At 38.1% G+C, this 284,861-nt stretch overlaps 1 protein-coding gene and 2 pseudogenes across 1 annotated transcript; all 3 read left to right on the plus strand.

The window, feature by feature from the left end:
* Nucleotides 1–1,127: 1,127 nt before the first annotated feature.
* FREM2 (FRAS1 related extracellular matrix 2) lies at nt 1,128–204,735 on the plus strand. Its single transcript, XM_003806915.5, has 24 exons — nt 1,128–6,867; nt 12,049–12,138; nt 79,099–79,245; nt 84,393–84,623; nt 97,897–98,022; nt 99,377–99,628; nt 165,358–165,507; nt 167,248–167,457; nt 168,834–169,031; nt 169,740–169,904; nt 170,482–170,664; nt 174,916–175,046; nt 176,658–176,816; nt 178,081–178,384; nt 180,224–180,355; nt 183,069–183,400; nt 191,541–191,733; nt 193,282–193,386; nt 194,825–194,952; nt 195,051–195,185; nt 195,920–196,046; nt 196,936–197,123; nt 197,631–197,777; nt 199,084–204,735. Exons 1-24 carry the CDS (start codon nt 1,695–1,697, stop codon nt 199,585–199,587), a joined length of 9,510 nt encoding a protein of 3,169 aa, XP_003806963.4. The 5' UTR covers nt 1,128–1,694; the 3' UTR covers nt 199,588–204,735.
* On the plus strand, nt 94,243–94,335 carry LOC112436911 (U6 spliceosomal RNA; annotated as a pseudogene).
* A 16,493-nt stretch (nt 204,736–221,228) lies between the features above and the next one.
* Nucleotides 221,229–222,380, plus strand: LOC100968396 (group XIIA secretory phospholipase A2-like; annotated as a pseudogene).
* The last annotated feature ends 62,481 nt before the right edge of the window (nt 222,381–284,861 follow it).

Below are 284,861 nucleotides of genomic sequence, written 5' to 3' on the forward strand. Positions count from 1 at the left end.
TCAAAATCCTGGTCTGGAGGAGCTCAAGCTGAAAACACAAAGGCTTAAAAGGATAGGCACTTCTTACTGAAATTACTCCCATAGGCACCTTCTAGCTTCAATTTAGACTGAAATGTAAAAAGACATTAACAGTTTCTTATATTTCCCTCTTTTCCAAATTCAAAATCCCTTGGAGCAGGAAAAGGGCAATTATGGCTAATTATGACTATTACTCCAATTCTATGCTCCTGTTAGCAATCAGATTTGCATTACTGGAGAAAAAAAATATTATCCTAAATAAAACATTCTGACTATGATTGCTTAGGAGCCAATCCGAAAATGATTAAGTTTAAATTACAAGGGGTCTTTTTTGAGGGGGGAGGAGAGTTGATAAAAAACCTTTTAGAAAGGGAATCTACACACTACTAAAACCAAACAAACACAAGGGGGCAGGAAGAGCTCAAGCTCTGACTTCAAAAGCTGTTGGCTGAAATGAGAGCTAAACTATTTTAGTGTGCCCTCCGGATATTTATCAATTTTCGTGGCATGCAAAGAAATGTGATGCTGACAAGTAGATTTAGTTTGTGCTTGGTCTAATTACTGCGAAGAGAACAGGAACGTCTCTAATGACAGCTACCCTAACAGAGTCGGATTTGGGAGAGCCTGGGGCCACATTCCCTAGAATTTATTCTTTGGTGCAAGACTAGCAATTCTGATCAGACTGCATTTCTCACGCATTCCAAATGCCCTTTTTCCCTTTTACTCTGTGAACCTCGGTTGCAAAGGAGGGGCTTGTTAAAAACTCACCAATCGGAGGACTGTGCCCATTGTAATTCACGAGGAGAAGGCAGCGTCTGGGCGCGCCGAAGGGGGTTGGGCTGGAGTGCAACCTGCTCTAGCTATGGCTTTTAATTCCAGTTGTCCTTTTGCAAATATGCCCCAGAATTTCTTCTCAAAGGCTCTGGGTTTCGCTTCAAACTCAAAAAGCATTGCGTCTAACTTTCCCCTGGGTTTGCAAGTTTCCTTGGGAAATGGCCATGCCCTGCGCGGGATTTCATTGACTAAGGCGGAGGGGTGGGGGTGGCTAAAATGGGTAACCCTCGGTCGCCGGCAGATGAAGTGAACCCAGCACAGCAGTGTGTTCCGGCTCCTCTGCAGGAGTACCAGATCTATTAATAGCAGCCCAGAGGGTAGCGCAAGCAGGGGTGGGCAACTCCGGGCCACTTCTCCCCTCACTTCCAGGACAACCTGTTGCGCCTCTATCTCCTCCCCTCCCCGCAGTTTCCCCGCCTTGGCCTCTAAGAGCTGATTGGCAGAAATTACTACCCAACCCTCAGCTCCGCGCCTCCTCCCCCGACCAACGATTGGCCACCTGGGAGGACTGGAGTAAGGGGGTGCGAGCGGAGGGATTTCCCTCAAAGCCCAGGGTCCGGGGACCTGGAAAGTAGAAGTGGAGGGATTCAATTCTCCGCGCGTTTGAGGCGCTAGCGGCGGAGCTGGACTGGGCTGGGAAGGCTTCGGCTCCTCGGCTGCGGCTCCAGCCCGGGCGGCGCCGCGCAACTTTGCCATCCTTCTGGCCCAGCCCCGGCTACAGGAGGACCCCGCGGGCAGCGCGCGGAGTTCCTGGCACTTCCCGGCGGTGTCTCTTGTTGTCTGCCCGGGGACTGACTTCGCATGTTCTCAGGCTGACCTGTCCAAGTCCGAACACCGGGACCATGCACTCAGCCGGGACTCCCGGGTTATCCTCGCGCCGGACAGGCAACTCCACCAGCTTTCAACCAGGACCGCCACCGCCGCCCCGGCTGCTGCTGCTGCTGCTGCTTCTCCTGTCACTGGTAAGCCGCGTCCCGGCACAGCCCGCTGCCTTCGGCAGGGCGTTGCTGTCCCCTGGTCTCGCGGGGGCTGCAGGGGTCCCTGCTGAGGAGGCCATAGTGCTGGCGAACCGCGGACTCCGGGTGCCTTTCGGCCGTGAAGTCTGGCTGGATCCCCTTCATGACCTGGTGTTGCAGGTGCAGCCCGGGGACCGCTGCGCGGTTTCGGTACTAGACAACGACGCACTGGCCCAGCGACCGGGCCGCCTGAGTCCCAAGCGCTTCCCGTGCGACTTTGGCCCTGGCGAGGTGCGCTACTCTCACCTGGGCGCGCGCAGCCCGTCTCGGGACCGCGTCCGGCTGCAGCTGCGCTATGACGCGCCCGGAGGGGCAGTAGTGCTACCACTGGTACTGGAGGTGGAGGTGGTCTTCACCCAGCTGGAGGTTGTGACTCGGAACTTGCCTCTGGTCGTGGAAGAACTGCTGGGGACCAGCAATGCCCTGGACGCGCGGAGCCTGGAGTTCGCCTTCCAGCCCGAGACAGAGGAGTGCCGCGTGGGCATCCTGTCCGGCTTGGGCGCGCTGCCTCGCTATGGAGAACTCATCCACTACCCGCAGGTCCCTGGAGGAGCCAGAGAGGGAGGCGCCCCGGAGACTCTCCTGATGGACTGCAAAGCTTTCCAGGAACTAGGCGTGCGCTATCGCCACACAGCCGCCAGTCGCTCACCAAACAGGGACTGGATACCCATGGTGGTGGAGCTGCGTTCACGAGGGGCTCCTGTGGGCAGCCCTGCTTTGAAACGCGAGCACTTCCAGGTTCTGGTGAGGATCCGACGAGGGGCCGAGAACACTGCACCCAAGCCCAGTTTCGTGGCCATGATGATGATGGAGGTGGACCAGTTTGTACTGACGGCCCTGACCCCAGACATGCTGGCAGCCGAGGATGCTGAGTCTCCCTCTGACCTGTTGATCTTCAACCTTACTTCTCCATTCCAGCCTGGCCAGGGCTACTTGGTGAGCACCGATGATCGCAGCCTGCCCCTTTCCTCCTTCACTCAGAGGGATCTGCGGCTCCTGAAGATTGCCTACCAGCCCCCTTCTGAAGACTCCGACCAGGAGCGCCTCTTTGAACTGGAATTGGAGGTAGTGGATCTAGAAGGAGCAGCTTCAGACCCTTTTGCCTTCATGGTAGTGGTGAAGCCCATGAACACAATGGCTCCGGTGGTCACCCGGAATACCGGTCTTATTCTCTATGAGGGTCAGTCTCGGCCCCTCACAGGCCCTGCAGGCAGTGGTCCGCAAAACTTGGTCATCAGCGATGAGGATGACCTAGAAGCAGTGCGGCTAGAGGTGGTGGCTGGGCTCCGGCATGGTCACCTTGTCATTCTGGGTGCTTCCAGTGGCAGCTCTGCTCCCAAGAGCTTTACAGTGGCTGAGCTGGCAGCCGGCCAGGTGGTCTACCAGCATGATGACAGAGACGGCTCGCTGAGCGACAACCTGGTGCTTCGCATGGTGGATGGAGGAGGCAGGCACCAGGTACAGTTTCTGTTCCCCATCACCTTAGTGCCTGTGGATGACCAGCCACCTGTTCTCAATGCCAACACGGGGCTGACACTGGCAGAGGGTGAAACAGTGCCCATCCTGCCCCTTTCCCTGAGTGCAACTGACATGGATTCAGATGATTCTCTGCTGCTTTTTGTGCTGGAGTCACCCTTCTTAACTACGGGGCATCTGCTTCTCCGCCAAACTCACCCTCCCCATGAGAAGCAGGAGCTTCTCAGAGGCCTTTGGAGGAAGGAGGGGGCATTTTATGAGCGAACAGTGACAGAGTGGCAGCAGCAGGACATAACAGAGGGCAGGCTGTTCTACAGACACTCTGGGCCCCATAGTCCTGGGCCAGTCACAGACCAGTTCACATTTAGAGTCCAGGATAACCATGACCCTCCTAATCAGTCCGGGCTACAGCGGTTTGTGATTCGTATCCATCCTGTGGATCGCCTCCCTCCGGAGCTGGGCAGTGGCTGTCCCCTTCGTATGGTGGTACAGGAATCCCAGCTCACACCACTGAGGAAGAAGTGGCTGCGCTACACTGACCTGGACACAGATGACCGAGAACTACGTTACACAGTGACTCAGCCTCCCACAGACACAGACGAAAATCACCTGCCAGCCCCACTGGGTACCTTGGTCTTGACTGACAACCCCTCAGTCGTGGTGACCCATTTTACCCAAGCCCAGATCAACCATCATAAAATTGCTTACAGACCCCCGGGTCAAGAACTGGGCGTGGCTACTCGAGTGGCCCAGTTCCAGTTCCAGGTGGAAGACCGAGCTGGGAATATGGCTCCAGGTACCTTTACCCTTTACTTGCATCCCGTGGACAACCAGCCACCTGAGATCCTCAACACCGGCTTCACTATTCAGGAGAAGGGTCACCACATCCTGAGTGAGACAGAGTTGCACGTGAATGATGTAGACACTGATGTTGCCCATATCTCTTTCACTCTCACTCAGGCACCCAAACATGGCCACATGAGAGTGTCTGGACAGATCCTGCATGTAGGGGGTCTCTTCCACTTGGAGGACATAAAACAGGGCCGAGTTTCCTATGCCCATAATGGGGACAAGTCCCTGACTGATAGCTGCTCCTTGGAAGTCAGCGACAGACATCATGTGGTGCCCATCACTCTCAGAGTAAATGTCCGGCCAGTGGATGATGAAGTGCCCATACTGAGCCATCCTACTGGCACTCTGGAGTCCTATCTAGATGTCTTAGAAAATGGGGCTACTGAAATCACTGCCAATGTTATTAAAGGGACCAATGAGGAAACTGATGACTTGATGTTGACTTTCCTCTTGGAAGATCCACCTTTGTATGGGGAAATCTTGGTCAGTGGCATTCCAGCAGAGCAGTTTACTCAAAGGGACATCTTGGAGGGCTCTGTTGTATATACCCACACCAGTGGTGAGATAGGCCTATTGCCTAAAGCGGATTCTTTTAACCTGAGTCTGTCAGATATGTCTCAAGAATGGAGAATTGGTGGCAATACTATCCAAGGAGTTACTATATGGGTGACCATCCTGCCTGTTGATAGCCAGGCCCCAGAAATCTCTGTAGGTGAACAGTTGATAGTAATGGAAGGTGATAAAGGTGTTATAACATCAATGCATATAAGTGCTGAAGATGTCGACTCCCTGAATGATGACATCTTGTGCACTATAGTTATTCAGCCTACTTCAGGTTATGTTGAAAACATTTCTCCAGCACCAGGCTCTGAGAAATCAAGAGCAGGGATTGCCATAAGTGCTTTCAACTTGAAAGATCTCAGGCAGGGCCACATAAACTATGTCCAGAGTGTCCATAAAGGGGTGGAACCTGTGGAGGACCGATTTGTATTTCGTTGTTCTGATGGCATTAACTTTTCAGAGAGACAGTTCTTCCCCATTGTAATCATTCCCACCAATGATGAACAGCCAGAGATGTTTATGAGAGAATTTATGGTGATGGAAGGCATGAGTCTGGTAATTGATACACCCATTCTCAATGCTGCTGATGCTGATGTTCCCCTGGATGATTTAACTTTCACTATTACCCAATTCCCCACTCATGGTCACATCATGAGTCAGCTGATAAATGGCACGGTTTTGGTCGAAAGCTTCACCTTGGACCAGATCATAGAGAGTTCCAGCATTATTTATGAGCATGATGACTCCGAGACCCAGGAAGACAGTTTTGTGATTAAACTAACAGATGGGAAGCACTCTGTGGAAAAGACGGTCCTCATTATAGTTATCCCTGTTGATGATGAGACGCCCAGAATGACTATCAATAATGGACTAGAAATAGAAATTGGGGATACCAAGATTATCAACAACAAAATATTAATGGCAACAGATTTAGATTCAGAAGACAAATCTTTGGTTTATATTATTCGTTATGGGCCCGGACATGGCTTATTACAGAGACGAAAACCTACTGGTGCCTTTGAAAATATCACACTGGGCATGAATTTTACCCAGGATGAAGTAGACAGAAACTTAATTCAGTATGTCCATTTGGGGCAAGAGGGCATTCGGGACCTAATTAAATTTGATGTGACTGATGGAATAAATCCCCTCATAGATCGTTACTTTTATGTGTCCATCGGGAGCATTGACATTGTCTTCCCTGATGTGATAAGTAAGGGAGTGTCCTTGAAAGAAGGTGGCAAAGTCACTCTTACAACAGACCTACTAAGCACTAGTGACTTGAACAGTCCTGATGAAAACTTGGTTTTTACCATCACCAGGGCTCCCATGCGAGGTCACCTGGAATGCACAGATCAGCCTGGTGTATCCTTCACGTCTTTCACTCAGCTGCAACTGGCTGGAAACAAAATCTACTACATCCACACAGCTGATGATGAAGTGAAAATGGACAGTTTTGAGTTTCAAGTCACCGATGGACGTAACCCTGTCTTTCGGACATTCCGTATCTCCATTAGCGATGTGGACAATAAAAAGCCAGTGGTCACCATCCACAAGCTGGTTGTCAGTGAAAGTGAAAACAAGCTGATTACTCCTTTTGAGCTCACTGTCGAAGACAGAGATACTCCTGACAAGCTCCTGAAATTCACTATCACCCAGGTGCCTATTCATGGCCATCTCCTATTCAACAATACCAGACCTGTCATGGTTTTTACCAAGCAAGACTTGAATGAAAACTTAATCAGCTACAAACATGATGGCACTGAGTCAAGTGAAGATAGCTTCTCCTTCACAGTGACTGATGGCACCCATACAGACTTCTATGTTTTTCCTGATACGGTGTTTGAAACAAGGAGACCCCAAGTGATGAAGATCCAGGTCTTGGCTGTTGACAACAGTGTCCCCCAAATCGCAGTGAATAAGGGGGCCTCTACACTTCGCACTCTAGCCACTGGTCACTTGGGGTTCATGATCACAAGCAAAATACTGAAAGTGGAGGACAGAGACAGCTTACACATTTCTCTTAGATTTATTGTGACAGAGGCCCCTCAACATGGATATCTTCTCAACCTGGACAAAGGCAACCACAGCATCACTCAGTTCACACAAGGTATGTTTCATGTTTCTTTTCTTGGTTATCCTTGTTTCCTGAGAATGTGGCTTCACTAAAAGCCTCACAAACAGAGCATTAAATTAGAGTCCAAGAGAAAGAAAGGAAACAAAGGGGATGGGGAGAATATAGGGACTCACTTTCCTAGGAGGACAGCTCCCTTCTTGTCCTACCTCCCATCTCAGTGGCCTTCATTAGAGGGAGTACCGATGTATTTTGAAAGTGGCAAGGATAGGCTGCCGAAGCAGGAGGTGAACTTTGGTGAATTAAAATCGAAGCAGGCTTTCCAATTCTGCTCCATTTGCCATACCTATCCAACACATCCTCTGTGTTGTATGCTGCAGGTGGTTCATGAAGCATTTTGGCACCTTAATGAAGGATGTGCTTTCTAAATACTGTTTATTCACATTGCTGTCATTATCAATTACCATTCCAAAAAAGCCTTCAAACTTAGGTTACTTTGATTAAATTTTAAGAGCATTGCTCTGACACAGTTATAGTTGTTAGGAACTTTGTAACTAGAAGATTTGTTTACATTTATTTACTTTGTTGATTTTTAAAATTGTTAATAATATTTCATGACAGGCAAATACTCATCCAGAGACGTAATTGATAAACACCTATCTAGAGTTATAACAATGATATTTACAGGGCATACTACTAGGATATACATGAAAAAGGGAAGTATACTTAAAGATGTGTAAAATAACAATATGTTCATCACCAAAATATACATCTAATTCATTATTAAGAGCATGAAGATATGTAGACAAGCTTCATATTAGAAGGGGGAAATTATTTCATCATTGTGAACCTCCTCTCTGACCTGTTGCAAACACAGTAACAAAAAACAGTTGCTTCAGGCACCTGCAGTCTTTAGGCAACAGGATTTTTCTAATCTGAATTTCCTTTGTGGGTGGACACAATCTGAGGCAGAAAGGACAAGTGTCCTATGCAGAGTTATTTGGTGAGGGAAGGGAGAAGCCCATTCACTATACTGGCTTGGGAGTCAGGGCTCCGTTCTGCAGAACATGCAACTTTCATTACAGTGGGATTTGGGTTGCTTTCATGAAAATCTCACCATGTCAGAATGGACACTAGATCTTTCCTATGTGGGATCCATGGGTAGAGATGGAGCTTAACCCCAGGGCATCCCAGTGGGGGTGTTCTTTTCCTGCAACTGTGTTGTACTCTTAGATAACAAATGCTTTAATAAACATGGAAGTAGCAAAATGCACTGTTAAAGTGAACTACTTCTCTGTTTGAGGTGCTGGCAAATAGCTCCACACTCCAACCTCCTGATTCTTGGCTAAAAGCCTGAATGTCTCCCAGGGCCTGCAGGGACAGGAAAACCTCAAACTGCCAAGTGTCATGCCAGACCAGTAGGAAACTTTTATGTGAAGGCTTTCTGAGGCTAGCGATGCCATGCCATCTTACACTGGTTTATTTTCATGGAAAGGGAAGAGAATGAAAGGAATATATTAGATAATAGAAAATGGTTCTTCAAATTACTCCTCTGACCTGAAAAAGAAATCTGATTTAGAGATTTTTAAAAGGACTGTTTTGATGAAGACAGGCAAATGATTTAATTTAAATTCTGTGGACTAAGTCCAACAGCTCACAATATTAGAATATTATTTCTGAAATTTTGAACTCTAAAAATTATGCTATTTCATTATAGGCAGTTGTTCTTTCTCTTACTGACTTTGAGTCACCATGATTAATTTTTGTCATCTTTGTAAATGTAGAGAAGTTATGCTTATTATGTGATGTGACTTTTTAAGAATTTTTAAGGAAAATTATCACATTCCAATATAAACCAACATATTGACTAGGGAAGCTGTTGGTATTCAATCACACAGCACTCATTCAAACAAGTCAAGGCTAGAGTTTGATTCATAGCTGTTATTTATGGAGATTAGATAAGTGATTTAAAAAACGGAGAAAGCGCCATCAGAAAGCTACCATGGCTCTTCTTCCACTAGGAGAAATGAAAGCAGTGCTTAGAGTGAAGACTATGCAGTCCTTTTATTTGTTTTTGTTTTTACTTTATCATGAAGGGATAAGGTAAACCTATATTTTGATGGATTTTCAATGCATTGAATTAGGTCAGTTTAGCACAGGTAGCCAGAGAAGGTTATTCCTAAATTGATTGACTAAATGGTTCCTAGAAGAAAAAAATTAATTCCTTTCTAAAACTTATTAAATTGATGAAAAGTTAACAATGTATAATTAGGTAAATTATGGATATCATTTATTTATTTCAAACTTCACCTCTTTGCCAAGTTGCCCCTGTTCCCCTTAACCCAGATCTAAATTGCATGTCTCAAGTACCTGGATTTTTCTTCCCTACAATAAGTACATAATGATATATTCTGTGGGATAATTTATAAGCCAGTTTCAGGAAAGCAGAAATGTCTTCAAAGAGTTTGAACCAGATGTGGTTGCCTGATATGTTAATGAACTTAGAATTAAAAACAAACAAACAAAAAAATCTCATGGAATAATTTTGTAGATAAACTGAAATAAATTTAATGTATATTTAACAACTAGAAGAAAATCTAGATAATTCTTAGATATTTGCTTAAAAAAGATTACATTTTGGCTATTAGATTATATTTCTACTACTTTTGTGTCTTAAGAAAGCTGGACGTTATATACATTTATATATACATAAATATGTAACGTGTGTTTATGTTATTTGTAGAGGTGCCTTTAGAATACCAGTAAAGAAAAAGTCTTTACTTACTTTTTTTAGAGGCTCTTTTTTGAACCATGAATTATTAATTAATTATATGAAAAATATAAAAGGTTTTAGTATGTTCCAACTAATCAATAACACATGCCCTAACTTGGAGGGAAAATTGGGTACCAGAGTGCCATATAGTTGCATTTATGTTTTCTTTATCTGAAAAAAGAAAAGTTCTTAAAATTCTGTTTTGAAGTGAGGATTTATTTCAATGAAACTATCCCTTAACGATTACAATTTCGCTTAAGAAAACATTGATACAGTTGCTGGGCATGCTAAACAGTGCCTTTTCTCCTAGTAGAGCCTTTAGATTTTCTTATGCAATTTGAAGGGGTGGGAACATTGGAAGAGGGTCTTCTCCACATGGCCAGAGGTCATGGTTCTTGTGGTAAAGATGTGTAGTCAGCAGAGTTTACTGCATTTTTTTACTGATAAAGTGAAGGTTATACAATTAAGAATTATAACAGTAAACAGGCAAAGAGTTGTGTAGGGGCTTCAGTTCTTACCCTGGCAGAAACATCATACATGCAAAGGTAGAGATACAAGTGTAATCTACCTACTCAGCCTTTTCATTTTAAATTGAGAAACATTTGCGCCTTTGCTGCTTTAATATCCTAAGCAAAGAACTGTGGGAAGTTAAGATAGGAAAAAAAAATCCCAGAAATTTTTCATCTGCTGGGAAAGATAACCATACAGAAAGATAAAAGTGAAACTAGGCAGAAAGTGTGGAAAGTTATAGTAGAGTTAGAAATGTGGGGCCCGGCTAGGTGGCTTACACCTATAATCATAGCACTTTGGGAGGCTGATGTGGGAGGATTGCTTGAGGCCAGCCTGGGCGACATAGTGAGACCCCATCTCTATATTAACTATTTTGTTTTAAAAAAGAAATGAAGTACTAAGGGAGAATCAAGCGACTTAGGCATGTTTTACCTCCAAATACCTCTATTAGCAGGAGGGTACCATTAACTATAAAATCAGATTTTCCATTCTGCAAGTGTTCCTAATAATGAGTCACCTTTCAAAACTTTATGAGCCAGGGTAGACCACACATTTTACATCTGTAAAGTGGAGCTATAGAAATTTGTGGCATCATTGGTCCATCCTAATGCCTTGCCTCACTTGAGATTAACATTTCATAAAGCCATTGTCTTCTTTATAAGCCTTTGAATTCCATAGCATGAACTTACTAGAACTTTTAGGAGATGAAAAAACCATAGAACACACACTAGACAGATAAATATTACCTATCATTGTCATAGCTATTTTTAGCCATGATCTTGACTTTATGTAGTCTTAGAAACTCACTGATTGGCCCAGATCAATTAATGATCTATTATAAGTATCACAGAACAAAACGATTTTTTTCTTATTATGTTGTATGTGTGGCATCATTAAGGAAAGGAACTGGTAAGATGGATGAATAAGTTTTAAAAATTGTGTCTTCGTAATGAAAACAAATGTATGCACGTGAATTTGATAAAGTAGGAAACAACATAAGGAACATTTCTGAGACAATATAACTTTCTGCCATGAATAAAGGTTTCCACTTTTTTTTTTTTTTTTTGAGACAGGGTCTCATTCTCTTGCCCAGACTAGAGTGCAGTGGTGCAACCTCAGCTCACTGCAACCTCTGCCTCCCAGGCTCAAGCAATTATCCTGCCTCAGCCTCCCGAATAGCTGGGATTACAGGCACGCACCACCACACCCAGCTAATTTTTAATAGAGACAGGGTTTCACCATGTTGGCCAGGCTGGTCTCGAACTCCTGACCTCACATAATCCACCCGCCTCAGCCTCCCAAAGTGCTGGGATTATATGCATGAGCCACCGTGTCCAGCCCGTTTCCACTTTTATTAGATGTTTTTTGTTCTCAACAGGGAGTCATCAGTTATTTCAATGTGTGTGATTTTTTGAAAATATCATCTTATTTTTTTCTCTCAAACTTTGGAGAGCTTAAAAAATAGCCTGCTACAGCACAAAAAGTAAGAAAAGTTAGCCAGTGTTGGGGATCAAAGCTGTGTCCTCTGCGGGCCAGTTCCCTACTGGGAGGCAAAGGATGTGATTTCAAGAGTGCCAGGAAATCTGCCATGCCTCAAAATATCTTCCTTTCCACCTGTCACGGTGCCTGACATTCCATATTTAGACAGTCATTCCTTTGGTGCATGAACATGCAAATACCACTGGGAGGGGAAACACCTTGCTATTATTATAAACTAACTCTTGCACTCTATCTGTGTGAGGGATCAGGTGTCCATGGGACAGCTGAAATCTAGGGGCTTAGAGATCTGAGAAATAAGACAGCACTGTTTCTGTTAGGAGGAAAAAGGAATTTAAACGTGTTTATAGGAAAACTAATAGCCAATAAAATTTACCATAATGAATAATCAATTTTACTCTGGTAATTAATCATCTTGTTTTTTGGTTATTTTCTAGCTGACATTGATGACATGAAAATATGCTATGTCTTAAGAGAAGGGGCTAATGCCACAAGTGATATGTTCTATTTTGCAGTTGAAGATGGTGGTAAGTATTCCCCTCTCCTGGTAGTGACCGCAAGGAGAGAGACTTTACTTGGTTGCTCTTTGATGACATTATTACAAGAAGTCTTTATCAAGTAACATTTCATGATCACCTAAATTTAACCTGGTATTTGCTGTAGACAATTTTACAATCTCACTATGACACAATCCTACTATGTCATGGCTATAGATAAAAGTTCTAGTTATATCACTTTTGTCTTACTATTTGTAAAGCACTAAAGAGAGAGATCTGTATAAATAGGATCTCCGTGTCTAGTTGTTCAGATTACACCCTGCATGAGTTTGCCTACTTGAGTCAGTAAGAGGATGTTGGAATTCAGCTGCAGTTCCACTCATAGCCATGTGCTCACTGAGGTGTAGCTGCCCAAAGGAGCTGCTTTTTCCTGATTTGCTCATGGGTTCTGTGTGGACTAATACTGATGGAAAATGTGTTGCATTCACCAAGAAATCAGTAGTAAATTAATGTCTGTTTTATCTCACCAATCTCAGGACTTCTAATGATTTTCTTAGTTTGGGGGATTTTGTGACCTAGTCCAGCTAAAAATTTTTCTTGGTTAAGTGTGAAGAATACTTCAGAGTATAGGATGTGACTTCTGAGCTAAGTCTTTTGGGCGATGTTATTCTCATTACTCCCCCAGAACTGCCTGCTATTTATACTCCTTTCAGCTTTGGATCTCTTGTCTTCCTAACCCTGTGGGTGAGGAGAAAAACTGGTCACTTTCAGATTGCTCATAAAGATGTTTTTGTTCTTGCATGTTTTCTTGGGAAGCAAAAGAACCTCCCCTAGTACATGTGTTGTGTGAACAGGACACCAGAACTGAGGGTATATGTGAGAGAGAAGAGAGAGGAAGGAGAAAAATAATTCATACTCTGTTATCTGTTTCCTTATGATGCTTTTTAGAAATGGCACACTATTATGTCGTCTATCTCAAAAATACTGCATCCTTACCCTCCATGTTTTTTGAAGCATTACATAATATTTGTTTAAAATATCAATGGACACAACATGATCACAGTTCTGAAAAATGTCAGTTGTTGAGTGTGTGCCAGAGAGGCAAACAAAATGTGTTATGTTGGGTTCAACTGTTTGATTCCTACTATGAATCAGAGAGTCAATCATGTGAGTGCCTTTATTTTTTTGAGTAACCAAATCATAGTTTAGTATTCTACGTATTGATGAAAGGCATCTTAGCATAAAACAAAGTTCTAAAAAGGAAATCAACTCATAAAAAAAAACCTTCTTGAATTTTGCTGCTCAAATGGGAAATTCTATTGTAACTAACTGTAGAGAGAAACCCTGAAATAATCCAAATCTCTGTAACATATATAAAAATTTAAGGATGAAATTATTGGTTTAAAACACCACGTTTATCTCTTAGGATGACTGAATAAACCTCAATAGCAGAAGTGTGACTTTCTGTAAAATTACCAAAAAAAGTTTCAAATTCAATGGCTGCAATTACACTAAAATATTCTATACTTTTTAATAAAATATTTTGCTTTTTTTGCTCATACACAAACACACACACATTATTTTACCTTACCTGGGTGGAATGGTAGTATTTACTTTAAAATTTTGGTCTCTATTCCAATTTTGGAAAACATTCTATAGTATCATATTTCAAAATATTAAGTGCAAAATATTAAGTGAAGAATGACTAGCTGAAGGGGCTCGGTTTATGTTTGAATTTGCTGAAAATGTGGCAAGGCCTCCAAAGATTGTCTTTATGGAAGTAGGAACATATCATTTTAGGAGTCTTTTTAGAGAGATAGTTTCATGTGAGAGATAAAAATTTCAGATTTTCTTTTTTACCCTCTCCCTCTTTACTGGCATAACATTACCTATGGAGCTCAGGCAGATTTTGGCAAGCTGTTGAATAGAATTTACTTTAATTCCCCTGATATAAGAAAACTATCCTTTGACAGAATAAACACAGAGACCTGCAAGATTAAAAAGTCACATTCGTATCCCTAAATTGTTTTAACCTGATTCTTAAATTTTTTTAGGATTTTTGCATTGCCTTATAAATCTTCTGACATTTGAATGAGAAGTGCAATACTGTTTAAACTTAATTAACTGTAGTGATTTATTGTTGTCTACTCTATACAGTGATAGTAGGCATATCTATAAGTCATCCCGATGAAATATGAAATGTGTGAGTATTTTACCCCTGGGAAGCAAGTCAGGGCACAATGGCATAAAATTGAGAACTCTGTATGTCCAGCTTGCTTTCCAATCTGATAAATGCATCTTCTTCAAATCAACGTGATTGATTTTATAACAGTAACTATCTAAGGAAATTAGTGGGGCAACCATAATCCATGAATAACCTTAAAAATAAAACATAATTCAATTTAAGGGATTTAGAGTAGGAGAAGAGATTGAGAAGAACAGAAGGCTCAGACCTCTTGTTTCAGATTTAATTGTGTTACCATGGGAATCTGGCTCGCCACAGGATTCTTCTGTTATGATGTAGTAATGGATTAGTGACTATCCATTACTAAAAGGACTATGCTTGGGAAAGGGTTACTACCTTTGAAGTTTTGGAGTGCTTTGGGACTTTTACCAAATGACAGAAGTAAAGAGAGCACTATCTGAGCAACAGATAACATCAGGGTCTTTACCTCAGGGGAAGTCTACTGTATTTGGACTTAATACACGTTGGTTGATATAGCACATGTCCACACACATACACAGATCCTTGTATCTTAGGGTTCTTTCAATTAGATTTCAAACCTTCTATGTTATTTATTGTTTCTTATGCGATTTTACCTTCATAACATCTCTGTGAGCAACAAAAACAGCAAAAAAACACTTAGTATGATTTCTATTTGGCAGATGAGGAAACTGAGTCACCAAAATAAGTAACTTTCCTCCTTCAAGCTGCACAGCTGGGCAACTAGAGGCTGCTTTCAATCTCAAATTCTTTCCTCAGTAATAAGCAATAACTTCCACACTTATTCAGGATAGGGATAAGAGGGGGAACTCTTGAACTTCTCTGGGTTCTCCAGACCAACTTTCTAGGAATGTTTAATAGATGTGAGTGAAGTCAGAGTAGGATCTGCTTTTAGGATAGACAAAGAGCTTTGTGTTTTCTAAAATGTGCATTTTTATTTTAAAATACTTTAAAAGTTGTAGTGCCCTAAACTTTGTAGTACTCTTTCTTGGTATCATAGTGTAATTCTCTTTTTAAAAACCTTTGTTTTCGGTTCAGAGGTACATGTGGAGGTTTGTTATATAGGTAAAGTCATGTCAAGGGGGGTTGTTGTGCAGATTATTTTGTGACCCAGGTACGAAGTCTGGTACCCAATAGTTGCTTTCATAGTGCAATTCTTAAAATGATTATTTTATAATGCAATATGCTTATTGGAATATTAGTAAAGAGCGTGAAAATGTGATATCAGAATAAGGCACTCACCCAGGTGTTCTGGGCCAGTCAACATACATGAATGCATCATTACAAAGTATAAGGTCAAACTCTGAAGTTCAAGAATATATTCCCGCTGTCTGCGGCTTCATCTAATGAGCTCGTGTATATATGTAGCAACTGCCTGTGGATTTAGCTGTCTTCCATTTCTTTTGGTTTTCGTGCTTTATATCTTCACGAAGGTAACTTATAATAATACAGACCTGGGAAATACATCTTCCTTTGTTGACTGCCTCTTTGAATTGTAATTCCAGATCCAGTACTCTGGAATTTTGTTAGGGGGAAATAAAATATTTATTCTTTTATCCTCTTTGTAGTCAAACTTTTTTTTTTTTTTTTTTTTTTTTTTGAGACGGAGTCTCGCTCTGTCGCCCAGGTTGGAGTGCAGTGGCGCGATCTCGGCTCACTGCAAGCTCCGCCTCCCGGGTTCACGCCATTCTCCTGCCTCAGCCTCCCGAGTAGCTGGGACTACAGGCGCCCGCTACCACGCCCGGCTAATTTTTTGTATTTTTAGTAGAGACGGGGTTTCACCGTGTTAGCCAGGATGGTCTCGATCTCCTGACCTCGTGATCCGCCCGCCTCGGCCTCCCAAAGTGCTGGGATTACAGGCGTGAGCCACCGCGCCCGGCCAAACATTTTTATCTGATTCCTTCTCAGTGTTCAACTCTCTGTAATTTTTCTATAAGGTATTCTAACATGAAAGTGCTTTGTCGGGCCCTTCTAGCTCTTTATTGTGATGTGAAAGCTGGTCTCAAATAACTATTCCAGGCATGCCCCACCCTCAACCCTAATGATTGTTAATCACTCTTCAACACCAGGCTCAAATATCATTTCCTCTCCAAAGTTGCTCCCAACATCACAATTACAAAATTAGTCTCACTCTTTTTTATGCTTTTCTCCCCAACTTTATTTACAGTAAAAATTCATATTATGATTATTTGCTAATGTGAAAACCTCCATTAGTAAGGAAGAAACTCCTTCATATCAAAAAAGGTATCATTAATCTTTGTACCTCAGTGCCAAGGCTGAGCACGAGGTAAATACTTACCAAACATTAAATAAATGAATGGATAAACAGGAGAAAAACAATTGCTCTCTTTTGACATAAAGATCAATTAAATAGTATTATATGAAAAACTCCTATAAACAATTCCCAGTAGACCCTTTGCATTCCTTTAGAACGTTGTTCTATCCTAGCATTAATTTAAATCCCTACGGCACCAGGAAAGTTTTTTAGTGAAGCTTTCACATTTTTAAACGCATGAAATTAACTAAATCAACTGCTGTGAAAATTCCTTCAAAATCTTCAGTGAAATGTACTTAAGATTGAAGTATTAACCACCAGTTCAGAGCTCATATTATTCTTAAACAAGCCTTTTCAGAAAAAAACCTTGTCGGTTTATTATTAAAGAATTATACAATTTAAAATCTAAAAGGAAATAACCATTTCCTATAAGTCACTAAAATTTTCAAGCCAGCAGCACCACTACTGTATTTTCAGTTACCCCAGTATTTTCTTGTGTGGTATGAGATAACATTAGGACAGGTGGAGAAGTAGAAGACAATACCAGCAAAAAGTATCTCTAGTTTTCATTAAAAAGTCCTCGTGTAAACTTTTTTGTTTGTTTGTTTTAAGTCTCAAAGCCTCAGCATCAGATCCAGCTTGTTTCTTGATGGGCTTAAGAAAAAATTAGAATACATACCTCAGCATCAGATCCAGCTTGTTTCTTGATGGGCTTAAGAAAAAATTAGAATACATGATCACCTGGCTGGACATATTGAGTAGGAGGAGTCTTACATTTGTATTCATTATGAAAACCAGCTTGCTGCTTCCTTTTTTGAAACCTCTCATATGACATAGGCATGCAGTCTCAGTGAGTTCTGCCTGCTGAGTTTGGCATTGAAACTGGGGCGGCAGACATAATATCTGTGTTGGCCATTATAGTGTTATCTGGGCCACAGCCAGACATTTTTTTGCTGCTGTCTTTGATTATGCCTTTGGTGCCCAATTTTCCATCCCCCAAGATCCTTGATTCATATGCTATTGAAGGATATTATAAATAGTATCTTGACATAGTAGAAGCTGCAAAGTCATTTCTGTATATGAAATGTCATTTAAGGTCAAGGCTTTTGAATTGTTATTCCGTATTTGATGATTGACTCTTCAAACACAAAGAGACTACCGGAAGCCTTTCATTTTTAATAGAAGGAGTACAAGTTTTTGCTTGAAAATGACCAATAACTATGGGGTTTAAGGCAAAATAATTACTGATAATTAGCTTGAAGTTAAATCAAGGGCTGGAAAAATATAAATAGAGTAAGTAGAAAAGAGAGGTCTGAGTACAAGCATTAAAAGATTATACAGACATATTCAGCTCAGAGAAAAAAGCAAGCATTCTTGGCAATAAAATTAATTGCTAGTGACATGAGAACCAGGGGGAAAGATGCTAGTGCCTTAGGGAGTTATAATAAGATGGTGAAGTAATGTCAGACACTGATACAAATATTTTTAATCTGTGAGAGAGCACAAGGTCTACTAGAATACAGATCTTGGGAAGGAGTGTTGGCTACTGTGGCTGAATGTTTGTAAGCCTTTCACTCTTCATTGAGCAGTTCACAATAGATCAAGTCATCAGGGTGTTTCTAGGCCAGATCCCTGCCTTTAAAAGCATGATTCTATTAAGGTACCTGTACTGTGTGCAAGAACGAAGTTAAACCTTTTAGATAGAAAAGTATAAACTCCAGTTTTTATACATTTTAGATAGAAAAGTAAAACTCAATTTTATTTATTATTATTCTTTAGATTCATTCCAAAATTATACATTATATGAATATACTATTTTCATTGGCTTTAGTTCCGAGAACATTTTTTTAAATTGTTAAATCTTTGGGTGACAATGAATTCTTGTTAGGAAGATTTCTAGAAATTTCACATGATTTCATATTACTCAGAACAAATGATAGTCACCTTTTAAACACTAAGCATATTTTTCATAGGTGATTAAAGTACCATAATCTCAAATCAAATATTTATTTGTGATATATGTTAATAATTTGATAGTATCTCAATCCATCTCTTTACATTTGCTCTGATGGCTGGGAGAAGTGGAAAGTTATTTTCAAAGGAGAAGCACACAGTGGTAATTCGTATTATTCTGTATTTGCCAGAACCTAAGATAATGCAACAGATAACCAGAATGCAATGTAAAAGAAGGGTCAGAGTTTCTATGGTGAATCTTATTGGCTAAAGCAAGATTCCTTGTAAATTTCTTTATTGAATTACTCAACAAATATTTTTGGAGCACCCACTCACCATGTTTCAGGTGTCCATTGGGGTCTGAGAAAACAGTGATGAATATTACAGTCATGATCTTTGACCTGAGATTCATCCTTAGGTTAAAGAAGTAGACGAATGAGTTAAACTTTGTTTAAAGTATTCTGACAGTTATAATTAAGCCCCAGATAGAGACACAGCTGTCAGGAAAGGCACCTGAAAGGTAGTATTTAAGTATAGACTTAGGACAGGATGAAGCTGCCACTAGAGGAAGGGAAGAAGAAACCTTCCAGGTGGCAGCAAAAGCATGTGCAAAGGGACTGAGCTTTGTGTGTTCAAGTCACCAGAAAAGCACCAGCATGCCGGCAGCTCCATGAACAAACCAGAGAAGGTAACAAGATGAGGCTGGAGAGCTAGATCAAAGCCTGATGGTGCAGAGCCTTGTATACCCAGAGGAGTGATTTAGATTTTGTGCTAAAGAAAAGAGTATCCACCTGTATTAGTCAGTTTCCACAGTGGTCTAAAGAACTACCTGAGATTGGCTAATTTGTGAAGAAAAGGTTTAATTCACCCACAGTTGTGCATGGCTGGGGAGGCCTCAGGAAACTTACAATCACGGCAGAAAATGAAAGAGAAGCAAGTACCTTCTTCAAAGGGTAGCAGAGGAGAGAGTGAGTGAAGGGAAGTGCCACACTTTTAAACCATCAGATCTCATGAGAACTCACTAGCTATCATGAGAACCGCATGGGAGAACCGCATGGGGGAACCGCCACCATGATCCAATCACCTCTCACCAGGTTTCTCCCTCGACACATGGGAATTCCAATTTGAAATGAGATTTGGGTGGGGACACAGAGCCAAACCATATCCCCAACTAAATCATTTTAAAGCAAGGGAGCATTGTGTTCCAATTTGTGTTTTAGTAAGATGATTCTTGCAGGTGTAGAGGATCTATAGGAGGGCAGCAAGGGGAAACAGGAAGATTGACATGAGGCCGATGCAGAAAGACAGATGTCATATGGGAAGAATAAGGTAAGCTTGATACAATGTTGGATCCAAATCTGTAAGACTTATTGATGAGTTGGAGTATAGGGTAAGAAAAAAGGAGACCGTAAGCATGATTCTGGGTTTTACAGCCAGCAGAGAATGGTGCTGCCATTTATGGAGATGAAATAGACTAGAGGGGCATGGGCTAGGTTTAAGGGAGGAAATTAAGAGGACATTAGAAACATATTAATTATGAGACCTCTTACTTCTTTGAAATGTGTATACAGGAAGCCAGCCTTTTGATCTTGTTTATCTTTTCTTCCATCACAGTTAGAAGCGCAGCTTTAGGAGTGAGAGCTGGAACAAATACTGCTTGTGCCTCTTACTGTAATTGGTGACGTGACCCTGAACCAAGTGACCGAGACTTCCTCAGCCTCAGTTTCATTTATAAAGTTGGGATAATAACAGTACCTAGCTAATAGGGTTCTTTTTAAGATTAAGTAGATAATTCATGAAAATAAGATCATTCATGCGGCACAGTTCCTGTCACATAGTAACAACTATGCAGGTAGCTGCTGCTGCTGTAGCTGCTACTCTGAGGGCTTCCAGAGCTATGCTGTTCTTTATTTTTCTTTCTTTATTTCCCCTCCCTCCCTTTCTTCTTTTCTTCCTTTCTTCTTCCTTTCTCCTGTATTTCTCACAGCAGCTGTCTATACAGTTAGACTGTTCATTTGGTGTTGGTAGAAAGATGGGGGAATACACAGGGATGGAAAGTCAGAACCTGATGAGCCCTTCTGTAGTGCAACGTTTCAATGCTACGGAGGCTTCCAAAGTTATTTCACACGTTGTAAGTAGTTTAACAAATATTTTCATTACAAAAATAATAACAAATGAGTTTTCACTATGGCCAAATAACAGAAATTTTAAAAAACCCACTGTATCTCTGAAGCTCAGCCTGCATGTTTTATTTCTCCTTTTTAAGGGTTGAAGTGTAAACTTTATAGGCTTGAAGGTTAATACCGTATCTTGATTTGATCAAAATATAACCCTTCGAAACATCTGGGTTTAGCAAACATGAGGTTCAAAGGGTAGTTTTGATTGCAAATCTCTAATACACTGAGCCATAAGTGGTTGGAGAGATTGATTAAATGCCATGTTTATTCAGATATTGGAATCGCCTAAATATGCTTTGTTATATAGAGAATGATATAGTCACCCCAGTGGCCAGATGCCCCATTTAGTCAATATCATAGAGAAAAAAGCAAGTAAATAAATGTACCTTTGAGAAAACTAGTAAATTTAGGCACTGAGAAGAGCTTGTTTTAAATTTAGGCATTAAGGAACTTGAAATTCCTTACTGGGGTCATTGGAAAATGAGTGTTGTGTGTATGTAGATACTCCTAACAAGTTCCTTCAAAAACTCAATGTTGCTTATGGAAACAATTTGTACTAAAAGAGTACTTCTTGATTTTATTTTATGAAAATATAAAATCCTGCTTTTTCTGAGATTAGAGGAAAACTATATGCTTTTTAGAATCTTGTAATTTTAATATTTTTGTAAGTAATGATTAGGTAATGAATAAATTTTATTTCAAATCTACAATCACAAACTTTCTACCTGATAAGTATTAAAGCCTTCTACCTTTCTACAATATCCCAATGAGTTCAAAAGGACAAATGTCGTACTTAATCCTCATTGCAAATAAGGAAAAATAAGATTCATTGAAGTTTAACTTTGTGACACAGTGATGAACGCATGAATCACACACATGAATAAAGTATAGGTACTTTTGTTCTTGCTTCACAAATGTGGATTGATTTCATAATGTACATTTTCTAAGAGCAAAAATATTTGTATAAATGAGAAAAAAAGTTTTTCTTAATATTCTGTTTCAGAACAGTTAGTGCAAGTTTCCTAAGATTATGAATTTATTAATCTGGTTCTGCCCTTTATAAAAAAAATTGCCAAGTAGCTGCATATAAGCAATGTTTCACTGAGGGAATATTATGTTAAAGAAACAGTGTACCTTCAGATGGTTTACACTTAGAATTCTCACATTTTTAGGAGAGAAGTTTCTAGAATGAATTATTCAGTTATAGCTAATTACCATTAGATATGATTCATTTTTTTTGCAAAATATTAGTATTCTTGGAACAAAGAAATTATACAAAAAGATTAGGGAATAAAATTATATAGCTATATTTGGTTTTCAACTTAGAGCATTTTTTTCTGCATGTTAATTTCATGCTAAGCTTAGAAAATAGCAGCCTTCATAGTAGCTTTTGATGAAGGAAGTGAGGACACAATTGTCCTCTTTCTATTCCCAGAGAGCTCTGACTACATTACTGCAGGTTGAGAGAGAAGCGCCTGTTCTCCATCCCTCTGCTGGATTTTTTAGCACAGGAAGGTTTAATCCTTTCATCTTGGTAATGTGCCACCTGCTACCTTTAACTCTACTTATCCAGCTGTTAGAGGCACGAGTTGAGAACACTGAAAACAGTGTTTTTAAGAATAGTTCAAGAGTGCCACTTCAGAAATTGAAAATGAAGTTGTGAAACTGGTTGGTAGACTTTAGAAATCCCCAAGAAAGAAAAGAACCATTTTGTGTCCCCGTAATACTTCTCTTGCTTTACTTGACTTTATGCAGAAATGGCCAAAAATTAAGTGCATTGCATCACTGCTATAAAATTAAGAAAGGTAGGCTACATTTAATCCTTTGGGAAATTGTTTTCTCAGTTTCTTCTTGCCACCTAAACCTCAGGGTCATTTTGTTTCACCATCCATGTCCACCCAGGTGCTAAATCCAGCCAGCTTTCCCTGGTTCCTGAATTTCTGTTGAGTAAGATTCCTACACATTCTCCATGGCTATTGGTTCCTTCAGAACCACACTGAAGTTTATCTTAAATGACGTAACAGTTGTAAACTGCTTAAAATAATCATAGGCACAAAGTAAGTGCTATATTCATGTTAGCCATTGACCCCCACTAAAATATATGCTGTCCATGAGAGCCAGGATTTTTATCTCTGTTTTTCGTTGATGTACCCTCAGTGCCTGAGTACATATAGGTGCTCGATAAATATTTATTGAGTGAAGGAAAAAATTTCTTCCAATGCAATTCTAATGGAGCTCTTTGTCTCTTTTTGCCTTCCCCTCTGACCTGGATATAGCTTTGTTTCCAAAATTACCTAAAAATACAAATGTGATTTTACACCGGGCGCAGTGGCTCATGCCTGTAATCCCAGCATCTTGGGAGGCTAAGGAGGGTAGATCACTTGAGGTCGGGGGTTCGAGACCAGCCTGGACAACATGGTGAAACACTGTCTCTACTAAAAATACAAAAATTAGCTGGGCCTGGTAGCATGTGCCTGTAATCCCAGCTACTCGGGAGGCTGAGGCAGGAGAATCACCTAAACCCAGGAGGTGGAGGTTGTGGTGAGCTGAGATTGCGCCACTGCACCCCAGCCTGGGTGACAGAATGAGACTCTGTCTCAATAAATAAATAAATAATCTTTAAAAAAAGTCTTTCCTCCCTTCTTTTGCCATAATTTTCTAAACTGTAAATTTGATGTTGTCTCTACTTTATAACTCTCAATGTTTTGTTTTGTTTTGTTTTGTTTTGAGACAGAATTTCTCTTTTGTTGCCCACGCTGGAATGCAATGTTGCGATCTTGGCTCACTGCAACCTCTGCCTCACAGGTTCAAGCAATTCTCCTGCCTCGGCCTCCTGAGTAGCTGGGATTACAGGTGCCCGCCATGACGCCCAGATAATTTTTGTATTTTTAGTAGAGTCAGGGTTTCATCATGTTGGCCAGGCTCGTCTTGAACTCCTGACCTCAGGTGATCCACTTGCCTTTGCCTCCCAATGTGCTGGGATTGTAGGCATAAGCCACCACACCCAGCCTCAGTGTACTCTCACAGGATAAAATTCAGACTCTTCCCATGTTGTACAAACTGTGCAGGTCTGACCCAGTGCAACCATGCTGCCTACTCAGGATTCCTGCACATGCCATTCTACTTCATGCACACTCGCCTTTCCTTTCTTCCTCAATCCCCTGCCCACTTCCTCTGCATGAGATTCAGTAGAGATAGCACATTTTCTTCCTGAAACCTTCTACTCCTATCCTTAGGGTCAGACATCTCCTCTGTGTTTCCCGTAACTACTCATATTTGGATCTCAAAGCTAGATTCAAAACATTGATGTATATAGCAATATATTGATTTATATAATAATTTAAATCATTATGCCAATTGTAAAATATTATATATGTACATATAACTGTGTAAATATATAGACACATACATGTACACAAATACATAATTGCTTACCGAGCGATGTACGGGGCAGCACAAATATTTAATAATATATAATATAATGTAAAAGGTTGTTAGACTCTTATGTAGATGCATATGTATTATGCAGAATATACTACATAGGTATATATACCTATGTTATATGAGAATGCTTGTAAGTGCTATATCATAGTACAGTACAAATTGCTCCTCAAATCACACGGATAATTTAAAAATCTTTTATTTTGACATCATCTTTTATTTAAAGTGGCTTTCACAAGCTGAAGGGTACTCTCCTAGGACCGTGATTTGACACAGATACTGTACCAAACCCTTCTAATGACTTTACCCTTAAACTGCTTATTATTAAGTGACTTGTAGTCCCAATTGGTAGAAAATTGCTCTTAACATCAGTGATGGCCGGGCGCGGTGGCTCATGCCTATAATCCCAGCACTTTGGGAGGCTGAGATGAGTGGATCACTTGTGGTCAGGAGTTCAAGACCAGCCTGGCCAAACGGTGAAAAATTACTCTAACTAAAAATACACACACACACACAAATTAGCCGGGCATGATGGCACATACCTGTAATCCCAGCAGGAGGCTGAGGCAGGAAAATCGCATGAACCCAGGAGTCAGAGGTTGCAGTGAGCCGAGATTGCGCCACTGCACTCCAGCCTGGGTGACAGAGTGAGTGAGACTCTGTCACGAAACAACAACAAAACACAAAAAACATCAATGATATTGGTCACGGTGCTAAATTTACTCAGCTTTTCCAGAATGAAAGCAATTACATTCAAACTATTTCTAAGATGTAAAAAATATATGAGACTCATATTCAATATCTCTATTTGTAGATGAAGTCACAAAAATTATTCACTGGAATGCAAAGTTTAATTAGGTGAATCTATGTACTTCAGGACCAACGAGAAGAGAGCTCTTCTAGGCATTTTGGCCTTGAACCCTGGCTCTGCCAAGTTTTCATTAAACTTTCTGCTAATCTATTAATCAATCGAGATGCATTTCACCCTAACAATTGGTATACCAGCCCTAAATGTACCACACTGTACTGGAACTCCTTATATACATTTGTGTTTACAAAGCTTCTCAACTGCGAGAGCTGTTTCATTCATATTTATGTCTCTTCTTCAGTGCTGAGTTGCCTTAGTCACCACACGGCACTTAGTAGGAGGTCAATAAATACGTGTGGAGTGAGTCATAAATAAATGTAAAGCATAGGTGAATTGTTGATTTCTATTTTCTCTTAAAGTTGCATGTGGAGTAACTTCAGAAGTCAAGAGAAGAATCTAAAGAAAAACAGAATAGGCTTACCAGTTAAAAATAGTGTAAAAATAAATGGAAGCTTGTGCTTACTTTCTGTATCTTTCAAGAACACATAGGTGTATATGGACATATACATTCCTGTAATTGTTTGCATACACTTTTATGGTGACATCAAACTCTTGCTCTTTATAAATGAAATTGCTGTCCTTATTTGTACACCCCTAGGTATGTTTCTAGTGTAGAGATATCACTTCCAGATATTTCAGCATTTGTTGATGCTGCCATTTCTTTGACTTGGTTCTTGTAATAAGCATATTGTACCTTCTTGATTTATGTTCTGGATGCTGTTGAGAATGGAGTGAGTTTACACCCTCATCTTAATGTATTCACTTTAATCTCCCATTTCTCTGCATCACTTTGATAAAACTGAGACAACCACCAGCTCCCTTTCCCTTCCCCATCTTTGCCTCCAGCCAGTATGTATGTGGTAAAAGTAAACATTAGAGAGTCAGTTAAATGACAATTCATGTCTGTTTCATTTAGTGTAGGATGAAGGTAGCACTAAGAGATAAAGTGGACTAGCAAAGCATTTTATACTAGATTAAAAAAATAAGTGATGTTACTAAATGATGTGGTAAAGTAAACCTATCTGGAAATATTAATGAATCACTTGTTTTAAGATGCTATCTTAGGAGCCTATATTTTTTACCATATTCTTTAAATATTCACTGTATGAGCACACATAGTGAGTGTAGTGAAAACCATGTGTTATAGAGTCCTTAGAATTATAGATACCATATAGCATTTGATTTTTGATATTTCAAGGAATGGATTGTTTTTTAAATAGAAGATTCCTAAAGTTTTAATGTCTTTGATCGTATCATAAGTGTATTATATTCATGCATAGATAGTTTTTAAAACAGTCTTACTACTTCCCAAAAAATTTAAAAGCATTTTAGGATTTTTACAGAAATTTTTTCTATGGAAAAACTGAAGTGAATCGAGTTTATGTAAATTTAAAAACCTGGTTGAAATGTGTTCATTTGAAAAAGTGTTGAAATGTGTTCAACACTTTGTTATTAATATCCCCAAGCACTGAGAGTGACCACAAACAGTTTTAAATGCAGTGGCTTATCTTGTGGGTTTCTGGGGCTGATAATTTCTTTTTTTTTTTGTTTTTTTGAGGGGATTCTCGCTCTGTTGCCCAGGCTGGAGTGCAGTGGTGTGATCTCGGCTCACTGCAACCTCCACATCCCGGTGTTCAAGTGATTCTCCTGCCTCAGCCTCCCTAATAGCTGGGACTACAGGTGCCTTCCACCACCCCCAGCTAATTTTTGTAATTTTAGTAGAGACGGGGTTTCACCGTGTTCCTCATGATCCACCTGCCTCGGCCTCCCAAAGTGCTGGGATTACAGGCGTGAGCCACCGTGCCCAGCCCCTGAGAGTTTAAGAACTAGATGCAACAGAGCAGAGCCAAAGCATGTGGTGTATGCACTGGATGTGGCTAAGGGCTCTTCTGCAATACTCTAGACAAATATGATTCTGCCTTGTTAGGTAGTTGCTTAATTCATAGTGATTGTATTACCAAGCCCAAGTTTCCTTAATATAAGTAGTAGATAAAACTGATTAGGCCGCCTTTGAATCTACCAGTATAGCTAAATACAAGTTTTGCTATATTATTCTTTCTTCCTCAAGGACAATATATTTACATAGACCCTTCAAGTATTTTAATGATCATTTAATATATTTATTAGTTAGAATATAGAAAGCATTTTGTACCCATTTCAATTTTTATCCTCTCAGTTGCCCTAAGGCAGGCAGATATGCATACACATTTTCTTTCTTTCTTTTTCTTTCTTTCTCTCTTTCTCTCTGTCTCTTACTCTCTCTTTCTCTCTCTCACACACACACACACAAACACACACACACAAGTACACACACAGAGAGACTTTTCCTGTGGGATTCCAGTGTATTACTATTTGGAAACCAGTTTCAAACTTTAGTAAGTCAATAAAATTTTCCTGGTACTAGTGCCAAAATTAGCCTCTTAGGAAATAGTATAAAAAAAGCTGAAAATATTTTATTACTTACTGACTTACTCCTAGATAGTAACATGATTGAGCATTTAATTCTCATAGTAATTAAGTGCCTGTATCAGATGTGATTCTTCTATCATCCTCATTTCTTTCAGTGGTATGTCTGTTTGCTCAACCATCTAAACATCTTTTAATTCTCCTCGCCCATCCTCTGTCCAAATAGTCCTCACAACCTGCTATTTTTCATTTACAATATCTAATTTGACCCTCTTTTGCATATCTTTTGTGGGCAGCACCCTAGTAGCCTGAGTTACTGAATTATCATTCCAGTACTTTTCTAAGCAGTGTTCTCTCTCCTGTCTCCCCAACCTCAAATTCCTCCACAGTGCTTCATAGAGGAAGTCTTTACATTTGTAAATGAATGAGAACTCTGGATTTAAACTCGGAAAATTGGTCTAATGCTCAGCTTTGCCACTTATTAACAGAGTGATATCAGGCAGGTCACTTAACCTCCCAGAGCTTTTGTTCCCTCATCCGTAAACCTGAAAACATAATGTAGCAGTGTCTCAGGAATGTGACAAGGACTATATGGCAGAAGAATGTGAACATATAACCTAATGAATCTATAATGCATACTCTTATCATGGATATATTATTATATGGCATTATTTTTTGTCACCTACTGAAAAACATTTGATTTTCTTGCTTTATCTACTGACTAGATTGTGTTATATATTTATTAATCTAGCTCATGGATTTAAGGCCAGCCATTCTATGGCCTTAACTGATCGCTTCATTTTTATCTCCTGTGATTTATCTGTATTCTCTCTCAAATGGGTTTCACCTACGGTGCTTATTTCACAAGTCAACCTACATATTCATGTTATCCCTTCTCCAAAGTATAGTTTTATCTTCCTCTACTTACTTTTAAAGCACCACTCATACACATTAAATTCCATGAAACCTTGTATTTCTTCATCCCAAAGCAAGCTCTATCTTTTCTGTATCTAAACCAATGGTTCTCAACTGTCCCTTCCAAGATATTTGACAATGACTGGAGACATTTTTGACTTACCCACTTGGGGGAAAGGGGTAGAATGCTACTGATATCTAGTGGGTAGAGAGGCCAGAGATGCCTCTGAACATCTCACAATGTAAGAGACAGCCTCCAACATCAAAGAACTATGGAGGCTACAATGACAATAATGCTACTGCTTGGAAACCAGGATCTGTGGTACTCTAATTGAATTGATTATAACCCAACCAGCTTTGAGTTGTTGGCATTGTGATTCTAGTGATAAACTGTTTAGGGACAGAGGCCTTGTCACAGTCATATTTGTGTCCTGAGCAGTGTAAAGCACCGTGCTGTGCACATAGTGGCTGGTCAGTCACATATTCAAATGAGTGAACTTGCTCAGTAAAAATATCTGCTGTATTAAACCTGTATTAATCAGTGGTTGAAATGAAATTAGAATCCTGAGTTAAGGGATATGACCACAGGGCATGGGGCTACAAGAACCTCATTTAAAATGACATCAAAAGTATAGACATTAAATACTTCTGAAAGTGAAGTTATAATTTGTTGATCAAAAACATTCAGTTGTATCCTGTCACATTCAATGTATTCCATTCAAATGTATAAAAGTTGTGAGACTGAGCAAAGGTTGGGGGAGGGGAATGTTGGTGAAAGGATACAAAATTTTAGATAAGAAGGTAAGTTTAAAACTATATGACATGGTGACTATGGTTAGTGACATATTTTGTATTCTTAAAGATTACTAAGAGAGTGTATGTAAGCTGTTCTGACCACAAAAATAATAATTATGTGAGGCAATGCAAATGTTAATCAGCTAGATTTGATTATTCCACAATATATACATACTTCAACGTATACACATTTGGTCATTTCACAATGTATATATATGTACAATATCATGTTGTACATGATGTATTTATGTAGTTTTTGGTTAAAAAAACTTAATTTAAAAAAAATTACTTAAAAATTGGCCCAGCGCGGTAGGTCACACCTGTAATCCCAGCACTTTTGGGAGGCCAAGGCAGGCAGATCACCTGAGGTCAGGAGTTCGAGACCAGCCTGGCCAACATGGCGAAAACCCCCTCTACTAAAAACACACACACAAAAAATTAGCTGGGCATGGTGGCGGGCACCTGTAATCCCAGCTACTTGGGAGGCTAAGGCAAGAGAATTGCTTTAACCTGGGAGGTGGAGGTTACAGTGAGCCGAGATCGTGCCATTGCACTCCAGCCTGGGTGACAAGAGTGAGACTCTGTCCCAAAAAATAAATAAATGAATAAATAAATATACTTAAAAATGATTTCTGTAGATTTTTATGGCCTCATTTGTAAAATTTTGACATCACGTTTATTTAAATGTGTTTTGTCAAATGTCTTCTGTAAGAGACAAAGATAACCAATGCAATAGAAGAAAAAAAAACCCTGTACACCAGAAATCCCATCACATGTTTTGATCATTTAAATAGTGATGTACCAAAAGAAATAATTCAAAAAGTAGGGAAGGGTGGATGAGATGCAGAGAGGATTCCTTTGCCATTCCCAAATAAACGAAAAGTGGACTCTCTCCCCAGATGTTGGAAGACTTGACCAATAATGCCTAGGAGCAGAAGGAGATGCACATGGCCCTTCATGGCTAATCCAGAGCTCTCCATACACCAAGACTTGCCAAGAGTCTGTGGAACACCTATCAGACCCGATTCATTTCTAGATCCCAATCAATCCTAATCAGATTTTTAATCTACCCAACAATCACTTCTAATGCACCAGTTGGTTTTTCTTTTATTTAGAAGGCAATGCTTTTTACAAAATAGTGTTATATAGACGTATATAATGGCCCTATTGTCTTAGAGATATGTATATTTCAAGATTAGTGGAGATAATTCAGGATCTAGAATGATCATTCTGTCAGAGAATGATAGAAATCCTGCCTTGGCCATTTATTTTCTGTCACTTTGGTAAAATCTGTTAATTTTTCTAGTCTCCAGTAGTCCATGTATGAATAAGAATACCTTTTTTGTGAAAGGAAATTAATTTAACCTTAGTCTAAGCTTAAATTAAATAATATAAATGAAAAGTTGTCATAAATCACAAAGTGCTACATGACTATAAGTTATTTCTTGAAATAATTTGCACTTAGAATTTTTTGAGTTCCAAAGTTACCTAGTAAATGAAGAGTTGATTTATGCCAGAGTATAAGCAAGAAGGCAAATGCTTTATTTTACTTTAAAATAGTTAAAGGGAACACTAGGGAGATATGACTCTTCCCCTTCCATGTCCTGTCTCACTGGGATGAACGAGTCCCTAAAACACCTAGAAGAGAGCTTTCTACATGGATCAACTATTTAGAAGCTTTCTTTTCTCACCCATGACAAAGACCTTTACAGAGGTCTACTACCTTTTCTTCACTGCTGACTTTCACTGTTTTCCTGTGGTCTGTCCCACTACCAGCTCGTGCAGCGTGCTTTGCTATTTTCATTTCAAAATAGGTACTTATGCAAAATTCGAATCAGCCTGCATCCAGCTTTCCCACACCCCAGAACCTTACTGCGTATCTTGGTGATTCCTTAGCATCAGCACTGAATATTCTCAGCTTAAACCTTCTCCTATATCTTTCTTTCCCATTCCCTTTCCTCATACCTACCTCCACCTTGTTGGCTCAGTAATCATCTCTGTTCTTTCTTTTTTTTTTCTTTTGGAGACAGAGTCTCGCTCTGTTGGACAAGCTGGAGTGCAGTGGCATGATCTCAGCTCACTGAGATCATACAAGTCTCAAGCAAGTCTCCTCCCTCAACCTCCCAAGTAGCTGGGATTACAGGCGTGTGCCACCACACCCAGCTAAGTTTTGTATTTTTAGTAGAGACGCGGTTTCACCATGTTGGCCAGGCTAGTCTCAAACTCCTGACCTCAGGTAATCCTCCCGCCTCGGCCTCCCAAAGTGCTGGGATTATAGGCGTGAGCCACCGCACCTGGCCTGCTCTTTCTTATCTTCCCAAAACACACATGTGCACAGGCACACACACTTTACATACATGTGTATGTGTACATGCATAGACAAAAATTTGAGTGAGATGTCCTTTTTATTTTTTCCCAATGCTGTGCATCCAGGTATAGAAAGCTTATACTATAAATGCTTGTAAATACCTTCATTTGGAACCAAGATCACTGACTGGAAGAAAGAGAAAGAGATTATTTGACTAACCGCGAAGCAGAAACTCTAACAAGTGCTGTCTGACATTGAGTGAGCTGTCATGTGATAAGAATCTTCCTGTCACTAGAAGTATTCAAGTCAAGACTGAATAACCATGGTTAAGGGCCTTAAAACTGATTTATTTTATTTTAAAATAGGTTAGGGGAACAAAAGGGAGATGGGACTCTTTTCTCCTTCCATGTCCCGCCCCACTGGGATGAATGAGTTCCCAGAAAAACAGAAAACAGCTCTTTCCACATGGAAGTATATAGAAGAAGGTTAAAGTTGAGAATATGCAGTGCTAATGCTGTGGAACCACCAAGATATGCAGTAAAGGTTTTGACGTGTAGGAAAGCTGGATGCAGTCTGATTAGAATTTTACATAAGTACTTTTTTGTTTGTTTGTTTGTTTGTTTGAGACTGTGTCTTGCTCTGTCGCCCAGGCTGGAGTGCAGTGGCACAAACTCGGCTCACTGCAACTTCTACCTCCGGGGTTCAAGTGATTCTCTTGGCTCAGCCTCCCAGGTAGCTGGGATTACAGGCACACATCAACATGCCCAGCTAATTTTTGTATTTTTAGTACAGACAGGGTTTCACTATGTTGGCCAGGCTGGTCTTGAACTCTTGATCTGAAGTGATCTGCCCACCTTGGCCTCCCAAAGTGCTGGGATTACAGGCATGAGCCACCATTCCTGATTTTAATTGAAAATAGCAAAGCAAATGCACAAGAGGTAAGAGATTTGGCTAGTTATTAATTCTAAGTTCCCACGATTCAAGCTTCACTTGACAAAATGACCTTTCAGATATAGATGGTGAAGTCCTCATCTTGATAAATATGAGTGTTTTCCTAGAAAACATTGCCATTTAATACTTGAAAGACTATTACAGTGAGTTTTCACCAATGAAGTTTATTTCAGGTTTTCTTTTTATACAAGTATACATGCTCATTATAAGAGAAATAGCAAGTACAAAACTAAAAATAACCAACCAGAGAGAATCACAATTAGCTGTGTCTTTTTTCATATGATATGTGTTACCCAAAAAGACATCATTTAACATATACTCATCTGAAGCCTGGCTTTCACATTTCATAGCATGTTTTGAACACCTTTCTAGATCAAAGAATATAGATCTACAGTTGTTTTTAATGATTGCTTTGTATTCCACTGTATGACTACCTTCTATAACTTATTTTTAAAACTGCAGTATTTTAAAGAAGTCTGCATGTTTAAGAGATGAGCTACTAAATGAATCTTATCTAGTTAGCATTATTAATTATGACAGCCCTACTCCAGGGGTGAAAAGGTGTTTCTGGACCCATCCATTTGCCTTCTCCTACTGTGAACAGGTGAAATCGAGCTGCATTCTTACTGCTTTTAAGAATTGATGGGACCAAGACCCCCTTTACAATTCCTTCTCCCTTTTATTATTAATGGAAATAAAGCATGGTTTGGGCTAATCTTTTGAACTTGGAATTCTTGGAATCCTTATTCAGAGCATCTACTAGCTCAGAAGTCAATTTACATCCTCCAGCGATAAGCTGTATGTACACAGTGTTTCTGTAGTATTTCCTAATGGCTCTCGTTCTACCAGTTTCTCCCTCTCTCTTTTTCTTTCACTACAAAAAATTACTCTAATATTTTAAGAGATTATTCTGTAATATTTATTAAACAATTATCTCTTAATTATATACCTCCAGTTTTGAATGTGGGCATCATTGCAAGATTTATGGTGGCAGGTTGGTAGGTAGGCCAGCAAACAGAGGGCAGAGATAGGAAACAGCATGTATTAAATACTTCGTATGTGACACAAACTTTACCCTGGTCACTCATTTGATTATTACAGGAGCAGTCAGTTGTTTCTAGTATTCTCATTTTACTTAGGAAGAAATTGAGTCTCAAAGAATTAAATTTCTCAGAGTTACCATATTAATTTCCTATTGCTGCTATAACAAATTATCACAGATGTAGTGACTTAAAACAACACAAACTTATTATCTTACAGTTTGGAGGTCAGAAGTTCCAATTGAGTCTAAGGTTAAGTCAGGGTGTAGTCAGGGCTGTGTTTGTCTGGAAGCCGAAGAGGAGAATCTGTTTTCTTGGCTTTCCCAGCTCTTAGAGGCTGGCCACTTTCCTTGGCTCATAGCCCCTTCTTCCAGCTTCAAAGCCAGCAGCATATCATATTTTATTTAATTTTTTGAGGTGGAGTTTCGCTCTTGTTTCCCAGGCTGGAGTGCAGTGGCACAATCTCTGCTTGCTGACACCTCCGCCTCCTAGGTTCAAGTGATTCTCCTGCCTCACCCTCCCGAATAGCTGAGATTACAGGCATGCACCACCATGCACAGCTAATTTTTGTATTTTTAGTAGAGATGGGGTTTCGCCATGTTGGCCAGGCTGGTTCCGAACCCCTGACCTCAGATGATCCGCCCACCTTGGCCTCCCAAAGTGCTGGGATTTCAGGCATGAGCCACTGCACCTGGCCAGCAGCATATCATCTTTAAGTCTCTCTCTGTGCTGACTTTCTGTCTGTCCTTCCACTTGAAAGGACCCTTGTGATTCTGTTGGGCTCACCCAGACAATCTAGGATAATCTCTTCATCTCGAGGCCAGTTGATTAGCAAACTTAATTTCATTTTCAATCTTAATTACCTTTTGCTGTGTAAACTAACATATTCACATATTCCATGGGTCAGAACATGTACATTTTGGGGGAGCCATTATTCTGCCAACCACAGTCACCCTACTTGTTGGATATGATTGTAATTTTGAGTCAAGTCTAGGTTTGTCTACCTGTTGGTGAAATTTACAGACAGGTTCTCCTATGCAAAACACAGGTTCTCCTTTGCAAAAATATCTAACTTGCTGCCTGTCACAATACATTCCATCACTGGTTAGTTTCTTTGAGGTTCAAATGCAAAAGTCTTCAAGAATCCCTAAGTAAAATTCAGACATTACAAGTCCTCTGGAGAAGGTTTACCAACAACTTATTAAGTACACAAGGAATATTTTAGGGAAAGGAAATGAGGGAAGAGGATAGCAAAGAAGGTCATCGAAAGGGAAGTGTAAGAGTGCCAATTTTCCTTCTAGCCTACTATGTCATTTGGCCCAGAGCTAGTCTTAGCTGTGGGATTTCCCTCTAATTTAGGCTGACAAACATGTACAAACAGCACTGTAACTTTCCTTTTATCTATTTTCTGAATTATTAATCATATTTACTACTATCTTATTGTTACTGGAGAGTTTAAAGAAAATCAGTTAGTACTGTATCAACTAGAATGGGATAGAAGTTTATCTACAGAGACTGACACTAAATATAGCCAGTTCAATTTGACACATTTTTACTGACTTCATAGTATATGCCAGCCACATTGCTTAAAGCTATAGAACTCACACATGCGCAGACAGATTCTAATTGCATCTCTGACTCTGGATACATTCTGAAACACAAAAGCCTAGGTTTACAAATTCAGACCAGGGTGATCTTAATGAACTAAAGGAAACCTAGCAGGAATCACACACCCTTATAAAATCAGGTGTCAGGCAGGATTCCTGAGAGCCTAAAGCTAGACCAGGTCAAGGGCATGTTTCTGGTCTACAGAGAAGGGGCAGAAAGCTAAACTCCTCGGTCCAACTGAGTGGTCAATTGAAGATGCTGAGAAGGGTTTTGCAAGTACGTTAAGAGGCAAAATGACAGAGTCTAAAGAAACCAGAACACGGCAACCAGGCTCAAAAGAGAGGGGGAAAGACTGAATCTAGATAGGATGGGTCCTCTCAACCTCACTGGTGAGGAGGGAGATGTCAGGATGTCCAGAGGGTTGGAGTTCAGTACAACAAGTTCTATTTCTAAGATACATTTTTACTCTCCTCAATATGGATCCTGTATTGTTCAGGATATTATCAGAAGTGGAAATAGAAGGCTATTTCTGAGCATGAGTTTGATGAAAAGAGACACTATGAAGATTAAAGAAATTGTGAGTTTGGTTGGGGGAGGGAGCATCAGGAAAAATAGCTAATGGATGCTGGGTTTAATACCTAGGTGATGGGTTGATAGGTGCAGCAAACCACCATGGCACAAGTTTACATATGTAACAAACCTACACATCCTGCACATGTACCCTGGAACTTAAAATAAAATATAAAAAATAAATAATTGAAATTTTTGAAAAAGAAATTGTGTGTTTGGTAGAGGCAGAAAAAAAATATTGTCAGCTGACAGTGACATTGAAACTAAGTCCAGATGTCCCTGGAACTTGAGGAGAGTGATGTAAACTGACAAGACATTAGAGGCAGGACAGTAGTAGAGAACATAGGTAGGGTCAGAGATGGAGAGAAAGCCATGTAAAACAAAGAGGCAGCCATGGGTGAGGACAGCAGAGCAGAGGTAGCATAGCCATGGCAGAGGCAGCCACCCAGGGAGGGGGACGCAGCACCAGACAAGTAGCTGCAGTCAGTGGGTGCATTTGTTTTACAACAGTAGCAAGCTGACCCTCAATGCAGAATAGTTCCAGAGCCTGTATAGACCAGAGCTGGGTGTATCAGTGATCCCCTGTTGATACTGACCCAAAAGGCAGTTTAATAATGAGTTTTATGAGAAAGAGCAGTTGGCCGGGCTAGGCATACTCAAGCTATTTCACAGTTCTTGTTTCTGAGGCTATGTTTAAGCATGGATGAATCCAGTTCAATGAAATTTGCCAAATTTCTTTTTGGTAAGTCAATTAAGTAATATTTACCCTTGCATTTTAGTGGGATAAAATAGTTTCATTAACTCTTGATAGTACTAAAATCTACTAATCCCAGAAATTAAACTCCTGATAATATAATATTTGGAGATGATGGCTGTTTCTGTCCTTCCTGTATACTACTTACTGCTTAGAGAGAATAAGTTATCAGCTCTGGTCAGATATCAGAGTCCCTGGAGAGTTTCAAAGCCCAAGACAGCCCCAGTAATCTAAATCCCCGGTACTGGGACACAAACATTGATTTTTGTTGTTGTTGTTTCTTTTTAGAGATAGTATCTCACTCTGTTGCCCAGGCTGGAGTGCAGTGGCACAATCATAGCTCACTGTAAACTTGAACTCCTGGGCTCAAGAGATCTTGCTGCCTCCGCCTCCCTAGTAGCTGAGCACCGTGCCTGGTTAACTTTTTCAATTATTTATAGAGATAGGGTCTACGTTAGCCCTTCCTTTTTAAAAAAACAACAAAAAAATTAATACAGAGATGGGGGGTTCCCTCTGTTGCCCAGGCTAGTCTGGAACTCCTGGACTCAAGCAATTCTCCTGCCTCGGCCTCCCAAAGTGCTGGGATTATAGGCATGAGCTATCTCGTCCAGCCCAATATATATATATATATATATATATATATATATATATATATGTTTTTTAAACAAACTCAAGTAATTTTAATTTGCAGGCAAGACTGAAAAACACTGGATTTAAGAGAGTAAATCCCTAATCCTGCCTAGACATCTGACCTCTTTTTTTTTAGTACTGATTTCACTGACTAAGCTAAGTCTACCTTTTTTGAACAGTGGTTATCAAATTTTAGCATGCATCAAAATAACCTGGAGGGTGTCTTCTAACACAGATTGAGGGGCCCCACCCCAGAGTGTCTAATTCACTAGGTCTGGATGGGATTCAGGCAATGACAATGCTATTTATGTTGGAGGCATATTTTGAGAACCACTGTTCTGACAAGATGGTGTAAGGATAAAAATAATCAAGCAGAGGGTGTAGCTGGTAACGTTGTTTTTTTTTTTTTTTCATCCTACTGCCTGTCCACGTGACCTCAGAGATTCAATCTATGGCCCAGAGTTAATATCAAACATAAGATTTTAAGTACTTTATCTTAAAGTTACTCATGTCTGATAACCTGTTGAAGAGTTTTGCAGGAAAATTTTAGGTCAAAGTGTTGAATATTTAAACTTCGAGGTATGCAAAACCCAGCTGGCAGCCAGGTGCAGTGGCTCCTGCCTATAATCCCAGCACTTTGGATGGCTGAGGCAGGAGGATCACTTGAAGTCAGGAGTTCGAGGCCAGCCTGGTCAACATGGTGAAACCCCATCTCTACTAAAAACAAATACAAAAATTAGCTGCGTGTGGTGGTGCGCACCTGTAATCCCAGCTGCTTGGGAGGCTGGGGCTGGAGAATCACTTGAACCTGGGAGGTGGAGGTTGCAGTGAGCCGAGATTGGGCCACTGCACTCCAGCCTGGGCAACAGAGCATGCGCCATCTTAAAAAAATAAAAATAAAAAATAAAAAATAAAAAAAAAACAGCTGGAGATGTTCGTGGGAATGTGTCTATGTCAATTTGTTTATTCATCTTATACATGTTAGTATGTACATCAATTTTTCATTTTGTCAAATATGATCAGATTAATTTTTAAAAATACAAAATTAAGAGTATTTGTACACTTTCCCTTGCCCCTGCTTATATGCAGAAAGTTTCCTTTGTTAGCTAAGCTAGCAACTGGGCTTTTAAATTGAGGCTGGATGGGAAAAAAGACCTTCTGGTTGAGACATGTGTGGAAAAGATTTTTAGGATCCTTGCTGTGGTGGGGGGGGGGCATGACATAATTGTCTCTTCATTGTCTCCATAAAAGAACTCCAATAATTGCTAATGTTTATTGAGTTCTTTCTATATCTATTCCTTCTCAACCTCCATGCGAGAACTGATTCCTAATGCCCTGAAGCATGCATTGTATGAAACAAATTTACTTCATGACTATACGTCAAGAAGGGTACTAGCTATGTACCATTTAGAAAATAATCACTGAAATCGCTTCCTGTAGAGGTGGAATCTAGGCACTGCTCCAAGAGCTTTATGGTTTGTAGCTTATTTAATTGTCATTACTCTCCTAAGAGGAGATTCTATTATTTATCCTCATTCTTACAGGTTAGGAAACAGTCACAGCTAAATAACTTGCTCAAGGTCATATAGTAAGTAGCAGACGAAGGATGCAAGCCAAGAGTACCCTGACTCTGCAGCCCGTGTTCTTACTGGCTCTGCTACAATGGGTTCACTACAATTCAAATGTTCTGGAGTTAGACTTGTATTGCCTTTAGATTTACTCTTTTGCTGAGTCAGGTGACCCAGCATATCCAGGCTCTAAGGTCCCTCACATTGTTACTCCTTCTATCCTATGTGTTTTCTTGCATCTAAAACTAGTTGGGGATGGCAACGTACATTGGTACAGCAAGGAGGAGTGGGCAGCAGATAGAAAGTCAGATCTGAGAACAGTGGAAAACTAACCCTGGTTTAATGTCTGCCAGGAGCCTAATGCATTTTCTCACTTCATTCTAAAATAAAATTAGTACATTTTAAGGTAAAATATTTTGTGGTTTAAAGACACAGAGATTCAGAAAGATAATGTAACTTAACCAATATTTCACAGCAAGTACATGACAGAGTTAGAATTCACACCAGGGATGTGGTATTAGATTTAAAAGTCCAAAATATAGATATGTTTATCACTATCATTTGTAAGATATTATTTACAGAACTAAATATTTTAAAGCAATTTTTATGTAAAATACAAATTATCTTGGTAATAGTAGCATTATCACTCATTGATGTCAACTAGGGCACTTTCTGTGAAAGTTATTTAAAAAAATTGAAATTTGTTTAAACAAAAAAGTAAATTTATTTGAAGCCATGGAGGCTGATTTCAGGGGTAGTTAGAATGAACATTATGAGAACCTGGGGCCTTTCTGTTTCTTTGTTTGGCTCAACTTTGTTCCTTAGCCTCATTCTCCAGAGCAATATGGTGCAAGAAGGCTGCAGCACACTAGTTACAGTCAAGTCCAGTGGGAAGAGCCAGACTTTTGTTGCAGTAGCTCTCAAAAAATTCTGAGATTTACCTTAATTGTAGTAGTTAAGATCATATGTCCATCCAGGAACCAGGAAGTTGTATGATAAACATACTTGGGTAACAGATTTTATACCCATAGCTAGGGATGTTGCTAGGGAAAAAGGAAATATGTCCTGGAATGGAATATTTTAAATGTAAATTATATTTGTTTTGAACCTTGCCTTTTAGGGAAGGAAAGAAAGAGATAAAGCTAGAGGTAGGACTTTGATGAATTGTACATAATTCCCAGCCTATGCTGTACAGGCCATAGCCTGTAATCTATATGTGCAAATAGCAGTGCATACACAGAAATTTATTCATAATTCATTTATTCATTCATTGCTCATTATCTGCCAATTTTGTGTCAAGTACAGTTCTAGGTGCAGGATTTAGAACAATGAAGAAAAAGTGGCCTCTCTGCCTTCATAATACTTTACATACATGGGAAACAAGTAGTAGACAAGTAAACAGGTAAGGTTTTAGGTGGTTGTCAGCCATGATGAGTGGTTTAAAACATAAAAGGAAACAAACAAGTGGGTAGCTAATAATGAAAAAATGAATAAATGTAGAGGAGGCTTAACCTATCCAAATCATGGTCAAAGAAAGCGCCAGTTACGCTTTGTTCAAGCTGAGCCCTGATGAGTGAAAAAAGAATTAACCCTGGAAAGACCGGGGAGAAATTGGGCACCTGTTCTTTGTGCCAAGGTCTGAGGTAGAAAAGAGCTTCACCGCTTCAGAACTGAGAAAAACCCAGTGCGGCTGAAGTAAAGTAACCTAGAGAGAAAGTGGAGGAACTGAGTGGAAGCCTGTCATTCAGACCCGTTTGTTCTCTTCACTTAAAGTTTTCTCTTCCACTTAAAGTTTTCAAGCAAGGGAAGGATATAATCTAATGTACTTTTGCAGATCTATGGAGAGCTGGATTGGAAAGTTTTCAGGTTCAAGCGATTGGATGAATGGCAAGGCTTTTTACTGACATGGGAGATGTGATTTTGGGGAAATGAAAAGCTTTGCTTTAGGCATGTCAAGATGGCGATGTCTGTAAGTGAGGTGGCAAGGATGCAATTTCAGATGGAGATGTAGAACTAAAAAAATCTGAGCCTGTTTTAAAGTGGAGGTTTTATTATTCTTCAGGTATCTTGAAGCCAACAGATCAGGACAAATTGCCATTGAAAAGATGTTTGTTACTCAGAGTTCCCATGAGGAGGGCGCACACCATGCCATGCAGGGCTCCATGGAGAGGCACCGGTGTTGGTTAGGAAGGAGGGGGCGAGAGAAAAGCCTGGACAGTGACAGTAACTTTTATTGTGGTTTCTGTGGGAAAAGTGAGGTAGGGTAAGCAGACCGATGACTGGCTCGTTTTTAATAATTGCAGCAGGCTCCTGGGTATAGGGCCTATCTGTAATTATCTGGTACCGGGCCCTGAGATGATTAGGGCAGAGGAATGTATTGCCTCCTGGAATGTCAGAGCCAGATAGAGGAGGCGGTTTGGAATATGTGCTCTGGATCGGATAGTTTGCCTATGGAAGGCATGCTCCTAGAGAAGCAGCTTGCTAATCTCTAGGAATTAGCTAGCCTTAAGAAGAGCAGTTCCCCTTGAGTCAGCAAGGCTGCAGATGCCAGAGCATCAAAAATATGGAAAATATGAAAATATAATTAGTACAGGGTCAGAGGCACAAGTTTGTAAATGGAGTCTATCATGTGTGTGGCATAGGGAGAGAGTGTAGGGGTGGGGGCAGGTTGAGAACTACTCTGTCACTCTTCCAGATACCCTTGGAAAAATGTTGAAAAGTGCATTCAGGTTGGAAAATATTATTTCTTTTTTGTTGTTTCCTTCACTACTAATGATTATGGCATAGGGAGCACAGACAAAGAAGTTGCAGCTGCTGTCTTCCCAACCCGGTCCTGTTGCCCAAACTGCTCTTATATGCTATTTTCACATAGACATATGATTGTGGGTGGAGGAAATAAAAATATTTACCCATTATGAATACAATGTACTTACAGCTGTTGCTGCACCTTAATTTGGAATCTGATAGTTGTTTCTAAAAGAGTTAAGTGGTAGTTCAGTTAATCGGTAAAACTGCCAAGTTGCCAGGTACTTTAATTAAATTGGTTGAAATGAAAGGTGGTGATTGTCAAGCCTGACAAACTAAAATTCTTTATTGAATCTAATTAGGGTGCAAAGAAAGTATTGTTTTAATTCTTCAGAGCTTGTTGGACGTAGTTTTTGATACCTTTGGTACAGTTTCAGCTGCACTCAAGCAAAGAATTTCATCTATTGCATCAAAACACCTCTAAATCATAGGTATTTAACTTTTAGATTTGAATCTAGGATATATAAATTTTACTATTTCATCATAAAAGTAATTCTAAAAGAATAATTCTGGGTACAATACTGTTTTATGTATTTATTTATTTTAAATGCTATAAAAGTACACATCTACATGGTGAAACCCCGTCTCTATTAAAAATACAAAAATACAGCGTGGTGGCACAGGCCTGTAATCTCAGATACTTCAGAGGCTGAGGCAGGAGAATCCCTTGAACATGGGAGGTGGAGTTTGCAGTGAGCTGAGATCGTGCCACTGCACTCCAGCCTGGATGAGAGAGCAAGACTCCATCTCAAAAAACAAAACAAAACAAACAAAACAAAGACCAGATCAACATTCTGCTCTTCAAATGTATTTCAAAATTTTTATTTCATAGATAAAACATTACAAGCTGCATGAAGGCAGAGACTATGATTGTTCACCATTTTATTGAGTGCCTGGCATAGCACTTGACACAAAGTAAACTCTCAATACACACCTAGTGAATCAATGTGCACCAAGTACATTACAATGGTAGCAAGTATCTACGCAGTAAGTGTTGCCATCTCCTCATGCATTGTGTGCTGTGTAGCCTCCCAGTAGCTTGCTTTCTTCAGCTTTTTTTCTGTTTTGCTTCTGGCAATGATATTTCATCATTTTATCATATGATATTAGTAATGGCACAAATGGAACAAATCAGAACCATAGAATGAATTACATTCCTCTTTGATTATAATTACAAGTTAATCCAAGCTTGTAATCTGAGCTTGGCTTAGATGGCAGTCAGTTACACTACACTAACATTGCCAGAACTTTCAGGTAAGCTATATTTAACCTCACAAGTACACACTGGACATTGGTTGGCCCATTTCTTGGATGAAGAAAATAAGACAAGTAGACATTTAGGATATATTTAGATCAATGAGGTTAGTTAATGGTACATTAAGCACTAGAGTCCTTGGTTTTAAGCTTTGCCGTGTTCAACACACAACACCAATATCATAAACAATGTGGAGTATTTTGTATTCTTTTTTTTTTCCTATCTAGTAATTTTCTGAATCTCTGATAAAGACCAGGTCACATGTTGTCGTTGACAGGACTGCTAGTGTTACTATTTTTTACTGAGCAGGATTAAAACTCTAGGGCTGAGTATACAATGAGCGTGAGCTTTGTTGTTCTCCATTTGAGTTATTCAGAAGGTCTCAATAACAGGGAACAAATGAAACATCCTGTAGGGATCCCCACACTATTATTATTCTTTTTTTAAATGGGGTCTTTCTTGTCACCCAGACTGGAGTGCAGTGGTGTGATCAGGGCTCGGTGCAGCCTCCACTTCCCATGCACAAGTGATCCTCTAACCTCAGCCACCAGAGTAGCTGGGACTATATGTGTGCACCACCATGCCCAGCTAATTTTTTTTTTCTGTATTTTTTGTAGAGATGGTGTTTGACCGTGTTGCATAGCCTGGTCTGGAACTATGGGCTCAAGTGATCTGCCCATCTTGACCTCCGAAAGTGCTGGGATTATATGTGTGAACCACCGTACCTGGCTAACACTGTTATTTTTATGAATATATTCTACAAAAGACCAGGCTCATGAAATATTGCATGAAGTAAGAATTTCATAGTCAAATATGTTGGGAAATGCTGCGTACCTTATCCTTCTCATTTATTTATTTATTTATTTATTTTGAGATGGAGTTTCGCTCCTGTTGCCCAGGCTGGAGTGCAATGGCATGATCTTGGCTCACCACAACCTCCGCCTCCTGGGATCAAGCAATTCTCCTGCCTCAGCCTCCCAAGTAGCTGGGATTACAGGCATGCGCCACCACACCCAGCTAATTTTGTATTTTTAGTAGAGATGGGGTTTCTCCATGTTGGTCAGGCTAGTCTTGAACTCCCGACCTCAGGTGATCCGCCCACCTTGGCCTCCTATCCTTCTCTTAGAGAGTCACAGTAGTCACAGAGTCTCAAAGAAAAGAAACCCTGAACTCAGCATTTCTCATACTCATTTGATCACTAGCATTTTTTTTTCAAATAACACCAATTAATGTCCCACAAAGCTTGTCTTTCAAAGAACACAGCTCATGATTCACTCTATGGGCTAGAATGATGATTTTCTGTGTGTGTCTATGACATATGATGCTTTTCTTTTGCTGAATGATTTTATTTATGAGATAACACAATAAGAACTTTTATGTTATTCTTGAGATGTAATGCCACATTCCTGTCTAAAAAGAATATAAATTTGGAATACTCTCAGGGGTATACTAGCATATGATCTTCATTATTGCAATATCATTAAGATTGTGATTTTTTTATTTTCATAATTATCACTAAATTCTTGACCTAACTAGGAATTTGTGCTAATTTTATTTCTGTCATCTTTAGTCTTACTAAAGGACTTGAATTTAACTCTCATTCAACTTTGTTTTAACCAAAAAATACTTCTTTAAAGACATGATATTCGTTTGTGAGTGATGCAGTACAACAAATACCGCATGTGTGATATGTGTATTGAGGCTTTCTTTAGACTTTACCTAAGTGTTAAATGTGGGCTCCGTTATATCTAGATGTTCCACATTTGTGATCAAACTGTAGTAAATATGTCCTTTTCTAAGGCGCATAATTAGAGTATTTAAACTTGTATTCCATAGAGTGAGTTAGTAACATCAGGAGAAATGATAGTCTTATCTGTGGTCTGGCTGTAAATATAAAGTAGTTTTATGTTGGCTAACTTGATTTCTTCCATATTTTTAAAAAATAAGACAGAAACAATAGTCAGAATAAAGCTACACTCTATGAAGTAGAGAGAGCAATTCTTCATTTAAGGGGATATTTTCTCTTTTTTGTATAATTATTTGGATAATTGTGTAGGAGTGCCTAACGGGAGTGAACCCATGATGGTCAATAATTTAGAAACAGAATTAGAGCACAGCCTTTGCCTAGTGTTAAATAAACAAAAATTTGATAGTCACACACATCTCACGGTAGCACTGTGTCTAGATGCAGCGTGAAGCGGCCTTTGCTATTAACTGAAATGTTCTTATTTTCCACTGGACTGCTCAGTACATTTATGATACATTTGTTTAAAAAAGGAGAAGGAGAGTGTGGGGATTTGTCATACATTTAACTTCTTTATAAATGATATTTCTTTTTGTTTATAAAGTGATTCTGTCTGTTCACCATCATTCAGTGGTAAAAAATGCAAATGGAATTTGAGAACGTAACATATGGAAGATGTACAGGGAAGGCGAACATGGCACCATGGCAGTTGCTAAAGTACTTACGTGCTTGATAGAGGGAGCCCTGTGAGCTTTCGCTGTTCTATCATTGTGAATCAGTGTCCCATTCTGTGAGGAAGGAATGTTGGATTGCTGGAGAGTCTCATTAAGACTTGGCACTTTCTTGGAAAGACTTGCAAGAAGAAAGTAAAAATTATACCTGACCTCTTCCTCAGGCAGCTCACCCTCACTCCCACCTTCCTCCAAACCTATTATTTGCACCTATGTGTTTTGAGATACGTGTTCACAGCTTTATTTTTACAAGACTAAAATGCTTTTATTGAACTGTGATTTGTCATTTAGACAAGACTCATTGCCTTCATTTTATAAGTGAAAAATAAAATGAAACAGCAGAAATATTATTGTTTGTGTATTAAAGAAAAGGTTCAAAGACATTATTATTCTTTAAGTTTTTGAAGTGTAAAGACTGACTCACCTACACCAAAAGGGCGATAAAAATTTCTTATGCAACCTTGTTTTCTGTAAGTTTTTTTTTTTCACCACAGTTCTTACCTTCCTCTTTGCTGAGAAATATTAATGTTCTTATGGGTATTATCTAAACTGAAGAATTCATAATTATTTTGGATTTAAACTCTTTGGCAAAGCTTAATGCTCATTGTTCAATTTCTGTCTGCCTTTTTAAAATAACAGTGCTCCATTCCAAATTTTGTACCTGAACATTCTCCCATAGCCGTGGCAAGAAAACACTTCAGACATTGCAAAGTCTATGTGAACTTCTAGAAAATGTAGCCTGTGAGGAAATAGATATAAAATATCCAATTAACTGATTTTATTTTATTTAGAAACTATTTTTCAATCAAGAAAATTAAAATGACAAAAACATACAAAGTAAATGAATAAAGGTTATTCTTAGATAAATTGGCTTTTAAAACAGCATAGAGATGTTATTTGGGGATTCCTTGAGTTATAAGATACCAGTGAACACTGGCCAAGAAGCAAGTTTTCTGTTGAATGCATTAGCTTGATAAATGGGCCTTTTGTTTTATTATCTGAAGAAATTAGGTAACAATATAATTTATTATCTAACTAGAATACTTTTGAGAGAGAAAGCAGGACAGTAACCACGCCGGACATGAAAACAACCAACATCAACTGGGACAGCTCTAGAAAAGTAAAAAAGACTGGTCAATCTACAGATTATGGATTTTCACAAAAGTAAAACTCTTCACTAATCACAGATCATTATTAGTATTGCGTTCAAGATGCTGCACTTGGCAACTTGAAACAACTGAGAAATAACTTGGAAATGAACAGACAGGCAGGCCTGTGCTCCTGGAATTTGTTTTGTAGGCACCAGCTACAAAACAAACATTTGCCCTAAGTAGAATGATTTATGTTAAATGGCCTCGGTCAAGCTGCTGCTGTTCATGTTTGTAAAATAGTTATCATCAGTGTACAACAGAAACCAAGCAAATAACCACAGTAGAAGAAAATCCGCTAGTGAAAAGAAATCCCATGAATGAACAGCATTTGATACCTGGTATAAAAAAGATGATTCTGAATTTTCATCTTGAGATGTGTCACATAGAGCTTGGAAATGAATATCCATACCACCAGTTACTTTGTGTTCAGTTAAATTGGTAACTTGCAAGAGAAATATGAAATATAGGAGTGAGCATTGTCTCTTTACATTTGGAAGAATGTTAATAGTAAAGATGCATAATGTCTAAGCTTCATTAAAATACTCTTAAAATAATACAACTACGTCTGACAAAATGTCATATCTTAGTAGTCTTTTCAAGTTGAAATCTTAAATATTATTCACTCCTGGATTTTTAATGCTAGGGCTGCATATAAATCAGAATGTGTCAATTCAGGTTTCATGTCAGAGTTTGCCAAATTCCTGATTGGACTTCGCTAGTCTGTGGGTGTTGCTAATTGAACAGAAATTGCTGCTTAATAGTAAAATATCATGGCTATGTATTCATTACATTTTGTGATTTATTTTTACTTAATAAACTACTTTAGTTATGACAGCCATTATTTTCAAGGCATACTAAATGCCAATTCAAGTGTCTGTTGAACTCTTGTTCTGTGTAGGTTTTACTAGCTCCATATGTGATTCAAAATCAGCAAGATGTAGCCCCTATGAAAAAGTGGTGTGGAAAGGCGGGGGGAACTGACAAATCAGACACAACTGGGTTGAAATTCCACTGCTTACATGTGGTGCCCTGAGCTGTGCAGTCCTTCTGAACATCACTGAAGCACACAGGAGAAACTGATGAAGATGAAGTTCTGAAAGAAATCATTCGAACAAGAATAGTAAGGGGAATTAAGAAGAAATTAGTAAAAGAATTGCCAAATCCCAGTGAAGATTCTGTGTTGACTACATAGAGAATCTGTAGAGAACACTATTTTATATGGTTCTGAGAACCTCTTGCAGAGCTTAGGAGCCTGGAGGCCATGGTCTCACTGGCTTGGTAAATAGTGAGAAATTTTACTGTATTATTGGGGTATTGTTTCAGTAACTGACAGTGGTGAAAGAACTGATAGGGGTGGAAATGATACCAGAAGAGAATCTTTAACATGGATAATGTGAAGGAGGCTTTATCGTGGAGGTTTGTTGTTTTTTAGTTACTTAAGGGATGGTAGCAGATGATAGTGAGAGGAAAACTGTAAACCATCTGCTAGAGACATAAAGTAAAGAGGAAGGATATTTTGCAGATCTGTACTAAACTGTGGCATCTAGAGAGGTGAAGGTTTTTGAAGAGGTGGCAATGAAACTACCAGTTTCTAAGAGGCACTGAGGAGTAAGAAATAAAGAAATAGACAAGCCCCTACTCATCTTGTGGGAAGTAGATAGTAGGAACAGAGGAGCCTCTGTTGACTTCAGAGCCAGTGGTTTTTTTTTTTTTCTAATGATGGTAAGATTCAATGAAGGCAAAGAAGTGAGGGATCATAGAAAAGCTCAAGTGCATAGAAGTAGAATTGAATAGCAATGAAAAGAGCACAGTGTTTCCTGAGATGATACCTCCCCTTACTATCCACCATAAACTGATATTTTCTATTGTATTCCTTTGGCTAAAATGTTGGTTGCAACTTACCCACCAGATCTCAGTAACCACTAATGGAATGTTTTAGGAAAAAACATACACTAGAGGATCTTGGTTTTTGCAATTAAAAAAAGGTTGTCAAGAAACTTTATATATATTTACAGCAAGCAGTTCAAATTCCTTTCCTTTGTCTTACTGTTTTATTTTATGTTATTTTATTTTATTTTGAGACAGGGTCTTGCTCTATTGCCCAGGCTGGTCTTGAGCCCCTGGCCTCAAACAATCCTCTTGCCTTGGCCTCCCAAAGTGCTAGGATTATAGTCATGAGCCTCCACATCCAACCTGTCTTACTGTTTTAAACAATTATTCAAAAACTATTGAGCTAAATACTGCTGATACTTATTTTATGGAAATATAAGCTGCCTGCATTTGACAAAATATCTTAGATAGAACTGTCTTTAATGCCCTATTAGTGATAAAAATAAATCTTCTGGCATAAGCCAGAAAAAAATAGTTCACTTAAACAAATATTTAGAAAGCCCAAATAAATAGGTGGTATAAGTTAATGAAAGGAAAGCAATTGTTTACATTATAAACTAGATCACCTTATGATTAACTGTATTCTTATTTAAGAAAAAAAGTCAAGTGGACAAACCTGGTAAAATGAACCAGTCTTAAAGAGGCTTTGATTTGCACACACACACAAAAAAAAAAAAAAAAAAGAAAAGAAACAGGAAAAAACAAAAAAGCAAAGAAACATAACAAAATAACATGTGTTACCCTATCTCATTCCTCCCCCACAAAAATCACATGTTTACTAAGATTTACATGTTCCACATACATTTTGAGCCTGGCTGGAGGCATAGGACAATATGAGAAAAGAAAAGACCCAGAGGAGTCTTTAAGAAGAAACGTATTTCTTTCTTTTTCAGCTATGAAATACTTTATATATAACTAGTTAAAAGACTTTTTCCTTAACCCTGCACCCTTTTGTGATAAATTATTACTTGTACATATTGTACAGCAGCAGTTCTCAGACTTTTGGACCTAGAACCTCTTTCTATTCTTAAAAAAATTGTTGAGGACCTCAAAGAGATTCCATTTGGGAAATATCTGCTGATATATACCATAATCTAAACTGAAGAAATGTAAAGCATTCATTCATTCATTCATTTGAATATAACAGCAAACCCATGACATATTAAATAACATTTTAATTAGCAGTAACTATATGTTCCTAAATGAAAATATTAGTGAGAAGAATTGCAGTGCTATACTTTTTTTTTTTTTTTTTTCTGAAACACAGTCTCACTCTGTTGCACAGGCTGGAGTGCAGTGGCACGATCTCAGCTCACTGCAACCTCTACCTCCCAGGTTTAACCGATTCTCCTGCCTCAACCTCCCATGTAGCTGGGACTACAGGCCTGCACCACCACGCCTGGCTAACTTTTTATATTTTTAGTCGAGATGGGGTTTCACCATATTGGCCAGGCTGGTCTCAAACTTCTGACCTTGTGATCCACCCGCCTTGGCCTCCCAAAGTGCTGGGATTACAGGCGTGAGCCACTGCGCCCAGCCAGTGCTATACATTTTTAGAAATCTCTTTAATGTTTGGCTTAATAGAGGACAGCTGGATTCTGATATCTGATTCTGCATTCGATCTGGGGTGATATGTCATTTTTGTTGATTTATATGAAGAAACCTCAGCCTCACAACACTGTCCCTTTTATGAAGAATTTTATCATCATGCTATATTTAATGATTAGAAATTGAATTTCACCCTTATATAGAAAATATTAAAATCATCCCGTTTATAGCAATCCTCATATTGCAAATTATAAATATACCCTTTAGGTTAGAAATTATGTGATTGAGTTTAGATACATAGAAGCCTATGACAGAAACATGCACAGCCAGTAATGTCTATATTTGAAAGTGAAGTTCATTAAAGAAAGGAATTATCTGCTCTCTTTTATGGTTCTCTCTGATTATATCTGTGAAAAGGATAACTACTGCTTTGTCATTTCAGTTTCAATTTTTATTCTTAGTAAAAAAATCATTTATTGAAATAGTAATTACTTGAATTACTTTTTATCATCACAGCAGGAAATTATAGCAAGTGCTTAAAAAAATGCATACTCAGGAACTACTTAGAAAAACGTAAATGGTTTTTGCTGAAAAGCTTAGCATACAATAATGAGGAGTCCAAAAATGTTTTTGTTACTCCTAAAACAGAGTGGCTTTTCAAGTAGGCCTAGCAGCTGAGGTTCTGTTGTCTGAAATCTGCTCCAGGCAGTGAGCATGGGAGGAGTTAGGAGTACCTGCAAGATTAGATAATAATAATAACTGTTTCCTCTGCCTCTCTATCTGAGGAGCCATCGCCACCAGTATTTCCAGGCAATTAATGTGGGAATAAGCAGGAGTTAGTTCAAATGCCTCCTCACAGTCACAGAGGTGCTGTTCGTGTAAAATCTGACATCCCCATGTCTTCAGGAAAAGGAAGAGCCTTCAGTGGCAGAAGGAGGAGCATAATCTTCCAGGAGGGAGGCCTTGTGCAGAACTGAGATCCCTTAGGCTGTGCGAAAGGGCTTCAGTGTATCCTAACCGCCCCTAGACCTAGTAGCACAGTACTAGACTAGATTGCACTGTTTATTCAGCCCAGCTTTTCTTTGCCTCAGAGGTTCACTTAATGATACAAGGTATCTCAAACCTTGAAAGATAATTTTTAACTAGAAAGTAACCTATTTGTAAGAATGATTTTTAGCAAGTGGTTCTAACTGGCCTGTGTTTTCTGGCCTTAGGGAGCTACAAAATTGTTTCAAAAGGAAACAAATGGACCTAAAAACAAATGACTGGTAATTGTGGTTGAGAGGCTTACATATGAAGGGAACTTGTTTAAAAGTGCCATGATTTTATTAACTGATAGATCATCAAAACCTCTCTGTAACCATGGAACAGGTATCGTTTTTAAAAAGCTAGAAAAAAAGTACTTATATTTCATTATAAGATTTTATGTTATTTTAACATGTGAAACCTTTTTGACGGTTTACAACAAAATGTTTCTATTTTTACACACAAATGTTTATTTAATATGGCATTTTCTTTCTATCCACTGTCAGGTATGCAGCAAGATCTTATATAGTAAGACTGTTTTGAACATGAGGATTATGGAAGAAGGAGACCCACAGTTCATGGTTAAACCTCATCTATTAGAAAAATAAAGAAAAAATTAATGGGTAGTCCTAGTTTAAATAAATAGTGAAAATCTTCATGTAAAGAAATTTATATTGATGCTAAAAAGTAAACATTTCCCTTTGGTGGAAATTTAAATTAACCAGCAGACAGTGTTAACTTTTAGTGAAAGATGCACAGATACATAACTCAAATGCAAACTGTTTGTTTTTTTTTCTGCTTTCTTTTTTTTTCTTTCTGTTTTCTTCTTTAAAGCTCACTTTGAGTGGCCTTGCATTTGGCAGTCTCCCTGGTTCAAATGTTCCTACCCCCTTTCCCTACTTAAACGAATTTCTCCATGTTTGGAGACTTGGATTGAGCACATTCTCATCATGGTAACCATTACTGACTAATATGAAGCCACTTCGTGCTCCCCTACCCACCAGAATCCTGTGAGTGTGTCATGTGTGGGGATTTCAGTAGTGTGTTCTGTCCTGTCTTCCCTTTGGGGACTATGTCACCTTCATTTTTGCATCTGCCACCCCTAATACAGACCCTTGAATGTGGCAAATTTTCAAGGTTTGTTGAATTGAATAAATCAATTAATGGATTTAGCTTTTGAACCATCAGGAACCGAAGAAGGTCTCTAAGCTTTTGTCATTTTAATGCTAGATGGATGGAGTGCACATGTTTTTATTATTTAGATTCTTTTAATTAAAAATAGCATCTGAGACATCCAAAGGAAAGAACAAAACAATGTTAGCATATTTCTCTCTAAAATCTATGGCAAAGCGAATGTTTGCTAGAGATTATCCACCATCCATAAAACTGCTGGAAAACTTTGTTTTGATCTGTGAGGTACATACCAGTTCTAAAGTATTACTTGTAAGCTGAAACTAATAGTAAATTAAAACTAAGTGACTGTTAAGAATGTTACAAGAAAATAGGATACAGCAGTGAAGGAAACAGCCTAAATCAGTGCTCAGTATGTGATAGATGAGACCTTCATTAAATACTTATTAGAGTTGAATGGAACCCTGAGAGACTGCATCGTGTATCTGGACTAATACACAGTCTGGTGTGATGTAAGTGAAGGGTTGGTGTGGAGACACCCAAGGGGAATGAGACTGGGAATGTAAGGAAATAAGTCATGAGGTTTTGGTGTGTTGTTCTAAGGTTTTAGATTTTATCCTCAAGTCAATATGGAGTTAGTTAAGGGTTTTCAAATGGAAATGGTATGATGTAAGCTGGCATTTTAGGAAGATCACTGGGGAGCTAATTGGAGATTGGATGGGGGTGAAGAGAAGAATATGAAATGGGAGGCAGATACACCAGGTAGAAAGCCATTGAAGAAAGATAAGGATGCTGTTGTGGCAAAGAAAAGAGGGTGTGAATTCCAGAGATGCTGAGGACTTTGTTGCTGATTAGGTATGGGAGTGACTGAATCACAGAAGCAGGTTTGACTCCTCATGTTCTGCTGTGGTAGCTGAAAGGAAGAAAACACTGTTTTCTACAATATGGAACACAAAAGGAGAAACAGCTTTGCAGGAAAAAATAATGAGGAGATCAGCTTTGGACATATGAAAATTTCAGGTGCAGGCGAGACATCTAGACAGACATGTGCAATGGAAATGGGATAATTGGGCTGGGAGCAGTGGCTCACACCTGTAATCTCAGTACTTTGGGAGGCCAAAGTGGGTGGATCACCTGAGGTCAGGAGTTCAAAAGCATCCTGGGCAACATGGTGAAACCCCACCTCTACTGAAAAATACAAAATTAGCCAGGCGTGGTGGCACATGCCTGTGGTCCCAGCTACTTGGGAGGCTGAGGCAGGAGAATCGCATGAACCTGGCAGGTGGAGGTTGCAGTGAGCTGAGATCATGCCACTGCACTCCAGCCTGGGCAACAGAGTGAGACTCCATCTCAAAAAAAAAAAAAAGAGAGAGAGATAGAAAAAAAAGGAAAGGGGATGATCTTGGTTTAGAGATGAGAAAAATGGTCTGGATGAGTCTACAGATTTTAGAGTGATCTATGAACCAGAGGGTGCAGGGGCATGAGATTGGATAAGTTCAGTCAGATGCAGAGTATGAGACCAGCCTATCTCTGAGCACAGAGCTCTGGAGGCCAACAATAACAAAGGGATTCCTTGAGAAAGAGAAGCCCATGAAGGAAATGGAAATGAGACATTCAGAAAGCCCAGAATAAAACCAAAAGTGTAGTGTCACACTGTTAAGATAATAGATTCTGGGGTGAGACAGATGAGATTTTTAACTTCGATTCTAGAAATACTAGCTGTATTGCACTCGACAAGGTAACTAACTTTCCTAATGCCTAGTTTCCTGATTTCAAAATAGGCATGATAACAGTATCTATCTCAGAATATTCATGTGGGGAGTAAGTAGTATCATATATACAGAATGCTTGGCAATGTCCAGTCCACAGTAAGTACACAATAATTGCTGTTGGTGGAGGGAGTATCAGTAGAAACAGAAATGGTAGAGTAGTAGTAGCAATCATTGTCATAATCATCATCATCATCACTATTTTGTTAAGAAAGTTTTAAAATGATTGAATGTTATTTTAAAAACAGGAAAATATTGGAAAAAGATAAAGGAAGACAAGCGCCTGAAACTGCTCCATGGATTTAATAACTTACATTTGTTTGGTGGCCTTGATAAACACAATTTTAATGGGACAGGGAGACCTACTGGCATACCAATAAAGTGTAAAGGAACCAGGAGTGATTATGTAGAATCCTCTTTTGACTTTTATGGGAAGGAGAAAAATATAGCAACAGTTCAGCATAGCATTCTCAGCATGTTCCTGCCCCATTCCAACATGGCTCTTCATGAAACCAAATCATTACACCTATGGTTGGCTTCCTTTGTCCATACTGTTCTTCCTAGAAAGTATGAGCTCACCCTGATCATCCTTCTCTCTAAGACTCAACCAAACTCCCAAATTTTCCAGGAAGTCTCCTCTCAACTCTTCCTTTTTCACTGGCTCTTTCGTGGTCACTACATACACCTGCGGCACCCGCACATCACCCAGGAAGGAGAGCCTTAAAACTAGTCATCTGCTTCCCAGAGGGATTCTACACGGTGGTTCTAAGAGCAGGGATTCCTTTCCAGTATTGTTCGGTTATATAGTGCATGACTGGAATTTGTTTTACTGATAATGATAAAGTAGTTGGAACACATGGCATAATTTAAAGTTGCTTTTTTCATTAACTTAGCACATGTGATACTGATATCAAAACCTCACATTTACATACATAGCTAAGGCATGAGAGCCTTCAGAGAACAGCACTGCCTACTGATGCTAGCAAAATAATTATCCTTCAGTTTAGAGTGGCTTGCTTTTAAGTTTCTTTACAATAAATACAACCATTTGAAATTGTATAACCATTCAAAGCCAAAAATTTCATATTTTACAAGAACTTTTCATTGTGTTTTATAAGTTCTAAAGAAACTTTGAGTTATGAATCATCATAATCTATTTTAGGATATTCTCAATATGTTTTTATATTAAATAAACAAGTAATTGTAATGTAAGTGGTAGAATAAGTTTGCTCAAATACTTAGGCTGTGGCGAAAAAGTTATTTAATAAAACATTTCATTTTATACTGTATTTTCATGTTCGAGAGATACGTTACTTCAGTATATAAACATTAAAGACTTGTAATGAGGGAAAAAATAAGAAAGTGATAGTAAACTGAGATTTTTGAACATGCACATTTTCAAACAGTTCTTTAGCAATATGTACACTATTAGGAGGTCTAGCTTCTGAAATGAAGTTTAACGTACATCAATTGTTGAGATGATTAATTGGAGCTAGTAGATGAATTTAATGATCATGTTGCTCTCTCTCTTATATTCTTCATTGGAAGAGCAAAAGGGACAAAGGAAATTATTTGCAATCATTATTCCTCATAAGAAAAGAAATAAATCATTCTGTATTCTGTTCTCTGATTTCATTATAGCACCTGTCATGACGAAAAATTTACTACAATGCTATTGGCCCTGTGGGCATCAATTAATGTTGATCATAATTAAAATTTTAATTGCAAATAGAAACACAGTGTATGTTATCACTTTAAAAAGTAATTGTGTTCTTGTATATTAAGGTTGTAGGAAACTTTTATTCATAACATTGATTTGGAAGCTTGCCCTTTTATTAGTGGTTACTGTTAGAAGAAGATAAGAATCAGGACTTGCTCACTACTCTTGACTCCTTTTCTCCACATATAATGATGATGAAGATAGTTTTTTTCTTGAAAGCAAAGAATAAGTTTGACTATTCAACAATGCAACTCTCTGTGTTTGTGCAGATCACTGACCCACACACAAACGTCCACAGTAATATTAGAGTATGTATTCTTTTGCTTTATACTCATTGATTTTAAATCCTTACCCTATAAGGTATTTATCACCATGTTACAATGTAGGAAACTAAGGCACAAAGAATAAATATCTCACATCAGACAGAGTAATTGGCAGAGGTGGAATTCAAACCCTGCAAAACACGTGTTTCTTCCACTAAAACACACTGCCTCTTAGGCCAATATGACCACAAGAGGCAAGTGTGGTTCAGGCATGCCTGGTTCAGCACTAGAAGGGGTCAGTCAGGGAACCAGTGTTAGACATTCAGAAATATGAAGTTGAGTAGGTGCCAGGAGTACCCAGTGCTCTCTTAACATATTTTCAAATATGGAAGAAATCAGTATATCCAGCAAGTCACAAACCACCAGAATTTCTCCCTAATGAAGACCTTCATATGTATGCTAATATGAGTCACTGAATGACCACAAAATGGGTGCTCAATAAATTTTTCTGAAAAATCCATGAACAGGGACAATTGAGATCAGCCCTCAATTCAGGGTGCGGACTGCTGTTGACTCAAGCAAGTCATTGTTAGGAGCGAATTAAGGTGGTAGAGACACTTAGTTTTAGCTTTTTTTGGACACATCACAAATTGCAGATAGTTATAACTTTAATAGCACTTTAGTTAATGGGCTCCCGAACTCTTACCCTTTTGAAAGTGTTGTTTTCATTCCCTTGCTTGAGTTGAAGCAGCTGTGCTCATCAGTCATAGAAAGTAATCGTTATGTATCTGTGGCTCTAGGCATGCATTTTTATGAGGGTGTGAAAGTGGGAATCATTTACTCAATACACCTGTGGAAAACTTTCCAAAGTCTAAGTGTGTAAATCTATGGCTTAAGTGTAATATGCTTGTCTGGAGAAAAAGGAGGCACTGAGGCTTTTCTATGTACTTTTTTGTTGTTCATCTGATAAATATTGACAATGAAAAAAATACATGTTGAGCAGAGGCTGGAAATACACTATGAGTAAACAACGGAACATGTGTTTTGAATTATTGAACTAAAATAAGGCAAAGTAGCATCTAAATTACAATAATAGACGGTCATTTGCCCATCTGTCAACATTTCTTCCTTACACTGCTCTTGAACTGTCCAAGTTTTAAGTATCTCTAACAGGTGTTGAGCCTGTCTTTACAAGTCCTATTTATCAAAAATAGTTTAAAGAACAATTTAGAATAGATGAATAGAGATGTATGCAACTACAAGGGTTGTATAAAAATATGCACTTGCAATATCTAATAATGAATATTGCTGCTGTATTTTGTGAGGCAGAATTCCCTAATTTATATGGTCCAAGGATTATGAAAGTGAGAATGAGATCAGATTCCTCATATAGAGAAATTATATGGACTAGAAAGCATATGGGAATGTGAATTTGGCACAGGGGGCAAATAACAGCTAGCTGTGAGGAGCTCCCTGGCACTATCGATTTTTGGGTCTTCCATGGTCCTTAGGTACAAATCAGGTTGTAGCTGGGTTTTTCCCAATGATGATTTCAAATGTGACGGTCTCTGATACTCTTAGCCTTTTACACTTGTCCATTTGCTTTCCAGATTTCAAATGTTACATTGCATTTGCCCTCTTTCCTGTTTTCTTTGTTCTTGAGGAATTATGCCATTTTATCATTTACTGGACTGTAATTTTTTGTGGGGCTTCCCAGTGAGGTAGAATTATCAATGGTCATCTTTGTGTACTTTTCTAATCATGAGCCTCAAACCTTGTCTTCAGTACACTACAATAGTTCTCTCAATGAATTTTGAGACTTAAATTAGGAATTAACTTGGTTCCCTATATTCTACTGAACCAACAACACGTTTGAATTATTGCAATCATTAAATAATCATCAAATTGAGCAATCCCATTGTTGCTTGGAATGGCTCAATAGCAAAGTCTGAACCAGAATTTCTGGAATAGTTTAGGCATTGAACTAGGACAATAATACTGTTAGCACTTTATGGGTCTAAAACTCAATGTACCTGGCAAACTTTTCTATATGGATCACTGGTAAGAAGGAGCATGTAAGCAAAACAAGCTCCTGATGGACAAAATTGATGTTACTAAATCCATGCTCTAGCTCATCCACCTTGCTGACAGGCATGCCCCAATGTGAGGGTCTCCTGGCATCCAAATATACACTTGAGATATGCAACTCAGGGATGCTCAAGTCAACTTTATGCTTGGCATATTTGAGTAAGTTTTCTACCCAGGTTTTTCTCATTCTGTATAGTACATTCCTTACAATTATGCTATTTTAAAATATATATAGCTATATAGAGAGATATTTTAATATATATATACATACATATATGTATGTATAGTATGTGGAAAGATTTCTTATATTTGCCTCACTCTGAGCCTATGGAATTTAGTTTGTCTCATTATTTCAGGCCCCCAGCAGATTTCAAAATTAATATTAGGATGGGAATAGAGAGTTTCCCAAAAGAGGGATCACTAGCAACTGACATGACAGCTAACATTTCACAGTAATGGAAGAAAGAAAAAAATCTATTTTAAAGCAAGCCCAGAATCTCAAATGGTATGAGGGAGTCTATTTAGCGCAAGTACAGAAAGTCTTGTACTTCTCAATAAGCCAAGAGGCATCACTTGATTACAGAGCAGTGTAATAATAGCTGTTGATAATTGTGTTCTGGAGTCATCAAGCCTGTGTGCCCCACCCCTAAACCACTATAGCAACCTTTTCTCCACTAGCTTAATCCTTACTGAATAGAACAATAAAGCTCTCTTTCTTTGTCATTTCTCCCACTATATTGTGAGCTTGCCTTCTGTATCTACGTCCCTAGCGTCAGCATAGTGCCAAGCCTATAATATCTACTCTCAGTGATTTGTAGGGCAAATGGATTAATGAAATGACTATGTATACATTATATATATGTAAGTACATACAAAGGTACATATGTTTTATAGAAATAATTACAGGTAAATATTGATGAGAATCAGTAAACTACTTTTGAAACAAAATAAATAAAAACAAATCCCCTGAATTCTCATGGAAATGAATGGAGAGAGGTGGAAAAAAGATAAAATGAATAAACACAAAGATATTTTTGAATTTAAAAAGTGTCAGCTAAGAAGATAAACAACTAACATTTGTTAAGTCAGGAGAAAAGCACCTAAAATACTCTGTTGTTATTACTCTACAGATTTGAGGTAAATCCTTTTTTTTGAGACAGGGTCTTGTTCTTCCCCCCAGGCTGGTGTGCATTGGTGGGCTCATAGTTCTCAGCAGCCTCCAACTCCTGAGCTCAAGTGATCCTCCTGCCTCAGCCTCCCTAGTAGCTGGGAGTACTGGTGTACATCATTGCACCCAGTTAATTTTTTTGTAGAGATGGTGTCTCACTATGTTGACCAGGCTGATTGCAAATCTTAGCTTTTCTTTTAATGACTCCAACTTGTTACTTAACTTTAAAAGCTCCAATTATTTTATTATTATTATTATTATTATTATTTTGAGATGGAGTTTTGGTCTTGTCAACCCAGGCTGGAGTGCAGTGGCGTGATCTCGGCTCACTGCAACCTCCACCTCCCGTGTTCAAGCAATTCTCCTGCCTCAGCCTCCCGAGTAGCTGGGATTACAGGTGCCCACCACCACACCTGGCTAAGTTTTGTATTTTTAGTAGAGGCAGGGTTTCACCATGTTGGCCAGGCTGGTCTTGAACTCCTGACCTCAGGTGATCCACCTGCCTTGGCCTCCCAAAGTGCTGGGATTACAGGGGTAAGCCACCACGCCCAGCCAGCTCCAATTATTGTACAGTAAACAGCCAACACTTTAATGAAAAAGTAGTACCACTTTCCTACCCAGGCAATTAGGCAGATTTTTCAACAGTAATTTCACTCACAGAGGTCATGATGCAATAACAAATAATTGAATCCATTATTTATGTGGTTTATAAACTAACATGACATAGAAGCTCACTGAATCACCTGTTTTGCACTAGAAGTCAAAGAGTATACATTCTGGCCCTTGTTTTCTCTAAAGCAAATGAATTCATTGCCATTAAAATATTAATTAGGAAGAATGATCCAATAATCCTAATATTAAGGTAATGTCTAAATGGAAAATATGACTGTAAGGAACACATAAGTAGTATATGGAATAGAATCTGAAATAAATTGAGGATATTTACAAATTAACCAGATTCTAATCTGATTCAATTATTTTAAAATTATTTTGAAGTATGTTTTTAATAGTATAAATATATTAAAAAGAAAAACTTTGCTGAGCATGCTGTTTATATTTTGTGAAATGTCTTCCTAAAGAAGTTCCAAGCTAGGCTGTAAAACCAATCCTGAGACACATTTTGTTTAAATAAACTTTACTTGAACTTCTATCCCATACTTAAGAAAAGCTATGGGCATATTCAATAACATCTCATCATATACCTCTTTATTTTTCATTGTGGTATAATTGCTAATAAAGATAAACAGCTGCTGTTTAATCACTTCCCTAAAAACATCAGGTTTATTTCAGTTTTTCCTATATGGTTTTGTCTTTTCTATTAAAATGTCCTCCTTTCTCCCCCTCTGTTGACCTAAGGAGTCTAGGTTGGCACCCTAATCCGCTATTTTCAGGGATCACCATAGATTTTCCATAGAAAACAGTTGGCTTTTATTGTTTGTTTGTTGTTGTTGTTTGTCTCCAGCATCTCAAGCTCACTGATTCTGTGAGCTTTCTGGTTTTAATCTCGCTTCTGCTTTCTGATTTTCAATCTGATTGAAACCAGAAATCTCACAGAGTCAATGCTGGGTAATTATCAATATTCTGCCTACTGGGGACAAGGTTAGGAATTTTCTCCCTGTGTGTATTTGACTTTCTCATCTCTCCTTCTTTCTTCCCCAGCTCCTCACAGCCAAGCCTCTGTTTTGTTCCCTGTGCTAAATTCACATTCCAGTATCATACCTTTTCTAGTTCATGTAATTTCTCTGTTTGAGGGATTTGATCCCATTTCTTACTTTTATGATTTCTGTGTTATATAAATTAGGGAATCCTGCCTCAGGGAACACAGTGGAAATACTCATTTTTAGATTTGCAAGTGCATATTTTTATGGAACTCTTATAGTTGTATTCATCTCTGTTCATCTGTCCTAAATTGGTCTTTAGACCACTTATGCTAAGTAGGAACTCTAAACGTAGGCTCGATAACTGTGAACTCTTTTTCTGCATAACAACATCTCAATCCTATTTTACCTTTTGATAAGGCTTGCAAAACAGATAAGTAGGGAAAACCTGTACACAATGAGGCTACTATTCGTATGTCTTATGGCCTTTCCCAGTGAAAGATTTGTAATGATGTCTAGGTGTGTTGAGTGTAAAGTGCAGTAAGGTTCGCTCAAGATTTTGCCATAACACATAAAAATGGCCACATTCCTACTCACAATATCCAAAGCACTTTTCTAAGCTGAAACTCTCTCCCTAGAAGTGACAGAGCCAGTGGGTGGGAGGCAGAGAATTGACTGCAGGGTAAGTTACCTAACACGAATGGTCTAAAGTAGGCAAAGATTTTTGAAGTACCCATGATTAAAATTTTCTCTTCTACTAGAATAATATTTTTTATGTCTCAAAGAGCCTCATTTATAGGAAACCTTGAAAAGATAAGCTTATGCATTTTTTAGGCTGAATAACTAATAACAAGCCGCTCTATACCTGACCAATGGCATTCAGGTAAAGGGATTTATCATTTAAGTCAGGAGGGAAGAAGTAAAATTACTGAGTTGAGTGGCTGCCGTGAAGGGAGTGAGGGCTTTAAATGACCACAAGAAGATTTAACTTCTTCCAGAGAACAAATGAAGGTGTGGAAGAAGATTTTATCAAGACAGAAGGTGCACAGAGACAACTTTTGGCGATTTGGCAGCATTTCCTGGGTCCTTGGTAGAAACCAGTGCAGAGATCCAAACACCGGCCAGGTTGGAGCTTCCAAAGCCATCCAGATATTCTAGTGCAGACCTTGCTTACCAGCCTGGGCAGGTCAGCCCAGTTTCCCTTGTTCTGATACATTTAGTACAGCATCTGTACATTCTGTCAGGTATTTCCTTGTTTGAGTCCCAATCCCTACCTACCTTGCCCACCATATTGAGAAAAGGGAGGCGAGAGAGTAAGAAACAGAAGAAATATAGATGTTCCCCACAGTCTCACTCACTTTGTTATCATTAAGGTATTAAAAGATATTTATGAGATTTTCCTCTCTTAAGAATGCATTCTGAGAATTTTCTGTATTCCCAAAGGATAGTTATCCTATTATTCTTTGAAGGGTACTCATGGTCTGGTTTACTCTGTGTGTGCATTTTCTCTTCCCATAAAAAATTTCAGTTTGAGTTTCTTGAGGGCATAAAGCTGATATAATATATATGTGTGTGTGTGTGTGTGTGTGTGTGTGTGTGTATTCATCTGTTGCCCTAAATCTCCAGAGTGCCTGGTGAGTGTGTATATGTATAATATATATACACAAATACACACACACACACACACACACACATTTATGTATTTTTTTCTTGTCTATATAAATAACATTGAAGTAAGTTTAGTTACTTTTCATTTTCTAACTCATTTGGTTCTCCAGTCAATAAAGGTATTTTCCAATACAACTTATTAATATTATTACCATAATCAGTTGAGATGCAAATCAGTGACTCAGAATTGTCTATCAGCTTCCTTCTAAAATTGATGAGTACAGAGCTGTTGTATTTATTGATATTCTCATGGGAAACAGTTACTGATCAGGGTGAGGAAAAAGTGCAGACTAGGAAACAATGTGCTTTCAGAATTTGTATCTGTTTATCAGCCTTAAAGTTTATGTTGCAGCATTATCCTTTTTCCAAAACCCAGCTTAGTCCGTGCTTCCCATACTGGTTGTTTTAATAGCTTCAGAAGCATTCTTCTTAGTAAGCCTTTAAATCCCTTATCAGAGCTGGGCAGATCGTAAGGTTCAAATATCCACAGGGAGTAAGATCCAGCTGAAAACAGGAGGCCGACATAGCTCGTTGTACATTGTTGGTGATTTTAGCTGTGTTTTTTGGAACTGGCCAAAATCCTAACCTTTGTCTCTTCTGAGATCTGATCCCACATTTGACTAATTAAAAAAAAGGGCTGGGGCATTATACAGTTAAGTTGCAAAAAAAGCAAAGCGTGTGTTCCAACAATAAATGTGGTCTGTCTATGGAACGAATATACCAGTAGTCAGTTGTGTTTACCTGAACTTATATTTTTCTTGGCATTCTACAAACTAACATTTATTTTGCCATTTGGATTAGGAAATGGAAATGACATGAACCAGAATTTGTATGGCTGGTAGGGAAGAAGTTTTTAAATTGTATTTGGATTTGTTCCTCAAGATTATGATCTGCAGTTCTAACTATTAGTGTCAAATATGACAAACGAAAATTATGTGACCTGCATGTGATTGATACTGCACAGGCTCTCTGCTCATATCTGTGTTTTGGATGGTTTGTACTCAAAGGCAACTTGTCCCAAAGTATGCGCTGTAGATCAGAGTCTTAACATGATGCCTTAAGACACAGGTTCCCTGCTGAAATGAGATTGAGAAATGCTGTGTGCTCCACTCCCTTCCTTAGACTTCCTCAGTGCATATTCACATATTAAAGACCCTAGGAATTACGGCAGGTAAGAGTGTTGTTTACATAGCTTAATACAGCTTATTTTTCCCTTAGTTAACATAGAGTGATTTTTTTTTTAAATGTAATACCTATTAACTACCAGGAAAAATAAGATTCAAAAAAATTATTTTGGGAAGTGCTTTCCCAAATTGTTCAACGGCAAAACATGTAAAGGATGCTGTGTGCTCTATGTTTTTGGAAAGGAAGGCATTTTTGTTCTTTGTAAGAACAAAGGTAAGGCTGTGCATGCATGTGTGTGCAGGTACATGTGTGTGTACTGACAAGCACATGTGCATTGGAACATGTAGTATTTCTCTTTTGGGCTACAATAAAGACATGGGAGTCTGGATAACTTGTGTTCGGTGCCCAGTCTTGTCTATCTGCAGTGACCTTAGGAAGGCTTTCTATTTTGTGCTCTCGGCTCTAACATGGGTTGATGAAGCCTAATCTGCTTAAAACATCTAACATGGAAATCATCACTCACATATTTGATTTCATACTGAAATCTAAATCATGCATACAGTATCAAATTTTGACACAGTTTGGTGCATTTCTCAAGATCCTTCCTCACCTCTAACTTCCCAAAGGATTAGCCATAAATGTTGACAGTAGGAAAATTACTGGCTCAACTACTTTCTGCAACAAGAGAATAAACACTTCCTACAGGAAACTTTTCCACATCAATGATGGACTTGAAAAGTTCTGCATATTTATGTAAGAAGAGGAGGCAGTTTTATCATTTCATCATATATATTCTCAACTCAATTTATAAGAAAACATGAATTACCAAGAAAAGTCAGATCATATGTTCATGTTAGGTTATAAATGTTGATATATCACAGTATAACAAGTACAGACCACGATTTCTCAACACCAGTGCTATTGACATTTGGGGCCAGATAATTCTAATGCTTTGTGTGTGTGTTGGGTGGGAGGGTCTGACTGTCCTGTGCGTTGTGGGATCTGTAGCTCCCTGGCCCCTACCCATTAGATGTCAGTAACACCCCCTGCCTTGCCCTTCACCCCCTCCCCAACTTGTGACAGCCAAAACTATCTCCAGACATCGCCAAACATTCCCCAAAGGGCAAAATTATTGCCCCTTCTCCAAGAACTACTGGTTTAGACCTTATTATTAATTGTTAAGTCAATGTATTCACTTTCCAAGTCTGCTCTTTAAAAAGTTTATGCATGCAATTAGTATGAATTCTCTGCAGTAATCATTGTCTCAAATCCTCCGCATATTCAAAAATGCCACCTGCATTTTATATTAACTAAGTGCAGCAAAACATAGTTTATCTTGGCCTAGGAGAAAAATTTTGTCACACTGATCCTCATTTTCTTCCGAAGTTGAAAGAGAGAGAAGGAAAGGGGTAGGGCCTAACTTTTACCTGTATGTAGTATGCATTTGGATTTTGGCTAAATAGTTGCTTAGGACCAAAACTCCTCCAAGAAATTTATTCGTCATTTATTTTTACTAATCAAAATGAATGGACTCTTTGAGTACCTCTGATATGGTTTGGCTCTGTGTCCCCACCCAAACCTCATCTTGTAGCTTCCATAATTCCCACGTGTTGTGGGAGGGACCTGGTAGGAGGTAACTGAATCATGAGGGCCGGTCTTTCCCTTGCTGTTCTTGTGACAGTGAATGGGTCTCGCGAGATCCGATGGTTTTAAAAACGGGAGTGAGACTTACCTATGAGTGAGATCCATGTGTTTTGTGTTTTTCTGTGCCTAGCTTATTTTACTTAGCATAACGACTTCCAGTACCAACCATATTGCTGCAAATGGCAAGAGTTCATTCTTTTTTATGGCTGAATGATACTCTACTATGTATATAGAACACATTTTCTTTATCCATTCATCCATTGATGAATACTTAAATTGATTCCATATCTTGGCTATTGTGAATATTGCTGCAGTAGACTTGGGAGTGCAGATATCTCTTCAATACACTGATTTCCTTTCTTTTGGGTATGTACCTAGCAGTGGGATAACTGGGTCATATGGTAGTTCTGTTTTTAGCCATGCTGTTTTCTTCTTTTTTTTTTTTGAGACGAAGTCTCACTCTGTTGCCTAGGCTAGAGTGCAGTGGCGCAATGTCAGCTCACTACAACCTCCGCCTCTGGGGTTCAAGCGGTTCTCCTGCCTCAGCCTCCCAAGTAGCTGGTATTACAGGCACCCACCACCACACCCAACTGATTTTTGTACTTTTTAGTAGAGATGGGATTTTGCCATATTGGCCAGGCTGGTCTTGAACTCATGACCTTAGGTGATCTGCCTGCCTTGGCCTCCCAACGCCATGCTGTTTTCTATAGTGGCTGCACTACACTTTATATTTCCACCAACAATTCTACCACAGTTTTGTTTTTTGTTTTTTTTCATCCATGGATAAGCACTGAGGTTGATTCCATGTCTCGGCCATTGTAAATAACGCTACAGTGAACATGGGAATGCAGATATTCCTTCAATATCCTGATTTAATATTCTTTGAATATATACTCAGAAGTGGGATTGCTGGATCATATGACAGTTCTTTTTTTTTTTTTTTTTTGAGGAACTTCTGTATTGTTTTTCATAAGGGCTGTACCAATTTACATTCCCATCAACAGTGTACAGCAATTCCCTTTTCTCCACATCCTTGCCAACACCTGCTGTCTCCAAATCAATATTTCTTGAAGCGTGGTGCAAATTATGTCTCTCTATGCCCCAAGTTTCCTTTGTGAGCAGCCTGGTTTTCCAGCTTATCTCCTCCTCCCCTTTTCCTTTCACACACCCTACAGAGCTTGACTCTTATTGCTGCCCACACACATGCTGCACTGTCCTTCCCTGAATCGGTTTTCTTGCAGTTCCTTCCTCTAGGAGGGGCCCATCTTCCATCCACAGACCCTTGTGCCAAGCCTTTAATGGTCTTTCCAACCCAATGTGCTCCTCTCCCTCCTCTGAGCCCCAGGAGATTTCTGTTAGCTTTTCACCTTACATTTTGTATTATAATGTATGTATAGTATTTGGTTTACGCTCCTTACTAGAGTCTACATTTCACAGAAAGGACTATATGTGAACCGACTTTATACTTCCTAACATATGTGCTTTTCATGGACCTCGTTCCGAAATATCAATTAAATAAAACTGTACATTGTCTAACTTTTTGTTTGTTTATACAAGGACTGGAGCTCTAAGACCACACCAACTTGTTTTTGTACTTACTCTGTGTGTGTGTGTGTGTGTGTTTTTTTTCCTTTTGGCAGCCAAATATACAAAATGAACAGCTTTTATATTAATCTGAGATAGTGAAATTAATGAGAAGGGCTGCTTTTGTAGCTCTGGCACAATTCTAAAGGGATCAGAGCAATCACCAAAGGGTTCAACTAATTAAATAATACTACACGCTAAGCAGCAAAGCTAGCTTCGCAAAACTAATCTGAAATAAATGAAAAGAAAAGGTGAAAAACAAATGTATGACATTGATGCTATTTTACTCCATCCTCTCTTTGTCCCTGTCTCTGTCTGTCTCCACCACATTGTCACTTCCCACCCTGCTTTCTCTTTCCCTCCTTCTCTCCTTCCTTTTTGACAGATATCAATGACACATCTCATTTAGTTTCTCACAGGAGCAATATCTAAGTAACCAGGTATAATGCTATATATGTCTTTTTAAGTCTAGGAGTTTAAAACTTTCAAATCTTGATTTTGCCGCTGAAAACAAATAGAGCCAAGAACATGTTCCTGATTTAGATTTTAAAAGCAATAATAACAAATTAAACTAAAATTATCTTCAGGAAGTTCCTATTTCTAATTTTCAATCCAATTTTCTGGGATTCTGAGTTAAGATTCACTCACAGTATTTTAATTCATAGAATGGCTTTTCTTCTCCCACCGCACTCTAATCTCTTCATACTAGCCATGAGATTTAAGTTTTTGGTAATAATGGAAACAAGTCAGATTAAAAAAATGTTTTCTTATTAACTGTCAGATGAAGGCACTTGTATTTTCCCTTTCTATATTTTTGTCTCCTAATGTGGATATACCACATTTTCAAAAGATAATCCAAGATACAGTTCAGACTGTAATCCATGTTAATTGTGATGACAGTGTCTGTGTATGGTACTGTTATACAAATAGGAATTAGAAAACAGCCTCACTTCACAGAGAATTAACTAAATGGTGCTAAACCGGTTACTCAAAGAGGTGGAGAAGTGTAGAGAACCACTGCTTTCCTTTAGCTCAGAGTCTCCTTTGGGGTGGGGGGAGAAGTCTGGCGCCACAAAAGGAATTAGGCTCTGGTTTGAACAGAGACCTGAAGGCTATTAAGTTTATTTTAAGAATGTGTTGCCAGAGATCTAATAAATTTATTCGTAGCTTCAGGCAGTGCATGCATGAAATCTTGCTGCAGCAGGTGTTTTGTTTTGTATTTTTTCTCTTCCCCAGAGGGAGAAGAGGGTGTGGATCTTCTTGACAAACTTAACTCTTGGTAAAGCACTTATTTTTTCTATAACAATATAGTATTTAAATTTTTTTAACTTATATACAAGTGAAAAATAATTTAAAAAATTACATCTGGGCTGCTTTAAAGAAAATAAAGTAAGTCCTCCCAAATTATATATACACATATAATTTTATTTAATTTTAAACACATTTTAAAATAATCTTATGCTTAAGAACAGTATTTGAGATTACAGCCTGTTAAATGGAAAGACCACTAAACCAGGAGTGAAATCCCTGGGAATTTAAAATGCTTTGTAATCTTATTCACATCCCAACCTTTCTGAATCTTAGTAAAATGGAGCATTGAGAAAAGATGGAATCCAGCATTCATTCTGCTCTAAAATGCTTGGCATCCGTTTATATTATTCCTACACATAATCATTTCTTGAGTTAGTTTGTGTTCTTATTTAGAATACAGTGTTATACTTGCATTTTCAGGAACAAATAATTCTCAGCCACTCACATCACAGTGTTAAAATGACGAAATTAGCTTGTAATTTAGACTCCAAATGATAATCCAATAACCTGAATGTTGTAAATGAGAGTTCATGTTGCAGTTATGTATTTGCTTTGTCCTTTGTCCTCTGTAGGTGTACACCTGAATTCCTTATCCTAGACATGCATACCAGCAGTACAGACATTCATTCCACGAAGTGTGAGCTCCCAATTAAGAAAGTACAGTGTTACCCAATTAAATCAGGTTTGATGAAGGAAATATGCTTAAACTCTAGGTGAGGGGATGTAAATTCATGTTTCTTCCTTCCTTTTCCCTCCTTTTTGTTGCAGGGGATCAAAATTAACACATTCTTTTTATTTTATTTTATTTTTTATTTTATTTTATTTTATTTTTGAATGGAGCTGGGGGAGGGGGCTGTGCTTAGAGAAATGCAGAGGATCCCTGCAGGCTCAGGCTTGCAGATTCCCATTCCAACCTGGCTGTGGCCTGATGATGCACATTATTCATCCTGGAAGGAGGATTTTCCTTCTAGCTTCCCTGGATTTTGGCTTTGGCTCCAAATTAATTCATCAAACCAGAGGGTCTTAAATCCTAGCTTGCGTTAATTTTTTATAAATCCATCTCAAATATTTATTAACCGGCTTTCATACCCTTTGCTTTGTCACATAATACTTATCATTTGAGGGCCTCACTATTCACTAGAATGAGAGCTGATAGTAGAGGGAAACTCACTCGGATGACAGTTTTGCTTCTTTCCAATAGCACTAATTTATAAATTAAGTTAAGCAAATTAGAATTAAGCTAGAATAGCCTGCAAATAGGATATTCACCTAAACAACGTCCAATGAAGACTCAGAGGAAGTATAGGAATAATATTAGCAGGCTGCACTTGAATGCTACATCTACCACATACTATACCCCTTGGAATTTAAAGTGGGTAGTTTAATCTGACACTGATTTACCTCATGCATAGAATGTGGAAATACCTAAATTGCAGGGTTGCTGTGAGATGCATTGAGATAATGTGCATATTATCAAAATCACCCTGACCATGGCCCTCAATCTGTCCAGCTCTCCTCTGCAGGCATTTTCAGAGTCGCCAAGGCTGAGCTGAATTCAGCCAGTTTATACCTGCACTTGAGTTCCAGTTGTTTTTGATGAGTGTTATGGTTTCTCTTTTCTGTGTTTTGATTGTTCAATGCCTATATTATGCCAGTTCTGATTGGTCAAAGCCCATGCCACTGGTTGGTCAAGATGATGATGATTATTATTATTATTATTATTATTATTTGAGATGGAGTCTTGCTCTGTCACCCAGGCTGGAGTGCAGTGGTATGACCTTAGCTCACTGCAACCTCTGCCTCCCAGGTTCAAGCAATTCTTCTGCCTCAGCCTCCTGAGTATTTGGGATTACAGGCAGGCACCATCATACCCGGCTAATTTTTGTATTTTTAGTAGATACAGGGTTTCACCAGGTTGGCCAGGCTGGTCTTGAACTCCTGACCTTGTGATCTGCCTGCCTCGGCCCCCCAAAGTGCTGGGATTACAGGCATGAGCCACCGTGCCCGGCCAGTCAAGATTATTTTTAATATCACTTCTGCCCCAAGGATAGGTGTTTTCCATAGTAAACCCAGTTGCCCAACATGTGCACAGCTCTACTAGAAATCCTATCACAGCTATGCCCAACTCCCCCATAGGAGGAACCCTCCCTGTGGCCCCAGGAACCCCTAGGGGTGGGCCACATAGCTGTGTGGTGATATTTTCTGTTATTCTCTATTGAAGGAAAAGGGTATCCAAAAGTGTGCTGCTTGGCCCCCGGTGTGAAAAAGAGACTAATTAAGCATCTCTTTAAATTTCCACTAACACTGCTTTCTTTCCCTGGAATCCAAAAATACGTCCAGGAGCCTGGGCAAGAATTAGAGATGAGAAAACTTACACTACACTTTGAATCCCTACACTCAGATGATTAAACTTTTCTATAGAGTCCATTATTTTGCCTGACATCCATTTTCATTACCACAAGTTCTCTCTCCACAGGCTCCTTTATAGCCCAAGAAAATCAGCTTCCATGAGGTCTGTCACTCCAGTTTCCCACCTAAGCATAGGAAGATAGGAACCCCAGATGTGGGCTGTTGCTTAAACTGAGATCCTAGAATGAATTATCCTAAAATTCTCTAGTAGGATTAGGGGTGATTCTTCATTAGAATTCATTCCATGTATATCACTTTCCCATAGGCTAACAACAATCCTACAAATTTTCTTTGTATACCCTCAAATTAGCAGGTAGCCATGCGGGAGCCCGTACACCCTTCACCCCCAAGCCACAGCTGTGTCTACATACTAATATGGTCGTGGCCAGGGACAGATGGCTGGAGGGAGGCCAGAGCTGCCCATCTGAGAATGCAGTGAGGGTTCCTTTCATTTCACACTCCTGAGCATATGCCAGAAAAGGGATTGATTAAAGCAAGACAAAATGTGTGGGGTAAACATTTTTCTGCTCCTGTGCTCCATTATTTTTGAGTCCCCAAAGAATAACCTATTGTGACTTTTACTGAGTAAATACAGTTGATTTTAATTATTCAGCGCAGTTACGTTTCTGTAAAATCACAGTGAATATTGAATTAGCAAATACTGAAGCATTGCTCCTAGGGGAAATACAGGGTTAGGTTTCTATGGGCCTCTGGTCACATTTCATCAACCAATCAATTATAACTTTGTTTTATGTGTGTTTCTATTTAAAGACACCTTATTAACTATATGTTGTTGATTCATTAACATGGCACACTCACAGTCTGAACAAAACTTATCTAGCACACGAGTTTTCTTTGCAAGGCCCATCACAGCCTTCTTGTTCTTAGGAACGCCAGACACTGCTTCAGCACTATGGTTGGGGACCTTTTTTTTTTTTTTTTGAGACGGAGTGTCACTCTGTCGCCCAGGATGGAGCGCAGTGGCGCGATCTTGGATCACTGCAACCTCTGCCTCCCGGGTTCAAGCGATTCTCGTGTCTCAGTCTCCCAAGTAGCTGGGACTACAGGCATGTGCCACCATGCCTGGCTAATTTGTGTGTGTGTGTGTGTGTGTGTGTGTGTGTGTGTGTGTGTGTGTGTGTGTGTGTTTAGTAGAGACAGGGTTTCACCATGTTGGCCACGCTGGTTTTTAAACTCCTGACCTCAGGTGATCTGCCCGCCTCAGCCTCCCAAAGTGCTGGGATTACCGGCGTGAACCACCGTGCCTGGCTGGTTGGGGACCATTTTTAAAAATAGCAAAATCACCAACAAAAAGCAGAAAAATATGGAAAATGTGGCACTAAAAAAACTGTGAATAGGATACTTCTTTACAGCATGAGAGCTGAAACAAAGCACAGAGTGTCAGGTGATGAGAATTTTTTGATGCCCCTCTGCACGTGTCTGAGAATGATTACAAAAGTACCACGTGTATTAATTTGGGGGCTAACATAAATTTTCATGAGTAGAGCAGTTTGTAAATATGGAATCCAGGAATAATGAGAATCAGCCATATAGTAGTCTTTTGCATAGTAGATGAATAGGAATTTCAGTCTTTGGAAACTTGTGTACAAATACCCATTATATACCCACATTATATACCTGGGATGGGTATATATGTAACCATATCATGTCCTCAAGGAACAAAATTACACATAGTAATGTGGACTGTGATACTCTTGGCTTGTAAGGTGAACATTGATATATTTGTCAGCATCCATCTCCACCTCCATGTAATCTGGCCGTTGCTTGTCTGAATATTGAGTAGAGTATGAAATAATCCACACTTGATCTCAATTCAGTGTAGTTTGTGTGACAATTACTAAGATATCATAGCTCCATTTATTCTTTTGTGCTTGTACATGGCTATCCTAAAAATGGCCCAAAAGATCACTATAAGCTGTGTGTGTCCAGTGGAAACCCACGTGTGTTGTGGTGCTGTGCCTGTTTCCCTCTACTTCCTGGGTCTTTGTCATGCCACTCCTCTTTTTTTTTTTTTTTTTTTTTTTAGATGATGTCTCACTCTGTTGCCCAGTCTGGAGTGCAGTGGTGTGATCTTGGCTCACTGCAACCTCCACCTCCCAGGTTCAAGCAATTCTCCTGTCCCAGCCTCCTGAGTAGCTGGGATTACACCTGCCACCAAGCCCAGCCCTAACTTTTGTATTTTTAGTAGAGACGGGGTTTCACCATGCTGTTCAGGCTGTCAAACTCCCGACCTCAGGTGATCTGCCTTCCTAGGCCTCCCAAAGTGCTGGGATTACAGGCATAAGCCACCACACCCGGCCCCAACTTTTGTATTTTTAGTAGAGACGGGGTTTCACCATGCTGTTCAGGCTGTCAAACTCCCGACCTCAGGTGATCTGCCTTCCTAGGCCTCCCAAAGTGCTGGGATTACAGGCATAAGCCACCACACCCGGCCCCATTCCTCTTTCTCTACATTTCTCTACCAAGTCTCCATATTTGTTTGTGCTGCCTCATTTTCAGAATGTGTTAGGCAATGGAAATGGTGGAAGGAAGGGAGAAAATGATAGAACAATTATCATAAGCAGCAATTCTTGAATACCTTACTATTGGACTAATCATTATTGAAATTATCAAGTAGTCTAAAGCTTGTCATCCCTCGGTGCCTGAGTCACCTCTGGATGATCCAGGGTGGGCTGCAGATGTATCTTGACCTTGCCTTCTTTGTCTCTAATATCCAATCTCCTAAATAGGAGGAGAAGGAAATAAATATTTAGTAAATGTCCTAGTGCCTACCACATTGAATTCTTTGAAGTTCCTTTTTTTTTTTTAACCGGATTTCTTATCTCTCTTCTTATACCTAATCTTCCAGGAACGCCTTCCCCTCCATCTCTCTGAATGTCTAAATACCACCCTGTACTTAAGCCCCCATTTAAACACTATCTCTTCCATGAGTTTGTCTTTGATCCCCTCAGGCTACAGTAATCCCTCACTCTTGTGAACTCCCACAGCTCATTATCAGTGCCTCTCACAGCATTTGCCAGGCTCTAGTTTGTGCACATTATCTAGGTGCCTGTGCCATCTCCCGCAGTTGAATGCCAGCCCCTGGGGGCAGGGTAAGAGCCAAGTCGGCTTCAGCTCTGCACCAGGTGGTTTTCAGCAAAGAGTGAAGTCAGTCTGACTTTAGGGGCCAGAGGACAGGATTCCACAAGCTCGAGGAGATTCTCCTGTGGAAGATTCTGAGGCAATGCAAAGTTCAAGAGAAGACAATCCTATCACGGAAATGGCAATGAAATGAATCCCTTATTTTAACTTTAATTTTAGATCTTCACCATAATCACTAGCATTGATTTGGATGGTAGCTGCATGGTTGCTAATCACTGTCCTTGCTGTCTAAGAGAACAAGACTTCTTCAAAATCTGCTTAAAAATCAAATTGTCTGCCCAGTGCAGTGGCTTATACCTATAGTCCCAACTACTCAGGGGCCTGAGATGGGAGGATCACTTGAGCCCAGGAGTTTGAGACTGCAGAGAGCTGTGATAGCATCACTGCCCTGCAGCCTGGTCAGCAGAGTGACACCATGTCTCTAAAACAATAACGAAAATCAAATGATCTAATTTCCCCAATAAGGTAGGTAATAGTATTATTATCTTAATCTTTTCTCATATAAATATCTATATCTATCGTTGATTTAAAGGACTACATCCAGCTTTTAAAAATTTCTGTAGAGTTGATTTTCAATTCAGCTTTGAAGCTGAACTTTATTCTGGGCAAATTAGATTTTACCAAGCTAGAAATTACCAACAATATTTTCTATTTGTAACTATTCTCCAAGAAGAAATTTGTTGTCAAAGCTGAATGGACACGTCCCCTTTATCAAATACAAGTCAAAATTGTGGCACTAGTTTCATATTATTGAAGATTAAATGCTTTGTCTTTAGAGAGATCGGGCAGCCCTGAGCTTTTAGGGAGGGCTAATTGGAGTTTGGTATTCTTTGTTATTCTAAAAAAAAAAAAAAACTACTGAGTTTGAATTGAAGAAAATGAAGAAGTCTAAAGACCAGCTGGATAAGTTCAAAAGAGGTCTTTTCATCAAAACCTTAATGGCTTTGGTGTCAGGATTTGAAGACAGAGCATTTGGGAGTGTGGTTATCAGCTGTCAGGCACCTGTTGTGTGGATTTATGACATGAGTCATGGACTTTAATTTTTTTCCAATGAGGTGCTGAGACTAGCTCCTCATGCACCATAGATGACAGAATCTATTTTAGAAAGGCAACAAATTTTGTGTAAGTAAAAATTTGTCAGTTTTTAATGTTATTTAACTTCATCTATAATTTCACGTTCAGTAAGCTGTAGCTTTTGTTAAAGTGTCAATGTTTATTATTTCCATGAATTGAGGTTTTAGAGGAGTTTACGTGATAGGTAACAAATTAGTAAATAAGGTATCTTTCTATTCTTTCAATAAAATACAGAGTTCAATTATACAAGGTCACAGTTTTAGTAAAGAGAGTTACAATAAGTTGCAGCTTGGTTCCTCAAATCTCTATATCACTCTTGCGTAAGAAGTGAGTACCTAAGATTTTACAAATTCTGAAACCAAATCCGATTCACATGTGTAACGTACAGAAGAGTTATGTAGTATTTAATTCCATTCAGATTTAAGCTTTATAGACTGCATATTTTCTAGTTAAATATCTGTTTCATTTATATTCTCTGGTTTAAAATCCCAGTGTTAGTGGGAATTCTAAATTTTCTATGATAGTTACTTTGAGCCATCTCCCTGTCTTACAAAGCAAAGCTTCTTTATATTTTTTATGAATTTTATTTTGAAATAAAATCTCAAGGTGGTGGTTGTACATATGAAATACTAGCAAACTGTTCAGCTATGTGTCATTTGAAACCTCTGATTAACCAGTAACCTGGCAACTTCGTCCTTTCAGAACATAGGCACAAACCTGAAAATAATTTTTACAGATATATAAGTAGAGATGAAATTAGGTATCTCTAAAACCATCCACAAAGGAAATGGAAGGGTTAAATAGCCCTTTAGTCATCAATAATCCCTGGGAGTCATCAATAATCCTGTCATTTAGGGAAACACAAATTCCAATAATTCACATTTATGTATCACTTAAAATCTTTCAAGAAGTATGCAAACATTTTAGAAAGAGTGTCATTAAACCAATTACTGTTTTTTAATAAAAAGGTTCAGTAATGAAAGAGATATGTTATGTTTACATAGAAAATTTATTATATTGCTCAATAAATGAAGGACCACTAAACTTTCAGCCAAGACATTAGAGTTTCTAATTGATGCAATAGGTGTTTTTCTAACAATAAGTTAAATGAGCTCCCAGAACTCCTGGATCATGTGTTGCAGTGGGAGAACACAGAAAATGACCAAAAAAAAATAGTAAATATATATAGGATATAAGATTTTGGAAAGTACCGTAGAGAAAAACTAATCAGAATAAAGGGGTAGAGAGGGCTGGAGTTTGCACTGGGCTTGCTGTTTTATAAAAACTGAAGAGAGAAGCCCTCAGTGACTCAATTCTTAAAATGTGCCATATTTAGAAGAGAATGATATTTTCTGGAATATCTCAGGAAAGGCTTAGAATCAAATCTTAAAATTAGCTAAGAATTGTTAAAATTTAGAGGAATAGGGATTCCCAGGAAGAGTAGAAAAACTAAGGATGTCCTGGGCAGAAGATACAGCACATACAAAAACAGCCACCTTTGTTCAGAAGAGAGTGAGAGGTTGGATGTGAGAGGATGGATATTTCTCTTTAAGGGGAAGTGATAGGATGTGAAGTCATAGGTGTTAGAATGGACAAGAAAAAGCTTGGTAGAGCATGACAAGAAGTTTGGAATGAAACCTAGGCTTGCTGGGACCACAGTTTAAAGTGGACAGGAGTGTGGCATAAAGGTGTTTTCATCTGATAATTTGTTTTGAAATCAGAGCTGTTTTATGTACTAATTTAATCAATTGCATGTTATTCTATCTTTTCTATTACTTTCTAGATGATGTTCCAATTAATGGAACGTAAACACAATAATTTTTTAAAATATTTTTTAAAAACAATGAGAACAAGTATTGGCAATAATGAAAGAATGGATACTCTCAATTATTGATGTCAATTAGTGCAATTTAGTACAATTAGCAAATTAATACAATTAAATATGAGAGGATACCCACTAAAGTGCACAACTATACAGAGTAATCAATAAGAGAACAGCTGCAGAACCACAAAGAGATGAAAGGGCTGGAGCAGCTGCAGCTGCTTCACACAGGAGGGGGATAGAGCAGCAATAAGGAGTGGAAAGTGTCAGCCAAGGAAGAATAGGGGTCCTCATTTTAGGCAAGAAGACAAGGGTGATGGAAAGAGTGAGGGTGGCAAATCCCAGGAGCTGCAAGAATCTTGGCTTGACCTCCAAATGGGCAGATTAGAGTGCAAGGGGAACAATCAGGGTATGTCAGGATGAACCTGGAAATCTGCAAAGAAAAGTCCACTTGATATGGGCAAAAGCTGTAGGCAAGAGGGGCAAAGGAGAAAGGAGCACAGGTGGGTGTAAGGCAGACAAATAGTAGTCCAGCAGTGGGCATGCAGGGTGGGCTTGGGCATGCGTGGCGTGGCAGGGCAGAGTGAGCTTGCATTTGTTGAATGATACTATTGACCTCAGAGCACTGTGTGTGTATGGGTTATCTGAGTCGATCTTTGAAGAAATCACAGGTGCTAATTAGCGTCACCCTCACCTGACTCTCCAGAAAAGGAAACAGAGATCCAGAGAAGTAACTTGGTCAGAGTCAGACAGCAGCTAGAAGTGATGTGGGTGGGCCTTGGACTCCAGTTCTGAGGAGCCTCCTAGCCCATGGCCTCTCCTCTCCAGAACAGCACTCAGGGTGCAGCAGACATTGGGCATAGTAAGTTTAGTAAGTTTCATCAGCGCAAAATGTGGAATGAGTTTCCTTGTTTAACTGACAAACTGATGCAAAATTCCTGCTCTCCAATCTTTTTTTTTTTTTTGAGACAGAGTTTCACTCTTGTTGCCCAGGCTGGAGTGCAATGGTGTGATCTTGGCTCACCGCAACCTCTGCCTCCTGGGTACAAGCGATTCTCCTGCCTCAGCCTCCCGAGTAGCTGGGATTACAGGCATGCGCCACCATGCCTGGCTAGTTTTGCATTTTTAGTAGAGACGGGGTTTCTCTATGTTGGTTAGGCTGGGCTCGAACTCCCGACCTCAGGTGATCCACCTCAGCCTCCCAAAGTGCTGGGACTACAGGCGTGAGCCACCATGCCCGGCCCCAATCTATTTATATTTTATAGTTGATAAATTAACTAAAAATAGGAAAGTCCATAATCCCATCATTTAAAACACCAAGCAGCTTCTCCTGTATCATGCCTCATTTTACGAAGCTACATTCACAGCATCAGTACCATTTGTTGTTGTGTTTTTAAGTGTTTTTGGTGTTCCAACAACAATTTCATATTTATTGTTTGGGAGTTGAATAACATTTTATTGATTTGATATACTATAAGATAGTTTTTAAGGTTTGGGGTTATTATAGAAAATATTGCAATGAATAGTTCCTTACATATATATTTCTGCTTCTCTTAAAGCAAAAATCCCACAGAAGGAGCGACAAGATTGAAGGATATAACCATCTTTTTGCCCCTTGCACACATTGGCACATAGCTGTCCAAAAGGCTTGTGTTAATTTGAAAGCCAAACAACAGTAAACAAGAAAACAATTTCCCTACATAATCTCAGTTGTACAAGGTATTCTCTTTAATCTTTAGTACCTGTTAAGTTGATAGCTCAAAGTTGCTGCAGTTTTTATTTTTTAAAAGTTCGAGCAAAGATGAATGTATTTTCATGTCTTCGCTCACTCAACGTTTTCCCTTGTGTAGATTTTTTTTTGTCATCTATTAAAGTTTTGAGATTTTCCTCTTTCATTTCTTTTTCTATGTGAACTGCAAAGAGAAGAAACTAGAATGAAAACTGTGCCTCTAGCTGTGTCTGTTACTTAGGCTTTTTTTTTTTTTTTTTTTTTTTACAGCCTCTTTCAGAAAGACTTAAAAGGCATTACTGATGCCTTTGTTTGTAAACCTCACCTTACTCTGAAATAATTGGTGTAGATCAAAAGAAGTAGAGGGATGCGTGCAGAGTGATCAGCTGATAACCATTTTTCCTTTCATTTACCCAACATAGTCGCTTTCACATTAGAGAGATCACACGCAAGGTTTATTTTCTCCTGATAGGCAGCCCGCTCCATTTTGGTGGGAAGATGGGAGGGGAAAACCTTATCTTCAGAGTGGAATGGAAATCAATGAAAAGAACTGTCTGTTTGCTCTAAGGAATGGAGTGGAATATAGTGGGGAAGGGAGGCGGAGAAGGGATATTTGTTTTTCCTTAAGTGGTTATAATTAAAACCTTCCACCCAATTGCTCTGTGAACCGGAAAAAGTATTTGTGAAGTTGTGTGTGTGTTTTGTAGAACATCACAAAGGAGCCTTGCAGCCCTCTGATTAGAAAACTTGCTCTCCAGCGGCACCTTGTGGGAAGTGAGTTATCCTGCAAGTTGGATATTTAGTTTTAGGATTAAACTAAATAGCCTCTGGTAGTTGTGCACTTCCTACCCATTACCTACTTTCCCTCCTAAAACAGCAAGGAATTTGTGAAGAATTATGTCAGCGATTGAATGTATGTGTAACAGTCCCTAGACTGTAAGCTGTATCTCCATGTACATATTCCAGAGTTGTATATCAAACTAAGTAGCTGTATTGATTGTTAATGTTGTTTCATTAAAGTAATCTGTGGAATTTTGAAGATCACTCATTCAAGAAAGCACTAATTTATGGCTTTAAATTTTTATTTTCAAGGTGGAAACAAGTTAACGAACCAGAATTTTCGTCTGAATTGGGCATGGATCTCCTTTGAAAAGGAATATTACCTGATCAATGAGGACTCCAAATTTCTAGATGTTGTTCTTAAACGTAGAGGTTACTTGGGAGAAACTTCTTTTATAAGTAAGTTTAATTTTTTATTTCTGTCTTAGAATTTTATTTTTCTAGCAAAGGTTTATAATTCTACAGTGATTAAAGTGTCAGTTTAGTTCACTTAGAGCTTAAAGTTAAAATTTAAAAGTTCTCTAACTACTAAAGAAACAAGCAACAGGTTTGTGTCAAGGTACTTATCTCTTCAAGCCTTCTGTGTACATATGATCTTTTTCTGGTATAAAAATTGGCAGGAACACTAATCAGTTACGAAATAAAAATAAATGTCACTAGATCTTAGAATGAGCTTAGGCAAATCTGTAATTTACCCATAAGATAAAAGTTTTCTGAAACATGATTATCGTGACCTTTCTTTGTAACAACAGTAAACTGTTAAATACTAATGATTTTCTTCTGCTTTACTTCGTTTAAATAAAACTAAGAGTCAGAAGCAAACGAATGAAACCTTTTTTCAACTCCAATTCAAGTTCATATTTGTTTTGTTTTGTTTTGTTTTGTTTTGTTTGAGATGGAGTCTCACTCTGTTGCCGAGGCTGGAGTGCAGTGGTGTGATCTCAGCTCACTGCAAGCTCCGCCTCCCAGGTTCACGCCATTCTCCTGCCTCAGCCTCCCGAGTAGCTGGGACTACAGGCGCCCGCCACCATACCCAGCTAATTTTTTGTATTTTTAGTAGAGACGGGGTTTCACCGTGTTAGCCAGGATAGTCTCAATCTCCTGACCTCGTGATCTGCCCACCTCGGCCTCCCAAAGTGCTGGGATTACAGGCGTGAGCCACCGCGCCCGGCCTCAAGTTCATATTTGATTTTCATAGAAGCATAAAATAAAGTTGGCAGTATATTGGTACTTTTAAGCAGCAATATGGTTGGCACAAAATATTTAATATGTTGATTAAAATGGCAGCACCTGAAGCAACTATATTGTTTTTGGTACCGTATATTTTATAGACATCTAGACCAATGGAATTTGCATGGGATAAAAAGAGATTTCATTGAGTGAGATTATCAACTAAGGTGGGAATCTAGGAAAATGTTGGCAAAGTAAAAAGTTAGTAAACCTATGCTTGTCTCCAAATGATTATTTTGAAATTTTACTGGGTCCATGAACTTCAAGATCCTCAAAGAGTAGACCTCTATGCACAGAAATACACACCCCTGCCACCCTCAACATCCCTCCCCGACACCCACACACACCCCGCTGTAATTTTGCTGCAGCCAGAACCCCACCACTCTTTTTGATTTCCCCTGACATGTTTTGATTCTGAATATTAATTACTCCTTACTTTTAAAATTCTTTTTTTTTCCTTTTAACTTTAGAAGACCAGGTTTTCACACTACACTTTCCCTGTCTTTGAGGTTGCTCTGGTTGCAGGGGGGCTGGTCTCCCCGCGGCCTCACCCCCAGCCTCTGCTTCCATCTTCATTTTGCGTGAGCCTCCACCTGGCCGTGCTTCTCATGCTTTGTATTTAGCCTAGGATATTCTGAGCACTCTCACTGCACTCTCTTTTAGGGACATATTCTCTGTGCACATGTGCACATCCTGTCTTATCATCAGGGAGTGATTCGTCTTAACTCTGCTTTGTACTTGAACATATAGCAAATAAATCATGGGGAAAATGATAACTAAAAAACAGAGCACCTTACCGATTATTAAGAATAGGTTTATCTATTTTTTACCTGAGTTCCCACTCCTGGTGAGTTTATTTAATTTTTCACTCACAACAGGCCCCTGGATAGCATTGGGAAAGTTAACAGTAGAAAAAGATTGTAAAATTATTTTTTTGCCTTTTTTTTCTCCACTGCCTCTTTTTTCTTAAGCTGGATGCCAAAATGTCAAACAAGAGCTCTTTTTGTTGTTATTTTTTTCAATGCACTATTATTTTCTACGAATTTGGGGTTAACAGCAGTTCTACAAAGGCTCATAGGCTTTACTTGGTTCACTTCACATGGTTACTTAGTAACCTGGGGTGATAGAAAGTTGGGAAGCCTTCTGTGTGTGGCCCACATCCTTCAGTCATTGAAGATGGTAACGGAATTCATGCTAGGACCTGGAATGGAAACCAGATTAAAATGAAGGGTAGCCTCATACAAGTTTTACAATGAATACGTTGCTTATAACTGTGCCCATACAACCTCTGCTTTTATTTATGGACTTTTAGAATGAGATAGATTGCATTATAGCAAAAGACAGAGTATCGCTTGAGTACAGCTAAGAAACCATGAATTACTGAAATTTGTAGATGTATATTCTCAAAGATTATTATTCATTTTATAACCACTAAAACTACTAATAAACTAGATATGTATTTATATTCCACATTAGTATATGCATTTCAAAGCTCTTATTGCTACCAGTTATTGAATATTTATTAAAGGCAAGGTACTTCATACGTACATTAAGCACTTTATCTATCTCTTTTACACCTTACATCCATCCTTTATTCCCTGACTCAACAAATATTTTATTGAGTACTCATTACATACCAGGGGCTGTGTTAGGTAGTGAACTATGAAGAAACAATGATAGCTGATGTTTATTGAGTTATTTGCTGGGCCTGCTTCCCAATACCCTACCTAGGTCAACTCCATGAGAAGAGTACCATGAGGTGAGGAAATAGAGAGGCTGTGACATGTTTAAAGTTAGCCAGCTAGTAAGGGGCAGAGCTGAGATTGGGCAAAAGGCCCATGCTCTTGATCACTGCACCATAGTGCTTCGTAAATCCTCCACTGAGATAAGTTAATAACTTGCCTACAACCCCACAACTGTTATATGGCCTGGATGGGATATAAAATCTATTCTCTCCTTCCACAAACACCCTGTTTAACCACTTTGTTATTTTTCTATGTCAGAGGAAAAGATCCACTTGCAGTTTCATTTAATAACAAAAGTGAAAAATTATAGGTGTTTTTAGCAGCAACAATTGGGATATGGTATTGCAACTCATTTAATATCAGATGGTATTGCAACTCATTTAATATTAGATGGCTTGACTATCATGTAGGAAGGAGGACTAGTTGGAACTAGCAGACATTCATTGTATCACACTTACTCAATTTTTGTTTTTAACTCCCTTTTGAAACTCCAAAGAAAACAAGTAATGCATTGCTGATGAAAGAAAACAAAGCAGAAAAGTGAGCAGTAGCTATCAGAGGCAAACTAACAGATTTTGCTGGTCATGCCACTGGGGATAGATGGGTCAGTGAGCAGCATGTGTTCTGGAACCTCAGAGAGAATGATTCCTTTCATCAGCATCTTGGCAGTGAATTGTAGTGGATCCAAGAGGTGTTGACAACCAACTCTGTGTGCACAAGGAACCAGAGAGCTATCAGGAAGTCTACAGCATTCAATAAGATATGCAGCCCTGCAATTCCTGGTTCTGTGCCCTTTTTTCTCTTGCCATTAAATGAATCATGTTTTACCTGCTACTGTAAAAGAAAAATATGATGCAATATTTATGTCAGTTATTGTTCTGAGATCTGTAAGACAGAAATATTTTTAATAAAATCTTTTTCATCTTCACTTTAAGATTAAAATAACAGTCATTGATATATTCCTATATATAAATACATATTCAAATGACTCTTATATAAGCACTACGAAGGCAAGAGTTTTTGTCTATTTTGTTCTCTGATACAGCCCCAGCACATGGAATAGAGCCTGGCATGGAATAAGTACTCAATGAATATTTGTGGTTGAATGGATCTTATTTAGTTCAGTTTCATTTCTAGTTTGAAGAACAAAAGGAATTGTTCAAAAATATAATTTTTAACTAAATGCAAAATCTTCCAAATAACTTATTTTCAAGATTTAAAAAATCTAAGTCACAAGACTTTATTTTTCCCTCTTTTATTTATTTATTTATGCATTTATGTATTTTTAATTTTTGAGGCAGGGTCTCACTCACCCAGGCTGGAGCACAGTGGCATAATGACAACTCACTACAGTCTTGACCTCCTAGGGCTCAGGTGATCCTCCCACCTCAGCCTCCCCAGTAGCAAGGACTACAGGCATGCGCCACCACACCCAGCTAATTTTTGTCTTTTTTGTAGAGATGGGGTTTCACCATGTTTCCCAGGATGGTCTGGAACTCCTGGGCTCAAGTGATCCACCCACCTCCCCCTTCCAAACTGCTGGGATGATAAACCTGAGCCACCATGCCCAGCCTTATTTTTCCCTCTTTTACATCTGTCTGTCTTACCCACTTCTCTGAAAATGCTCAGGTTTAGAGAATTATATTTGAAAATTATTCTATTAACTTGACTCATTAAGAGGTTCTGGTTCTGTATTTAAGGATATAGAAGTGCAAGTACCATTGCCATTTTATAATTTTTCTATGACATTGAATGTTTTCACTGCTTTTGGATAATGTACCCTATGGTTTGAGTACCTGGCATGGTAATAATGGAGATCATCTTGCGATGTAGTTAGAGACCCAGAGATCCTTCAACCTTCCCAGCTAACTGAAATTGACCTTGAATGAACTACCAGAGTAAGCCAAGCATACTGCTCATAATAACCATATATATTTAGCTCTCCAATTCTGTTTATTTAATTTCATGGAATTCTGGGGTGTTCCAGAAAGAAAAATTTTGCAGTGACCATGTTGAAAAACACTGAATTACATTTTTTTAAGGATCTTAGTTCCATTAAGTGCTTAGAGAATACTATCACTTTTTATTATTCCACTTGGCCATTTATGACTTAGATTGTGAGTCAGAGAATTATTTCATGGAGGAGTTTCTTATTGGCTTATATTTTATAGTTAGAGAATGTTTCTTTTTTTTTAATAATATCCAGGAACACATGCAAAAGTAAATGTGAAGAGTTTTAAGATTGTATAACTTGTAGGAGTAAGGATATTGAACAATGTGAATATACATTTACTTGGTCTTGTTTGACAAGAAGTTCTAATCCAAGTGTAGCTCAAAGCATATATAGCAAAACCATAACTGAGGCAAAAGCAGAACAGAATCACAAACTACCCAACACCTACAGTGAAACACTTTCATCATCAGACCCATTCCCAATTTTCCATTTCATGAGGTCAAAGCAGGATCAACTTTGCTTTTCAGGATAAAATGACATGCAAAAAGTTAACAAGGAAAATCTTAATAATCCAAGCGAAAATGAAACTAAGAAAATGATATTATGTTTTTGTGAAGGTATTGGCACAAGAGATGGAACTGCAGAAAAAGACAAAGACTTCAAGGGCAAAGCACAGAAACAAGTGCAGTTCAACCCAGGCCAGACCAGGGCCACATGGCGAGTGCGGATCCTGAGTGATGGGGAGCATGAGCAGTCTGAAACCTTTCAGGTGGTACTCTCAGAGCCCGTGCTGGCTGCCTTGGAATTCCCCACAGTTGCCACTGTTGAGATCGTTGATCCAGGAGATGGTAAGAGCCATCGTCAACTGGTTTATGTTGTTGCTGTTGGGCTGCTACAACAAAATACCTTGTAGGGGTATAGCTTATAGTTTTAAATTCAATGTTTGAAATTTCCATAGAGAGAACCTTCTAGATTAATGATTCATTATTCTCAGATGTGTTGACAGGAAAATGGAAACTAAAAAGTAACGAAAGAATGCTATATATGTATAATATGTATAATATATAAATATTTATATATTATATATAAATTGTATTAATAGATTTTATGTATATATAAACATAATTATATTTTCCAGCTAGTACAATTTTCATATTACCAGAAAATCTTTTATTTTATATATATAAATTATTTACATATTTTATATAATTTTATATATAAATTATTTACATATTTATATATAATTTTATATATATACACATATATATAAAATCGTTTGTAAAGACACGGTCTTGCTATGCTGCCCAGGCTGGTCTCAAACTTCTGGCCTCGAGCTATCCTCCCAACTCAGCCTCCCAAAGCACTGGGATTACAGGTATGAGACACTGTTCCCAGCCAGGGATGCTATATTTTTCCAAGTAAATGAACTACCCATAGAATTACCAACATGTTCTTCCTGTTATTATAATTCTATCATTTAATATTGCTCATGTCATTTTTATTGAATTAATTCATCACTTTTTGGAGTCCTTTAAATGTCTTAACATATCTTTGAAACAAACGGTTTGAGAATGAGATCATTCTTGAATTAATGTGTTCCCCATATTACTTTTAATTATTCAAGATTTCTTTATATATTTACCAGCCAAAAATTTTTATTTGGCCATATGTTTCCACATTTGTGGCATAATACCCACCCCACCCACCCCCATTTTGTAGTGAACACAGTGTTTTGAATCATTGCTGTTAATTTCTATCAGATTACATTTTCTTGTCAATGCACACCTTGGCTGATGCTGGTAAAAGTGAACCTTAATGTTTTTGTGTGTAATTTGACCTTTTCTTTCCCCGTCATACTTCTACAGTCCTGGCTTGTCTTGATCTAGTCAGAAAGTTTTAAAAAGAAAAAAAAAGTAAAAGAAAAAAGATTGAATAGCTTTTTGAGGGCTGGCATTTATACAAACCGTATAGAAACATCTAAAGCTAGGATCCTGTCAGAAGCCAGACATGACTTTCTTTTAAACTTCCAGCCTACTTTATTTTGTCAATCAGAAAACTCTTAAATGGTTTGCAAAGATACAATCTACAGAGTACATGAAATGGAGACCTGTGTGGAAATCCCTGTGTTAAAAGACTAAGCATAATTAAAGAAAGTGAATAAGAAAACTGGAGCTCTGACATCATTTGTTTAACTAACAACTCTGCCTTTAGTTAAATATGAAGTTCAATTATGTTTGTAATTTTCATTAAAGAATAGTTAGCATTTACTTACATTTAATTTTATCTGCATTATCCAGAGATAAATAACTAAACTTTCTTTTGGTCCTGAACTTTGCACATATGCTTGAAAAATAAAGCTTTTCTCTTTTAAACAAGCCCAGGACAGCTTTAATACATATAAATTGATTCGTTAGTTAAAACTGGAAGCCATTTTTTGATATTTCATTTCCCAACTAGTACAATTGCCGTATTACCTGAAGAAATAAGACACTTGAATTCATTTCTGCCTTCCTATTTATAAGCTCAGAGTGACACTCTGCACCCATGATATATCTAAGCAGTAGGATATTAAAAACAAAACAAAACACATACGCACACCCCACATACACAGCCCCCCACTTATATAATCTTTTCTTAGTGTAGGCTATACCAAATGAAACTTTGCCATAATTTCATTTCATGTATTGATCATCTAAGTTGTTTCAGAATTTTATAGATAAAATTCAGCCCTGTTTATTTCAAGTCATGAAAATCCTTGGATAACTGATAAGTCTTCCGTAATGCTTGGTATGCTCTGTGCCTTGTTGAAGACCATTGGTCTTGAAACCCAACTCTATTTCTAGTTGTATGACCTGAAATAAAACAGCTTTTAATAAAATTTAGTTTCCTAATGCACAAAATAAGAAAAAGTAATAATTATCATGTTACAGCATTCCCATGAAAGAGTTCTATAAAACATAAAGCAGAATGCAAATATTCTTATTTCTAACATCATAAATCTAATGTTAGATTTCATTTTGAAATTGAGTAATTTTTTTCCCTTAACAAAGGATCACTTTTCCCACCATTTAAAAACTTTGTTTCCTTTTGTACTCTGTCTCCAGCTCTTTGCATATAAATTCACCTGCCCTAGGAGCCGTTATGCCTGCAAGCTCTCCCTCTGCATATTCATTCTAGGACATGTTATGATGTTTTGTTTTCAAAATTAAAACAAATTTAAAAATTAAAATTTTACATTAAAAATTTATCCAGCTCATATTTGTGCTGGGTACAGCACTATATATTGGGAATGCAAAGATAATAGCATAGAATCTCTGCTGTCAAAGACCATAGGGAATGGGAAAGAGAGCCCTTTAACTTATCACAGCAGAATGTGATGTGATAAAACAAGGTATGAAGAGTATTGGGACGTTTAGAAGAAGGAATAACCAACTCGGCTTTATTTTAGGCTGGGAACTGGTTTTACTTATTAGCAAGTTTATGTAAACATATGTAAGTCTATGCTTTTCTCAATACTTTATAATGGTAATGACTGAAATTCATTGAGCAGTTACTATGCAACAGACAGTGTGTTTATTAGCACATTATATACGTTCTCTCATTCAGTCCCTTGTAAACATATGAACCATTTTAGGCATTTTACTTGATGTTTACAGGAGGCTTTCAATTTTATATTTGGCAAGTTTTGGAACATTAGTTCCAAAATTATATGACAAAAAGAACTTTCTTTTTTTCTCTCTCTTTTTTTTTTTTTTTAGACGGAGTTTTGCTCTCGCGCCCAGGCTGGAGTGCAGTGGCGCGATCTTGGCTCACTGCAACCTTCGCCTCCTGGGTTCAAGCAATTCTCCTGTCTCATCCTCCTGAGTAGCCTGGATTACGGGCGCTTGCCACCACGCCCGGCTAATTTTTGTATTTTTAGCAGAGACGGGGTTTCACCACGTTGGCCAGGCTGGTCTGGAACTCCTGACCTCAGGTGATCTGCCCGCCTCGGCCTTCCAAAGTGCTGGGATTACAGGGGTGAGCCACCGCGCCCAGCCCAGAACTTTTTAACGCACACACAGACACATATACATGTATTGGCTTCTCACATTTTATAATTATGGTCTTACAATGCCATGTATCCATATATTTTTTAAATTATATAGTTGTTATATAGGTGAAGATTTTAAATGACTATGTATTTTATTTAATACATCAGTGTCTACATCACTGAAAAAGTATCACATACAGTTATATGCTTTCTTATTTCTTTAACCTGGTCCAATACTCAGTGCCCTCATGGATGTACTGTAATACCTCACCCCCTGCCCCCATGCCTCCAAGTGTCTGTGTCTCTGGTTGGGAACCATGGCTCTGCGATCAATAGAGCTGACCCTCATGTAAAGAGTGAGTTCAGTCACTCATTGAGATTGATTCTACAGTCTCCCCCACACCCCCTTTTTTTTTCGAGATGGTATCTCACTCTGTTGCCCAGGCTTGAGCGCAGTGGAGCTATCATAGCTTGCTGCATCCCCAAACTCCTGGGCTCAGGCAAAGCTCCCACCTCAGCTTTCCAAGCACCTAGTATTAGAGGTACACACCACCATGCCCAGATAAGTGTTTCTTTGTTTTGTTGTTGTTTGTTTGTTTGGTTGGTTGGTTGTTTTTTGGTAGAGACAAGAGTCTCACTATGTTGCCCAGGCTGGTCTTGAACTCCTGGCCTCAAGTGGTCCTCCTTGGCCTTCCAAAATGTTGAGATTACAGGCATCAGCCACCACACACAGCCTCTTCTTGCTTTTAACATGCGCATAGAAAGTTCCAACTGGGAAGGGTCTAAAGTTCATGAAACATTTAACTCATTTTCTGGATGAGGAATCTGAGAAATAGAGCTTTGAAAACTTACCTCATTTAAACCTTATGTTTATAACTCTGTGATTTATATATCAATTTACAAAGATCTCTGAGGGTCAAGGAATTTACTTTCCCCAAGTCACCCAGCTAATAAGTGCTAGAGGCAGTATTTAAAAATATATATATATAAAATATATAATAAAACTAAACAATATATATTCAAATATATATATTGTTTCCCCCTCTAGAGCTCTTCTTTCCCCTGAGTTGTGGTCTTCTATTGTTTTACATGGTTAGAAAAGAAGTAATATCCCAAATCCTAATTAATCAGTGAACTTATCACTGTGACATTGTTTTACTTATCTTGTATATGAAAACAACACAGTAATTTCTTCCCGTCTTATGCTCTTCTCTTTTCTCTTTCTATTATGTATTAGGCCTCAAATTTATTATATAGGTGAATAAAACTAAGCATTCTAAGAAAATAATCAAGACCAATTCAGCTCCTGCATAATGTATCTGTATATTCAACAAATGCTTATTAAACATCTACTCTATGCCAGGAATGCTGCTAGGATCTAGGTAGTAGAGAAGAAGGCACATTAACCCTTGAAGTTAATCATATAATTAGGTGATTGCATTCCCCTAGATTGTTACAATTAACAATATAGAATGCTATGTGCTCTGATAAAACAGCAACTAGAGCCCATAGAAGGAGTATCTATGGAGTATCCAGTCTTGAGAGAGAAGGAAAGGCTTCTAGGATAAAGATTCTTAACCTCCGTGTGTTAAGTTACTAAGCTGTCAGAAATTACACTATCTTTCCTTGCTCTTTAAAGCATATAGATATTAGTTAATGTTAAACATTTCCATTTTTGTTAAGGGAAAATATACAAGAGCTAAAACGTCTTATTTTATATAAAGATCCCATTCTTTTTTGACTTAGTATTTTCTAGCCAGAGTAAATGGAGTTCTATATACATTTATTGGGAGAAAACAACCTCAAATATAGAGGTATTTGAATACAGATACTTAGCACAGGTACCTGAAGCCTGTAATGGTTTATGTAATTATTTAGTTTGTACACTTGAAATGTCTGCCAACTTCTGATAGAAACTGAGTCATTCTGGTATTTCCATGATACCAAAATATGGCCAGGAACCAGTGGATTAAATATTTGATCTCTGTAATCATTTCTGGTGGGCCCATGGCAGGTTAATGCCATATAATATTTAATAGAGAATAAACACATTATTTTAAAGGAATGTAGAACTTAACATTAAAGGTTAAAAAACTAATATTAATGAGTACAAAGAAAAGACAAAAATCTGTGTTCTGAATGAGCCAAACCGATTTCATATGATAGAATTCAGATGACATAGGCTGACTACAATATGAAACTCAAACATTCATTCTTATTTTTGAAATTCTACACATTGTCAGTGTTGACATAAGGAGGTCACTGGCTAGCTGATATTTTGAGGTGAATGTGCCAAAATTCAAGGTCCAGAATTAATGAAACGATAGTACACTGCAGATGATGACACAGAAATGATAAAGCAGGCATGAGAGAGCTTCAACTTCAGTGAGAGTCAAACCGTTTTTTAAAAAGAAACTATCAGTGTGAAGCATAGGTCGTCATCTTAAGGCAAACAAAAAATTTCAAACACTTGCTAAAAGTATAGCACATAGCTTCTGACACTGAGTATTGGATAAGAAAAAAAGGTGCAAAACAAAACTTGCGTCATGAAAAACTTTCTGGAAGTTTCTCCATTTACAAAACAAAAACGCTTAATAATTCAAACAAAGATTACCGAAAGATTCACTTTATTTACTTATTTATTTAGAGACAGAGTCTCACTCTGTCACCCAGGCTGGAGTGAAGTGGCACAATCTTGGCTCACTGCAGCCTCCGCCTCCCCAGTTAAAGTGATTCACCTGCCTCAGCCTCCCAAGTAGCTGGGATTACAGGTGCGCACCACCATACCCAGCTAATTTTTGTATTTTTAGTAGAAATGGGGTTTCACCATGTTGGCCAGGCTGGTCTCGACCTCCTGACCTCAAGTGATCCGCCTGCCTCAGCCTCCCAAAGTGCTGGGACTATAGGTCTGAGCCACCACACCTTGCCCCAAAGATTCCCTTTAACCAACACATTTGTATAGTAGTACCAAAGGATAATTTTTGGACCTCATGCTATCTTGATGTGAACTCGTAGCACTTATTATCATGTGGTTTGGGTATATTTACATTACTTTATTTCTTTTTCAAGACCCTGTAAAAATTAGTCTATATTACTATGTCTGTCTTAGAGTAAAACAAACAAACCATAGAAATGTAAGAAAGCTGTCCAAGTTCAAATAGATCAATGACAGACTCTGCTGTATTCAATGCCACTTGTTGGCCAGTCTGAGGGCACCATAGTGGCCTGAAAATGCACTGGAATCTGGAATGTCTTCTGAGTTGTTTTTGAATGTGCCAAATTTCTTAAAGGCAAGGAACCGTCAGTGCCTTCATCCATGTACTCTATTTTCTTTTCCTTTCTTGTTCTATTATAGCAGATTTTTAGAAGCTATTTTGTTCTATCATTATTTAGCAGAGTCTGTTTATTTTTTATCCTCTGTAGAATATAATTGAGAGAAGGGACAAAATGTACATTCTCTTTGAAATGAAGCTACAACTACTTTATGTCTGAGAACAGAGAAATCAATTTTGCCTGTTGTAGCACAGTCAAAACCCAAAAATAAAAACTGCAGTTACAAATTGCAGTACTCATTACAATATAGTCACATGGACTAATAAAGAATGCATTCACTTTACTCTTTCTTTCAAAATAAAGGGTAATTAAATCAATCTGGAAGTATAAAAGTAACACATGTTCATTGTCAAAAACGAATACAAGATGTTAATAATGGTGGAAAATGAGAGGGAGTGAAGGGATATATGGGAACCATATGCACTTTCTATTCATTTGTCTCTAAATCTAAAACTGCTAAAAAGAAAAAAAAAAACCCAGAGGTCTATTCACTTAATTTCAAAAAGTCATTTGCAACCTTACCACTTGAGAGTAACCATTGTTAACATTTGAGAGCACGACCCTGCAGTCATTTTTTTTCTATGAGAGTCGACTATTTCTATAATGTAGCCCTTAACTTTGTCTCTCAGTGAACACCTTCACAAAGACAGCAGCAGTTCCAATCCAGTGTGTTAATGGGATTTGACATGTGTACTTTTATATTATGATATACATATATTATATTCCATATACATACTAATATACTATATACTTTATATACTTTTTCATAATACTTGTGAAGACTTATTAATATGCATATTGTACATATATTATAAAATTATACATACTTTTTAAATTGTGTATGTATACAATCATATATATATAATTTCTATGAAAATACTGGATTTTAAAAAGAATTCTCAAAATATTTGTTTCTAACTTCGTTTTTTCTGATTCTACTGCAATGGCCATCTCTCTGCCTTAGCAGTACTTCGTGTTGCTCTTTTATCATCTCAATTTAGCCTTTTGTTTTTCTCTGGTGTAAGTGATGCTCCCACTCCTGGCTAACCTGAGCAGTTTTCTCTTAGGCAGTAATGTGTAGTGGTTACGAGCCTGGGCAGGCTCTGACATGGAGTTTCTGGGTTGAAATCCCAGCATCACCACCTACCAACCTAACTTTCAGCTGCTCACTTAACATACGTATGCCTCAGAGGTAAAGTGAGTCATAATAATTCTTACCTCAAAGGTTGTTGCAAAGATAAAACTAGCCAATCATGTGAAGTGTTTAGAATAGAGCTTAGCAAATAATGAGAACTCCATGCCTACTAGCTAAGAATTTTTAAGGGTAGTCTACAAATGCCACTTTTAGGAATTTTGCACTTAAAACTCTATGCTTACTTGAAGCAGCCTACATAGACACTTCCATTGTATTTATAACGTGAAGTTGAAAAGGAATGTTAACAGAAAAGTCTATCAGGGAAGCCTTTCTTTGTCTCTGTGATACCCTTTTCCAGTTTTTCCCACAGCCTACATATTTCTGTTAGAAGTTAGGTCAACAGAAGACCTAAACTTGATACTGGGCCTATTTACTCTGTCAGATTGACTGTAGGAGTGAATTCCAGAGTGAAGGGCACAGCCCAGACACTCAGTTTTCTTTTTTATTCCTAATTCAAACTTACTGGCACTGGCAAGAAGTCCTGGCTTGTTTAATCAAACCTGCATGGGTCATAAGGCCTAGGAAGAATCAAAACTCAGGTGCTTGAGCTTTAAATCTTTAAAAAGATTATTAAATTAAAATCCCATACATGGACCACTTCTGAATAACTTATTTGAAAAGAAAACCCTGGCCAGTATAGATTAGAAGTATAGAATGAATATTATGAATAATCAACCCTGTCTTAGTCAGCTCAGGCTGCTGTAACAAAATGCCACAGACTGGGGTGGCTTAAACAACAGACATTTCTTTCTCACAGTTCTGGAGGCTGGAGAATCCAAGACTGGGGTGCCAGTAGATTTGGTTCCCAGTGAGGGGCCTCTTTCTGGCTTGGAAATGGCTACCTTCTCTCTGACTCTTCAAAAGACGTTTCCTTGGTGCATGCTCATGGAGAGAAAAATACCTCTGTCTTCTTCTTCTTGTAAGGACACTAATCCTATCCTGAGGGCCCCACCCTCATGACCTCACCAAAGTACTTCCCAAAGGCTGCATCTCCTAATACCACTGCCTTGGGGATTAGGGCTTCAACATATAATACAGGATGAACACAAACATTCAGCCCATAACAAACCCTAAAGAATGAGAATAGATGGACACATAGCGGGAAACAACATACACTGGGCATTTCAGAAGGTGGAGGGTGGGCGGAGGGAGAAGATCAGGAAAAATAACCAATGAGTACTAGGCTTAACACCTGGGTGATGAAATAATCTGTGCAGCAAGCCATGGTGGCATACATTTATCTATGTAGCAAACCTGTACTTGTACCCCTAAACTTTAAAAAAAAGTTAACAAAAACTCTAATAAATCAAACTTTCTGTAATATTTCATACTAATGCCACAGAGTCCATGACCTGAAGACTGCCAAAATCTAGGTGATACCAGAGCACATTTCCATAAGTTAATGAAAACAAACTCACTAAAACTAATTGAATATTTGACTTGAATTTTCAGTGATACTTGGTGTATTATTTGTACTCAAGTCTTATGATAATTTCTACATTGAAATTTTATATTTGGTAAAAACCTTACTTCATAATAGTAGGTGTAATTCTTGCTTTTACTAAAACTCGTCTTAAAAATAAACCAGCATTCTCAGCAAACTAACACAGGAACAGAAAACCAGACACTGCATGTTCTCACTCATAAGTGGGAGTTAGACAATGAGAACACAGGGACACAGGGAGGGGAACAACACACACTGGGGCCTGTCGGGGGGTGGAGGGAAAGGGGAGGGAGAGCATTAGGACAAATACCTAATGCATGCAGGGCTTAAAACCTAGATGACAGGTTGATAGGTGCAGCAAACCACCATCGCCCATGTATACCTATGTAACAAACCTACACGTTCTGCACTTGTATCCCAGAACTTGAAATAAATTTTTTTAAAAAAGAATATTAAAAAAAAAAAGTACTCACTTGGGCAGGTCATATACTGAAATTGGAGTTAGCACAGCCCCTGTGCAAGGATGACAAGCAAATCTGTGAAGCGTTTCATATTTTTGCTGCCTGAGTGATGGTGAGGATGTCCCTAGCCACCAAGATTGCTGATACACAAGTAAAAAAATAAAAAGTAAAAACCAGCAAAGACATTTCTCTCCATGTCACTTGTTTCCATTTAAAGCAAAACTTCTTGAAATAAATGCCTATGCCTGGTGTCACCTGCTCCTCTCCTCACACACTCTCTTAAACCTACTTATTCAGGCTTTATTCCCCCTCTACTTCACTGGAACAGTTCTGGTGAAAATAACCAACTTCTGGTGACATCCATTTGCTAAATCTGATGATCACCTCTCAGTTCTTCACTCACGTGACATGTTAGCAGCTTTTGAAACAACCGTTCACTCCCCTTTCCTTGATATGCTTTTTGTAACTGGCTTCCGGGGCCCACACTCCTCTGGTTGTCTTCATCCCTAGGACTTTTTCTCAGCCTCATTTGCTCGGTTTTCTTTATCTCCCTGACTTCTAAGTGCCCCATGGTGAATCCCTAGATCCATTCTCTTCTTTATCTGTAATCCTCCCCTGTGTGATTTTATTTTGACTCGTGGCTCTACATACCATCAACATGTTCAGTTTAGTTTTCCATTCGGACCTCTCCACTGACATCCATGATTCTATACCCAAATGGCTAATTTGACATGTCAGCTTGGATATTTAAAAGGAACCTCAATTTTAATATGTTTAAAATGGAACTGTGGATTTCCGCTCCTAAATCTGATTCTCCTGAAGTCTTCCTCACCTGTATACCTAGCAATTTCATCTTTCCAGTTGGTCAAGACAGCAAAACTTGGAGTCATCCTTTATTCTTCTGTTTCTTGCGCATACCACACCTGGTCCATCAGAAAACTCAAATAGCTCTACCTTTATATTCTGGCATGCAGCCCTGTCATTCCACCTCCACTGCCACTGCCTGGTCCAAGCTTCTCTGATCGCTTGCCTGCATGGTTGCAAAATCTCCTGATCAGGCTCTTTACTTCAACTCTTAGACCTGGTATCTCTTTACTTACAGCAGTCACAACTTATGTTCTTAAAGTATGTCAGATTATGGAACCCTTCCCCCCATCTCCAAAGCCTTCTAATGATTTCATATTGAGAGATTGAATATGTAAAAAGCCAGTAGCCAGACCACACGTTAAAATACAACTCTGCAGCACAACCTACAGCAACCGGAAAGCCAAAGACAACTTTTTTGGCAATCAGCCTCCAGTGGTCAGGATCTGATGATGGCTTTCCTAATTTTTGTCTCCACTTTGAATTTTGGAACAACCAGACAGAACCATATATGCACCTCTAACCATAGGATACCCCACTTCTAGTTAATCCACTAGAGCTTCCCCATGCCAACAGCCTCCAATGAGGGCACACCTGAAGCCTTCCCTTTTTTCCACTATTAGGCATTCCTGCTTCTCTGCCTGTCTTTGAGTCTTTATCAAAACACAGGTGATAGTGGCTGATTCCATTGCTAAAGCAAGCTCTGAATAAACAGCACTTGCTTGTTCTCATCCCATCTGGTCTTTGTTTATTTCTATATCTTACTCTGAGTAGAAACCAAAGGTCTTCCAGTAGTCTTGAAGGGCTCATGTGACCTGCCCACCACCCACCCCTTCACCACCTCTCTAGCCCTCATGTCTTAGGCTCTCCTTCTTGTCCAATTTGCTTCAAGCACAGTGGCCTCCTGGCTGTTCCTTGTACACACTTGGCACAACCTGCCCCGAGGCCTTTTTCACTTGTCCATCCATTTACCTGGAATTCTCTTAAGTTGTTCATATGGGACATTTTATTACTACCTTCCAATCTCAGCTCAAATGAGATTCTAATTCTACCAGAGACTTTTTTTTTCGACTTTCCTGTGTATCTTAGGCCCCTCTACTCACACCATGTCCAGCCGCAGCTTTCCCTGTCACCCTCAGCATATTTTATTTTATTCATGTAATTTGTTGCCCCTAATATACTACTTATTTTCTTGTATACATATTTTCTTCCTCCTCCCCACCCCTCAACTATAATAAAAACCCCATGAGGCCAAGGATTTTGTTACTTCTGTATCCCCTGCACAGTGTCTGGCAAGTCGATGTCACCCAATCAATATTTGATAAATAAATAATTAGTTACAAAATCTTATATTCACAGATTTCTTAAAATGGGGGCTTTTTAAAAATTAGTATGTCAGTCATAACTCCAGGAGAAAACAAATAGCACACTGAAAATGAGTAATTTAAAAAGAATTGAATCACATGACTATTTTAGAAAGGAGGGGGCAAAGATCTTTTAATACCTAGGCATGGTAAAATGCTTCGAGGCTAATGAGAGCAGCCCCATCACCACCTCTAGGCACAGGACAGGAGAGGCTAGCTGAGCCCAGAGAGTGAGCTAGGCCCTAGGCCTTCCACAGGCACTCTAACCTTTTGTGGAGGGTGTGCAGCCAGCTCTGGAAACCCTGAGGGAAACCAAGGGAATAAACGCCTGGCCCACTCTGCTTTTGCCCTCCAAGTTCCTTCCTGTATTCCCCATTGGCCGACCCAACCAGGAGCCAGAATGTAAGGGAAACATTAGGCGTGGTTCCCATTTGTCAGCTCCTGGGGCACAGCGCAGGGTGAAGCAGAGTGGAGCATGGACCTCCAAGGCTGTATCTGCTGTTCCAGCAGTCTTTTATAATTTTTAAGTCATAAGGTTAACTGTTTTAAAAATAATCATGAAGTGTTTTCTGTGTGGGTGTGAGACTGTCTGTGAAACAAACTCCCAGTCAAATCCCAGAGTATCTGTTTGGGGTTTACAATGTCAAACCATTGTACTAAATGGTTGTTATTGTTTTACATGATAACTGCATTTTTTTAAACAATTTACTTTTGCCATTTTTATTATTTAGCATGCCCTTTGACTGTGTTAAAAAAGAATCATTGGTAATATTGTATATGTTATTCTGTCAGGAGTGAAAGGGAGCCACGGAAATATTCCTTATAGCTGATAAATAGATTTATCAATTCTAAGGGAACAGCTATTTTTTAAAATGTTGAACAATGTATTATTGTAACTTTAATCATGAATTGTCCAAAAAGAACTCACTTTGGATGAAAAGAACAGCAGAACAGACATTTCAAGATCTGAGTTCTAATCCTGACTTGGCCAGCCATTGACAAATAAGTTCAACTACACGAGCCTGAGTTTCCTCATCTGCAAAGTGGGAGATGGGACAAGATGACTTTTGAGGTCATTTCCACCTCTCAAGTTGTGCTCCATTGGAAGGTGTTAATGTGTGCCAAGAGAACAAAGTTAGATTTATAAAAACTGTGTCAGCATGACTTATTTACTTAGAAGAAAGCAATTACTAGAGATAAAAGCCATGTTGGGTTTTGTTTTTAGATTTCAGAATTCACTGGCCCAGAGCCTGTACCCTTTATACCCACTTCTTTTCCCCTCTCCTTCCTCCCTTTCCTCCCACTATGTTATTCTAAAGAATATTCAAGGGGGAAAAATCAATCATTAGAGAAATTTTAATTCTGTATGATTGTTTCAGAGGTAAGAAGCTCAGACAAAAATAATGCCTGCAATTGTGTTTTCTCTTTAGAATCAACTGTATTTATTCCGCAGTCCAAATACTCCATTGAAGAAGATGTTGGTGAGCTGTTCATTCCCATCAGGAGGAGCGGAGATGTGAGCCAGGAGTTAATGGTGGTCTGTTATACCCAACAAGGTAGCTCGATTTGCCCAAAAAACTAAGATAACCCCCAAAAGATATAAATAAGCCTTTTTAACATATTGGAGCCATAACATTTTACCATGAGGGGTATACTTTATTAATTTTCCATAGATACAGAAAAGGATTTATTTAGAAGTCTTTCTTCAGGATTTCACCTTTGATGAGTCCTCTTTCCGATTTCACTTGGTCACTTACTGCAATACTCAAGGCTTTTTGGATTGTAAGGAACTAAAGCCCACCCCAGCCTGCTCAAGTAGAAATGGGTTACTATAAAAAAAAAAAAAAAAAGAGGCAAAGTGATGCGTGCCCAAGGAAAAGAAACTAATTTAAAACCAGTTTGCAACTCATTTCAAAGAAATATCAAAATGGTTGTTTTGCTCATGAGCAAATATCCTATGGAAGGTGATTTTATATAATAAAAAATTAAAATTAATACATAATATTCACTAATATACTAAACACCTTTCTAGGAAATAAGTAGATTTTCTAAAAATGCAAAATCAAAAGTTATATATGCTGATATCAGAGTAGACTTGTTAAAATTTTCATTCGTGGGTATATGATTTGAAAGGCAGTACAGAAGAGTGATTAAAAGCCGACTTCAGAGGCCGGGCTCAGTGGCTCATGCCTGTAATCCCAGCACTTTGGGAGGCCGAGGCGGGCGGATCACGAGATCAGGAGTTCACGACCAGTCTGATCAACATGGTGAAACCCCGCCTCTACTAAAAATACAAAAATTAACTGGGCATGGTGGCGCGCACGCGCCTGTAATCTCAGCTACTCAGGAGGCTGAGGCAGAAGAGTTGCTTGAACCCAGGAGGCGGAGGTTGCAGCGAGCCAAGATCATGCCATTGCATTCCAGCCTGGGCAACAGAGCGAAACTCAGTCTCAAAAAAAAAGCTGACTTCAGGACCAGCCTTGGACTCCGGGGTCCAGACCAAGTGGTTCAACTTCTGAAAACCTCAGTTACCAAATGTGTAAAGCCGGGTGGAGTGGTTGAGAGGATTAAGGAGACAAGTATTTGAAGCACTTGGCACTTTGCCTGTGCATAGTAAGCTTTAGAATAGTAGGGGCTATTAATTTGTAACATTGTGTTGATCTAAAGTCCATTGACAGGAAAGTCAGGAGTGAACACTTGAAATGTAATATTCCTTATAGGTGTATAGGTTTGAGGTCACTCTCAAGTTGACTCATGATACTAGAACAGTACGTAGTTGCTATTGCAGTTCTAGGGGTGTTCATGTCTACTAACTGACCATTAAAATGCTGTGTATGAAAATAATTGTGTCTGGAAATATCTTTGTCTTATGTTCTACATGAAAATCTTTCAAATTCTCTCTGCTTCCAGGAACAGCAACTGGAACTGTGCCGACTTCTGTGTTGTCTTACTCTGATTACATATCCAGGCCTGAGGACCACACCAGTGTTGTCCGCTTTGACAAAGATGAACGGGAGAAACTGTGTCGGATAGTCATAATTGATGACTCTTTGTACGAGGAGGAGGAAACCTTCCATGTCCTTCTGAGCATGCCCATGGGGGGAAGAATCGGATCAGAGTTCCCAGGGGCTCAAGTTACAATCGTACCTGACAAAGATGATGGTGAGTACTAATTTACTTGAAAATTCTTTTTCTGGGAAGATCAACATCAGGAACAACTTTCTAGACAGAAAAAATGGGAATCGAAAACAATGATAATATACACATTTATTTTATGTTTGGTTTTTTCATATGATTAGGTTTCAAAGTTGGCTGCATCTGTCGGTTTGTCTTCCTTGATTTAATGTTTTTAAAGGGCAGAAGTCACAACTATGTGAGTTTTTTCCGCTGCGCAGTTTCTTTCACCATGCCCTGTACCATCAGGTGATCAAACTTTTGACATTTCATGGTGAAGAATGGAAATCTAATTTATTTCCTTCTTGGTTTTTTGTTTTGTTTTGCTTTTAAACCTGTCGGACAAGGCTGTTAAATGAATAACTAGTAAACGTAGGGAAAATTAAGTCCAACAAGCCACTCTGCCCCAAAACAGGAGGGAGAGAATATCCTAGATCATTCTTCCCCAGAGAAACTAAATTGCCATGAAGTAGAAATAGAGAAGGGAGCAAAAGGATCCTAATCTCCCCAGTTCAAGAAACAGTTTGTATTTTTTTGTGTGGATACAGAGAGCAAACGGAAATATTGTGAATACTCTTGTAAGTAAAGCAGAGAGCAGTAAACTGAGAGATGGGACACCCTAACCCTGGGCTGGTTTTCTTTCCCCCTTGAAATTTTCCTCCTCCTAGATGAAAGAGGAAGAAACTGGGGGATGAGTCTTTCAGTTTGGAAAGAAGCTGGAAGACAGTCAAAAGAGCAAACTGAGGAAGCTGAAAATAATCTACCCGGAAAGGTCTTTGATAGTTAAATGGCAAAGCATGTGAGAAGTGAAGGTGATAATGTGTCTTGTGAGGTTATACTCTGTGCCAGGCACGGTACTGGCTCCTCTGTACATTCTTTTAAAAAGACCTTTGCATAGGTTTATTGGATCTTTGTATTTCTTTGAATTGTCTATATACAAATTGATTTTCTTACTGATTTATAGTAGCTGTGAGAATAATAGGTATTTCACCTTTTACTGTATGTTGTTAAAATTTCTTCTAGTTTCTGCCATTTGTTTTTGGTTTATTTTGTTTTTCAAACTGACAAATAATTATGCATATTCGTAGGGTACATAATGATGTTTAGACACATATAAAATATAGTGGTCAGATCAGCATAATTAGCATGTCCATCATGTCAAACATGTATCATTTCTTTGTGTTGGGAATTATCAACATCCTTGTAGCTAGTTGAAGCTATGTAATGTATTATTGTTAACTAGAGTCACCCTACAGTGGTATAGAAAACCAGAGCTTGCTCCTCTTATCTAGCTGTAATTTTGTGTCCTTTAACTAATCTTCCCCCATATCCCCCATCTTTCCTCCCTTCCCAGCTTCTGCTACCTTTGTGTATCATTGTGCTTTATCATCCTAACAATTCTGTAGAATCCATAACAACATCTGTGTTTTTACCGAAAATGTTTGAAAACACGAAAAATTAGAAATTATTTTATCAAGAGGTATTGAAAGTCTTGATTCTACCTTAAATTTATATAGTACCCTATAAGTATAAGCTGCTCTAATATTTTTAACTGCTGCCTTAATTGATCAGTGTAATAAGAAGTTCTATTCTGATTTAAATAAAGTACGGAAATTTTATTTTAACTTTAATTTATCTTAAAGAAAGAGCAATATTTTGAATATCATTTCAAAAAAATCTAATAGCCCATGCTAAATGCCTATCTGCTCTTTAGATAATCTATCAATTGTTACAGGTAGAAAGAAGTAGGTTTAATTTAAAAAAAGAAAATGTAATTCATGTTTACTTTAGTTCAGTTTGTTTTTTTTGGCAAAAAAATCTTTCCTGTATGGATTGCTATGGGATGCACATGCAGAAAAAAACATAAAAGTACAGAAAAAAACATTTATTAAGTGCCACGCATTTTCACAAATGTATCTCTAAATCTACAAAATGAAAGATCATGCCATTATCCCTATTTTACAGATGACAAGACTGAGACTTAGAGAGACTAGTTGATCAACTTGAACTTACGAAGCTAGTATACAGCAAAGTCAGTATCATGGCCCCCAAATCATGACCTTTCCATGTTATTACTCCACCTTTAAAACGTGTCTCTAGTGGTAATGAGGTTGAGGAACCATTGGTATGGTCCTATCATATAATATTCATAGAACATTTTACTATTGTCAGTGTCTTATCAGAGCTTCACAATTCACTGATGTAGACAGGGCAAGCGGCATTATAAGTGGGGTAGCGAAAGCCCAGAAAATTATTTACCCCAGAGCACAGGGCTGGTAAATTTGGGTGCCATGGACTTTGATTTTGAGGCAACTGAGTACCATGCAGACATTAGACCAGCAGTTTGTCAGGAATGCTCTTGGTGATTATTGCCATTGCTTCTTCATTCACTCAACCACTATTCAATAAATCAAAAGTCCTGTGCATACTGCTCTGTTTTCTCCCATCTGTCATTTACCTTCCACTTCTAACATCACTACTATAGTTTAGACAGATCCTTTTCATCTCAGATGCAGATTATAATAAACTTCTCACAGTTCCCACAGCCTCATATCTCTTCCTACCCACACCTTGGTTTCCATTGTCACCAATTTAACCTTTCCTAACCTCCTACCACACCTTTTCTCAGCACAAAACCCAAAAATGTTGACAGCAAACTTTGCCATCATCAGGAAGATAGATAGGCACCTTCCACTTTCCCCAATCAAAAGCCAGTAATGCTCTAAAAAGAAAAAAATAAGTAAGTGTGGTTTAATCTCTTCTGGTAGTGTAATGATTGAGAAATCTATAAAGATTAAAGTTATTTCCTAATTAACTTATTTATTATTTATTAATGTTATTTAAGTTTATTATTGTTATTTATTAATGTTATTATTTATTATTTATTATTATTTATTAACTTAGCAATATTTATTAATGTTATTCAACGAATATTGCAATTATTTTCTTAAAAATGCAATGGTCAGTCCAGTCACAGAATAAGGAAAAGAAGAAAGAAAAGAGGAGGAACAAAGGAGGTGGCACAGGGAGGATGGGTCTCATGAGAGCAAATCAAAGACAGATTGATGAGTAAGAACAGGACAAACCAAGAAATTAAGAGAGAAAATGAAAGCACATCATATCTAAAGAAGAAAGAAAAGGACAGTACTGAAAAGAGGAGATGAGATAAGCCCATTAGGGCCTCTACTGTGGGTAAACCACATCTTTCATATCCTGGCACTCATTTAGAGGGTTATTTTCTTTCTTTACAGTTACTTGAAATAGCACTAGCAAAATAAACCCAGTTTACAGCTCTTTGACTGCTATATTTTCAAGTCTTCAGAAGCTTGCAGTGAGATCATTATGACCTACCAGAAGGAATTATTCCTTGGACTGCTTAACATAGCAGATGGCACAAGCTCACCTTGAGGCTTAATCTTCACCCTGAGAGTAAAGTTGCAGTTATCCAGTTTAGTATTCCATTGAATAAGAAATTTAATAAGAAATAAGTTTGGGATGGTTTATCTATTAATACTGTACCTTATCCACTGCTGCGTCCCCACAGAATCCTTTTGGTTGAGTCTTTCAGAGACCACCTTACTGACTAAATAATGATTTATAGCACTTCAGTGAAAAATACTTTCAGAAGATCTTCTGTTACTTAAGAAATGGCTATGATATGAAATGTCAACACTTTATAGAATTGACAATATTGACTTACAGTCCCTAGGACCTGCACTTAGAGCTCAATCATTTCTTTTCATTCACTTATCACAGTTTGTCTTTTCTTTGATAATTCTCAACATCATTTTACATATTTATTTTGTCATATTGTGCCCTTTGGTATAATGTTGGATGGAAGCAGTAGAGCAGGCATTTTTGTCTTTTTCTCATTGAAAAGGAAAATATTATAATGGTCCCCCATTTAGAATAATGTATACTATAAGATTCTAGTAACATTTTATCAGGTTAAGAAAACATTTAGTTTGAGAAGAGATTTTATCAGGAATAAGTATTAAACATTTTTAAAATTTCTGCATTTATTGAACGTATTACATAATCTTTTCCTTCAATCTGTTAGTGTAATGAATTGCATTTTTAGATTTACTAGTGTTAAGCCACCCATATATGCTTGAAGAAACTTACTTGTTCATGACGTAATTTTATAAATTGCTGGATTAAATTTAAGAATATTTCATTTTAGTATTTTTGCATGTATATGGGGCTTTAAATCTGTTTGTTTTTAGAATCAAGTTTATAATGGCCTCATTAATTGAGTTGAGGTACTATCTTCCTTCTTTGATCTGTAAACTTCAAATAAGATTGACATAATTTAATTTTGTAGGTTTGGTAAAATTATAAATCTACCTGTATATATGTAGCTAGATTTTGGCCTATTGTTTGGCTTCCTTAAATGGTTATTTCTTCTTAAGTTTTATTAATGTATTTTTTCCTAAGAAAGTTGTATATATTATCTACATTTTCAAAATAATACTGTAAATTATATTATATTATCATGAAATTCTTAAAAGTCTCTATTGCATGTCTATTTATGTCTCCATTTTATTGCTAATAATGCTCTTCTATCCTCTCTCTCTCTGTCTGTCTCTTTTCCTTTTCTCTTTCAATTTAACTTTCCAGAAGTTTGTATATTTTATTCAAGTTTTTTTTTTTAAAAAAGCTATGTTTGGTTCTGACTTTTCAAAAAAAAGAATAGAAATTTTTGGAAATTTCTATTCTTTTTATTTTCTATTTTATTAATTTCTGTTTTTCCCTCAGACTTACCTTCCAGTTGGCTAATTCTCTCTATATCTATTTGCTACTTAACTCATCCACTGAGATTTATTTTGATAACTATACTTGCATTTTGAGAAGATCTGTGTGGAGTTTTTTTATATTTATCTTTGACTTTCTATCATGCTTTATTTTTTCTTCATATAGTTTCTTTTTTATATATTTAATAATTTAGATATTTATTTTATAATCTTTGTTGCAGTTTTATTATTGAAGATCTAAGGTCCAGATCTTACGTTTTTTGCTTCAACTGCTTCTTGTTCATGGTATATTACTTCCTTGCATAAAATAATTTTGTCTTATGAATTGACTTTCAGTGGGATTTTATATGTAGAAAGCCTATACAATCCTAGTTCAGGGATTAAACCCTGAGAGTAGTTTTGCTTTTATATTTTCTAGGGTCGATTTCTATGTAATGTTTTCTTTTTTAATTTGAGGAGTTCCAATGCCAAATAATGTGAATTAGGACTCCAAATCTGTGTATTAGAGAAGCCTATTGAGACATTTTTTCCCCGTCCAGAATTTAGGCAGAAACAGCAAGCTCCATAAGAGGATGGATTTTTATTCTAACTCACACATCTCCTCTGGTATCCAGACTTTATTCTTGGGGTTTCAGTTTCAAATTTCCACTTTATATCACCTGTTCCTGTGTGGGCAGTCAAATGCAACCCACTCGGGATAGCCACAGTATTAGCTCATTTAGCTAGTACTCTATTTTTTTTTCAATTCTGTCTTGTGAGAGTATTTCTTACTTTATTGTAAAACCTCCATTTAAAAGAGTTTCTATTATATTTTCAGAGTTTGTGAGAGGAAGGTTTTCAAGTATATCCTTCAAAATATTGCTGTTATAATTCACTAGAAAAGCTTTTATTGAGTGAAAATAACATGTGTCCAGAAGTGTTTTCTGCAGTGGTGCTTATGGACTACTCTTCTAATACTAAATTGCCATTTGTACAATCAGTTCTCATGTCAGGAATACCATGGCTGAGTCAAAGATGGGACAACTAAACTTTTTATTAGGTTGGTACAAAAGTAATTGCGGTTTTGGCCATTGAAGGTAATGGCAAAAATAGCAATTACTTTTGCATCAATCTAATATTTTGTGAGATAAATGCTCTTAAAAGCTTTAATTTCTAGACATGACCTTTTTGGCAAAGTGATTTAATTATTATGCAAATCCCGTTTTTCTTTTATTGTACTGAAACATATCCAAGTCAAGCCCAAAATAGATTATTTGAAGTCTTATTTTAATTAATCCCATTGTATTGTTTCCCACAATGCATTATTCACATAGACAAAATCTCATCATTAAGGTGTCAGTGGGCACAGAAAATTACCATTATAAACCAAATTCCCATGTGAAAAGGACAAGAGCACTTGGCAAAGCAGGAAAAATTGGGCGATGACTGAAACAGCATACTTCTCATAGATCATCAAGGATTGCTAGTGACTGAGATTCAATGAAGGGGGAAAGTCAACAAATTTAATTTGGAACCAGTGAATAAAATAGATGCAGTACTTCTTCAACAGCACATTTAAAAATATATGTTTTAATATAAAGCATCTGAAACCTCTCTCTTTGTCGATATGCTTTTTTGGTGTCTCAGTTGAAAAGAGTCTAGGCCAGGATTTGTTCAAGTAAGAGCATCAAGGAACTCAGTTTCCACGTGTGAATTTGCTGCTTAAAAGTCTCTCATGTATCTTGATTATTCACCCCTTTCTTACCTTGGCCACCATCCCTAAAAGTGCATGTATGAAGAATAAGGCAAAAGTACAAAAAGCATTGTATTAGTCAGTTCTCACGCTGCTGTGAAGAAATACCTGAAAATGGATAATTTATAAAGAAAAGAGGTTTAATTGACTCACAGTTCCACATGCCTGGGAAGGCCTCAGGAAACTTACAATCAAGGCAGAAGGCAGCTCCTCCCAGGGCAGCAGGAGAGAGTGAGAGCCAAGCGAAGGGGAAACCCCTTATAAAACCATCAGATCTGAGAACTCACTCACTATCACAAGAACAGCATAGGGGAACTGCCCCCACGATTCAGTGATCTCCACCTGGTCCTGCCCTTGTCACATGGGGATTATTACAATTCAAGGTGAGATTTGCGTGGAGACACAGAGCCAAGCCATATCAAGCACAGAAGCCAAAAGCAACATATTTATTTCATTTGGCTTCTATCTTACCACTTCCTTGACTTTCAATGCCAGAAAGTATTTTCAAGTAAAGAGTGAGTGCACTTTGCCAGTAGTATCTTTCCTCCCTCATGTCTTCATCTACTTTTTATCATACTGTAGCAAACCCTATTTCTTGTCATTTAATGGGAAGTCCTTATTGTTTGTCACTGGAAATCACTACATCTACCATATACTTAACGCAAATAATACAAAGAGAACCATGAAAACAAAAATGTCCCTTTAGGCCAGATGCAGTGGCTCATGCCTGTAACCCCAGCACTTTGGGAGGCTGAGGCAGGCAGATCACTTGAGGTCAGGAGTTTGAGACCAGCCTGACCAACATGGTGAAACTGCATCTCTACTAAAAATACAAAAAACTTAGCCGGGTGTGGTGGCACGTGCCTGTAATCCCAGCTACTCAGGAGGCTGAGGCAGGAGAATTGCTTGAACCTGGGAGGCGGAGGCTGCAGTGAGCTGAGATCACACCACTGCACTCTAGCCTGGGCAACAAGCAAGACTCGGTCTCAAAAAATATATTTTTAAAAAGTCCCTTCAATTTTTCCATGAATCAAAATGTCTCTGGAGTGTATACAATTGTCCTCTCCTTGTCAGCAGTTTCCCTTTTCATGGTATTAGTTACCTGCAGTACAGAACAATAAGATATTTTGAGAGACAGAGACCACATTTACATAACTTTTATTTTAACATGTTGTTATAATTATTCTATGTTATTTATTATTGTTGTTAATCTCTTACTATGCCAAATTTATAAATTAAACCTTATTATATGTATGTATTTATTAGTATTTACAGGGTTTGGTACTATCTGTGTCTTCAGTCATCCACTTGGGCGTCTTAAAATGTATCCTCCACAGATAAGGGGAAACGACTACACTTGCAACTATAGGCAACTAATATTCACTCATTTATGCAAAGCACTTTGATTTGGGATTTTTTTAAATCATTCGATTTTCATTGCAGTACTGTAATGTGGGAGGCACTATAGCAAGGTTTTTAAGGATAAGATAAAGTAGACAACAAATTTACCTGAAATCAAATGATTAAGTATAAGCAAATACAGTGGTGCCCTCCATTTGAAATAAATTCACACTGTGAAGTTTTTGACTTAATAATGTACAGCACAAATTTTTTCTTTGAAAGAAGAAACCTGCCACTTGAAAGATTTCCTAGTTGGAGTAAATCATGAGATGGAATCTAGATAATGTTGAATTGCGGTTTAATAAATTTTTATTTTACAATAAATATTTTTTGAGAATTTTATATCACTCATTCATTCAAAAACTGTGAATTGAGCACCTGTGTGCCTGCACATGGCTAGGTGCTGGGGACACAACAGCAAACAAGAGAACCATGGCCTCTTAATTCATGGACCTTCCAGACTTTGGGGGTACACAGATAAGTGAACAGACAAGCATAAAATAAATGTGATAAGTTCTCTACTAAGACAAGAACACCTTTCCCAAACCAGGTTCAGGAAAAACTTCTTTAAAAATGTTATTTTCTAGCTGAACTTTGAGGATGATATCAAGGTATCCCAGTGAAGAGAGAAGGAAAGTGTGTTTCTGGAGTGAGAAATTCACAAGTGCACTGGCTAAGTGGTTGGGATGCCTCCGTGGAACTGAAAGCTTGGATACAGCAAAAAACTAGAGCTCAAATGAGTGAATAACAAGAGTTTGGAGAGGTGGGCGAGGAGTCAATCTTATAGCCCCTGTGGCCATATAAAGGAGTTGTGTTTCATTCTTGCAATAGAAATAGGTGACACCTAAAAGGTTTTAGGTAAAATGACAAAATTAGATTTATATTTTAGAAATATCACTGTCCTCTGGCTGCAATGCAAAGAAAAGATTGAAGAGCTCAGGTGGCTGTTGGAGCAACACAGGTGATCGGTGACAGTGGCCTGAACAGGGTGGTTTTATGAGGATGCAGAAACCAGGAGGCATCTGAGAGATAGTGCTGAGAAAGAATGGTCATGTCATGGTAATTGATTGGACAGGAAAGTCTGAAGGATGATGCTTTGGTTTCTAGTTAGAGCTGTTGGGTTAAGAGTGGTACAGTTCACTGAGATGGAGAGAATAAAGGTAGAATGGGCTTAGGAATAAAAAACAATGAATTTATTTAAGGCAAGCTAGTATGAAAGAAACGCCTGCTTGACTTCAAAGTGCGGGATATCAAATAGGCAACTGAAGATATAGGCCTGATTAGGAATTCTGCACTAGACCGTTCTGTGCTAGAGGCATTGTGACAAGTTCTCTCTATGGATAATGATAAAAATCTTAGGAAAAGATAAAATTACTTAAGAGACATGCAAAAGTGGACCTAGTATGATTTATAATATGGATGGATTTACACCAATTCTCATTTAAAAGAAAGGAATAGATTTCATGAATGCTAAGCAGAAGATGAGAAATGATGAATAGAATAGTCAGTATTAAGGGTGCGACCATCCCAGCAAAGAAGGTGCTAAAAAGAATCTAAGAACCAAACACATCTCAGTGTCTGAGTTTTATAAAACATGCCTAAATCTGCAGTATTCAGCATGTGACAAGCTATGTCATTGTTTATTCCTGTTGCTTACTAAAGATTTTAACCAGCTTATTTCGTGTATTTTTCTTTCCCACGTGCAAATATTTCACCAATTTTTGAAATAATAGGAAAGATTAACTTTATTTTAGAGGAATTTGCTTTTTGACCATCTTTGTTGGTATACTTCTTATCTTACTAGCTTTTTCGTCAAATTTTATTAATGTCTAAGCTTCAGTTTCCATGGGTTTGAAATGGGGATACTAGTTTTACCTGTGTATTCTTTGTTTTTTTTAAATAAATTGATATCTTGATGTTTTGTCTGTCATGCATATTGTTTATACGTGATAAAAACATTGCTAGCTATACAGTACTGTGTGTGCATTTTTATCAGTTCAGCATGGAGAGAAGAATGCCCAGTTCAATGGGGAGAAAGTCAAATTTCATTCATATGCAATACTACACATACAATACTAACAGCTGCCACTTTTGACCACTTTACTATATACTAAGGACTTTACATGAATAATCCAGTTAAACCTCAAAGCAACTTCATGATATAGGTATAAGTATCTTCTCCATTTGATAGATGGAAAAATTGAGACCTGGAGAAAATTACTTAAGATCACACAAATGTTAAGTGTTGAATATATGTCCTAAATTTAGGTCTGCTTACCTCAGATAACATGTGCATTACCACTAGGCTGTAATGAATCCTGAATCTCCTCAAAAGGATTAAAATATAAGTATTACCTAATGATCTCACTGAAGGGAGGAAATTGGCATGCAATCTGGAAAAAAATGGTCCAAAAACATATAGGTCAACATTGGTCAAGAAGGAGATGTTTCTGAGGGTAGCCAATATTGCAGTCACTAAAAATTTGCAGTTGGAGTAGGGAAAATGTTCAAGCCTGTTGTACACCCTGGATGAGGTGTCCTATATGGCTTTCCAACATATTTTTTTTTTCTGATTGCTGTGTTCTTTTCTGGTAGTGGGTATACTAGATGAGGAATCAACCAAACAACTATTCCCTGACTAAAGATAAATGAATCCCTTCTAACTTTAAAAAAATTCTTTTGTTTTTTACTAATACAAAAATGTACATATTTATGAGGTACATGTGAGTATTTGTTACATGCATAGAATGTGCAATGATCAGTTCAGGATATTTGGGGGATATTCATCACCTTGAATATTTATCATTTCTATGTGTTGGTAACATCTCTAGTCCTCTCTTTCAGCTACTTTGAAATATACAATACATCATTGCTAACTATAGTCACCCAAATCTGCAATCAAATATTGGAGCTAATTTTTTCTGTATAATTACATATTTGTACTCACAAACACACCTCTCTTTATCCCCACTCCCATCCACATACCCTTCCCAACCTCTGGTATCTATCATTCTATTCTCTGTCTCAATGGGAATCAATTTCTTTAGCTCCCACTTACGAGGCAGAATATGCAGTATCTGTCTTTCCATGCCTGGCTTATTTCACTTAACATAATAACCTCCAGTTCCATCCATGTTGTTGAAAAATGACATGACTTCATTCCTTTTGGTGGCCAGATAGTATTCCCTTGTGTGTATACACAATAGTTTTCTCTTTCTTTCTTTCTTTCTTTTTTCTTTCTTTCTTTCTTTTTTTGTCGAAATGAGACTTTATTGAAAAGATGTTGGGAAGCTCATAGAATCATTAAGGTGGCTGGCAAATCAGGTTTAGATAATGGGCAGAATCCAAGGGAAAACAGGTACCTGGATCTCATCCATAACTGTACAGCAACTGTTGTACCCTGGCTACCAGAACTTGAGCCATCACTGTTGGAGCTGGATATAGGATACCCTATGAGATCCTCTGGAACTGATGACCCTAGAAACTGGATGTTGCTGTGGCTACTTCCAGAGCAATTTCTCTCTGCCATTATTACTCATGTCACTTGCTTTACAGTCAATGTTCTGGTAAAGAACTGGGGCTGGGTATTGTGTCTTTATCCTAACTCAGATGGTAGGGGAAAGTAATTATCTGAACTTTTTGGTTGTTGTCATGAGATATTCTTTATATTCCACCATGACTTAGATAATGGGGAAGTTCCCCAAAACAGAGGATGGCAATTCTGATGCTAGGCATTTTAACAACTGTAAAAAGTACCTCCCTAACCCCCCAGCCCCATTTCCCTACAAAATGACTATGGTTATTCTCTCATGCCATGTCCATATTTCAGTTCTGTGAATATAATGCACTTGATTGCTTGTGAATTCATAAGTATACACGATAGTTTCTTTATTCATCTGTCAATGGACACTTAGGATGATTCCATATATTTGCTATTATAAATAGTGCTGCAATGAACACACAAGTGCAGGTATTCCTTTGATATATAGGTATCTTTTTCTTTGGATAAATACCTAGTGCTAGGATTGCTGGATAGTATGGTGGTTCTATTTTTAGTTTTTTGAAAAATTTTTATACTGTTTTTTCTGGGTTTTTTGTTTGTTTCTGTTTTTGTTTTGTTTTGTTTTGTTTTTTTGAGGCAGAGTTTTGCTATGTTTCACAAGCTGGAGTGCAGTGGTGCAATGATAGCTGCAGTCTTGAACTCTTGGATTCAAGCAATCTTCCTGCCTCAGCCTCCAGAGTAGTTAGGACTAAGGTGCACACCACCACACCTGGCTATTTTCTTTAAATTTTTTGTAGAGATGGGGTCTCTCTATGTTGCCCAGGCTGGTCTAGAACTCCTGACTCAAGCAATCCTCCCACCTTACCTTTGAAAGCACTGGTATTAAAGGTGTAAGTCACCTCACCCAGCTTACTATACTGTTTTTTTATGGTGATTGTACTTATTTACATTTCCACCAAGAGGGTGTGAGTTCTCTTTTGTCCGCATCCTCACCTGCTTCTGTTATTTTTTGTCTTTTTAATATTAGCCAGTCTAACAGGGATAAGATGCTGTCTCATTGTGATTCTGATTTACATTTCCCTGATGCTTAGTGATGTTGGGCATTTTTTCATATATCTGTTGGCTATGTATATCTTTTATTGAGAAATGTCTATCATCTCCTTAGCCTAGTTTTTAATGGGATTATTTGTATTTTTTTAAAAAATTACTGAGTTATTTGAATATCATGTATATTTTAAATTTTACTTCCTTGTCAGATAAATAGTTGGCAACTATTTTCTCCCATTCAGTAGTTTGTCTCTTCACTCTGTTGATCATTTCCTTTGATGTGCAGAGGCTTTTTAATTTAATATAGCGCCATTTGTCTATTTTCATTTCTCTGTCTGTGCTTTTGAAGTTTTAGCTGTAAAATCTGCCTAGATAAATGTTCCCAAGTTTTCCCCATTTTTTTCTAGTAGTTTTATAGTTTCATAGTAGTTTTTAGTTTTTATAGTTTTACAGTAGTCTTATATTTAAGTCTTTAATCCATCTTGAGTTGATTTTTGTATATAGTGAGAGATAGGGGTCCAGTTTCATTCTTCTGCATATAGATATCCAATTTAGCCAGCAATATTAGTCTTTGGGTTTTCTAGATACAAAATAATGTCATCAGAATACAGGGAGAATGTGACTTACTTTTTTTCCAATTTGAATTCCTTTTCTTTCTTTCTCTTGCCTAATTGCTCTGGGGAGGACTTTCAGTAGTTTGTTGAATAGGAGTGGTGAAAGCAGGCATCCTTATCTTGATCTATACCTTAGAGGAAAGGCTTTCAGCTTTTTCCTGTTGAACATGATGTTAGCTGTGGGTTTGTCAGATACAGCCTTTATTATTTTGAAGTAAGTTTCTCCTATTCCTAGTCTGTTGAGCATTTTTATTATGACGGATGTTTAATTTTCTCAAATGCCTTTTCTGTGTCTATTGAGATGATTATATGGTTTATATCTTTCACTCTGTTGATGTGATGGTATCATGATTATTGATCTGCATATGTTGAATCATCCTTGCAACCCTGTTTTAAATCACACTTGATCACGGTGTATTATCTTTTTGATGTGCTGTTGGATGTGCTAGTATGAGAATTTTTGCATCTATGTTTATCAGGGATATTGGCCTGTAGTTTTGTTGTTATTGTTGTTTCCTTGTTTGGGTTTGAAATCAGGGTAATACTGTCCTGATAATGATTTTGGAAGTATTCCTTCTTTATCTATTTTTTGTCCTAGTTTTAGAAGAATTGCTATTGAGTTCTTCTTTATACATTTGGTAGAATTCTGCAGTGAATTTATTAAGTCCTGAGCTTTTCTTTGTTGGGAGACTTTTTATTACTGATTCAATCTTGCCACACATTATTGAATTGTTCAGGTTTTCTATTTCTTTCTTATTTAATCCTGGTAGGTTGTATATTTTCAGGAATTTATCCATTTCCTCTAGGTTTTCCAGTTTACTAGTCTGTAGTTGTTCATAATAGTCTCTGATGATCATTTGTATTTCTGTCATGTCAGTGGTAAAGTTTCCTTCTTCCTTTCTGATTTTGTTTATTTGGGTCTTCTATCTTTTGTTGGTTAGTATATCTAGAGGTTTATCAATTTCATTTAGTTTTCAAAGAACCAACTTTTTCTTTCACAGCTTCTTTGTGTGTGTTTATTTCCTGTTTAATCTCTGTTTTCTTCAGTTCTGTTCTGATCTTTATTATTTCTTTCCTTCTGCTAATTTGAGGTTTGGTTTGTTCTTGCTTTTTGGTTCCCCGAGGCACATCATTATGTTGTTTATTTGAATTATTTCTACATTTTTGATGTAGGCATTTATTGTTATAAACTTCCCTCTTAGCACTGCTTTTGCTCTATCACACAATTTATGTATTTTCATTTTTATTTGTTTCAACAAATTTTTTTCTGTCTAATTTTTTTCCTTGCGATAGTCATTCAGAAGCATGTTATTTAATTTTCATGTATTTGTATAGGTTCCGAAGTCCCTTTTTTGTTGATTTCTAGTTTTATTCCATTATGGTCTGAGCAGATGCTTGATAAAATTTTTCTTTTAAAAAATTTGTTGAGGCTTGTTTTGTGGCCTAACATATGGTCTATCCTGAAGAATGTTCCATGTAATGATGAGAATAATGTATATTCTGCGGTTGTGGGATAAAATGTTATTTAAATATCTGTTAGGGTCATTTGTTCTGTAGTCTAGTTTAAAACTAATATTTCTTTGTTGATTTTCTGTCTCAATGATCTGGCTAGTGCTGTGAGTAGGGTGTTGAAGTCCCTTGCTATTATTGTATTGCTGTCTGTGTTTTTCTTTAGACCTAGTAATATTTATTTTATGAATCTTGGTGCTCTAGTTTTGGGTGCATGTGTATTTTGGATTGTTATATTCTCTTGTTGAATTGATCCCTTTATCAATATATAGTGACCTTCTTTTTCTTTCTTTCTTACTGTTTTTGACTTAAAGTCTGTTTTACCTAATATAAGTATTCCTACTCTTATTTTATTTTGGTTTCCATTTGCTTGGAATATCTTTTTCCTCACTTTATTTTGAATCTATATGTGTCTTTGAAAGTAAAGTGCATTTCTTATAGGCAGCATATATTTGAATTGTTTTTCTTTATCCATTCAGCCAGTCTCTATCTTTCAAGTGGAGAATTTAATCAATTTTTTTCCAAAATTATGATTGATACATGCGACTTTGTTACCGTCATGTTGTTAATTGTTTTCTGGTTATTTTATATATTATCTGTTACTATTTTTCCCTCTTATTGTTTGTCATTGTGGTTTGGTGTTTTACTGTAGTGGTATCATTTGAGTCCTTTCTTTTCCTCATTTGCAAGTTTAGATTACAAATGAGTTTTACGGTTTTGTGTGTTTTCATGATGGTGAAAGTCATCTTTTCACTTCCAAGTTTAGGGATCCCTTGAACATTTCTTGTAAGGCCAATCTAGTGGTTATGAATTTAATCAGCATTTGCTTATCCAGGAAAGACTTTATTTCTTCTTCATTTATGAAGTATAATTTAGTTAGATATAGTATTCTTGAGTGGCAGACTTTTTTTTCTTTCAGTACTTTGAATATGTCATTATCTCCTGGCACATAAAGTTTCTGGTGAGAAATCCACTGTTGGTCTGATGGGAGTTCCGTTATAGGTGACTAGAAGCTTTTCTCTTTTTGGTTTTAGGATCCTTTTTTGCTTTGGCTTTAGACACTTTGACTATAATGTGCTGTGGAGAAGACCTTTCTGAGTTATATCTGTTTGGGGATATATGGGCCTCCTATATCTGAATGTCTAGGTCTCTTGCTAGATTTGGGAAATTTTCATCTATTATTCTGTTAAGTAGGTTTTTTGAGACAGAGTCTCACTTTGTCACCAGGCTGGAATGCAATGGTGCAATCTCAGCTCACTGCACACTCCACTTCCCGGGTTGAAGCAATTCTCTTGCCTCAGCCTCCCATGTAGCTGGGATTACATGTGCACACCACCACGCCCAGCTAATTTTTATATTTTTAGTAGAAATGGGTTTTCATCATGTTGGCCAGCCTAGTGTGGAACTCCTGACCTCAGGTGATCTGCCCGAGAGCCTCCCAAAGTGCTGGAATTATAGGCATGAGCCACCGCACCTGGCGATTAAGTAGGTTTTTTTAACCCTTTCATTCTCTCTTTTCCTGCAGAGACAGCAATAATTTGAATATGTGGTTGCTTTATTTGGTACTAAATGTCATGAAGGCATTGATCATTCTTTTTCTTTTTGTCTGACTGGGTTATTTTAAAAGACCTGTCTTCAAGTTCTGAGATTCTTTCTTCCACTTGATCTGTTCTATTGTTGAACCTTGTGAATGTATTTTTTATTTCATTCGGTGAATTCCTCAGTTCCAGAATTTCTGTTTGGTTATTTAAAAAATTATTTCTTTGGTAAAATTGTCATTTATATCCTGAATTGTTTTGTTGATTTCTCTCTATTGTTTTTCAGAATTATCTTGTATCTCACAGAGCTTCATTAAAATTAGCATTTTTAATTCTTTGGGATTTTGTGAATTTCCTTTTGATTGAGGTCTGTTGTTGGAGAATTATCATGCTTATTTGAAGGTTTCTTTCCGTGCTTTTTCTTGTTTCCTGTGTCCTTATGTTGATATCTGTGCATCTGGTGTAACTGTTTTTTGAATTTACTTTTGTAGGTGATGACTTTTTATTGAAGTAGGTGATGACTTTTTATTGAAGATCTATATATGGTTTATTGGTTTTTATTGAAGTATGGTTTTATTGAATATGGTTTTTATTGAAGTAGGTGATGACTTTTTATTGAAGATCTATATATGGTTTTGGTTGGAGAGGGTGCATTACCTTTGATTTAAGTGCATGCAGTAGAGTAATATTCATATGATTTTATTGACTGTAAGTAGCATCCGTGGTATCTGTGATTTTCTCTGTGTCCTAGGGTATCATTATTAGTAGAAGCTGTACTGAAGATGTTCTGGGAACTAGGATGCTAGGTAAGCCAGTCTTTGGGCCCCAGTGGTGGCAGTGGTAAGCTAAGCATGCCTGTCTGTAGGCCCCAAGGTAGTATATGCTGGCACCAGTATTAGTGGGTCGTGGTGGGCCAGTTCGTTGGCTTTCATGTGGCTTGCTCAGATGCTATCAGTGGCAGTGGTAGGCCAGGAATGTGGGAGGGTTCTTGGTTTTCTGGACCATGGATATAATGTGGGAACCCAAGAGGTCTGTTGTGGTGGCTGCAACAGATTGGGCAGGCACATATGGGTAGATGTCATCTGTGGTGATATCAGCAGGTTGATTTGCCCCAACCTCAGATCCCAACATTATTCAGTTTCCAACAGTGGCAAACTGAGATGGATGATTTCCAGACCCCTGGATGGTGTATTCAAACACTGAGAGGACAGGACCAGGCTGGTGGACTTGTCTTCAGGACCCCCGGTAGTATGTTCAGGTGCTGGTTTTGATAAGCAGAGGTGGGGTTGTCCCCCCGCCACCAGTGGAGTGCTCAGGTGTGGGAAACAGCAGATTATCGTGGGCCTGCCACCAGGGCAAGTGGGGCCACTCTCAATGGGAACAGAGTAAGGAGGTAGCTGTGGGATGCATGGTTTCCTTGCTCCTCAGTCCCACAGCAGCTGGCAACAATGACAATTACCTGCTCGGCCTCTCCTCTCCTTTTTTGGCCCAGCAGCAGCAATGGCAACATCAGCCCCAGCTCCAGGGCATAACACAGGCCTTTGGAGGCTGGGCTTTCAGGATATCCCCACCTGTGGGCCTGTCACCAGGAAGACAGGGCTATACTCAGTGGGAATAGAATAGATAGGTAGCTGTGGGGAGTGCAGTTTGATTGCACCTCAGTCCCACAACAGCCCACAGCAATGGCAGTAAGATTTTTCCTGCAAGTATGTGAAGATGCTCAGCCTGTCTCTGCCCCTCCTTGGCATGGTGGCAGCAGTGGCAGCATCAGCTCCAGGGCAAGACACAGTCCTTTGGGGGTTTGGTTCTCAGAATGGCACCAAGCTGTAGCTGCTGAAGGCTCAGAAGCCTGTGGTAATCAGCGTTAAGTTTCCTCTCTAGAGCAATGCCTCTGTGCAACCTGTAGGCAGCTCCCTATGACAATCACAAGCCCCATATAGGTCGAGGGGCTCTCCTGTAGCTGGAATTATGAAAGTTTGTAGAGGGAATATGGAGCCCTGGGGATCTGTCACTTACCCTTTCCCCACTTGTGGGAGGTTCTCCCAGCTCCCAGCCAATCCCAGCTGAGCAGGTTGCCTTGCTTCCCTCTCCTTCTTTGCTTTTGGTGCTTCCCATTGCTTCTCTGTTGAATCCCAATATGGTCCCTTAGATTGTCTATTCAAAGTTTGAATATTTGCTATTTCGGTTTCTTTCCATGGATGAGGCATGTACTAGCTGCATCTAGTCAGCCCTCTTGAACTCTGGACCTCCTTATAACTTTGTAACTCAGGGCAAATCTGAAATTTTACATGTGAATTTGTTCTCTAAAGCTATATTACCTCTCAATAAAATTATGAAATTATGTTTTTGTGCTCACAGAGTGGAAGATCAAGCTCTGCCTTACTAGTGACTTCTCTTAGTTGCAGTGTCTGAAAAGTCCAGCTGAGGCCAAAGCTTTTCTCTGTGCTAACTCTTAACTGTGTGCAAGTAGGTCAGGGGCGCTAGAAGTACAGGAACAGGTCTTGATGAAACCTGTGTCGCGTCTTTAAGACACAGCTAAAATTTTTGTACTGCAGCATGTTTACACACGAGCAACACAACTGATGTTAAGAACAATGCTCTCATTTTGTGCAGATATCAAACATCTGACATCGATGTCTTTGGTCCTCAGTACTTCAGTAATTTTACAATTTAATACGCAGTATTGGTTCACTAGGGTCAGTATTAAGTCAGTGTTAACAATATTTCACTAATCTTTACTGTCAGTCTTAGGAAGGTAATTAAGGAACATTCAAACTGAATCTATTCTCTGCCTTTGTGTGACAACCCGCAGGGGTTTTAGCTAAAGTGGCTTGCTTCCTGGACCACCCTGGAAAAATTACCATACTAGATATAAGCCAGGCACATGTAAAAGGCAACATGGTGAGCTCTGTGGTAAATGTAACTCAGTTCAGTGCTGTTCAAAAGCTTACTGACATCAGAAAAGCTTTCTCAACAGCAGGAGTACCTTGGAGAAGAAAACATTTCTAGTGCTAGAAAAATACATCATGGTATGGTGGGTGTGTGAATGAAATTTTTTTATTCATTTGTGCTTAGCTGAAAGACCTAATCACCATCTGTTTTTGTTTGAATACAATTATTTGCATTAGTGGAAGCTCCCAAAAAGTAACGGCAGAACAATCATTATAAGAAATGGCCAGATTCCTTTAAAGTAACAACTTGATAAAGTCACATTCTGTATTTGGTATACTTGAGTTAGAACAAAATGAAAAATCAAAAAGTAGAAAAATGAGTTTCTAATTTCTCCGAATATTAATGCAATGTAGCCATTGGTAGCCTATTTAATATAGTTGATAATTCCAACAATTCGCTGAAAGTCAGTTGATGATTAGCAAGTGCCAACAAAGTGAAAGCATTCCAGGGATTCACTGAATAGTAAAAATTATACCAGTTTTTCCACATGAGAAGGATACTAGATAGAAAAATGTAGATATTATAGTCTGAAAACAAAAATCAAAATAAATCAAACAGTATGTATAAAATATCTTGCCATTTAAAAAATATCCAATGTCAAAAACTACATGCATGTAGCAAATCTTTGCTCTGCACATACTAAATACAGTATGTGGGGGATACAAAGACATTTAAAATATAGGCCAAGACCTCACAATACTTAAAATCTGTTTGAAAGGAAAAGCTAAGTATGTAAAAAGCTAAACAAGAATAATTTATTTTAGTAAGAATTTGAAACAGTAAAAAGGAGACTAAGAGCAGAATGTGATTAAAAGCAATTGTATGAATCATTCTGAGTCAGAGGAAGAACAGATGAAGCATTTAAAAGATGAAAAGGATGTAGATGAATGAAGAATAAGGCTACGTATTGTCAGATTGCATGAGAGAAAGCATGAGGGAGGGAAAGGCTTTTGGGCACAGTGAGCATTCCAGTTTGGCCAGGCTCCCTTTTTATGTGGAAGGTTTAATGCCCAGCTCCTTGGATTGGGAGTTAGGAGTCCTGGGCTTTAGACAAATTTTTGCAATTTTCCAGCCAATAATTCCTGATCAAACAACCTTTCTTCTTAACCAATCCAGCTTTCTTCTCTAGCCAATTTTCCTCATTTGGAGCATGAGCATATTTTTACCTGAATTTCTTACCTTATGGCATTTTTTTGAGTATCAAATAATATGATCTGTATAAAAGCACTTTAAAAACCAAGCAAAAGAAAAATAAGAGTCATTGTCAGTAGAGCCTGGATAAACGAGATTGAAGCACATTTATTTGATAGGAAGCACCTGGATGTTTTTGAATAAGAGAATTAAATAATCAGAGCAGTGTTTCAAGGTTATTAATGATATAGCAGTGTAAGCGAAAAGAAATGTAGGGTAAGGAGGTGAGGCTAGAAAGGAAAGGACTCACTGCTAAGAAAAACCTGACATAACTAGGACATCACAGAGGGAGGAAGGAGGAGAGGGATTGAAAAAAAATCTACTTTCAAAAAAGATTGTGCGTGGAAGCTCCAAAAAACTGAGGTACCATTATAGGAGGTTAGGAGAGGGAATTAGTCTAGGGAAAGAAAGTTGGAAGAAGATGAGACTCTATTTAAACATACTAAGTAGAGCTACCTGTAGGGCATGCAGGTGAAACCAGGCAATAGGCTGGTAAAATACAGAGCTAACTAAGCTGAAGTTTGAGATTTATAAGTCACATGTCTGATGGTGGCAGTTGAAATAAGGAGGGTAGATGACATCTACAAGAAAGAGAAGAGAGGGTGAAGAAAGTCAATTACTTGCAGTAGAATTTTATCTATAGTTATAATAAATTGAGTATGTGAAGTGGAATAATGAAAGGTTACCAGACTATATTTCTACTAAATATTAATGTATAGATTTTTTGGCTGTTAGCTACAAATAGTAATTATCACTTGTTATATATTAAGAAAATTGTGAAAATGTGCAGTATTAAGTACATTAATGGAATTGTCAAATAATAAATATTCCTTTAGGCCCTTTTAAATAAGCTGTTATTAAATCTTGACTATTAAAAATAGAAATTAAAATACTGTTGTGTGGTTTCATTCCATCATTTTGTAACTCATTTCAGGTAAATTTAAACCACTTTTTTGATAGTCATTTCACATCTTTTTTTTTTTTGTAATAGTTTCCGGAGAGAGGTTGCAAAATTACAGGATTCATTCACTTTTAACAAACACATGAGTGGGAGAGGGTAGGAAAAAAATGAACACTGTGAGGGTGAGTGAGTCATTCACTAAATACAAGTAGGAGGGTCCAGAGAAGAGAGACTTCTCCATGTTTCACTTGTAGGAGGACTTGTGGCCCCATGAATCCCAATTTCTAGCCCTTTCTACTTAATTCTAAACTTTGATTCAGAACCCACCAGGCCAGCTGTTTATGGAGAACAGTTTTATAAGGGAGGAAGTGCGCAGTGCACAGATGAAAAGAAAAGCAAATTTGAGCTTCCTGAAGCTGGATGCCCATATCTCTCCTAGAACTTGGGAAGTTTTCTGATATGTCTGTAATACCTCAGAGATGTTGAGAGTTTGGTTCCAGGCCGCTACAATAAAGCAACTATTGCAATAAAGCAAGTCACACAAACTTTTCATTTTCCCCGGCATGTAAAAGTTATGCTTACAGTATGCAATAGTCTATTAAGTATGCAATAGTATTGTGTCTAAAAATGTACATACCTTAAATAAAAAATACTTAAAATACTTTATTGCCAAAAAATGCTAATGATTGTCAGAGCCTTCAGTAATTTGTAATCTTTTTGCTGGTATAGGTTCTTGTCTCAATGTTGATGGCTGCTTATGGATCAGGGTTGCGGAAGGTTGGGATGGTTGTGGTAATTACTTAAAATAAGACAAAAATGAAGTATCTGCACCTTGTGATACTATTTGATAGCATTTTACTCACAGTAGAACTTCATTCAAAATTGGAGTAAATTCTTTCAAACTCTGTCACTGCTTTATCAGCTAAGTATATATAATAAACTAAATCCTTTGTTGTCATTTGAACAATGTTTACAGCATCTTCACCAAAAGTAGATTCCATCTCAAGAAACCACTTTCTTTGCTTATTCATTAGAAGCAACTTCTCATCCACTCAGGTTTTATGATAAGATTGCAGTGATTGAGTCATATTGTCAGGCTCCAATTCTAGCTCTCTTGCTATTTTTGCCACATCTGTAGTTACTTCCTCCACTGAAGTCTTGAACCCCTCAATGTCATCCATGAGGGTTTGAATAAACTTTTTTCAACCCCCTGCTCATGTTGATATTTTGACCTTTTTGCAGAGATCTTGTCTCTGAGATATATATATATATATATATATATATATATATATATATATATATGGTTTTGTTTTGTTTTGTTTTGTTTTTTGCAGAGACAAGATCTCACTATGTTGCCCAGGCTGGTCTCAAACTCCTGGGCTCAAGCAATCCTCTGACCTCTGCCTCCCAAAGTACTGGGATTATAGCTGGGATTATAGGCATGAGCCACCACACCCAGCAAATTACATATATTCTTAACGACATCTAGAATGGTGAATTTTTCCAGAGAGTTTTCTACTTACTTTGACCAGATCTATCAGATAAATCACTGTCTATGGCAGCTATAGCCTTACAAAATGTATTTTTTAAATGATAAGACTTCAAAGTTGAAATGACTCCTTAATCCATGGGCTGCAGAATGGATGTTATATTAGCATATTTAAAAACAACATTAATATTCTTATATATCTCTATCAGAGCTATTGGGTAACTAAGTGCATTGTAAATGAGAAGTAATATTTTTAAAGCAGTCCTTTTTTCTGGGCAGTAAGTCTCAATGGTTGGCTTAAAATATTCATTAAACTATGCTGTAAACGGATGTACTGTCATCTAGGCTTTGTTGCTCCATTTACAGAGCACAGAGTAAATTTAGAATAATTCTTAAATTACCTAAGGTTTTCTGATTGGTAAATAACCGTTGGCTTCAACCTAAAGTTACCAGCTGCATTAGCCCCTAATAAGAGAGTCAGGCTTTCCGTTGAAGCTTTGAAGCTAGGCATTGAATTCTCTTATTTGGCTACGAAAGTCCTAGATGGCTTCTTCTTCAAATATAAGGCTGTTTTTTCTCCAATGGAAATACGTTATTTAGTGTAGCCCTCTTCATCCTTCATTTTAGTGAGATCTTCTGGATAACTTGCTACAGCTTCTACGTCAGCACTTGCTGCTTTACCTTGAACTTTAATGATTTAGAGACGGCTTCTTTCCCTAAACCTCATGAAGGAACCTCTGTTAGCTCCCAACTTTTCTTCTGAAGCTTCCTCGCCGCTCTCAGAATTGAAGAGAGTTAAGGCCTTGCTCTGAATTAGGCTTTGACCTAAGGGGATGTTTTGGCTGGTTTGATATTATATCCCAACCACTCAAACTTTCTCCGTATCATCAAAATGGCTATTTCACTTTCTTATCATTTGTGTGTTCACTGGAATAGCATTTTAAATGTCCTTCAAGAGCTATTCCTTTCCATTCACAACTTGAATAACTGTTGGGCACAAGAGGCTGGTTTCAGTTTTTGACATACCTTCCTCACTAAGCTTAATCATTTTTAGCTTTTGATTTAAAGTGGGAGACATGAAACTCTTCTTTTCACTTGAATACTTAGAAGCTGTTGTAAGCTTATTAATTGGCCTGACTTCAGTATTGTTTTGTCTCAGGGAATACAGAGGCCCAAGGAAAGGGAGACTAATGGGAGAACAGCTGATTGGTGGAACACTCAGGACAAATGCATCATTTATCAATTAAGTTTGACCTCTTCTATGGGCGCTGTTTGTGGCACCCCAAAATAATTACAGTAGTAACATCAAAGATCACTGATCATAGGACACTATAACAAATGTAATAATAATAAAGTTTGAAATATTCTGAAAATTTTCAAAATGTGATACAGAGAAACAAAGTGAGAGCACATGCTGTTGGAAAAATGATGCAGATAGACTTGCTTGCCACAGGTCTTCAATATGTTAAAAATAAAAACCCAAAAAACAAAATCTGTGAAGAACAATAAAGCAAAACACAATATAAGGAGGTATGTCTGTGTTTCATTAAACAGGTTTTTGGGTTTTTGGTGCTTTTCTCCATCTCTTCTCCATCTGACATTCTTCTGACAGAAATACCTGTTCACTTATTTATGTCCTGTTAAGTTCCATAGGCTTTATTTTTTCATTTTTTTAAATTGTTATTTCTTTTTTTTTCTTTGATGGATTATCTTAAAAGCCTTGTCTTCAAGTTCAGAAATTCTTCTGCTTGATCTAGTTTATTTTTTATACTCTCAGTAGTATTTTTTATATCATTCATTGAATTTTTCAGCTCCAAGATTTCTGTTTGGTTCATTTTAATGATATATATCTACTTGGGGAGTTTATCATCCAGATCCTGAATTGTTTTTTAAAATTTTCTTTTTTTTTTAAATTTTTGCAGGTACGTAGTAGGTGTATATTTTTTTGTTTTGGCTGCCTGTGCTTATGGGGTATTGTGCAAGAGATTTTTTGCCCCGACCAATGTCCTGGAGAGTTTCCATAAAATGTTCTTGTAGTAGTTTTATAGTTTGAGGTCTTAAATTTAAGTCTTTAATCCATTTTTATTTGATGTTTGTGTAAGGCAAGAGATAGGGATTAAGTTTCATTATTCTGCATATGAATATTCAGTTTTCCCAGAACAATTTATTGAAGGAACTTTTTCCCAAAGTATGTTCTCAGCACCTTTGTCAGAAAATGAGTTTACTGTAGGTGTATGGATTAGTTTTTTGGGTTATCTTTTTTGTTTCATTGGTCTAAGTGTCTGTAGATAGTACCAAGTTAGTACCATGCTGTTTTGATTACAGTCATTCTGTAGTATAATTTGAAGTGAGTTAATGTGATTCCTTCAGTTTTGTTCTTTTGCTCAGGAAAGATTTAGCTACTCTGGGTCTTTTGTGATTCCATATAAATTTTAGGATTGTTTTTTCTACTTCTGTGAAGAATGTTATTGGTATTTTTATAGGGATTGCATTAAATCTATGGATTGCTTTGAGTAGTATGAACATTTAAAAATATTGATTCTTCTAATCTATGCACATGAAATATCTTTCCATTTTTGTGTCCTCAATTTCTTTCATCAGTGTTTTATGGTTTTGTTGTAGAGATCTTTCATTTCTTTGTTTAAGTTGATTCCTAAGTATTTAATTTTATTTGTGGCTATTGTAAATGACATTAATTTTTAAATTTCTTTTTCAGATTGTTCCAGTTGACATATAGGAATGCTATTGATTTTTATGTTGATTTTGTATCCTGCAACTCTAATGAATTTATCAGTTATAATATTTTTGGTCGAATTTTTTGGTTTTTTTCTGAATATAAGATTATATCATCTGCAAAAAAAGGAAAATATGATTTCTTTCTTTTCAACTTAGATGACCTTTATTTCTTTCCCTTGCCTGATTGTTCTAGCTGAGACTTCCAGTTATATGTTGGTTAACAGTGGTGAAAGTGGACATCCTTTTCATGTGCCAGATCTCAGAGAAAAGGCTTTCAGGTTTTCCCCATTCAGTATGATGCTAGCTGTGGGTCTGTTTTATATGGTTTTCATTATGTTGGTGTATGTTCCTTCTATACCCAGTTTTTTGAGGGTTTTATCGTGAAGGATGTTGAACTTCATCAAATGCTTTTTCAGCGTCAATTGAAAAAAACATATGGTTTTTATCCTTTATTCTGTTTATATGATGTAACACATTTATTGATTTGCATATGTTAAACCATCCTTGCATTCCTGGAATAAATCCCATTTGGTCACGATGAATAATATTTTAAATATATTATTAAATTTGGTTTTCTAGTATTTCATTGAGGATTTTTACATCAATATTCATCAGAGATATTAGCCCATAGTTTCCTTTTTTTAAATGTCTTTATCTGACTTTGGTATCAGGATAATGATAGAATGAGTTTGAAAGTATTCCCTCTTCCCCTATTTTTCAGAACAGTTTTAATAGGATTAGTACTAGTTCTTCTGTAAATGTTTTGGTAGAATTCAGCAGTGAAGCTGTCAGCTCCCAAGCTTTTCTTTACTGGAAAACTTTTTATTATGGCTTTAATCTTGTTATTAGTCTCTTCAGGTTTGAGATTTCTTCACAGTTCAATCTTGGTAGATTAATTTTTTATATTACATTAATTTTTAATAATTTATCCATTTCTTCTCTATTTTCCAATTTATTGGCATATAGTTACTCATAGTCACTAATGATCCTTTGAATTTCTGTGATATTAGTTGTAATGCCTCCTTTTTCATCACTGATTTTATTTATTTGGATCTTCTCTCTTTCTTAGTCTGGCTAACAGTTTTGTCAATGTTGTTTATCAATAACAACTTTTTGTTTTATTGATCTTGTGTATTATATTCTTCATTTCAAATTCATTTATTTCTGCTCTGATTTTTATTAATTCTTCTACTAATTTTGGTTTAGTTTACTCTTGCTTTTCTAGTTATTGAACATGAATTATTAGGTTATTTATTTGAAGGTTTTTCTGTTTTTTGATGTAGGCATTTATAGCTATAAGTTTCCCTTTTAGTACTGCTTTGCTGTATCCCATAGGTTTTGGTATGTTGTGTTTCCATTATCATTTGTTTCAAAAAATTTTTCAGTTTCCTTCTTAATTTCTGCATTGGCCCACTGGTCATTCAGGAGCATATTGTTTATTTCCATGTGTTTGTATAGTTTCCAAAGTTTATCTTGTTTTTGATTTGTATTTTTATTCTATAGTGGTCAGAGAATATCCTTTATATTATTTCAATTTTTTTGACTGTTTTAAGACTTGTTTTGTGACCTAACATATGGTCTGTTCTTGAGAATGATTACTGTTCTGAGGAGAAAAATGTGTATTCTGCAGTTGTTGGATAAATGTAAATATCTATTAGGTCCATTTGTTCTGTAGTGCAGATTAAGTCAGATGTTTCTCCATTGATTTTCTGTCTAGAAGATCTGTCCAATGCTGAATGTGAAGACTTGAAGTCTCCAGCTGTTATTGCATTGGGCTCCATCTCTCTCTTTAGCTCTAACAATGCTTACTTTATATATCTGTATGCTCCAGTGTTGGGTGCATATATATTTACAATTATTGTATCTTCTTACTGAATTAACCCCTTTATCAGTATACAATGACCTTCTTTGTCTTTTCTTGCAGTTTTTGTCTTGAAATCTAGAGTATCTTATATAAGTATAGCTACTCCTGCTCTTTTTTGGTTTCCATTTGTGTGGGATATCTTTTTCCATTCCTTTATTTTCAGTCTATGTGTATCTTTATAAGTGAAGTATATTTCTTATAGTCAAGAGATCATTGAGTCTTGTTTTTTCATCCATTCAGCCAGTCTATGTCTTTTTATTGGAGGGTTTGGTCTATTTACTTTTAAGGTTATTATTGATAAGTAGGGACTTACTCCTGACATTTTGTTATTTGTTTTCTGGTTGTCTGGTTGTCGGGTCTTTTCTTCTTTTCTGTCTTCCTTTTAGTGAAAGTGATTTTCTCTGTTGGTATGCTTTAATGTCTTGCTTTTTATTTTTTGTGTATCCATTGTATGCTTTTTGATTTGAGATTACCACAAGGCTTGCAAATACTATCTTATAACCTATTATTTTAAACTAATGACAACAACACTGATTGTATAACAACCAAACAAACATGTACAAGAAAACTGAGAAAAACTACACTTTTGGCTGGGCGTGGAGGCTCATACCTGTAATCCCAACATGTTGGGAGGCTAAGGCAGGCAGTTCACTTGAGAACAGGAGTTTGAGACCAGCCTGGGCAACATGGTGAAACCCTGTCTCTACAATAAAACTACAAAGATTAACCAGGTGTGGTGGTGTGTACCTGTAGTCCTAGCTACTTGAGAGGCTGAGATGGGAGGATCGCTTGAGCCTGGGAGATAGAGGCTGCAGTGAGCCTTGATTGCACTACTGCACTGCAGTCTGGGTGACAGAGCAAGACCCTATGTCAAAAAAAACAAAATGAAACAAAAAGAAAAACAAGCAAAAAAAAAAAAAAACCCCACAAAAACCTCTACCGTTTAACTTCACCCCGCCCCTGCCACCTTTTAGCTTTTTGCTGTTTCTTTTTATTTCTTACTGTAGTGTCTATGTTTTTAAAAGTTACAGTTATTATTTTTGATGGAGTCATCCTGTAGTCTTTCTACTTGAGAGAAGTTTATAACACCACAATTACAGTGTTATACTATTCTGTGTTTTTCTGTCTGCTTCCTATTACCAGTGAGTTTTGTTCCTTCAGATGATTTCTTCTTGCTCATTAACATCCTTTTCTTTCAGATTGAAGAACTCCCTCTAGCATTTCTTGTAGGACAGGTCTGGCATTGATGAAAGCCCTCAGCTCTTGTTTGCCTGGGAAGGTCTTTATTTCTCCTTCAGTTTTGAAGGATAATTGTGCAAGATATACTATTCTAGGGTAAAAGGTTTTTTTCCTTCAGCACTTTAAATATGTCATACCTCTCTCTCCTGTCCTGTAAGGTTTCTGCTGTAAAGTCTGCTGCCAGGCATATTGCAGCTTTATTATATGTTATTTGTTTTTTTTCTCTCTCTCTCTCTTTCTCTCTCTCTCTCTCTCTCTATATATATATATCCCTCTCTCTCTCTTGCTGCTTTTAGGATCTTTTCTTTATACTTGACCTTTGAGAGTTTGATTATTAAATGCCTTGAGGTAGTCTCCTTTGGGTTAAATTGGTTTGGTGCTCTATAACCTTCTTGTACTTGAATGTTTATCTTTTTCTCTAGGTTTGGGAAGTTCTCTGATATTATCCCTTTGGATAAACTTTCTACCCCTATCTCTTTCTCTACCTTCTCTTTAAGGCCAATAACTCTTAGGTTTGCCCTTTTGAGGGTCTTTTCTAGATCTTGTAGGTATGCTTCACTGCTTTTTATTCTCTTTTGTCTCTTCTGTGTATTTTCAAGTTGCCTATCTTTAAGCTCGCTAATTCTTTATCCTGCTTGATCGATTCCAATATTAATAGACTCAGATGCATTCTTCATCATGTCACCTACATTTTTCAAGTCTATAATTTCTGTTTGATTCTTTTTTAATTATTTTAGTCTATTTGTTAAATTTATCTGATATTCTGAATTCCTTCTCTGTGTTGTCTTAAATTTCTTCAAGTCTCTTCAAAATAGCTCTTTTGAATTCTCTGAGAAGACATATATCTCTGTTTCTCCAGGATTGATCCCTGGTGCTTTATATAGTTCATTTGGTGAGGTCTTGTTTTCCTGGATGGTATTGATGCTTGTAGATACTCGTCAGTGTCTGGGCATTGAAGAGTTAGGTATTTATTGTGGTTTTCACAGTCTGGGCTTATTTGTGCCTGTCCTTCTTTGGAAGACTTTCCAAGTATTCAAAGGCACTTGGGCCTCAAGCCCAAGACACTGTGATTTTTGCAGACTCATAGAGGTAGCACCTTGGTGGTCTTGGCTGAGATCCAGAGCAGTTCTCTGGATTACAAGGCAGAGGCTGTTGTTCTTCTCCCTTTCTTTCTGCCAAACATATAGCGTCTCTGTCTCTGTGCTGAGCCACCTGGAACCTGGGGTGTGGTGAGGAAGCACACCTGTGGCCACCACTGTTGGAACTATGCTGGGTCACACCTGAAGCCTGTACAGTACTGAGCCTTGCCCAAGGCCCTTCACTTCAGAATGGCAAGTTTCCCCAGGCCCCAAATGTGTCCAGGGATGCTGTCTGGGAGCCAGGGATTAGAATCAAAAACTTTAGTAACTTACCTGATGTTCTATTCTACTGCAGTTAAGCTGATATTCAAACCACAATGCAAAGTGCTTGCTGCTCTTCTCTCCCCTTTTCGCAGTCAGAGGAGCCTCTCCCTGGGACCACCACCACCACTGATCCATGGGGGGCTCTACTAGGCCACCACCAATGTTGGCATAAAGCCCAAGGGCTTTTCTCTTAGCTTGTGGTGAATGCTGGCAGGCAAAGGACTCAGCCTTCAGGACAGTGGGCTCCCCTCTGGCCCAGGGAAGGTCTTGAAGTGCTGTGCAAGAATCCAGACCTTGACTCAGGGACCCTAAGGGCCTGCTTGTTGTTCTACCCCATTGTGGCAGAGCTGGTGCTGATTTTTGGCTCTTGTGGTGGTGCTTTTCTATGTACACGTGGTTGCTAAAATTTGGTGTTCCTAGGTGGAGGGAACAAATGGTATAGCCTTCTATTCCACAATCTTGCTCTACTTCCCATGAATTGTTTTTATTTCATTGCGTTGTTTTACTGGGTTCCTTGTATCTGGCTGTTTCCTTAAGATCATTGTTTTGAAATTTTCAGGCATTTTGTACATGCCTTTTTCTTTGGTTTCTCTTACTAGAGAAATGTTTTGTTCCCTTGTAGAAGGCAAGAAACAAATCTCAGAATAGAAAAAAAAAATGGAAGCTAAAAAAATTCAGAAGATCAACAAAATGAAGAGTTAATTTCTTGAAACAATAACAAACTTGAAAAACCTTTAGCTAGACTAAGAAATAAAAGAAGACAAAATTAGATATTAAACAAGAGACATTACAACTGATACCACAGAAATACAAGGGATGATGAGAGGCTGCTATAAACAACTATATGCCAACAAATTTGATAACATAGTCCATTTGAGATTACCCGAGGCTGGGTAATTTATAAGGATACGAGGACTATTTGGCACACAGTTCTGCAGGTACAAAAAAGCATGGTGCTAGCACCTGTTCAGTTTTTGATGAGGGACTCAGGCTGCTTTCACTCATGGCAGAAGGTAAAGAGGAGCCAGAATGTGCAAGATCCCATAGTGAGAGATCCCAAGCTTTTTAACAACCAGCTTTGGGGAGAACTAATAAAATGAGAACTCACTTACATCCACCAAGGGAGGGCATTAATCTATTTATGAGGGATCTGTACCCATAACCCAAACACTTCCCATAGACCCCACCTCTGATATTGAAACCAAATTTCAACATGAGATTTGGTGGGGACAAACAAACCATATCCAAACTACAGTAGAAGAAATGGATAAATTCCTGGACACATACAACCTGTCAAGATTGAACCATGAAGAAATAGAAAATCTGAGCAGGTCAGTAATGACTGAGGACATTGAATCAGTAATAAAAAGTCCTCCATCAAAGAAGAGCTCAGGACTGGACAGATTCCCAGCTGAATTCTACCAAACATTTAATAAAGAACTAATACCAATTCTTCTCAAACTATTCCAAAAAATTGAAGAGGAAGGAATACTTCCAAAGTTATCTTACGAGGCTGGAATTACCCTGATTTCAAAATCAAACAATCACATAACAACAAAGAAAAACTACAGGTTAGGATCCCCAGTGAACATAGATGTGAAAATTCTTAATGAGATGCTAGCAAACCGAATCCAACAGCACATTAAACAAATCATTCACTGTGGTCAAGTGGAGTTTATTCCAGAGATGCATGGATGGTTTAACATTTGCAAACCAATAAATGTGATATGCACATTAACATAAAGAATGATTTTTTAAAATATCATTTCAATAGAGGCAGAAAAAGCATTTGATAAAAATTTACTATCATGATTAAAACGCTCAAGAAATTAGATTCACATGGTACTTACCTCAATGCAGTAACAGCCATATATGACAAACACACAGCTAACATCATACAGAGTGAGGAAAAATTGTAAGCTTTTCCTGTAAGGTCAGGAACTAGACAAAGATGCCCACTTTTACCATTTCTATTTAATGTAGTAAATGAAGCCCTAGCCGGAGCAATTAGGCAAGAGAAAGAAATAAAAGGCATTCAAATTTGAAAGGAGGAAGCTAAGTGCCCCTGTTTGCAGATGACATGATCTCATATATAGAAAACCTTAAAGACTCCATTGAAAAACTGTTAGAACTAATAAACAAATTCAGTAAAGTCGCAGTATACCAAGTAAACATACAACAATCAGTGGCATTTCTATATGCTCATAGTGAACTATCTGAAAAAGAAATCAAGAAAACAGTTTCATTTACAATAGCTACAAAAAAGATACCTAGTAATAAACTTAGTCAAGGAGGTGAAAAATCTTTATACTGAGACTATAAAACTTTGATGAAAGAAATGTAAAATAATACAAATACATGGAAAGATATCCTATATTTGTGGATTGTAAGAATTAATGTCATAAAATGGCCAAACTACTCAAAGCAATGTACAGATTAATGCAATTCCTATCAAAATGCCAATGACATTCTTCACAAAAATAGAAATAAACAATTCTAAAATTTATCTATAACAAAAGACCCCAAAACAACCAAAGCAATCCTGTGCAAAAAGAACAAAGCTGGAAGCTTCATACTACCTTACTTCAAAATATACTACAAAGCTATAGTAACTACAAAACAACATGGTGCTGGCATGAAAAACAGACACATAGACCAATGGAACAGAATATAGAACCCAGAAGTAAATGTACACACCTACAACCAACTGATTTTCAACAAATGTACCAAAAATACATGTTGGGGAAAAGATAGTCTTTTCAATACATGGTACTGGGAAAATTAGTTTGTCTACATGCAGAAGAATGAAACTAGATCCCTACCTCTCACTATATATAAAAATCAACTCAAAATGGATTAAGGATCTTAGTGTAAAATCTGAAACTAATAGAAGAAAACATAGGAGAAACATGTCAGAGCATTGGGCTGGGCAGGGACTTTTTAGATAAGACTTCAAAAGGATAGTCAACAAGAGGAAAAATAGGCAAATAGGATTATATCAAACTAAAAAGCTTTTCCATAGCAACAGAAACTGTTAAGAGAGTGAAGAGACAACCTAGAGAATGGGAGAAAATATTTGCAAACTATAGATGCAAAAATGGGTTAATATCTAGAATATATAAGGGACATAATAGCAAAACAACAATAATAATATTAATCAATAATGGGCAAAAGGCCATTTTTCAAAATAAGACATACAAATGACAAACAGGTATATAAAAAAACGTTCAACATTGCTAACCATCAGAGAAACACAAACCAAAACCAAAATAAGATACCATCTCACTTCAGTTAGAATGGCTATTATAAAAAAAGACAAGTGTTGGTGAGAATGTGGAGAAAAGGGAACACTGACGTACTGTTGGTGAAGTTGTAAGCTAGTACAGCCATTATGGAATACAGTATGGCGGTTCCTCAATTAACTAGAAATAGGATTACCATATTATTCAGCAATCCCACAGTTGAGTATTTACTGAAAATATTTGAAATCCATATGTTGAAGAGGTATCTGCATGCCCATGTTTATTGCAGCACTATTTACAATAGCTAAGATATGGACTCAACCTAAGTATTCAACAGTGGATGAATAGATGAAAAAATGTGGTATAAAAACCCAACAGAATACTATACAGTCATAAAAAATAATGAAATCCTATCATTTGAGACAACATGGGTGAACCTGGAGGACACCATGTTAAGTGAAATAAGCCAGACACAGAAAGACAAATACCACATGATGTCACTCATATGTGGAATCTACAAAGGAAAAAAAGTTGATATCATTGAAGCAGAGAATAGAACTGTGGTTATCAGAGATTGGGAAAAGGAGAAAGGAGTGGTAGATGGAGAAAGGTTGATTAATAGGTACATGTTACAATTACATAGAAGGAATAAATTCCAGTGTTCTATTGCACAGTAGTGTGACTATGGTTAACAATAAAATATTACATATTATTAAAAAGCTGACTGGACATGGTGGCTCATGCCTGTAATCCCAGCACTTTGGGAGGTCGAGGCAGGTGGATCACCTGAGGTCAGGAGTTTGAGACCAGCCTGGCCAACATAGTGAAACCCCGTCTTTACTAAAAATACAAAAATTAGTGGGGCAGAGGTTGCAGTGAGCCAAGATCGCGCCACTACACTCTAGTCTGGGCAACAGAGCAAGCCTCCGTCTCGAAAAAAATGCTAGAAGAAAGGCTTTTGAGTGTTCTCATCACAAAGAGATAATACATGCATGATGTGCTGGATATACTAACTACCCTTATTGTGTCATTATACAATACAGAAATATATCAAAACATCAAGTTGCACCTCATAAATATGGGAAATTACAGCGTGTCAATTAAAAAACAAATTTAAAAACAAAGAAGGCAAATGAGCAAAGATCAGAGACTGCTCTAGTGGGTTTGTTAGCAATAGGAGTCCATTTGACTCAACCTGTTATGGCCAGAACCTCCAAAGGCCCTGGCTGCTATGCTGCTGTGCGCTTGCCTGGTCTTTTTGAAACTGTTGATACAATGCACTGCTCACCACAGGAAAAGCATTAAAGAGCTTTGTTCCACTGCACACACACAAGCTTGGCAAGCAGCCACTTGAATTTCTCCTGCTAGTCACATAAAAACATTTCACCACCATTACCAGAAAAGGCAAAGGCTCCAAACTTCTTTACGAGAAAAACTAACCATTTTGTATAATTTACACTGAAGAATGACCTTTCTGCCCACAAGAAAGTGAGCACAGGGAGCTGTGGCAGGACATAGGGCTGGTTCACCCAGAAATGAGCCCTCAAATTCATGGAGTGTAAATTTACAGATATGTAGTCTGCTAGAGTGGTTTTAGGATATCAAGGTTGTGGTACCGATTAGGATCATGCTGTTCACAATATTAAATTAACTCATGTCTTTATTTTTTAGGGCTTCGTAGATATCATATATTTTTATATAATCATAGCTATCATGAACACCTTTCCAGATGTGCTAAATCTTTTACCTGAATTATTTAATACACATATGCACATATACAAATTATGAGCCAAGTTTTATTATGCCTGGGTTTTATCATCTGTGAGTGGTTGGATAACTTGCCCAAGGTCAAACAGCCGGTAAGCATTTAGCCAGCCTGACTAAAAAGACTATGGCATTAACAACTATGCAGCACACTTCATATTATACTTGCAGTAAGTATATTTAATATACACAAGGACCTTCTGATTCTACAATGTAATACTCAAAGTTATTATTAGGTATCCTAATAGGGAAGTTTACAAGATGAAACAAGCTATATATACTTTTTTTTTTTTTTTTTTTTTTTTTTTTGAGACGGAGTCTCGCTCTGTCGCCCAGGCTGGAGTGCAGTGGCGTGATCTCGGCTCACTGCAAGCTCCGCCTCCCGGGTTCACGCCATTCTCCTGCCTCAGCCTCCCGAGTAGCTGGGACTACAGGCGCCCGCCACCATACCCAGCTAATTTTTTGTATTTTTAGTAGAGACGGGGTTTCACCGTGTTAGCCAGGATGGTCTCGATCTCCTGACCTCGTGATCCGCCCGCCTCGGCCTCCCAAAGTGCTGGGATTACAGGCGTGAGCCACCGCGCCCGGCCTATATATACTTTTATAGACATACAGCACCTGAATATTGATAATTGAAATGTCATAGATAATAGAATAACTTGTAAATGAACTATTCTTGTTGATCTTTTATCAATTATAACTCCCCTTGGATCTTTAGCAAAGCTTATTAGTGCGGTCTCAATCTGGTACTTCAATTGGACAAGGAATAGCACTGCTTTTTCCACATCATCTAGCAAACGACCCGGTGAAAATGGTTGCCTTTCTGAAAGATTGCATTTTGGCTCTCTTGTCAAGTCCTCGTGGATAAATATTGTCTTGAGTTTGTTTTGTCTTTTCCCAGTAACACTATCTGCCTGATTCCCATCTCTTCCAAACAGAAAAGTGAATGCTGGCCATGCAATACTATCTTACAGACATCAAAGAATACATATTTCTGATTTATTACCACTAAAACCCTGGAAGCAGTTTACTAAACATTTATAGGAACCTCAAGATCTCTGTCACAGAAAATTCCATTTTAGTGTTAAAAATCACATAAATCTGAGAAGCAACTTCTCAGATACTAGACTTCAGAATTTGTAAGTTTAAAACTATTAAAATGAATTTTATAATAAAAACCAATAAAATACACAAAAAGTTGATTAAATGGAAAAGATCTCTTACTAGATGCTATTGTTGTGATCAGAAAATCCTAATTATTTGCTGGCCACAGAGGTCTGGCATATCTTTTTATTGAAATCATAAAACATACAGAAAATGCTGAAAAGCCAAACATGGCAACTTGGCTGAAAACAGAGCACTTCAAAGTCTTGGCCTGCATGCCTCAGTGATGTAAAGAGAGGCCAGCATCTGTGAAATGCTGCCATGGACTTGCAGGGCTATGATTATTTTAAGTCTAGAAAATGCACTATGCATCTATGGCCTACTGTTGAAAACATGTACCTCCATTACTAAACAGACAGCAGCATCTCCACATATGGTATTAGAATGAAATATTAAGAAAACATTTTGGAATAGATGTACTATTTTCTGACATTGGTGGATATACCAGTGGTCACTGTAGAGATGTGAAACTTGCTAGTTTGCTTCTTTATAAAACCAGAAGTAGTTGTCTCATTAGGAGTCCTTATGGTGTCCCTATGTTCTCTGTGAACCTTCCTTCTCTTTGTAGATAAATGTTACCTTTCAGAGGGAACAGATAGGTGTTATGTTTTCCTTGAGAAATAGGCCTTCATCCTGTCTGACTGGACATCAGATCTTCTTTTCCCTGATTTATTCCTGTGTTGTAAATCTTATACATTTTTTTTGTAATTGGCCTAAAATCTTCCTTAAATTATGTAGAGAACCTTACACTGACCTAGAAAGATACAAGATTGCCCAGTCAAATATAGTGCTACTGTTATTTGACAAACAGTAAAGTATGTGACAAATAATCACAATAATAATTTATATTGAAATTTTAAACATATAGCTAAAACTAAAAATGCCTTCTTTCTCTAGGCCATTTGTAACCATTTGAAGCACTTAAAATGATGGATGAAGCTTTTCCTTCATACTACTGGAGAAATAAATCATCTTTTTTTCTCTTTTTTCTAAGAAACAGGTCTTTTTTCTGTCTCTCTGAAACAGACATTTGAAATAATTTGAATTCACACATTTATTCATTTAAAACACACACCTAACATCTCTCATGTTTCCAGATGCTGTGCGAGGGTATAGGGAATAAGGATTTGTCCTGGCCTCACTTCACGTGCTTATAGGCCCCTGCTAAGTGGTGGGCAGTCTCCAGGACATTAAGGACACAGTGGTGAAAGACACTAGCCCAATCTATAGAGAACTTCGAGACGGAAATAGACAGACAGCTCCAACAAGGCAAAGGATAAGTCCAGGCTCCACATGCAGTGACGGCTTTCAGAAGGTTCTCTCACTTGGCCTCAGGCTCCCGGAAGGCCAGTTCTCTTCCACACAAAGAATGGAGGAGCCTGAATCATTGAGTGGGCAGCCAGTAAACTGATGCTCAGAGTCACGTGTCTTTTTAGGCTGTGACAGTCTCTCCATTGTGAAGACAACTGCACTATTTGGGATGAGCCAAGTTACAGTACAATTCAGCAGTTCCTGAGTTTAAACACATTCCTGTGAAAAGAAATAAAACAGCTGATAGATCTTTACTCGTGTGTACCTTTTTAAAAAGCAAGAATATAGGTATTGTGAGAGGAAAAAAATAGCTTTCTTTTTACACCTTATAGAGCTGAAATATATCTCAGCTTCAATTTCCCTGAGGGTGTTTCACAAACAATGGGTTTCACAGGCCCAGGAAGTATACTACAGAGCTGAAGCTCTGTGGTCAAAATGCCAACAAGGAGCCCATTCTTTCTTTCTTTTTTTTTTCTTTGTTTTTAAGAATCACACTTATTCAGAAGGGTAATTTTTGAGAGCACACTCCCTGCCAGAGAAGGCTTTAAAAAGCCAAAGCCACAGTCTTTCACAGTCTCAGTGCTGCAAGATGATCCTATAAATACAAGATAAAATTAGAAGTGGTCTAGGTGTTGCTTTATGCCTGTGGGTCTAGCGTGCACGGTCTGCATCTCATAAACTGGTGGAATGCTGTCTGCGCTAAATAGGGGGTTGAAAACAGTACAGTTTTATAAGTCTTTCCAGAGGATCGCTATCCTCCCAACAAACCTAGCATGCGTGTTTTCTGTGATGTTGGTCCTCAACATATATTTTGAAGTTTTAAAAATGACAGTATATCTAAATAGTAATATGTATTCGATCTAGTTCAGTATACTGAGAGGACAAATCAACGCTTTGCAGTAGATGTTAGTTTACCTCCCTGAGGAAAATTTTATGACTCTGTTCAACACATCCTTGACATTTCTATGAAGAAGGAAACTTCATCAAACCCTGTGATATAATTATGGAAGACACAATGATTTTGTCATGTGTGAAAACTCTTTTTTTCTTCTTCTTTTTAAACAGTGCAAGAAAAGTGATGTAGGCACACATCTTACCAGACTTAATGTCTTCGATTCTGAAAAGCATCAAAACAAATCAGGAGAAAAACTCCATAGATTGGAACACTTAGTCCTTGCCCTACCCTGTTTTATTCCCGCTTATCCCTAATCTTGGTGAATGGTTCTATGAGTACTGGATTCCTTCCTCTCACTCCTCACCCCAACTCCTTGATTCTACCTCCTTCATATCTCTAAATATTACATCCTTATTATTTTTCCTCGTCTGAACTGCCATCACCTGATCCAAACGAACTTCCTATCTTGCCTGGATTCTTGCACTTGCCAACTACCTAGGCCGCCGGCTTCCAGTTTGCTCAAATCCCACCCCTTTCCACCAGACCATTCATCCTCCAGAACCCTAAATGCACATTTCATCATCATGTTCCCCCCTTTTTTAACACTGAGCACACCTCTCACCTGCTAATTTCTAGGACAAGGCTCCCACCACAAGGTCCTGCATGGCCTGGCCATGGCTCCCTGCTTTCCTTGTTCACCCCATCTCCTCATTCCAAGCAGCATACAATACCACAGCAAACTCTGCAGCCCCCAAACATATGAGGCTGTCTACTTATCTTTAGTTTCTATTTCTGCTTCTACTTGAAGAAAAATTCTCCCTCTCCACCTCCTCATTCATCAGCTGGCTAACTCATATTAATGCCTCAAAATTCATCTGCCAATAATTAAAATAATAATAACTTATGGTGACTGAGCACTTTCTATGTGCAGGTAAAGTAGTAACTTTATGGTCATCTTATTCTTCCTTTAAGAGAAAACATTCACAATTAAGCAACAGATAAGAGATGAGAGAAGAACCAGGGGACAGCAGTAATATGGAAAGAAAAGGATGAAGATGCAAGAAAAAAGGTGTGGCCCATAGTATTAAATTCTTCAACGATAAAGACAAAGATTTGCAATATGCAATTGGGTTTTGCAAAAAGAAGGGCATTGACCAACTTGGAGAGAGTATTTCTTGAGTGTTTTGGAGAATGAGGCCGTGTTTCAATGAGCTTAAAATTAATGAGAGCTGAGAATATGAAAATAATGGATAGAGCATTTCAAGTGATTATTCAAGTGAAAGGAAGAAAGAAACTTTAAGATCAAATACCGGTGCTTGTGATAGGGGACAGAGTGGTAGTATTGTGGGAAAGATATGATGATTTTATGTAGAGAAGAAAGAGTGAGGAGAAAGAGACAGTTTTGTCACATAAAGTAGTAAAATTGGGTAGCACAATCTAAGCAATTAGAATTACATCATACAAGGAGAGGCATGATATGCTTATGAAGCCATATCGCTCGGTGTCTAATTCTGGCTCTGTCTTATAAGGTATATGTTCTTGGGATAATTATCTAACCCTTCTCTGCCCCAATTTCCTCATAACGTAACAGCCTGATGAGTTATTCCAGCTCGGTACACAAATAAAGACCATGGCATTTTAGGAAAGAAAGAGTTTAATTGACACGAGGTCAGCCACACCATGTAGGAGATAGAGTTATTACTCAAATCAGTCTCACCAAAGGCTCATAGGTTAGGGGTTTTCCAAAGGTATTTTGAGGGAAACAGTGGGAGTGGCTATGCAATGGGTGCTTGCTGCTGATTGGTTGGGTCAGAGATGAAATCATAGGGAATTGAAGCTGTCCTCTTGAGCTGAGTTGGTTCTGGGTGGGGCCACAGGAGCCACCAGTTAGCAGCTCTAGGTGGAGCCATGCTGTTAAATACACACAAAACCTGAAAGGATATCACAAAATGCCTATCTACAATAGAAAAGTGATGTTATTTGCAGGAGTAACTGGGGAAGTTACACCTTAGCAGAATTCAGACTCCTCTCCTCCTGTAGGCTGGTGGTCTCTCATTAGCTTCATAAAGGCAATTGAGTTTTGGGGAAGGGCTGTTTTCATTTAAACTATAAACTAAATGTCTTCCAAAGTTAACCAGCCTAAATCCAGGCAGCTTGAAAGCTAAAGAAAAGGTTGGGGGTGGAGGGGGGCGGCGGGCTAGATCAGATCTCCCTCACTGCCATAATTTTCTCACTGATATAATTTTTTCGAAGATGGTTTCAATAATACTGTCTACCTCATAGGGTTGTTATACAGAATAAATAAGTTAATATATGTAAAGCACTTAGAATACCAATATGTTTAGCTGTCATTATTATTACTGCCAAGACAACTGTGCAATGCTGTGTTTGTTTTTGGTTTTAACTTCTAGACTAAACTCTTCGAAAACAAGGGCTGTGTCTTTATCATATCCCCTGTATGGAGCACAGTGCCTGATCCATAATAGGTGTTCAAAAAACAGATAATAAATTGGTGGTTAAATGTATGCAGGCAGGAGGGTTGGCCAGGACTACCTTTCTTGATATTCTTCCTATTACTTATTGTTTTTATAATATACAAAAAAATTAACCACAAAGAATAAAGCCTTATTTATTAAAAAAAAAAACCCACATGTAGTATATTCACAGAATATCAAACATCTAAGAACAAAACATGTGATTTGTAGCTTACTTGAGTTTTCCTAGGTACGTCTCTGAAAAGCAGTGGTTAGCCTTCCACCTAAAGCCTGCAGTGAGGCATTGTCATTGCCCTAGAAAGCTCTGGCTGCTGCAGTTTATATTCAGCTATTAGAATGAAAATGCTGAACAGCTCCTTAGTGACATTACATGTATCTGAACACCAGTAGCCTTAAATTGGCATTTCCTCGTGTCAGCCATTTATTAAGCTGTCCAGTTCTATTACCCAGGCTCCTCTCTGAGCTACCTTTTACCCCCATCACTCACAGGCTCTGCCATGAGCATCACTCATATCACCCTGACTCAGGGCTGCGCTGCTTTCACTCTAGAAAGTGGCCTTGCTTTATTTTTAAATTGTATTTTAAAAATATATTAGACAGGTTTTTATTCTCTATAAATGAAAATACACGTTCAAATGATTAAACAAGTTGTTCTCTTTAAAGCCAAAATGTTATCTGATATAAGAAGTCATATAAAAATCATAATGCGTATGTTTACAGCTTCTTGGTTACTCCTTAAACACAAACCATCTTAAAGACAAGAATGGTTTTCTAACTCCTATTTTTCCTTGAGAGGAAGCACCTACTATCCTTCCAATAAAGACTGCAGGAAATAAGCATGAATCAATTGGATAAATGTTGAATGAGAGAAATAGCTGCCAACTAGTATCATATCAACAGGAAAAACACAAACGTCCCAGAAGGGCAAGAAGAATAGCTTAGACCTGAAAGCTTAGAGATCTGACTTCACGTAGATCAAATTGGATATTGCAGACCAGAAATACAAGAACCAAAGAAGTTGATTTCCCCAGTGTCGGGCATTTCGTAAGTGACTGAGAGGGGGAGTGGCACCCCTGGCTTGCAGAACAATGATTTTTTTTTCCACGTACAACAACGCGAGGAAGCAATGCAATAGCGTTGACTGCTAATATAGAGTAACACAAGGATAACCGAGGAAGAAGGCTCTCACAATAAAGGAGCACATTCCTTCCAACTTGAAATGGAGTCGCTTTTGCTATTTACTCTGGAGTCCCTTCCTGTGCTGCCTGCAGGCGTGTTCAGGTGTCAGTTGTCAAGCAGCCTGTGGTCAAGATTACTTATTTTTTGAGTGTCAATCACATGCTTTTATTCCTGAGACCTCACACAGATTGTGTTTGACACCATATTAATCGTCATCTTTCTTCATTCAGCTGTTGGAATTCCCAAATAAATCACCCTCATGTCACAGTCTCTGTTGATTTCAAAATCTTACTTATAAAATTTACTTTAGTTAGCAGGAATAAAATGTACATATGTGACTTCTGATTGGTGATTTTTGAAGCAGTGACAATTTTAAAGGTATGGAGAGTTTAAGCATAAAGTGACATCTCATTTTATTTCCCTCTTCCTAGAATCTTTTAATTAAGAAATTTATCCTCACAACTTAGGAATACTGATCTGTATAACATATTCTAATTTTCTCTTACGTAGAATATCATGTTCCTCCCTTTTTCAGAATATTTTTAGAATATTTTTAGAATATTTTCTAAAACATCTAAAATGTTTACATGTCCAGACTCAACCATTTTCAGAAAAAGTACTATTTAATTTTTTTACAGTACAGATTTTGTATGTGAGTATCTTATGTTTGAATCCTGCTTATACCACATTCTAGTTGTGTGGCGTTGAGCAAGTTATTTAACCTCTCTGAGTCTTGACTTAATTTTATTTGTAAACAGCAGATAAAAATAATCACCTCGTACAGCTGTTGTGAGCATTAAGACAATATAACAAGGTTTCTAGAGATCCTGGTGTCACTGGGGCAGGGGCAGTCAGTAAATGTAGCGATTATAATATTAATATTACATTAACTATGATGTTAAGTGGTGTGTTCTCACATACCTGATGAGATTTACATCCAAAATGATTACTTTTGAATAGAAACTTGGGAGGCAGTTGTCAGTCTTAGCTTATACCTCCACACTTGTTTTGATGACCTCCCATACACCAGACTGTATGTTTCTCATTGGAGTTTACAGATGAACAATAGGTGATTCCTGCCTCTGGGAAGCTTGAAGATGGATGTGTGGATAGATCACTGAAATAGGGCATAAAAATAATGGAAGAAGTGTGAGAAGGCAAGACTTTCTTGATAGCAGTAACTGTTAAGTAAGTTATATGTAAGAATGGAAAGACACAAACTTTGCAGGACCTCAGGACTGTGAGATAATGATGTTTTTGAAAGTGCAGTAACTACTCAGTTCCCTAGACAGCATAATCATCCACAACACTGTGAAATGCTATAGACAGTTGGTAGAGTTGAACCTGTTAAAGAGTAAAAATGTTTTAGAGATCTTAACGAAGAGGAGAGACTTTCTACTCTCTAATATTTTTGCCTAATATTCTGAGATTATGTTTAAAGGAGACAAGTTATACATGTTAATCTTTGTTTAGTAATAATATCTTTTATCACAAACTTATTACATGAGTACCAAGAAGGAGTCTTGTCATCTTCCTCATGGAAGCCACACCTCTCCCTTGAGGTCATTTAGTTTGATGCATCTTTCCATACATCCAATAACATGCACACATTTTTGTTTCATTTTAATTAGAGGAAATTATTGGTAAAGTGGCACAATATTCCAAAGGCAGGCTGTCTTACTTCCTTTTCAATTATTGGTTATTGATCTTGAATTTCTGGATCTCAGTTTTCTCATCTGTAAAATGAGGATGATAATAGTTTGTACCTCAAAGGTTGTTAGGAAGATTGAGTTAGTAGATAGATAAAGACAGAAATATATATAAAGTGCTTAGAACAGTTCAGGTACACTGAAAGTACTCAATAAATATTGGTTATTTTTATTACATGATGATATACGTATTATCTTATGATGTACTTATTTCACATAAGAATTAATGGCCAGGCGCAGTGTCTCACCCTGTAATCCCATTTCTTTATGAAGCCGAGGTAGGAGGATCACTTGAGGCCAGGAGTTTGAGACCAGCCTGGGCAATATAGAGAGACCCCAGCTATACAAAAATAAAAAGTAAAATTAGCCTGGTATGGTGTTGTGTACCTGTAATCCTGCCTTCTTAGGAGGCTGAGGCAGGAGGATCACTTGAGCCCAAAGATTCCAGTTTACAGTGAGCTATGATCTTGCCACTACACTGCAGACTGTGCAACAGAGAGAGAGAGAGACCATGTCTCTTAATAATAATAATAATAATAATAAATTAATTTAAAAAATAAAATTTTAAGAGACTATATTATGAAAAACTTTTCATGTCAATGCATATAAACCCAGCTCATTTTTAATGGCTATATAGTATTCCACAGTCTGGCTATAACATATTTAACAATCCCCTATGGATGGGCATTTAGATTGGTTTCAGATTTTTTTTCTAATCACATACATGCTGCAGTACATATCCTTTTTCACACATGCAGGGTGTCATTTATTTGCCTAGTCTCTATCATTACATTCAGTTTTAGATGTAACAAAATATATAATATGACAAGAAATTATCTGAGCCAAGCACTGCTATAAGCATGTTATATATATTCTCTCATTCAGTCCTTATAACAAATCCATGACACATATGCTGTCATAATCCCTAATTTTACAGATGAAGAACTGAGACACACACATATTATGTACCATGCCCAAAGCCATACTGCTAGAAAGTGATTCAGTAAGGGGTAGAACATAGGCAGTCTTAACAAAGCAAAGTCATTTAATTGAGAAAAGTCATCCATATTGGAATTCACTGTGCTATAGCCTATGATAGCTGGCTGTTGATAGTAAGAGTTTCTAACAGGTCTGTATCATATCCCTTAGTAGACAGCATCTGATGATATGGGCCTTCTCCAGAAATGAGGCCCTTTCAGCCCGTCATGGCAGAATAACCCTTTCCAAGATTCCTTTTAACATGATTTTGAAAGGAAATATATCAAACTTTTTCATTAACTATGGATAACTCAACTATTTATCATTATTTCTCATTTTTTGTCTTATACAAAAAGACAAACATTAATAGGAAAAAATACAAACATTATGGCACGTAAAATAGCATTTGGGGGCCTACTATGCCATTTGTAGTATAGTACACCATGTGGTGTAGTACAGAAATGGAGGCCTCAGTGAAATGTATTTATTATATCCTCTTTTTTTTTAGATTTCACATTCAGTGTCTTGATTTTACTATTAAGTGAGTATAGAGTCCATTCCTCTATGAATGATTTTTTTTGGATTTGAATAAACAAACTATTTAGATGGTGTCTGGAAACTGAAAGACACAAAAAGAATACACAGGTTTGTAGTGAAATTTATTTTACGCACATCACACAATTTGGCTACTTTCCATCAGTGATTTGCTCTCAAAAGTTGTTTCTCTGCAACTTTTGTCTTTAAAAATAGACATAATGTTGACTAAATACATTATTTTTACCAGTCTTCTCAAACAATTGTACTTATAACCTTATGTTTAATTACATATATTATCTCTGCACAAATCTAGGGGATGCCCTCATCTATATTCTTAGCCACAAAGTATAGTTGGGAATTTTAATCTTCTCTAAAAGAAGACACATAGGTGTGAATAAAGTGTGTTAATACATATTTTTTCTTAGCCAGATAATTTTAAAGAAATGTGTCATACAAGAGCACTGGGAAAGATAATAAATGAAAGTGAGGAAAATGACTGCATACCAGAGAAATCAGTTGGCAATGGCACAATGAATAACAACACAAATACCCTTCAAAATTAAAAAGCTGGCCAGTTGATCAAACGGGATATCACCCAGTCATCCAGTCTGATACTGTCCTTCACATGTGATTGCATTGTCACTGTATTTCTGAAGCTCTTCTAGAATCTGACTTCTGAATCTTCCCACCTCCACTGCCCTAGCTCAAGATCTCACTGTTTCTCTGAATTGCACTTTCACCTCAAGGGTTCCCACGGCTTCTAGTCTAACTCTGCTTCAGTCCATCCACCATGCTTGGTTTGCTTTTTTTGCAAACCAAGTTCTGATGATTTCACTTCCAGCTTAAAAATCAGTGTTGACTCCCCTTTTTCTGTAGTTCTTAGCATGTATTGCAAGAACTTGCAAAACCTGGCTCTCACCTTAACTTCCTCCCTGGGCTTTCGCCCTTTCCTATACTATAGCTACACAACTTCTCAACCTACTGCGCACTCACCTCTTTCTTTTGCTTCACCTGAGATGCTTTTCCTCTTCAATGCTGCCAAGCCCTGTTCAGTCTACAAGGCCCAGCTCACATTTTTTCTTCTCTGGGTTGCTGTCCTGTGTCAGCTCTCCATCTCGGGAACCTCTGCACTACAGCAGCTGTCACCTGTTACAATCACTCTGCCCTCCCAGACTAGCAGCTGAAGGGTGACGACTGATTCTCAGACTCTAATATGTCTACATTCACCTGAAACAGTTTAAAATCCTTGACTCCGAGAAATGTTGGTTTTGTTGATTTAAGATGAGGCCCCAGGAATGTGTGTTTTAAAACCCCTCGGGTACTTGCAGTATAGATCTGTGACCACCTTTGGGAAACAGTTTTATATACAATAGTTCAGGAAACTGTAAATTGCACCCCACTGAGTCGAGAAATCAATTAGTAGGTCATGACCAGTTTTTCCTGCTTCTTCCTCATATATGGGGTATGCTGTCATATGGAATAGAAAAAATATTTTAAGTTTTGAAACACTCTTCTAGAAGGCAGGGAACTCAATAGCATTTGTGGAATAAAGAATACTCATGAAGCCTCTTCACATGCTACTGGATGTTGGAAAATTTTGATGACTATGATGCTTACATTTTATTTTACACTTGTGATGACTCTCAAAAAGGCAAGAGAAGATTCCAGAATGAAACTACATTGATGGTAGAATCTCTGATATCATTATCTTTTTGAAGAAAGACTCACTATGTATTTTCAGCTGAGATTTTGGGCAGGTTCAGTATTTAAATTGTCATCATTCTAGACAAGTATTGACTTTTCTTTACTCTCCCTGAGAAAATTATAGTTGACAAGAAAAAGAAATGTTAAAACATGTCTTTAAAATGATATATATTTTTAAACTTTCCCTTTTTATATACATTTTAACTTCAATTTTTTTTTTTTTTTTTTTTTTTTTGAGATGGAGTCTTGCTCTGTCGCCCAAGCTGGAGTTCAGTGGTGTGATTTTGGCTCACTGCAACCTCCACCTCCCAGTTTCAAGCAATCCTCCTGCCTCAGCCTCCTGAGTAGCTGGGACTACAGGTGTGCACTCCATGCCAGACTGAATTTTTTTTTTCTGGTATTTTTAGTAGAAATGGGCTTTTGCCATGTTGGCCAGGCTGATCTCGAACTCCTGACCTCAGATAATCTGCCTGCCTTGGCCTACCGGAGTGCTGGGATTATAGCCGTGAGCTACTGCATCTGGTCCTGAACTTTAATTTTTCAACAATAATTTTGAAAATGCTTTTTAAAGACTAGATATGAGCTCATTTTTCAGAATGTATGTTTATGTAAAGTATTTATTGAAAGAAAAGTGGGTAGGCCAGGGACAGTGGCTCACGCCTGTAATCTTACCTGTCTTGGAGGCCAAGGCAGGTGGATCACTTGAGGTCAGGAGTTCAAGACCAGCCTGGCCAACATGGTGAAACCCCGTCTCTACTAAAAATACAAAAAATAGCTGGAAATTGCTTGAACCCGGGAGGCAGAGGTTGCAGTGAGCCAAGATCTCACCACGGCACTCCATCCTGAGCGACAGAGCAAGACTCTGTCTCAAAAAATGAAAAATAAAAAGAAAAGTGGGGAAAGGCCATGCCTAAATTATTTAAAACTAATTTTTTAATGATATTATTACAGGGAGAAGTTCATCAACATTTTTTTCTTCTTCGTTTTTCTTAGTTGCAAAAGGAATCAATGCTACTTGAAAAAGTTAAATGGGTAGCAAATGAATGTATGTAAGAAATGTATAGCAAAGGAAGTGAAATTTCCTCACAATCTCAGCTCTAGGAAATAACCAGTTAGTGGTTTAACATACATTCTTTCTTATTTTCTATGCATCAAAAAATAAACTATGTAGTTTATTTTTAATAAGATATAATAATTTTATACATACCATTCTCTATCTACCATGTTAAAAAATTTCATTGCAGAAAAACACACAAACAATATAACATAAAATGTGCTCTATGTAAAATTAAACAATATTACTATTTTTCATAGTTGCTTTAGGTGTTTTAAAGATATGAAGCAGTACATATTAAAATGTTAAGTCTCAGCAGGGTGCAGTGGCTCATGCTTGTCATCTAAGCACTTTGGGAAGCTGAGGCGGACAGATCGCTTGAGTCCAGGAGTTCAAGACCAGCCTGAGAAACATGGCAAAACCCCGTCTCTACATTAGAAATTAGCTGGGTGTGGTCATGCATGCTTGTAGTCCCAGCTACTCAGGAGGCTGAGACAGGAGATTTGCTTAAGCCCAGGAGGTGGAGGTTGCAGTGAACTGAGATTGAGCCACTACACTCCACCCTGGGTGACAGAATGAGACTGTGTCTCGAAAAAAAAGAAAAAAAAAGTTAAGTCTCTATTAGTGTCTTTTAACTGCCATTGTCCCCAAGAGCAGCATGTCATAAATTAAGTATGTATATATACTTTTTATAGTCTTATCTTTTTCCCATTTTTCTGCAGTTTTGTTTGATAACTGTCTTTTATAACTGGCATACGGTTTTGTTTTTTAACCCAACCTAAAAAACTTTTTTAACTATATTTTTTAATAATAAAGCTAACAACTTTTAAATAATAAACAATTTATTTACATTTGTTCTTAGTATTGATACATTTGGGCTTTTCATTTCATTTTCTGCATATGAACTTTGTTTCTCCTCTTTCCCAGCTTCTTGTAATATTGGGAAACTTCTCCCTATTCTTAGTTATTTTTTATTCTCTGCTAGTTTCTGCCCTTTTGGTGGCAACCCTTATCATTTTAAGAGTTACTTAACCATCTGAGTAACCAAGTTTGTTCTCTTGACTAAGACAAGGACATTAAAATATTTCATCTACTCACTGAACCCCATTTATAACCTCCTTACTGTTATCTCAATTTTTAGGTTCAACATTGAATGGAAAAAATAATTCAATGAGTTTACTAGCATATTTTATTGATTTCTTTGCTCAACAGAATTTCTTACATCCAGAGTCCTTTGGATTTATTTATTTATTTCAGTGTCCATCTATAGGTGGATGAAACTTCTTCATCTTCAAAGCCTGAAAAACCTATATTTCTCTCTCACTCTTGAATTATGTTTTAGTTTGGTTTCCTGCGATCCCCCTCAAGAGTTGATTCATTGCCTGTCTCCAGAACTAGAGACCAGTAGGACCACACTCCTTTGGCTTCACCTACCACTATGATGTTCTGCTTCATTTTTAGTCCATAGAGATGTTTATCTTGTTTTGAGCACAGTCCTCTTTTTGCTTATCGAGTATATTAACAGGAGAGGAAAAAATTTCAAACCTACCAAAAAGAAATGGCAAATTACCCCTTTGTTTAAATTATACTTTAAGTTCTGGGATACATGTGCAGAACATGCAGGTTTGTTACATAGGTATACATGTGCTGTGGTGGTTTGCTGCACCCATCAACCCGTCATCTACATTAGGTATTTCTCCTAATGCTATCCCTCCCCTTGATCCCCACCCCCCAATAGGCCCCAGTGTGTGATGTTCCCCTCCCTGTGCCCATGTGTTCTCATTGTTCAACTCCTACTTATGAGTGAGAACATGCAGTGTTTAGTTTTCTGTTCCTGTGTTAGTTTGCTGAGAATGATGATTTCCAGCTTCATCCATGTCCCTGCAAAGGATATGAACTCATCCTTTTTTATGGCTGCATAGTATTCCATGGTGTATATGTACCACATTTTCTTTATCCATTCTAACATTGATGGGCATTTATAGTAGAATGATTTATAATCTTTGGCTATATACCCAGTAATGGGATTGCTGGGTCAAATGGTATTTCTGGTTCTAGATCCCTGAGGAATCGCCACACTGGCTTCCACAATGGTTGAACTAATTTACACTTCCACCAACAGTGTAAAAGCATTCCTATTTCTCCACATCCTCTCCAGCATCTGTGGTTTCCTGACTTTTTAATGATCGCCATTCTAACTGGCATGAAATGGTGTTCATTGTGGTTCTGATTTGCTTTTCTCTAGTGACCAGTGATAATGAGCTTTTTTTCATATGTTTGTTGGCCGCATAAATGTCTGCTTTTGAAAAGCATCTGTTCATATCCTTTGTCCACTTTTTCATGAGGTTGTTTGTTTTTTCTTGTAAATTTGTTTAAGTTCCTTGTAGATTCTGGACACTAGCCCTTTATCAGATGAATAGATTGCAAAGATTTTCTCCCATTCTGTAGGTTGCCTGTTCACTCTGATAATAGTTTATTTTGCTGTGCAGAAGCTCTTTAGTTTAATTAGATCTCATTTGTCAACTTTGGCTTTTGTTGCCATTGCTTTTGGTGTTTTAGTCGTGAAGTCTTTGTCCATGCCTATGTCCTGAGTGGTACTGACTAGGTTTTCCCCTAGGGTTTTTATGGTGTTAGGTCTTACATTTAAATCTTTAACCCATTTCAGTTAATTTTTGTATAAGCTGTTAGGAAGGGGTCCGGTTTCAGTTTACTGCATATGGCTAGCCAGTTTTCCCAACACCATTTATTAAATAGGGAATCATTTCCCTATTTCTTATTTTTGTCAGGTTTGTCAAAGATCAGATAGTTGTAGATGTATGGCGTTATTTCTGAGGCCTCTGTTCTGTTCCACTGGTCTATATATCGGTTTTGGTACCAGCGTCATGCTGTTTTTGTTGCCATAGGCTTGTAGTATAATTTGAAGTCAGGTAGCGTGATGCCTCCAGCTTTGTTCTTTTTGCTTAGGATTGTCTTGGCTATACGGGCTTTTTTGGTTCCATATTAAATTTAAAGTAGTTTTTTCTAATTCTGTGAACAAAGTCAATGGTAGCTTGATGGAATAGCATTGAATCTATAAATTACTTTGGGCAGTATGCCCATTTTCATGATATTGATTCTTCCTATCCATGAGCATGGAATGTTTTTCCATTTGTTTGTGTCCTCTCTTAGTTCCTTGAGCAGTGGTTTGTAGTTCTCCTTGAAGAGGTCCTTCACATCCCTTGTAAGTTGTATTCCTGGGTATTTTATTCTCTTTGTAGCAGTTGTGAATGGGAGTTTGCTCATGATTTGACTCTCTGTTTATCTATTATTGGTGTATAGGAATGCTTGTGATTTTTGCACATTCTCAGTATCCTGAGACTTTGCTGAAGTTGCTTATCAGCATAAGGAGATTTTGGGCTGAGACGATGGGGTTTTCTAAATATACAATCATGTCATCTGCAAAAAGAGATAATTTGACTTCCTCTCTTCCTATTTGAATACCTTTATTTCTTTCTCTTGCCTGATTGTCCTGGCCAGAAATTCCAATACTATGTTGTATAGGAGTGGTGAGAAAGGGCATCCTTGTCTTGTGCTGGTTTTCAAAGGGAATGCTTCCAGCTTTTGCCCATTTATGTGATATTGGCTGTGGGTTTGTCATAAATAGCTCTTATTATTTTGAGAGATGTTCCATCAATACCTAGTTTATTAAGTGTTTTTAGCATGAAGGAGTGTTGAATTTTATCGAAGGTCTTTTCTGCATCTATTGAGTTAATCATGTGGTTTTTGTCATTGGTTCTGTTTATGTGATGGATTACATTTATTGATTTGCATATGTTGAACCAGCCTTGCATCCCAGGGAAGAGGCCGACTTGATCGTAGTAGATAAGCTTTTTAATGTGCTGCTGGATTCGGTTTGCCAGTATTTTTTATTGAGGATTTTCACATGGATGTTCATCAGGGATAGTGGCCTGAAATTTTCTTTTTTTGTTGTGTCTCTGGCAGGTTTTGGTATCAGGATGATGCTGGCCTCATGAAATGAGTTAAGGAGGAGTCCCTCCTTTTCTATTGTTTGGAATAGTTTCAGAAGGAATGGTACCAGCTCCTCTTTGTACCTCTGGTAGAATTCGGCTGTGAATCCATCTGGCCCTGGGCTTCTTTTGGTTTGTAGGCTATTAATGTGCCAATTTCAGAACTTGTTATCGGTCTATTCAGGGATTTGACTTCTTCCTGGTTTAGTCTTGGAAGGGTGTATGTGTCCAGGAATTTATCAATTTCTCCTAGATTTTCTAGTTTATTTATGTAGAGGTCTTTATAGTATTTTCTGATGGTAGTTTGTATTTCTGTGGGATCAGTGGTGATCTCCCCTTTATCATTCTTTATTGTGTCTATTTGATTCTTCTCTCTTTTCTTCTTTATTAGTCTGGCTAGTGGTGTATCTATTTTGTTAATATTTTCCAAAAGACCAGCTCCTAGATACATTGATTTTTTAAAGGGTTTTTTTGTCTCTATCTACTTCATTTCTGCTCTGATCTTAGTTATTTCTTGTCTTCTGCTAGCTTTTGAATCTGTTTTCTCTTGCTTCTTTAGTTCTTTTAATTGTGATGTTAGGGTGTTGATTTTAGACCTTTCCCGCTTTCTCCTGTGAGCATTATTGCTATAAATTTCCCTCTAAACACTGCTTTATCTGTGTCCCATAGATTCTGGTACATTGTATCTTTGTTCTCGCTGGTTTCAAATAACTTACTTCTTTCTGCCTTAATTTTGTTATTTACTAAGTAGTCATACAGGAGCAGGTTGTTCAGTTTCCACGTAGTTGTGCAGTTTTGAGTGGGTTTCTTAATCCTGAGTTCTAATTTGATTGCACTGTGGTCTGAGAGAGTGTTTGTATGATTTCCATTCTTTTGCATTTGCTGAGGAGTATTTTACTTCCAATTATGTGGTTGATTTTAGAATACATGCTATGTGGTGCTGAGAAGAATGTATATTCTTTTGATTTGGGGTGGAGAGTTCTGTAGATGTTTATTAGGCCTGCTTGGTCCATAGCTGAGTTCAAGTCCTGAATATCCTTGTTAATTTTCTGTCTTGTTGATCTGTCTAATATTGACAATGGGTGTTAAAGTCTCCCACTATTATTGTGTGGGAGTCTAAGTCCCTTTGTAGGTCTCTGAGAACTTGCTTTATGAATCTGAGTGCTCCTGTATTGAGTGCATATATATTTAGGATAGTTAGCTCTTTTTATTGCATTGATCCCTTTACCATTATGTAATGCCCCTCTTTGTCTTTTTTATCTTTGTTGGTTTAAAATCTGTTTTAAGAGACTAGGATTGCAACCCCTGGTTTTTTCTTTTTTTTCTTTCCATTTGCTTGGTAAATATTCCTCTATCCCTTTATTTTGAGCCTATGTGTGTCTCTGCATGTGAGATGGCTCTTCTGCATACAGCACACTGATGGGTCTTGACTCTTTATCCAATTTGCCAGTCTGTGCATTTTAATTGGGGCATTTAGCCCATTTACATTTAAGATTAATATTGTTATGTGTGAATTTTATCCTGTCATTATGATGCTAGCTGGTTATTTTGCCTATTAGTTGATGCAGTTTCTCCATAGTGTCAATGGTCTTTACATTTTGGTTTGTTTTTGCTGTGGCTGGTACTGATTTTTCCTTTCCATATTGATTGCTTCCTTCAGGAGCTCCTGTAAGGCAGGCCTGGTCACGACAAAATGCTTCAGCATTTGCTTGTCTGTAAAGGATTTTATTTCTCCTTCACTTATGAAGCTTAGTTTGGCTGGATATGAAATTCTGGATTGAAAATTCTTTTCTTTAAGAATGTTGAATATTGGCCCCCACTCTCTTCTGGCTTGTAGGGTTTCTGCCGAGAGATCCACTGTTAGTCTGATGGGCTTCCCTTTGTGAGTAACCGGACGTTTCTCTCTGGCTGCCCGCAACATTTTTTCCTTCATTTCAACCTTGGTGAATCTGAAGATTTTATATCCTGGGGTTGCTCTTTTCAAGGAGTATCTTTGTGGTGTTCTCTGTATTTCCTGAATTTGAATGTTGGCCTGTCTTGCTAGGTTGGGGAAGTTCTCCTGGATAATATCCTAAAGTGTCTGTTCCAACTTGGTTCTATTCTCCCCATCATTTTCAGGTACACCAATCAAATGGAGGTTTGCTCTTTTCACATAGACCCATATTTCTTGGAGGCTTTGTTCGTTCCTTTTCATTATGTTTTCTCTAATCTTGTCTTCACGCTTTATTTCATTAAGTTGATCTTCAATCTCTGATATCCTTTCTTCCACTTGATGGATTCAGCTATTGATACTTGTGTATGCTTCACGAAGTTCTCGTGCTGTGTTTTTCAGCTCCATCAGGTCATTTATGTTCTTCTCTAGACTAGTTATTCTAGTTAGCAATTCCTCAAACCTTCTTTCAAGGTCCTTAGCTTCCTTGCATTGGGTTAGAACATGCTCCTTTAGCTCGGAGGAGTTTGTTATTAGCCACCTTCTGAAGCCTACTTCTTCAATTCGTCCAACTCATTCTACACCCAGTTTTGTTCCCTTGCTGGCGAGGAGTTGTGATCCTTTGGAGGAGAAGCGGCATTCTGGTTTTTGGAATTTTCAGCCTTTTTGTGCTGATTTTTCCTCATCTTCGTGGATTTATCTACCTTTGGTCCTTGCTGTTGGTAATCTTAGGATGGAGTTTTTGTGTGGTCATCCTTTGTGTTGATGTTGATGCTATTCCTTTCTGTTTGTTAGTTTTCCTTCTAACAGTCAGGTCCCTCTTCTGCAGTTCTGCTGCAGTTTGCTGTGGTTCCACTCCAGACCCTGTTTGCCTGGGTATCACCAGCAGAGGCTGCAGAAGAGCAAAGATTGCTGCCTGCTCCTTCCTCTGGAAGCTTCATCCCAGAGGGGCACCCACCAGATGCCAGCCAGAGCTCTCCAGTATGAGGTGTCTGTCAACCCCTGCTAGGAGGTATCTCCCCATCAGGAGGCATGGGGGTCAAGGACCCACTTGAGGAGGCAGCCTGTCCCTTAGCAGAGCTCGTGCACTGTGCTGGGAGATCTGCTGTCTTCAGAGCTGGCAGGCAGGAACCATTTAAGTCTGCTGAAGCTGTGCCCACAGCCGCCCCTTCCCTGAGGTGCTCTGTCCCAGGGAGATGGGAGTTTTATCTATAAGCCCCTGACTGGGGCTGCTGCCTTTCTTTCAGAGATGTCCTGCCCAGAGAGGAGGAATCTAGAGAGGCAGTCTGGCTACCGTGGCTTTGTGGTGCTGTGATGGGCTCCACCCAGTTTGAGCTTCCTGGAGGCTTTTTTTACACTGTGAGGGGAAAACCGCCTACTCAAGCTTCAATAATGGTGGACACCCCTTCCCACACCAAGCTCAAGTGTCCCAGGTTGACTTCAGACTGCTGTGCTGGCAGCAAGAATTTCAAGACAGTGGATGTTAGCCTGCTGAGCTCCATGGGGGTGGGATCCACTGAGCTAGACCACTTGGCTCCCTGGCTTCAGCCCCCTTTACAGGGCAGTGAATGGTTCTGTCTTGCTGGTATTCCAGGTACCACTGAGGTATGAAAAAAAACTCCTGCAGCTAGCTGAGTGTCTGTCCAAATGGCCACCCAACTTTGTGCTTGAAACTCAGGGCCCTGGTGGTATAGGCACCCGAAGGAATCTCCTGGTCTGTGGGTTGTGAAGACCATGGGAAAAGTGTAGTATTTGGGCCAGAGTGCACAGTTCCTCATGGCACAGTCCCTCATGGCTTCCCTTGGCCAGGGGAGGGAGTTCCCCGACCCCTTGCACTTTTACCGGGTGAGGCAACGCCCCACCCTGCTTCTGCTTGCCCTCCATGGGCTGCACCCACTGTCTGACCAGTCCTAATAAGACGAACTGGGTATCTCAGTTGGAAATGCAGAAATCACCTGCCTTCTGCATTGGCCTTGCTGGGTGCTGCAGACCAGAGCTGTTCCTATTCAGCCACCTTGCCGGGATTTCTCCTTTTTTTTTTTTTTCAATGCAAAGTCTGGCTCTGTCACCCAGGCTGGAGTGCAATGGTGCAATATTGGCTCACCGCAACCCAAATGACCTTTAATTTTTAATCTATCACTGCTGCTGATGAAGCCAAGTAGAGAGTGTAAGATATAGAATCGCAGAGCATCAATATCTCAAATATTTTTTAACCTGGGGGATAAAACTAAAATATATATATGTGTGTGTGTGTGTGTATATATACATATCTGTGTATATATACATATATCTGTATATATGTATACCTATATGTATATATACACATATGTATATACGTATATATACACATACATACGTATATATGTGTATATATACGTATATACATATGTGTATATATGTGTGTATATATGTGTATATACACCTATAGGTATATATATGTGTATATATACACCTATAGGTATATATACATATATACATATATGTATATATACACGTATATATGTGGACACGTATATATGTGTATATATACACGTATATGTGTGTATATATACACATATGTATGTGTATATATATACACGTATGTATGTGTAAATAACATGTGTGTATATATACGCGTATATATATACACGTGTGTATATATATACATACATGTATTTATATATGTATATATACATACATGCATGTATATATGTACATACATGTACGTATATGTATATATGTATGTGTATATACATATATGTGTATATACATATGTGTGTATGTGTATATACATATATGTGTATATGTGTATGCATGTATACATATACGTGTATATATACATATACGTGTATATATACTTATACGTATATATACATGTGTATACATATATATACATATGTGTATATATACGTGCATATATACATATGTGTATATATACGTGCATATATACATATGTGTATATATGCACGTATATATACACGTATATATGTATAATGTGTATATATGTATATACACACATACGTGTATATATATACACGTGTATATACACACATACGTGTATATATATACACGTGTATATACACACATACGTGTATATATATACACGTGTATATACACACATACGTGTATATATACACGTATATATACACACATACGTGTATATATATACACGTATATATACACATACGTGTATATATATACACGTATATATACACATACGTGTATATATATACACGTATACACATATGTGTATATATACGTATATACATATGTGTATATATGTGTGTATATATGTGTATATACACCTATAGGTATATATATGTGTATATATATACCTATAGGTATATATACATATATACATATATGTATATATACACGTATATATGTGGACACGTATATATGTGTATATATATACACGTATATGTGTGTATATATACACATATGTATGTGTATATATATACACGTATGTATGTGTAAATAAATACACGTGTATATATACGCGTATATATACACGTGTGTATATATACATACATGCATGTATATATGTATATATACATACATGCATGTATATATATACATACATGTACGTATATGTATATATGTATGTGTATATACATATATGTGTATATACATATGTGTGTATATGTGTATATACATATATGTGTATATGTGTATGCATGTATACATATACGTGTATATATACATATACGTGTATATATACTTATACGTATATATACATGTGTATACATATATATACATATGTGTATATATACGTGCATATATACATATGTGTATATATACGTGCATATATACATATGTGTATATATACGTGCATATATACATGTGTATATATGCACGTATATATACACGTATATATGTATAATGTGTATATATGTATATATACGTATATGTGTATATATATACACGTATATATACACATACACACATACGTGTATATATATACATACACACATACGTGTATATATATACATATACACATACGTGTATATATATACATATACACATACGTGTATATATATACACATATACACATACGTGTGTATATATACACATATACACATACGTGTATATATATACACATATACGTATATATACACGTATACATATATACATGTATATGTGTGTATATATACGTATGCGTGTGTATATATATACGTGTACGTGTATATATACATGTACGTGTGTATATATACATGTACGTGTATATATACGTATACGTGTATATATACGTATACGTGTGTATATATATACATATACGTGTGTATATATACGTATACGTGTGTATATATATACGTGTACGTGTGTATATATATACGTATACGTGTGTATATAGACACACACACACACACATATATGCTTTATAGTCTAGTAGTCCATTTTGTGAAAGAACTGAATTTAATCCCTTTCTGATGGATTTTGGGCTTGTTTCCAATTGCACCCTAATACAAATGAATGAAATACAATGAACAATCCTTTGTATGCGTCTTTGAACACTTACGTTAGCATTTCGATATCACAGGTCCCCATATATTGAATTGCTAGGTAAAAATTTTGTCCATAAAAATCTTGTGAAAAACTTTTATGACTCCTTTCCTGCCTTAATAGTAGTCAAGGGCACAGGCTTTATCTAGATATGCATCCTAGTTCCGCTATTTCCCTGATGTACAGCACAACTTTGGGGAAATCTCTTAATCTCCCTAATCCTTAATTTCCTTATCTGTGAAAACGGGATTAATATAGTACACACCTCAGTGGGTGGTTGTGAGGGTGAAATAAGGTACTGAATTTAAAACAACTACTATGGTATCTAGCAATTAAGTTACTAGTGTTAAAGACGCTGAAATGAGCTAAAACAATACGCGGATTGCTGACTCCAAGGTAGTTGCCTGTCAAGATTTTTAAAAACAGTTCTGGGCCTGTGTGGAGGCAAGGGGCCTGTGCAGGTCTCTGTATCTTCTGCTCAGTTTTGCGGTGAACCTAAAACTGCTCTAAAAACTAAAACCTCTTAACAAACGAACACAGGTGCCTGGAAGTGCCTGTTGGTGATTCTGATTTGGAAAGTTGGAGATGAGGCCCTAGCGTCTGTATTTTTAAATTGTCTAGGATAATTCTAGTATACTTCCTATTTGGGAACCAGTGAAGGCAAAGTATTTCAAAAGAAAAGAAAAAAAAAAAGCCTCTTCTCTTTGAGTTCATTTTGATGCACTTTTCCTTCCTCGTGAATTTCTTGCCGATTCAAAGGGCAGCCTTACAAAGTCGTTTTACTGCAAAGAAAATCACTGGCTCCTCCTTCTGAGGCTTCTTAACTGCCACTGCCTGATGCTAAGAGTGTCCTCTTCTGACTCACCCACCACAAAGACAGAAATATTTATTCATTTGCTGTAGCAAATAAATAATTCTACGTTGATGTTAATTCATTCTACAAATATTGATTGCACACCTACTGCATTGATTAAGCTAAGTGTTAGGGAAATACCAGTGAATAGAGGAAGCTTGATTCCTCCCCTTAGAGAGCTCAGAGACAATGGGGGACATACAGTGATGGTAGAAGTTGAGCAAGGGCTTTGTTTGGTAGGGGAAAGCAGGGTGCTCCCCACAGAAGTGACTTCTCAACAGAAGCCTGGAAGATGAGCAGAGCAGAAGGTATCCGGACGAGGAAGAAGGAGCATTCAAAGCAGCAGAGCCATAGAGCAAAGGCTGGGAGGGGCACATTTAAGACATTCAAGATACTGGATTGTTTAGGAGAAAAAGGGCTAATATGAGTTTGAAAAGGCAAACCAACACCAAATGTTTCAGTGTCTTGTAAACCATGTTAAGTAGCTTGTGAATAATCCCAAGAACAGTAAGCAAAGTTGAGAGGCTTTCAGCAAAGGGAGTACTATGATGAGATTTGCTTTGAGGGATGACCACTTTCCTTAAGAGCCTGGTTAAGTGGTTGCTGGGAAAACTCAAATGGAAGGTGTTACTGCCTACAGCTGGATTAGTGGCAATGAGACAGAGAGAAACCTGGGGAAGGGGAGTGGAGGTGACCCTGTGGATTCCGTTATGGAGAAGTTCAACTTGAGGTGCCCATGGGACGTGGATTGATTAGGCAATTCAGCTCAGAAGAAAGATCTCATTTGGAAACAATTCCTTTGTATTATTTTCAGCACCGGACAAAAAAGGCAGCATTAAAGCTTTTACTTCATTCAGTTCTAAGCAAACACATTGGTTAGATCTACAAAGCTTACTTGAATGATGGTCTATGTGCACTTGAGTAAATAAGATTTGGCTCCAGATAGCAATTACTACTGGCACCTCTTCCTTTCATCTCAGGAGACACAATGTAATTGTAAACATCCATCTAGACACTGGGAAAATTTTCCCTCTGGGAAAGAACTTAAATTGTTTCTCTTTGTCTTTGTTGCAGGTATCTGTGCTGTATTGCTCACCTGTCCACCTCTTCTACGTTTGTAGGAAATAAATGTGATCCTATCTGTGCTGTAGGTAGTGAAAGTATCCCCAACCTTGAGAAGCGCATTTATGTTTAAGGAGCTAAAATAGACTTTTCTGTAGTCAATGCCTTGATCTATGTCCTTTATTTAAAAGTATAAAGACCTCAAGGGATAGAGTGTAGAGTTTGGCTTCCCTTATGAATTTCACACTCACTAGGCCAATTCAAAACCTCCCTTGCACTGCTCACAGACAATTTGGATAAACTTATCTTTCCTCTGCATTCTGGAGTGTCATCTGAGGGTGGTGGAGTGATGAGCAAGGACTGTTTTATGGTCTTAGTTGGGTGTAGGCTATGAGACATGTGGCTTTATTTGATCATCCTCTTATTCCAAGTAATAATATCCTCCACTGATTGTTTTATCCATTAAGTCTGTGAACTTAAACATGGTACAAGGCACAGTGTGTGTTTAGGAGGTGAATTAAAGAATTGAATAGGCTTCTAGTTTACTTCAAATTGTACTGGGGTAGGGGTATTTCCATAACTGATCTACGAAGATCTTCAGTTTACTTATTTTCTTAAAAGAAACCAAGTTTCTAGGCCAAAAAAAAAAAAGTTTACCAAAGAAAGAGGTGAGTTAAAAGTCTTACTCATGAATAATAATTTTTGAGGGACAAGCAATTATTCTGGATTTTGCATAGATACCTTTCAAAGGCATGACAGTCACATCTATTTATTATTTTATTCCTTCCTCTTGCTTTAGTACTCATTAAAATGTTCCAGGAACATCTTGCTATTTTTCTTAAGTGACATCTATAACTCAACTTACTGCTTGATGTGTCTTTAACTCATTCATATTACATAAGGTTTTCTCCCAGTGGTAATGATTATAAACAATATTCAAATTTTAGATATTTTGAAAAGATGCTGAGAAATTGAAATAAACATAATCATTACTTCTTTTTAGTTCTCACTCATCTAACACTGAAAAAATATGCTGATGTTTAACCATTTTTTTAATTCATGGCACAAGAAACTAGGTAGTTAGCAGAGTTTTTTTTTTTCTAATGGAAACTACTGAATGTGTTTTAATCTCATAATAATCACATCAAACTTTAACTTCAGTAATTGTAATTGATTATTTGACCAGTTTTTCAATCATTATGAGTGGAGCACAAAGAGGGAGAAAAATCATATACATAAATCTACTCATAATCAAAAGCTTTAAGGAAGTAGTTAATTAACTTTTGTAGCTCCTCTTATTAGCACTGTACTAAAGTTGAAGGATTTAGGGTTAAAATCCCATTTCCATTCTCCCTCCTTCTTTCTACAGGACATAACAATATATTATGCAATAGGCAACGTAATAATGTTGTTTGCATCTTTCATATCCCTTTTATTTTTATAACATTGTCACATGTGCCATGCCACCCCCGCCTCTTTCTTTCTGTCTTGCTTACGTACACACTTGCACAGATACACACACACATGCATATAAAACACATGTGTCTGTACATATATGGTAACTCATTCGTCTTCATTTCGAATGACAACTTAGATAGAAGTTTTCAGAGTACTACACACATAAGACTTCCATATTTTTTCTTATAAAAACTACACATTAAGCTATAAAGTAAAACTACGTGTTTTGGAGTTGACAGAATGAGTCTGAAACATGCAACACACCATTTGGTCCCCAATGTGTAGCTTATTTGGTGTTTAGCAGTTGTATATTCACTCACTTGATTTTATTATGTTCCTTTTTTGTTATGTGTCTGTGAGGAGTTGGGAGATAGGAAGATGGGGAGGTATCATTGTTAAATAAAAGGTCCTCCCTTAACTGCATTTCACAGCTCTCTCCCATAACTCAGAAACCTAATTTGGGTGATGATGTGGTTTGCCAGGAATGTGAAGAGACTTACAGAGATCACTTGTTGGATGCAGGTGATCAACCCTCTGTGATAGTTATGGAAGCCTTTTAAAAGACTTACAGATGTGCCCAGTTTGGCCATCTGGTGAGAAGATACATTTTCAGAGCTCTCTGTCTTCACCTTTGTGCCCTACCTCAGTGTGGGAAATGTCAGGAATGTATTGGCTTGTAATTGAGGTCGGCTTTGACTGAGGTTAACAGATAACACCTTCATCTATACACATTACACTCATGTGCCCTAGCACCGTCCAAGTCAAAAGGATAAGAAGGAGGCTAACTATGTTATAGGGACATTTATCACCCCCTGAACCAAAATATGTGAACAAAATTTCTAAGGTTGGTTTTCTACTATTCAAGAATTTGAAGGGGCTGTATGATTTTTATCATGCCCACCATGTGAAGAAACAAAGAAAACAAACTTTTCCAGTTTAAATAAAGGTAATTTATTTGGGGCAAGAAAATAAAGAAATCATACTCAACTCGAACAATGCACAAAATGAATTTTCTTTGCCTTTCCAAGTGGCTTTGTGAGCCATTGTTGTAGAGTTTTGCTTAATTTGGTATGTGTGGGAATTCAATTAGTTGCTCTGAAACATGATATCATGTTTTTAGTGGCCTGCCTTCTTAAGGAACAGTAATGTGAGTTGCATGTTCTTTTAGATTCAGTCCTTTTGAATCTTGTAAAACTAGAGCGAGGTGACTAGAATGTGTCAAGTCAAAGGGTTGTTCACCTTATGTGTGTACATTCACCTGTGTCTGTTCATACATGGTAACTATTATCATTAACCTTTATTCTGGGTGATATAATTTATCTTTCTTAATAATTGCTTATAAAAATAAGCTCAAAATGAGTGAAGTATATACTACTTTTACAACTTCCTGTGAGCCTCTATATAACTCAAAATAAATTTTTTTTTACAGTAAGATCACAAATTAAATCTCTGTTTTATCATTGGTCAGCTGACTGCTAAACCTTAGACTTCTAGCAGCTCTATCACAAGGTAAACCATTGGTCACAGTTTGAGTCAGGCAGAAACAATGATTAGATCAATTCAAATTTATCACCAGTATTGGAAAAAAATACGAAGACCCCAAAGCATGTGCCCTAGTTTAGTGACTGAATTTGCCTCATTTTCATGTGCGTTTAGAATTAATATTAACCTCTTCGCATGAGATTATTTATTTAGTAAAGTCTCACTTGGTATAGAGCATCTCCAATACTCTACAGGCAACCTGCAGTCAGGCCCTGCAGTCTTCAGGACTAGCAATCATATATTCAGTCTAGTTATGACAGTAGGTTCTAACCCTTGTGATTATAACACACCCACATGAAGTCCTTGCCCACGCCTATGTCCTGAATGGTAATGCCTAGGTTTTCTTCTAGGGTTTTTATGGTTTTAGGTCTAACGTTTAAATCATTAATCCATCTTGAATTGATTTTTCTATGAGGTGTAAGGAAGGGATCCAGTTTCAGCTTTCTAGATATGGCTAGCCAGTTTTCCCAGCACCATTTATTAAATAGGGAATCCTTTCCCCATTGCTTGTTTTTCTCAGGTTTGTCAAAGATCAGATAGTTGTAGGTATGCGGCGTTATTTCTGAGGGCTCTGTTCTGTTCCATTGATCTATATCTCTGTTTTGGTACCAGTACCATGCTGTTTTGGTTACTGTAGCCTTGTAGTATAGTTTGAAGTCAGGTAGTGTGATGCCTCCAGCTTTGTTCTTTTGGCTTAGGATGGACTTGGCGATGCGGGCTCTTTTTTGGTTCCATATGAACTTTAAGGTAGTTTTTTCCAATTCTGTGAAGAAAGTCATTGGTAGCTTGATGGGGATGGCATTGAATCTGTAAATTACCTTGGGCAGTATGGCCATTTTCACGATATTGATTCTTCCTACCCATGAGCATGGAATGTTCTTCCATTTGTTTGTATCCTCTTTTATTTCATTGAGCAGTGGTTTGTAGTTCTCCTTGTGGCAACAAAAGCCAAAATTGACAAATGGGATCTAATTAAACTAAAGAGCTTCTGCACAGCAAAAGAAACTACCATCAGAGTGAACAGGCAACCTACAACATGGGAGAAAATTTTTGCAACCTACTCATCTGACAAAGGGCTAATATCCAGAATCTACAATGAACTCAAACAAATTTACAAGAAAAAAACAAACAACCCCATCAAAAAGTGGGCGAAGGACATGAACAGACACTTCTCAAAAGAAGACATTTATGCAGCCAAAAAACACATGAAAAAATGCTCATCATCACTGGCCATCAGAGAAATGCAAATCAAAACCACTGTGAGATATCATCTCACACCAGTTAGAATGGCAATCATTAAAAAGTCAGGAAACAACAGGTGCTGGAGAGGATGTGGAGAAATAGGAACACTCTTACACTGTTGGTGGGACTGTAAACTAGTTCAACCATTGTGGAAGTCAGTGTGGCGATTCTTCAGGGATCTAGAACTAGAAATACCATTTGACCCAGCCATCCCATTACTGGGTATATACCCAAAGGAGTATAAATCATGCTGCTATAAAGACACATGCACACGTATGTTTATTGTGGCATTATTCACAATAGCAAAGACTTGGAACCAACCCAAATGTCCAACAATGATAGACTGGATTAAGAAAATGTGGCACATATACACCATGGAATACTATGCAGCCATAAAAAATGATGCGTTCATGTCCTTTGTAGGGACATGGATGAAATTGGAAACCATCATTCTCAGTAAACTATCGCAAGAACAAAAAACCAAACACCGCATATTCTCACTCATAGGTGGGAATTGAACAGTGAGATCACATGGACACAGGAAGGGGAATATCACACTCTGGGGACTGCGGTGGGGTGGGGGGAGGGGGAGGGATAGCATTGGGAGATATACCTAATGCTAGATGACGAGTTAGTGGGTGCAGCGCACCAGCATGGCACATGTATACATATGTAACTAACCTGCACAATGTACACATGTACCCTAAAACTTAAAGTATAATAAAAAATAAAAATAAATAAAAAAAATAAAAAATAACACACCCTCATACACCGAAATAAGCCCAAATCTAATGGACCAGAAAATGGCATAATGCAAAAAGGTATAGCTCTGTTCCAGAGTGGGAACTTGGTAAGAAATAATAAAATGAGTGGCTGGGCCAAAGTAAAAAAAAATCAGATACGTGTTTTGCTTCATTTAGTTATATTTTTCCAACTAAGCTTCCAGAGGCACTTTTAGAAGCCACTTATAATCCCACATATGAAGCACAAACAAACTCATGCCTCAAGATGAGAATGTTTTATTAGGCACTTTACTGTGTGTATGTTCGATTGTAAGGACTAATATTTTCACCTGAAAAGTTTAGATTGAAGAGATGTTATCTCACTAAAAGGAAAAAAGTATGATGATATAAGGAAGTCCCTAAGAGGAAGCACACTCTTCTTTGGAAGCATGTCAATAGAGTTTGATGCGAAAAAATAAAAATAACAGAAATGATTTCTGTTCCTTTCTTAACAGAACCCATCTTCTACTTTGGTGATGTGGAATACTCTGTGGATGAGAGTGCCGGCTATGTGGAAGTGCAGGTGTGGAGAACGGGCACTGACCTGTCCAAGTCTTCTAGTGTCACAGTGAGGTCTCGGAAAACGGATCCTCCCTCTGCAGATGGTGAGCAGTTTCCCACTCGGCTCTTTTGATTGTTCTGCAGTTTTCAATGACCATGGCACAAATTTATTTAAAGCTGAAATACTTCACTTCTATTAAAGCAGTTGGCTGGGTGTATTGTTTTTGCTGAAATTATTACTCTAGGAGGTAAATCTAGGCTTTATTTACTACTTTGGGAAAGTACATTTAAAGGCCATGAATCAGAAACTAGGTTACAAACGTTAAGACTCAAAGGATCTATATACTGAGGCCTATATTTCCATGAAGTGGTTCTCTACTCTCAGCAAATCTAGTATTGCTGAATGTTGTAGCATTATAGGCAGGAAAATCATCTTACTGCACATAATCTATCCCCACAGAAACCTATGACATTTAGGTATTATGCAGGCACGTGTCTTCAGTTGGCTGTCTCCTTATTTTAACCATGTGTCCCTATAAATACTTCAGATCCAAAAGGTTTTTTCCACACTTCATTATAAAAAATGTACTAACCAGCACATATCTGCATTTTATTCCAGGATCCACATCTCCAAAAAGTTGATTATAAAGTTTACAGCAAGCATAGAATTCAAAATTTCCTTTTTTTTTCTAAATGACCAACAATACAAACTTTCTCATGTACACACACATGAGAACACACATGCATGTCATACACACATCATGCATTCATCACACAAAGCAAGCACAGGTTATACCATTTTAAAAGTCACCCGTAGGTTTTAACTATTTTAATGTAGTGGAAGCAGTATAGTGCTTTGCACGTAGCAGGTGCCCATTAAACCTTTGTTTAACTAAATTAATCATTTTTAAGAGAAAGATTCAAATCACAGATGAGGGGAGGGAGAGAGAAAAATAAGAGCAAAGGGGAAGAAGCAGAGGAAAAGAAAAAAATATAAAAAGAACCACAGGGAGATACGGACATCCTACAAAATGAATCAAAGACAGATATACTCAAGCAAAGTTGCACATTTGGAGGTAAAGTAGATACAAAATGAGAGTCAGAAGAGCAGAAGTTATGAAAACAAAGAAAGAAGCAATATTATCGATCTGTTGCCCACCACTATCAATCTTTGTGGATGTAGTGGCTACAGATTAAAAGACAGTTTTGTTTTTAACTATTTTAGATGTAAATGGAGGTATCAACACTAGATATAACCCCCTTTGTCTGAAAAATATTAAATTAAAGATCAAAAAGTAGAAGCTTCTCTCATTGCCTGGGACAAAGGTGGATGGAGTGTGGGCAGAGCTGGTACCCCTTAAATGTGTTGCTTTAACTAACAGGCAACCAGATACCTAAGTAGGATGTTCTACAGCAGCTCCAGCAAAGATACATAAATACTTAATTAATGTTAACAAAATTTTAAATGTCTCTATTTCATATGTAATTTATGAGGATCACATATTTGATTGATATGCTGATTTTTCTAAGCCTGATTTTTATTACCTTTATTAGAGAATTTTCAAACTAAAGTTAGAGGAACTATAGCACAGAAAGCTAAAATAATGAATCCAAAGTCTAACCATGAAACATGGATAAAGTTCGGCAGCTGGTCTTTGATCTATCACCACAGTAGTTATCCAGATACTAATCTTTTGCATTTTATTAAATGTACTTTTCTGTAGAGTTATGCTGGTCTCTATTTTTTAAAAGAAGAATTATAAACACAATTACATAATTTATCTCTTATACTTTTTTGAAATTTAATTAGTCCCCAATTGAATATTTTTTTGTTACTGTCATAGCTGGAACAGACTATGTGGGCATCAGCCGTAATTTAGATTTTGCACCTGGAGTCAACATGCAGCCTGTTCGTGTTGTCATTCTGGATGACCTTGGACAACCAGTGCTGGAGGGAATTGAGAAATTTGAACTGGTGCTTCGCATGCCTATGAACGCAGCCCTTGGCGAGCCCAGCAAAGCCACAGTGTCCATAAATGACTCTGTCTCCGATTGTGAGTGTTTATTAATTTTATAATTTACAATGATAATTGAAATCATAAGCTAAGGTTTATGTATATATGATAAACAAGATGATTTTATATATATATATATTTGTTTGTTTGCTAGGGCTTCCATAACAAAGTAGCACTGTCGGGGTGGCTTAAATAACAGAAATTTATTATCTCATAGCTGTTGGCTGGAAGTCCAAATTTAAGGTGTTGGCAGGCTCACTTCCTTCTGAGGGCTGTCAGGGAAGGAGGTTCCAGGCCTCTCTCCTTGGCTTGAAGATGGCCATGTTGTCCCTAAGTCTCTTTGCATGGTGTTCCCTGTATGTGTCTCTGTCTAATTTTCCCCTTTTAATGAGGACACCAGTCACATTGGATTAGAGCCTACCCTAAAGACCTCATTGTAACTTAATTACTTCTGTCAAGACCCAGCCTACCAATAAGGTCACATCCTCAGGTATTGGGGGTTGGGATTTCAACATATGAATTTGAGAGGAACACAGTCCAGCTCAAACAAATACCCTAGCTGACCACACCTTTCTCCTCCTGATGATTTTGATAGAATTAGACAGTCTCAGAATAAAACTTTTATTCTTTCTCTCAAACCTTAAAGAAAAAAAAATGTGATGTCATCAGTATCTTGATTGTGCCTCAAGAATTCCCGTCACCACAGTTGGGTGGAACCATGTGGAACTGCACAGACTCCTGAGTGTCAATAATCTTTCTCCACTTCACAGCACAAGACACTTTCTGTCATCTCCTTCCCCTAGACACTCATAAAATTTCTTTAATAATGTGCCAAAAATGCTGTTCTGGGACAACCCTCTGCTGGACACATGGCAGAGCTCTCTGACACGTCATCACAAGGGAATTCTGAACACTCTTCAATCATGATGATTTCAACAGTGCTTGGAGGAGTCTCACCTATTGTCAATGAGCCGTATACGTAATTAACCTAGCATAGGTGTCGCCTAAAAATCACACACACCACACACACAGTCAAGTTACCCACATGATCTGAGTAAACTATGCTTGTAATTATGTGCACAATATTTAGTGTTCTTCATGTCAGGAAATTCTGAAAGGCTCATGACTAAGAAACATGTAGATACAAATATCTTAAGGTTTGTGGTTTTATCTACTTTTTAACATTTCATTGCATACCCTTACTTTACCAAACAGGCAGAGCAAAATGTCAAAGGTAAGGAAATCAAAACTCTTAAGTGATTTGCTCAAGGTCAAAATATTGGCAAGTGACTGAATGGAGACAGAATCCAGTTCTTCTCACTTACTTTCCATTATTCTTTCCACTAAATCACATCTTCTGAAATGCCATTTTCCACAAGGAAATTTCTGTTCACTTTAATCCTTTGTTTTTGCAGTGCCTAAGATGCAATTCAAAGAACGAATGTATACTGGCAGCGAAAGTGATGGGCAGATAGTTACAATGATCCATAGGAGCGGGGATGTCCAGTACAGATCTTCAGTGAGATGCTACACCCGGCAGGGGTCTGCACAGGTGATGATGGACTTTGAAGAACGCCCAAACACTGATACCTCCATCATCACATTCCTCCCTGGTAAGCTTGAACTTGAAATTTTTTCGTGAAATTTGAAGAAGCCGAATTTTTACTCAGAAATATATATCAGGGAAATACAAGTTCCTCGATATCAACAAGCATATGGCATGGTTTTATGTGCAATAAATGAGGAAAGTGAAATCGATTTTTAACAGGTTGAATGAATGCCCTTTTGGTATCTGCATTAACTTATTGATTTCCAGTGATGTGATATATGGTTTATTCAAAACTTATTCAGTGGACAAAAGCATATCAAATGTACAGATTTTACAATGCTAGGAATTAAACTTGGCTCAATGATTTGTTTAGTAAGTCAAAAGTTAATAATACTAGAAACTAGTGTTGAGGTCAGATTAACAATGATCAACCAGGGCAAGGCTGCTAATCTTGCTTTCTGAATGTAATGCTAAAAATTCATAAATAAAATTGACATTTGTGCTTTTTCCCTTGTTTTCTAAGATGAGTGGCAGAGCTTAAAGACAGAAATCAAAGAAATTCCCCATACAAATAAGTGCTGGTCATTGCATGTACTTAAATATTTATTCACTTATTCAGCAAATATCTGCTGAAGGCTTATTGCATGCCAAACACTATTTATTGCACTGATACAGCAGGGAAAATCAACAAACTTGCCCTTATGGTGCTCACATTCTAGTTGTAGATATATTCCTATGGGATGTGATTGACCTGCTGACATTATTGTTCCAGGTGAGACAGAAAAGCCCTGCATTCTTGAGCTGATGGACGATGTGCTGTATGAGGAGGTAGAGGAGCTCCGCCTGGTACTCGGCACTCCACAAAGCAACTCTCCCTTTGGGGCTGCAGTTGGTGAACAAAATGAAACTCTCATAAGGATCCGAGATGATGCTGATAGTAAGAAATCTTTTTTTGTTTGTTCAACTGTAAATTAGAAACTAAAATCCATCCAAGTCAAGGTTTTAAGTGACTCAGAAAAATGCCCCCACCTTCTCTGCTTTATGACTAGGGTTTTTAAGCAATTGAGAAATAGCAAAAAGACAAGCAAATGGGGAACAAAATAAACCATTAAAACTGATAAAGTTGATGCTGGAGAATATGGCTTATATCCAAACACTAATTCCCAAACATCCATACTGGCCCTCTACTCTATACACACCCTTGGGTACAGGGGGACCAACAGTTTCCTCCCTCCCCACCCACCTTCAGTGGCCTGCTCATGTGTAATTTATGGCACATATAGAGAGCTGGCAGCACATGCTCTCTGGGGGCTGGTTAGATCCCTGGAAGGAGCTGGACAACATATGCCAGCTTTTCCTTCCACACACATCACTAATTTTGAGTGAGGGGACAGAGAGAAGCCAGGAGTGTAATAGTCATTTATCCCCTCCCACATGGAAACAAACATTAGAAATGGAGGAAAAGCATTCCCCTTACTAACAATTTCATTTGTCTTTGTTTCCCACAATTTTAGAGACTGTTATTAAATTTGGAGAAACCAAATTTAGTGTCACTGAACCCAAAGAACCTGGAGAGTCGGTGGTTATAAGAATTCCAGTGATTCGCCAAGGAGACACTTCAAAGGTTTCTATTGTGAGAGTCCACACCAAGGATGGCTCGGCCACCTCTGGAGAAGACTACCACCCTGTGTCAGAAGGTATGGGGCTCCCAGGGCCTGTCTCCTGATGGATCATGCCAACTCTGTGTTTCAGTGCCAGTGCCATTAAGGAAAAGAAGGGAAACATCCAATTGAAATCAAAATAGGACACTCTTTTTTAGGGGGTATAATTTTAAGGGGTACAAGTGAAATTTTGTTACATGGTTATATTATGTAGTAGTGAAGTCTAGTCTTTTAGTATATCCATCCCCAGAATAATGTACATTGTACCCATTAAGTAATTTCTCAATACCCACCCCGTGCCACTCCCCCACACTCCCAAGCCTTCAGTGTTTATCATTCCACACTCTATGTCCACGTGTACACATTATTTAGCTACCACTTATAAGTGAGAACAAGCAGTATTTGACTTTCTGTCTCTGAGCTATTTCAATTAAAATATAGACATACTCTTTTAAATTCCTCTCGTTCAGTAAAACATACACAATGGAATTTATTTCCAAGATTTTTTTCTTTTTGACTTACAGGGTATATGTGTTAGGACTTAGGGAAATTTTGAGTAAATGTGCTAAATAACCTTCTGTTTTGAATTGGTTTTCTATTGGTTTTACCTTCATTGTAGTTACCAGATTAAATAATAATTTCCTATATTTTTCTATGTCATTGCAATATGCATGATAACTGTGATAATAATCTATTTTAGTTTAGAGAACACCAGCAATCTAAATCTAAACCAAAAAATTTTGTGTTAACAAAGGACAGTAAAAGTATAGTGAAATATTAACCACAGAGACAATAAATTCTCTAGGATTTAGGAGCCACTTAGAGATGTCTTTCATCCCTCTCCTTTTGCAAATGTTGGGCCATGTCACCATCTTTTTTTTTTTTTTTTTTTTTGATACAGAGTCTCACGCTGTTGGCCAGGCTAGCATGCAGTGGCGTAATCACAGCTCACTGCAGTCTCCGTGTCTTAGGTTCAAGTGATCCTCCCACCTCAGCCTCCCAAGAAGCTAGGACTACAGGCATGCACCACCACGCCCAGCTAATTTTTTGTATTTTTGGTAGAGATGGGGTTTTACCATGTTGGCCAGGCTGGCCTCAAACTCCTAGTCTCAAGTGATCTGCCCACCTTGTCCTCCCAAAGTGCTTGGATTAAAGGCATGAACCACCAAACTCAGCCTGCCATTTACTTTTATCAGTAATTAAAACAAGTCAGTTCTGGTCGGGTGCGTTGGCTCACACCTGTAATCCCAGCACTTTGGGAGGCCGAGGCGGGTGGATCACCTGAGGTCAGGAGTTCGAGACCAGCCTGACCAACATGGCAAAACCCCGTCTCTACTAAAAATACAAAAATTAGCCAGGCGTGGTGGCACATGCCTGTAATCCCAGCTACTTGGGAGCCTGAGGCAGGAGAATGGCTTGAACCTGGAAAGCAGAGGCCGAGATCCGCCATTACACTCCAGCCTGAGAGACAAGCACAAAACTCCGTCTGAAAAAAAAAAAACAAATCAGTTCTTCTCTCTCACTTGCTCTCTCTCTGAATTATTTGCTTACAAAATAAAAGTAACTTTATGTCCAATATTACATTTATGAATTATTTGGAGTCTAATTATTCACTGTGTTTTCTCCTTTCCTACCTCTTACTATCAAGAGTCATTAGTTCTTGATGATCTTAGCACTTCAGGCATTCATCTTTATCTAATTTACAAACAAAGCTGAGAAAACAACTGATAGGTATCACTGAATCAGTAATAAAGTTAGTGAGGCAATATAAAAAATGGTGTCTTCTACAAAGGAGCTTGTATATTCTTTCCATATAATGGTTATAATTTGATGAACTACTCTAGAGCTTCAAAGTTATCCCCAGATTATTCTCTATGTAAAACAAAATATATATTTGAAATAAATCACATGTAATCCCAGAGAAGGGAAAACAAAACTGATTAGCTACTGAATTATAAAATATTAAATGTCTTTCTATAATGAGCAGATTTTACATGAAAGAAGAGTCTTTTAAATATTGAAAACATGACTTTTAACAGAAAATGTTTTTCTTGGAAGTAAAATGATTCCTTTTGCTAAACGGAAACAAAATTATAGCTATGTAGTAAACTGAAAAATAAAGTCAGAAAAAAGTTAAAACATTAAATAAACCTGTTGGTCTCTTTTATCCAATAAATGTCAACATGTGTTTTATAATGTTTATATTAAAAATTTAAGGAATAGTTTTCTGAAACATTTTCTAATTTCTCCTTTTCAGGTTCAAACTGAAGTGAGTTCTTTGCAAAAAAAAAAACAAAAAATTAAATATAGAAAAAAAATTGAAATTTTTTCATGCTAAAATAGTCTAAAGTGACAGAAAAAGATAAATGTGAATGAGAAAACTTGACCACCGTCCAGCAAGTATACTATCAGAAAACAATAACAAATATTTAAAATAAATATTTAATTTTTTAAATTCTAAGAAATTTGGTTTGTATAACTCAAGGCATTACAAAACCTTGAATGCTTACATGTCTAAGATAAGCAATGAAAACGAGTAAACCAAGGAAAATATGAGAGAAAATGGCGTGATTGTAGTGTCATTAAGCCAGCAAGCCCATTCCTTGCCAAGAAAAGGCTGTATTATCACAGCCTAGTGTTCGTAGTTTTCTGCCATTCAGGAAGGTGCCAAAAAACTCAAAAATCTCTATTTTCTTATGAAATTCCCAGATATTTAAGTGTTAGAAACCCAGTTTTTAATGTCACATCATACAGGTCAAATCAAACAAATGATTAGCTATTTTCTTCTCTGGAACAAGAACTGTAAGTTCTCTCAGGGTATAAGAAATCTGAGACTGATGGCCTCATTATAATATGTGAAGGCTGATAGGAATAGTTGCTGTATCTAGAGACAGAGAACTAATTTTAAAAAGAAAAGAAAAAAATATTTAAAGATAAAGAGAAGAAAATTGCTCCTCGTACCTGATAATTTAAAAATTGAAGCAGAAAAAGGAAAATGCACTGGCAATTCATTTTCTTCTTCCAGACTCTAAAGGATTTGTAATTTAGAATTATAATAATTGAACTGCAGCTACATCAGAAACTGGCATCTGTTGACTCTTCTAATTGGGATAATTATGCTTTATAGGCTTTATATTTTCTCCTTTGAAACAGTATCTTAAAAGGTATAGTAAAACCAACAAAATAGTTTATCTATGGTTTACAGTATGATCAGCTGCTTAATTATGATTTCAATAAAATCTGATAATTTTCATGTTTTTTAGCAATTTTGAAATGAGTGGTTAAGAAAATAATGCTGATTTTTTTTTAGGATTCTAGATTTAACTTTCATGACAAAGAAGCAATTCTTTTTTAGTGAGAAAGGACAGGGTGAAGGGAAAAAAATCACTAGCATTTATCTAAAATAACTTGTCTAAGTTTCCCTGAAAAACACAAAGAAGTCTTCTTGAAATATAATTTGATATTTTATAAAAAACTCAACAATTATTTATCCAGCTCTTCTACATATGTACATAATGTAAATCCCATTCACACTCTATTATACTTATGATCATATTCATTTTCTTGAGTCCTATTGGTTTAGAAATTCTGGAGAATAAGAGGTTAATTTTTCTGATTATGTCCCAATATTAGAACTATTGATTGTCCCTCCCATAATTCAGCATCTTTTCAAACTGTGGGCCAAAGAACCAATGTCTTATTATTAAAAATTTCCTTCAGATAAAATCGGCATTCCCAGCAACCTGGATGGAACTGGAGACCATTATTCTAAGTGAAGTAACTCAGGAATGGAAAACCAAACATTGTATATTCTCATTCATAAGTCGGAGCTAAGCTATGAGGATGCAAAGGCATAACAATGATACAATGAACTTTTGGGACTCCAGGGAAAGGGTGGGAGGGAGGTGAGGGGTGTAAGACTACAAACTGGGTACAGTGTATACTGCTTGGGTGATGGGTGAAACAAAATCTCAGAAATCACCACTCAAGAACTTATTCATGCAACCAAACACCTCCTGTTCCCCTAAAACTCTATGGAAATAAAAAAATTAAAAAAATAAAGTCTTGGGAAAAAAGAAAATATTAAAGTAAAATGCATAGAATAAGAATTAGTGATGTTTGTTAAACATTTGATTTCATTTTACACACACACCCAAATATACTGGACCACAGTGTTAAATGTATTTCTCATTGTAGGGCACAGTAAAAAAAAAAAAAAAAAAAAAAAAAAGAAAACTTCTCATATTCATATGCAAATGATTTAAATCTGTGATTTTACATTTGTAGAAATTGAGTTTAAGGAAGGGGAAACCCAGCACGTGGTTGAAATCGAAGTTATCTTTGACGGGGTGAGAGAGATGAGAGAGGCCTTCACTGTTCACCTAAAACCTGATGAAAATATGATAGCAGAGACTCAGGTAAGTAATGTAATGTGTATGTAAATTCATGGCTAGCAGTTTGTCAGAGAAAATGCATAAAAGCAATCACATAGTGTACAATAAAATGAGGAGACTTTGAACAAGCCTTACGTGAAAGAGATATGCATAATCTCTTTTTATCACCTAAATGTATTTTGTTCTGATTAGATCATAGCCAAGAAATGCGCATCTTTTTCTTTGAAAAATCATGTTTGTCGAAACTCAAGGACTGAAGCCACTGAGCCCCAAACCTGTGCACTTCCCTTCCCCATGTCAGTCAGTAATGATTCATTGACTTTGGGATTAACCATCAGAGAGAAAGCAACATCTCAGAGTAAAGAGGGAACTATTAATTCAGTGCCACAACTTATAAAACATATTCGAATCCACAAAGCAGTTTGCTAACCCTCCAAATCAAGGTCTGTTTCTCCTGGCTTTATCAGAATTTGATGTCCACAGCCTCGTGATCAAAATGTTGCAGTCCTAAATCTTGTTGTCTATACTTATTTAATTTATATTGTCTCACTAACCAGATTTTCCTCAAAATGAACATAATTCCACAGAATGTTGACCTTTACATTGGAAATAATTTTTAAAACTACGTGTCTTTTTGGAATGTATTAATTTTTTATGTCTTTGCTTAAATTTACTGTATTACTTTTTTTTTTTGTTTCACTTTAGTATGAGTTCAAGCTGGGAAACGTTTTTCCTTAAATATTTTTATCATTTTGTAATCTTTACTGCTTGATGGTTTTTCTACTACAGTGCCTTGCTTTTTATCAAGTTATTTAAAACTCAAGTATGGGCAATCTTTATCAAATATAGTTTTGTGTCTTCATCACATAATCTTTTATTATTATTTTTATGGAGTAGCGTATGAAATTCTTTTGGGTGAAAAGGATAGTCACTCGAATTACTTCCAGTGATGAAAGCTTCTTTTAAAAATATACGTGTAAAGATAGTTCAGGAAACTATGCTATGTAGTCAGATGTTGGAAGGTTATTAGGGAGCCAGGGCAAACTCACAGCAAGGTGTTCTTGTCACCTTGCCCAGCAGCAGGTGTTCATAGATTCCTCTTCTGTCTGGATCTCAAATTCTCCCCTGCCTGGGTTTCAGGCGGTGCCTTCTGCCCTTGGCTGCTTCAAAGAGTTTCTTATTACTAGCATCTGCTTCATCCAGGCTCACACTATCCCATGACCTCTGTGATCTTCCTTCCTTCAGAATGTCCTCCAGCTTTACTCCCACTGTCAAAGAATTGACTCCTTCATAAAATTTCCCTTCACAACCCCAAGACACATTTAGCTACTGTCATCACAACTGGAGAAAAGAAAATAAATTAGAGCCCAAACACCTCATGGGCCACTGGCCAATCTTTGGATTGACTGCCCTGGGCTCAGCTGCCCTCCCTGGAACCATAAGATGTGAACAAGGTGCCAAGGTCATGTGCTGCAGGCCACTTAGGGCCTGTTGCTCTCCAGGGGCTCTGAGTATGACAATTTGCATCATAATGAGACCATGGGTTTGCCAGGGATCGTGAGTATTGTCCTGTATGGTAGAAGCATCAAAAGTTTAATATTTCACTAATCAGTGATAATTATCTTTTCCTTCTAGTTGACAAAAGCCATTGTGTACATAGAAGAAATGAGCAGCATGGCAGATGTCACTTTCCCTTCTGTCCCTCAAATTGTATCCCTGTTGATGTATGACGACACTTCCAAAGCTAAGGAGAGTGCTGAACCCATGTCTGGCTATCCTGTCATCTGTATCACAGTGAGTAGGAGATTCACAAAATTGAGGAAAATTGTAAGATAATTATTTCAAATAATTATAATCAATATAGCATTGGCTTTGTTATGAAGAAATGAAAGTAGAAAAATACTACATGGTTTAAGCCTTGAGCTTTGCATATATAACACTAATCAAATAAAACTCCCATTTTTCTTTCTTCACCCAACAAAGGTTCATTAACTGATGTGTACATAGTGTGTTATCTCAGTCTGTCACCAATAGAAAAATAAATAAGATATGAAGTCTGCATTCAAGATATTTAGAGATGAAGAAAAGAATATAGGAATTGGTAACTCTAATATAAGGCAAGATATAACCACTATCATGAAAATGATACAAATTAGAAGTCAGAGCTGCAGCTCCATATATGAGGGGAGGTTTGGGATGGTCAGGTGGAATTTTGACTCTTTAGGATGCAAGTCTGATAAGGGAAGGTCATTCTAGGAAGAAGGGACTGCAACGTGAGCTACAGCTAGAAAAAAATAGCATAAGAAATAGCAAATTATCACTACTTTCAAAATTTGCCTTTTCTTGACTCTAAGTTTAAGCTCCTTGTGAGCTAAAATTATGACTTACTTATGTTTATATTACAACAGCACTTCTAAAATCACATATATAAAAGGTACACAATACATGTTTATTGAGTCAACAAGGCAGAGATAATTTGGCGTCAAAGTATAGGGAGTTTTAAATGTCATATTAAGAAATTTGGACTTCATTTGTTGGGTAGCGAAGAGTTCTCACATGGAAGAATGATCAGAGGGGTTAAACTGGCAGGTTAACAGGGCAGTCGTGTGTCAGTGGACTGGAAGAAAAGATGCTGAATTAGACAGAGAAGTGCTGCTGGAAATGGAAAGGAAGGCATCAACTTAAGCAATACTGTAAAAGAAGAATCAGCCGAGTTCGTGACTTACTGGATAAGGGGGGTAAGATGAGCGACAGGAAGGGGGGGAGGAAAAAAGAGAGAATAAGGATAATTGGCAAATCTGATGATTCAAGAGATTATGGTATAAATAACAATTTTACACATATTAAGTTAGAGATAGAAACATCCAATAAGCTGTTTGAAATGCAAGATTATGTTTATAAATGTTATCATGCCTGGGAATCAAAATTCGGAAGCTGTATGAACAGCATGTGGAAATTGGGGAAAGCAGCAGTGAAAACTCGATGGCAGAGAACGGGAGAAGAATGCGTTCCACCTGTTCTACACTCTGTTCCTAACACAGTCATTTGTTTTCCATAGGCTTGCAACCCCAAATATTCAGACTACGATAAAACAGGCTCTATCTGTGCAAGTGAGAACATCAATGACACTTTGACGCGGTACCGGTGGCTGATTAGTGCACCTGCGGGCCCTGACGGTGTGACCAGCCCTATGAGAGAAGTGGACTTCGACACCTTTTTTACGTCATCCAAGATGGTCACGCTGGACTCCATATACTTTCAGCCTGGCTCCCGGGTACAGTGCGCAGCTCGTGCTGTGAACACCAATGGGGATGAAGGCCTGGAGCTCATGAGCCCTATTGTAACCATCAGCAGAGAAGAAGGTCAGTCATTGCCATTTTCCCCTGAAGATCACTGGAATACTGTGCAATATTACAAATGTCTACTTTCTGGTTATTAATACTTCCAATGTCCCACATATTCCATATATTTTGTAAGTAGTGAAAAATTAAAATCTATTTTTACAAAATTATGTATTAGAAAACAAAATATTTATTCATTCTACCTTTAAGTATCTATTATATGCCAGACACAATGCTTTGTGCTGGCAATAAAATAAAGAAGACAGGATCCCTGCTTTTGAGGAATTCTTGGTCCAGTTGAAGATGCAGACACATTTTAGTCTAGACAGGGCACAGGAATGCACAGGTAGAAGTGATTAGTTTTACCCTGAGTGGGTCAGGAAAGGCTTATCAAAGAGGGGAGGCTCAAGCTGAATCTGAAAAGAGTAGAGGAAAACAAGCATGAGCAACAACTCATAAAAGCAACAAAGAATGTGGGATATTGTGGGAATGGCAAGCAGAGAAATGGGGAAGCTTCTGAGAGGGAGAGGAGGAAAAACCAGGAGACAAGGCAAAATGGTATGCAAGGCTCAGATCTGAACAGAGCTCATACCATGCAAGGAAACCAGCTGGTTGTTGGGTGAGTAGGATTTTGCTGGGGACGGGAGGGGAAGGGCAGTCCAGATAGAGGGGTACGTGCAAATTAACACCTTGGTATTACAAGAGAGACTGTATTTAAGGCTGGAGCAAAGACACATTGGGGATGGAGAATAGGATGTGGCTGGGGACAACATTGGAAAGACAGGAAATCCACTGTATAAATAAATCCTTCACTCTGCAGAATAATTTTTAATGAGATTTTTCTTAAAAACGGTTGTATATATTTGATTCTATTTCTAAATCATCTATTTGCACACCACATTCAAAAGTAAATTTACTGCATAGAGGTCATATGTCCCACCTGTGACTACTATATATTCAGGATCAAATGTTTAAATAATGCCTTAAAATGATTCTCTCTTTTAATAATTCAGACAGCCTCTATGCTGGGGCCTGACTCTGATTTCCTTGCTATTCTAATACATATTTGTCTGTTTTCTCTGTTTTATACAAATAGATAAGCAATTGTATCTTTCCAAGTTCTCCTGAAATTATAATTCAGCATCTTGGTTCCTTTCATGATGTTCAAATAGAAACCCCACTATTTTCCTAAAGGAAATACTGAAGAAAGAGTTTCATGTCCAAATTCTTGAAGGTCACTGGGAGATATGAGACAGAAAGAGATGAATATAAAATGGATTATAATGTATAATACACATACTGTAAAAAATTACATCTATAGAGAAAACTCTACTGTACATATTTTGCTCTCTGATTTTTAAGGAGACTTTAGTTTTTGTTCCTAAAATGAGCACAGTTTTAGTTTTATTCACTTATAAGTAATGTAAACATAACTAATGATAAGTATATTATTCTAGAGTAAAAATAACATTTACTTGGTTTAACTACACTTACTTTTATCCTACTGACTTTCAATCATTTTTACTGTATCTGTTCATACTTTATATTTAAATGATTTTGTGAATATGACCATGATCTAGAATAACCAGCGCACATTAAGTTACATTGAATGGTAACAAATTTTTTCTCAAAGTTTGAACAATCCATAAATTGTCAAGTGGCCACTAACTGTCTGCTGTGATTACTTCTCACCCTGTGGACTTCTAATTCCTTATCACGTGATGTACACTCTTAGCCATGCCCTACTCCACAGAGAAGTTGAAAGTACACAGAAAAATAATAGCTCCTATTTTCTGAAATGTTCTTTAGGTATTATTGATTACCTTCTTTTCGCATAAATATGGTCTTTTTTTTTTCAAGGTCTTTGTCAGCCCCGTGTACCTGGGGTTGTTGGAGCAGAGCCGTTCTCAGCTAAATTGCGCTACACAGGCCCTGAGGATCCAGACTACACAAACCTTATCAAGCTCACTGTCACAATGCCACACATAGATGGTAGGTGACTTGGGTAAGCAAATCCATGGAATTGTTTTGGACTCCTCATTACCTGTTGTACTTTCCTTCATCTTCTAAATAACCAAGCTTAAATAAACGTTCAATTTGCAACTTGAGCTTCAAGTCCTTCCGCTTCTTTCAACTGTTTTAGCTTTGTTCTACCCTGTTTTTATAACTATGGCAATGTAAGCATTCGTTAAAATTAGGTAGATGTAATACATATCCAGACACGATAAAACAAAACTTTGGTACCTAGTCTAGCTTTTATGAAAGAGTACAAATGCATCTTCAATCGTAAACTTGAAGTTACAGTAAAGTATTTGACATCTTTGTACCTACCTTCAACATGTGTTGCAGTTTTATAGCTGGAGTTTTATGTGTCTCTCAATATTTATCATGTAACTGTAAGACATTTCCAAGATATTTAAATAAAATAAAAAATGAAACTAACAGGTATTAAATATTGTGTCTATTTTCTCTGGCTAGGTAGCCATGACCAGAATGTGTGCATCAATAACTTTATCATACTTTATGAATATTTTACCATGTGCGGAAGGCATTTTCAAGTTATTTTCCACTCAATTCACTTTATACTTATAGCAAATTGTTAATAAAATTACTTGATATGTTAGTTATATTTTATGTAGCTAAGGGAGAGGAAATATGATTAGGAGCTGCAACATAGAATCTACCTCCCCCAGAACAAGAACATCTGCTATGTCTTCCTATTACAACCTGAGATTTTTCTGGGGATTGGAAGGGCAGGTGGTCAGGAATCTGCATTCCTTCCTTTATAGCATAATGTTGGTCCCTGAACCACCCGGTCTCTAGGTCCATGTGGAGGTGTGACTTGAGCTGCAAAGGGCTGAGAAGGGACCCATCAGGGAAACACAGACCTATAAGAGTTATTTCCTAAAAGAAAGAGTGGTCTCTTCTGCCACTTCTAGGGCTTGGCTTTGCGTTTTCTGAATGCACTGTTCAATGTTCAATAGCCACAGCTCTGCCAGAAGTGTAGTTGAGGCTGACCACTTCTTCTGTGCGGCCGGAGTTTTGCTCCGAGTGAATCTGAGAGGAAGAGGTGTGAAAGGCTCAAAGAGAAGAACTGGTTCATAGTCTTTTGCTGTATTGCTTATGCCAGGGCTCAACACACTATGTCCTGTGGCCAAATACAGTCTGCTGCCTGTTTTCATATGGTCTGCAAGCTAGGAATAGGTTTTATATTTTTAAATGTTTGGGGAAAAAAAAAGAAGTCTACTTTTGAGACATAAAGATGGTATGGAATTCAAATCCATTGCCCATGATAAAGTTTTGTTGCACACAGTTCTGTTTCTTCTTTCACATAGTAGTGGCTTTCACTCTGATGGCAGCGTTGAACAGTCAACAGAGACCTCAGGGACCACAATGCTAAAATATTTACTATTTGACCCTTTACGGAACAAATTTTCAGTCCTTAGCCTGTACTTTTTAATGGTGGTAGTTTTCAACTTTTTAAAAAAATTTTTTTTGAGGCAGAGTCTCACTCTGTTACCCAGGCTGGAGTGCAGTAGCGCGATCTCAGCTCACTGCAACCTCCACCTCCCAGGTTCAAGCGATTCTCGTGCCTCAGCCTCCTAAGTAGCTGGAATTACAGGCGTGCATCACCATGCCTGGCTAATTTTTGCATTTTTAGTAGAGACGGGGTTTCGCCATGTTGGTCAGGCTGGTCTCAAACTCCTGACCTCAAGTGATCCACCTGCCTTGGCCTCCCAAAGTGCTGGGATTACTGATGTGAGCCACCACGCATGGCCAGTTTTCAACATTTATGATCCAGGACATCTTAGAAATTATTGAAGATCTCAAAGAGATTTTGTTTATGTGGGTGATATCTATAAATATTTATTGGATTTTAAATTAAAACTGAGGAATTGTTATTTATTCACTTATTTAAAAATTACAAAAAGAAATACATTACATATTAACATGAAATACATCCTTTAAAAAACTATGTTATAAAACAAAAAAAATTATGAGTAGCACTTTTATATTCTCGAAGATATCATTAATGTCTGACTTAATAGAAGATAACTGGATTCTATGCTTCTGCATTCAATCTGTTGCAACTTATCATATCTTGTAGTCTCTGAAAAACCGCATTTGTGAGAGAATATGGGTGGCAAAGTCAAATAATAACTTACTATCATTGTGAAAATAGCGATTAAGTCATGGATCTCTTGAAATTTTCCTGGGGAACCCCAGGGTTCTTAGTATACCACTTTTTTATTTTTTTGTTTTTTGTAGGGGTTTTTTTTGAGGTAGAGTTTCACCTTTGTTGTCCAGGCTGGAGTTCAGTGGTGCGATCTCAGCTCACTGCAACCTCTGCCTTCCGGGTTCAAGCAATTCTCCTGCCTCAGCCTCCCAAGTAGCTGGGATTACAGGCACCCGCCACCATGCCCAGCTATTGTAATTTTGGTAGAGACAGGGTTTCATCATGTTGGCCAGGCTGGTCTTGAACTCCTGACCTCAGATGATCCACCCACCTAGACCTCCCAAAGTGCCGGGATTACAGGCATGAGCCACGTCACCGGGCCTGGACACCACTTTGATCTGTATGCCATACACCACTGCTGTATGGCATTTTATGACACTTTTTTTCTTAAGAGATAAAGAAGTTTTAAAGTGTTCAAAATTCTTGGCTACTTGAAAGAATGTTAACAATAATTTCGATTTATCATAGGCATGCTCCCCGTGATCTCCACTAGAGAGCTTTCCAACTTTGAGCTCACCCTCAGCCCTGATGGCACAAGAGTTGGAAACCACAAGTGCTCCAACCTCCTGGATTATACTGAAGTGAAGACTCATTATGGTTTCTTGACTGATGCTACCAAAAATCCAGAAATAATTGGAGAGACATATCCTTACCAGTACAGCTTGTCCATCAGAGGTTCCAATACCTTGCGATTCTACCGGAACCTGAACCTAGAGGCCTGTTTATGGGAGTTCGTTAGCTACTATGACATGTCAGAACTCCTTGCTGACTGTGGTGGCACCATTGGAACAGATGGACAGGTACAGATTTATAACATCTGAGTTTGGTCACTGGATAAACCAATTGGTTTGTTTTGTCACATGGATTTGTACTAAGTCCCAACTCCAGTTTTCCATCTTGGTGTTGTAGGTAATTATTGACAACAAGGGACCAGACAACTGGCATGGATGGTGTGAAAATCCATGTCTATTTCTTAACAATGGGCCAGAATATACGTAGTTTTTGACAATGGGTTAGAAACATTATATCTATGTGAAAAGGATGCTGTATAATTATTGCCTTAAGCTCAAAATCTACTCTGATATTATAAAAATCCAAATACTGACTTCTCTTCAAAGTATACACTATGTTGTTTTTGTATTTATGTGTAGATGCCTGTAATGTTGTATCATGAGCCACCTAAAGTGAGGTTTTAAAATCCTGGGAGTCAGTCTAATTTTTCTCCCTCTTTTCTGACTTTCTTCTTCCCCTACATTTTACAAAACTTTCTCTGCTTTTAGCCTCCTGTTTTACTCTCCTTCCTTTTCTTTCTGTTTTTCTCCTCTTCTTCGCTTTTTGATTCATTTATCTATCATTAACATAGTCAGAAGTGTTTTTATTAAAACTTATTGTTATTTGCACTCTACAGTTACTGATTCTTCTTCATACTACACATTCACACATAAAATACACATACACACACACAATCCTCACCCCCACCCCATCATCAGCAACAAAGTTGTTAAAATGATAAGGAAGCAAGATCTTCTTGTGGGTTACAATAGAGAACCTAAAATATGTAGGGCATGATTTAAAATTGTTATGAGTATTTGAACTAAAAGCAATGCTATATCTTACCTGGACTAAATAAGGAGTTACATACGTAGGTTTATGCATTGAAGTGTTGAATGATAAATAGACTATATAATGCCCTTCCAGATTGAGCTAAAGTTAGGCTGCCTTTTTTTGTGCTATATTCATAAGGTGTTGAATGAAATATGTAACAACCAGTAGCAAGAAAAAACTAGATAACTAGTATGAGATAATCCCACAGTAAAGCTGTGGACTTTGACAAGTTCTGCTGGTGTTGATGTTGAATTGGACTCAGAGGTGGTGAGACATAACCATAGCCACCTTGTCAAAAAGCAGCAACATTTAGTAACTTACAGGGATTGCTAAAAATGCCAATAGAAATAGCAATAAAGAAGCAGTATAAGATGGTGGAATCTGGATATTGGAATCAAGCAAATGCTGACCAAAATTTGGCTCTGATAGTTTCTAGCTATATGTCTTTGAGCAAGTTACTTAAACACGTATAAGTGTTCATCCTGTAGATTCCTCTTTCCTAACCTGTTTTTGCCACCTGAAGGAAACATGGAAAAATAAAGATTCAATCCCTAGAAGAAAAATAAAGGCTCATATTAACAAATCTACCTTACTCTTTTTCTTTATAGATCAGGTATCTCTACTTCCTTCATGTCTTCCTTACAAAGCTGCCTTCAATCCATTACTAAATTATTTCTATTTCCTTTCTGGTTGCTTTTCTCTCAGATTGTTGCTTACATCACAGCATCTATTGGTATAAACAAAATTGGATATAGAAATAGGATTACGTTGTAGTTCTCATTCCTTGTTAAAATCATTTCATACGCCAGGAGCAGTGACTTCATGCCTGTAATCCCAGCACTTTGGGAGGCTGAGGCGGGCAGATCACCTGAGGTCGGGAGTCCAAGAGCAGCCTGACCAACATGGAGAAACCCCGTCTCTACTAAAAAAAAATACAAAAATTAGCTGGGTGTGGTGGTGGGCTCCGTAATCCCAGCTACTCAGGAGGCTGAGGCAGGAGAATCACTTGAACCTGGGAGGCAGAGGTTGCAGTGAGCCGAGATCATGCCACTGCACTCCAGCCTAGGCAACAAAGCGAGACTCTGTCAAAAAAAATAAAATAAAATAAAATTAGCCGGGCGTGGTGGCGCATGCCTGTAACCCCAGCTACTCAGGAGGCTGAGGCAGGAGAGTCGCTTGAACTGGGAGGCGGAGGTTGTGGTGAGCCGAGATCGCGCCATTGCACTCCAGCCTGGGCAACAAGAGTGAAACTCCATCTCAAAAAAAAAAAAAAATCACATCATGCTATTGAACTTCTCTGTGGATCTCATCTAGTTTATAGTCTGTTTTTACCCTTAAGAATGTTTTCTATCTTCTCCACAAAGTGGCAGCACTTCTCCGTCTTTCGTACATGTTACCCAGGTAGCCTTTTCTATCAGTAATAAAAACCCTGCACTTGCCTGCCTAAGCTTTATCCTATTATATCTGTCCACTTGTTTAATGTAGCAAGACTGTTTTATTTTGAATGCAAAACCTGCCCTCTACTGTGTTCATTCTTCAAATCAGATCTTACTGTAAAATTTAGATCAGCTAAAGTGACTATACTTTGCTAGAGTTTTAAAATTCCAGTTCCTTTATCAAATTATTTGTGCTCAGTATTTCTTTTCTTTCTATGACTGCCAGCTAGAAAAGTCATTACTCTGCTTCTCTATTGGAACTGACAACAGTCCTACTCCATTAGGTGAAAATCAGCAATTGTAGGTTTTCAGTTAAGTTTTGCCTGCTAGAAAAGCTTATGTTCCATAATACTAGAAGAGAGTGCAGTATAAGAATTACAACATAATTCAGTTCTTAATAGTCTGTGCTACTTTCTTAAGGAAGATGGCTAACTTGTACGAGTTCCTTCTGAAAGACTTCTGCTTTTGCATTGTTAAACATAAATTTAATAGCATAACCATGATGATCAATATCATAGTGATGACCAGATTCAGAGTAAATCATTGAGATTTTAGAATCTTGTTATAAAATTCTAAAATCCTTATTGTAAATTAAATGGTAATACAATTTAATAAAACATGTTGCTTACTCTCTTGGAGTGAAACTTAGAGATGTTGTGTTAGTCAGGGTTCTCCCCAGAGACAGAACCAATAGAATAGATAGATGAGAAGGGATTCCTTATGAGAATTAGCTCACGAGATCGTAGAGACTGAATAGTTCCATGGCAGGCCATCTGCAAGATGGAGAACCAGGGAAGCCAGTGGTGTGGCCCACTCCAAGAGGTCAAAGGCCTGAGAACCCAGGTTAAGTCCCCAAGTCTAAACACCAGAGAACTGGGAGTTCTGATATCCAAGGGCAGGAAAAGAAGAGTGTCCCAGCTCCGAGAAAGAGAGAGAGATAATTCACAACCACTCTTTGAGATAAGTACTATTTTTGTCCTTTTCTTTTCCTTTTTTGTCTATCTAGGCCTCAACCAATTTGGTGGTGCCCACTTACATTGAGTGAGGATGGGTCTTCCTTTCTCAGTCCGTGGATTCAAATGCCAATCTTTTCTGGAAACACTCTCATGGACACACCCAGAAATAATGCTTTACCCACTATCTGGGTATCCCTTAGTCTAGTAAATCTGACACCTAAAATTAACCATCATAGATGGCCGTCCCATTTTCTTCTACCTTCTTCACTGAGGTTAAGTTTCTACTTTTCCCCTTGCTGTTGATAGTCTCCTACACCCTCACCTCAACATACACACACATATTATTTACACATAGGTGAGGGAGAAGAAAATAAAAATTAAAGTAGAAGAAATTCAACCCTCTGAGATATTGCCCTAATTTTCCTCCATTAGTTTTGGCTTATAGTGAAGAGAACAAAATATCTAATAATAGTACTAACAATAACAGTAAGCACAATGATAATTGTAATAGCTTACATTTATTGATTGTTTACTACATGCCTGCCATTCTTCTAAATACTTGGTATATTTCCACTCATTCTAGCCTCACAACAACCCTTTGAGATAAGTACAAGTTTTGAAGCAAAGAGAATTCAAATAACTAGCCCAGGTTCGTGTAGCTTGTAAACCTATGCTGTTAAACACATCATAATGCTTATCTGGGCATTAAATTGAATGTGAGTGAATGTGAGAAATGGATATGGTCATGGATGCAATTGCAAGAAAGCCAGATGAACTTTTTCCTTTGTCCTTGGTACAAGTATGCTGCCTGACAGCATTCATGAAAATACGTGCCAGATAACATCCACACCCACTGTTGGTAAAATGGTGCAAATCCATGTCCTAACAACAGTGGTCTACAGCTTCATCTGAATACAGGCAGATCAGTGTTGAATGCAAGCATATTTCATGAGATGGCACCTGAAGGAAAGCAAAGTAAATGCTTGGTAAATTCTACTTTACACTCTATTTTGGAATGTCATGAGAGCCTTCCAAACTTTTGCATTTCAGTATTAAGGATGGGAAAATGGAGAAAAATAAAAAGCAAACCATCAGCATAGACTCCATGTGCTTCAGAGGCTTCGTGGTTTTATTGACCACCCCAGGAAACAGCCCCTGCAGCAAGCCAGTGCTGACCCAGGTCTGTTTGTCCTCAACAATCCCACAGAGCCCAGGCCAAGCGCCTAGCAGACGTTACTTGCCCTCCTCTAGTCCTTTCCCAAATTTGGCATCTCAGCTCAAGGTAATCACTGTGCAAACACATTTTATCAACTGGTAATTGCTTTTGCTAGGAACAACATGATAGAGAATTGATTTTTTAAATGTGTTCTTAGTAGCTAAAGCTACCACCATAAAATATTGCCAAGTCCCTGCATTTTTCTTTGTAAATGAAAATCAACACACTCTGTAAGGGTTTTCTGCCTTCTGCAACCTCCCAATTCAGATTATTTACCTTATTAGCTAACAGGATAGTTATCTGTTAACAGCAATGAAGTGTGATTAACTTTTATGCAGCTAGACTACATCTAGCTTCAGCTGTTATTAAAACTGTATCTGATTTTGCCATCTCATTTATTTGTACATTCATTCATTAAAGAAATATTCCATGAACACCTACACTGTGCCAGGGAACATACCAAGTACTCATGAGGACACCAGACATGAAGCTTACGGAGGAACAAAGTAGTTACAAGAGTCAGATCATCACTCATAAAAGTTAAGAATTTTACTTGCCAAGAAAAACAAATTTGGAATTTCTCTAATGATATTTAACTCTAAAATCATTTTAATAGTTTCTAAAATATAAACACAGATAAATAGCAGGAAAAGCAAAATAGAGATGAATTAAATAAATGATTCCACTCTACCTTTGTGTGTGACACCTATTTTGTAAATAAAATTTAAAGTTGTTTGGGTTCACAATAAACAACACTTTAGATGCAAAATGGTTATTAAAGTTAAATTAAGTTCTTAGAACTATTGGATAGTTTGGTAGTTTTTCTCTTGAAAACAATTTTTTAAAATAATTGAAGACTGCAGATCATTTGATCTTTTATTGTCCTGGCTAGCTGTTTTGCGACATAGAATCTTAACTCTCCCATTTGTTTACAGGTAAACAGCGACTGATAGCATTGTTCAATGTGCATGAATAAGCTACAGAAATGCAACCCCAATCATAGTTTTCACTTAAAACATGAAATTATAATGTACTTATCAGAAGACATAGAATAATTTTGGAAAAGTAAACAAATTTTTTTCTTAGTTGCTTTGGGGAATAATTATGCCTCTTTTTTACTATGTATTTGATTTAGATATATGAAACTTTGAGGCTGGAATATACTTAAGAGGTCATTTTTCCATCCCATTGTTTTATACTTTGTACACTGATACTCTTTTATATGTAAGCCACTCTAAATTATTTTGCAAGATATATACTTACCCCAGTGTGTAGCAGAATAAATTTGACAGTGTGTTACTTTTTCCATGGTATTTGCATTTCACACTTTCCTTTTAAATATGGAATTTAAAGTATTGCTTGCCTTTGATGAAGAAACTTCAAACAGCAATAGGGACATATGAAATCACTCATTGTGTCTCGGTTTCTTTAAGATTTGACAGATATTTATTTCAGTATAAACAAATACCTCGAAAAGTCCTGTGATACAGGCTGAAAGAAAATTAGGTGCTTTTTAAGTTGACATCTAAATGTTAGAATGATTGCATTGCACTCTTCACTTCTGAAGAAGGTAGGTGATCTAGATGGTCAAGATAGCTTCATTTAGCCTTCAGTTCCTCCAGGTAGAGATTCTAAGTAGACAGAAAGAAGGCCTAGCCATGGGTACTAAGAAAATGCAATGTGATTCTGTGTCCAAAAATGATCAAGCTCTAGTTTACCACAACATCAAATAAAATCAAATAAGAATTAGTTGGGGAGCTGTACTCCAAGTAACTTATTCATAGGAAGTGAATATTAGTAATTCCTTCCAAAATAGCATACTCAGTAACATTTGATGGATATAATATAACATTGGAAAAAATTATTCTTAGCACCTATAAAGCTTAATTGGAAATCTATGCCTAAAGCCTAATTATTTTTTAAAATCATGGTTTATTAAAATTGTAAGGTAAAATATTAATCTTAAGGACTAGTGGCATATGGGTTGACTTAATCACCGTCCATTTCCCTGCACTTCAAAATCAATTGCTCAATGAGGTAATAATAGCCGCCCATAGAAACTACTGTCTCAAAGGACTTTTAACGCAAAGCACCTCTCCTGCTGGCCAGGCTAGCAGGTAAGAGGGAATGCTAACTACTATACTATACAGCGAAGAATGAAATAACTGGTTTGGTTGATGGTTCTTTTCTATATATTTTTATTAGGGATTCAGGTCATCATTTTTGTGACATGAGCAGTTTACTTTTAACTTCGTAAGAATGTTCTAAATTATAGTTCTCATGATTTAAATTATTTGCTAACTCATGCCTGTGATTCTTGTTGTGAGCTGTGTGGAAGGAGAACTAGACCATAATCAGACAGCCTGACTCAAACTTCTATGGAGTGTGATCTGACCTAAGTCCTTTCCTCTTGTGTAGAAGAGGCTAGTTGTATTTGTCCTACTATTGTGCAGAGCTATTTTGAGAATTAAATATGATAACTTTTGTTAGATGACCTTAGGACTGCCTTCATCTTTGTTTGGAATATGATGAAGTAAGACAGAATAGAAAAAAACATGGGCCAAAAGCTGAGTTCTGATCTTGTCCGAGCCATTCAGGAGGTTTAGAGAATACTGTGCGACATTTGCCTTTTTCCTTTGAGTCTTAATTTTATCTTCTTCTCTTTCTATCCGTCATCCATTGACCATCCAACTATCCATCCATACATGCAAAATAATTATGGTGGAGAGTGAAAATATTAAATAGTGTTTATTCAGAAACTAGTATAGTTTCTGAAATATGGTAAGTACTCAATAAATAAATATTAGTTTATCCTCCACTATTCCCAACCCATCTGCTAAACACCAGAAGGAGGAAAGTATAAAATTCAAGGCAAGACACTTCATTTCAACTAATTATTCTTGAGATATTATAAATGTTATATGTCATTAGTAAATATATTTGCTTCCAGATCGATGTTTCATATTCCCTTAATAAAAAAGTAGCTCATAGCAGCATTTTTTATAATAGCCAAAAACTGGAAACAACCCAAATGGCCATGAAGTGATAAATAGATAAATGAAATGTAATATGTGCATACAATGGGCTGCAATTCAGTAACAGGGGAATGAAGTATTGAAACGTGCTCCAACATGGATGCACCTTGAAAACATTATGCTAAATGAAAGAAATCTATCACAAAAAAACACATTTTGTATGATTCCATTTATATGAAATGTCCAGGATAGACAAATACATAAAGACCTAGTGGTTTCCAGGGACTGGCAGGGAGGAGGGATTGGGGGTGACTGCTAATAAGTACAGGCTTCCTTTTGGAGGTGATGAAAATCTTCTAAAATTGATTGTGTTGGTTGCACAGCTCCTTAAATATACTAAGAACCATTGAACTGTTTACTTTAAATAGGTGAATTACATGGTATGTAAACTATCTTCATAAAACTGCTCTAAAGTAAAGAGGATTTTATAAGTATAGTATGCTCAAAATAATGCACTGTCTTAAGGATTTCTGGTACATATCCTTTGTTGCCAATGAAGGTAATTAGTAACAACTATTTAATCGATCCAAAATTAAGTGAGGGGAAAATAGTGTTATAAAATGCTGTCATTTCCTCTTCTCAATGATTACTCAAAATCTTCAGTTAAGCGAAAAGAGAAAATGGCTTGTACAAAATTAGGCCCACTTAGTTAACACTGAGTCATGTTGATTGATGTGATTTTACTGTTTTAGGTCCTAAACCTAGTGCAGTCCTATGTGACCCTTCGAGTCCCTCTGTATGTTTCCTACGTGTTCCATTCCCCTGTGGGGGTAGGAGGCTGGCAGCATTTTGACTTGAAGTCAGAGCTTCGTCTAACTTTTGTGTATGACACTGCCATCTTGTGGAATGATGGAATTGGCAGCCCCCCAGAGGCTGAACTTCAAGGTGAGTTCAGAAGACTTGGAAAATTCTATAGTTTTGTAACCTATTTAAACTATTTAAGACGATTTTTTTTTTGCCATTGCTAAAAGTAGTACTAGCAAATTTCAGTATATTTTCATTTTCTATCTATAATAAGATAATTTCACCTTTTTCATCAAAAAACTCTTTAAATCATATTAGGGCTTTAAATTTTGTGTAATATGTGATTATTAAATATAACTTTATATATTTCATGGATATTTTATCCTTGCGATCTATTTTAGGTGATTAATTATTTATGTGTTACATAACACAACATATATATTTTTCTGAATTCTAGAAAATGGATAGAGGAAGCTCCAACGAAAGCAAGAAATGACCAAGGGAAAAAGTTACACATTTTTATTTCTGAAAAAAAGAGGTGCATTTAAATTAAATACAAATTATGGCCTGAATTCTAGTCATGACTCTACAACTAACTAGCTGTGAGATCTCAAGCATATTGCTTAACCTTTCTGGGACTTAACTTTTTCTGAATGATTGACACAACTTCTAATATCTCTTTCTGATTTAAAATTCTATTACTCTGGGGTACTTTAGTTGAATGTCTGTGAACTCTGATTGTGAATGCCACTAGTTCGAGTTCGCAAGCATTTGCAAAACTTGGTTTCAATCTCCATGTTAGACTCATAGTTCAAAGTCCGCAAGCATCAATCTAATAAATCCATTAGTAGGATGAGTGCTTTTTCTTTTTCAGACATGTATTACTGTTCCAATTCCACAAACATCCGTAGTGTCATGCCAGTACTGCATTTTACTAGCCAGCAGGAAAACAGAGTTGATAGTGCACCTCAAATGTAAATCTACTCTCTTAAGTGTATTAAAACCTATTTATGCTCTGTTCATTTTGTTGTTGTCTTTTTTTCTCCATGTTTCATTTTGAATAGTTTCTATTTTAGAGCTATGTGACAGGTAATATGATCACCCTGAGTTATGATTCCAAATTATTTCAAATGTTTTAAGTCGGTGTCTTGTTTTAAAGATGTATATTTAAGTTAATCTTGAGGATTTTTCTGTGGTTCCCAACCTCCACATAGGATCTCTTGTTTCCTTCTGATTTCTGGAGCCAAATTTTATCAAACTGCTAAATTTCTTGGGAAAGCTTCAGAGGTTTCTTTAAGTCTATAAAATTAGGAATAATTCTGGATAACTCAAACCTATTTCTATTTACATGTCCGAATCTCCATCAATTTGACAATTTTGTCATGCCTCTCAATTTACAGCTTCATTTTTGTAAACTCAGATTTAAAAAAAACTTGGTCTATTGTAAGTAATCTGTGTATTTCATAGTGACTTCACTCATGTTACTTAATAATTCATTTTGGCTCCCTTTTCTGCTTAGAAAAGAAAATGAAGATACTTCTGCCTCCGTTATTCAGAATTCTTCTGATAATACCGTTTGCCCAGAATGCTTAAAGACAAGTCAAACCTGAATTAATTTTTGGAAGGAATATGTACATAAGGGGTCTCTGGCTACATATATTTTCATTCTTGGTACTCTCCCCATTATAGGTTCTCTCTATCCAACCAGCATGCGCATTGGTGATGAGGGGCGCTTGGCCGTGCACTTCAAGACAGAGGCTCAGTTCCATGGCTTATTTGTGCTGTCACATCCCGGTAAGCCCCGTTATCTTTTAACAACCACTCCTCACACAAAAAGGAGGTAGATTTTCCATCTTCACACATTTCAGCGTGCTTCTCTGTTACCACTGAAGCCCTTAATCTCAAATGAATTGTACATGCGCGATTATCTCCATGAGAGCTTGATAATTGTTTAGCTTCACCTCATAATCCACAAAATTATCATTATGCAGACTTTCAGAGAAAATGCAAAATAATTAGAGTAAAATTAAAAGGAAACCCTATTGAGTTCATTTTAAGGAAAGTTTTCCTTAAAAAGCATAGGAATAATCATTTCTTTCTCTGCTTTGCTTCCATTGTACAAATTGAATTGCAGATGATTCATTCAGCAAGCACTTCTCTTTTCACAGCTTTTTCCTAGGTACTGTGAGAAACCCTTTTAATAGGGTCAGAGGAGGTACTTCACTTTCATATTTAAGTTTTGGACATGTTAATTATGTTTAATAAGTATTGGCTATGCAATTTTACTAACTGTGATGCACGTGCTTTGAATATCAACAAGGCAGCAGTTGATAAAATCCCACGTCTAACTTCATTTGTTTTTTGTTTTTTTTTTTTAACAAGGGACATTTCACTAGAAAGAGCTTATTTTTTATTTGACTCTCCATGTTACCAGTTTAGTAACATGGAGAGTCAAATAAAAAATAAGCTATTTTTCTGCCAGCTTATATTAGACTGGGAAAGGGAAAATAGTTCACTCAACATCTTTATAGCTTTTCTTTTTCTGGACTTGAACTCTAACAAAAGAGAATAGGGCTGAATAATTAGGAAGAGAAAGAGGCTTCATTGTATTTTTATGGAACTGAGCTACAAGAAAGAAAGAATCCAAAAAAATCATTTTGCTTTATTGTATTTGACAGTTCTGGAAAATGAGGATTTTCTGGTCTATACAGTTTTCTTCTACATGCCTACCTTTCTAATAAACTGAATCTTTGTGTAGCCATGATTGCAGGCAATCTAACTAAAATCGGACTCCATTCATAAATTGGGTTTGCCCAGCTGTGTGGATACTAATGGACTATTTTAAGTTCAGCTCATAACTTCAGTGCACAATAAAGGCATTCACATCACCCTTTATTGTGCTGCTGTGACTCCCCAGAAAGTAGCTCTGAACAATTTGAGCATTTCTGTACAATTATCTTTTGACAAAACTATAGAGCAGAAACAGTACTGAAGTAGGAATCAGAAAGTCACATCCTAGCTGTGTGATCTTTGGAAAGTCACATAGTCACTCACAGCCCAGTTTCTTCATCTGCCAGAGGAGGAGAATTATACTAACCATGACTGCCTTGCAGTCTTCTTATAAAAACAGAAGCAAATAATGTATGATCGTTTATTTTGAAAACTCTAAACTGTTATGCAGTCTTTTAATTGAACCACTATATCATTATTATCATTACTGGCACTTTCCTAGCATCCTTTACAAGCTCAGTGATCATGTCAGCTGATCATCCAGGCCTGACATTTTCCCTCCGCCTCATAAGAAGTGAACCAACCTATAACCAGCCAGTACAGCAGTGGAGCTTTGTCTCTGACTTTGCCGTAAGTGACTAAGACTCTTAATTAATTTTCTTCTGCTGCTGCCATCTGATTACACCTCAGATTTTTAAATGTAATATATCAATATCTTCTCCTCAAAGGTACGTGACTACTCAGGGACCTATACTGTGAAGCTGGTGCCATGCACCGCCCCATCACATCAGGAATACCGCCTGCCAGTCACCTGCAACCCCAGAGAACCTGTCACCTTTGACCTTGACATCCGATTCCAACAGGTGTGGCTTATAGAATTATTATCTCATGACTTGCAGAATCCCACTTTGTTTTTCATTTATTAGTAAAAAAAAAATCCACACATGAATGACTTTAATTCTTGCATGCTGAAAAGAAAAGAAATCAGACAGTTAAGGAAGCAAGGGATAAAAGAATGAGGAAAGATTTGCCCTTTATCTGTTGTTAGTACAGGGTGTAAAATTCAGAGTTTAAATGTATGCAATGGTTATTTTTTTCTTATCTGATCTTATCTTGTCTCCTCCTGAAGTTTGCTGTCTTGGAGATTTGAGAATTTTCCCCACACTTCTGCATTTCTTTTCTTGTTCTTCTCTAAAGAGAATGAAATCCTGTAGCTCAAACCACCTCAAAGTACCTGATTGCCATTATGTATTATAAAAAATGTGATGGCATCTTTTTTTCAAGAATTTATACTATTGGCCTTCTACTGACAATGATATTTATAAGTCCTTTATATACCCCAATAAACCAGTGGAAATGAGCTCAAGCAATGCTATTTAGTCCCATTCAAAAAATGACTTGATCCCACCAGTTTTGCCTTCTCAAGGACAAAAGCAATGTTACAACTCTCTAAGTTGGCTTGGTAGGGTGTGAAAATTGTGATGCAGTGTTTAGTGTTCTACAGTCAGTGTACGGTGAATGTATGTATCTGTGAACAGTATGTTTGTGCACCATCAGAACCACCGATGCATAAAAGAACTTTTACCTTTGGTTGTAGGTCAGTGATCCAGTGGCTGCTGAGTTTAGCTTGAACACCCAAATGTACCTGCTCTCTAAGAAGAGTCTCTGGTTGTCTGATGGATCCATGGGATTCGGGCAAGAGAGTGATGTTGCTTTTGCAGAAGGTATCACTTTACAAATGAGAGGGATGCTCTGTTTGTCATGTATATCTTTTGTGCTTTGCTTTTTGGGGATTGTGTTTGAGGGGGCAAATTATAGCTTTTTTTATGGTTTTGAGAATGTAACTGGGTCTTTACCCACTCTGGCTGGTGTGGGAAGTCGTTGTGATTGGGTATATGTGACTGGGTATCTTTTTTTTCTGAGGAAGCTAATCTCTAGCTGTCTTACTTAAATGACTTTTGGAACAAGTCTAGATGATTTTCTCAAATTTTTTTTTCAATCTGTGTAAACTTAAATGCTGCAGCTACATGAGACTGTAAATGCCTCTCAGGCAAAGATTGTGCCTGCCTTACTCAATGGTGTATATTCAGCACCCAACACACATACCTAGCAAAAATACCTGGCACTCATGGTAGGGGTTCAATAATAGTTATGAAATAAAGAATTGAACACCAGGGGGTTTCATTAAACCCTCTTTCAGAAACAAATAACGTTAATTAAGCTTTGTATTGATACTTTCTTTCTTAGTGTTATTCTGTATTGTATCAGTATATATCTTATCAACTTATTTTTGTAAACTGGACTTGGACCACAATGGGATATTATTAATGTCAAATTATAGGCCAGATCTTTGAAATTATTCACACTAGTGGCTGAGCATCTGAGACTCAATAAATCTTTAGTCACTTGTGGTCAGTCTGCAAAGTGGTCTTACCTGAGGCCTGAGAATGTACCAGATCTTGAAGCTCATACAAACAGGCCTTCAACATTTGATAGTAGATGAGGGTGGCAAGGAAATAATCTCTGTGTCCTCATTGTCATAACCTGTTTACGGTGTCACGTTGATATACCTTATCACATAACAGAAACAACATTTCCACATCTCTATTTCAGGTGATATAATTTATGGTCGTGTCATGGTGGATCCTGTCCAGAATCTGGGTGACTCCTTTTACTGCAGCATTGAGAAGGTGTTTCTATGCACTGGAGCTGATGGCTATGTTCCCAAGTATAGTCCAACGAATGCAGAATATGGCTGCTTAGCCGACTCTCCTTCACTCTTATATAGATTTAAAATTGTGGTAAGTGCTTTGACCCAAAAAATGAGCTAGATAGATTTTTCAAAGTTCAGCCTCCTTGTCTTATATTTAAAAACAAGGCTGGGCACAGTGACCACACTATAGTCCCAGCACTTTGGGAGGCCAAGGTAGTAGGATCACTTGAAGCCAGGATTTCAAGACCAGCCTGGGCAACATAGAGACCCCATCTCTACAAAAAATTTTTAAAAATTAGCCGAGCATCGTGGCACGTGCCTGGAGTCCCAGCTACTTGGGAGGCTGAGGTGGGAAGATTACCTAAGTCAGGAAGTTCAATCTATGACCATGCTACTGCACTCTAGCCTGGGTGACAGAGAAGGTCCCCATCTCTTAAAAAAAATAGAAAAACCAACAAAATGATCATTTTTAGTAAACCAAATGGTGACATTTTATAGTAATTTGTACTTGCACAAAACAAATAGAGAAACATGCTGTCCTGGCAAAAGCCGTGGCATTATCTACAGCAATCACCACTTTCCTTACTGCTTAAAGGACAAAGCTCAGCCAGAGACACAAGCGACCAGTTTTGGAAATGTCCTATTTAATGCCAAACTAGCAGTGGATGACCCTGAAGCCATTCTCTTAGTGAATCAGCCTGGATCTGATGGATTTAAAGTCGACTCAACACCACTCTTTCAGGTAGGCCAAATACAAGCTCATTTGTAGTAGTTGTGTACCCACATGCAAGTTATGGAACATTTATATGCCTCAGATGTCTCATATGTAAATAGCAGTAATAGTAATATTGCATACAGTTAATGGGAACATTGAATAAGATATGGCAAATAAACTACATAGCCCTATGCTGGGCATATGGTGAGCACTCCATAAACCCAGCGTTTATTATTTTTGTTAGCAATATATCTGGCTTTCATAGCTCTTATCACTTTTATTAATGTATTAATATTATTTTAAGACTATGTGTAATGAAGAGTCTTATTTAGCCCAGAATATAAATCTGTGTCTGACAGTTGAGTAATCTGCTTTTCTTATTCAAAACTTCCTTCCTGCTGACTTTTCACCAATATCTTAATTAGAGTGATCTTGTGTGAACTGCTGAACTCAGGAAAGCAATTGTGCACAGCTCCACTCTCAAAGATTTCAGAAACCAAGATACAAATTCCTGACTCAGGGATCAAAGGTGGAGGGAAACACAGGCAGCTGCCACAACACTGAGCAAATGCCACAAATTTCAAGAGGTGCTTACACTGCAAATCTCTGCCGAAGCAAGTGCAGCTTTTAGGATATTTACTGAAAATTAACCCGACAGGATGGCCTGGAGAAATGTGTTATTTTCATTCAACCTAAGGAAGGATCTTAAGAAAGCATGTTTGTTATTCTCAATCTTTTCAAACAAGAAGTTGAAGTATGATATGTTTTATTTTTATTTTTGCCATTAAATCTCAAAGCATCTGACCTTCCTAAATCTTGCATGCTTCAAAGACTCATCAGAAAATTCATCCTTTTCCAAAGCCCCAGAAAAGCTTGAAAATTGATTTTTCCCCCTATGGTCTTATATGCAATAAGCAGCAAGACACAGTGAAAAGAGTCCTGGGGTTCAGAAGATTTGAGCTGTAGTCCTGCCTCTGCCACTAACTGGTTGAGTAACATTGGGCAACTCACTTAACTGCTGCATATTCTTATTTACTCATTTTTTTAATGAATAAGCTAGACTGTATAATCTATTAATAGTTCTTTAGAACTCTCCCATTCTATGACAAGTACCACATATTCACTCCCTTAAGAGTTGCACAGAATATATCACAGAGTGCTTTGCACAGAGCCTTGCACCTAGTACTCATTCAAAAATATTAAGTAAGTTAATTCTGCAGACTAAAATAAATCATTTATTAATATCTCTGCCATTAATTTCTCTAGCAAAGAGTCGTGGATTAGATTGACATGGTATCTAGTATTTCCTAATAAATAGAGTTGTGCTTTCTAGGTCGCTCTAGGCCGAGAGTGGTATATACATACGATCTATACAGTGAGATCGAAAGACAATGCCAATCGAGGTATTGGCAAAAGAAGTGTGGAGTACCATTCTCTGGTGAGTCAAGGAAAGCCCCAATCCACCACCAAGAGCCGGAAGAAGAGAGAGATCAGGAGCACACCGTCACTGGCATGGGAGATTGGTGCTGAAAACAATCGAGGAACAAACATCCAGCACATTGCCCTGGACCGCACCAAGAGGCAGATCCCCCGTGGGAGAGCACCTCCAGATGGTATCCTCCCCTGGGAGCTCAACAGCCCCAGCTCTGCAGTCAGCCTGGTCACTGTGGTGGGAGGCACCACGGTAGGGTTACTCACCATCTGCCTCACTGTCATTGCAGTGCTGATGTGCAGGGGCAAGGAAAGTTTCAGGGGGAAGGATGCCCCGAAAGGCTCCAGCAGCAGCGAGCCCATGGTGCCCCCACAGAGCCATCACAATGACAGCTCAGAAGTTTGATGACTGCAGATAGAATTCAACCTTTTCCGTAAGTGCCTCAGAAAATATCACAATGGAACCTTAAATACTTCTGGTAAACCATAGAGAATGGAGGATGGCTGTGATGAAGCTGCTCAGAGAATATGACTGTACTAATGGAGTTTGATTTGAATTCTCCATACTCTTTTATGCATCAAAAGACAAATTAAGGCATCTTTCCTCTTGCCCCGAAGGCACCAACAACGTACTCATATGTACACAGAGCCATGATGTGAGGACTGTACTCCTCATTTTAGACATATTCTCTATGCAGTGGAGATAAATCTATTAAAAGGTGCTAACAGACTCTCTTACAAGTGTAAGAGGAATCTACTGTTGCTACGTTAGTGTGAATGTTGAAGGTGCAATTATCACATTGTTTATTCATTGTATAACAGATTATTACTAGAAAGGTTTTTGTTGCTAGTCTGGAAAACTGGTGAACACACTGTTTATTATGACAAGTTTTCAAATAGGTGAAGACAGCATAGAATTATGACCAGGGTGGCTCAACCCACAAATCAACTGATCTACTACTTGGGAGACAGTGGAAGGAAAGATAGAGGGAAGGAAGTTCACTCACTTGAATTTGAATTGCTTCTCATTCTCATCAGACTCTCCTTGTTTTGTTTGCATATTTAATTTTAAATTAAACCAAAGAATATGTTAATTCTGAAAGAGATTTTTAAGAGATGCTGCTCTGTTTTGGCATATAGTGAGTAATGGTAGAGCTCTTGCATGGTAATATACCTTATTGGTGCTCAACATTTGTGGGAAATTAGAGGGTTGGTGAGATTTTGGTGATGAATAAATGCCATAGAGTTAGAGTCACTACAAGACAATGTTCTCTAAGAACTGAGCCTAGATGTTTGCAGTATTGAACCCATAAATGATAATAAGAAACATTATTACAGATGGTGAAGGGAGAAAGTGGTATTTATTAATATAATGTGTATAATCAGAGTGCCTCTTATACATACTTTATAGAATAAAGGAACATTTTGACCGATGAGGTTATCCCTTGGAGTAGCGTAATCACACAATAACATTTAGAACTTAAATTGGCTACAGGACATTTTATTAGCTTTCTATCCAGCATCTGGTCCAAACGATGGGACTCTCTGCAACTATCATTCCGGAAATGGTCTTGGAGGTGGCCAGAATCATTGACCATATTTTTATTTGGTTCAAGAAGACATCGCTCTGGCATCCCCAGTTCAGTGAACTGGTACAATGTGGTCCCTCTCAATATTTAAAAATATAATTTGTAGCAGTGCTTACCATTCACCTCACAAAGCCAAGGAACTTGAGTGAGCTTCCTTGGCAAGCCTCCCATTGCCTTTCTGCATCAATGTGTTTGTTACCAAATAGCAGAAATTTCGCTTAGAAGGGGAAAACTTCAGCTTTCCAAAAGCTAGTAAACATGTTTCAAAGAAAAATAAGGTCAGGAGAAAAAGAATAATGCCTACAGATTATCCTTCAGATGCTGGCTAGAATCCCCTTTGACTTCTAGCCATAAGCTGGCCACACTGGACATCTTGGTCACTGCAGAATTTTAAAAGGCAAACTTCTCAGAACAGATGTGCACATCTTAGTTTGGTGTCTGTAAGTATCAACCATTTCTTGATCAAGATAAGGAAGCAACACTGATACTGAGAGAGAGGTCATATGTTCAATAGTTGCCTTTCTTCTTTTAGGCAGCTCTGCACTTCATGTTCAGTTTTTTAAAAATAGACTGTAGTATCCTTTCATTGGAGAATTTACAAAAATATCACCTGCAGCTCAAAAGTCCCACTAACGGCTTATATGAACAGAAAGTACTGTGTAGCCCAGGAGTTTATTTAGCAAGATAAATAGTGGTAATTTCTTAATCATTCCCCTTTCCTTTGCTTTACCTTCTGGCAGATGCTTAGCTACTTCTTTGGCTACCTCATAATTTGTATGGGAATGAACATGAATTAGGGAACTTCAAATAGTGCATAGACTTTTCCCTACTTACCACTGGGTTCAATTGATGTAGACTGTTAGAGCAAGTATACTCAATCAACTTGCTGATATTTTAGTAGTTAACAGCTTCCGAGCCTATCATGCAATTTGGAGTCTGTCAATGAATATAGCAATCGGTGAAGCATTACTATACGAAGTCTGTTTTGAGGCTTTGGGTCAAGCTGGTTTTATACCAAATTTCACTCTACAATGCATATTCTAATGAAGCTACTTTATATAAATTGGAGAGCTTATAAAATGCAGAACATTTCGATCCTATCCTACCAAATATTTATCCTTCTCTGTCCTCTATTCTCTTACTCTCCTCTCTCCCTTTTTCCTTTCCTTTATTCCCTTGAAAAAAGAGAATCTGTGGGAAATAGGCAGATATAGCTTTTTAAAATATAAAGTACTTGGGATTTTGCATTATTTTTCTTAATATCTATTTACTAAGTATGTAATTTAATATACATTAATTATTTTTTGAAACTCTTGTTAGTGGGAAGAATATGGTAAATTTTTTGTTAAATAAAATAGACCCTTATGTTTAGCATTTTGTTTTTAGAGAACTATTCTGGTACTATCAGAACAAATACATAAAATAACTTCCCATAGAGAACAGGATATAGCAATAATAGCTCCTTAGATACTCAGTGGCTTCTGACTCCAATCAAGGTCTTGTTGATATTATATAGTAAAAATAAAACCAAAAATAAATATTATTCAAGTGGCTCTTCTAAGCATATGAATCATGAAGCACTGAAATATATATTTTAATGATGATCTTATTTATTCCCATTTTTGCCCTTAGTTAACATTTACTGGTGCTCACCTAGGATTGGCTATTCTGAGGGATTGCATAGAAACCAAGCTCCACTTGCTGTCCTTGGGAAGGTTATAACTGAATGCAGCTCTTTATTTGGACTAAAGTGTCAGGATATGCATTAGATTCTCTCCTGAACCAAAAACACAACAGTCATTATCTGTGAACCATAATTTAAAAATCTTTCTAGAATAACAACAGCAGACTCCACTCTTGTTTGTCTAAAAGAGCCCTACTGGGTATGGATCATTCTGATGACAGATTTATACAAAATGATTCAAACCAGTAACTTAGTAAAATTGACCTTCGCAAACCCTCACTGGGGGAGTGCCTTGCAGAGCTGTGGGTGGGACTGCACATTCTTTTCCTCTTAGTAAAAGATAGGCCCACTTTATTCCAAGAATAACACTTAGCACATAAACTCTTCTTCCAGCTCGTTAGCAGCATTAGCACCTTCTGAATTCCACCCTCTCAGAAGAATCCACAGTGTTTGAACAATTTGCATAAAGGTCAGCTAGCATCCTGCTGCCAAGCCACTGCATAGCATTTGTGATAAGAAGGACCAACTCTAGGCTCAATATGAAGGGATTTAGTTCTGTAAGCAGCAAAAAAGCTTCTTTATCAAGTCATCTTACCTCTAATTCTTTTCCAGTGTGCCAACTCCAAAGTCAACATTAAAAATGTAAATGGACCTGTGTAAATATCACAGAGAGCTTTTCCTTATACATCTCAATGCTGAGAGTTAAAATATTCCCAGGTTAAAATTTTTTTAAAGTACCAATAATAGAGCTAAATACAATGACATTTGCTTTTAAAAGGTGGATATTTTATTTCTGCTTTTTGAAAATACTTACTTAGTATTGACTTGGAAGCCAATTTGGTCCTTTAATAAGTAAAGAAAATAATATGTTTAAAAATGTAAATGTTTTACAAATTTGAAACTTTCATAATTGTATTAATCAGAAAACAAGCACATTGCCATTCTTTGAAACTCATGTTTCTAGACATGACAGCGGTAATAAAAGGATGAAAACAAGTGTCTTCACTAAGCATATGGCCAATAAATGGGACCCAAACGTTCAATCTGTTCAGTTTACCAAGGTTCAGAAATACGTAATTTAGCAGGAAACTATAAATACCAGTGCTATCACAGCCACACATACACACACACAGACATAAAATAACCAAACATCTCATTTCTAGGAAAGAGATAACACTAAAGGCATCATAGTTTTAACTGAAATACGTTATATGAAGTTTTACAAAAAGGTCAACAGAAAGCTCATTTGTGAAAACATACTCTCATGGGAGCTTCTTTAATATTAGTTCAGAGGTTAATATATTTCCTGGAGGTATTTTCCTAGAATTGATTGCACTATTGCATGGTAATAACATTTAATTTTTAAGGAAACATTATATATAGGTTCAAGTTATCCCTTAATGTTGATTTCTCCCCTTTTCCATGTATTTTGATACTAAGAAACAAAATGCTTTGAGATTTTGGTAACTATTTTGATTTTGATAAAACATGTTAAAATAGAAGGACATGATATTTTTCTATAGTTTCCATCAGGAAGAGTACATCAGAAACTTCTCCATAAGGAAAGAAAACTGACTCTCTCTTGAACTAGTGTTGATAAAATGCACTAATGTCTTTCTTAATTTTATTTTATTAGGAGAAAAATCAGAATATTAAATTTGCAAACTTTTGAACAGCAGTAATAGCTCCTTAGACACTCAGTATCTTTCTTCCCTATCTTTCAAGCACATTTAATTTCTTTCCCCTGGTATTTGTTTGCTTTGTGTTTTTTCAATATTTTGTTTGCTAAAGAGCAATAACAACAACAAAGCTGGTCCGGCCCTGACACCTACTTTTGCTTTTTTTCTTTCTTTTAATTTGTTGAACTATAGGTTTCTTTCTCTGAGATGTATTTTTCATTCTTCCAATAATGCTCTCTTTTTCATTTCAAAACCATTACCACTTTCAATATGTAATTAACATCCTCATTCATCAGAAAGCTGGTAAGTCCACACAGCATTTGTGCAGTATCCCTTCTGTGTAAAATTTTAAGGCTTTCAGATGAAAGAAAAAAGAACTTCCTGCAAAAGATCAAAAGCATCATACTAAATAAAATGATGACAATATGTGCCTTGATTTTTCTCTCAATGGAGGCTCAACATTGACATTTAAGATGTAAAAAAAATTACTTTGATGGTTTAATTAAGAATAATAAGTCAAATATCACATGTATGTAGTTCTTTTGGATGACCGAATACCTTAAAATGAACTAAATAACTGAAATAAAGTGTTAAAATGTTAACAGCATTGAAGTTTTTTAAATTATAATTATTAGATTCACAATGTTCTTTTACTATGCCAAATGTTGCCTACACTGATTACATGATTGTCACAGTTTAAGTGAATTTCTACTATGGATCTTTATTTTTCCCAATGTTTGGATCATCCTCTCAGATAAGAATTGTCAGTATTGCGCCTCAAGAATGAAGAAAAAATAAGAATGTAAATTTTTAAAAGCTAGCATTAAAAGTAAAGAGCAGTACAATAAAAATCACTTAAAATAGAGAAAGGCAACTACTGAGTAAGAAGAAAAGATAATTTCTGTAAAAGCTAAATTTATGCACATTACAAAAAGTAGTCAAATCAGTCTTCCATTGTGACTTCAGGAATTCAAATGCCAGTTGTTGCAAAATATATATATATATATACACACACACATACACACACATATATGTACATACATATATAGATAGATAGATAGATAGATAGATAGATAGATAGATAGATAGATAGATAGATTTTTTTTTTTTTGAGACAGCGTTTCGCTCTTGTTGCCCAGGCTGGAGTGCAATGGAATGATCTTGGCTCACCGCAACCTCCGCCTCCTGGGTTCAAGTGATTCTTCTGCCTCAACCTCCTGAGTAGCTGGGATTACAGGTGCCCACTACCATGCCTGGCTAGTTTTTGTATTTTTAGTAGAGACAGGGTTTCTCCATGTTGGTCAGGCTGATCTCGAACTCCCAACCTCAGATGATCCTCCCGCCTCCACCTCCCAAAGTACTGGAATTACAATGGCGTGAGCCACCACAAGATATTTTTAAAGCCCATTTGTCTATAAAAGAAAACTCTTGGACAAGGAGCTTTGTGTTTTATAATTGTATTACGTGCCTGCTTCCTTACCAAGTGCCCTCCATAACACTAAGTAAATTTATATTTATCTAGCCTCTGAGTGACATATCTGTGTGTAATGGAATTATTTGCAGAATTTAATAGCCTTTTTTATTTTCGCATGAGAATTTTTCAAAAACTATCAGGGTCTAGTTTTATCATACATTTACTAAGTTACTACATATTGGTGGATATTGACGTTTATTCCTGGGAATCTAATTTTGCAAACAATTTGGAGCCATTCAGTCATAAATTCATGTCAACAATAAGTCTTGCTGCCGCTTGTGTTTCATAACTACGCTTGCTTTCCTTCAAAATATACCAAGTGTGTAATATAAATAAAGCCCATATCAATATAAATGTTCAAATGGCCAAGTTATTCTGGTGCATTCTGTAACTTAATTTTTTATGCTAAAATCACAGATTCCCATAGGCTACAATGAATGTCAGTTATTTTCTTTCTGGTTCTGGAGCCTTAAACTTAGTTCTCTGGACTGGGACCTGTGCTTCCACTGCCACTCATACTGATGGTAAAACTTTGCCTCTCCCCAGTAGAATCCACCTGCAGGGTCCTGGCATCTGCCCACTAGTTATAAAGAGTGTAGCCAGAGGCTCATCAGAGGCAAATGTGTATTTTAAGGAAACAACATATTTGGACTAGCTAATTCTTTGTCCCAGGAAGCAGTGTGACTAGACTTTGCTGTAGTTAGGAACTCCTGCCCAGTGCACTGATGAGGATGAATTAACTAATCTGGTCTTTACTGCCAATGTAGTCTGGTCACCTCAATTAATGATCAATTGATTTGTTATAAGGTCAGATTTTTAACATGAGGCCACCACTGTTTAATACCAAAAGGAAATGCAAAGACATCTTGTTTAAGACATTGAAGAATATCCCAAGAATAGGACAAAATACAAAAAAGAAGGTGAAGTGGAAGAAAAATAATTGCTATGTCAAAGATCTTCTAGCACTTTCAAGACTGGGGAGAGAAAAACGGCTGTGTTGTAAGAGAAAGTTTGTGACCAGTAACGGAAAAGTGCAGCTCAACCAATCTTCACCATGGAAGAAAAAAACATGGGTAGACCTTTCATTGTGATGTCTAAGGCAGGAGTCATAAGGCAGGGTAAACTGGTTTAGGATTGGCTAGTTTGAATACTTCCAGCAGTCTCTAGGGCATAGGGACAGTCTCTAGTTGTCTGGTACCTAGTTCTGGGGTGTTTAGCCGGTGTGGTGAAGAAATGTCCAAGCTGCTAGGGACAGGGCCTGGCCTTCAGGAAGCCTCAGGAAGGGAACCAGAGAAGGAAAGAGTCATGATTCAGTCCCTCAAGGATATTGATGGTGAGAGAAAAAGCCACACCCACACCCAGAGGCACCCAATTTAAGGAAAACCCACAAACCAGACTTGGTCAAGGTAGACGTGACTAGGAAAACGGACTCATCAGGAACAGAGGCAGGGCGATCTGGGACTATACTCTATTGATTCCTCCCTACCCTTCAACCAAGCCAGTAAACTTCCCTCTAAAAACCTTGACCGTCATCTTTGAAAGTCTTATTCCCAACAGCCCAAAGAGCATTCCAGGATGTTAAGGTGGCATCCTAGTAATTTAAATGTGACTAACTGCAAAGTGGCAAAGAGTGGTGGAGAAAGTTATTGAACAGTGCATGATTAAATCTAAAGGAAATTGGGGCAGGTCAGAAGCATTCATGGTAGCTATCAGGGAAGAATGTTTGAAAGGGCTATATGCAAAAAAGAGGTGAACATATTTCCCCAAGCGTTCCATAGAGTTGATACCATTCCAAAGACAGTGAGTTAGAAACCTCTAGGTTCCATGAGAACGCACCATAGCTATGGCCTGATGTGATTCAAACGTGTTTGATGAGGACAGGACTCCCAAGTCCCTCCACACCACCACTACCACCACTTGGCTTAAATTAAAGAGAGACCACTAAATTGGGAGGTACTGGTAATTCCGTAGTGTCATAAAAGAAGACCCCAAAGGCAGTGACCAGAATCAAAGAAGATTTCTTTATAGCATTATGATTTTCTGTTGGTATGATCCACATACTGTGTTATTTTTACAGACACTTGTGTGTACATTAAAACAGGTGCTTAGTCTGTGTAGATAATTGGAAAAAAGTAGCCCCATCCCTGGAGATGAAGACCCCAGGCTCATAATTTGGTGTTTTAAAATGTAGATTGTATTATTATATAAGTACAACAATGCCAGCAGATGAGGAGAAGATCGCCATTAAAAACACAGCATGTTATACTCACAGATCACAAGAGGAGAAGGCACACTGCACCATGGAGGGCCACATGGAGAAGCACCAGGGTTGGTCAGGAGGCAGAGGGAGCTAGGGGAAACCATGGGTAAACCTTTCATTGTGGTGTCTGAGGCAGAAGTCGTGAGGCTGGATAAACAGGTTTAGGACTGCCTAGTTTAAATAATTTCAGCAGTCCTTAGGGCATAGGGACTGTCTCTAGTTGTTTGGTACCTAGTTCTGGGGTGATTAGAGCATGTGAATAATGGCATAGAGTGTGGGCTGTGGATGGGTTGGTTTGCATGTGAAAGCCATACACACAGGCTAGTCATCTACTGTCTCTAGGAACTGGCTAGCCCTGGGAGAGGCAGTATGTCCTGGGTCAGCAGGGCCCCATATGTCAGAGCATCAGAAACACAGTTAATACACTTAGTAAGTGGAAGAGGACTTTTCACAGGGAATGCATGGTGTAGTAAGTCAAGCCAGTGTTGTGCTGGGATATTTTAACAATCGGCTCTTTGAAGAAAGCAGAGTCCCAAATCAGCTTTTGCTGATTTCCTAATGCAAATGCTCCTATTGTCATCAATTCCAAGTTATCAATGTGCCATCAGCTAGTTGGAAAAATTCCTGAAAATTTAACAATTAACTCTTACCAGCCAAAACATGTACACTTCAGCACATCACTCAAAGTTTTTATTTCAGTCCTTATGTGCATTCTCTGTCTTGAATCTTTGTGCACTACACAAACTACAAAATCACAGGCAGAGAACACAAATTTTCTGTGAAGCAGGGGTTTATAAACCCAAAGTAATTGGTGAACAAAATATGATTTAAACAGCCATCTCTAAAGACCAAAGAATTGATGTCTATGAAAGGGTAATCTTTAAAAGTTTAGCCCAATGTCTCAAATCAGGTTTCTTGGGTAAGCCCCATGTTTTAGTGTTTTAGGTGAGGGCTGTTTCTATCACTAAGAAAGGAAAATTTTGGCCAAAATTAGTGGCAGCATCTATTGTTTGAAGGGCTTTAAAACTGAAATGAGAATTGATTAACAGGAGCTGAGGCTTTAAAATAGTAATGAATATTATTCAAGTATTAATACTTTCCTGAAATTATTGCAAGATTATGTGTTATAAGTACAGGCAGCAAAAGAACAACACTGAGGCTAAGTTCCTTTTTAGATAGAACTGAATAAAATCTCATTAGACTTAGGAGATGTGTGGGCCTGGAGATGATTTTGTTGTGAAAATAATTAAAATATGAACAAAAACCTACATATGAACCTGACTGATTTCAGACTCACCATGTACTCATGTCTAATGGCTCTATAATTCTTCCTCTAAAATAACCATACACAACAGAGATGGGAGAAAATTGAGGAGCAATTTGAGCTCTAGTGACATCAACCAGCCCTCTAAGTAAGAGATCTCAGCACCTACCTCACCTAATACTCTCCTGCATCTCTGGAGACTTGCTACTCCCACCGCAATATAATGGCAGTGGAAGTGGAAGTCTACAGAATACCATGGCTTAGTGAGCACAGTGGTAAACAAAGGCAGCATTTCTCATACCAGAAGAATAGTTCTTGGCTGGAGCAGCCTAGGGTAGGGAGACTAGGTGAGACACTATATTCTATATTTAGAAATAATTAGTAATATATTTATAGCAATCTATTCATGCTGGGAAGAGAAAATGGTCCTTTATTGGTAAATATTTTTGTGATGTCTCATTGCTAGTTGCTTTACATGTTATCTCATTGAATCTTTATGATGATCCTAAGAAGTAGCTGACAGAACAGGAGCATCGCCATCTTAGGCAAACACTGCCATTCTAAAGTTCCCCTCAATCAAAAACTGCCTAAATCCAAAGGGCATCAGCCTAATGGCTAAGGTCAGCATGACCATAAACCACAAATGACACCTCCGACCAGAAACACTCCAACCCTAGGATAAAACTCTCCCCTACCAGAGACATGCCAGCCCCAAGATAACTTCTCCCCTGGTTGGAAAGATGTCAGCCCCAAGATAACCGCCCCTCCAGTCAAAGACATTCCAACCCTGACATAAACCTCTCCCCCACACAGAAAACATTCCAAACCTGTGATAATCTCTCTCACCCTCAAACCAATAAATACTCTTACACTGTAAGAGAGAGTGCTCCTGACCAAAATCAGCCAGAAGCCCCTCTCAGGTTTATTCTCCAAAATAAACCTTTGACTGTTGAGCCATTTTTCATGTTTCTTTCCTCTTTCTTTAACTCTTACAGTAGCCTTGTTTCTAATAGAGAGAAGAAACTTGAGATTATTTTTTGCTATTTCAATGTTTCCTTTTTCCTTTGCCAGTCCTTCAATACGTATTAAACAAATTCTATGTATTAAATTTAGGACTGACTCCATCTTCCCAATAACTGTAATTACTCTCTCTAAACTAATCCCATTATTTATTTATTGATCACCATGAATGTACAGAACTCATCCATTGTCATCCCCTAAAGTAAGTGCTGATGTGAAAACTGAAATGAAGCTGGCACAGCATTGTAGGCAGTGGGAGAGAAAGTGACATGTGTCTGGGTCCCAAGGATTGGAGATGATGAAATGATGAGAAACTCATTTGGGGTGCCACTGGAATATTGATTCGTGACTAAAGCAGAGAGATCATTGGCCTTCTATAAGGGAATAAAGCTGGCCCTCATGGTTCCTCCTTTCCAAGATCATCTCTGTTTTTTCTGTGTTAGCGACTTCTCAGTTTCAATAAATGTCAAATCCTCCAGTGAATGGGGCCATGATAAATTTTAGTCTGTCTCCATCCACCATCATTAAACATGTTGGACTCCAGTAATCGTAAGCACAAGGAAATCATTTTTCCTCTTGACAATTATCTTTTAACATTTGAAACAATATTAATATAACAATATTTTTATTCTAATGTTTTTCTCATATCTTGTCTCAGTATCTTCCCATGTAGAACAACTCTATATATCACAGAATTACTTTTAGGGAGCCATTAAACATGGCATATTGAGTTATTAAGTTATGTTATTTCTATTAAAATAACCAGAGTGGAGTGACATTAGTAAAAACAATGGAGTAAGAGCCTTTGAAAATTCACCTCTCAATAAAAGCAACAAAAATCTGACAAGTAATATGATAGAATCAGCTTTTTCAGAACTTTAGAAATTAACCAAAGGCTTACAGAAATCTGGATGCATGCATTCAAAAATAAATAAATAAATGAAAGGCTGGCTCTCCAGAAGAACAGCACATTTTATTGTGTTTTAACTTGCATTCCCCTTTCCCCCAGCTCAGTGGTAGTCTTGAAAAATAACAGCATTCCTGTTACAAAATACAGTAGAATGGAGTAGAGCTTGAGTGTTTCTAAAGCCTAATTCCCAAAGAACTGGCATTAATTTGACCTGTCTGGTGCTATCCTAGGACTAGACTGGAAAGCCTTCTCTTTACTTTACTAAGTAACTTTACTTAGCGCTCATGCAGTACCAAAAACCTATACATAGAGGGATGGTGGGGAGGAAAATGAAAACAAACAAACAAGAACATGTATAGGCAAGTGTTTAAAATGTTTTATCTGCTAGATGTGATGAATAACAGTTAGATCAAACAACACATTAACCAGAAAGCTTAAAAGAAAATGCTGAAAAATGAGATGTTTATAGAGACTTTTAAAATCTCAGGCATATTCATAGGAATAAGGAAGTTCATACATACGTGTAGCACTATGCACATACACAGGAAAATACACGAGAAGGCCTTAAGCTCTTACTTCTGGCTGAGTTTGAGGCTCTATGCAGGGAACGTGAAGACTAAGATAGAGTTTTAAACTGCTTGGTTGAGTGTTGAAGGCATGCTCCAACACTTGCATAATCTTTCAGCAAAGACTGACATGTTAATTGGTCTCAAGCTTAAGGAACGATCTGTACAATCACTAGCTAACAACAAAACTGAGTAAAGACTACAGTGGCTGAACAAAGACTGTGCCAGAAAAGTAACTAAACAAACAAAAATTACAACAAGCAGCAATGCCTAGGATGCTGATCAGAGAGATTTCTCCATGGACCATCTTTCCTGAAGACATTCTGTGTTCTCAGCTACAACTATATGAGGAAACAGACTGGTCTATTTATTTTGACCACTTCTCATTGCAAGCTGAAAGTATATTTCAGGAGCTGAAATCAGAAAAGATGAGATTATCAGAGAACCAAATGGGGGAGCCCAAGACCTTCTGTTTATAGCTAGCAATCAATACACAACCTGGGCAATTTCTTAGCCTGCTCAGCAGCAGTGAGATTGTGTTGCCCACCTGACAAATACTCAAAGTGCTTCCCATCTGGTTCTTTGTATTTCCTTCAATGACTAAGTGAGAAATTCTATGGGGGCCAGGTGGGAGGAAACCTTATTAGGAGAGGTGACGAATCTGACAAGAACATGTGCTAGAAGGCTGTCCGTTAGCTGCCTGGGGAAGAGATGAAAGAGGACCCAAAAACAGGACCAAAATTAGCTTTAAGAAGTCCTTGAGCATCTGCCATAACAGAAGGTCAAGGCCTCCAAGATGACACCTGCCACTTGACAATCCCAGACCTCAGTAGAAACCACTCCATAGGTTCTCAACTTCTTGGAGCCAGAGTGGGAGCTCAGTGTCCATCCCTGGGCCAGGAGAGGCTACTCACACCCACCTGAACTCTACTGGCCCTCTTCTGTGACTGGTTCCATTTGGTGTAATTCAAGTTGGCCAGCATCTATAGAAGGACTTCTTATGTGTTAGGTAACAGGCTAAGAGCTGGGACACAATAGCCCCTGTCCTCAATAGGCTCATAGTCTCATGGTTGCCAATCCAAGCTTGAAATCCCTTAGCAACGGTATAGCCGCATGTAGGGATAGGCCACGAGTGCTGCAGGAGAAGGGAAAAGAGCCTACAAGGCTGGGGGAAGTGGGGAAAAGAGCTTCATCATAGATGGTATTATAGTCACTTTCTGAATAAAAAGATTTTACAAAGAGCCAGTCTCTAGATGCTAGTTGAATTGGGATGAGTCACATGGCCTGTCCTCCCCATCATGAAGTGGTTGCACAACTGAGATGCTGCACTGCCCACATCTGTCTCCTACTTTCCCCAACCAAAAAGAATCTGAGACAAGTCTCAATCAATTTAGAGGTTTATTTAGCCAAGGTTAAGGACATGCCTGAAGAAAAGGGACACAAAACCACAGGAAAAATGTGTGATCTGTGCATTTTTTCCAAAGATGGTTTTGAGGGCTTCAATATTTAAAAGGGAAAAGCAGGCTTGAGGGAAAAGAGGGAAGATATGGTCACATTACTGAATCCACATGTTGCAGGAGAAAAGAAGTAGGTGGTAGAATAGTCAATTATGTATTCGCCTCACACTCAGCAAATCGACACTTTAAGTAAGACAAAGTGAACATAGAGTAGCTCCCTGTGCAGTTATCTGGCCTTTTATCTGTCGCTATCTGCTTAGGAACCAGAGGAAAGGCAGTTTCTTGTTTAACTCAGATTCCAGCTTTTTTCCTTTGTCATGGTGAATTGGGGTGCTGAGTTTTTATTTTCCTTTCTCACCTAGTCTCATTTTCAGATGCCAACCTCTTTATTTGTCCAGCCAGAACATTTTGTCATTATTTAAATTGTGAAGGGCTCTGACAATAACTCCTCGTTCTCCTAAACCTGCCAGTGATACAGACGGGAGACAGGGAAATACTGGGTAGAAGAGGGCAGTTCCCCAGCAAAGGCCCCACCCTCAAGCCTGGAAACCACAGCCCTAAATGAGGACAGTTATCCCTTTTTCCCACCCAAAGATTATGTTTTTGGCCTGCCCTCCTATCCTGTGCCCACATAAACCCCAGACCTCAGCTGGCAGAGAGACAAGCAGCTGAAAGTCAAGAATGGAAGAGACAACTGAGCGTCAGAGACTATGGATAGAAGCGACTAACTTCAGATGGCATGACTTCGAAGAGGAACCTGGCCCGAGATGGCCAGGCTTCAGGGAAAGATCACCTTCTTTTCAGACCATCCCCTTTCCAGCTCCCCATCTGCTGAGAGCCACTGCCACCACTTAATAAAATACTCCGTATTCATCATCTTTCAAACCATTCGTGTGACCTGGTTCTTCCTGGACGCCAGACAAAAATTCAGGATGCACTGGGTCCAGGAACCCAAAAAGGCCATCACACTGACTCTTGACTGAGCTGTTTAATACTCAAGCTGTCCACAGATGGCAAAGCTAAAAGAGCTTAATTGTAACACACCCCCAAATGCTGCCCTTGGGCCAGAGCCCAAAAGCACTCGCCCTAGCTCCTGTACCCACTCACCTGCATACTCCCTCTCCCACAAGGGGTTTGAGCACACAGTGGGCAAGTAAATGAGGCACACCCCTGTCACAAGTCCTGCGAGGGGATCAAGGGAACTCTCCCATCTCATGACCACAACAGCATCAAAAAAATGTGGTGCACAAGGCTATGGCACTATCACTCACCCCTTTACCTGAGGACCTGGAGACAGTTCACAGGTGCCAGTGGCCCCTGTTCAACTCTACCTCGGCTTTCTGTCCTTCTCCTTCAGTAGACGCATTTCAATGGTGTGACATCATGATTTTCCCAGTTTTCTCAGCCCTTTTCCACTTTACTTGCAGAAGAATATCTCCCCCATGAAAAGACACTTGCTGCTTTCCCTGAAGTTGAAGGGAGAGATGTTTTTCTTCTGCGAAGGTGGGGAAAGCTTAAAAAGTAAAGACTATGGAGGAAACCCAAGTAGCCCTGGGAGTGTCCTGCTCAGACACAGCTGCAAACACTGGCCTGGAAATGCTCATTCACAGCTGAGACCAGTGGGTCTCCTTTCCTCATTTTCTACTCTCTATAAAGAAAATAGTCTCTCTGAAGGAGCAAGTAGGAACCAGCCTGTCAGAGAGTCACCATGTGCTCCAGAGGCCAACTTAGCCAAATCCAAGCTGAGAGTAGGCAGCTTGCATTTCTGACCTTTTGAGCAGGGGCCCCTGCCATCTCAGGACCTCTGCCATCTCCTGAAATAGTGCCCGAGCATGGTGAGCTGCTCCAGCCCATTTAGAAAATGGCCCAGAAGAAAGTGAAAATACAGCCTCAAGCTCCCTCTAAAATATTCCCCCTGCCCTATCACCCCTAACTTGTGCATAGTTCTGTGTCTCTTTTCTTGGCCCAAGGAATTGGAATAAGTAAAAACATTTTTAAAGGGTCTTTTTTTTTTTTGTCAAAAACATCACTGGCTGGGAATGTGTGACAGCCTGAATGTGTTTGTACTCAGATAAAAACAAAACTCCCCTTGAAAATCCTTGAGCAAAACAAATCTCTAAGGACATAACTGCAGTGACACAAAGTCATGGATGAACTCTCACCCTCTGACAGTTTCCTTCTGTGGCATTCCTTTATCTCTGAAGCATCCTGGGCTCTGTGTCCACGTGTGCTTGCTGACATGTGGCTGGGAAGGGTCCTCTCCAAAGGTTTCCTGGTTCTATATCATGACATTCTTGAGAGGGGCTGTAAGCACCCCAACATCGTGAACTCTGTTCCTATCTTTCTCCATACAGCTGCCCCCATCTCTAGGTCTGCCACAGAAATGAAAGAATGAGTGAGGAAGTGTGTAAATGAGTACCCCACAGTGGTGAGGGAGGAAGCAGAGAGGGGGGAAGATCCACACTAAGTAAGGAGAGAGGACAATCATGGTCCTGGTGGCTATGGCTGTAGAAGACGCCTCTCCTTCCCCTCCTCTGCACATTCTAGCTGTGCTTCCTCCAGGCCCAGAGAAATCACAAACTGGTGGCCTAGGTAGTTTCTCGTTATCATCTCTTCTTCGTTGCTATGGCCACCAGTTTTCTTGGCCCACACCTAGGGACACACTGTGACTAGCTGTTAAATAGGGCTTTAGGATTCATCAAAAATGATCACATTTTGTGTCCCATTGCATCCTAACAGCAGTCAGCATCATGCATTCCTTAGCCCTGGTCTACCCCATGGCCACCTCCTTTACCTCCTCTTGTATTGGCTCCCCCTTCCTGGCCAGTCCTCTCTCTGTGGGGCCACTCAGGGCTGTATCTTCCCTGCCTCTTCCCTTCCCTAACCCCCCCCCCCGATTATCTGGATGTGTCCATCAAGTGTCATGGCTTTAAAGACCATACATCTGATGACTATGACATCTGTGTCCTCAGACCTGATGTCCCCCTAAATTCATATAGTCATGAGTCACTGAATGATGGGGATGCATTCTGAGAGATGTGTTGTTAGGTGACTTCATCACCATGTGAACATGAGAGTATACTTACACAAACCCAGATGGCATAGCTTACTACACACCTGGGCTATGTGGTATGGCCTATTGCTCCTAGGCTACACACCTATACAACGTGTTACTGTACCGAATACTATATGCAAGTGGAACACAATGGTAGGCATTTGTGTATCTAAACACAGAAGAGGTACAATAGAAATATGGTAAAAGATTAAAAATGGTGCACCTGTATAGGGCACCTACCCTGAATGGAGCTTGTGGGACTGGAAGTTGTTCTTGTGAATTGTAATAATAATTATTATTATTTTAATAATAAATTAACATTAGCTTAATGTATTTTTTCTTTATGTTTCTTTTTTTTTGCTTTTTGACTGTATGAAATATCCTATATGTCCCCATTCTATAAGCTTTTTTCTATTTTTACATTTATTTACTTATTTATCTTACTGTTTAAAATTTTTTTATTAAAAGCTAAGACACAAATACACACACTAGTCGAGGCCTACATAGGGTCAAGATCATCAATACCACTGTTTTCCACCTCCACATCTTGTCCCACTGGAAGGTCTTCAGGGGCAATGACACCCATGGAGCTCTCATCTCCTATAACAATGCCTTCTTCTGGATACCTCCTGAAGGACCTGCCTGAGGCTATTTTACAGTTACTTTTTTTATATAAGTAAAAGCAATAGGGACAGGAGTCAGGGAAATTACGGGCAGAAGAAGGTGGGTCCCCAGCAAGGGCCCCACCCTCAAGCCTAGAACCACAGCCCAAAGTCAGAACATTCATTGCTGTTTTCCTGCTCGAATGTTGCCTTTTCAAAAACCACCCATGGCCTACCCTGCCTCCTGTCCTGTGCCCATAGAAACCCCAGACTCCACCAACAGAGAGGAATAGTGGAGAAGCAGCTGGATATTGGAGACCTATGGTTGGACATTAGAGAGAAGAGGCTTGACTTCAGAGGGACGGTTTGATGGCATTGCTCCAGGGGAAGATTACTTCCCCACTCCATTCCCCTTTCAGCTCCCCTTCCTGCTGAGTGCCACTTTCATCAGCAATAAAACCCCCACATTTACCATCTCCAATTTGTTCACGTGACCTCATTCCTCCTGAATGCCAGACAAGAACTTGGGTGTGGGTGCAAAGGGCAGTCACACTGATGCTCCACTGAGCCGTTAATACTTAAGTCATCCATGGATGACCAAGTTGAAAGAGCAGTGACTGTGACACATTTTCTGGGCCTTCAGGAGTCGTGGGCATCCCCCTAGATGCTGCCACGGGGCCATATGGAGTTTTACTCCTGCCAGCACCCAAAAGCACTCACCTCGGCTCCTGCACCTGCTCACATGTCCTCCTGCTCCTGCGAGGGGTGGAATGAAGCAGGACCAAGTGAATGGAGTCCATCCCTGCTGGCACCAACACACCTGTGCACTCTAGTTCCCACCTGCGAAGGGGTCAGGTAAAATTTCCTGCTTCAGAAGGAATACACTCTAAAATAACCATAAAAATATAGTATATTAGTTTGCAAATATTTTCTCTCATTCTGTAAGTTGTCTTTTCACTCTGGTGATTGTTTCCTTTGCTGTGCAGAAGCTTTTTAGGGTGATATAATCCCATTTGCTTATTTTTGGTTTTATTGTTTGTGCTTTTGAGGTCTTATTCATAAAATCTTTTCCCAGACCAATGTCCTGAAGTTTTTTCCCTATTTTTTTTAATAACAATGCCCTCTTCTGAAATACCTCCTGAAGGACCTGCCTGAGACTGTTTTATAGTTAGCTTTTTAAATATATAAGTAGAAGGAGTACATTCTAAAAGAATAATAAAAAGTATAAGATACTAAACGCATAAACCAATAACATAGTTATTTAGTACCATTAGCAAATATTATGCACTGTGTATAACTGTATGTGCTAGACTTTTATAGGACTGGCAGCACAGTAGGTTTGTTTACACTAGCATCACCACAAATGCAAGTAAGATAAAATTATCTTATTTATGTAAGTGCCTGTCTGTTTATTGTCTGCCTTCTTGCTATTGGGACCTGAGAGTCACATGGTCAGGGGCTGTGTCTGAATGCTTAATGCCGAACCCTAGTGTCTGGAATGGCACCTGGTACAGAGTCAATGAGCCACATACGCTTGTTGAATGAGTGAGATGATGACTGAATGGAAACGGAAGCAGCTATTTCTAGCCTCCCCATCTTTAAGATGAGAAACCTAAAGTCTACACTGGCAGGTCACACAGCTGGGGTTTAAATCCAGAATCTCTGACTTCCAGCCTGGTGCTCACACTAGCTACACACTGCTGCTGCTTCTAATAAAAGTAACAGCAAATGTAAATTCAGATCATGCTTTTAAGGCATTGTTATTAGTTTTTTTGATCCCCATAGTTTAGAGTAGCCAGGGGAGGATTATGATTTAATTTAAACAATAAAGTGACCTTGGCTCTCAAGCAGTTCTCATGTTACCAACACCATATTCACTTGAGGGGACAAGACCTCAGGCTTCCACAGTCTGAGAGGCCTTTCTGATTTCTCCCCAGCCTTTTGGAAGTGAGTGAAAGAGGGTCCAGAGATCAGGGAGAAATATAAATGGTTCCCGAATCTTCTCCACCCTCCTTAAACGTGAAGGGTCCTCGGGCTGATCAAGGGGCAGGGTGAGAAGCCAGTCCTTTGAAAGCTGCAGGCCATGGCTTATGAGAGGCCCCTGGTGTGGGGATAGAGTCATGGCGAGATTCAGAGCCTGGATCCCAGGCCTGTTTATAGACAGAGCAAACCTTGGCCTCTCTGGACCCTGGTTTCCCAATATCTGCATGGAGGCCTTACTCCATATTGTCATCCCAGGCTGCTGGCCTGTTCTTCTCCCTCCTACCGACCTCCCAGGCCCTCCAGGGACAGCTAAAAAACTACTCTAAACCTGAATCCAATCCCCTGGCCAAGACTGCCCTCTGCCTACCTCCCTCATGATAAAGCCTGCCCTGGCCACTGATCAGTGTGCAGATGGCAGGTAGGAAAAGAGGCTACCGAGGGCTGCAGCTTTTATTCTCTGAAATCACAGACCTGCCATGGGGGATTTTATCAGGACTCCTGCTCCCAGATCCCTCTTTTCATAGAAATAATTAATCCTCAGGATTTAAAGCCTTAAAGCCCTCTCTTCATAACCAGCTGCTCTTTGACCACCCCACCCAGACCCTGGGGAGAACGTCTTACAGGTTCTGAATGCAGAGCAGCATGCCTGGGAGGGGCACAGCCTGCACAGAGCCCTCCCACACAGGAGATCCTATGCCATTTCCCAAGTTTGGTGAAGCCCTGTGCAGAAGGCTTTAGATGTTCTTGTAAACAGCAAATCTGTGAGCTGAGGGCTACTACCTGGTGAACAGGGAACATGCCAGTCTTCTGTTTAGTTTGGAAGGTGGAACCTAAGGGTATTTAGCACATATTCTCAGAAATAAAAAGGAAAGAAAGAAAAAAATTTCTGTAAGAATATACTATCATTTAAAATGGCAGAATAATTACTCACTGGATACTAATAATAAGAAAAGTGATATATAACTTAGGGAAATATAAAAAGATACACAATATTTTGGTTCAATAAATTTATTTCCCTGAATCTTGAACAGTTACCAGTCAGATTGGGGTTTGCATAGTAGGGAAGAAAACAAATTCACATGCAGTGTTATCCTGTGGATGGAAGCCTCTTGGGAGTATATACAGACCCCTCGCGCTGAGTGATGCTAAGCTCAGACAGCATGGGGTGAGGAGCTTTATTTGAGTCTTAGTTAAATGAGAATCCCTTGGACTCAGCAAAGACCTTCCACTATGGCTGGAGCTGTCAGACGGACCCCTAGTGGCTTTCTAGGCTCACTGACTAGCAATTGCAGTCCCCATCTGACAATTCTCTTTACATCTTTGACTACCATTTGCAAAATGGAAAACTAGCTTTCTGCTCCATGAGATTTCAAACTGGAAGCAAGAAGAGATTGTCAACATTCAGCCTTGCTTTCCCCAATCCCCCCTCCCAAGTAAAACAGAGAAGAAAAGCAATGACCCCCACCCCCTCAACAGCCTAATGCAGTCAGGAGAGAGTTTTCTCTTAGAAATATAGAGACTTTTCTCCTTTATCTTTTATATAAATTAATATTATATTATTACAACAATCAAATTTCACTTTCAGAATCAAGTTTAACCTAAGGCTATTCTGAAGGTGTGCACACTCTTTCCTCAGAAGCCATCAGTAAAACTGTACCTGGCTGCATGAACATTTACCCATTTCCATTCCATCCTGCTGCTCCCGACTTATTGTGTGTTCACACATGATAGTCAGGCCCCTGGCTGTTTTGGGGGTTTTTTGTTTTGTTGTTTTTTTGAGATGGGGTCTATGTCATCCAGGTTGGAGTACAGTGGTGCAATCTCAGCTCACTGCAACCTCTGCCCCCCAGGCTCAAGTGATCCTCCTACCTCAGACCCCTGAGTAGCTGAAATCATAGGTGTGCACAAACACACTCAATTAATTTTTAAAATTTTTTGTAGAGATGGGGCCTCCAAGGCTGGTGTCAAACTCCTGAGCTTAGGTGATCCACCCACCTTGGCCTCCCAAAGTGCTGGGATTACAGGCATGAGCCACTGCACTGGGCCTAGGCCCCTGGCTTTATCATGCCTACCCAGTTCTCTCTAAGTCCCCTGCATCTTTGTTGTGGGCCACTCATGGGGTTTTAGAGCACAAGCCTCAGGCAGGTGAGGGCAGCAGAGACTTAGAACATCCTCAGAGAGACATTATGCCTGGAAATAGATAATTTATTTTACATTCTCACAGCTTGAGGAAATTTGCTTCAGAATAAATCATGCCTTGAGTCTTACCCAGGTCTGATTTAGATGAGAGTGTGCACTTTGGACTTTTGAGTTGATTGTGAAATTAGCTAAGACTTTTGGGGCTACTGAGATGGCATGATTTTGTATGTGATAAGGCCATGAATTTTGGGGGCCAGGAGCAGAATGTTATGGTTCAAATGAGTGCCCCAAAAGTTCATGTGTTGGAAACTTAGTTGGCATTGTCACAGCATTAAGAGGGAAAGCATTTAAGAGGTAATTAGGCCATGAGGGCACCACTCTCATCAATGGAATACTGCCATTATCATGGGAATGGGTTAGTTATCATCCGAGTGAGCTTCTCGTAAGTTTGCCCTCCCTCCTGTCTCTCTCTGCTTTATGTATGCACTTCCTTGCCATGTGATGCCTTCTGCCATGGAATGACCCTCGCCTGGTGCCATGTTCTTGGACTTTCCAGACACCAGAACGATGAGCCAAATAAACTTCTGTTCTTTATAAATTAATCGTTATGTTATTCTATTGTAGCATTAGAAAAAAGTCTAGAACAATGACCCAAAATTACATATCTATATCCATATAATGTTTTTCTCTTTGAGGAATAGAAAACTATATTATTTTAGTATATTTGTAAAAGACCCAAGTACAATTTCTATAAATAAAAAAAAAAAAACACCATTACTAAGGTGGCTGGCCCAGGAAATTGGACACTGTGTAAAGGCAATAAGGGCCCACCACCTGGACAGGACAGAGGCATGGGTGGAGACAGCAGTGGCTCCCAAGCCCCAGTTCTGTGCTGCTGTCTAGAGAGTGCTGGGGGCTCTGGGAAAACAAATCCAACCCAGGGCTCCAGGGAGCAGTGGGGCCCAGTAGAGCCCCATGATTCACAGATGGTCCTGCTTGTAGCCTGTACTTGCCATCCTGCTTCTCTTCCTGGCCTCTGCTTTCAGGTGCCAGAAGCAGGCCCAGACCACTGATTGCAGGGCCAGCCTGAAGACCACAGGAATGGTATTCACCAGATAGACACATACCCAAGTGCCACCTTGGACCTCTGGGAGGCAAGGATGGTTTCTGCCAGCATGAGTGCCTTTCCCACATTGCAATTATAAACCCTCCTGCCGAATGGATGGGGCTCTCCACTATCTGGAGTTCATCTTAACATTGGCATTGCTTCCCAGACTGAGTGCTGCAACTACTGTGACAGGTGCTATGAGACTGGGGGCAAAAGCAAGAACAAATGGGAAGAGAAGTTCCAGTATTATTGCCTCTTTAACATCTGTCAAAATGTGCAGAAGACACTGGGACTGGCTCAGCATGTTCAGGCTTGTGAAACAACAATGCAGCTCTTGTTTGACAGTGTTAGACATTTAGGCTGTAAACCACACCTGGACAGCCAATGGGTCCCATATAGGTGCTGCTGACAAAGAAATATTTGGTCTTTAAAGAAGTAGCTGACAGCTGGTGATAGCAGATTAAGACTGAAGGGCGTAACTTTTGACACAGAAATAATGCTTTTTCAGCATAATGCTGCCTTACTTTTGTGAAAGGATTATTTTAAGAACTTTTAACACTATAAATATGGGGGAAATCTTCACTTAGAAGTATATGTGTTTACCATGAAATTATAAATACACACTCATGCCTGGAAAGATCTGACTCTTTTTTTCTATTTTAATTACACATAATAGTGCTGTTTCTCTGTAACCCACTGAGCAGATAAATAAGTCATAGTTCTGTTAATGACAGGAACATTTCCTTGTCTGTTTCTTTTGTAAAACTGGAACCATCAACTGGTAATCTCTTAGGGATATTGACATATTATGCAATATGCCTAACAGGTGACATGAACAAAATTCAGAAGGACAGCCACTCTTATTTTATGAATGACTAACTTAAAAAATGTCAGTTGGATGCAGTGGCTCATACCTGTAATCCCCATACATTCCAATGGCGAGGCAGGAGAATCACTTTAGCCCAGGAGTGAGACCAGCCTGGGCAACACAGTGAGGTCCAGTCTCTACAAAAAATGTCTAAATTGGAGAAAAGATGGATTTAATGAAATAAAAAGTTTAACATAACACACACCAGAGCACTATTTGCTGTTATACTTTAGTGTTTATTTCCTAGCACTTGCTCTTACTTACAGATTTTGGGATTATTTTTAAAGACTGAAACCTTTTACTAATAGTGGTCTTAATAAAAATTGTTCTTGAAAAAAAGTGCAACCTAAATTTAAAATTATATGGACAGGTCAGCCAGCAGACTGGGCACAGTAGAAGAGAAAATTAATGAAATAAAAATAAAAGAAATAATTCAGAATACAAAAATAGGCTCCCCAAAATCATGGAAAACATGAGAGGTTAAGAAATGTGGAGGCTAGATCAACATAGTCTAGATATGTTTGGAGACACCAAACCATAGATTCAAGAAGCCAAATGGGCCAGGCGCGGTGGCTCACGCCTGTAATCCCAGCACTTTGGGAGGCCGAGGCAGGCAGATCACGAGGTCAAGAGATCGAGACTATCCTGGCTAACACGGTGAAACCCCGTCTCTACTAAAAATACAAAAAATTAGCCGGGTGTGGTGGCGGGTGCCTGTAGTCCCAGCTACTCGGGAGGCTGAGGCAGGAGAATGGTGTGAACCTGGGAGGCGGAGCTTGCAGTGAGCCGAGATTGCACCACTGCACTCCAGCCTGGGCGACAGAGCGAGACTCTGTCTCGAAAAAACAAAAAAAAGAAGCCAAATGAACCCTAACCAAGTTAAGATGGTGGATAACAGGGACGGAGCAGGAAATGTGTTACATTTACCAGAGAACAGTTATACAGAAAGCTGATTTCTCAATAGCAATTATTAATGTGGAAGCCAAAAATCAGTAGAATGGTATCTTTCATGTGATGAAAGACAATAGCTAGCAACCTAGAATCGTCTAATGAAAATATGTGTCAAGAATAAGGAGAAATAGAGAATTTTTAAATGGAGATTCATTACCAGGATTAAATATGTATAACACATTTTATATTATATATTACATATTATATTATATATAGTATAGTATATATCATATATTACATTGTAAATATGTATATATTACCAGTATTACATATATAGATAAATTTAGGGGAACATTGACAGTATTATATAAAAATTATAAAATGTCTAGTATTTTTATAAGTCATAAGACAGAATTACAACAGAAAGCAACAATATATATAATTTTGGAGGAATGTAAATGGAGCTGAAGTATTGAAAATTCTTTGTATAATTATATAAAAAGAGAGACTTTTTAAAAGTTCTAACTAGAATATTAACATACTAAAAGTAGCAGTATATAAAACCAAAATAATATCACGAATCCAGGTCAGTTTATCTGACAAATGCAAAGTTGGTTTAACATAAGCTAATAATGTAATGTAATTCAACACATTTGACAACTTGATTTCCCAACCTGGGCAACATGGCAAAACCCTGTCTCTACAAAAATACTAGCTGGGCATGGTGGCACACACCTATAATCCCAGTGATATAAGAGCCGAAAATAAATTATTTAGGAAGATAGTGAGGGTAAAGGAGTCCTCAGCAAGGCTTCCCTTTTAACAAAAAGCAGCCCCAAAGTAATTTCTTTTCTAACAAACAGCAGCCTGAAAAATCAAGCTGCAGACATAGATAAGCAAGCTGGAAGCTTACACAGGTGAATGCTGGCAGCTGTGCCAAAAGAAAAGGGCTACCTCAGGGCCAGGCATGTTCAACATGGAAGCTCCATCTTCCCTTTTCTTTGTCACCATGTGTACAGTAAAGAAGCAAGCAACATGGCACCAGCTAGGTAGAGAACACATCTGCATGATAAAATATTAGGGTGGGGCAGCCAGCTTTTTTGCATGCTATACAAATGACACACCTAGCCCTACCCAGTTTTTCACACCTTACGCAAATAGCACACCTGGTCCGACCAATCATTTGTGCCCTATGTAAATCAGACACTGCCTCCTCAAGCTCATCTATATAACCCCTTGCATTTTGCCACAGACTGGAAGACCCACTCAGGACCCCTCTTTCCACAGGAGAGAGCTTTTCTGTTTCTTTCACCTATTAAGCGTCCACTCTTAACCTCACTCCTTGTGTGTCCACATCCTTCATTTCCTTGGTGTGAGGAAACAAACCTCGGGTATTACCCCAGACATCACTTCACCAGCTACTCAGGAGGCTAAGATGGGAGAACTTCTTGAGCCCGGGAGGTTGAGGCTGCAGTGTGCCATGATCCTGCCACTGCAATTGAGCCCGGGAGGTTGAGGCTGCAGTGTGCCATGATCCTGCCACTGCAATTGAGCCCGGGAGGTTGAGGCTGCAGTGCGCCATGATCCTGCCACTGCAATTGAGCCTGGGCGACAGAGTAAGACCTTGCATCAAAAAAAAAAAAAAAAAAAAAAGTTAATTTTTAAATGATTATCTTCCTAGATGCAAAATAACTACCTGATAAAATACAACATTTATTCATAATAAGAACTTTAGAAAACTAGTACAAGAGGAGAACTTCATTAATACAATTGTAATAGTAACATCCATGAGTTTTGCCCCTCAGCATTCTCACCTTATAGAATCCTCCTCTCTTGATCGTGACTGCCTCTGGCTATTAGAATTTTGCCAATGTAATTAAGGTCCAAAATTAGTTAATCTATGAGTTAATCAAAAGGAAGATTATCCTGAGTGAACCTGATTAACCAGATTTAAGCCCTGAGGTGACAGGCTTTTCTTGCTGGCTTGATGAGGAATTGTTGAGGAATTCCACATGGCCAAGAACTGCAACCAGCTTCTAGGAACTTTAGGCAACCTCTAGGACTTTAGGATAGTCAGCCAAGGATTAGCAGATGGCTGAGGACCTCAGTCATTCCATCACAAGGAAATACATTTTGTCAACAAACTGAATAAACTTGGAAGCAGATTCTCCTGCAGTCAAGCCTCCAAATGAAAATGCAGCCCAGCTGACACCTTGGTTACAACGTTGTAAGATTCTGAGGAAAAGATCAAGTGAAAACCTGCCCGGACTCCTGACCTACCAAAGCTGTGAGATAATAAATGTTTGTAGTTTAAAGATGCTATGTTTGTGGCAATCTGTTATGCAACAAAAGAAAATGAACACAGTAATAAATGATATCTACCATGAAAACAAAAGGCCACCATCTCCATACTTACTGAAAAATATTAATTTCCCATTGCCATTTCAACAAGATATGAGTGCCTACCATCTCTATATTTATTTAACAGTATTCTTACAGTAGAAAAAAAGAAACAAAAGCTCTAGGAATTAGAAAGGATACAAGACTTACTATTTACAGATAATATGTCTGTGTATATAGAAAATCCAAAAGAATCTATAGCTAAAATATTCAAATAAGAAAAAATATGACTAAGTGTAGCAATATAGCTAAACTATTCAAGATCAATATACAAAATATCAATTTTATTTCTATAAGCAAGAAACAAACAGAAAATAAAGATAAAATTTGTAATAGGATCAAATGTATCAAATATTTAGGGATCTAAAATACATATGCAAGACCTCTATAAGAAATTTTTTAAACTTTGAGAGTTAATAAGATAGACTACTAAAATATTAATAGTTTGGGGAAACTCAGTATAGTCTTTTCTCTCTAAATTATGTATTCGATTCAATTCCAATCAAAATCCTTGCTTTGTAAAGCTTTACATTTTGATTATAAAAAGTATATGAAGTTTTTTCCTCCTTTCTCTTCCTGAACATTTCAGCTCACAAGTATGGGGACAAAACAGGGAGTTGTGTTGATCCAGAGTGAGGGATTGGGGCCTGAATGAAATGAGAAGGGCCCTAGTGGCGCAGTGTCACCCTGCACAGTGCTGGCGGTCAATTGAGAGCATTGTTGTAAGGTGGACAAAAGAAATGAGGTATGAAAGACTGAACAATATCAGGAGGCACCCACACATGGATGGAGCATGTGTCTTCAGCACCTAAGGGAGGTGAGGATAGGTCATCTGCATAAGAGGGCAGCCTGGCACAGGGTGTCTAAGGAAGGATCAGGTGAAGATGGCACCCACTTGGGAGGAAAAATGGCAGAGGCAACCAATGAAAGGTAAAAGAGTCCCAAGTGGGAGTGAAGAGTGCACCTGTATGGGGGCAAGGACACAAAAGATTGGTTACACGCTCGGGGTTAAACAAATAACTAAATACAGCAAGTCCTGGAATAATGCCGTTTTGTTATAACATTGATGAGAAAAAGAAATCCTAGCCAAAGCCACTGTGTGTATGGAGTTTACATGGTTTCCCCAAGTCTGCGTGAGTTTTTCTCCAGGTTCTCTGGTTTCCTCCCACATCCCAAATCTGGGCACATTAGGTTAACCGACATGTCTAAATGGTCCCAGTCTGAGTGAGTCTGGGTGTGTGCGAGTGCGCCATGCAATAGCATGTCCAGAGCCGGTTCCCACTTGGGGCCCTGAGCCGCTGGATAGGTTCCAGTCATCTGCCACCCTGAACTGGATAAGCATGTTGGACAAGGAACAAATACATGAATGCAAATTACTGTAAAATAAAAATTTGTAAAGTTTATGACAATCATACAAATGCTGCAATACACAATGATGTCGTACAAAAGTGCTCCATGAGCCTGCCATATTTGTGATTGGTTTTAACCGTACGGAGGTAGGAGGTGATCCTTACAAATTGCACTTTGCCAGCATTCATTTCTTGATTTCACCCACCACCACTACAACTGCCATCATTCGCTGATTCACCAAACAATGGGTAAATAATATCTTATTACTCTTTCTTCCTTATACGTATGTGAAGCTAACATTTATTTTAATGTTCAATATTACAAGTGGTTTTGGTCTTTATTTACATTTGGTGATGTTTTTGTGGCCAGAAATATGTCATAGGCACAGATCTCTTGCTTATATCAATTAGCCTACGGTAAAATTGATTTTGTTTCACATCTTCACTTAAAGTCAGTCAGTTCCCAAGAAGACCTATTGATCATGTTAAGTGAGGACTTACTCTATACTAAGGATGAAGGGAGCCAAGTTGTGTCAGAAAAGGGAATTACAAATATAGTTGACCCTTGAACAACACGGTTTGAACTGTATGGGTCTACTTATAAGCAGCTTTTTATTTCAATAAATAGACTGAAATTTTTTTGGAGATTTGTGACCATTTGAAATAGCTTATAGATGAATCTGCATGGCCTAGAAATAAACAAATTAAGAAAAAGATATGTCATGAATGCATAAAAAATATAGGTGGATACTCATCTATTTTATCCTTACTACCATAAAATATATGCAATCTATTATAAAAAGTTAAAATTTATCAAAATTTACGCACATACAGCACATGGCACCATTCACAGCTGAGAGAAATGTAAACAAATATAAAGAGGCAGCATTAAATCATAACTGCATAAAATTAACCATAATACACACTGTACTACTGGAATGATTTCACAGCCACCTGTTGCTTCTGCAGTGAGCTGAAGTGTTGCAGGTATTCCCTTAAAATGCCTTGTGATGCTAATCATCTCTGCAGAAGCAGTTCATCTATCCAGGAAATTGTATTTCACAGTAAAAAGTGATGACTTACGGTTCTTGCATATTTTTCATTTTGTTTTGTTTCTGAGACAGAGTTTTGCTCTTGTTAACTAAGCTGGGGTGCAACGGCATGATCTCTGCTAACTGCAACCTCTACCTCCCAGGTTCAAGTGATTCTCCTGCTTCAGCCTCCCCAGCAGTGGGGATTACAGGCGCCCACCACCACACCTGGCTAATTTTTTGTATTTTCAGTAGAGACGGGGTTTCACCATGTTGGCAGGTGGGCCTCAAACTCCTGACCTCAAGTGATCTGCCCGCCTCAGCCTCCAGAAGTGCTGGGGTTACAGGCGTGAGCCACCACGCCTGGCCTTTTTCATTGTTTTTAATGCAATACTGTGAAACTTAAATAACACCATGGAACCCATACAAAGTGCCACCATTGATGCTGGAAGTGCTCCCAAGAAGTGGAGAAGTCATGACACTGTATTAAAAAGTCTGACATTGTCAAAGTAGAACATTTCTGAAAAGAAAACTATGCTTTCTTAAAATTAACAAATTATAAACCATTGAAGAAAATAAAACATGGATCCATATTGATACAAGTAAATGAATAAATTGAAGGTTTTAGGAGGAAGAGAGATATTTACATAGTCTCAAATTACCTCCCCACAGGATACTAAGTAACAGGACAAATCAAAATTGTAGGTCACATGATAAGATGCAATGAGACAATTACAGGATCGCTTCTGTACAGGATATACTTGACCAAAGATGTAAAATCTCTTTGTTCCCCATACCTCAGCCTGACACAATATACCCATGTAACAAAGCTACACATGTACTCCCTGGAACTAAAGCTGAATTTTTAAAAAAGTATGATGTAAATTTAATCACAATGAAACACCAGAAACACCCAATTGACGAACATTCTACATTACTGGACTTTACTCTTTGAAAGATTCAAGGTTATAAGGTCAAGGGAAAACAGGAGCTGCTCCAGACAGAGTCTAGGAGACACAAGAACTAAATGCAATCCATGGTGGGTCTGAATGGATTATATAATTTTTCTTAAAATCGGCACATATTCTCACGATGCTTTTCAAACTAGATCTTGATTTAGATGTAACTCATCGGTAGATTCTACATAGAAGACTCAGATTCAAATTCAGCAGCACCTGGAAAGAAAATGAAAGAATGATGCTCCTTACCTAAAATATTTCATAGTTAACTAAGTGTAAGTCAGTAAAAGAGAGTTGAGAACTTTATCTGTTTTAATAAGAAGGAAAAATATGTACGTATGACCATGATACAAAATTACTGTTTAATATTAAATATAATCTGCCCATAGTTGTGCATTGAACTGTCATTGTGGTTAAGTATCAGAGCTTTTGGTTTTTTCACTCTTCATTCCTGTATTCAGCAACCATGTGACAATAAGCAGTGGAGTTACAAGATGAAGATGAACAGTTCACTTCTCAAAAATCGTATGATACAACCTGAAAAAACAAACAGGCAATTTCTTTACAGAATCATAGATACCATGACAGGTATAAAACAGGACACTATTGGAACACACAGAAGGGACACCTATCCCAGTTTTGTGTCAATATTGCAGGCTTTTTGGTGGAGGCAATATGTAGGTTGATATCTGAAGGACAAGGAAAAAATGTGGCACATAGAGGGAAGAAGCAAATGCAAAGAGATTAGAAAGAGCACTGTGGAATTCTATGTAGTCCAGTTTGGCTGAATGCTAGAGCAAAGGGGTAGAGTAGGGTATGTGGCAAGAGACAAGGCTGAATAACTTGACAAGAACCAAATTGATGTAGGTGTTTTTATTGCATTCCAAGCAACTTAGAGCATTTCCTGAGTGCAAAAGTAAACCAATCACAAAATAAATAATTGGAGATTTTAAACATCACCTGTCAAGTAACTGTTTTTGAACTCTAATTGTTTGGCTAACTATTACTAGATGACTCTGGTCTTTTGGACTTAAATTACTACCATGTCTTTGAGAAGCTGATGATGACTTTGTTTCTTGAGTGCAGTTTCAGTGTGCTAGCTGACAGTTCCCTAGGGATGGCAGAAATGAAGACGGTTTAGAGCCAGAACAAAAGAGATAGGTTCCTTGAGATTTTTTTAAAGCTATGGAACATGATGAATTAATGAAGCATAAGTATATTCTCCATTATGAGTATTTATGTGTTTCTGTCTTTTATGAAATGTATATAGGAAAAAAAACTTACTGTAATACAAACAATGGAGAGGAAAGCCACTTGCTATTTATAGTTTATTTCAGGAATCAATTAATTAATCTAAATTTAATTAATTAATTTTGGCAACATACGTTCTTCTACTTCTCTAGTTATATTTTCTATCAACTCTTGCTGCATCTGAAATAAGCCAAATATTCATAATGTTTAAGTTAAACAGAGAAATTATCATGAAAATGATAGATCACTTATAAAATATGATCTTTCATACTTTTAGAGACAAGACCTAACTTGAGGATTGCATAAATAGAAAATTAACTACATAAACAAAATAAAATTCCTACTTATTTTAAGTTTAGATAAAAGAGAATATATATGTGTAATGCTCTTGACATTAGTCTAATAAAAAGTGCAATTAATATTAGTCTATGGAATATACATCTTTCAGAAGGGCAACGTTTTCTTTTACTAGTTACAAAGGTTACACAATTCAAGTCATATTTTGCAACAAACGCATTATTTTCTAATTCTTAGCAAAACTCTGACCTTTATAAGAGTTCAATCAGTTTTTTCACTTTGGTAGAATTCTCCTTAAAATACACTTTCCATTCTCCTCTTTTGGAAAATTAAAATTTTAAATACATTCCATGTTATTAACTTTTCGGGACAGAATTTTAAATATGTACCTGAAGAAAGTGGTACTGTCACATAATATGTGAAAATTCTACTGGTAAAATATTAAGTAGAAATATTATTCTATCTGCATTACAACTAATTTTTTTACATATGAATAAAAAAATCTTCCTTTCCATATGGGAAACAAAGATTTTTAAAATTTACTTGAAAAAAGAATATAGATTAAAACCAGTTTACAAACTTGGTTTCTTTGTTTCATGACCTTCTAGAATTAGAAACAAAGAAAACAATATACAGCCTTTTAATTGTAACTTTTATGCTTTTCAAAAAGTAGTAGCAGTTTTTGAAACATCTAATTAACTGTAGTTCTCTACTTAATTATGAAATTGTGTGGGGATACTTCAAACTATATTGCAAATGTTCCCATCTAGAATGTTTTTATTTAAATCTTTTGTGCAAAAGGTGTTCTCTCACTAAATGCCCAGAAAAGGTTCTAAAATTCTTTACTAAACATAATATTTTTGGTGACAATGACAATATGATATATAATGCCTTTACAAGTTTTTTGACCAATAGCTTTTGCAATATTTTAAGAGAGTTTTCCATAAGCTTTCTGTGATCATAACATTATAGACAGGCCTTATAAAACTAGTGACATGACAATAGAATTATGAGAAAAATTTTATAAAAGTAATAACTCAATATCAGATAAAGGGAGAAGGCTTTATTGAAAGAAATTTACTTTATCATTAATGAACACTATGTAAAATGTACATTTTTACGTGACTTGAATTAAAAAACTCTTAAAGTAACATTGTTATCTTTTCCCCAAAAGCTCTTCTTATACTTCCTATCTGTAATAGATTGTATTAATTTCTTTATACCCCATTCACAAATACATTCATAGTAAACAAATTTTACTAGATAAAAATGAAATACCTTTCTCATCAGCTTGCTTGTTTTTATGCTAAAGAAATAACTCTCTAGATAAAGAATATTTTTTGTATAACAAATTTAAGTAGAGGACTTTTTTTTCTCTTTTGGTAGAAGTAGTTGCCCAACCTTGGGATGGCCTCCTCCTACATACATTTTTTTTAGCCTTTCACTGACCCTTGAACACTTTACCAGTTGCTGAGGGCAACTGCCTTTGGGTAAGAAACACCAGATCAGATATAAAAGCTCAGAGGGTAAAGAAACAGACTCAGAACACGGGAGGTGCTCTGAGAGGGGCACCCGAAAACACTGGAAAATGGTCTTGAGTGTTAATGACTCCAGTGTTGTCCTGGCTGTTGGGAGGCTGCGGTGGTTTTACCCATATTCACAAGGGGGAAATGAAAACTATTAAATAACTTTTTTTTTTTCCCCGAGACAGAGTTTTGTTCTTGTTGCCCAGGCTAGAGGGCAATGGTGCAGTCTCGGCTCACTGCAACCTCTGCCTCCTGGGTTCAAGCAATTCTCCTGCCTCAGCCTCCCGAGTAGCTAGGATTACAGGTGCTCGCCACTGCGACCGGCTAATTTTTGTATTTTTAGCAGGGACGGGGTTTGTCCACGTTGGCCAAGCTGGTCTCAAACTCCTGACCTCAGTTGATCCGTCCGCCTCGGCCTCCTAAAGTGCTGGGATTACAGGCGTGAGCCACCACACCCGGCCTAAATGACTTTTTAAAATTCCCTTTTATTTTATTCTTGCTTTCCCATTAAATCACACATTTTCCTCACATTTCTATGAATAGAAATTCAGAACTTTTATCCCCGGAATTTTTACTGAGTGACTTAATACAGTACCTGGCACAGATTATGGAAAGGAAAAGGAGAGAAAAATGTCTTGGTGACATTAATCATTGTCCTGTTTGGTTAGAAAAGGGTGCCATTAATGGCTTTTGAAGTGTGTAGAATAATAGCCTAGCAGAAAATAAATATTGCCAGAGGAAATAGAAAAGCTTAATAAACTGCTAATTTTTATGTTATGCATAATAGTAAATCAAAAGTTCCGTTAGTTCTGTATGGAGTGAAATACCTAAATATTTTTTAAAAAAACGCTCCTGCTTTCTCCATGGCCTGTTTATTTCCAGCTTGAGATTATGTTTCAGTTGGTGGAGGTAACTTGAAGTCCAACATTAATAAGGAAAGCACAACCACAACTTTGTTTATACTTTTTTATTTAAAAAAAAAGTAAATAGGCCAGGCGCAGTGGCTCATGCCTCTAATCCCAGCACACTGGGAGGCCAAGGCAGGTGGATCACCTGAGGTCAGGAGTTCGAGACCAGCTTGACCAACATGGAGAAACCCCACCTCTACTGAAAATACAAAATTAGCCAGGTGTGGTGGTGGCATATGCCTGTATTCGGGAGGCTGAGGCAGGAGAATCCCTTGAACCCAGGAGGTGGAGGTTGCAGTGAGCCGAGATCGCACCATTGCACTCCAGCCTGGGCAACAAGAGTGAAACTCTATCTCAAAAAAAAAAATTAAATTAAACTAAATTAAATATAACAAAGCCAGGAAATCATGTTGCCAGAGGGCTCAGGAGGGTCTCCAGATACCTGTGAGACCCCAGCCCCACCTGGCGTCCAGATTCTTGACACCATCACTAGAAAGAATTCAGGGACAAAGGCTCAAGAAGCTTTTATTGCAAAGTGAAAGTACACACAGGAGAAGAAGACAGGTGTGTCCGTGACAATGAGTCATGCACAACAGAATTTGGGGTTTCTGATTTTACGGGTGTTCAATTGAAAAGTAGAATCATCATTAGATATTCTGAAAAAGGAGGGGATATCAGGGACCTCTGCTAACCACCCCCTTTCTCCCTTGTTTGGGTTTCCTCAGAAGAGTCATGGACATGCCACCTTGACAGGGATTTTGGCCATTTTCTCTCTCTTAGTTTTATTGCCCTAAATTCTAGCCATACCAATGGCTTTCGTGCTCCGAATGCATCCCTCCATGCCTGGGTACTTTAGCCATGCTTTCCCCAGTCAGTCATGGTGGGCTAGGCACCTTCCAAGGCAAATGCTCACATACTCTCAGGACTTACCTCTAACACTTTCAGGGCCATGACTCAGAGGTTTCTCCAGAAGCCATGTAGATTACTCCCCAATTCCCCTTACTCCATGCATCTCGTACATGTCTATTCAATGCCATACCATACTGAATTAGAATTGCCTGTTCTAAGAGTGTTTCACAGGCACTCTTGTAGATGCATTTCAAAACTCTGAAAAGTGACTGATATGGAGCTGGTCTTGACTCAATAAATCCCTCAATCTTTTCTCCCGGTCCCATCACCTTGCCTACGTTTTTCTCTTGCCTGAGTCTTAACAGGTAGCACTCACTGTCTTCTGGGATTGCTCTGCTTATAAGATTCTTGAGGATGCCATTCAGAAATACTTGTATTTAAAGAGTATGTGAGATGATGAATTTGCTTTACTGTAATAATCATTTCACTATGTATAAATATGTCAATATATCATGTTGTACTCCTTAAATATATACAATTAATAAACTAAAACTTTTTTTAAAAGCCAAAACTAATTGTGTTTAGGAAACCAATTTAGAGATTTTTAAAATTAGCCCTCAAAGGCATTTCCAAGCATGTTCTTTCACCACCCTTGTACAATTCGCTCATTACCTGGGAAAAATTAAGCATTTGGCACTGAGGAATAATTCAGAGCAACAATTCTAGGGAAAAACGAGAGAGCTGAGTTGGTGATCAAAAAGAACTCAAGCCAACTTTAAAGGCAATTAGCTCCTACCATTGCAACCACGGCATCAGAGGTGGGGCCTGCCCTCTGTCTTGCACTCATCCCCTTCAGGCTGAGCAAGGTGTTATTTTTAACTAGTTTGTGAATTATTATTCCCTTCACCCTTATGTTAATCATTACCTATTTCACAGGGATGCCCTTATGTAATGAAAAATCCATACAGGATAGTTTGTCTCATGGCGCCCTCTAGTGATAATACAAAGATCACAAAGAAAGAAAGTTAATTCACCCAGTGCCAGAATGTGCCAAGAGTAATAGTACTTTTCTTTTCTTTTCTTTTTTTGTTTTTGTTTTTGTTTTTTTGGAGACGGAGTCTGGCTTTGTCGGCCAGGCTGGAGTGCAGTGGCGCGATCTCGGCTCATTGCAACCTCCGCCTCCCGGGTTCAAGCGATTCTCCTGCCTCAGCCTCCCGAGTAACTGGGACTGCAGGAGCACGCCGCCACGGCTAATTTTTTTGTATTTTTAGTAGAGACGGGATTTCTCCGTGTTGCCCAGACTGGTCTCGAACTCTTGAGCTCAGGCAATCCGCCCGCCTCGGCCTCCCAAAGTAGTAGGATTACAGGCGTGAGCCACCGGACCCGGCCGTACCTGATTTTTGAAAAATAAAACTTTCTTTACTCACAGATTACATTATTGAACAACTAGAAAATCCTATCAACAACAAGAACAATACAAACTTCTGGAACTAATAAGTGAGTTTGGCAAGGTCTCAAAATACAAGGTTAATATGCAAAAGTCCATTTCTTTCATATATATCAGTAAAGAGAAATTAGAATTTGAAATTTTAAAAAATACAATTTACAACAGCATCAAAAATAATGAAACACTTACAATTATACATCTAACAAAGTATGTACAGGATATATATGTGAAAAAACTACAAAACACGTATGAAAGGAAACAAAGAATATTTAAATAAATGGAGAGACAGTACATGTCTGTATATTGGAAGAAAACATTTTTTAATAATTTCTACTTGCATTTTAGATTCAGGGGGTACATGTGCAGGTTTGTTACATGGCTATATTGCTTGATGCTGAGGTTTGGAATGTGATTGATTCCATCACCCAGGTACTGAGCAAAGCACTCAAGAGTTAGTTTTCCACACACTGACTCCCTCTTTCCCTCTCCCATTTAATAGTCCCATCATTTATTGTTGCCACCTTTACATCCATGAGTACCCAATGTTTAGCTCCACTTATAAGTAAGAACATGCAGTATTTAGTTTTCTGTTAATTTTATGTTAATTCGCTTAAGATAATGGCATCCAACTGCATCCATGTTGCTGCAAAGAATATGATCTCATTCTTGTTTATGGCCATAGTGTATATGTACCACATTTTCTTTATCCAATCGACCGCGGATGGGCACCTAGGTTTATTCCATGTCTTTGCTATTGTGAAAAGTGCTGTGATGAACATACGAGTGCATAGGTCTTTCTGGAAGAATGATTTATTTTCTTTTGTATATATACCCAGCATTGGAATTGCTGGGTTGAACGGTGGTTCTAAGTTTTTTGAGAAATCTCCAAACGGCTTTCCACCGTGTCTGAACTAATTTATATTCCCACCAGCAGTGTATAAGCATTCCCTTTTCTCTGCAGCCTTGCCAGCATCTGTCATTTTTTATTTTTGTTTTGTTGTTGTTGTTGTTGTTGTTGTTGTTGTTGTTGTTGTTGAGACGGAAGCTCGCTCTGCTCTGTCGCCCAGGAAGGAGTGCAGCGGCGTGATCTTGGCTCACTGCAACCTCCGCCTCCTAGGTTCCAGTGATTCTCCTGCCTCAGCCTCCCGAGTAGCTGGGAGTACAGGTGCGTGCCACCACGCCCAGCTAACTTTTTGTATTTTTAGTACAGACGGGGTTTCACCGTGTTAGCCAGCATGGTCTCGATCTCCTGACCTCGTGATCTGCCCGCCTCGGCCTCCCAAAGTGCTAGGATAACAGGTGTGAGTCACCACGCCCGGCCCTTTTTTTTTATTTTTAGTGATAGCCATTCTGGCTGGTGTGAGATGGTATCTCATCGTGGTTTTGATTTGCATTTCTCTGATGATTAGTGAGGTTGAGTATTTTTTTTTCCATATGTTTGTTGGCCACTTCTATGTCTTTCTTGAGAAGTGTCTGTGCCCACTTTTTAATGGGGTCATTTTGTCTTTTGCTTGTTGAATTGTTTAGGCTCCTTATAGATTCTGGATATTAGACCTTTTCAAGATGCATAGTTTGCAAATATTTTCTCTCATTCTGTAGGTCGTCTGTTTACATTGTTGATAGTTTCTTTGCTGTGCAGAAGCTCCAGTTTAATTGGGTTCCACTTGTCAATTTTTGTTTCTGTTGCAAGTGCTTTTGAGAACTCCAAATTCTTTCCCAAGGCCAATATACAGAATGGTATTTCCTAGGTTTTCTCCTAAGACTCTTATAGTTTGAAGTGTTACATTTAAATCCTTAATCCATCTTGAGTTAATTTTTTTTTTTTTTTGAGATGGAGTTTCGCTCTTTCGCCCATGCTAGAGTGCAGTGTGGCATGATCTCAGCTCACTGCAACCTCCGCCTTCTTGTTTCAAGAAATTCTCCTGTCTCAGCCTCCTGAGTAGCTGGGATTACAGGTGCTTGCCACCAAACCTGGTTAATTTTTGTATTTTTTTTAGTAGAGATGGGGTTTCACCATGTTGGCCAAGCTGGTCTCAAACTCCTGACCTTGTGATCCGCCCGCCTCGGCCTCTCAAAGTGCTGGGATTACAGATGTGAGCCACCGCGCCTGGCCTTGAGTTAACTTTTGTATATGGTAAAAGGTAGGGAGGGTCCAGTTTCAATCTTCTGCATATGGCTAGCCGGTTATCCCAGCACCATTTATTGAATAGGAAGTACTTTCCCCATTGTTTATTTTTGTCTAATTTTTTGTAGATCAGATGGGTATAGGTGTGCAGATTTCTTTCTGGAGTCTCTGTTTTGTTCCATTGGTCTATGTGTCTATTTTTGTGCCAGTTCCATGTTGTTTTGGTTACTGTAGCCTGACAGTATATAGCATAAAGTTTAGTATAAAGTCAGGTTGTGTGATGCCTTAAGCTTTGTTCTTTTTGCTTAGAACTTCTTGGGCTATTTGGGCTCTTTCTTGGTTCCATATGAGGATTAGAATAGTTTTTTCTAATTCTGTGAAAAATGGCATTGGTAGTTTGATAGGAATAGTATTGCATCTGTAAATTGCTTTGGGCAGTGTGGCCATTTTAACAATAGTGATTCTTCCAATCCATGAGCATGGAATGCTTTTCCATTTATTTGTGCCATCTCTGATTTCTTTCAGCAGTGTTTTGCAGTTCTCTTAGTAGAGATTCTTCACTTCCTTACTTAGATGTATTCCTAAGTACTTTTTTATGGCTATTGTAAGTGAGATTGCGTTCTTGATTTGGCTCTGAGTTTGAATGTTACTGGTATATATCAATGCTACTAATTTTTGTGCATTGATTTTGTATCCTGAAACTCTGCTGAAATTGAAATTATTTGCCAGTTCTGGGAGCCTTTTGGCAGAGTCTTTAGGGTTCTCTAGGTATAGAATCATATCATCAGTAAAGAGAGAGAGTTTGACTTCCTCTTTTCCTATTTGGATGCATTTTATTTCTTTCTCTTGCCTGATTGCTCCAACTTGGACTTATAGTACTATGTAGAATAGGAGTGGTGAGAGAGGACATCCTTGTATTACTCTAAAAGGAATGCTTCCAGCTTTTGCCCATTCAGCATGATGTTGGCAAATAAATTTGTCATAGATTGCTCTTATTAGTTTGAGGTTTGTTCCTTTGATGTCTAGATTGTTGAGGATTTTTATCATGAAGGGATGCTTGATTTTATCAAAAGCTTTGTCCACATCTATGGATATAATCATGTGGTTTATGGTTTTAATTCTGTTTATATGGTGAATCACATTTATTGATTTGCATTTGTTGAACCAACCTTGCATCTCAGGAATAAAATCTACTTAATCACAGTGAAATAACTTTTTGATGTGCTGCTGGATTCAGTAGTATTTGGTTGAGGACTTTTGCATCTATGTTCACCAGAGATATTGACCTGTAGTTTTCTTTTCTCGCTATGTCTTTGCAAGGTTTTGGTATCATGTTGACACTGTCTTTATAGAATGAGTTAGGGAGGAGTCCCACCTCCTTGATTTTTTTGGATTAGGTTCAGCAGAATTGGCACTGGCTCTTCTTTGTACATCTGGTAGAATTCAGCTGTGAATCCATCAGGTTTGAGGCTGTTTTCATGGGGGCTTTTTAAGGTTTTCTATTGCTGATTCAATTTTGGAACTCAATATTGGTCTGTTCAGGGTTTCAATTTCTTCCTGATTCAATCTTGGGAGGTTGTGGGTTTCCAGGAATTTACCCATTCCCTCTAGATATTTTAGTTCGTGTGCACAGAGGTCTTCATAATAGTTTCTGAGGATCTTTTGTATTCCTGTGGGATTGGTTGTAATGTCATCTTTGTCATTTCTGATTGTGCTGATTTGGATCTTCTTTTATCTTTGCTCATCTAGCTGGTTGTCTATTGATTTTGTATCCTTTCAAAGACCCAACTTTTGCTTTCATTAATTATTTGTATGGATTTTTGGGTCTCCATTTGCATTCAGTTCTGCTCTAATTTTATTTCTTTCTTTTCTTCTGCTAGCTTTGGGGTTAGTTTGTTCTTATTTTCCTAGTTCCTCTAAGTGTGATGTTATATTGTTAATTTGAGATCTTTCTAACTTTTTGATGTAGGTGTTTAGTGCTGCAGACTTTCCTCTTAATAGTCCTTTTCCTGCATCCCAGTGATTTTGGTATGTTGTATCTTTGTTATAATTTACTTCATATAATGTTTTTTATTTCTACTTAATTTTATTGTTTACCCAAAAGTCATTCGGGAGCAAGTTTTTTCATTTTCATATAATTGTGTAGTTTTGAGAGATCATCCTGGTACTAATTTCTATTTTTATTCCACTGTGGTCTGAGAGTGTGGTTGGTATGATATGGATTTTTTCTAATTTCTTGAGACTTGCTTTATGAGCAAACATGTGTTTGATCTTAGAGAATGTTTTGTGTGCAGAAACAAAAAATATATATTCTGTGGTTGATGAATTGAGTATTCTGTAGATGTCTATTGGGTTCAGTTGATCAGGTATCCAATTTTGGTCCAGAATTTCTTTGTTGGTTTCCTGCCTCGATGATCTAATACTCTCTGTTAGTGGGGTGTTGAAGTTCTCCACTATTTATTGTGTGGTTGTACAAGTCTTTTTGTAGGTCTAGAAGTTCTCATTTTATGAATGTGGGTGCTCCAGTGTTGGGTGCATATATATTTCGAATAGTTAAGTCTTCTTGTTGAATTAAATCCTTTATCATTATGTAATGCCCTTCTTTGTCCTTTCTTACTGTTGTTGGTTTAAAGTCTGCTTTACCAAAGAATCACAACCCCTGCCTTTTTGGTGTTCTGTTTGCATAATAGCTCTTTCACCAACCCTTTACTTCAAGCCTATAGGTGTCATTATGTGTGAGATGGGTCTCTTGAAGACAACAAACAGATGGGTCTTGATTTTTTTTCATCCAGTTTGCTACTCTGTACCTTTTAAGTGAGGGCATTTATACTGTTGACATTAAAGGTTAATATTGGTTTCTGAGGTTTTGATCCTATGGCGAAGCTGATAGCTGGTTGCTTTGTCATTTCTATTGCATGGTTACTTTATGTGGTCTGTGAGCTATGTAACTTGTGTGTTTTTGTGTTAGCACACAAAACACATGCTCCACAACAATCTCTGCAAAGGAAGGGTGGGATGGCTCAGCTTACTGGTCCTGGCAAGCAGGTGCTCTGACTGCCTGGAGATATGCCTGGGCATGAAGTAGAGAGGGCCTTGCTGTACCACAATCTCTGTACAGGAAAGGTGTGACAATTCAGGCTGCTGAACCAGGTGAATGGATTCTCTGAATGCCTGGAGAGATTTGCCTGGGCTTGAACCAGGGAGGACTCCCCTCGCACCAGGATCTCTGCACAAAAAGGATGGGGTGGCTTAGGCTATTGCTCCAGGAAAGTGGGTGCTCCAAATGCCTAGAGTTCAGCCTGGGGGGTGGAGCAAAGAGGGACCCACTGTACAACATCTCAGGGGAACAGGTTGGGGCACCCAGCAATGGCACATGCAGACCAGTTCCAGGTCACCAAGCTGGCCCTGGCTGCAAGTCTCATTGAACAGGAGAAACTGCAGAGCCCTCTTCATCCCAAACCCAGGCATATCACCAGGCGGCTCTCTTCCTATCCGAGACCTGTGATGGAGGAAAATACAATTCCAGTGTCTACTACTGAGGTGCTTTCCACAATTACCCCAGTGTGGAAACCCCTACCCTGCTCCAGAGCAAGCATGTGAATCTGTGGCCCAGACGAAAATGCCTGAACAGCCATACTGCCAGGTTCCCAAAGAATGTCTGACCCTGTACTCACCCAGATTAAAAATGGTGTCCTGCTCTTGGTCCTGGATCTGGGAAAATATCTGCAGTTTTCCTTGTGTTTCCCTCCCAGCATCTCCAAGCCTCCCCTCAAGTTAGCTGCAGAGTTTGGGAGAAACAAAATGCTCTCCCTTGGCCTGGGTTGCTCAGATCCCCAGTGGAAAGACGAGTCACAGACAGAAGCTCTTTGCCTCTCTCAGGTACTGGAGCTTCGCTCACTTTTATCAGCTGGATACCATCGCAGGGGCGGTTTGCCTGCATTCTTCTCCCTGAGATCTGGGGTGTCCTTCACAATTCCAGTGGATTCCCCTTTTCCTAAGTGAATTAAAGCTCATGGAGTTGGTCTTTATGCACCATTTTGCTATTTCCAAGTAACTGAGACATGCTAAAAATCATCTGCCATCTTGGAAAGAAAAAAAAACTTGACTCTTTTGGATTAAGTTGTAGTATTACAAATAATAGTTAAACTCAACATTACTATTTAGAGAAACGCTGACAAGCAATTTTAGAACAATATCACTGTCTAAATTATAAAGCTTCAAAATTACTTAGCTTAAAAACTAATAGATCAGGTTAACTACATGAGAATATTAAGGGGAAAAAAAGCCTTATTAAAAAAAAATTGGGAGAGAGATATAAAGTATCCTGGACTAACATTTTAAAGGTAAGTTCATTTACTAACATCATTTTCCAAAATTATATTATCTAGTTACCTTTCAGTTCCCAGTAATATCTTAAACCTCACTAAAAATTATGCTTTCGAGGCAAATTAATGAGCTTAATTTATTTTCTATGATTCTATGTTTTGACTTACGTGTTTAGTTCATTTGACAAAGATTCTCTTTTAATTCTTCTAGATATAGCTGCTTCTGTTTTTCTAATTCGCTATCACTAAAGTTTTCTTGAGCAATTTACATTTGGGACTGCTCAGCTTCCAGAGCTTTAATTTTGAGTTCCATCTTATTTATTGAAGTAATATCATGCCGTCTTAACTGCTCTAAATGTTCTTTAGATGCTGCTTCTGTCTAAAGCAAATTAAACGGCTACATTTTTAAAATAATGACTGAAATTATTATTGTATATTTGTTTTACTTTGTTTTGAGTCAAAATACAGAGCAATTTCAAATATTAAAAAAGGAAGCTAAACTTTAAAATATTTGTCAACAATATCAAGTAAATTGAAATTTGTATTTGAATTAAATCTGAATTATAACAAAGTAAATCATTCTTATGTTAGTACTCATGTAATCTAATAATCCAAAGAATAATGAAATCAATTTAAAATTTTTTAAACTGAACAACGTAATTTAAGAACAATTCAAGAGTCTGGCATAATTTCTAAATCACAATTATTTCTTTTCTTGATAGTCATATTTTATGCCTGCTGGTCTTAATAATCAAATATTTCTATAGGGGAAATTATTATTCTGAAAGATTGATTTAGTTATAACAGTGATGAAAATTGAAATATTTAAAAGGATAAACAGATGCCACCTTCCTTCTAGAAATTTATAAATATAATGTAGGGGGAGGAAACACATACAACATATATGTTGAAAATATAATTTAAAGTGAAATGAAAGTACATCTTAGATGAATAAACTAACCAGATTTAAAAAAAACTTATAGATTGGCTTCTTGTAATTCTTTTATATGCTGTCTTGCTCTTTCTCTAATCTTCTGTTTATATTGTTTGACTTGACCACATTCTACCATACTTATGTCTATATGACTTTTGAGGTCTATTACTTCTTGTTCAAACATGGTTTTTTTTCTTCTGTAGTTTTTCACATTTTTTATATTGTTTTCATAGATAATAACTCCTGTTGAAAAAATTTATTCTCTGTATCCAGATTTAGACATATTAAAAACATAGTTTCCATTGCTGTAAGATCATCGATCTTCATGAATAAAATAATATATAGTTTGGTAACAAAGGAAATAGGCTTAGAATAATTCTAACACAAAACCAATAACAGTTTGTGAAATAAATTTAGCCATGAAAAAATGTTATCTCTTCTGTAGTAGATTCTTCAAATGTGGACCCTTAGAAAATCAAGAAAGTTAAAGCCGTCAGAAGTAACATAAGTGTATTTTTTACTCTTATCAACTCTGCCACACAATATTTGCACTTGATCTTAGACATGTATTTTTCTATAATTATTTCTCTGTCTTTCCTCTTTAAAATGGCTCTAAGTCACCTCTTAGTAGAAGGCCTCTTATTCCTTTCCCCCATCACTACCCACTATAATTTCTAAAGAAGTTTAATGGACTTCATATTGAGTTGTTTAGGTCTTACTCTATAAATGGCTCTGCGAGTAAAACTTTGAAAATAAGATTCTAATTAATGAATCCAGTATTATGGATTCAATGTCATAAGCCTTTTTCTAAACTGCAAATGTTATATGCTAATTTGAACTGCACTCCAAGGAGTAATGACTCTTGGAGTTTAAGGCCACAGAAAACAGGACACAGAAATGAATCCACGTATTTACCGCCAACTGATTTTCAACAAAGATGCCAAGAACGTACACAGGGGAAAGGATACCCTCTTCAATAAATGGTGCTGGGAAAACTGGATATCCACATGAAGAAGAATGAAGCTAGACCCCTATCTAACACCATATACAAAAATCAACTCAAAATTAAATAAAGACTTAAATGTAAGACCCCAAACTATAAAACTACCAGAAGAAAACATAGGAGAAATTCTTCAGGATGTTGGTCTAGGCAAATATTTTATGAGAAAGAATTCAAAAGCACGGGTAAAAAAAAAATAGACAGACAGTATATTAAACTAAAAAGCTTCTGCCCAGCAAACGAAACAATCAACAGTGAAGAGATAACCTATAGAATGGGAAAAAATATTTCCAAACTATTCATCTGACAAGGACTAATATCCAGAATATACAAGGAACTCAAACAACTTGACAGCAAAACATGAATAATCTGATTCAAAATTGGGCAAAGAATCTGAATAGACATTTCTCAAAAGAAGACATGGAATGGCCAAAAAATATTAAAAATGCTCCACAGCACTAATCATCAGGGAAATACAAATAAAAACCACAATACGATATCTCACTTCCGTTCAAATGACTGCTATCAAAAAGACAAACAGTAGCAAATACTGTGCAGATGCAGAGAAGAGGAAACTCTTATACAGTGTTGGTGGGTATGTAAATTTATACATCCATTTTAGAAAACAATGTAGAGTTTTCTCAAAAACTAAAACAGCAGCAACAACAACAAACTTAAAATGAACTGCCATATGACCCTGCAATCCCACCACCAGACATTTAACTGATAGAAAGGAAATTAGTACATCAAAGGGCCACCTGCATCCCCACGTGTGTTATAGCACTATTTACGACAGCTAAGAGATGGAATCAACCTAAATGTTCATCGAAAGACAAATGGATCAAGAAAATGTTGTATATACAAAATGAAACACTATTCAGCCATAAAATGAAATAAAATCCTGTCATTTGCAGCAACATGGACAAGTCTGGAGGACATTATGTTAAGGGCAGGCACAGAAAGGTAAATACTGTGTGTTCTCTCTCATATGTGGGAGCTGAAAAAAAAATTAGCTCATGAAAGTAGAGAGTTGAATTGTAGGTATTAGAGGCTGGGAAAGGTAGTGGGCAGGAGAGGAGAGGCTGGTTAATGGATACAAAATTATAGCTGAGGTAGGAGGAATGAGTTTTGGTGTTCTGTGGCATTGCAGGGTGGATATGGTTAACTATGATTTATTGCATATTTTCAAAAAGCTAGAAGAGAGGATTTTGAACATTCACAACGCAAAGAAATGTTAAGTATTTGAAGTGGTAAATATGCTAATTAGCCTGATTTGAACATTACACATTGTATATATGTATCAAGATATTACTCACTCTGTATTCCATAAATATGTGTATATGTATCAATTAAAAGCAAAAGAAAAAATATGTATCCCATAAAACAATAGAATATGGGCCAACCTTAATGATTTGCTTCTAATGAATGCGACCTGTCCTGAGCTTCCACACAATGGGGGTCTTGGGTTCCAAGGGCAAGCAGTCTAAGATACAGAGCCTTTTTTAACCTAATGTTAAAAGTCACGTAGTATTAATATAATTTTCACCACATTCTATTCATTAGAAGTAAATTGCTAAGAGAGCGCAGGAGTTCTAGTAGGTTTTCAGGCTGCCTGCCCCAGATAAAGTTCCAGTCAGTGGTCGGCATCAATGACCAGACAAGTGGGGGAGCAAACCTTCAGATGATTCCCGTCCCCCCGCCTTTGAGCTGTTCCCAAGGAAACTGAAAGGAAAAGGGACAAGCTGTCTTCGCCAAGCTTTTCCCAAACCACAGATTCCTGAACTAAATACATGTTGTTGTTTTCAGCCATTACACTTTGTGTAATTGTTGGGAAACAAAAACAGAAAAGATTTTTAAAAAGAGACAATAAGAATCATAAATTACACAGTAGATATTAGTCTCCTTTAAAGTAGGATCTAATCAGTATTGAGATCAATTTATTAATGGCAAACAATGCTAATGAGAAGCAGTAGATAACTAGAAGAAAGACATAAGAGCTATTGAGGAGGAAGTTTTTCTGAAGTTCCCTTCATTTACAAACTCTTATAACTAAGCAAATGTGCCTCTTTAGAATTTTCCCACAAGTTTGAGAATAAGAAAGACTGAGAAGCAAGGAAACATTATGTGAAGTGTAATCACTGGAAAACAACTAGAAATGTTTGGTCTAATGACTGAAATCACACATTTTCCCTGATTTTAATTAACTGAAATTCTAAAAGAAGCAAGCAGCTTTCAGTATTTATTAATAAATCTAATATTTTAATCTTCACTTTCCTTTCCTCAGTGAGGAAATAAGGAGAACATCGTGGAATCATTTTTAATCTTCTCAGAAGTAAAATAAATGTAGTACGCTTTGAAATGATGAGAAATTAAATACAATTTCTCCTTTATCTTCAAGTTTCTTTGTATAAAGAAGCTAAGACCATCTTATCTTTACATTGCACTACAATGCTTCTCCATAACATACAAATTGGCTCTGAAATTTTGAAATTCAAATAACTAATTTGACAATTATCTGTCTCTGATAAATTGCCTGAACATTTTCTGCTTTTTAAGTGCTGTACTCCTGGAAATTTTTCATTAAATCGGTTGAACTATTTTAAAACCATGTACTGAGCTATAAAGTATAGCTGTGCATCTCTATTGGTTTAAGTAAAGAAAGGTAAATACAGGGAATTGTGGTATCTGAAAACACACAATCTGCACCAAGAAAAGGATCAGCTCACTATTATACACAAGAATAAGGTATGAGATTGGAAGAGGATCTAACTATAAACTGAAAGATGACATATGATGAGCTCAGTTTCCAATGACAACAGCTGACAGCCCAGACTTTTCTCCTCCCTGGATAATAAAAATCTACAGATCATTCTATGAATTATAGCAAGTTAATAAAACATAATGTAGTAAATAGTAGACTGTATCAGCAGATCCTGTGACCACGATTTGATGAAAATGGGACTGTAGAGGGATGCACTGGGTGAGACATTAAAGGTATGAATGGGGGGAATAAAGGAAAGGACTCTGTCCATTCCTTCGTTAGCCTGACTTCCTATCATGTCATGGAGTCAGCAAGGTTGACTTATGTTGGCCACAGGCTCCTTCAATAAGCAAACAGTGAAGTTAAAGATGTTCCACAAAATTGAATTTTTATTATGACCTAAGACAAATGGTGACATGCAACATGATTAAAAAAGAGTTCTCACAAAATTTTCTTTGGTACTGGCATAAGAATAGATATAAATCAATGTATTAGAATTGAGAATTCAAAAATAAATGTACACATTTACAGTCAACTGATTTTCAACAAGGGTAAGAAAGTAATTAAATAGGAAAAGAATAGTCTTTTCAACAGATGATGCTGGGACAACAGGATATCTACTTGCAAAAGAATAAAGCTGGGTTCCCACCAAATACCAGATATAAAAATTAACTCAAAACAAAATAGCTAAATGTAAGAGCTAAAACTATAAAACTCTTAGGAAAAAAATAGGGATAAATCTTTGTGATTGCATTTGTCAGTGTTTTCTTCCATATAATACCAAAAGGAAAAATAGATTAACTGGACTTCATCAAAATTTAAAAGCGTTGTGCTTGAAAAGACCCTATCAAGAAAGTAAAAAGTCAAAACCTTGAGTAGGAAAAAATATTTGAAAAGTATATATCTGATAAGGGACTTTTATCTAGGATCTTGGAAAACATACCAGCAGCTCCTGAAAAAGTTAAGCATAGAATTACCATATGACCCAGCAACTCAACTCATAAGTATATACCCAAGAGAAATAAAATCATATGCAAACACAAAAACTTGTACTTGAAAGTTCATAGCAGCATTATTAATAATGGCCAAAAGTTGAAACAATCCAAAGGTCCATCGATGAATTGATAAGTAAAATGTTTGTTATATCCATATAATGCAGTATCATTCGGCAATAAGAACACATTAAGTACTGATATATGCCACAACGCAGATGAAACTTGAAAACTTTAGGCTGAGTGAAAGAGGCCAGTCACAAAACACGACGTGTGGTGATTTGAATGATATGAAATGTCCAGAATAGGCAAATCTACACAAACAAAATGGATAGCTGTTTCCCTAGGGCTGGGCAAGGAAGGGGAAACTGGTAAAGGATGTAAGCGTTTTTTTTAGGGTGACAAAAATGTTCTAAAATTAATTGTGATGATGATTGCATAACTGTGAAAATACTAAAAGCCCCTGAATTGTATATTTTAAGTGAGTGAATTGTGTGATATGTTAATTATATCTCAATAAAACAAAAACAAAAACAAAAACAACCTGATTTGGTACTACTGATATGAAGTCATATAATGGCGTACTGCTTGCATTTATAACATTGGCCAGGGTTCAAGACACAAGAGAATCAGCAGTATACCCTTTATATTATGTAAAAATTATATATTAAAATGCTATCGTTTTCACTGGTATCAAGTACATAAAATAAAAAGAAAAATTTTTCTTTCAGTACTCAAAGCATTGAGAGATTTCTATTTCCCAAAATAAGTGATTTTTTTGGTCCCAAAACTGATTAAAAATTACCTTATATTTTAGATTATTAATCTGAATATCTACATCAAATTGACTGGTCTTTACATCTCCATAAAAACTAAACTTGCCATTTTCACATTCATTGAGCTTCTTTTCTGTCATTTGTAAGAGTTTCTTATAGCTGCAGGAATGTACAGAACGAGTAAATCAAATTTCTTAAGGGTAAATATTTAATAATTATTTAAAGAGATATTACATTCTAACATACAAAAGAAACAAATCCATAAATTAGAATCCTCTCTCATTTGTTTCAAACTAAAAGAGTTGGAAAACATTTAACGAAAGTATAATCTTAGGTAAATAACATGAAGAAAATTTTTATGACATGTATGGCAGATAAAGAGTTAATATTAATTAATAAACTAGTTGTGTGCATTTTAGTATATTAATATAAAACTTTATTATTAATTATGAGCTCTAACCTAGAGCTCAGTATCCCAGGTGAAGAGAAAAGCATACTTATATAAGTTTGAAAAAGACACAAAAATACATTTTGATACCCATTGACAACAGTCTATAAGAAGAAAATACATGCAAAAAACACCAAGGAGATTATTCAAAGTAGAAAAATGGACACAAAAGAAAACATCTGTGAAGTCTCAGTTAAGGAGGAAAAGGAAACGGGCAAGAGTTTTACAAGGAAGGAAATGAGCAGAGATAATGCGTGGGCCCTTAAAGGCTGTTTTAAGAAGAGCTCTAGAGATCTTTGCCAGTACAATGTTAACAAAATGAAAGGAATGCAAAATCATGTAGAGAAAGACAATGAGAGAAAAATAGTAATTAGAATCAGAAAACAAACCTAAGTACTCAGCAAATACGTAGAAAAAAAGTCATGCTGGGGTCTTCAAAGGTACTGGGAAACATTCCATTTTCTATTTGGGTGATAGAAACACAATGTCCATTTTAAATGCACAAGAGCGAAACTCTGTCTCAAAAAAAAAAAGAAAGAAAGAAAGAAAAATATCACCACATACACAATTCACCTTTTTTTCCTCATGTGCACACATTGCTATTTATTACTGAATCCAGTTAAGGACACAGATGTTATCTTCCTGCCAGATAGATGTTCTGTTACTAGACAACAGTTTTAGCCCACCATTCATTCAGCCCCCGATAATTCTGCAATGCTTAACAACCTACTGAAGTCTCAAAAAAGAAATGGATAATGTGGGGAAGACTTGGCGGTGGTAAATTCTACACTGTGAAATGTTTTCCTGTTTTTTTTTTATTAGAAGCTCAAATCAACCTCAGGGGTCCTCACTTATTCAATTGCCTGCCCAAATCCTTCCAATAGATTCCTGTCTCCAGAATGAAAGAAAAATTCCAATGGCCTTTGAGGCCCTTTAGGTAACCTCCCTGACCTCAGCTGCCATGACTCTCCCCTACTTACAGCATTTCTGCTATATGTGAATCCCACCACCCCTCATTAGTCTGAAACTGGGGGGTCCATTGCCAAACTAAAAGATCACAGATAACTACACTTATCATTGTTGGACAAAATTATATCCAAATGATGGTCATTGAGCCTTGAAATAAAAATTATAAGCAAATGATTTCTAATAATATTAAATTACCTATACCAGTGGGAAAAATAAATCAAATATGGTTTTCCTAAAATTCACCACATTTGTCCCAAATTGTTATTTAATAAAAAGTAGATGCCTTTTAAAAGTCGAGTGGTCATAACAACATGTAATTTGAGATTGAAATATTTTCAGATTTAAGTCAAATTGACATGAATAAAAATAAAATCATACCAACTAAAATGTGTGAACAGCTAATGAAGAAAAAGTATTACAAGATACAACAGTACACTTCGGTTCATCTGGGAAATCTAGAATTAACTGTCAAAGTAACTCACTTAATCAAATCTTAATTTCAAAACATTCATTTCAATTATGAGCATTTCCATTTATCTACTACATTAGTCTTAAAATGTGGCAACGTAAAGGCATTAAAATTATTTCAGCAGTGTAAGACTACATTATTAATATTAGTTTATATCTATTAATAATTTGTAACAAACTCTTAAAATTGGATAAGTAACATAACATCATTACTCAAAGTAAAGAATCTCTCAGCTTTAGGGCCGGGCGCAGTGGCTCACGCCTGTAATCCTAGCACTTTGAGAGACGGAAGCGAGTGGATTGTCTAAGCTCAGGAGTTTGAGACCAGTCTGGGCAACACGGTGAAACACCATCTCTTCTAAAACACAAAAAATTAGCTGGGCGTGGCAGCATGCGCCTGTAGTCCCAGCTACTCAGGAGGCTGAGACAAAAGAATTGCTTGAACCCAGGAGGTGGAGGTGGCAGTGAGCCGAGATTACGCCACTGCACTCCAGCCCAGGCGACAGAGCGAGACTCTGTCTAAAACAAACAAACAAACAAACAAAAGAATCTCTCAGCTTTTACTGTTATTTGCTGAAAATAAGGCATTTCTAAGCTAATACAGTGAATAAATTAATCATCTATTTTTACATTCAACTAGACTAAACATTTAGCTACCAGCAAATATGACTTTAAATTTTCCTTCAGGAGGTTTGAAAAATATTTATCTTTCTGAATACTTAGTTCTCTTTCTGCTTTCTCTTCTTCATATTGATAAAGTATTTCTTTTAAATGATCACACTCATTTAATAACTCCTTATATTTATCTTCTAGTAAACAACGTTGCTTTTCATTCCCAAGAAATTGGTCTTGAGTATTAATTATCTTTTCTTCTGTATCTGCATCTTGTGATCCTCATCTAGTTGCTGTTGAAGCAGCATATTTTCATTTTGTAGCTGGGATAATCTCTCTTCCATGGCTTCCTGCTTTGCAGTGTATTTACTCACTTTATCTTGCTCATTTTCATACATTTGTTCAGTGTCCTTCATCTGACACCGTGTTCGGCGTAGATCTCTTTGTAGACGTTCTGAAACCAAAGTTATTTCTCTGAGAGCATCTCTTGTGTTATGGAACTAAATTGTTAGGTTACTGAATTTACTTTGAGCTTCAGAAAGTTGTTGAGAAAGAATTTCATTGTTACTTTTTAGGTTAGACATGTCAAAATTTATTTTTTCTTGTAAACAAGCATCTCTTGCACTCTGGAGAGCAAATTCTAGGTGTTTCCTTGATATCTTGCCTTGATCAAGATCACATATAGCAGCAGCCAGTGTATAACCATAGGATTCAACTTCTGTTTCCAGTCTTTCCGTGTTTTCTTTTTCTTTCTTCAGTTCAGAACTGAGCAATAATCTCTCACCTGCTCTCACCTGTCAAAACATTCAGCTGTCCATTACAGTCAGATACTGTTTTTGTTACTGTTTCCTGGGTTTTTATTGTGTCTGTTTCCAGTCTTAGAGTGACAATTTCTCCCTTCAACATGCAATTTTCATGCAACATATCTTCATGTCTATGAGAAATCTAAGTAAAGCAAAGGAAGCTTTTAGCTACCACTCAATAAAATTACATATCACAATTTCCTCTAAAATTAAAGAATAACCTGTACGTTTATACAATGAAAGGGTTGCCGTATGTGGCTATCCAACTGGAGAAAAAGTCAGGTCAAAACCTCAAACCTAATAGGCCATAGACTACCAAAAGTTCAAAAATTTATTTGAAGACAATGAATCTGTGAAAGTAAAAAAGAAACCACTAGGGAAGTTTTAAGAATCTCAAAATTGGATAAGCCCCTCCCTGAATTACAACAAATCCAAAGGCATAAAATAAAAAATTTAAAACTTGGACTATGTTAAAAAACTGAGGCCGAGCGCGGTGGCTCACACCTGTAATCCCAGAACTTTGGGAGGCCAAGGCGGGTGAATCACGAAGTCAGGAGTTCGACACCAGCCTGACCAACATGGTGAAACCCGTCTCTACTAAAAAAACTACAAAAATTAGCCGGGCACGGTGGCAGGCGCCTGTAATCCCAGCTACTCAGGAGGCTGAGGCAGGAGAATCGCTTGAACCCAGGCAGCAGAGGTTGCAGTGAGCTGAGATCACACCACTGCACTCCAGCCTGGGTGACAGAGTGAGACTCCGTCTCAAAAAAAAAATAATAATAATAATTGTTTACCCTGGCCAGGCACGGTGGCTCATGCTTATAATCCCAGCACTTTAGGAGGCCAAGGCGGGCGGATCACCTGAGGTCAGGAGTTCAAGACTAGCTTGGCTAACGTGGCGCAACCCCATCTCTATTAAAAATACAAAAATTAGCTGGGCATGGTGGCGGGTGCTTGTAATCCCAGCTACTCGGGAGGCTGAGGAAAGAGAATCGCTTGAACCCAGGAGGTGGAGGTTGTAGTGAGCTGAGATCACACCACTGCACTCCAGTCTGGGCGACAGAGCGAGACTCTGTCTCAAAATAAATAAATAAATAAATAAATAAATAAATAAGGTTTACACCCTGATGGCTAACTTATACATGACCCCATAATAAGAACTTTTGCACTGCATATATTTGGACACATTAAATTTCCCAAAGTTATTTAAGTTTCTTTGTCCTGAGAAGGTTCTATAGACATTCTACTTTTCTAATGTTTTTATAGTCAGTTATAAGAACTGCATTCATTAACGAATGATAAAGCTAGGCATTTTAGCAAGTACTTCTACATATACACCTCACATTAGTTATCACAATTCTGAAAAGAGGAGGTTAAAAATGTAAGCGAGCTACAGGATTTTCCCCAAGTCTTCTGATTCTACTTCTAGTGTTCTTCCACCAAATCCAAGTTACTTCTGTGGGATAAGTATACAAATAACACAAGTAGCCTTTTATTTCAAAGCACCAGTAGTAAATAAGATGACATTTATAGAGCTTTTTTTAGAAAATCATGCAGTTATTTTCTATTGCAATAACTTTTGTTTTCTCTTCATGTTTGAAACAGTAATAGAAGAAAATACACTAAACTATTTCACTAGGAATGAAATACTTATCAGTAAATTATCAGTAAGTATATATTATGACATCATTATTTTCAAAAGCTATTTGTACTGAAATAAGACGCTACTTGGTTGCCAAGATTTATAACAAATAACTATAGCTATAAATATCATAGTTCATTTTTAAGATGAGATAACATTTTTGGTTTGTTTTAGACCTAAACAATATGTATTAAATCAAAAACATACTATAAGTGATATTGATGAAACAAAGTTAGAAATAGGAAATTTTTAACAAATATTAATGTTACTGATGTGAATTATTTCTTGCAGTCTTCCGTTCCATGTCTAGTATCATTTGAGACTGAGTTCAAGTTGTTGTTTCACTTCGATTTCTTTCTTATATTCCTCTTCTTTTCTGCCTAAATCTTCCCCAGTTTTTCCATATAACATATCAGCATTTCTTCTCTTCTTCTTGTTTTAAAGTAAATCTGCAGTTAAATATGCTTATCTTAAAATTCATTTTGTTAGAAAATAAAACGTTCATTTTGTGATCTGCCACTTCATCAGTTAATTCATTATCCTAATAAAATTTCAATGTTCTTAAATATTTTTCCTTTCTAGTTCTCAGATATCTAATTGTTTACTTCAGTCTCTTCCAAAGGATGTCTGTCTTGAAAGGTGGCGAGGAAAGAATACTCTGCCCATTGGCGAGTTTCCATTACTAGTAACTTCAGTTAATACTATTGAAAAGGATGTTGGAAATTATTCAATAAATTTACATGTTAAAAATTTCCTTTTTACTACACCTCTGTAATTAGGACAGATCATTTAAAGTTAACTAACTAAAAAGAAGTTACTGTTTAAAAGCAATTTTATAAATTCTCATCTTTATGAAATATTGCAGGTACCCCTAAAAATGATTTGCAGTGTAATATAAATAGCACCTTCAGATGTCTTTCACACAACATATATCTATAAATTATTATAACCAAAGACTAGGCCAAAGAATCTAATACGTGTTACCCCACACATTTTGTTTCTTTTTTGACTGCTCTGCTGGTTGAGTTACAAATTAATATAAATCTTTTTGAGAACAATTTAGAAATATTGACCAAAGACCATTTTTAAAAGTTTCTATACTTTAACCAAATAATTCTATGTTGAAGAATTTATTTAAAGTAAATAATTAGAAATGTAGAAAAAGATTTTTATAACAAATGTTCCTCGCTGTACTTATTATAATGTGAAAATATTTTAAAATTAAACATCTAATTTATTATATAAATAATGAGATTTCCATATGATGGACTCCTATAAAGCTATTAATATTATGATTTAAAATATATGAATTTAATTATTATTATAATATAATTCATTGTATTAATTTAATAATTATTATAATACTATATTATTAATTATGACAGTAGAAGTATTCACAGTTAAGGACTCGTTATATTATTTTGGCCTGGGTGTGGTGCTCACACCTATAATCCCAAAACTTTAGGAGGCTGAGGCAGGAGGATCACTTGAGCCCAGGAGTTCAAGACCAGCCTAGGAAAGATAGCAACACTCCATCTCTACAAAATAGAAATAAGAATAATAATTTTTAAAAAGAACTTGTTATATTATTTTGAAGAGTTTCACACTCCACAAGACCAAAAGATATTCTCCACTGTTACACCCCAAAAGGTAAGTCAATAATGACAAAAATTTTCCTATGTATGTTATTATAAAGTAAGTAGTCCAAAAATTTCTTTTAAACTAGAATGTCATACCTCAAATTGCTGAGTTTTTGTTCCCATTCAACTTGTTGGCTCTCTAACCGTGATTTAATTTCTTTTTGTTGTTGTTGTTTTTGTTTTTGTTTTTTGAGACGGAGTCTCACTCTGTCGTCCAGTCTGGAGTGCCATGGTGCGATCTCGACTCACTGCAAACTCCACCTCCCAGGTTCAAGCAATTCTCCTGCCTCAGCCTCCTGAGTAGCTGGGACTACAGACATGTGCCACCACACCCAGCTAATTTTTTTTTGTATTTTTAGTAGAGACAGGGTTTCACCATGTTGGCCAGGCTGGTCCGAACTCCTGACCTCGTGATCTACCCACCTCAGCCTCCCAAAGTGCTGGGATTACAGGCGTAAGCCACCACGCCTGACCTAATTTCTTTTGTTTCAGATAGTTCCTTTGGTAGTACACTAAACTCATTTATCATTTTTTCAATTTCTACTGTAAGTTATTCACTGTAATCATTTTTAAGTTCTACTGATCTTTCACATAGGCAAACTGCATCCAGGCTAACAGAGCCTGTATCAGGGAGAAAACAAGGTAGAAATAAAATTTATAAGTGCTTTTTAGCTATGAAGGACTGCATATTTTAACATTCACTCATTCATACACTGAACAAATATATGAGTCCCTAAATGTAAGAGACACTATACTAAGCTCTGCAGATAAAACAGACAAAACTTCTGCTCTTGGTTAGCTTATAGTGTAGTGAAGAACAAAGACAGAAAAAGATAACAGAGTTCTATGCTGACATAAGAGAATTTAATCAATACCGGGCCCAGGGAAGATTTCCCTGAGGAAGAGACGGCTACACTGAGAAATGAAAAATAAGATGAAAGTAGTTAAGCAAAGAGGGGAAAAAGCATTCTAGCCAGTCTATGGCATGTGCTGAAGATCTATTACAATTTGCTTCTAGCCAAGATAGAGCAACAGGTACTGATTTTCCTTCTTAGCTAAAATAACCAAAAACAAACAGACAAAAAATATTTTAAAATAATTTTCAAGACAGTGGACTTCAGGCAAAGAAGACAATAATTCCTAGAAGACAGAAGAAAAATATAAAGTAAGCCTTCAATGCTCCAGCTCTCTGCCTTGATAGCGTTTCCAGGTCATGGCACAGAAATTAACAAACTGAGGTGCAGTCTCCCTGAGTTGGAGTGATGAAGCTGAGAGCCTGGTCAAACCAAAGCAGACAGAAACCACAGGTCAGAACACTGGAGAGAAAACAGAGGTACAGAGAAAGAACCCTGGAGATGCAGAGATACCCTCCTGGGTATTTGGCAGAATATTGAACATGGCATGTGTACTAGGAAACTATCCAACACCAAGGGGAAAAATCCTAAAAATACTAAAGGAAACTGTGCCTGGTGATCACATAGTGTGAGGAAGGGTGTCCATTCCCAAGAGCAGGCTGGAAAAGACTCCTAATTCACAGGACGATAAATAATCAGAAAGATCTTGCCTCAGGAATGAGGAATTAGCCCAAATCATAAAAGCAAGAATGGACAGGATCAAGCTGTTTGTAAATAACTCAGCCGTATCCCTAAATAAATCTCAACAAGGTAAGTTGAGCCATAAAGATACTTTTAAAAATCAAACTGCACTTGTAGAGATGCAAACTCCAATGTTAGAGATGAAAATTACACTAGATAAATATAAGCACAGATTAGACATCACAAAAGAAAAGATTCATAAAGTTGAGACATTAGTGAACTGTGAGAAAACTTCGAGCGGCTAATATAGAAGCCCCCAGAAAGCAAGAGAGGCAGAAAAAACATTTGAGGAAAAAACAGCTGAAAACTTTATAAACTTCACAGATCCAGAAAGAAGCTGGCTGGGAGAGAAGAAATAAAAGTATTCTATTATAATTTTCTTATACTGTATAGGATGTGGTATAATATTACTCGAAGGTGAACTATGATAATTTAAAATTGTATACTATAAATCCTGAAGCAACCACTAAGACAGCCAAACCAAGTAACACACATCCAGATAACCCAGGGTCAAAGAGTTAATAAAAAGTATAATTGGAAAGTATTTCGAACGACCGGGCGTGGTAGCTCACACCTGTAATCCCAGCACTTTGGGAGGCCAAGGCGGGCAGATCACGAGGTCAGGAGATCGAGACCAGCCTGGCCAGCATGGTGAAACCCCAGTCTCTACTAAAAATACAAAAAATTATCTGGACATAATGGTGCATGCCTTTAATCCCAGCTACTCGGGAGGCTGAGGCAGGAGAATCACTTGAACCCTGGAGGTGGAGGTTGCAGTGAGCCGAGATCCCACAACTGCACTCCAGCCTGGGCAATAGAGCGAAACTCTGTCTCAAAATCTCAAAAAAAAAAAAAAAAAAAAAAAAAGGATTTCGAACATCCAATGTGCTGAAAACACAACATATCAGAAGTTATGGAATGCAGTTACAACAGTACTTAAATTAAAAAAAAAAAGAGCTATAGCTCACAAGTCAAAAAAGAGATATAAAACTAAATCATAAAAATTACTTGACTAATCTAAAAAAAAGCAGAGAAAGCAGAAAAAGGAAACAAAGATAAGCTGGGACTAATAGAAACCAAACAGCACCATGACAGACAAATCTAACTCGATAATCACACTATAAATGAAACTGTTCTAAAAACCTCAATTAAAGGCGGAATCTCAGGCTGGATAGAAAAGCAAGACCCAACAATATGCTGCCTATAAAGAATGCACTTTAAATGTAAAGACACAAATTGGTTCAAAGAATAGAACAAGATATACCATGCTAACACTTACCAAAACAAGACAGAGGGGAAGTGGCTGTATTGACACCAAAGGAGATTTCACAGCAAAAATATTATCAGCACTAACAAGGTCATTTCAAAATAACAGAAACATAACAGTTCTAAATGTTTATTCATACAATAATATGACGGCTTCAAAATATGGGAGGCAAGAATGAATAGAACTGCAAAAAGAGATAGACAAATTCACAAGTATAGTCTGGGATTTCAACACCCCTTACTGAACTGATAGAACAGGAAGGCAGAAAATCAGCAAGACAGAGTAGACTTGAATAGCGCTATCCTTCTCAAGTACCCATGGAACAGTTACCAAAATAGACCACATTCTAGATCATACAATAAATGTTAATAAAAGAATGAAGTCAAAAGGATTTAAGCCATACAAAGTATGTTCCTGACTGAAAGCAATCAAATTAGAGACCAATAACAAAAATATCCCTGGAAAAACTCAATTATTTGGAAACTAAGTAATGCACATCCAAATAACTCTGAGTCAAAGAGATAATAAAAAGTGAAATTAGAAAGTATTTTGAACATTCGATATGCTGAAAACACAATATGTCAGAGGTTATGGAATGCAGCTACACAGCACTTAAATAAAAATGTTTAGCACTGAATGTCCTGCATTAGAAGAGTACCAAATCAATTACTTGGACTGCTGCCTTAAGAAACTAGAAAAAAGAAGAGGAAATTATATGCAAAGGAAGCAGAGGAAAGAAAATAGTAAACATCTGCCGTGGTCTGAAAGTTTGTGCCCCGCCAAAATTTATATGTTAAAACCTAATCACAGAGGTGATGTTATTGCTAGATGAGGCTTTTTGGAGGTGACTAGGTCATGGGGACCAAGCCCTCATTCATGAATGGAATTGGTACCCTTATACAGAGTTCCTAGAGAGCTTCTTTGTCTCTTCTGCCATGTGAGAACATAGGGAAAAAGAACACATCTATAAAGCAGGAAGTGGTCCCTCACCAGACACCAAATTTGACAGCACCTTGATCTTGGACTTCACAGTTTCCAGAACTGTAAGAAATCAATTTCTGTTGTTTATAAGCTACCCAGTCTATAGTATTTTGTTACAGCAGGACAAAAGGACTATGACATTGTATTAGTCTGTTCTTGCATTGATATAAGGAAATACCTGAGACTGGGTAATTTATAAAGAAAAGAGGTTTAATTGGCTCATGGTTCTGCAGGCTGTACAGGAAGCATAATGCTGGCATCTACTCAGCTTCTGGGAGGCCTTGGAAGCTTATAATCATGGTGGAAGGTAAAGGGGTCACCAGCACTTCACATGGCTGGAGCAGGAGGAAGGGGGTGGGGGAGGTGCCACACACTTTTAAACAACCAGATCTCATGAGAACTCACTTGCTACTGAGACACAGAACTAGGGGGAAAATCTACCCCCAAGATCCAATCACCCTCTCCAGGCCCCACCTCTAACACTGGGGATTATAGATCCACATGAGATTTGAGTGGGGACACACATCCAAACCATATCAGACATCAAAGATGAAACCAATTAAAACAAAAAATGGGAAAAACCAACAACACCAAACACTTTGAGGAGATTAATAAAAATGATTAATTTCTATCTAGCCCTGCTGCTCAGAAGAAAGATAAGATACAAGTTAATAACTTTGGACTCTGACAATTTTTTACAAAGCATTCCCTTGGGATATACCTGCAGATTATACTAGGATTACTATTAACTATACTATTGGTAGGCAATTAATGCATTAAGAAAGAAGTCTTACTTTCTCTTCTTTGTCTTTATCAAATGTATTTATTTAATAAATACCATTTATCAAAATGTGATACCTACAAGTTAACTGTGGTGTACAGTAGTCATAATCCTAACAAAATCATATCAGACTGACAAAATGTTATCATTAGCAGGATCAGTATGATAAGCAAAGAATGTCAAACTTAAGGATCATGATTTCTGAACAAATAAACTAGGAGCAGTTAGGATAGAGTATACAGTAATCCCCCCTTATCCACTATATGTATAGAAAAAACACACACGTTTTTCCTATGCCCTCACAGCACAACAACAATCATCAACACAAAACACTTCTGTGACCAAAGGTGTGGGGTATTTCCCCACCAACAAGCAAGTAATCACTTCTGCAGCTGACAGCAGCTGAGTGACCTCCAATTCAATTATAGTACTATCTACCTAGAGATAGCATCAGATCCCACAGGCTGAAGGCTCAGTCTCATACGACTTCCCCTGCAACCATCAGTTGCAAGTCGGGGCCTCCAAAACTTCTGATTGACTTGCTTCAAGTTGGGGTTCCCATGACCCCATCTTTGGGTTTGATTAACTTCCTAGAGCTGCTCAAAGAACTCAGGGAAACACGTTTACCAGTTTATTATAAAGGAAATTACAAAGACTACAGATGGCAGGGCACAGTGGCTCACGCCTGTAATCCCAGCACTTTGGGAGGCCGAGGCAGGTGGATCACCTGAGGTCAGGAGTTTGAGACCAGCCTGGATAACATGGTGAAAACCCCTTCTCTCCAAAAAATACAAAAAAATCACTTGAACCCAGGAGGCGGAGGTTGCAATGAGACAAGATCACACCATTTCACTCCAGCCTTGGCAACAAGAGTGAAACTCCTTCTCAAAAACAAAACAAAACAAAACACAATAACAAAAACAAAGACTACAGCTGAAGAGATTGTAGGGCGAGGTATGGGAGAAGAGCCACCAAGTTTCTATGCCCTCTCTGAGTGCTCCACCCTCCAGGAATCTCTATGTGTACAGCTATCTGGAAGCTCTCTGAACCCAGTCCTTTGGGTTTTTATGAAAACTTCATTATATAGGCATGACTGATTTAATCACTGGCCATCAGTGATTAACCTTCAGCCCCTCTCCCCTCCCAGGAGGCTGGATGGTGGGGCTGAAAGTCCCAGCCCTCTAATCATGCCTTGGTCTTCTTCCTGGTGACCAGCCCCCATGCTGGTGCTGCCAGCCATCATTCAATAATTAGCATACAAAAGACATCATTTTGGAGATTCTAAGGATTTTATGAGTTGTATGCCAGGAAACGGGGTTGAAAAACAAACATATTTCACAGTATTACATCAGCAGTTTTGATTTGTGTGGTTTTAGTTACTTACAGTCAACCACAGTCCAAAAATATTAAATGGAAAATTCCAGAAATAAACAATTCATACATTTTACATAGTATGCCATTCTGAGAAGCGTGATGAAATCTTGAGCTATTCTGCTCCATGCCACCCAGAATGGGAATCTTCCCTTTGTCCGGTGTATTCTCACTTTATATGCTGTACTCCCAGTCTGCTCCTGACATCCAACCATCAACATCATGGCTCCATGATCCACAATCACCCAAAGCAGGTTACTATATGTCAGAAGGTCAATAGTAACCTAACACTACATTACAATGCCTACTTCATTCATCTCACTGCATTTCATCATATAGGCATTGTATCACCTCACATCATCACAAGAAGGGAGATTACAGCATATTATGAGAGCCCATATTCATATAAGTTTTATTACAGTATATTGTTGCAATTTTTCTATTTCATTATTAGTTACTATTTCTGTGCCTAATGTGTAAATTAAACTTTATCATAGATATATATGTTTAGGAAAAAACAGTATATATAGGGTTCAGCATTAGCCACGGTTTCAGGCATTCGCTGTGGTCTTGGAAAGTATCCCCCATGGATAAGGGGAAATTACTGTACTTATTTTTTTATGACACAACACAGTTACCTCAGCTCTACAGCTGAAATTGTTTAGTTTAAGATAAAACACCCTATCACAAGAAGCTAGGTCTATGGGCACCATATCTTGAAGCATGGAAAAACACAGACGGAAGTCCAGGGAGAAGGATCCTTGCAAAGGCTTTCCAGCTGCCAGTGGAGAAGAGCTCAAGAGAGATCAACGTACTTACTCTCATGAATCCTCTTTTGGGGAAGACGCTGTTAGGTTTATTTAATTCTGGCTATTTTCTCCGCCCCATGTATGATGTAAACAAGGCTCAAATTCACCTGCCGGATTACCTCCCGTGAAAAGAACCACTGGAAAGATCACTTCCTTAAGAGCCTCTCTTCTCTGAACCGTACCACTAATTCAGAGAGAAGCTTAAGAAGAAATTCTGGGGAGCTAGTGGCAAGTTGCCAGGGCCTCACCAGAAGCTGAGCAGGTGCTGGTGCCATGGTTGTACAGCCTTGAGAATAGTGAGGCAAATAAGTCTCTCTTTGAATTACCCAGTCTCAGGTATCTTTTATGGTAATGAAAAACAGACTAATATAGACACCTTGAAAATTAGAGATCATGAAAGGTCAAAGTAAGAGAATATGAGCATTATCTCCCAAATCTGAAGTATACAAAAATATGTAAAGCCTATAATTTAAATTGCATACTTAGCCAAGAGAAAAATTGATAAAAATGATAAATATTTCATCTTATTTTGCAGTTAGAAATAGAAATTTGACACAATATGAATGAAAAGTGGACCATCTACATAAGACAATTTTTATTGTAATTTTAAATTAGAAATTATTATGCTTACTTCATCTAACAATTTTACTGAAATGTTAATCAGATAAGAAGGACAAATTATAATTACCTAATATTGCCATAGTAACTTACATACAAATACTGTTATTCACCAAAAGCCAAAAAAGTAACCAGTCTTGCAAGTTTTGATGGATCCTACAACTGAAACCAGTACCGTGTTATATCATTATATTGTTTGCATTTAAAATAAAATGTTAAGACAACAACAAAAATTAAGTAGGGACTATAACTGCTGTGCAGAGGAGATTTCATATAGCAGGCATGAGACTGCCATCTTTAGAAAGGCCTGCTTGCCTGACTGGCCTCTGGTTGGCATTTGGGAACTTGGAATTGGGAGAGTCCCCAATATTCCCTAACTGAGATGAGTAGTTCACTGTGTCCTAAACTGTTTGCATAAACAATGCAGTTGTCTCCAAACAGCTGCTTTCCTTCTGGGAGTCTGGAAGTTGAGTACATTGGAGAGAGATTGCCTATGTGACTAGTCTCCATTAAAAACTTGAGCGCTGAGCCTCTAACAAGACTGTGGTAGTGATAGACAACACTGCACATGTGTGGTCAAATTTTGAGGCTGAAGGAATGAAGTACATTCTGGTAACCCCACAGGAGAAGATCCCTGGAAACCTGTGCCTGATTTCCTCCAGATTTTACCACTACACCTTTTCCCTTTGCTAATTTTGCTTTGTATCCTTTCATTGTAATAAAGAGCTGATATGTAATAAATCTATATATAATAAAAACATATGCATATAATAAAATGTATAAATAATAAAATCTCTAAGCACAAATCAAACGATTCCCTTTACTTCTGAAGAGACTAAAATTTCACAGAAAATACCAGTTCACAAAAACAAAAATAATAGAAATTGAGAAATATTAATTTTCTTCTGAAGAAAATACAATATTTATTAGCCTGTGAGGATTAACATGATTAGAGTTTAGGTTATATAGAACTCCATAAGGACCTAACATCATAGGCCCATATGGACTGCTCCAGCCCTTTGCCAGTGCAATAAACTGTTTATTAAACAGCCACTACAACCACTAACATCTTCTGTCCTCCTCTGTACTCACTACATTAATTGAAAAGCAGCCTTTGTAATAAATCAAAAACCTGAGTATGACTATTTGGTAAGCCCTGTGAGTGATAAATACAATTACTATTTTCATAATAATTTTTATATTTTTATTTTTATATTTCTAGTAATTATGTAATAATTACTATTTATATCAAGTATAAACTGTCTTCAAATCCTTGAAATCATTACCAAAATATACTATAAAACAGGAGTTGCACACTCAAATACTTACAGAGGCAAAGTAGTTAACCTGAGTAAGTGAAGTAACTAGAGAGTCACAGTAGGAAATTGGATAGCATATGGCCCGTATGAAGGGGCAACCTCTGCACAGCAGGCTAAATGGTGATAAGGGCTCAGCTGGTAGCAGATTTGATTCTTTAAGAAAAGCCTGAAATCTAGATTTCTGCATGTCCCCTAAATTTCACATGTTGACTCACTTTATGGAGGCAAATTTTGCTTTCTTGTGTTGATTTACACTAATTAGGGGAAAAAAAATCTAAGGTGGGAAAAAAAATTTTTGAAAAAAACAGTTTTACCTTAAACAAATTCAGTATTTTCACAAATATTTATCATAAATGCATAAAGGAAAGCTGTATCTTGTAATAATTCTTTTAAAGTATCAATCTTTTTTTCTTTTTCTTTATATATATATAATATACTATAAAACAGGAGTTACAAACTCAAATACTTACAGAGGCAAAGTAGGTAACCTGAGTAAGTGAAGTACCTTACTCTACTACATTTCTGTTTTAAGCAGACTGAGGAAAACAAATTGCATGTATCTCTAATTATTTCCTAAAGAAATTTTAGTATAATGGAATTGAAGGGTAAAGGGCATATGCATTTTTTAAATGCGGTACTTCACCACCAAATTTCTATTTGAAAGTCATCAACAACTTAAACTTTCAGCAGCAGTGTAAGTATGCTGCTCCTTGTCCTCGCAAACTCTGTGGATAGAAAACAGTATTTCATTCCTCGTTTCTCTTAAATTCCTTGTCTTACCAGGAACATTAAATGTTTTTGCCTATATGCATGGATCACTTGTAGATCTGGAAAAAAGTACTTTGCCCAATTTTAAATTAGTGTCCTCTTCTTGTTGATTTGAAAGAATTCTCTGTAAAATCAAGACTTTTTCATCTGATATGTATATGTGGTAAATATTTTGCACATATGTTTTATTTTGTTAATTTTTTTCTTATATAGAGGGTGTTTTAATTTTTATTTTGCCAAATCAACCTTCAGAACACTTGAAATTTGTTAAGAGTGGGTCTTACGTATCTCACTACAGACACACAGACACACACTATGTAACGATGTGAGGTGACGAATATGTTCGTTAGCTTGATAGTGGTAATTATTTCACAATGTATGTGTATATCAAAGCTCATTACATATATCCAATTGTATATGTCAGTTATAACTCTGTAAAGCTGGTGAGGGGTAATGACTTCCTTTCATTGATCTGCCACATTACCTGCTGCAGGTCAGAGGTTTGAAGCAGGGCAGTGCCCCACCATCTGTCCTCCAGAGCCAAAATGGAAGCAATGTTTAAACAATACATAATCGTGTTTGGGGGGTCAGAGGTGTGAAGCAGGGCAGTGCCCCACCATCTGTCCTCCAGAGCCAAAATGGAGGCAATGTTTAAACAATACATAATCGTGTTTGGGGGGTCAGAGGGGTAGCAGGTTCTCTAAGGAAAAGCCTGGCCTCTGGAACATTCTAGGAGGACAGCACACAGGATCCGCATGCACATGCCTCTCCCTGGGTGATCTCATCCCCCCCATTGGCATCTAGTCCATCCATATGCCAACAATGTCTAAAGTCACACCTCCAGCCCGGACTCCTCTCCTGTGCAGCATTGGCCCACCTGAGAGCTACACTCCAAGGTATCCCCAGTGAAGGTGTCCCGACTGCCTCCTTCTCTCACCAGCCTGTTCTCATTTATGTCTTTGTTGTCTCAGTAAATGGCACCATTACCATTATCCAACATTTGCTTGAGTCCATAAATGTAGGACTTATCATTTATACCTCTGTTTGTATTTTTCACCCGGTTTAAACACATCTCCAAGCCTTGTTCATTTCACTTTCTTTGTTTTCATTTTTATTTTTTTGGAGACAGAGTCTTGCTCCATTGCCCGAGCTGCCAGGCTGGAGTGCAGTGGCACAATCCTGAATCACTGCAACTTCTGCCTCCCAGGTTCAAGCGATTCTCCTGCCTTAGCCTCCTGAGTAGCTGTGATTACAAGTACATGTCACCACACCAGGTTAATTTTTGTATTTTTAGTAAAGAAGGGATTTCTCCATGTTGGTCAGGCTAGTCTTGAACTCCTGACCTCAGGTGATCCACCTGCCTCGGCCTCCCAAAGTGCTGGGATTATAGGTGTGAGCCACTGTGCCCTGCCCATTTCAGTTTCAAAATATAACTTGAATCTCTCATTTCTTCACCTTTATGGCCACTGTCTGACTCTAAGCCACAGTCACCTCTATGTGACCATAGCCAATATCAGTTACCCTGCCAGCTGCATACCCTGCCCGCATTTCCTGCTTCCCTCCAGTCCATTCCACACGCATGGACAAACACACACATATACACACCACCACACGCATTCACTCACAAACATACCACCACACACATTCATAACACTCTCATACTTATGACCACATGCACACATGCACACACTCACACTCACTCATACACTCACACACAACTACCACATAACTCACACATGCTTACAGACACACACACACACACACAATCTTTAAGAATATATGTTAGATAACATTATTTCTGCTTACGACCCACCAGTAGCATCCTGTGGCATTTTGTATTTAATCCAAGCTTCCTCACTTGTTCTAGAAGCCCCTGAGAGCCACAGCCCCTTCTGTCTCCCTGGGTTCTCCTCACACCACTCTCTCCATTGCCCAGTCCCTCCACAGAAACCCCTATTTCTGTTGGTTTCTGCCCATCTGCACTTTGCTTTTCACATATGCCTTCCCTCCTGGGATGCTCTCCATCCCTGTCGTCACCTGGCTGCCTCCTACCGTAGACCACCATCATGTTGGAAGAGAATTCCCTGCAGCCACTTACAGCATGCTGACCTCGTCTCCAGGGCAGCTCCCACAATGTAGAGTTAGGTGTCTGCTGACTCACTCACAGCGCATGCCTGCAGAGGATTCCCTTCTCCTGGGCTGCCCTTGTCCTGGATTGCAATCCTCTGAGGCCCATGATCAATACCCTTGTCTAAGGCATGCTTAGTGTGTCACCTAGAATCCTTGCAATGCAAATACATTACTCCTCACAAAATGGTCTTGTCGTGACATCAAGGGAGTTTCTATTCCTGCCTATTTACTTGAAATATTATTCCAGGAGGCTGCCACTCTGTTAAGAATAGACAGCCTCCTCCTTTATGCCCAGGTTAGCTTCATGAAGTTGATTCATGAACTGCTGTAATTCACAGAGGGTTTTTTAAATCGCTGTGTGACTGAATTTATAAACATGTTTAATAACGCCAGGAGGTCTTCTGCAGGCCTTGGCTGCATAGTATCGCAGGCTCATTTGAGGCTGCCTCCCTTCCTGAGCCAAACATGTGCCTGGAAAATACAGTTTATGTCAGATCTTCATCCCCCATAGTGACTCAGTTTACATTCTGAGTTCTCATCCCTGGGTGGGGGTTTTTGAGAGATCCTGGGAAAAGTTGGCCAGGTTGAGTGATCTCAATCTTACTCAGCCCTATGTGAATTTACGCAGCTATACACTAAGCAGCTCCACAAGCAAAGGAGGAGAAGCAAAGGCCCCAAGCACGAAAGAGTGAGGGGGGATGGGAGAGAGGCTGTTTCCAGGGAGGCCCATCACCCCATTCCCACTATAGTGTTGTCTGTCTGCCAGTGTGCAATGAGCATATGTTGTCTGACAGACAGCAGAGCAGTTGGAGATTATTCCTCCTACCTGGCTGTGCAGAGCTACCCTGAGACCCCTGGTGGGCAAAGAACCTAAGGTGCAGAAGATGGAAACCCATTCTTTATACTCTCTCTTTGCTTCCAACTGAGAAGGACGATCTGAATTGGGGTAACATGGCTTCAGGACTTTCTGTTCCTTCCCTTCCCTAAATTTCCATCAAAGCTAATCAAATCCCTGCAAATATCTGCTGAGAACCTGGGGCCCTTGGCAGAAGAATCCGATCTCAGCAGGTGCTCAGAGCAAGCTGATTTTGCCCCAGGGTGGGGAGGACCATTGGGCAGGGCTGTGGAAGGTGGCAGGTGGCCGTGAAGATTAAACATAGGAAGGCAGGATGTCAACTCAGAACCATGCTGGCTTTAACCAGAGCAGGTCGTCTTCCCAACAACTAAACCATTCCCAAGTATTGTGCCATGAAGCCCACTGTCCAGGTCCTCAGTCCACCGCTTTGTTCCCTCCTCCTCTAGCCCATTCATCCACTTCACACTCTCCAGAAAGAGAAGGACAGGGATACATTGTCTCACAGATAGCAGAGCAGATGGCTGAATGCAGCCCACAGCAGGTTCATGGAAGTATTTGTGCCCTGAAGTGATTTCTTAATAAGACCAGACTAACATGAGTTGCTGGATACAACCTACCCAAAAGACCCCTGTCCTTAGGGAGCTCATGTTCGAAGCCCACAGAGGCAGCAGCTCCACCTGTCACTTAACTCCAAGCACCAGGAAACCTGCAGAGGTGAGGGATTGACCACACACCCTCGTGCCTTCCAGCCTGGCCCAGGCTGAAACATTTCACCTTTCAGAGGCATTCAGAGTCTGCTCACTCTCAGGTGAGTCACCTTCTTCCATAAAAGAAACAAAGACCATCTCCATGGAGAAGCATCAGAGACTTGTGCAGTCTGGTTCTGGTGAGTGAGGTTGGGATGGGCTTGTGGGCAAAGCCGAGTCTGGCTGGGCCTGGTTGCTGAAGTGGCGCCCTCGCCTGCTTTCAACAAGTCAGATGTCTCTGTTCAGAGCTGTGGAGGCAGCGCCGTCCAGCAGTTCCCTGGGTGCATGACCCCTGCTGGGTAGATCTCTCCTCCCTCACCTGCAGCACTGGAAAAATTAGTTGAATCCTAGCCTTTAACTTCACAGGTGTGTGTGTGTGTGTGTGTCTGCACACGCGCACGCACCCATGTGCGGGCGGAGTCATCTGGCCTGTTGAAAGTAAGGCAATGGCCCCTCTTTTAAAACCAAAGAGGCAGCCGTGATGGTCTTTGAATTGCCTTCAAGGTAATTCTTCCCTTGTCTTGAAGAAAAGCATGTGTTTCTAGCCAAACAGCTCTGTGAGCCTGTCTTGTAAAATCCAAGTCAGTCTTTGTACATTCCTTCTCAGGTTAGATTTTAACATATGAATTCTGGAAAGACACAGAGTAGGTCCAGAAGATGAGATGTCTGTCCCAGTGAGCCTAGATATCAGAGCATTGAACCAAATTATTATTATTCTCAACCCTTATGATCTCATGGAGTTTGCCTTGTAGTTCGAACTTGATTGAGATTCATCAAGATTCATTAACCCTTTCTTCTTTCCTATTTTTTCATGTTGGGAGAAATGTCTATCCTGTGCCTGTCTCACCATTTTACTTTAAAAACATAATTTATTTTGTTTCACAGATTTGCAGCTGGAGAGTAATTTATCTCAAGATGAATCTTGAGTCTTACCCATATCTGATTTAGATATTTATATGAGACTTTGGATCTCAGATTTTAGAGTTGATGCTAGGAGTTGAGACTTTTGAGGCAATTGAGATGTAATCAATATACTTTGTATGTTTAGAAAGACACTGTAATCTCCCAACAGGTTCATTTTGCCTGCTGCCTGGATAGAGCCAATTTATCAAGACAGAGAAATTGCAATAGAGAAAGAGTTTAATTTTCACAGAGATGGCTGAATGGGAGACTGGAGTTTTATCATTACTCAAATCAATCTCCCTGAAATTTTGAGCACTCAGGTCTTTTAAGGATAATTTGGCAGGTAGAAGGCCCAGGAGTGGGGAGTTCTGAATGGTAGGGTTGCAGATGAAATCATGGGAGTCAAAGCTGTCCTCTTTTGCTGAGCCAGTTCCTGGGTGGGGGACCACAAGACGAGATAAGTCAGTTTATCAATCTGGGTGGTGCCAGCTGATCCATTGAGTGCAGGGTCTGAAAAATATCTTGAGCACTAATCTTAGGTTTTAAACTAATAATGATGGTATCCCTAGGAGCAATTGGGGAGGTTTAGCATCTTGTGGCCTCTAGTTGCATGACTCCTAAACCATAATTTCTAATCTTCTGGCAAATTTGTTATCCCAACAAAGGCAGTCTGATCTGCAGGCAAGAAGGGGGGTTTCTCTCAAGAAGAGCTGTTATTATCTTTGTTTCAAAGTTAAACTATAAACTAAGTTTCTCCCAAAGCTAGTTTGGCCTATGCCCAAGAATGAACAAGGATAGCATGGAGGTTGGAAGCAAGATGGAGTCAGGTCAAACCACTGTAACTGTCATAATTTTCTCACTGTTATAATTTTTGTAAAAGTAGTTTCAAAGTACATCCTTGGAGGCCAGGGGCTAAATGTCAAAGACTCAATATTTGTGTCTTTCTGAAATTCATATGTTGAAATCCTCACCCCCAAGGTGATGGTATTAGGAGTTAGGCTTTTTGGAGGTGATTAGGTCGTGATGGTGTAGCCATTATACATGGGATCAGTGTCCTTATAAAAGAGACCCCAGAAAGTTTTCTTACCCTTCTACCATGTGAAGAAACAACAAAAAGATGGCTTTCTATAAGCAAGAAAGTGAGCCTTCACCAGACACTGAATCTTCCAGCACCTTGATCTCAGACTTCCCAGCCTCTAGAACTGTGAGAAATACAATTCTATTGTTTACAATCTATCCAGTCTGTGATATTCTGCTATAGCAGCCTGAATGGACTAAAACATTTAATAACTCAAAGTGACGTTTTAAGAACAGCAGAGTATAGAATTTGTCATCAGAAGGCCCAAGCTTCTTCCTTCCTCACGTCCCTCAAACTGACACTGCCTTCCACCACATCCCTTCACCATTTCCATCACAATCAACACTACTTTCACCTTTTCGACTCCCACATCATATTGACACTACCAACTGCCTCTGACCTTCTGTTAATGCTATATTTAGAATCAACTTTTTATCTAGAAAGATTCCAACTTAGGTCATAGATTTGGTCCTAGGTGGAGGATAAAAAGAAAAAAGATTTCTAGACCCTGAGTTACATCTGTCCTTAAAGCTGCTCATTTCATTTAAAAGAAACGAGTAACCTTAATGAATAGATTTAAATACTCAGACAACTAAAGTATGAGATACTTTTGCATGGTGACAATTGGTGAAAAGAGTAAGGAGAGGTATCTATTCTCCATTCCTAAAGGCCTGATTTGATCACAGTCTTAGGTTGAAATTACTCGATTACTATTTTCAAGGATTAAATTTCCCCCACCTCTTTATAGAAATAAAATAGACACACATACCCCCTGTGAAGCTGAAGGCTAGGGTTCAACTGATTTTCCAGAGCTAATCATGGAAGTGAGGTTTTTTTATGACTTGTTGATGAGAGTTGAGCAATAAGACTTTTATCACTGGGCAGTGGCCCCTTGGCAAAGATTCAAGGGCCTGTGGATAGGAAGGAACTGATGTGGTAAAAAGGAAAAGACTGAGTTTGTCATGGCAGAAATGACGCAAATAAATGAACCTGATGAAGAAGAAATGTGAATCAATATCAAACCAAGAATGGTTATTTAAGCTTTCTGCTTTCAACAGGAGTTTTTTTTGTTTCATTATCACTGCATTATTTTCAACTCTGTTACCTCCAGAAAACAGAGCCATTCAGTTTTATTAATTTTTTTTCTATTTGTTTGAAATTAATTTGTCCTACAGTCTGTAGAGATTGTATGCCCTCTTTTTTCGTGGTTTAAGGAAGTCAGGGAAAAAAAAAAAAAGTGCTCTCCTGAACACTCATCTAAGGCAGAGAATCTCACCGAAGTAGAGAAAAGCTCGCACTCGCTGAAAAACAATGGCTCAGTGAGAGCAGCTGAAATTGCGTCTGGTCGTTGTCTGCTGGGCTCTCTGTTAGCTGTTGACCAAATCCTGTTTTAGTGTAGAGATTGTTTTTCTAGCTAGGATCCTTTCTTAAGTGTGCTTAATCTGCTGTAAAAAGGTGTTCATCTCTGCAGTAAGTGTTACTGTAACTGTTTTTAAAAGTGCACTGCCTTTACCTTGGCAAACTTTGCGCCAGTCAGTATCTATTCCAATGCCATTTCTGCACACATACATTATTGCTCCGACATTTAGAGGGGTTGGAATTGGGAATGACTGTGTTGGTGACTTATTATTAACTATTGTATGGTACTTATATATTTTTGTATTCCACTGTTCCCACCTCTCACCCTCCAAAAACTGATTAGATCTGTCTTACAATAACAAAAACATTTACAATAAGGCCAATACAATAAGAGATAAAATCAATACTCACAAAAAGAGAACAAAGTATTAATTACCACTACAGTTGGATTTGACATTATTTGTATGATTGAGCTTCAAATACGTCTGTAAGCTGCATAAATATGAACCAAGCTCACACAGTTTCACCCATGGTGCTGATCTGGGAGAACACATTCCTACATGGACATCTGCTCCCTTTTCCCAACTGCCCAACCCATCAAGAAATGGCCAAAGTTTGGTTTAAGCCGATTGTAATACAGTATTTACCCCTTACTTGAGATTTTACATTCTGCAACTTCAGTTACACATGGTCAATCAAGGTTCAAAAATATGAAATGGAAAATTTTAGAAATAAATAAGGTACGTGTTTTAAATTGCATGCCTTTCTGGTAGCATGATAAAATATACTGTCCTGCTCTGTCCCACCTGGGATATGAATCATTCCTTTGTTCAACATATTTATTCTGTATACTCTATCTGCCCATGAGTCACTGAGTAGCCATCTCAGCTTTCAGATCAACAGATCCCAAAAAGGAGGGTGAATACAGTATAATGATATGTTTTGGGAGAAAGACCACATTCACATAACTTTTATTTTAGAACAGTGTTATGATTGTTCTACTTTATTCTTAGTTATTATAATTAATCTGTTAACCATAATTTTAATTTATAACAATTTACCTAATTTATAAATTAAAATTTCTCATAGGTATGTATGTTTAAGAAAAAACATAGTATATATAGGATTTGGTACTAGCCACGATTTCAGGAATCCACTGCTGTCTTAGAATACATCCCTCATGGATAAATGGGGAGTAATATGTAGCAAAATACAATCAAATAATACAAAAATGTCTAACTGCATGGCTAAAGAAAATATACACATGACATTCGAAAAGATAAAAGGATCAGTAGTCATCATAGCAGCTTCAAATTTATAATATAGGGTAAACACACAATATCCATGTAAAGTCGACATGTTACATCAGAACTTGAGTTTCTGTGGCTCTCAGTAGCAAATTGTATGTTCATGCTGGAACTGCTCTATGATTTGAAGGGAAATCAATTTTTATGAATTCAGATGACACCTATAGACTTTACTGAAGGCAGCCTGATGAAAAGCAGTGGTGGAGGGCCCTATTGCATACTGCAGCTCCCAAACCAGACAACCACAAGATGCCCACAGCTTGTAAGAAGTACAGGAACGACCATAACCACCAAGACAGCACCGTTGGCTGCTGGCATGAGGAGAGAGCGGCAAGGGTCAGCAACCACTTGTAACAGTTGTAACTGCTAGTCTGACTATTCCTTTGCAATAGCTTATAAATTTTTGCATTTGTAATTTATTTAATGAGTATTCTACTAGCTACCTACTATGTACAAGGTAGTATGGTAAGTAATAGGATACATTGGTGATTAAGCCAGGTACTCATTATCCTTATGAGCTTACAGTGTGAAGGAGAAAGACTTTAAGTCAGAATTATACAAATACTTATCCTATTGTATTAAGTTACTATTATACTATGAAGGATGCCATACAGTGAATTATAATGTGATCAAACCAAGACTGGAGGGGTGGAAGAGAATCAGAAAAATGCATCTTTTTCTGTCTGCCACTAGACTCACAGCTCTGCTACCTGCACCCAGGATACCTCTATCCTCCACTCCTATAGTGTATCTCTTTGAATCTGTCTTGGGGACAGAGCTAAGTGGATTCTAGAAGAACCTCTAGGACCTGTTGGGCCAACTCCAAGATACTTTGTTATACCCAGAACCAAAGAAGTAAAAACAAAGACTCACAGCCAAAATCAAATCAGTCAAATTTTAGACTCTTTCTTCCCTTCTCTCAAGTAGCACTCAAGTCCCTCAGAAAAGGATAAAGGGGAAAGTGTGTGAATAACAATGATGAGTCATCTGTTCCAGCAATGTCCAGTCCTCTGGGCCATTGGTCTAGCCACGACAGATCCTTTAGGAGTTGTGAGCATAGAAACAAGATTCAGGAGAACAAAGGAGATACAGGTGTCTTGGTGGGTCTTTCAAATATTTTGGGGGAAAATCTGGAGGAATGAATTTTTGGCCGAAGAACAGTAAAGATTATCTGCTCCTTGCCAAAGTCTCTAATTAATAAATTCTTCTCATAAGGCAAAGAATAAAAGGTTCAGACATCCAAGAGACAGAGGGATTTTCAACAGTTTGAATTTATATCCAAAACAACATTACGTACCAATCACGTTTCTTGCAATCAATAATTTTTCCCCAACAATCTGCTAGTGAGTTGGCTTTCTTTAATTTACAGGTCCAGCAGAATAGAGGCCACCCCACTATCTTCTACCCTGTCCCCACAACCACATGGAGGGACAGATAAATAGATATACACACAGAGGCAGACCCTCTCAACATGACTTGGCCTCTGCTTCTCTCCCTTGGGATGCCTGCCTCCCTTTTATACCTAAGATGATTGACAGGGATATCATCCAATCAGCATTTTTCCTTTCTGATTTGGACCACTGAGGAAGATTGTTTTCTTTCTCTAATAGAGATATTACAAAGTTGCAAGCAAGCAAAATTATGTTGGCAGATAAATTTCTATCCTGGCAGTTTTAAAAAATGATAGAAGAACTTCTGGAAATATATTATACTGGTATTCTTTTTTCTTGGACTAGAGCAGCCTAAGGCTTGAGTGCCATGTCTTTCAGGTAAAGATTTAGCAAGTCCACAGGTTTAGATGGGAAGACTGAAGGAGACCCCACCTTTGCAAGGGTATTGGGGTTGGTTTATGCTCTTCTGTAGCACTCGCTAATGGAGCACCTGCAGTCTTCTCTCATGTTCTCCAAGATTCCAGTCTCTCCAGCATCAGTTAAGCAGTCTTTGCTTTTTACTGAATAAACAACTATGTCTGGAGATATTTTGATTTCCTCAAACACTCAATTTTTATTTATTTTATTATTATTATTTTTTGAGACAGAGTCTTGCTTTGTTGCCTAGGCTGGAGTGCAATGGTGTGATCTCAGCTCATTGCAACCTCCGCCTCCCAGGTTCAAGCGATTCTCCTGCCTCAGCCTCTCAAGTAGCTGGGAGTGCAGGTGCCCGCCACCACGCCTGGGTAATTTTTGTATTTTCAGTAGAGATGGGGTTTCGCCATTTTGGCCAGGCTGGTCTCAAACTCCTGATCTCAGGTGATTCACCCACCTTGGCCTCCCAAAGTGCTGGGATTACAGGCGTGAGCCGCTGCACCCAGCTAACAACTCAATTTTTAAAAAGCCACAGGGTTGGCTCAACTATTTTGTGAGTTGATTTCAGAAATATAACTTTTATTTCTTAGATTTTGAACAGATATAGAAAAGAGGGAGTAAATGACATTATAATGGTGTTTGATCAAGGAAATACATTCCATTTTGACAGTCTTGGAGGATCTAGAGAAGATCAAGAAATTCTGTTATACAAAAATGTAAGATATTTTAATGACTTCATAAAATCCAGAGCGATATTTTGCAGCTAGCGTGTGCCCTTGATTAGACTGAATTCAAAGAAGTAAATTTTCATGAAAATTCTCCAGATAAGACACTGCATTGCCATATTAGTTGTAAATTATATATATTTTTCCTGTTACTACAACCTGTGCCTCTTATGCAAAAGAAGAAAATAAACTATGAGGTGGTCCTTCTGTTGTTTGCCTGCCTAACACCTCATTGTCTTTCTCACATTTCAGGATGTTGAGTAGCATCATTGGATTCCATGTGTTGGCAACCTATCACATTGGCTCAACACTGAATTTGGAAGAACCACGTTGCCTAAACTCTATAATATATAGTTATATATATAGTTATATATATATTGTATATAACCATATACAATATGTAGTTATATATATATAATATGTATAATATTATATAACACCTAGTTCTTCTTGGTTAGAGTTACATAGTGGGTTAAACAATATAGTATCTGAAACTCTTTTATAAATACTCCAGAAAAAAGGGGGAAAGGTAGATAGAACAAAATAGGCAAAATTTGGTAATTGTTGGAGCTAGGTAGTGGGATCATGGGAGTTTATTTTGGTGTTCTACATTTAGGTACATTTGCATACTTTTACAAGTTCAAAATATAATGAAGTAGTATTTTTCGAAATTATTGAGGTATGGTTGACAATGTCAAAAGAAAATAGTACCTTTATAACCAGAAATAATGTGTAAAATAGTTTGGAAAAGGAGAGCATGAAGTCAGAAAAATCAGCTAGATGCTGTGGTGCTGAACCCCTCTTAACCTCAACAGAGAAGGCACCAGGTTCAGAAGGCCAGGGACCCAGAGCCAGAGAACAAGACATGGCATACGGATAGCTTACTAACAGGGAGGTCCAGTAGTGGCAGGCTAGGCAGAACTGCAACTGCTTGCAAAAAGCACGCATTTTATATAGCATCTTCACTCGCTCTCTTCCCCTAACAACTTCCACCTAGCAACCTTCATCTAACCCAAAACAGAGGGCCTCCATCCCCTGTATGGCCAGTGTTCCTATAGGATTAGACAGGAGCTCAGATATTCCTCATAGGTAAGGAATGAATCTCCTGGTTGGCCACGCATGGAACTCTGAACACATTCAGGTGTGTCTGCCACACAGCTGGGCATTGGAACATGAGGTAATAGCAGTGAGAAAACAATTTCAAAGAATGAGCAAAAAGCAATATGAGACATTTTGGAGACCAAGTCGATATGACATTATGAATGGAAAGCTAGGAAAAGGAAAATATCAAAGATGATACCATGTTAAGCCTAAGCGGCTGGGTAAACAAAGTCATTAATAAAAGTAGATAGATGAGTGCTTAGGAAGGTAGCAATTGTGGTTTCACATCTTTTCTCAACCCCACAAGCTCACTGAAAGGAATCAATCTAACTGATCCATGAAAGCAAAAGGGGGTGGAGAGGAGTGCTCTATTAGGAAAGCAGAAATGTGGCATCTGACTACAATTCTGAGCTTTCCGCAAAAGTAGAATGCACAGGGCAAAGACTAGGGACCTGCCTGCACGCACAGCCTTGTGTCAGGGAACAGCCACAGGATGCTGAGTCAGCAGCCATGGGAGGACTTCTGAGAGGGGTCAGGGCCCACGAGCACCAGCACAGCCCAGCAGTCACATCCTGGCAACTCGTGTTCAGCAACGACGTGGAATTGCCAGAAGAGCGTGGTAAACATTGTGACAACCAGGGACTAAGTCACCCCACTTTTTGAGACCCAGAAGCTCGGACCGAACCTATGGAAGAAAGGGAGAGGACCTCCCATAATGGCTGAGATGAGGTTTCCCACCAGACCAGATAGGTGGGGCTCAGAGTATATTTAATCTGATTTAAAGAAATAAGTGTGATGTAGAAAGTCGGTGCTCACCAAATATTTCATGTGGTCCCCCTCCACTTCCCAGACCTTCTTGCAGTTAGATTAGAGCCATGTCAGCAGTTCTGGGGAATGGACGGTGAATGGATGTGACATGTGCTCCTCGACGGCTCTCTTCCCAGCACAACAGCTTTGGGGGTTATATGCTCCAGGTAGAGTGGCTGCAACAGAGGAGGGCCACCTGGCCCAAATCAAACGTCACAAGGGTGAGGAATAAGCCTTTCTTGTTTTAGGTCACTGAGATAATGGGGTTTTACAGTTGCACCAGTTAGCATTAATTATCCTGAGTAGTACAGAAATAAATAAGATATATTGTGTTCCCGAGTTAGTAAAATGCATCCATTCTCCAATCAGGGCAGTGTCACATAAAAGAATAAGCTGTTTTGAAGGAAGATACAGACTCCAGTTATGAAAATTGGGAAACGTATGTCTGGAGTTTAAAAGAAATAAAGAATAATAAATCATATACATAGACGATATCATTGAATTCATGTCCATGTAAAAATAGAAGACAAGAGAAGAAAATAGAAGGAAAGGCAAACATGTGACTTCCAAATTAACCTCAGGCACAGAAATCCAACTGGGAAAGAGCACAGAGGTGGGAAATGCTTTTATGTGCTGATGTGTGTCCCTGAAAGACCAAGGAGAGCTACCCTTCTGAGCCCCTCCATACAGGGCTGTTATGTAAAAATGGAATAAAATTTTTTTATGTTAAGCCCTTGAAATTCATTTGTTACCGCACCTTACCCTCGCCTACCACTAACCTACACAGTTGCTGCTACTGCATCTTTTGGCTGCAGCAATATAATACCCGAGCTTCTATCCAGGAATCAAGAAAAGACCACCAAAATTACCAGATGCAGAGCCACACTGTGCCTGCTAGATCATCGCAAGCAAAATGGATGCGTCACCTGCTTCTGACTCTCCCACTTAATTCAGTTCCAAACTCAGCCCATATATCTGTGCATCTCATTGGATGAATTTTATAAACGTCTGTAATGGCAGCTGAAAGGGCATCTAGGAAATGTGGTTTTTAGCTTCAGCAACCCAAGGGTTGGGACAGATTAGGGATGTGCTGGGGTTTTCTAGGGAGACTATGCAATTGATTCGGGACTGTTCTACTCTTACATGATTCTCCATGATGATGTAGAAACAATGGGAAACCCAGAGAAGTGGTCTCCCAGCATCTTTCCCTTCCAGTAGTGATGGCTATGAAACTCACTGTTTATATTAACCATCCAGTCCCTTTTTAAACATCCCTGTCATGGTACCAATCAGATCGTTTTTGTCTGAATATTCAGTGGCCTGCAATTCCTACTATCATGAGATTATGTGTGATATAGAAGATTTCTGAAAAGTAGCATTATCAGCATCCTTACTAAATTCATTGGTCAATCCTAATATCTCCAGAAGGCAAACCTAGCATGAGGCTTCTAATGTACCATTTAATATTACTCACCAGTTTTGAAGAGTTCTATTTCCCTTTCTTATAGAAAAAGCCAAAATTTTCCAATTGACCTTGATAAAGATCACCTCATGCCACAGTGTTCAGAAAAATACTTATTAAGCACCCACTGTAGGTGTTAGGAGCACAGCAGTGAGCAGACAACAACCTGGTTTATATGGCCCTTACCTTCTGAAGCCTTTCTATCATAAAAGGTTTGCTACTTTTGACAACGCAAATGTATGTGGCTAAGAAAGATATCTGAAAAATCATAATATTTTATTTCATAATCCAAGGTAGCTTTACTGAAAAGTGACACTTGAGAGGAGGTGCACAGCTGGTATGAATTTGGGTCTGGGAAGGTGGAGGAGGTGCTCTCTTGAGAAGTTTTGCTAAGACTCCAGAGCAGACATTGTTGGTTCCCACTCATATCCCCTTGGCATATTCAAAAGATCACTTGCAGATGTTGCTCATAAATACTAAAAGATTCCTGTGTCTCTGCCTGGGGTCTTCTCTGGCTGTACTTCCTGACAGAGAACCAACCCTAAAAGTGTACCCTTGTTAAAGGATTATTTTCTCCCAAAAGGTAAAATGATGACTTTCATACAAAAATAAAATGAATGAGTATTTACAAATTTATTTAACTCATTGCTTGATGAGGGGACTATTAAGATGTTACAACTGGCTCAAAGGAGAACTCAAAATGGCACACATATATCTAGAATGAGAGTCCTGACATGAATTTATAAATAAATGCTATCTTGGTCTACTTTCTGTTGCTGTAACAGAATACTTGATACTGGCTAATTTGTAGAGAAAAGGAATTTATTTCTTACAGTTCTGGAAGCTGTGAAGTTCAAGATTGGGCAGTTGCATCTGACAAGGGCCACATGCTGTGTCATAACATGGTGGGATCACATGTGAGAGTGTTGAGCAGGTACTTGCAAAAGAGAAAGAAAACACAAGGGGTGATCTCTCTTTGTAATAACCCCACTCTTGCAGTAACTAATTCTGTCTCATGATAGTGAGAACTCACCTCCGAAGCACTGCATTAATCTCTTCTTGACAGTTGATCCCTCATGACCTAAATGCCTCTTAAAGTCCCCCCCGCCAATCCCTCAATGCCATTACATTGGGGACCAAGCCTCAAAATGACTTTTGGTAGAGACAAACCATAGCAGGTACAAAACTGGTCACTATCCACTGGATAACAGTCAGTCGTATTCACTGCATTCCTATGGGCAAAAATCATTTACATTGCTATCTATTTTCTACAACTTAAAGAGTTGTAAAATAATTCAATGACGATGAAAGGTGGAGCTCACCTGGATAGATGAGCTAGGTGAGACCTCCATTTAATCTTTTGGTGCCCATTTCAAACTCATTCACAATTTCTCCTGATGTTCTCAACCAATGAAGAATAGAATTTGGTGGCTATATAGCACAGCTTCCTTGTCCCTTAATGAGATAATTCTGAGATGTGTTCCACACAACTTCTCAGAGCATCCTCAGTGGGATTGAGCCCCATCAGCTCTAGCAGTAAATTCAACAACAAAATTCTTTGGCTTTCCTCCCTCCCAGCTCACTTGCCCATTCCCTCGGAGTACTTCCTGGCATAATCTTTCACATAAACTTAGACAAAATCCTTGGCTCATGGTCTGATCTGGAAGGAGCCCAAACTAATGTAGATTCCCAGTTCATGAACTTAAGACACTGCCCACAGATTGAAAGAGGTTTTTATCTTCAGAACCTACTCTCAGCATACAGGAAATGAGAAGTTCCATGATAGGTTCCACCCATTCCTCCCCTCTCCACGTCCTCCATCACCACCACCACCACCACCTCCCAGAAGGTTGCCCCAGCTGATCAGCATCATTTCCTAATGAAGAACATTTAAAAAACAGTTAACTCAAGGGAATACTAAGCTCGTCTGTGTATGCTGGTATCCTGGGAACTCTGAGGTCAGTGTGCAGACTTGCAGAGCTCACAGGTGTTCCAATAATAACTAGTTAACTAGTTTGTTTGGACATCTGTTGCTTCAGCTGCTACTTTACCCACTTCCACCAACATGTCCATGGGAGTGGAAGGTCATAATATCCATCCACAGACCCAAGATGAGGAAGCTGTACATTAACATGTAGAAGTGTGTTTCCTAGGCCACAGCTCTGACAAGGAAAAGTGGCAAATTGTATTCTGAAAAAAAAAAGTCTAAACCCCCTTTATTTTTCAATCGTGTTGACTACAAGGGATGGATTGGCAAGATATGAGCCATGTTGCTGCCACTCTCAGACCCAGTTGGTTTCTCTGCACCCTTTCATCTCTGAATTCTATGTTAGATATTAAATAATGGTCCTTAAAGAGAAAAAAAAAATCCCATGCAAATAAGCAACAGAGTGCTGAGAAACCTGCAGAGAGAGAGGTCAATTTTGTAAATAGAATCAATATCATCTCTATATCCACCCAACCTAAAGGAAGCAAAAACAGATAGGCCATTTCTGTACCTCATTTGAGGAAAAAAAAATGAATATGGCTCAAAAGATAATGGCTACTTTGCTTATGTCCCAAGAATGAAAATAATATAGTTAAGTATTTTTAGGAATGGAAGATATTCTAAAGTTATTTAAAATTTCTTTTCTGCCTTTCTGAGTACATAATGCTTGAGTTATTTACTTTTTATGGAATTGGGAGTAAGACATAATTAGGATGTACTGGAAGGAATATAAAGTGCATCTGACATTCAAAAAACAGGATTTTATAGCAAGACAATAACCTTCCAAGCCAGGCAATTATCACTATAAAGGACTATATAAATTGCTTTATTTTCCCCTTTAGAACATTAAGGGCTAGGCTTGAAAGAAGTGAAAGCTTGTCTATTCTAGTGTCAGGGAATCCTGTGAAAGAAGGATTAAGGGAGGGATGGAAGGAGAGAAAGAGCAAAGACTACATTAGGTAAGTGAAGCTAACTGCAAGAGCCGAGCCAAAGGGGGATCTTGCCCCTCACTCTCTCATATCCCATTTAGGACCTGGAAAGTGGTCACCTACCAAGGAATCCCTGCTCCAAGTAGGGCACAGCCAAATACACTTAGTGAACTGTGTGCATGATGCCAACAACCACTAGAAATTGGATTGACCCAACATTCAATGTGAAGTAGGAAACGTTAGTCTTCCCCGCCACTCAATTGCTTTAGATTTGAGAGCCATACTGATCAAAACTCTGTCATATCTTGATTCTGTGACCTTAGGCAGGCCACCTCACTTCTTTGGGTCTCTGTTTCCTAGTCTGTTACATGCAATGATTCCAAGAGGTTTTTAAAAGGGACCACTGTGAAAGGGAATTGGGAGTGAGGGGAAGAAAGAGATCAGCAGATGGAGCCCCATGCCCTCCTTCACTACTGCAGCCAGAGGAGCTCCCTTTTTGTCAATTGTATATACATTCATGTATCACTTTATGATCAGGTTATAATCTGAAAAATACATCATTAGGCAATCTGTTCTGCAAACATCACAGAATGTACTTACATAAACCTAGATGGTATTGCCTGTTACACTCCCAAGCTGTATGGCATAGCCTGTGGCTCCTAGGTACATACCTGTACAGCATGTTACTATGTGTGACTGTAACACAATAGTATTTGTGTATCTAAACATAGAAAAGGTACAGTAAAATTACAGTATTATAATCTTATGGGACTACTATTGTTTCTGTGGTTTTTCATTGACCAAAAGTGTATTATATGACATATAACTATTGGGTTTCACTTTAAATTTTTATTTAAAGAATATTTTGAGGTTTTAAAAATAATGGCTAGAAACCACTGGATTAGATGACCTTCAAAGTCTTCTCCAGGTCTCATTTCCCCCAGGCCAGACTCCTTTGCAGCATCTCCCCCATTCCTCAATCTCTCAGTGCCTTTCCGTTGTCCTCTGGCAGCTCAGAAGCTCTTGGAATGAACATTTACCACAACTAGCATTCCACCTGCAAGCATCTGCTATGGTCTGAATGTCTGTGTCACCCCCAAAATTTATACGTTGAAATCCTAACCCCCAATGTGATGATATTAGGAAGTGAGGCCTTTGGAAGGTGATTAGGTCATGAGGGGAGAGCTGTCCTGATTGAGATTAGTGCCTTTATAACATAGAGGCAGAGAGATCCCTCACCCCTTCCACCAACTGAGGACACAGGGAGAGGGCCCCGTCTATGAATTGGTCTCTCACCAGACACCAAATCGGCTTGCACCTTTATTCTTGGACTTCCCAGCCCCCAGAACTGTGAGAAATAAATTTCAATTGACAGTTTATAAGCTACCCAATTTATAGTATTTTGTTACTACAGCCTGAACTCACTGAAATAGCACCACCAGTATCACTGGTATTACCTCCAGGCCCAGCAACAAAGGGGCAATGTCTGTGATGACGGGGGACTTCGCACCCTGCTTCAGCACTATGGTCATGCCAATCCTTTCCTGTTGTTAAAACAGGAAAACCACCTGATTGGGATTATCTGCACTGGCTTCAATATCGGTGGTGATGACTGTGAGCCCTGGAGCTGCATTACAAGGAGAATGGACACTTCTCTCTACAAGAGAGGTTGTCTTCTCTTTCCCCCTTCTGGCCTCACCCTGCCTTCCAACTTCCCCCCTCCCCGCCCAGAAAACAAACAGACAAAAAAAAAAAAAAAAAACACAAACAAGCAAAAAAAAAAAAAAAAAACCTTTAGTCTTATTCTAGAGGTGCATATGACTGTGTTTTGAATATCAGCCTTGGCATTCACATTCCAGAAGAACTCTGACCCTTTCTTGACTCTTCTCCAGACCCTTGGCCACAAAATATACTCACCTTCATAGGAGCCTTCTTTAGTCAGCCTTTAGTAACTAAGGCAGTAAGTGATCTATTATAATGCTAAAGAATTAATGAAGCTTTGTACTGAAGGAGGTGGAATAATTTGAATTTCCCAGGAAGTTTTCAAACTGCATTTCCCACAGCCTCAAATATTCTGATACAGCTCTCACACCCCCATTGCCAATCCACAGGGATGCAAGCAGGTTGTGCATTTTAAAAAAGAGGTTCTAAATGAGTGAGACAATGTTTACCTCCAGCAAGAACCACTAGTTTACAGTTTGATGTACATTGCCAGGAAAGATTTGCATTTTTAAAGCAAATCACTGAAACCAAAAAAAAGGAATAACTCTAGACTTCTGGAACAAGGCTAAAAAGAGATTTTTGCAGTGGGCCACCAAGATGTCCTTGTATAAGCAGGGCCTCCTTCTCGCGTGGCTCTCAGTGTCGGAGGTGCCCTGGCCTGGGTTGAACCTGTGTCATTGTTGTGAAGATGTAAGGGCTATCAGTTAAGTGTCTAAATAGCATAACTTCATGGACTCAGATTCTGGCTGATGTGGATGACCTATCTTAGGTTTCTGCCTATGTCCCTAAGTCCTCAATCCCTGTTAAAAGGCAAGTTCTTAGTAAATAACGAAAATGTAGGAGCCTTAGTGGGTTAAACATGAGTGCTGGAGTCATCAAGTCAGTAGGATCAAGCACTAGATTCAGAAGCTGTGGATTGTCCAAAAATCATATGGTTTCTTGGGGTTGGGGGAGGGTTATGAAACAAAGATAGAGCATGATCCTCATTTTGCACTATGTAGCTGATGCCTATGTGTCAAAAGGATGTGTGTGATAAGGACAGGGAGGGGATGGGAGCAGAAGTGGAGGATGTGAGGGTGGGGAGGTTATATGGAGGGTATGTGTGGAGTGTGAAAAGGAGCATGAAGCACGTGGGAATGGTGTGCTCACACATACACATATGTGTGCAAGCACGTGTAGTCCTGGACACTACA

Source organism: Pan paniscus, chromosome 14 (assembly GCF_029289425.2).
Source record: "Pan paniscus chromosome 14, NHGRI_mPanPan1-v2.0_pri, whole genome shotgun sequence".
Lineage (NCBI taxonomy): Eukaryota > Metazoa > Chordata > Mammalia > Primates > Hominidae > Pan > Pan paniscus.

Excerpts from the sequence above, each read along its gene's own strand:
- FREM2 (XM_003806915.5), top strand. The coding sequence starts at position 1,695 with ATGCACTCAGCCGGGACTCCCGGGTTATCCTCGCGCCGGACAGGCAAC. Across the intron at positions 191,734-193,281 it reads CCCAGAGGCTGAACTTCAAG|GTTCTCTCTATCCAACCAGC; the intron begins GTGAGTTCAGAA and ends TCCCCATTATAG. Across the intron at positions 195,186-195,919 it reads TTGACATCCGATTCCAACAG|GTCAGTGATCCAGTGGCTGC; the intron begins GTGTGGCTTATA and ends CTTTGGTTGTAG.